We start from the raw sequence: 288,358 nt of genomic DNA, 5'->3' as shown, positions 1-288,358 counted from the left end.
GGGGGCCAGTTCCGCAGGGAACCTCGAGACTAAATTGCTGCCCCTAGTTAAGGGGGGGGGGTGGATGCCCACCTCACTGCCTTTGAGCAGGCTGGCGATTTGAACCAAGGGGACCCTGCGGAAAAGCCCCGGTGTCTAGCTCCCTTGCTGGGTCCCAAGGCCATAGACTCCATCAGCCAGATGGGTGGGGAGGTGGACAGGCTCCCACTCCTGACCCCAACCTATATGTCTGTGTGGAGTTTCCTGGGGCCAGGCCCCTCGGACCCCCAGTGGGAGCGGAAGGTGATGGTCAATGGGGAGACATTCCTGGGGTGGCAAGATCCTGGGACAGAGAGAACTGGTGTCAGACCCTGGGTGGTGCAGCCTCAGATGCTGAGGGGCTGTGTGAGCTGGGTGAGGGTCCCAGGGACGAAGCCCCTCGCCTTCCCTATGGCCCAGATCCCTGTGCAGACCCAGGAGGAGTGGGGCTGGCTGGTCGTTGGGGTGCCCCAGGACACCAGCTGCGAGACCCTGTTGTGGGGTGACTGTGTCTCTTTGGGACAGGATCCAGGCCCTGCTCCTGTAACTGCCAAGGGTTTGAATTTGAATCCAGGGAACCAATCGGCGGAGAGGGAATGGTCAGTGAAAATGCAGATGACCTGGCTGGCAGCAGGGAGGAGCCGCTAGGCTCAGGCTACCTGCCTGCCTGTAACCAGACCCCTGGGGCTGGGTGGGACAGAGAGATGCTCCCTGCCCCCTTGCACACAAGAGTGGGGACTCTTGCTGGCTCTGATGCATTGAGGAAAGCAGTGGCCTGCCCCCACTGGGACAGCAAGGGCAGTGCTGAGCACAGTGGGAGCTGAGACCCCAGCTGAGTGGGGGGAGACACAGGCAGGGCAGGGGATCTGTAGGGAGTGGCAAGGTGCTTGGTAAGGAAAGTTTGGATGAGCCTAGGCAGCCTTGTGATCTGATGGCTGTGTCCAGTCAGCAGTGTGGGGAGGCGAGGAGAGTGGAAGATGAGAGTCCCTGGACCTTACCTGTTAGCTGGGTGGAGAATTGGGACAGTGAAGGAAATGGGTCTCTGTCTGTCAGGGGTATTGACTTGCCTATGGAGGGAGCTACCCTGATCTCCAAGCAGTTGTCTGTGACCAGCCTTGTGTGCTGGGACAAAGGGAATGAGATCCCAACCTGTGTGTCTGGTAAAGGAGAAAGTGTGTCCGGCTCTTCTTGGTCTGTGGAGCAAACAGAACGGGCCTTTCAGCCTGTGATGGTTGAGGGTCGTGCAGTTGTCTCAGAGCTGGTTCTGGATTCAGCTAAAGCCCAGGAAGGGAAGGGTCCTAAGTTTCTGTCTGCTCGGGAGAATGGCCCTGTAACTAGGTCGCATCCAGTTAGGGTCTATGTAAAATCCCCGAGACCAGACAATTCTGGTGCTTGTATTTTGCCTGTTGCTAGTGTGTTGTTGGAAAGGGTGGAGCAACTCTGTCTAATCAGGGTGAGATCCTAGCCAGGGCACAAGGAGAGCATGAAGGTGTGTGATTGTGTTACCTACTGAGGGTGTGGAAACCTGTAGCAAGGAGGAAAAGATTCCTGAACTTGTGTGTGGCAAAGGGAAGGAGAATGCTTCTGACCTTTTATCTAGGAAGTCTGTAAGTTTGCCTGAAAGGGGATTGTGTAGGAATCCGCCTGATGGGCCAGAGGTGATTCTGGATGTAAGGGAGACCCAGAAAAGAGTCTGTTGTTGCTCAGGAAAGTGTTCCCCTAGAGCAAGCCCTAGGTAAAGAGGGTAAGAGCAGAATTTCTGTGAGGGGTGAATTGTTGCATAGAAAAGCCCTCGAGAAAGGAATCCTCATGGAGTCTTTGCAAGCAGTTTACTGCAACTGAAGGGTGTGAAAATGATTTAAATCAAGAAAGTTTCAGTTCCTAACAGCCAGAAATTTTCTGTTGCGAATGGATCCACTGACTTTCCTGTTGAAAGATCCAGTGTGGATAGCTTTGAGAAGGTCTCAGATGGAGTGAAAGCTGTTAAGAAAGGTATACCGTCCTATAACCAAGTGGCTGTGTTTGGCCAGCTTGTTGGGGAGACAAGGTTGTGGAGAAAGGGATGTCTCCATGCTAGTTCTGTAAGTGAACAGTATGTGGCCCAGGTCAAGATGGGGGCCCTTGACCAAGAGAGCCCGAATTGCAGCCCTCCAGACTGGAGCTCTGGGAGAAAACCCAATCCCAGTTTGACCCCCTGGGGTTTTGGGGTGGCCAAAGGGCATGGGCTGCAGAAACCTTCCCACATGCAGCCTGCTAGTGCTATCGACCACCCCCGACGTAAGGGAGGGCGTGAAACTGGAAGGGCCTGGTGTAACTCCTACCAAGGAATGGGAGAGATGCTGGGGCATCCATGGGAACATTGGTGGCTTCGAACTTCCCCAGGTCACCGGGTAAAGTGACCCCGCTCAGTTCGATCTCGAAGGGGGGAGAGATGTGACAAAGTGGGCCTGTTCTTAATGTTTCCTCCGAATATTGTGGGGGTGCCTCAGTTTCCCCTATGCAGTTCTTAAGTATGTAGGTGGTGGGGTAAGGGTGTATGATCATTGCAGAGCCCTAGAGGGCAGGTGTGTGCAGGGGTCTGGACACAGAGAATGGCCAACACCCTGTTTCCTGGCAACTGATGGCCTGGGCCCTTCCCCCCCTGCAAGGTGAAAGCTGAAGGGTTGGAGAACAAAGGAATCAGGTGCCCTCCTGGCCCGGGAAAGGAACAAAGCCCAGAGGAGGAGGGGCTGGAGGGAGTTTCAGTTTGGGGCTGGCTGGGACATGGAGTGAAGTGCAGACGTGGTTGTCTGGCTCACTGCCCCCAAAATGGACCCAGCTGAGGGGTCCCGTTCTCTGCACCTGCAAGCTCTGTTTTAGACCATGTTCCTGTCGTCTAATAAACCTTCTGTTTTACTGGCTGGCTGAGAGTCACGTCTGACTGCGAAGTTGGGGTGCCGGACCCTCTGGCTTCCCCAGGAGCCCCGCCTGAGCGGACTCGCTGGGGGAAGCGCACGGAGGGGCAGAGGATGCTGAATGCTCCGAGGTCAGACCCAGGAAGGTGGAAGCTGTGTGTCCTGAAGACAGGCTGCTCACAGAAAGGCGACTGCCCCAGAGTCCTGACTGGCTTCATGGGGAGCAGCTCCAGAGCATCGCCCAGGGACTCCGTGACACTTCGGGTGTAGATCGGATGCCCCCTCATTCATTCTACAATGGAGATGAAGAGTCTAGGGGAAGCCTGAAAGGGCCTAGTCCCATCAAGAAAGGCTAGCGCTCTTAACATACAGCGTATGGAGGCTTGCTTCTTCTCTCAAAGCAAGACTTGTGGGTAAAACACCAGTATATGAACTTTCTGATTAATGTGGAACTCACGGTATGTCTACACTACCCACCGCATTGGCAGGCAGCAATTGATCCAGCGGGGGTCGATTTATCGCATCTAGTTTAGATGCGATAAATTGACCCCCCAAGCGCTCTCTCGTCGACTCCTGTACTCCACCGCTGCGAGAGGCGCAGGCGGAGTCAATGGGGGAGTAGCAGCAGTTGACTCACTGCAGTGAAGACACCGCGGTGAGTAGGTCTAAGTACGTCGACTTCAGCTACGTTATTCACGTAGCTGAAGTTGCATAACTTAGATCGATCCCGTCCCCAGTGTAGACCAAGCCTCAGAAAAAACTTTAGAAAGGAAGCGAGGGTGTGTATTGCTTTAAGAATGTAGAACACCATGTACAATGGATCAGCCATCAAGACTCCAGGCTCTCGTACTCTTCTGGCTGAGGTACTGGCTATGAGGAATGAAGTCTTGAGGGACAAATGAAGAAAGGAACTCCCCCTTGGCTTAAATGAGGGTTTCCTTAGAGCACTGAGAACTAAGCTGAGGTCCCACTGTGGAGCTGGCTCTTTGACAGGACAGAAGTGGGGAGCAGACCTGCTCTATGACATAGACTCATCAAGTAGCTATGCCTTGGAGGTGAAGCGCCAAGAGACTGGGGTGGTGACTGATCCTGACTCCTGGGTAAGGAGAGCTGGCATCAGGGGAAGGCAGAGAGGAGAATGCAGAGACATGCAAACCAGCTCTGGGATCCACACATCTCAGCCAGGATGGCGCTACAAGGAGGAGTACTAGTTTCTCTTTTTTTCCTGTATGTTTTTGAACTCAAGCTGTAAAAGCATTGAGGGAAAAGCATATAGCAGGATGCGAGGCCAAGTCATTAGTAAGGTATTTCTCATTGAGTGGTAGCTGCACCCTCCCCTTGGGCAGAATCACCGGTGCTTCATATTGGATAGTGTCACAGAGATCCATCTCTGGATGACTCCTGGTAAGACATCTTCTGGGATACCTCATTGTTCAGCTCCCATTCATGGTCGATGCACAAATGTCTGCTAAGGGAATCTGTCACAGTGTTCTGTAGACTGGCAGACACAATTGCTGAAGTGTGTATGCGATGTAATAAGCACCTGTTCCATAGTTTTATAGATTTTGTGCATAAGGACAGTGATCTTGCTCCTCTTCGTCAACTGGTATAATACATTGCTGCCTTGTTGTCCAGCATTATCTGATTGGGTAGCCATTTTTGAAGGGTAGGAAGTACTGGCAAGTGTAAAAGTGCTCTGAGCGCCAGTATGTTGATATGGAGAATCACCTCCTGAGAAGTCAATTTGCCCTGAGCTGTGAGGCTCTGGGAATGTGCACTCCAACCTATCAGGGAGGTGTCTGTGGTGATAATTCTTGTAGGAGGCTACAGGAGTGGAACTTCCACATGCACATTTTGTGGGTTCTGCCACCAGTTTAGAAAATCAAGGACTTTCCAAGGTACGGACACCAGCTTGGATAGATTGTGTTTGTTTGGGATGTAGACAGCTCTCAACCAAGCCTGAAGACACCCAGAATCTAGTCTTGCTAATCTAGCATGGGCCATATGGCCCAGAAGTTGTAGGCAAGCCCTTGCTATGGTTTGTGGGCTCTGCTGAATTGTCAAAACAAGGTTGGATATTGTGGTGAATCTCTCTTGGGTAAGTATGCAGAAGAAGAGTCCAGGGCAGTGGAATGGGCAAAGTGCAAAATGTGATACTGGTAGTGGTTCCTGCATGCCACAAAATGTATGAATTATTTGTGCGAGGGATGAATGGCAATGTGAAAAAAAGCATCCTGAAAGTTGGGGGGGGGGGGAATCATGAATCTCCTGGATCCAGGCACGGAACTGTCATTGTTAGGGTCACCATTCTGAACGGTTGGGGACAGACAAATGTGTTTAAATTCTTGAGGTCCAAATTGTTCCCCATGCCCTATTTTTCTTTGGAATGAGGAAGAGGGACAGGAAGGGCAAGGAGCTGAACTGGATGGAACAGCCTACAGAAATCACCTTTAAGATCCATCTGTCTGAGGTGATGAACTTCCAGGAAGATTGGGGATTACCTCTCCCATTTCCTTAGAGGTGAGCGTGGAGGGTGAGGGAGAAGATAGGCATAATGTGGGATCTGGGATAGGTAGCTCATGACCCTTTACCAATGGGTCAAAACAGACATTTTGAAGGTGTCTCCAACTCAGAGGTTATTGTAGAAGAGGGCCCTTTCTTAGTAAATCTGAGCTTTATTCTGGAGGTGCGGGGGAGGGATGTCAACCTGTCTGGTGGGCTGACAGTAGACACGGCAAGACTGTTGAGTCATCTGGGAGTTACCGTATTTTCTTTTTGTCACAGGTGTATAGATGCCCAAAGATTATATTGTGTCACCCAGAAATCTTTGAGAAACTGATGAGACCCATCTGTGGCATCACAAACTTCGGCCCCTAAAAGGGAAGGTTCTTGACAGTATTTTGTACTTCTCAGGGAAGGCCAGGAGACTGCAGCCAGGAAGCTCAGTACATGACTACAGCAGTAGCCATGGAATGTGCAGCTGTGTTACTGGCATCAAGTGAGGCCTGGAGAGATGCCTTGGCAACTGTCTGGCCTTCTGTAGTGAGGGCCTAAAATTGTGTTACCACTCAAGAAAGAGATCTTGGAGTCATTATGGATAGTTCTCCGAAAACATCCAGTCAATGTGCAGCGGCAGTCAAAAAAGCAAACAGAATGTTGGGAATCATTAAAAAAGGGATAGATAATAAGACAGAAAATATCATATTGCTTCTATATAAATCCATGGTATGCCCACATCTTGAATACTGCGTGAAGATGTGGTCACCCCATCTCAAAAGAGATGCACTGGAATTGGAAAAGGTTCAGAAAAAGGCAACAAAAATGATTACGGGTGGTAAATGGCTGGCGTATGATAAGAGATTAGTAAGACTGGGACTTTTCATCTTGGAAAAAGAGATGACTGGGAGGGAATATGATAGGGGTTTATAAAGTCATGACTGGTGTGGAGAAAGTAAATAAGGAAGTGTTATTTACTCCTTCTCATAACACAAGAAGTAGGGGTCACTGAATAAAATTAATAGGCAACAGATTTAAAATAAACAAACGGAAGAATTCGCACAACACACAGTCAACCTGTTGAACTCCTTGCTAGAGGATGTTGTGAAGACCAAGACTATAACAGGGTTCCAAAAAGAACTAGATCAGTTCATGGAAGATAGGTCCAGTAATGGCTATTAACCAGGATGGGCAGTGATGGTGTCCCTAGCCTCTGTTTGCCAGAAGCTGGGAATAGGTGACAGGGGATGGATCACTTGATGGATTACCTGTTCTGTTCATTCCCTCTGGGGCACTTGGCACTAGCCACTGTTGGAAGATAGGATACTGGCCTAGATGGACCTTTGCTCTGACCCAGTATGGCTGTTCTTACGTTCTCTCTGATTCTGAGGCTTTCAACAGAAGATGAGAATTTTGAATCAACTTAAATCATTTTGCCATCAAGACTTGATAATTGACTACTCTGAACTGAAAGGAGGCCAAGAAATAGCTCTTATGCCCCAGAATGTCCACTCATTTTAGCTCCTTGTCAGTGATGTTGCCTGTTTTTTTCATTAACTGCCCTGAGTGAACGAGACCCCAGTGTAAATGTTTATTGGGTCTTTCCACCAATCCAAGGAGTGTTTGACTTAGACAAACTTCTCTTGATGTCTGCCAAACATGTCTGTTTGGTCTGTAAGCCATGCTGAAGTACGTCTGCAGACACCTTATGTGGAGTCTGGCATGAGGTACTACAAATAAACCAACCACCATGTGCCCCAGAAGTTGGAGGCAATGTCTGGCTGATGTTCGAGGGATGGCTTGAACTATCTCCCTACGTGTGCACAGGTTGTAAAATCTGTGCTGCGGAAGGAGTGTCCTTGCTTGCCGTGAGTGGACGTCAGCCCTTATAAATTCCAAAATGTTGTACTGAGTTAAGGTCAATTTTTGTACACTGATTTGCAGCCTCAGGTTCGTGCATATGTCTGGCCTGTAGGACTTCTTCGAAGGAGAGGGACTCGAGGAGACAGTCATCCAGGTATGGGTATCCATTGTAGGGAGAGTGGTCACTTTGGATGAGCTATTACCAGCAGGAGAGTGAGTTTGTGTGTGTATGGGAGTGGGGGGGTGAGAAAACCTGGATTTGTGCTGGAAATAGCCCAACTTGATGATCACTTTAGATAAGCTATTACCAGCAGGAGAGTGGGGTGGGAGGAGGTATTGTTTCATGGTCTCTGTGTATATAATGTCTTCTGCAGTTTCCACAGTATGCATCCGATGAAGTGAGCTGTAGCTCACGAAAGCTCATGCTCAAATAAATTGGTTAGTCTCTAAGGTGCCACAAGTACTCCTTTTCTTTTTGCGAATACAGACTAACACGGCTGTTACTCTGAATCCAGGTATGGGTAGATCATGATATCCCCCAGCATGTAAATGAGCTCCCACTACAGACTGGACCTGGGAGAATACCCTGAGAGCTGACAAAAGGCAGTACTCTGTACTGGTAATGGTCTTGACTCAGAGTAAACCTAAAGAATAGTCTGTGGGATGGTAGGATCGATACATGGAAATACGTGTCTTGGAGATTGGTTCTCGGCCCTCAATCTCTCTGTTCCAGAGATGGAATAATCATTGCTAATATGACCATCTTGAATTTTTGGGCCTTCACATATTTGTTCAGAGTCTTGAGGCTGAGTATGGGTCTCCAACCTTCCTTTTTCTTGGGGGATTAGGAAATATCAAGAGTAAAAACCTTTGCCACAGAGATGTAGAGGAATGAGTTCTATGGCTCCTAAGCAGAGAAGGTGATCTATCTCCTGTCACAACAGATTCTCATGAGAAGGGTCCCTGAAGAGGACAGGGGTGAAGTGGATCGAATACCCATTGGAGACAATTTCCAAGCCCCATCTGTTTGATGTTATATATTCACAGTTGTGGTGGAACAGGGCAAGGTGGCATCCAAAAGTATGCAAATGGTTGGGAAGTAGTAGCTGATATCGAAGGGGGTTGTCTCTCAGGGCCTTGACCGAGACATCAAATCTGATTATTTGAAGTGGCAGATTGCGATGCTGAAGACTGTGGCCCTGATGGTTTGCACCTCCGGAGTTTGGATTTCTTTCTCCGAGGATCATAGTAGCATTGTGGCAGGAACTGTGGTTTCATAGAATCATAGAATATCAGGGTTGGAAGGGACTTCAGGAGGTCATCTAGTCCAACCCCCTGCTCAAAGCAGGACCAATCCCCAACTAAATCATCCCAGCCAGGGCTTTGTCAAGCCTGACCTTAAAAACTTTTAAGGAAGGAGATTCCACCACCTCCCTAGGTAACGCATTCCAGTGTTTCACCACCCTCCTAGTGAAAAAGTTTTTCCTAATATCCAACCTAAACCTCCCCCACTGCAACTTGAGACCACTACTCCTTGTTCTGTCATCAGCTACCACTAAGAATAGTCTAGAACCATCCTCTTTGGAACCCCCTTTCAGCTAGTTGAAAGCAGCTATCAAATCCCCCCTTATTCTTCTCTTCCACAGACTAAACAATCTCAAGTTCCCTCAGCCTCTCCTCATAAGTCATGTGTTCCAATCCCCTAATCATTTTTGTTGCCCTCCGCTGGACTCTCTCCAATTTTTCCACATCCTTCTTGTAGTGTGGGGCCCAAAATTGGACTCAGTACTCCAGATGAGGCCTCACCAATGTCATATAGAGGGGAACGATCATGTCCCTCCATCTGCTGGCAATGCCCCTACATATACATCCCAAAATGCCATTGGCCTTCTTGGCAACAAGGGCACACTGTTGATTCATATCCAGCTTCTCGTCCACTGTAACCCCTAGGTCCTTTTCTGCAGAACTGCTGCCGAGCCATTCGGTCCCTAGTCTGTAGCGGTGCATGGGATTCTTCCGTCCTAAGAGAAGGACTCTGCACTTGTCCTTGTTGACCCTCATCAGATTTCTTTTGGCCCAATCCTCTAATTTGCCTAGTTCCCTCTGTATCCTATCCCTAACCCTCCAGCGTATCTACCTCTCCTCCCAGTTTAGTGTTATCTGCAAACTTGCTGAGGGTGCAATCCACACCATCCTCCAGATCATTAATGAAGATATTGAACAAAACCGGCCCCAGGACCGACCCTTGGGGCACTCCACTTGATACCGGCTGCCAACTAGACATGGAGCCATTGATCACTACCCGTTGAGCCCGACAATCTAGCTAACTTTCTGTCCACCTTATAGGTTTATGCGGTCTGTGAGAAGACCAAGGACTAAATTTTCTCTTTTATCCCCAGTGACCAAAAAGTGGCTTTGGAGTCTTTTAGTGTATGGAGTGATGCACTGGTCTTCTCAACAAACAACTTTGAGCCCTCGAAGAGAAGGTCCTCTACACAGTTGTTTGCACCTCCTTCAGGAAGCCCAAGAGATACAGCCAAAAAGCTCACCCCATCACAACCACTTTGAGATGGACTGGGCCACTACATCAGATGCATCAAGCGCTGTCTGGAGTGCTGTTTTGGCCACTAACTGCCCTTCATTGATAGTGGCTTGAAATTGCTCCCGTTGTGATTCTGGGAGATGGTCAATAAAAGTGTTAAATTTGGTATAGTTCATATTTTGCCGTCAGGGCCTGATAGTTTGCAATTCTGAACTGCAAAGTGGCAGATGAGTAGGCCTTCTGTCCAAATAGGTCAAGGCGCCTCCAATCCCTATCATAAGGGTTGGACTTGAAATGAGGTTGCCGGCCACAGGAATTCACTGCATCCACAACAATGGAATTGGGCAGAGGGTGGGAAAAAAGGAATTTCGTATCACTGGGAGGTACATAATATTTTTAATCGGCCATTCTGCATATCAGTGTGGCCAATGCTGCTGTTTGCCATACAAGTTTGATTGGATCCAAAAAACACCTCATTGGCGGGGGAGGGCTGTCCTGGAGGAGGAGGAGGATGTATGTAAAATGTCCAGAAGTTTATGGTGGGTGTCTTAGCTCCTCGAGAGGTATTTGCAAGGTATCTGCCACCACCTTTGTCAGATCTTAGAAGAGTTTGAAATTGCGTATCAGAGACAGTGGAAGTGGCATTATTGCCTTGTCTGGCGAACAGAAAGATATTAGTGTGTGGTGTAACCTTCTCTTCTAGTTGGCTCCTGCTCCTCCAGTATCTCCTCAGGAGGTTCTGAGGCTCTAGAGGCAATAGCTGAGGGGGAATGCCTCACAATCTCAGTGTGTAACACTAGATGCCCAGGAAGAACGGTGCTTATAGGCTGCCATAGATCCCAACATGGCCATTCAGATGGTGGAAGAGGCCTGTGTGGTTGAGCCCATGGTTGGTCATACCACAGAAGTTGAGGTCCATACCAAGGGTATGACTGTGGACATCCGGGTTAGTACTGGAGGAAACATAGTGAGAATAATGGGAGAAGACCTCCTCCTGGTCGCTGTCAGATTCTCCACTGGAAAACGGTGGAGCTGCATGACTCAGTGGCGATTCCTGGGCTTGACATGTGCCTGGTACTGGAGACCCAATACCAACTAAAGGAGACTCAGATACCATGAGGTCCTCAGATAATTTGAATTCCTGTGGTGCCATAGTAATCAGTACCATAAGGGGTTGTCTGTAATGAGTCAGAGGCACCGAGGGAGATGGTGACTTTGACTGCCCAAGCGGGCTGATGAGGGCTGCCTCACAGTTGTCAGTACCAAAGGGGTCCATACTAACGCTGTCTTCCAGGAGGCGGCGTGGTCTCCACTCCTGTCCCTGACTGGTGGTACCACTGCTTCGGTACCTGTGCCCATGGGATCCTTAGGCATACCAATAGTATCAACTGCACTGGATCCATGTGATCTGTGGATACCGTGCTTGGACACCTTCAATACCGAAGAGATAGAATGTGCTGGAATCATAGAATACCAGGGTTGGAAGGGACCTCAGGAGGTCATCTAGTCCAACCCCCTGCTCAAAAGCAGGACCAATCCCCAATTAAATCATCCCAGCCAGGGCTTTGTCAAGCCTGACCTTAACAACTTCTAAGGAAGGAGATTCTACCACCTCTCTAGGCAATGCATTCCAGTGTTTCACCACCCTCCTAGTGAAAAAGTTTTTCCTAATATCCAACCTAAACCTCCTCTGGCTGGTTTGAGGCTCACAGCTCTCTTTTTGGAAGTCTTACGTGGAAAGTCTGAGGATTTCTTCCTCTGCTCACTGGCCTTTGAGGTGAAAGGCTGTGGAGAAGACTCAATGCCTGGGAGACTCTGGGCACAAGTGAGACACAGGCCGAAGAGATCTCTCCATTAGGAGCAGCTTTAGTTTCAGTACCCTGTTTTTCCAGGATCTGGATTTCAGTTGCTGGCAGAAGTTACACCTCCCCAAGGCAACAGACACAGCGGGACTGCCTGTCTGTTACCAGAATGGACTCTTTGCAGAAATCCAGGTGAACGGGGCATGCTTCTTACTGGGGGCAATTCCCAGTATAGGTGAAAAAGGATAAAGGAAAAAACACCCTTTTTTATAATAAGGGAAGAGAAAAAACTAAAGGAAACTATAATACTAGGAGGAAAACCACTAACAACTAGTTAAGAACGAATTTCTAAAGTATCCGTGAACGGACTGTGAATCGCTCTGTCTCTAACCAGGGGAGGTTGAGAAGGAACTGAGGGTGGTTCACCTGTGCAGCTCTAATTAGCCTCAAGGCAGCCCATGGGGAGAGGAGAGCACATGTGCAAGCCAAATGGACATTGCTACCAAAGATCTCTGATCAGAAACGCAGGGACGCACTTACACTTGCAGTGGAAACCCTACGGTGGAACACCCATTAGGACACTACTCGAAGAAGTGACTTTACACACAGTCTAATTGCTCTCAGCTCTAATATATTGATATGTAGACTCTTTTCCCTTGGTGACCAATGAGCTCTGACTAACAAGTTATTGTTTAAATGAGCACCTCATCCAAGTGTCGATGCAGGGGAGGCAAGTATTACTGGTGTCAGAGGGAAATTAAAAAGCATACCCTTCTTTACATTGTGAGCATTTGTTCACGCATTAATAATGTTAACCCCTGCTGTGGGATTACTAATTTGTGATGCATGCTGTTTAAACCTGATTTGTAATTTATTGCTAACTAGTGTTGAAGATCCCTCATCTCCCACATCTGAAGACAAGCATATGGTGTCACTGCCATGGTAAATGTCAACAGACCCAGCCACCAAGGTTGGGGGGGAGGGGGGGAGAGAGAAATGGAGGTTTTACTTACTATAACTGGAAGTTTAGAGATACGTGGTCCCTATCTGAATTCCACACGTGGGGACACATGTGCCACGTACCCAAGTCCAGAAAGTCTAACAAGTAGCGTCCTCTGGCCCACACATATGCAGTAGGTCTCCTTGTGCGCCCAATCGAGGGTATAAGACAGTGTGGGCCAATGCCTCTCCAGTTCCTCCTCTTACCATGAATTCAACAGGATTCTGAAGCAGAAGGGATGGAGGGCAGGTATTTGAAAACAGATAGTTCTTTGAGGTGCGTGGTCCCTATCAGATACAGTAAGTAAGCTCCATTTCTTCTTTGAGTGCTGGTCCCGGTGTATATTCCACACATGGATGATTGGAGGGGTGGGGGTGAAAGGAAGCTGGTAACAAAGATGCTTGCACTACTGCAGATTCCACCACTGCATCTGTAGCAGAGACCTGAATTAACCTGTAGCGTGTAGCAAATGTGTGGATGGGGCTCCTGGTGGCTGCCCTGCAAAGGTGTTGTATTGGAACCTCCAGCAGGGACGATGTAGAGGTGGTCTGGGTACTCGTGGAGTGAGCTGTGACACCTCTGGCAGGGGGTGGGGGAGAGGAGGTGTGTGCTAATCTGTAGCACTCTGTGATGCATCCCAAAACCCACACAGAGATCCTTTGAGAGGAAATAGCTTGACCACGTGATAAAACTGTTACTAACCTTTCATAACTGTTGTTCTTCAAGATGGGTCATTCATGTCCATTCCATGTTAGGTGTGTGTGCTCACCACATCACTGGTGCCGAAGTTTTTCCTCAGTGGTATCCATAGGGGACCAGCTCTGGTACTCTCTGGAGTGGCAAGCATACACACCCGTATAAGGGGCGGTGCCGCCCCCCCGCCCTCAGTTCCTTCTTGCCGGAACTCCGACAGTGGGGAAAGAGGGTGGGTCATGGAATGGACATGAGCAACACATCTCAAAGAACAACAGTTACAAAAGGTAAGTAACCGTTTTTCCTTCTTTGAGTGATTGCTCATGCCCATTCCACGTTAGATGACTCCCAAACAGTACCATCGGAGGCGGGTAGGAGTTCATGGACATGTCGATTGCAACACAGCTCTGCCAAATCCAGCATCATAGAATATCAGGGTTGGAAGGGATCTCAGGAGGTCATCTAGTCCAACCCCCTGCTCAAAGCAGGACCAATCCCCAATTTTTGCCCCAGATCCCTAAATGGCCCCCTCAAGGATTCTCACAGAGCCTTCACTATCTGTGGAGGCTCCGCCCAAGCTAACTTGTAGCAGGTGGTGATCCAGGGTCCTCTCAAAAGGATTTCAAACTGGAAGGCCCTTCATTCTGTTGGCAGTCGCAATAGAGTTCAGTCAATATAAGGAAGGGCTTGGTGCGCTCCAAGTAGAAAGCTAGGGTGCACCTAACATCTAGAGTATGCAGAAGTCTCTACTCATTGGTCTTGTGAGGTTTCGGATAGAACATTGGAAGGAAGATATCCTGGTTGACATGGAAGTGTTACACCACCTTTGGCAGGAAGGCAGGATGGGGCCACAGCTGCTCCTTGTCCTTGTAAAACACCATATACGGGGGCTCCAAAAGTTAGGGCTCTAATCCCGGAGACTTGCCTTGCCGACGTAATGGCTAGAAGGAATATGACCTTGTATGACAGATGTGAGAAAGAGCACGAGGCCAGAGGCTCAAAAGAGGGACTCGTAAACCTGTGAAGGACCAGATTAAGGTCCCATTGGGGAACAGGATCCTGGACCGGGGAGCGAGGGAAATGGTGGGGGGACATCTTCTTGAGGCCCTTGAGGAACCTTATTTTATGGGAGAATACCAACCTTCCTTCAATGTGTGGGTGAAACGCAAAATGGCCGCCAAGTGCACCCTCATCAATGAGATAGCCACGCCCTGATGCTTTAGGTGCAGGAGGTAGTCCATAATGGCTTCTAAAGAAGCACCAATGGGGGAGATATTTCACTCCAAGGTCCAGTAAGAGAAGGGGGAAAGCATGCTGGTGGATAGCATGCTAGATGCAGAAGTCCCATAGGTGAAGGGCTTCCTGACACAGGGCCGACGACCGGGCTCCCCCTTGTCCTAAATTCCTTCTAAGCTGCGTGGCAGTGCAGCAGCCTATTAAGCACCTCAGGGCTGGAGCAGGAAGAGATGCCTCGCCCCCAGCCCCAGACCTGGCATAGCCAGGGGAGAGGCGCCCCTCCCATGGCCCCAACCCAGCCTCTCCCACCCAGGTGAGATGCTGCTACGGTGAGAGAGAGCAAGAGAGAGCTGGGGGAGTCCCCGCTAGTCCCAGCACAGCCTGCACCCCAAGCCCCTCATCCTCAGCCCCAGCCCAGACCCCTCACCCCCAGGTGAAACCCTCACCCCCACCCACCCCAACCCTGTGCCCCAGCCCTGCACCCACACCCTGAGCCCTCACCCCAACCCTGTGCCCCAGCCCTGAGCCCCCTCCCACACTCCAACCCCTCGGCCCCACCCCCACCATTTGAATTTTGTTATGTGCACCAATATGAAGGTTGCTCTGTCTCCAACCAGGGGAGGTTGAGAAGGAACTGAGGGTGGTTCACCTGTGCAGCTCTAATTAGCCTCAAGGCAGCCCGTGGGGAGAGGAGAGTGCATGTGCAAGCCAAATGGACATTGCTACCAAAGATCTCTGATCAGAAACGCAGGGTGCACATAACAAAATTCATTCCACACATGCGTGGGGAAAAAATTAGAGGGAACACTGTGAACTTGTCTGTTGACATAGAACATGGGGACCGTGTTGTCCGTCAGAACCTGCACCACCCTACCAGACAGATGGGGCAGGAACACCTTGCATACTAGGCAAATGGCCGTGAACTCTCTTACGTTTATGTGAAGACAGAGCTCCTCCTGTGACCATAGCCCTGGAGCCTTGAGGGTATCAAGGTGTACTCCCCAGCCGAGAGGAGCCAAGCTGTGGTGAGCGGGTATGCGGTGACCTGGGCAATCAGATCTCACACGGCCGTGAACTTGGTTTGATATAGGAATGCTCTGGCTCGAGTAGAGTCAAGGACTGCTCTGATTAACTCTATCCTCTGAATGAGGACCAATATTGATTTTTGTTCATTTATCAACAGGCCCAGGTCATGACAGGAGGCTTGCAGCACCTTGATATTGTGCCATACCTGCCTCTCAGAACCACCCTTGATTAGCCAGTCATCCAGGTAGGGATAGATCTGGACCCCTCGATGCCTGAGGTAGGCTGCAACCACCACCATGCACATTGTAAACATCTTCGGTGCTGTTGCCAGGTCAAACGGGAGCGCTGCAAATTGGTAATGCATTTTCCTGACCACAAACAGCAGAAATCTCTTATGTCCAGGGAATATTGATATGTGGAAGTACATGTCCTTTAAGTCGAGGGTGGCATGCCAGTCTCCAGGGAGGGGATAGTGGAGACCAGGGAGACCATGCGGAACTTCAACTTCTTGAAATATCTGTTGAGGTCTCGCAGGTCCAGGATGGGGCGTAGGCCCCCTTTGGCCCTTGGAATGAGAAAGTACCGGGAGTAAAAACCTTTCCCTCTTCACTTCACGGGAACTTCCTCCATGGCTCCCAGGCACAGAAGGGCTTGCACCTCCTGGGCAAGTAGTTGCTCACAAGACGGAACCCTCATGAGGGACGGGGAAGGGGGATGGGAAGGTGGGATAGAACAGAACGGGAGGGTATAACCCACTACCACCGTATTGGGGACCTAACGGTGGGTGGTTATGGTGGTCCAACAGTGGGAAAATAAGGGACAAGACATATCCTGGTCCTGATTGTAGACTGGGAGATTGCCCTCGAGCATCCCTTCAAAATAACTGCGTGTTTTTAGGAGGGGCACCAGTCGCGCCCAAATGTGCTCCTGCTGCTGCCATCTGACCTCAGTGGCGTCGATAGCCCTTGTGTCTCTTGGTTCTACTCTGGTCTGGCTCAGGAAGCGGCGGGCTGCAGGGACACACTGACCGCTGTTTCCCGCAGCTCCCATTGGCCAGGAATGTCAAACCGCGGCCACTGGGAGCTGTGGGGGGCCGTGCCTGCGGACAATCAACATCAGCAACATGTCTTGCGGCCCGCAATCAGCTTACCCTGATGGGCCACATGCAGTCTGCGAGCCGCAGATTGCCCACCACTGCTCTAGAGTCTTTCAGGACATGTAACTTGCTGTCCATCTGTTCAGCAAACAGGGCTAAGCCCTCAAAGATAGACTGCTGGACTTCCGCCAAGAAGCCAGATGATTGCAGCCATGATGCCCATATCATTGAGACCACCGACGTCATGACTCTGGCTGTTGAATCCACCGCCTCTGAGGCGGCCTGGAGGGAGGCCCTCACAATCGCTCTGCCCTCTCCAGCACTGTATTGAATTCCTGCTTCATGTCCTGCGGGAGCGAGTCAGCATATTTTGCTGTGTATTGCCACAAATTAAAATGGTATCTGCTGAGCAAGGCTTGGTGATTAGCTATCTGCAGCTGTAGACTTGCTGTGAAATAAACTTTCCCGACGTACAGATTGAGCCACTTGGCATCTTTATTCTTAGGGGTCGAGTTGAAGTGATCGTGTCTGTCGTGTTTGTTGGCAGCTGTGAACACTAGTGCCCCAGGAGAGGGGTGTGTATACAAGTACTTGAACCCCTTTGGAGGAAAGTAGTACTAACGCTCTGCCCTTTTGGACACAGGTGACAAGGATGACGGGGTCTGCCACAGGGCCTCTACAATTTTGACAATCCCATCGTGGACTGGCACAGCCACCTTTGCTGGTGGTGCTACGACCAGCACGTCAAATAGGGAGTCCGCTGGTTTGGACATCTCCTCTGCTTTTAGCCCCAGGTTTGCCACGACCCATGTAAGCAGCTCCTGGTGGGCTTTTACGTCATCCTGGGGCACCGTTTGCGATGGGTCTGCAACTGCCTCATCCTGAGGAGGAGGCCAGCCCCGAGGGAGGGACAGGCTGTGCGTCCTGTGTCTGAGGCATCACCTGCCCTGAAGGGTGTTGGTCCTGGGCCCCTTGACTCGACCTGATCTGCGAGCCTGGGGGGGAGCCACTATTGCTGGAGGTCCTTCCGATGCCCCCGAGACTGAGTGAAGAGTCTGAGGTCCTCCAGCTTGTGGACAAGGCCACGGATTATACCCTGCCAGGGCCCTGGCCATTGACCTTGTGGCCACACACCTGTAGGCTGGCCTGCTGGCTGCACCGGTGTTGGTAGGTCCATGCAACTTTTCACTCTCTGAGCTTGAGGAGGAATACTTTTCTTCTGATAATCATGTTGGCGCCACCATAGGGTAGGCCTCCCTCCTGTATCCAGTGGCCTCTCGCTTGCCATTTGGGGAGGGGTACCAGGAGCCCGCCGAACCATGCTGTGCTTCCGGCAATGGTTGGTGATATGTAGCGGCCCGGTAACAGTCTGAGGAGTGATGCCACCTGTGGCAGGCACGGTGCACAGTCTCTGGTGATTGGGAGAGCAGGGACCGTCCATAACACCACGGCAACTGGCATCAGGGCTTGTGAAAGCGCCGAGGGGCCTCTGGTGACTGTCTCCAGGGCTCTATGATACATACCTGCGGCCTGGTACCACAGGTTTGGCAACTGTGTGTTGTGACCCCGGCGATCGGTACCCGAAGTTTGGCGATCAATGCCCATAACTCGTCTGGTCTCGGATCTGTAGTCTGGGATGCAGTTCTGGAGATTGTTGGCACAGTCCCGGGGACCTTCAGGATGACTTGTGAAGGGGTGCCATTGATGGCTTTCCCCTTGAAGCGGGTGGGAGGGCAGGGTTCCTGGATCTCTCATCCCATGGAGTTGGCAGTACCACAAGAGAGAATCTCTCTTATTGCCTGCAAGGCTTCTGGGGTGGATGGCACTGTAAGGTACCACATGCCTGCAGCACCTTCAGGAATGGGGGCTAGCTCATGGAGCAGGTTGGGCCCTGTTGGCGAGGTTGCCACCTGGCTGGGCTCTTTGTCCTGTCCTTGATCTTACAGGTGCCTGGGGAGCTCCCCCTTTCCGCGTGCTTCCTATGTCTTTTGGCTGGTACCGGCGATGCAGAGCGATGCCAAGATGAACTCGGTGCTGGTGCTTCTTGCCAATGCCGACGTATTCAGTAACCGAGTCTGAATGTGCCAGCTCTGAGGCCAGTGCCAGCGCGGACTCCATGAGGAGCGCACAAGGTCTGAAGTCTCTCTCCCTCTTGGTCCAGGGCTTGAATCCTGTACAAATGTAGCACTTTTCGCGGATATGAGACTCACCCAGACACTTCAACAGCTTAGGTGCTTATTGGCATGGGCTTCTTACAGCAAACGCATGGATTAAAGCCCGGGGAACATGGCATGCCCCCTCCCTGGGCTAAGTCCCTCAGGGGACTATTTGCTAAGACCTATTAAGAACTGAAAACTTACTACTAACAACTATTTACACAAAAGTTCAAAGAAACACTGCAGAGCAACCAGAGCTGGCGGTAAGTAGTAACTGGGGTGGGGGGGGGGGGGCCAGCAGCACCCGTCAGGGTTCCTTCCCCACTCTCAATTCTAGGGTACAGATGTGGGGACCTGCATGCAAGACCCCCTAAGCTTATTCTTACCAGCTTAGGTTAAAAACTTCCCCAAGATACAAACTTTGCCTTGTCCTTGAACAGTATGCTGCCACCACCACCAAGCATTTTAAATAAAGAACAAGGAAAGAGACCACTTGGAGACGTCTTCCCCCAAAATATCCCCCCCCAGCCCTACACACACTCTTTCCTGGGGAGGCTTGAGAATAATATCCTAACCAATTGGTTCCAAAATCATCAAAGACCCAAACCCCTGGATCTTGGAACAATGGAAAAATCAGTCAGGTTCTTAAAAGAAGGATTTTGTTTAGAAAAAAAAAAAAAAGAAAGGTAAAAATCATCTCTGTAAAATCAGGATGGAAAATACTTTACAGGGTATTCAGATTCAAAACACAGAGGATCCCCCTCTGGGCAAAACCTTAAAGTTACAGAAAACAGGAATAAACCTCCCTCTTAACACAGGGGAAATTCACATAAAACAAAAGATAAACTAATCCGCCTTGCCTGGCTTACCTACACTAGTTGCAATATTGGAGACTTGGATTAGGATGGGTTGGAGAAGATGGATTTCTGTCTGGCCTCTCTCAGTCCCAAGAGAGAACAACCACGTAAACAAAGAGCACAAAACAAAAGCCTTCCCCTCCACCCCAAGATTTGAAAGTATCTTGTCCCCTTATTGGTCCTTTGGGTCAAGTGCCAGCCAGATTAGCTGAGCTTCTTAACCCTTTACAGGTAACAGAATGTTGCCTCTGGCCAGGAGGGATTTTATAGCACTGTATACAGAAAGGTGGGTACCCTTCCCTTTATATTTATGACAGCCCCTTATACCGGCACATATGCATGCCACTCTAGAGGACACCAGAGCCGGTCCCCTACAGATACCACTGAGGAAAAGCTTCCGGCACCGGTGCATGTGGCGACCATATACATCTAACATCGAATGGACATGAGCAATCACTCAAAGAACTTTCTGCTATGGCAATAAAAAGTCTTGATAACATCCTGATTGGTTTGGTAGTTTACAGGTCGAACACCAGGGCATGCTGGACATCAAAGGAGCTAAGTCTCTTATCTTTGGCAGAAGTGTGGAGTTTGGGGGGGGGGGGGGGGGGGGGGGCGGAAAAGACAGGTAAGTAGATACTTTGGTTGTGGAAGAGAGGATGCAGGATTCCCACTCAGGCCATGCAGTGGTAAGAAGGAACTGGAGAGGTATCAGCCCTCACTGTCTCTTATGCCCAGGAGTGAAAGTAAATTAGAGGATTTACCGGTACGCCCGAGTCCTGAGCAGGGGGCGTGGCCTCAACCAGAAGAGGCGTGGCCTTAAATCCCCAGGCCCTTTAAATCTTGATTTAAAGGGCCAGAGCTCCAGCTGCGGTAGTGGCGTCTGGGAGCCCAGGACCCTTTAAATCACCCCCGAGCTACCAGCTGCAGAGGCGGCTGGGAGCCCTGGGTCTCGGGGTTGATTTAAAGGGCCCAGGGCTCCAGCTGCTGCTACCACAGCGGAGCCCCGGGCCCTTTAAATCACTCAGGAGCCCTGGGGGCTCCTGGCTGCCACTGCTACCCCGGGGCTCTGACAGAGCTTTAAAGGGCCTGCAGCTCAGCTGTGGTAGCAGCTGCCAGAGCCCCAAGCCCTTTAAATCCCCACCTGAGCCCTGCTGCCCTAGCTCTGGGGTAGCGGTGGCCAGGCTCCATTGGGGATTTAAAGGGCCCCGGGGCTCCAGCAGCTGCTACCGCCCCGGCCCTTTAAATGCTCACCAGAGCCCCACTGCCGCTACCCCAAAGCTCGGGCAGTGGGGCTCAGGCAGGGATTTAAAGGGCCCCGGAGCGCCAGCTGCCGCTACTGCTCCGGGGCCCTTTAAATCCGCGCCAGAGCCCCGCCGCCGCTACCCCAGGGCTTCAGCAGTAGGGCTCAGGCCGGGATTTAAAGGGCCCCGGGCAGGGGTAGCAGCGGCTGGAGCTCCAGGGCCCTTTAAATCCCCGCCGCAGCCCCGCCACCGCTACCCCAGGGCTTTAAATTGCCCTCTCGGAAAGCCGATCCTGGTACGGCGCACCGGCTCTTACTGGTACGCCATACTGGGGCATATCGGCTTACTTTCACCTCTGCTTATGCCCTCAGTCGGAAGCACAAGAAAATCCATTGCACACGTGCAGGCCAACAAACGCTGTTAGCATTTCCAGACTTGGGTGCATGGCTCACATGTGTACCCACGTGTGGAATACACATAGGGACCAGCATTCAAAGAACTGGTTGTTATGGGAATTAGGGAAGGAGCTATATAGCCATTTTTACTTCTAAATCTCTCCTCTGTTTAAGAAAAAGAAATCTAACACATATATGACAGATACTATTGTATATCATCTTGAGGTGGTGGCAGCAAGTAAGCAGCATTCACAGAAAACATCAGTATTTCTTGACTGAAATTGTGGTTTGTCAGAATGGAAAGGATGATACCTCAGGCATTTGCTTGAATAATTATTATTGTACTGAGGAAGGAAGCTGCAGTAAGGACCCAGACCGCTGTCTACAGTTCACTCCAACAGGAGTAGGTCTTGAACGAGAGGGAAAGGCAGCCCATAAACTCCAATGTGGCGCAGAAAGAAGGCATGAAGATAAGGGTATAAGAGATGCTGAGACACATACCCAGCCCTCTGTGGAGATAGAGGTGGTTAGGGACTATTTAGAAAAGCTCGACGTGCACAAGTCCATGGGGCCGGACGAGTTGCATCCGAGAGTGCTGAAGGAATTGGCGGCTGTGATTGCAGAGCCATTGGCCATTATCTTTGAAAACTCGTGGCGAACCGGGGAAGTCCTGGATGACTGGAAAAAGGCAAATGTAGTGCCAATCTTTAAAAAAGGGAAGGAGGAGGATCCTGGGAACTACAGGCCAGTCAGCCTCACCTCAGTCCCTGGAAAAATCATGGAGCAGGTCCTCAAAGAATCAATCCTGAAGCACTTGCATGAGAGGAAAGTGATCAGGAACAGCCAGCATGGATTCACCAAGGGAAGGTCATGCCTGACTAATCTAATCGCCTTTTATGATGAGATTACTGGTTCTGTGGATGAAGGGAAAGCAGTGGATGTATTGTTTCTTGACTTTAGCAAAGCTTTTGACACAGTCTCCCACAGTATTCTTGTCAGCAAGTTAAGGAAGTATGGGCTGGATGAATGCACTATAAGGTGGGTAGAAAGCTGGCTAGATTGTCGGGCTCAACGGGTAGTGATCAATGGCTCCATGTCTAGTTGGCAGCCGGTATCAAGTGGAATGCCCCAAGGGTCGGTCCTGGGGCCGGTTTTGTTCAATATCTTCATAAATGATCTGGAGGATGGTGTGCATTGCACTCTCAGCAAATTTGCGGATGATACTAAACTGGGAGGAGTGGTAGATACGCTGGAGGGGAGGGATAGGATACAGAAGGACCTAGACAAATTGGAGGATTGGGCCAAAAGAAATCTGATAAGGTTCAATAAGGATAAGTGCAGGGTCCTGCACTTAGGACGGAAGAACCCAATGCACAGCTACAGACTAGGGACCGAATGGCTAGGCAGCAGTTCTGCGGAAAAGGACCTAGGGGTGACAGTGGACGAGAAGCTGGATATGAGTCAGCAGTGTGCCCTTGTTGCCAAGAAGGCCAATGGCATTTTGGGATGTATAAGTAGGGGCATAGCAAGCTGATCGAGGGACGTGATCGTTCCCCTCTATTCGACATTGGTGAGGCCTCATCTGGAGTACTGTGTCCAGTTTTGGGCCCCACACTACAAGAAGAATGTGGATAAATTGGAGAGAGTCCAGCGAAGGGCAACAAAAACGATTAGGGGTCTGGAACACATGACTTATGAGGAGAGGCTGAGGGAGCTGGGATTGTTTAGTCTGCAGAAGAGAAGAATGAGGGGGGATTTGATAGCTGCTTTCAACTACCTGAAAGGGGGTTCCAAAGAGGATGGCTCTAGACTGTTCTCAATGGTAGCAGATGACAGAACGAGGAGTAATGGTCTCAAGTTGCAGTGGGGGAGGTTTAGATTGGATATTAGGAAAAACTTTTTCACTAAGAGGGTGGTGAAACACTGGAATGCGTTACCTAGGGAGGTGGTAGAATCTCCTTCCTTAGAGGTTTTTAAGGTCAGGCTTGACAAAGCCCTGGCTGGGATGATTTAACTGGGAATTGGTCCTGCTTCGAGAGGGGGGTTGGACTAGATGACCTTCAGGGGTCCCTTCCAACCCTGATATTCTATGATTCTATACCCTGACCAGTGTTATTACAAACAAGTCCTTTCTCTTGGATACTTACAAGGCTGGGAAACAGCTGTGATGTACTGTGGTGAGAAGAGGAGGTATCGTCCAGGGGAGCAGAAGGAGGGGCTCAGAGCAGTTCGACACAACATTGTGAGATGTTTGGGAGGATCAAGGATATCTGCAAGTTAAGGAAAAAAGTCTCATCAATCTCAGTGAACTTGCCTCCCTATTCCCACTACTAAAGTACACACCAATCCTGCACACCAAGATACCCAGCAGTACACACCCTTCTCAAAATCCTCTGTGGCATTAGGCATGTACCAGACTTCACTTCCTCCAAGAGCACTCAATTGCCAGCTGCACTCACAGCAGGCCTTCTGTGGCACGCACAGACCACCATGCATCCTGCTACGCAAAATTTCACTCCATACATGTTTTGTGATCGTACCGGCATCTATAGTTATATTTAAAGCATTTATCTTGCCACATGTCTTGTAAAGGTGGCAAGATGCCTATCAGTGAGGAAGCAACAGCTGCCTAAATCTCAACAGAATGATATTACTCCAGACTTTCTTCTGTGCCCACCTCCTGCTGGACCACCGCACTGCCAGATGCAGAGCCCCAATATGCAGAGTTTAAACAGTGTGTGAGCCATGTGTCTTATATTTAAATTACATACACACAGATTGCAAAATCAAATACTCAAAAGTTAGGAAATGCCAGAACTAAGTTTGCTTGTGCAACCTTAATGCATACATACAGAGGGCTGAATTACGATATAGTTTTCACTTACATGATTACATGCTGTTTTTTCTCATGGGCCCCTATCTCGTTCAGTGGGCAGAACAGACTACGCTCACTTAATGACCAGCTCTTCAATAGTTTTCTCTTTGTTGTTCAGTGTGTGGTCATATGCCTTATTCACTGCACACTACTTGAACCCAAGACCGAATTATTAATTTCCTAATGGACTTTTCTGTAATGCTGATCATTATAGTATCTGAGTAGTTCACAAACACTCTGTGATGTGAAAGGGTATTATCCCCATTTTACAGGTGGGAAACGGACACACAAAACAATTAAAGGTCAAAAGAGTCCACTAATTTTGGATGCCCAATTTGAGATGCCTAGAACCTAATTTTTCCAGAGTACTTAGCATTATATGGCTCTTTATATGTTCAAATCGTAGCTTCCATCAACTTCAGTTACAGCTGTGAATGCTCAGCTCTTCTGTGGATCAGACCCCAGGAACTCAAGTCAGGCATCCAGAAAATGAGAATACAATTAGTGATCACTTGTGAAAAGTTTGGTTTAAGAGACTTCCCCACATCACACAGAAACTGTGGCAGAGGTGAAGCAGTATGGAAAGAAGGAGGGAGAATACAAATTCAAAAGGAACAGAGGAAGCCAAGAGCAGGGGGTAGGAGGAGGAAAGACATTTGAAGGGAAAAGAATAGTCAAAAGAACTTAAATCTATATCAAGGCAAACACAAGAGACTCAGGTATCTGGGCCAGGATCACAAAAAGTTCTGTCCATCAAAGATAAAAGCTCATCTGTGAAGGGGACAGATTTTTAGGGGCTAGTTGAAGGCTGCAGAATGGACATGATTTAAGAACCAACTCAAACCTCACCATTTTCCATACCAAGTGCAAAGCACATTTCTTCATCTTCCCTTCAGTAACAAATATGGTACAGCAAGCCAATTTTTTTTAAACTTCATTTATTTTTCCCCTTGAGGAGAAAGAGGAAGGAAGGAGAAAACATGTCACATATGCTAGATACGTTGCTTAATACACTTCTGGAAGACATTAATATTAAAGTTCATGAGGGTGATATAAGAACCTGCATAGACTAGATTAATTGGACTAGTAGCTACAAACTAAACTATAAAGAAATTTTCCACTAAATATTGGAAACCCCCATTTAAAAGAAGGCATGGTGGGGCAGGGGAGGGGGGGAGGAGAGAGGAGAGAAGTCACCCTTGTATTATTATTTTTCCAGATAGAATATGTTACCCAGTGTTGAGAGATCATATCTATCCATGGTTCTTTTATGGCCCACATCACCAGAGTATGTGAGCATCTCAATCTTTCAACACATTTATCCTCTCAATACCCCTAAGGTAGGGAAGTACTATTATCCCCCATTTTACAGATAGGAACAAAAGGACTAAAAGTGACTTCCCTAACATCACACATGGAGCCTGTGGTGGAACAAGGAAATGAACCCAGGTCTCCCAATTCCTAAGCTACCACCTTTACCACTAGACCATCTATACCACAGACAATGGGACAATGAAGCAGAGTCAGTGCTTCCCTGGGGATTTAACTTGGCTTTTCCTGAGGTATTGAGAGTCTTAACCTTACTGTTGCAGTCTTTTTTTGTATTTAGTTTCCTTACAGTTTAAGTTTAAAAAATAAAAACAAAAGCATTTAAATGCATATATTTTTTAAGGTTTCAGAGTAACAGCCGTGTTAGTCTGTATTCGCAAAAAGAAAAGGAGTACTTGTGGCACCTTAGAGACTAACCCATTTATTTGAGCATAAGCTTTCGTGAGCTACACGTTTCCACAGTATGCATCCGATGAAGTGAACTGTAGCTCACGAAAGCTTATGCTCAAATAAATGGGTTAGTCTCTAAGGTGCCACAAGTACTCCTTTATATTTTTTAAAAGCACTTGCATTTCTTTCAATGCTGAAACAGGACATTACACTAAAAGCCTCCCACCCACAAAATAATCCTTTCCTTAAGAGATTCTGTGCTAAGACAAAGATGAGAAAATTCAGCCCCAAAAACATAGTTGTATAAATACAGCTATGATTCACATCAAGTGGGGGCTCAGAATAAAGCATGGTCTTGACCACAGCTAGTGAATAAATTCACTCGGGCTTTATAATGGTTTACAAGGGCCAGATGTGAACAACATAGAATATAAAATGTATCCCAGGATGTCAGGAATCCATTCCAGCAAGAAGTTGGACCAGAGAAATCGGCATCCAAAGGCATCAGGGATCCCTATAAGAGGAACAAAAACCTACCTTTTCTTTCAGTAAGAGAATAAATATAGTACACACTTCTATAGTGCTTTTAATCCGAGTATCTCAAATATGAAATGCAATTCTTTTGCAAATGAAGTGACTTGCCCAGGTCACACAGCCAATCTGCAGCAGAGTTTGGAATAGACCCTCAGAGCCCTGCTCTAAACTATCCTGCAACCTGCATAGGACAGACTTTGTTGAAGGGGTAAACTATGTTATTGGCAGGCACAATGGCCACTCAAGCATAGACAGGAAGTTAGTCCAGCTAACTCAGCACAGACTACCAGATGCAATCTATCGCTCTGCACAAATCCTATCACCTGCAAGTGTCAGTCCATGTGCAGAGCGTTCAGAACGGTTAAGAGAATTCGTTTCTGTACCTTACACGTCCTGCTGTGATGTGAGAGAATTTCTGACAGAAGCAGCAGTGAAGCCAACAGCAGCTGCAATGAAGGCAGGAGACAGACTACATTTCTGCAGTCTCAACTGAAGACAGACACAGCTCATTTGCAGCAGCCAATCCCAGAGCTTCTGGCGGTACAAGCCACATCAGCTCCACCAGAGTGTACCAAGAGCTATCCCAGAAGCTGATGTAACCTCACTCTAAACTCTTCCCTCCCACCAGCATACACCTCTCCAACCCTGTCCCAGCAGCTGATGTAACTCTACTCCACGTTGCAGCACAAAATCCAGTTTTAAAACTGCAGTGTCAACAAGTGGTTTATGGGTGGCAAGCCCCAGCGTAGGCCAGACAGTGCTACTCCCACACTTAGTGTGCAGCATGCTAGCTTCCCATCCTGCACCCTCCTCTTCTTTCCAGGCCTACTAGTGTTCTGATAATGGTTGCAGACTGGCTGCAGATGCCCTCCTCCCTGCTTTCAGGGACAGACTGGCCCTCAATTCTACCTTTACTCCAATCTCCTCCTCCCATTTCCCATAACATCACAGATCCCTTCACCATGGGGGAGAGAGAGACAGTTTGCTCTTTACTGACTTCCTCTCCCCCATCAGTTCGCAGTCCAGTTGCTACGTTAAAGGGGAAGGCACTCTAGTTTTTTTGGTAATTAATAGTTTATACTTTCTATAGTTCCTTTCAACTTCACAGACTTTACAGAATGCAAGCTGACTTCTGTGCTTGATTCAGACACATGTTACGCAGCCTCAGGGCTGCACCCACTTTGACTCTAGTCCTATTTTGCTAGTGTAATTCCAAATTAATTCCAGTGTTGCAAACTATTAGGATTAGCATAGGTCTCACAATGTTTAGTGTTTTTATTAAAGCTTCAGCTACTGAGGTTGCATTACCCAAGAATTTTAACTTTCATATTCTTTTTTTTAAATGAAGTAAATTTCTAGCCCTCATGGCTGCAGTGAACAGCTTGAAAATTTGTGGACACTACAGACTCTGACACCAGAAAGCAAGCAGAGAGCAGAGAGCGTAGTAGGAAGAGGGCCTGAAACATAAGACCATGTATCAGAGGCCTCAGGCCCAGGTTAAAGTAGTCAAAACCTTGCTGATATAAAGCAAAGTTAAGTTGTGAGCAAGAGGCAGGCCCTGCTCACAGAATTTGGCAAGCATAGGGCTGATATTGCAAAAGCACATATTCCTAAGAAATGCAAGGCACAAAGCATTCACGCAAGCACATTCCAGAAAGGTGGTACCAGAACACCCTGATAAACACATTCCCCAAAGATAACAGGAATATGCTGAGCCATCTTAAAGGATAAGGTCCAAATGACAGCATGATGAATATAGATGTTTTGATTGAACCTACCAGCATAGAATCATAGAATATCACGGTTTGAAGGGACCTCAGGAGGTCATCTAGTCCAACCCCCTGCTCAAAAGCAGGACCCATACCCAATTAAATCATCCCAGCCAGGGCTTTGTCAAGCCTGACCTTAAAAACTTCTAAGGAAGAAGATTCTACCACCTCCCTAGGCAACGCATTCCAGTGTTTCACCACCCTCCTAGTGAAAAAGTTTTTCCTAATATCCAACCTAAATCTCCCCCACTGCAACTTGAGACCATTACTCCTTGTCCTGTCCTCTTCCACCACTGAGAATAGTCTAGAACCATCCTCTCTGGAACTACCTCTCAGGTAGTTGAAAGCAGCTATCAAATCCCCCCTCATTCTTCTCTTCTGCAGACTAAACAATCCCAGTTCCCTCAGCCTCTCCTCATAACTCATGTGTTCCAGACCCCTAATCATTTTTGTTGCCCTTCGCTGGACTCTCTCCAATTTATCCACATCCTTCTTGTAGTGTGGGGCCCAAAACTGGACACAGTACTCCAGATGAGGCCTCACCAATGTCGAATAGAGGGGGACGATCATGTCCCTCGATCTGCTGGCTATGCCCCTACTTATACATCCCAAAATGCCATTGGCCTTCTTGGCAACAAGGGCACACTGCTGGCTCATATCCAGCTTCTCGTCCACTGTCACCCCTAGGTCCTTTTCTGCAGAACTGCTGCCAAGCCATTCGGTCCCTAGTCTGTAGCTGTGCATTGGGTTCTTCCGTCCTGAGTGCAGGACCCTGCACTTATCCTTATTGAACCTCATCAGATTTCTTTTGGCCCAATCCTCCAATTTGTCTAGGAAAACATTAGAATCATAGAATATCAAGGTTGGAAGGGACCTCAGGAGGTCATCTAGTTCAACCCCCTGCTCAAAGCAGGGCCAATCCCCAATTTTTGCCCCAATCCCTAAATGGCCCCCTCAAGGATTGAACTCACAACCCTGGGTTTAGCAGGCCAGTGCTCAAACCACTGAGCTATCCCTCCCCCATCACCTTAGCCTTGCCTGCATCCAGCTTTAGCCAGAGCCTCTTCATCTAGGTGCTGATTTCACAGCCAGGCACTGAGACAGCTGCAAGAAGGTGATGTTATGTTAAACATAAAGGAGATGTAGAGCTGTGTGTTCCGATGATTATTCCAATTTCCTTGTGCTCAGAAATGGTGCCAAAGTCCCTTGGCATATTTCAATTCCTACCAACTCTCCTGTGATGAATCAGGGAATCTGTCTACATAAATTATAACTTCTGGTTGATATTATGACGTTATTATGAAATTGCTGTATCACTGAACGTTTCTATGTAAATATGGAATCCATGCTGGGCTGGCAGGGCCTGTAGAACACACCTGCTGAACTAGGCACAGTACGGAGTAGTTAGGATACCCACTATGATATTATGGTCATAGTACGGCCATTAAGGAGGTTGGCTGAAGCAAGAAGAACCCTCAACAAGGGTTTTATGGAAAATAGATCCTGTCAGACTAACGCAGAAAATAGATCCTGTCAGACTAACGCAATCTTTTTTTGAGGAGATTACAAGTTTGGTAGATAAAGGCAATAGTGTTGACGTAACATACTTAAACTTCTGTAAGGCATTTGTCTTGGTACCACACAACATTTTGATTAAACTACAATGATACAAAATTAACATTGCATTGACTGGAATAAATACTGGCTAACTGATTAGGTCCGAAAATATAACTGAACAGGTAATCAGTATTAAGTAGGGGTGTTTCCAGTGGGGTCCTGCTGGGGATCAGTTGTTGGCCCTATGCTATTTAACATCTTCATTAATTACCTGGAAGAAAACAAATCATAGATACAGGTTGCAGATGACACAAAAATTGGGGGAGTGGTAAATTAGGAAGAGGACAGGTCACTGACACTGAACAATCTGGATAGATTGATAAACTGGGTGCAAACATAAACTGAGTTTTAATATGGCTAAATCTAAAAGTATAAATCCAGGAACAGAGAATGAATGCCATAATTACATCTTGGGAGTCTCTGTCCTGGGAAGCAGTGACAGAAAAGATGTTGGGGTCATGATGGATAATAAGCTGAACATAGCTCCCAGTGTGACACTGTGACCAAAAAGGGTAATGTGATTCTAGGATACATAAACATAATCTTGAGTTGTAGAGAGGTTATTTTATTTCAGTATTTGACACTGGCACAACCACTGCTGGAATACTATGTCCAGTTTTGGTGTCCACAATTCAAAAAGGATGTTGATATATTGGAGAGGATTCAAAGAAGAATTACGAGAATGACTAAAGGATTAGAAAACATGCCTTTTTGTGATAAATAATTTGACCACCTTGAATCTATTTTAGCGAAGAGAAAGTTAAGGAGTGATTTAGTTACAGTTTATAAGGTACCTACATAGGGAAAAAATATTTGATAATGGGCTCTTCAATCAAACAAAAAGGTTAATATCATCCAGTGGCTGGAAGATGAAACTTGACAAATTAGCACTAGAAATAAGGTGTAATATTTTTTAACAGAGCAATTAACCACTGGAATAATTTACCAAGGGTTGTAGTGGATTCTCCATCACAGACAAGTTTTACATGACGATTGAACTTTTTTCTAAAAAAGATACACTCTAGGAATTATTTTGGAAGTTCTCTGGTCTGCGTTATACATAGAGCCCGACCAAATTCACGGCCATGAAAAACGCATCACAGACTGTGAAATCTGGTCTCCCCCCATGAAATCTGGTCTTTTGTGTGCTTTTACTCTATACTATACAGATTTCATGGGAGAGACCAGCATTTCTCAAATGGGTTTTCACCCAAAAGATAGTTGCAGGGGAGCTGCAAGGTTATTGTAGGGCGGTTGCGGTATTGCCACCTGTTTTCCCTGTAAGCTGTGCACTTGGGCGGCTATCAGGAGAGATTCAAGTGCTGCATAGTTGATTAGCAGAGCCACACACATCCAGCCAGCAGCGTGTGTTCAGGTGCCCATCCCCCACACTGCTTTGCAGCCACATCACTCCTGAAGCTGCTCCCAGGACCCTCCTGCTGGCTGTGCAGAGCAGGGAAGGGGGGGAGGGTGCTGTCAGGGTGTCCCCCTCCCCCAGCTCCTGTATCTTATTTCCAGAGAGCAGGGTAGAAGGGACTGGGCTCATCAGGATTCGCAGCAGCTCTGATATCTGAACAAGCCTTCCTGAGTGCCTTAAAGAGACAGTGCACGGTTTCTCAGACTTCCCCAGCAGCCAGCACACAATCTCTCTCTCTCTCTCTCACACACACACACACACAGTCTCTCCTCCTCCCCATGTATTCCACCTCCACAGAGCGAGGAGAGCTTTCAGTGAGTGCCTTAAAAAGACAGCAGACAGGTGTCTCTCAGAAACTTCCCCAACAGCCAGCACACGTGCGCACACACACACAGAGTCTGTGTGTCACACACTTTCCAACACTGTTATTGTTACTTCTTGGTACTTTCTGCAATTCAAATATATTCTCTGTAACAATTTTATTCTTTCAAAGTGTGTTATTTTAGTTTTTTGACTGGTCTATGCATTTCATAGTTTTTATTTCTCGCTTACACTTAAACTTAATTCTTTGAGTAATGAGATCTAAAATGCCTAACTTGTCCTGGCTAGAGTAATTATCTGTTAGTAACTTTTTAAAAATATATCTAGGTATTTTTTGTTTCTACTGGTGGCCCTAACAAAATTTATTCTGCACATGGGTGGAAAAAATTAGAGGGAACATTGATTGCCACCCTTACTTCTTCACTGCCTTCAGAGCTGGGTGGCCAGACAGCGGTGGCTGTTGAAGTTCTGAAGGCAGTGCTGCGCCAGCAAAACCATACCAGGCCATCCTTACTTCTGCGCTGCTGCTGGCGGCTCTGCCTTCAGAACTGGGTTCCCGGCCAGCAGCCACTGCTCTCTGGCCTCCCAGTTCTGAAGGCAGTGCCGCCATCAGCAGCAGCGCAGAAGTAAGGGCAGAAGTACTGCAACTCCCGCTACAATATCCTTGCAATCCCAGCCTCCCCCCATCCCCCACAGATCATTTTTGGGTCAGCCCCCCTACAATTACAATACCCTGAAATTTCAGATTTAAATATCTGAAATCATGAAATTTATGGTTTTTAAAATGCTATGATTGTGAACTTGACCAAAATGGACTGCGAATTTGGTAGGGTCCCAGTTATACAGGAGATCAGACATGATCACCATGGTCCCTTCTGGCCTCAGAATCTATGAATAAGGGGCTGGCATTTGGAAAGTGGAAAATTTCCAAACAGGACAAAGATGGAGGCGACAAATCAGTGATTTAAGGAAGACTCATGGTGAAGGCTTTGGAGGCAGATACAGGAAGTTTTAGGCAGGAGAGAGGAAGATATAGGCATACTTTTGTAGTGTGGGACTGTGACAGGGTGCTGGCTAAGGAAATCTCAGCCAGGCCTCTGTCAGGCCAGCTCCAATCAAGAAAGGGGAATTGGAGCTGGCTGAGTAAGCCCAGGCCTGATTGGCAAACGGGGAACAGCTGCTGGCCTCATTATCCAGGGGCTATATAAAGGCTGGCAAGAAAGAAGCCAAGGAAGAAGGAAAGGGAAGAGCCAGAGAAGTAGAGTAGGGGGTCTCAAACTGGGGGTCGGGACCCCCCCAGGGGGTCATGAGGTTATTACATGGGGGGTTGCGAGCTGTCAGCCTCCACCCCAAACCCCGCTTTGCCTCCAGCATTTATAATGGTGTTCATTAAAAAGTGTTTTTAATTTATAAGGGTGGGTTGCACTCAGAGGCTTGCTATGCGAAAGGGGTCACCAGGACTAAAGTTTGAGAACTACTGAATTAGAGTGAATGGGGGCTCTTTTTTGCTGGCTGCAGGAGCTAGCAGTCCCTGAGGCTGTAATACTGAAGCTGTTTGTAGCTAGAAGGTGGTGGGAAAGTATACTGTAAATAAAGAGCACAGATGATTTCACCAACGCAGAGATCTCTGGCTGGTTTGTGGGCACAGCAGGGGCAGAACCAAGGAGGGCCCAGTGCTGCCTTGTTACAGGGACCCAGTTTAGCTGATAGACTAAGGTTAAAGCAAGCTCATTTAGCTGGGAGAGGCTCCATTGTTCAGAAATCAAGCAACGAGGTGCAGCAGAAAGATCCTGGACACCCCCAGAGGACCCTGGTCCCCGCCCAAAGAATGTTATGAAGAGTGAGAAAACTGAGGGAGGGAACTGCGTAGTAGTGTTCATTATTTTTGTATAGATCTGTTTCTCATGCTATTAAGTAAAGAGCAATAACGTTTTAGAATCCTGGGCAAAGTCTGTGTGCATGTGCATCACATGCCCCTGGAGAGTTAGCCTGTGAACTCAAAGAGTTTCCACGTGACTCTTGAGTTCTGGGAGAGGGGATGTCTATGCTAAAGAGGAGTCAGCACTGGTCCCAGGGGATAGGCATCTGGACGACGAAGTCTCAGCTACCAGTAGGTTGGTGCCAGACAGAAGATGTGCGCCCCAACGGTGTACCTACAGACCCCAAGCCAAAGGCAGTGCCTGGACTCTGCTCAGACTCTGAAGGTTTAAAACACACAATATTCAGTATTTGGATATCCTCACAGCAGTCTGGTCAGTATCTGATAGGGGGAGCTCTGGATCATGGGACTGCAATGCCTGCAACAATGAAAAAGGGAATACAGGTCACCATGTGAACACGGGAAAGACAGAGACATTAAATGCTGCTGTCGATCACTTTTGCTATTTGTGACCTGTCGTGGTTCAATCATCATCAACCAGAATTTGTTTCTTTTATAAACAGAACCTACAATACAGCCCTTTGGAGCTACATTACATAGGTTTAACTCCATATCACATTGCCAAGATGATGATTTTTATAAGGAGAATTTCTGTGACTGACTTTTGAAATTTGTTTCAGTGCAGTTTTCCTTTAAGTCTGTATGTTAACTTTGAAGAGGGGGAGGAGGCTATCCCTGCAGTCTGGGAAAATAACTATAAAACAGCAAGTCATTGGTTGAATGAGTAAATAAAGACAGAAATAAAGTTCTTAGCAAACCTTGTTAACACATTATATACAGTTTGATTATCTAAAGCAAAATAAACACCTAGAGATGTGCTCATATTCTGTAGAGGAGGTAGCTGGAAAAGTACAAATGCTAGAGATGAAAGTTTTCTAAGAGGAAAACCTATCAAAAACTGGTTTCAGAGTAACAGCCGTGTTAGTCTGTATTCGCAAAAAGAAAAGGAGTACTTGTGGCACCTTAGAGACTAACCAATTTATTTGAGCATGAGCTTTCGTGAGCTACAGCTCACTGAGGTCCATACTCAAGTATCAAATTTGTTAGTATTCCAAGAGAAGGATCAAATGGCATGGGTTTTATAGCTAGGATCAGTGTCTTACTCTGGCCACCCTCAAACATGAGCACCAATAACTTGTCTTCCAATTATAGCAGGTCATTTTATCATCAGTAATGGGAGGTGACAATTAGTAAGGCGCTAACAAGATTTTACTGATTCAGTCCCTTTTGCACACCCTCTTCACAGGCAATCTCCAATTGAGAGTGTATTGTTATAACAACTCCAGTCCATCCTATGCCCATGCCTTCAGAGGAAGGCAAACTCTACCCCACAAACACCTAGACAGCTGTGCAAGCCTTGTCTACACTACATAGGTTGATGCAAGGCAGCTTACATTGACCTAGCCGTGTACATGTCTACAATCAAATTGGTCTCCCATTGCTGTAAGTGCCCTGTTATGCCGACATAGTAACACTAACTCCCCGTGTGGCATACAGCCATAGTCGATGTACTTAGGTTGATGCAGTGAGTGCAGACACTGCATTACTTATGTCGACCATATCTGTCCTGCAGCAGCTGTCCCTCAATGCCCCACACTGACTGCTCTGATCACCATTGTGAACTCCACTGCCAGGGGTCACAGAGACCAGAAGCCACGCCCTCCCCTTTAAAGCCCTTTGAATTTTTGAAATTCCTTTTCCTGATTGCCTGGCTTGGCAGCACACCTAGCAGCTCTCCATTGTTGAGTGCAACCACCCAGCTGACCATACTGGCTACATGCTCCTGCCTGGAGCAGACAGGAGATATAGGATCTCCTGGGCCTGCGAGGAGGAGAGGCTATGCAGGCACAGCTCCGAACCAGTTGTAAAAATGTAGATCTCTATGAGCAGATTGCTCAGGGATGCAGGACAAGGGTCGCGACAGGGACCAGCAGCAGTGCTGCGTGAAAGCCAGGGAGCTATGCCAGGCACACCAGATGGTCAGGAAAGCCAATGATCAATATGGTGCCGAGCTGCAGACCCGACACTGCTACAAGGCGCTGTATGCCATACTCAGCAGAGACACCCCCAGCTCCCCAACAGCATTGCGGATACCTCCGAGTCACAGGTCTCTGCTGTGAGCAGAGAGGAAGAGGTGGTGAATGAGAAAGCAAAGGAGTATGGGCAACAGGTGACTGGAGTATTCAGCTGCACTGTGAGCCTGGACCTGTTTTTGCCTCTACCACAGTCCAGCCAATCCCGCCACTCAAGCTCGATGTAGGAGAAGGAACCTCGGGTACATGTGTAGATAAATTTTCAATTACAGGGATAGCAACACCAAAGTAGCAGGATACATCTTTTGTCTTTTCATTAATTTACTTACCTCTTACTTTTCATTAATTTAATTACCTCTTCTAGCACAACCAACAAAGGTAGAATTGCTATCTGTTTTTCGCCCCTCTCTAGAGTTCCAAGAGGTGGAAAGCATGTGGAACAGTTTGTTTATGTACACAGGGATGTCCCTTAACCTCATGAGAGGTCTCAATGAAACTTTCACAGAGATACTCTGCAATCACCTGCCAAAGGTTTGTAGGGAAGGCTGCCTTATTTCTTCCTCTGCAGTAGGACACTTTCCCATGCCACCCAGTGGTAACTTCAGCAAGCACCACTGCAGTACACAGACTAATGGCCTATAGGCCCAGGCAGCTTTGGGACAGCACCAGCAGCTGTGCTCTCTCTGCCTCTGTTCCCCTCAGGAGCGAGACGTCAGCTAAAGTCACCACCGCCTGTGGAAAAAAGTGCCAGTGCTCAGTGCCATTGCGCTATGTTCTCTAGGGAGTTGTGCCCCCTTGATCATTTCCATATGCAACGTAACACAAATGTAGTTAACAATACACCAGCTGCTGTGATAATCCGCAGCAACACTGAAAGTCCTGACCACTGCAGTATGGTCCAACATCCAGCCCTGGTGAGTATGGCTGACTGGGGTTGGGGAAATGAAGAGGGAATTGCTTGGTTGTATGATTGTAGTAGCATAGCGCAATGGCACTGAGCACTGGCACTTTTTTCCACAGGCGGTGGTGACTTTAGCTGACGTCTCGCTCCTGAGGGGAACAGAGGCAGAGAGAGCACAGCTGCTGGTGCTGTCCCAAAGCTGCCTGGGCCTATAGGCCATTAGTCTGTGTACTGCAGTGGTGCTTGCTGAACTTGGAAGAAAACTATTTTGAATGTAATCAGCAACTTGCAAACAGGTAATGACATTTTGACAGAGTGCCACTCCCCGTCCCCTTTTGTCCACTCAATCCTTCCTAAATAGATTATAACCATTGATTTGTAACATTGAATGACTAAACGTGAAACAAGAAAAGGAGGACTTGTGGCACCTTAGAGACTAACAAATTTATTTGAGCATAAGCTTTCGTGAGCTACAGCTCACTTCATCGGATGCATGCTGTGGAAAATACAGTGGGGAGATTTATATACACAGAGAACATGAAACAATGGGTGTTACCATACACACACTGTAACAAGAGTGATCAGGAAAGGTGAGCTATAACCAGCAGGAGAGCGGGTGGGGGGGTACCGGGGGGGGGGGACCCCTTTTGTAGTGATAATCAAGCTGGGCCATTTCCAGCAGTTGACAAGAACAGTAGGGGGGGAAATAAACAAGAGGAAATAGTTTTACTTTGTTTAATGACACATCCACTCCCAGTACAGTATTTTCAACTGTATGCATCCAATGAAGTGAGCTGTAGCTCACAAAAGCTTATGCTCAAATAAACTTGTTAGTCTCTAAGGTGCCTCGAGTACTCCTTTTCTTTTTGCGGATACAGACTAACACGGCTGCTACTCTGAAACCTGAAACAGTAGCTCTGAGACATGTGAGCTACTCAATTCATCTCAGTGAGTGTGCCCACCCCCCCCCCAGCACATGAGAAACCTATGATGTCGTGAAAGTAGAATGAATTATATTGAAATTATAATTCATTAAAGAAATGCTACTTGAAGGGTTTATTGAAATATAGTTGTCAGGAAGAGAAACATTAAGGAGTGTGAGACAATGGGTCCTCAAACTAATTAACTTAGAACTCCTACTGAGCTAGGAGATTGGTAAACGTTAGTATGCAAATAAGATATGTATGTATATTTGTCAGTTTCTGCTTTCTTTTGTCTCTTATGTTAAATTGGCTTTGGCTTAGCTGTATAAATAAAAAGAAAAGGAGTACTTGTGGCACCTTAGAGACTAACCAATTTATTTGAGCATGAGCTTTCGTGAGCTACAGCTCACTTCAGATGAAGTGAGCTGTAGCTCACGAAAGCTCATGCTCAAATCAATTGGTTAGTCTCTAAGGTGCCACAAGTACTCCTTTTCTTTTTGCGAATACAGACTAACACGGCTGTTCCTCTGAAACCTGTATAAATAAGTTATCTTGAGCCTCAGAGAGGGGCTCACATCTGGGTGCATTAGCAAAGCGCTTTGCCAATAAACAGAGTGGTCTGACAAATTATGTGAGTCCTGAATCTGACTTTGACAATGTGCATCAAGTATACAGTGAGGAGTGGAGAACAGGCAGTCACAGCACTGTCTTCTTGGTGCATCTCCTAGCATGCCTGTTCTCACCTCCGCACCCAGAGGGTCAGGACTTTGCCAAATGCTGGCTCACCTGGGGTGCAGGGAGAGGGGGATCAGACCCCAGAAGGAAGAGCCCCCTCTCTCCCCCCAAGATTCAGGCTCACACTGGGGGCAAAGAGATGGGCTCAGACCCTCATCCCAAATCCCAGCACACACATGAAGTTAGGGTGAAGGGTTCAGTCCCTCCCCGCCCCCCTCCATCTTGACACATACACAAAGGAGGGAAGGATATTGGAATGAATTTGTGGTGCACCTGTCCCTTTTCTCCCCCAGTTCCCCTACAACTCACCCCCAAGTTCCCTGACCGAGTGCCCCCACCCTCTCCTCCACCAGACCCTCCCAAACCTTCTCCCATCCCCATTACCTCTCTCTCCTCACTCCAGTCCCCCTATTTCCTGCACTGCCACCTAATCCTCCTCCTCCAGCAGGTAAGTGAATGACTACTTTTTTTTCCCTTCAACAATACTTTGATTACATTCCCCATTCTCTCCCCCCCCCCCACAAAAAAAAAAAAACAAAAAAAACCCAAGAGAGATTGTAGCAACAAGTCTTCAGACCTTTTTCTGATTTCTGCACTAGGATCAGTTTATCTCCCCTGAACCACCCAGCTAGGGTCAAAGGTTACTTCTTAACCCCTTGAGCTATCCAGTTGCAGTGAAGCTCTCCTTGCTATAAACTCCCTGGGCTCCTTTGTCTGCACATGCTCAGTGTAATTTCTTATTTTAAGTATGTTCTAGAGCTAAAGAACTAAACTTTTTGGCAAATATTCTGATCTACCAAAGGGACCAATGGTTGTCAAACATTAGTTGAGCGTAATCCTTGAACAACTGAGACTCCTGTTGCCAGGGTTAGAGCTCTGGTTTGATCCCCATGTCTGGGCAAAAAATGTTGGTAGACTGTAAACCTTAGGAAAAGCAGTTTGAAAGGGCCTGTATCTTGGAAACCCCTTTGTCACAGGTCCCCAAATTTGGACTATCCACCACCCTCACAAGTTACACCAAATTTCAAAGTGAGCCAAGTAACTACACAGATTTTAGAGCACTGAAATATAAATACTGGTCTAAAGCTACAGCAGGTCTGGTGGTCCACTATAACAGCGTTTTCAATATTGCTTCCCCACAGGGGTAGTGGGTGTGATGGAACGCTAAATTGTATTCTATTGTTCAGCCACCAGTGGCGCTGTGTGCAACACCTTATCTAAGTTAACTTCAGCCCTACCTGGGAGAGTATTAAAGGATCTTACAGCGAACACATCTGGTGTCTCCCATGTTGAGAAGGAAGCTTTGTGGCCAGTCCATATCAGGTACAGAAGCCTGGCCTATTAGTAGAAGCCCTGCAACTTACTATGTACAAAGAATACATAACAGTGGGTCCCATGCACTAGCTGGGGTAAGACTTTAGTGACTGAGATCCTTTGTGGCCCCACCAGAACCATCAGTTGATACACTCCTCAATGTGTGTACAAAATATGAAGTTGTTAGAATCTGTCAATCTTAAAACAAGCTGCTTTTTCTTCCCAGAAGCTGTATCTCAGGAATCCCTTGGTCAAATAACTCCAAATTCGGATCACTAACTCTATTTTGCACCCTCATTAGTCACACCAAATTTCAAGCTAATCCAGATAAAGGACAACTCTTCTAAAATGGCATGGTTAAGGCTGGGAAGTCCTTTCTATTTAACTACAGAGGAGCTGGTGCTCACCTATAAAATAGTGGTCTTGGTCATCAAAAACACCATTGCTGGGTCTCTTTTAAACCTATTATAGTGCAGCAGGAAACAGAACAAACATAAAAATTCATTTTAATTTCAAAGAATAAGGTATGGAAACTACGTTGGTCTTTTTAAAAAAATATATGCAACAGAAGAGAGTTACATTACATACGAAGAGAGATAAAAATATTATTTAACTCAAAATATTTCTTTGCAGATCAGTGCAATCAAAATAAAACTAGAGAAAGGACAGAAGCTGGACTACAGTATTATAATTTATAGCCTGAGTTTTTCTGAGGGAAGGAGAGTTCAGGCTGGGACAAGTGTTTATGGCAACACATTTTAATCCTACATCGTAACCATTTCTTATCTAAAATAAGACTACACCCCTCATTTCATAACATATTTTTAAACTTGATCTCTTACTGGGATTTTCAAAAAAAATCTGTGATTCAAGTAATTTGTAAGTACATCCATTGGGTCATCTTTATTTACTATTACATTACTGCTTTCAAACAATGAGCAGGTTAGAGGCACACAATTTATTCTTGCAGAAGCTGTACTAATTTGAGCCTATTATTTCTTTTTGTGGAGATGGGTTATGCAACTGCAACAATCTTATCACTGAGCATTACACTAAAACCTTGGAACAACTGTTAAGTGTCACAGGAATGTCACCTGGTATAAATGCTTGAACAGTTTATCTCCTATTCAGAGGACTAAGCCCCATTGCCAGAAGCAAATACAAAACATTAATGGGACGCACCAATGAGGTTCAGGTGCATCACCTCAACTTTCAGGACGTGTACTGGAAAAATCTTTCAGGATGCTGCTTCTGGGCCTTGTTTTTTAATTATTTTAAAGTCAGCTTCAGCCTATTACGTATCATAAATTTGAAGTTCACCCCTCAAGCTGCTGGAAGAGAAAAGGGGCCCTCCTCTTCCACGCCCCGGGGTCCCACCCTCACAGCAGCAGGGGTTAGACTCACTAATGCTCTGCCCAAACTGACTGCTGAAAATGTAAGGATGGCTGTTATTTTACCCCAAAGCCCAGACTCCTTTTTTCACACCTTCCTCTACCAAGCATAACTCCAAAAAGTTTGCCTTTGCTACTCACAGCTTTCCAAAGCAACAGCAGAGTAAAACTGCTACTTGGCTGCTGCCCACAGGCTGAATAGGAACAAGGAAACAGACTAGTCATGTTAATGTCACTCTGCTAAAGATGCTTAAGAAAGTTCTGCTGAAGTCAACAGGTTAGCCACCCCTCTCCCCACTACAGGTATAGGAGCCTTCCCTAGTACAGGTCAGGGATCTGGAACAGTTTTCTCTATAAACCATTATCTTAGGATGACATACAACAGCCACAGGGCTGTGTACAAGAGTTGCCAACTGCTCTGCTTATGGGACCAGGCAGCACGTGGCAATTCAGTGTCCCTCAGCAGCCTTCACCATGGTAGTAAGAGAGTCCCTCCTCCTCTGTCTCTATTTCCCTCCTCCATCTGTCTGACAGAGGAGCACACCTCCTTGTCCCAAGAAAAACAACCCAGGAGCAGGTTCAGCTAACCAATCCCAATCCAGGGCAGGCTCCTCTTCCCTTCCCAGCACAGGAGTCTTGCTGTCCCTGCAGCAGTGCCGGCTTGTCCCAGCCCAACCAGGGAGTCCGGGAGCAGCCAGGATAGGGCAGTCAGCCTAGCCGGACTGGGAAGCGGCAAATGAGATTGTGAGATTCACCGCTGGAGGGGACCTGGGGCACGAAGTCACCCCAATACACCCCACAGCCAGCTGAGAGATCGTCTAGCACCCGCCACATCCCCATATCCACAGGTCCTGGCATTCTCCACACACACCCTGGATGCCCTCCAGCAGCCCCCACCCTCTAGTCATACCGCCCCCCCCGTCGCCCCCACCCTCTAGTCATAGTGCCCCCCGGTGCCCCCCCAGTCATACCGCCCCCCCGCCACCTCCACCCTCTAGTCATAACCCCCCGGTGCCCCCCGTCACCTCCAACCTCTAGTCATACTGCCCCCCCGGTGCCCCCCGCCACCTACACCCACTAGTCATACCGCCCCCCCCGGTGCCCCCCCCGCCGCCGCCTCCACCCTCTAGTCATACCGCCCCCCCGGTGCACCCCCCCGCCGCCGCCGCCTCCACCCTCTAGTCATACCGCCCCCCCGGTGCACCCCCCCGCCGCCGCCGCCTCCACCCTCTAGTCATACCGCCCCCCCCGGTGACCCCCCCCGCCGCCGCCACCACCTCCACCCTCTAGTCATACCGCCCCCCCGGTGCCCCCCGTCGCCTCCACCCTCTAGTCATACCTCCCCCCCGTCGCCCCCACCCTCTAGTCATACCGCCCCCCAGGTGCCCCCCGTCGCCTCCACCCTCTAGTCATACCGCCCCCCCCCGGTGCCCCCAGCTCCTGGCCAGCCTCCTCCACCAGCCCCGCTACACCCAGCTCCCGGTGCACCTCACCCCGCCCCCCAGCACCGGGCCTCCCTCCACTGGCCGCGCCCGCCGGACCGCGACAGTCCCCATTCGCAAAGCCACTTACGTACTTTCCGTTCGCCCGGAGGCCCGGCCGCTGCGCCGCGCCGCGCCGGTGGTAGGGAAGGCGGCGCAGCACGCCTGAGACGAGCGAACGAGCGAGGCAAGCTCCCCCTCTGGGAAGGGCAACTTCCGGTCCGCCCCGCCCCGCCCCGCCCCGCCCCTCTCACGCGCACAGGGCGCCGGAACCTCCGCCACCTCCCGCCTAGCCCCCCCCCCAGATCCCCGCCCCCTCCTGCCTGCCATCCCCTGACCGCCTCCCCCCCGGGCCCCTGCAGTCCCGGGCTGACTTGGTGGCACACGCCCGCCCTGGGGCTCGGGGCACCCCCGGGGCCTGTGGCTCCTCGGTGCGTGGCCTTGGGTCTGAGCCGCCATCTGGGTAACTGCAGGCCCAAAGTCCAGCCTCAGGCATGTGGGTGATGCCCAGGCAGATAACAGCTGCCCGTTTGCGTTGGGGGACCCCCACAGGCCCAGGAGGAGAGAAAGTTCCCGTTGTTGAAAGCTTTATTTCCTTGTCAAATACAAATTAGAAACAAAATGGTAAGGGACCAAGTTTACTCTGGAAACAGGTTGAGCCAGGAAACAGACAAGTTGCATATGCGATCCATGTGTGAACTGGCAACTTCCTGAGCTGTAAGGTTAATAAAGCTGTTACAGAGACAAGGGGGGGGTGAGGTAATAGCCGGACCCACTTCTGTTGGTGAGAGAGACAAACTTTTGAGCTTACACGGTGCTTTTTTTCAGATCAATATCCTGGGACCAATATGGCTACGATAGCACTGCATACCATAAAGTTTGTTATTGCACTTTCTCAGCGAGGTGAAACATGCCATGTCACTGAGACCCAGATAGGTGACACGTGCCATGCAATCAAATCCCAGACGGATAGCATGCACTCTACAACTGAGATCCAGAAGGATAGCACCCACCCTGTAACCGAGATTGGGGCATGTGCTGTGTGACTGAAAACCAGATGATTGCCATGCACCGTGTGACTAAGACCCAGACTGGCAGCCCATGCCAGTCAACCAAAACCCAGATTGGGAGGGCAATATAGGTGACGACAGTCTAGGGTACAGGGTGCGTGTGGTACTGGGAAGGAGATGGGGAGATGGAAGAACAAATGATTGGTAAATTATAGGATGGAATGGGTAGGAAGAAAGGAGGGTTGAACTCTTACAGGAGATCTTAAGATGGGGGGAAAGAGGTGTACTGGTTGGTGAGGGAAGGGAAGGGAGCAGCAACTACTGAGGCCATGTCTACACTACAAAATTACGTCCAATTTATAGAAGTTGGTTTTATAGAAAGCGTTTTTATGTAGTCGATTGTGTGTGTCCCCACACAAATACTCTAAGTGCATGTAGTCAGTGGAGTGTGTCCACAGTACCGAGGCAACCGTTGACTTTCGGAGTGTTGCACTGTGGGTAGCTATCCCACAGTTCCCGCAGTCTCCGCTGCCCATTGGAATTCTGGGTAGAAATCCCAATGTCTGATGGGGCAAAAACATTGTCGCAGGTGGTTCTGGGTACATATCGTCAGGCCCCCCCTTCCTTCCCTCCCTCCGTGAAAGCAATGGCAGACAATCGTTTCGCCCCTTTTTTCCTGGGTTGTCCATGCAGATCCCATATCACGGCAAGCATGGAGCCCATTCAGCTCACCGTCACCATATGTCTCCTGGGTGCTGGCAGACGTGGTACTGCATTGCTACACAGCAGCAGCTCATTGCCTTTTGGCAGCAGACAGTGCAGTATGAAGAAAGCCAAGGAAAGTGTGGGCCCCTTACTGAATGAGGGAGGCAACCTAGTGACAGAGGATGTGGAAAAAGCTAATGTACTCAATGCTTTTTTTGCCTCTGTTTTCACTAACAAGGTCAGCTCCCAGACTGCTGCGCTGGGCATCGCAAAATGGGGAAGAGATGGCCAGCCCTCTGTGGAGATAGAGATGGTTAGGGACTATTTAGAAAAGCTGGACGTGCACAAGTCCATGGGGCCGGACGAGTTGCATCCAAGAGTGCTGAAGGAATTGGCGGCTGTGATTGCAGAGCCATTGGCCATTATCTTTGAAAACTCGTGGCGAACGGGGGAAGTCCTGGATGACTGGAAAAAGGCTAATGTAGTCCCAATCTTTAAAAAAGGGAAGAAGGAGGATCCTGGGAACTACAGGCCAGTCAGCCTCACCTCAGTCCCTGGAAAAATCATGGAGCAGGTCCTCAAAGAATCAATCCTGAAGCACTTGCATGAGAGGAAAGTGATCAGGAACAGCCAGCATGGATTCACCAAGGGAAGGTCATGCCTGACTAATCTAATCGCCTTTTATGATGAGATTACTGGTTCTGTGGATGAAGGGAAAGCAGTGGATGTATTGTTTCTTGACTTTAGCAAAGCTTTTGACACGGTCTCCCACAGTATTCTTGTCAGCAAGTTAAGGAAGTATGGGCTGGAAGAATGCACTATAAGGTGGGTAGAAAGCTGGCTAGATTGTCAGGCTCAACGGGTAGTTATCAATGGCTCCATGTCTAGTTGGCAGCCGGTATCAAGTGGAGTGCCCCAAGGGTCGGTCCTGGGGCCGGTTTTGTTCAATATCTTCATAAATGATCTGGAGGATGGTGTGCATTGCACTCTCAGCAAATTTGCGGATGATACTAAACTGGGAGGAGTGGTAGATACGCTGGAGGGGAGGGATAGGATACAGAAGGACCTAGACAAATTGGAGGATTGGGCCAAAAGAAATCTGATGAGGTTCAATAAGGATAAGTGCAGGGTCCTGCACTTAGGACGGAAGAACCCAATGCACAGCTACAGACTAGGGACCGAATGGCTAGGCAGCAGTTCTGCGGAAAAGGACCTAGGGGTGACAGTGGACGAGAAGCTGGATATGAGTCAGCAGTGTGCCCTTGTTGCCAAGAAGGCCAATGGCATTTTGGGATGTATAAGTAGGGGCATAGCGAGCAGATCGAGAGACGTGATCGTTCCCCTCTATTCGACATTGGTGAGGCCTCATCTGGAGTACTGTGTCCAGTTTTGGGCCCCACACTTCAAGAAGGATGTGGATAAATTGGAGAGAGTCCAGCGAAGGGCAACAAAAATGATTAGGGGTCTGGAACACATGACTTATGAGGAGAGGCTGAGGGAGCTGGGATTGTTTAGCCTGCAGAAGAGAAGAATGAGGGGGGATTTGATAGCTGCTTTCAACTACCTGAAAGGGGGTTCCAAAGAGGATGGCTCTAGACTGTTCTCAATGGTAGCAGATGACAGAACGAGGAGTAATGGTCTCAAGTTGCAGTGGGGGAGGTTTAGATTGGATATTAGGAAAAACTTTTTCACTAGGAGGGTGGTGAAACACTGGAATGCGTTACCTAGGGAGGTGGTAGAATCTCCTTCCTTAGAGGTTTTTAAGGTCAGGCTTGACAAAGCCCTGGCTGGGATGATTTAACTGGGAATTGGTCCTGCTTCGAGCAGGGGGTTGGACTAGATGACCTTCTGGGGTCCCTTCCAACCCTTATATTCTATGATTCTATGACTGGTAGCCATCGTCGCCGTACTCCAGGGTGCTCTTTTAGCTGACCTCTCTGCTGGATACGTAGGCAGAGTAGGTGTCCAGTATGGTCCTGAAGCCTTTCCACCCACCACTGGCTCATCACTAGCTGTCAGGGGAGAGCTCATTCAGATTGCTTACAAATCATTACCTTGCTTACAAATCATATAATAATCTCTGTCTGTAGTGTTCAGCCACCAAACTTCCAACCCATCAGAAGTAGAGATGTTGGGTTTCACCTTAAGATTAAATGTTCTTGCTTGGAAAGGGCTGTGTGGTAACTTGCAACTGTTGGCAGTTACAACTGCTTAGAACTTCTCAGGGAAATGCAAAGCTCAGAAGCTGGCCTGGTTAGGCAGTCTGGCTTGCTGGAAATAACATGGTGTAGGCAGGAAACTGTAAAGCCTGTGTGACAGGGTTGGGCTGGATGGCTACAGGAGAGGAATAGAAGGCAGATATATTAGCCCCAGGTTAAGTAGGTCCCTTTTCCCTGGGTAAGGTAACAGGGAAGGTTCCAGAACAATCAAGAACCTTCTGTAGACAATTAAGACAGACAGGCTGATTAGAACACTTGCAGCCAATCAAGAAGCTGCTAGAATCAATTAAGGCAGGCTAATCAGGGCACCTGGGTTTAATAAGGAGCTCACTTCAGTTGTGGTGCGCATGTAAGGAGCTGGGAGCAAGAGGTGCTAGGAGTTGAGAGTGAGAACGCGGACTGTTGGAGGACAGAAGAGTACAAGCATTGTCAGACACCAGGAGGAAGGTCCTATGGTGAGGATAAAGAAGGTGTTGGGAGGAAGTAGGGGAAGTAGCCCAGGGAGATGTAACTGTCGCTCAGCTGTTCCAGGAGGCACTCTAGACAGCTGCATTCCACAGGGCCCTGGGCTGGAACCCGGAGTAGAGGGCAGGCCTGGGTTCCCCCCAAACCTCCCAACTCCTGGTCAGATACAGGAGGAGTTGACCTGGACTATGGGTTCACAAAAATGGCCAAACTGAGGGCTGCCGTGAAGCTCCAAGGCGAGCAAATCCACCAATAAGCGCAAGACCCACCAAGGTAGAGGAGGAACTTTGTCACAACTGGTGTTAGCAGTGGCATCTGGTGTCCACAGCACAGCGGAAGAAGGGGGGGGGGGAGAAGGGAGAGTGTTTATTTTTTTTCACCACAATGGAGGAGGTAGTGCGGGCACTGATACAAGCCATGGCTGCCCAGCAGGAGGCTACTCGTGTCCAGGCAGCCGCCCAACAGGAGGCAGTGCGGCTGTAGCAAGAGACTAATCGCCTGCTGATGGATCAGGCTGCTCAAGACCGGGCTATGTTGCGGGAACTGGTAAACCAGGTAAAGGCCCTTACAGAGCTGAACTGCGGCCATGATGGGACGCAGATAATATGGGCCAGCAATTGGCTGCAGAAAATGACGCGGGAGGATGATGTAGAGGCATACCTCCTGGCCTTTGAGAGGACAGCCCTGCGGGAGGCTTGGCCCCGAGAACAGTGGTCTGGCATCCTCGCTCCATTCCTGTGTGAGGAGGCCCAGAAGGCCTACTATGATTTGCCTGAAGAGGCTGTGGCAGACTACCCCCAGCTGAAAGCAGAGAGCCTGGCCAGATCTGGGGTAACAACCACAGTGCGAACCCAGTGATATCATGAGTGGAGGTACCAGGAAAACAAAACCCCGTGGTCCCAATTATATGACCTCATCCATCTCGTTCGAAAGTGGTTACAAACTGAGTCCCAGAGTCCGGAGGAGATATTAGAAGTTATCTAGACACTAAACTATTTAAACTACTACATGCCACAAGAGGCCACAGCAATGGTTCCCTTAACCCACCCAGCAATATTGTTAATCTATCCAACTATACTCTTAGCCAGCAGAAGAATCTGTCCTATCTCGGGGCCTCTCCTTCTGCCCCTCCACCCCCACAAACATGATACAGTTCTGTGGTGACCTAGAATCCTATTTTCGACGTCTCTGACTCAAGGAATATTTCCAACACACCTCTGAACAACATACTAATCCACAGAGACCTTCCTACCTACACTACAAAAAGAAGGATTCTAGGTGGACTCCTCTTGAAGGCTGAAACAACAGACTGGACTTCTACATAGGTTTCAGAATAACAGCCGTGTTAGTCTGTATTCGCAAAAAGAAAAGGAGTACTTGTGGCACCTTAGAGACTAAAATTGGTTAATCTCTAAGGTGCCACAAGTACTCCTTTTCTTTTGACTTCTACATAGAGTGCTTCTGCCAACGTGCACATGCTGAAATTGTGGAAAAGCAATATCACTTGCCCCATAACCTCAGCCGTGCAGAACACAATGCCATTCACAGCCTCAGAAACAACTCTGACATCATAATCAAAAAGGCTGACAAAGGAGGTGCTGTCGTCATCATGAATAGGTTGGAATATGAACAAGAGGCTGCTAGGCAGCTCTCCAACACCACTTTCTACAAGCCATTACCCTCTGATCCCACTGAGGGTTACCAAAAGAAACTACACCATTTGCTCAAGAAACTTCCTGAAAAAGCACAAGAACAAATCTGCACAGACACACCCCTGGAACACCGACCTGGGGTATTCTATCTGCTACCCAAGATCCATAAACCTGGAAATCCTGGATGCCCCATCATCTCAGGCATTGGCACCCTGACAGCAGGATTGTCTGGCTATGTAGACTCCCTCCTCAGGCCCTACGCTACTAGCACTCCCAGCTATCTTTGAGACACCACTGACTTCCTGAGGAAACTACAATCCATCGGTGATCTTCCTGAAAACACCATCCTAGCCACTATGGATGTAGAGGCCCTCTACACCAACATTCCACACAAAGATGGACTACAAGCCGTCAGGAACACTATCCCCGATAATGTCACGGCAAACCTGGTGGTTGAACTTTGTGACTTTGTCCTCACCCATAACTATTTCACATTTGGGGACAATGTATACCTTCAAATCAGCGGCACTGCTATGGGTACCCGCATGGCCCCACAGTATGCCAACATTTTTATGGCTGACTTAGAACAACGCTTCCTCAGCTCTCGTCCCCTAATGCCCCTACTCTATTTGCACTATACTGATGACATCTTCATCATCTGGACCCATGGAAAAGAAGCCCTTGAGGAATTCCATCATGATTTCAACAATTTCCATCCCACCATCAACCTCAGCCTGGACCAATCCACACAAGAGATCCACTTCCTGAACACTACGGTACTAATAAGCGATGGTCACATAAACACCACCCTATACCGGAAACCTACTGACTGTTATTCCTACCTACATGCCTCCAGCTTTCACCCAGACCACACCACACGATCCATCGTCTACAGCCAAGCTCTACGATACAACCACATTTGCTCCAACCCCTCAGACAGAGACAAACACCTACAAGATCTCTATCAAGCATTCTTACAACTACAATACCCACCTGCTGAAGTGAAGAAACAAATTGACAGAGCCAGAAGAGTACCCAGAAGTCACCTACTACTACAAGACAGGCCCAACAAAGAAAATAACAGAAATTCACTAGCCATCACCTTCAGCCCCCAACTAAAACCTCTCCAACGCATCATCAAGGACCTACAACCTATCCTGAAGGACGACCCATCACTCTCACAGATCTTGGGAGACAGGCCAGTCCTTGCCTAAAGACAGCCCCCAACCTGAAGCAAATACTCACCAGCAACCAGACACCACACAACAGAACCACTAACCCAGGAACCTAACCTTTGTTGTTATCCTTGCAACAAAGCCCATTGCTAACTGTGTCCACATATGTATTCAGGGGACACCATCATAGGGCCTAATCACATCAGCCACACTATCAGAGGCTCATTCACCTGCACATCTACCAATGTGTCATCATGTGCCAGCAATGCCCCTCTGCCATGTACATTGGTCAGACTGGACAGTCTCTACGTAAAAGAATAAATGGACACAAATCAGATGTCAAGAATTATAACATTCATAAACCAGTCGGAGAACACTTCGATCTCTCTGGTCACTCGATTACAGACCTAAAAGTCGCAATATTACAACAAAAAGACTTCAAAAACAGACTTCAACAAGAGACTGCTGAATTGGAATTAATTTGCAAACTGGATACAATTAACTTAGGCTCAAATAGAGACTGGGAGTGGATGGGTCATTACACAAAGTACACTATTTCCCCATGTTAACTCCCCTCCCCCCCGTTCCTCAGAAGTTCTTGTTAACTGCTGGAAATGGCCCACCTTGATTATTACTACAAAAGGTTTTCTTCTCCCCCGCCCCCGCTCTCCTGCTGGTAATAGCTCATCTTAAGTGATCACTCTCCTTACAGTGTGTATGATAACACCCATTTTTTCATTTTGTGTGTGTATATAAATCTCCTCACTGTATTTTCCACTGAATGCATCCGATGAAGTGAGCTGTAGCTCATGAAAGCTTATGCTCAAATAAATTGGTTAGTCTCTAAGGTGCCACAAGTACTCCTTTTATTTTTTAGAAGTTCTTGTCATCGACCGGTACATGAAAGGATTACCGCCAGACCTTCGCGCCCGGGTAAGCCAGAACGAACCCTCCACCTACGACGAGGTTGTCGCGCTGGTAGAAAGGCGAAGGACAGCAAGGGAGCTGACCCGACCAGTTAAGGAAGAAGCACCCCGGGTTAAACTAGCAGCACAAGCCCTAGAGCTCGGATGACAGGGCCACCAGGAGAGCCCAGGTGGAAAAAGAGAGGGGCTGAAGGCCACCAGAAGCCACAAAGAGTCGGAGCACGGAGGGGGAAGAGGATCGTGATGTTAGACTACCCAAACCAAGAGACCAGGGAATGCCTAGGGCTCCATACAGATGTTATGCCTGCAGGGAGTGGGGACACATAGCTGCACAGTGTCCCAATGCCAAGGAGCCTATGCAGTGTAACCTGGGGAACTGGGCAGACCCATGCTCCCTAATCCACCTTGTGGGGGTCTCACTAACCCCACATATGTACACCAGACCAATGAAGCTAAATGGGGTACAGACCACAGCACTGGTTGATTCGGGGAGTGCTATCATGCTTGTCTCGGGGAAGCTCGTGAAGCGTAGTCAGCTGCTGTGGGCTAAGCATACGGGGATAACATGCATCCATGGGACAGTTGGTTGTTACCCCACCATCCCAGTAAAAATCAAGATTCAGGGGAACACTACTGAGGTAGCAGCAGGTGTAGTCTCTAAACTCTCATACCCGGTGCTCATAGGGAGGGACTTCCCAGGGTTTGGAGACTTACTCCCGGTAGGGGAATTGGAGAAAGGCGGAAGCCCTGAAAGTAGTGAGGCATCCACAGTAGACTGTCAACCCTCAACCGTCTCTGAAATATCCCCAGATTTGTTCTCCACTCCCAGACAGCGTAGAAAGATGAAAAGGGAAAGAAGGGCAGTTAAGGGAACCTTTGGGAACCCGAATATTGGCCCAAAGACAGAGGGTTGCTCTCGTAGGTAGGCGGACCCGAGCAGCTGAAAAGGAGGATGGAGAAGCACCCGAATCTGACCCACACCCTAACGCGTCTGAACCAGTAGAGGCAACAGAGACTGGCCCCCTAGATCTCAGGCAGATTAGCCCCGGGAGAGGAAATTTTGGACGGGACCGGGCTGAAAACCCAAGGTACAACAACATTAGGAAGGAGGTGACCGAAATACATGGGGTCCCCGTGGAAGGGAAAACCCGGGGACCAGGACCCTACTTCATAATGAAGAAGAATCTCTTATACTTGGTTGCACCAGTACAGGGGCAGAAGGTACAGCAGATCCTAGTACCTCAAAAACACCAGAATGCTGTTAAGTCTGGCCCATAGTCATCTTTTTGGGGGGCATTTGGGGGTAGAGAAGACCCTGGCACGGGTCCTGCGACGATTCTTCTGGCCCAGAGTACATGAAGAAGCGCGGAGGTAGTGTGCATCCTGCCCGGAGTGTCAGCTGCACAGTCCCCATCCCCACTTGAGGACACCTTTAGTACCCCTTCCCATCATAGAGGTCCCCGTCGAGCGAATAGCCATGGACCTAGTGGGACGCCTGGAGAAGACAGCCCACGGCCACCAATATATACTTGTCGTTCTGGATTATGCTTCTCGCTATCCAGAAGCCGTCCCCCTGTGGAAGACGGCCTCTAAAATGATAGCTAAAGAGTTGGTGGGGATCTTTGCCCGAGTGGGGCAACCAAAGGAGATATTAACAGACCAAGGTACCCCATTTATGTCGAAGCTAATGAAGGACCTCTGTACGCTGCTCCATATACATACCCTGAGAACATCAGTCTATCATCCGCAGACCAATGGGCTGGTAGAAAGGTTTAACCGAACCCTCAAGGCAATGATAAGGAAAGTAGTAAGTCGGGACGGGAAGGATTGGGACACCCTACTACCCTACCTTATGTTTGCAATCCGGGAGGTACCTCAGGCCTCAACTGGGTTTTTCCCCTTTGAATTATTATACGGATGCCACCCCCGTGGCATACTAGATATTGCAAAAGAAATCTGGGAAGAGGAACCCAATGAGGGGAGAAATATAACTGACCATATGTTGCAGATGCGAGAACGGATAGCCCGGGTCACCCCTATTGTACGGGAACATTTGGAAAAGGCGCAGGAGGCCCAGCAAACCCATTACAATCGCCAGGCAAAAGTCCGACGGTTCCAACCAGGGGATCGGGTGATGGTGTTGGTACCCAAGGCAGAAAGCAAGCTTTTGGCCCAATGGCAGGGGCCCTATGAGGTCGTTGAACCCGTGGGGGAAGTAACCTACAAGGTGTGGCAGCCAGGACGCCGGAAACAAGAACAAATTTATCACATTAACCTCTTAAAGCCTTGGCACCAATGAGAGGCATGTGTAGTGGCCCAAGAGACCCCGATCCAGGGAAAAAACATGCAGGAGCAGATCAGGATATCCACTGATCTGACACCAAACCAGAAGAAGAAGGTAACTGAGATGATCAACAGGTACCAGGACGTGTTTTCAACCAAACCAGGTCAGACCACCGAAGCCTATCACCACATTATCACAAACCCTGGGGCTACTAGATCGCATGCCCTGATTCTCATGGGTGACTTTAATTTTCCTGATATCTGCTGGGAGAGCAATACAGCGGTGCATAGACAATCCAGGAAGTTTTTGGAAAGCGTAGGGGACAATTTCCTGGCGCAAGTGCTAGAGGAGCCAACTAGGGGGGGGCGCTTTTCTTGACCTGCTGCTCACAAACCGGGTAGAATTAGTGGGGGAAGCAAAAGTGGATGGGAATCTGGGAAGCAGTGACCATGAGTTGGTTGAGTTCAGGATCCTGACGCAGGGAAGAAAGGTAAGCAGCAGGATACGAACCCTGGACTTTAGGAAAGCAGACTTCGACTCCCTCAGGGAACGGATGGCCAGGATCCCCTGGGGGACTAACTTGAAGGGGAAAGGAGTCCAGGAGAGCTGGCTGTATTTCAAGGAATCCCTGTTGAGGTTACAGGGACAAACCATCCCGATGAGTCGAAAGAATAGTAAATATGGCAGGCGACCAGCTTGGCTTAATGGTGAAATCCTAGCGGATCTTAAACATAAAAAAGAGGCTTACAAGAAGTGGAAGATTGGACATATGACCAGGGAAGAGTATAAAAATATTGCTCGGGCATGTAGGAATGATATCAGGAGGGCCAAATCGCACCTGGAGCTGCAGCTAGCCAGAGATGTCAAGAGTAACAAGAAGGGTTTCTTCAGGTATGTTGGCAACAAGAAGAAAGCCAAGGAAAGTGTGGGCCCCTTACTGAATGAGGGAGGCAACCTAGTGACAGAGGATGTGGAAAAAGCTAATGTACTCAATGCTTTTTTTGCCTCTGTTTTCACTAACAAGGTCAGCTCCCAGACTGCTGCGCTGGGCATCGCAAAATGGGGAAGAGATGGCCAGCCCTCTGTGGAGATAGAGATGGTTAGGGACTATTTAGAAAAGCTGGACGTGCACAAGTCCATGGGGCCGGACGAGTTGCATCCGAGAGTGCTGAAGGAATTGGCGGCTGTGATTGCAGAGCCATTGGCCATTATCTTTGAAAACTCGTGGCGAATGGGGGAAGTCCCGGATGACTGGAAAAAGGCTAATGTAGTGCCAATCTTTAAAAAAAGGGAAGAAGGAGGATCCTGGGAACTACAGGCCAGTCAGCCTCACCTCAGTCCCTGGAAAAATCATGGAGCAGGTCCTCAAAGAATCAATCCTGAAGCACTTGCATGAGAGGAAAGTGATCAGAAACAGCCAGCATGGATTCACCAAGGGAAGGTCATGCCTGACTAATCTAATCGCCTTTTATGATGAGATTACTGGTTCTGTGGATGAAGGGAAAGCAGTGGATGTATTGTTTCTTGACTTTAGCAAAGCTTTTGACACGGTCTCCCACAGTATTCTTGTCAGCAAGTTAAGGAAGTATGGGCTGGAAGAATGCACTACAAGGTGGGTAGAAAGCTGGCTAGATTGTCGGGCTCAACGGGTAGTTATCAATGGTTCCATGTCTAGTTGGCAGCCGGTATCAAGTGGAGTGCCCCAAGGGTCGGTCCTGGGGCCGGTTTTGTTCAATATCTTCATAAATGATCTGGAGGATGGTGTGCATTGCACTCTCAGCAAATTTGCGGATGATACTAAACTGGGAGGAGTGGTAGATACGCTGGAGGGGAGGGATAGGATACAGAAGGACCTAGACAAATTGGAGGATTGGGCCAAAAGAAATCTGATGAGGTTCAATAAGGATAAGTGCAGGGTCCTGCACTTAGGACGGAAGAACCCAATGCACAGCTACAGACTAGGGACCGAATGGCTAGGCAGCAGTTCTGCGGAAAAGGACCTAGGGGTGACAGTGGACGAGAAGCTGGATATGAGTCAGCAGTGTGCCCTTGTTGCCAAGAAGGCCAATGGCATTTTGGGATGTATAAGTAGGAGCATAGAGAGCAGATCGAGGGACGTGATCGTTCCCCTCTATTCGACATTGGTGAGGCCTCATCTGGAGTACTGTGTCCAGTTTTGGGCCCCACACTTCAAGAAGGATGTGGATAAATTGGAGAGAGTCCAGCGAAGGGCAACAAAAATGATTAGGGGTCTGGAACACATGACTTATGAGGAGAGGCTGAGGGAGCTGGGATTGTTTAGTCTGCAGAAGAGAAGAATGAGGGGGGATTTGATAGCTGCTTTCAACTACCTGAAAGGGGGTTCCAAAGAGGATGGCTCTAGACTGTTCTCAATGGTAGCAGATGACAGAACGAGGAGTAATGGTCTCAAGTTGCAGTGGGGGAGGTTTAGATTGGATATTAGGAAAAACTTTTTCACTAAGAGGGTGGTGAAACACTGAAATGCATTACCTAGGGAGGTGGTAGAATCTCCTTCCTTAGAGGTTTTTAAGGTCAGGCTTGACAAAGCCCTGGCTGGGATGATTTAACTGGGATTTGGTCCTGCTTCGAGCAGGGGGTTGGACTAGATGACCTTCTGGGGTCCCTTCCAACCCTTATATTCTATGATTCTATGATTCTATGAAACGTAACTTTAAGGCCCTATCGGGTCCCAGCGGCAAAAAGGGAGGAGATCAAGGCAGAGGTAAAAAGGATGTTGGAGCTGGGAGTCATCAAAGAGTCCCACAGTCAGTGGTCAAGCCCAATTGTGTTGGTGCCCAAACCCAATGGCACCACTAGGTTTTGTAATGACTTTCGCCGGCTGAATGAGATATCCACATTTGATGCATACCCCATACCCTGTATCGATGAGTTAGTTGACCACGTGGGCAATGCCCGATTTTTGACCACCCTTGATTTAACGAAGTGATACTGGCAGATTCCCCTTGCCAAAGATGCGAAAGAAAAGACGGCATTCTCTACCCCAGAGGGTCTGTTTCAATATACTGTTCTTCCTTTCGGATTGCATGGGGCACCTGCCATCTTCCAGCGTCTTATGGACAAGTTCCTACGGCCCCATACCAGTTATGCAGCGGCATACCTGGATGATGTGATTATTCACACCCCTGACTGGGAAACCCACTTAGGAAAGGTGGAAGCGGTTCTAGACACGCTAAGATGGGCTGGCCTCACAGCCAATCCAGCCAAGTGTGCTATAGGGCTAGCCAAGGCTAAATACTTTGGCTACCTTGTAGAAAGGGGCATGGTCAAGCCCCAACTAAACAAACTAAAGGCTATCCAAAATTGGCCCCGGCCGAATCGGAAAAAGCAAGTCCGGGCATTCCTGTGTGTGGTGGGGTACTACCGACGATTTATTCCCCATTTTGCTACCAGAGCGAATCCCCTGACAGACATGATAAAAGCCCGGGGTCCAGACATGGTGAAGTGGACAGATGCCGCAGAGAAAGCATTCATGTATCTACGGACTGCCCTCTGCAGTAACTCCGTGCTTATAGCCCCAGACTTCAACAAAGAATTCATTTTTACAAACAGATGCATCTGAAGTAGGATTGGGAGCTGTCCTATTGCAGATGGTCGGAGATGAAGAACACCCAATCCTCTACCTCAGCAGGAAACTCCTCCCGAGAGAGCAGAAGTATGCCGTGGTTGAAAGAGAGTGCCTAGCTGTGAAATGGGCCATGGAAACACTACGTTATTACCTTCTGGGACGACGGTTTACCCTTGTGACTGACCATACATCCCTCCAGTGGATGCAGCGAAATAAAGAGAAGAATGTAAGGGTGACCAGATGGTTCCTGTCCCTACAACCTTTCCAATTCACCATACAACACTGGGCTGGAAGCCACCATGGCAATGCAGATGGCTTGTCACGAGTACACTGCCTAACGTCCCAAGTTGCTCAACCCCATAGTGTTGAGCAGAGGGGAGGGATATGTGACAGGGTCTAGCCGGATGGCTACAGGAGAGAAATAGAAGGCAGATATATAAGCCCCAGGTTAAGTAGGTCCCTTTTCCCTGGGTAAGGTAACAGGGAAGGTTCCAGAACAATCAGGAACCTTCTGGAGACAATTAAGACAGACAGGCTGATTAGAACACCTGCAGCCAATCAAGAAGCTGCTAGAATCAATTAAGACAGGCTAATCAGAGCACCTGGGTTTAAAAAGGAGCTTACTTCAGTTTGTGGTGTGTGTGTGTAAGGAGCTGGGAGCAAGAGGTGCTAGGAGCTGAGAGTGAGAACGCATACTGTTGGAGGACTGAGGAGTACAAGCATTATCAGACACCAGGAGGAAGGTCCTATGGTGAGGATAAAGAAGGTGTTGGGAGGAGGCCATGGGGAAGTAGTCCAGGGAGTTGTAGCTGTTGCACAGCTGTTCCAGGAGGCACTCTAGACAGCTGCATTCCACAGGGCCCTGGGCTGGAACGCGGAGTAGAGGGCAGGCCCGGGTTCCCCCCAAACCTCCCAACTCCTGGTCAGACACAGGAGGAGTTGACCTGGACTGTGGGTTCATGAAAACGGCGAAACTGTGGGCTGCCGTGAAGCTCCAAAGCGAGCAAATCTGCCAATAAGCACAAGACCCACCAAGGTAGAGGAGGAACTTTATCACAACTGGAAAAAACCCTGGTCAGGAAGGAGAGAAATGTGGGTCTCCACTCAAGAGAGGTGACAGCTGAGAAGCCAGGAGCCTAAATTGCGTGTGCTTGCTGGACCACAGAGAGGGAATACAGGTGCAGGAGCCCTGAACTGTGACAGGAGGCTTTTCCAGAACCTCACCCCTCTAATGGTTAGAAACCTTCCAATTTCCAGATTGAATTTGTTCATGGCCAGTTTTTATCCGTTTGTTCTTGTGACAACATTGTCCTTTAGCTTATATAGCTCCTCACCCTCCCAAGTATTTACCCCCTCACACACTATATTTATAGAAAGCAATCATATGCTCTCTTATCCTTCTTTTTGCTAGACTAAATAAGTCAAGCTCTTCCAGTTACTTCTCACAAGACAGGCCCTCTGTTCCCCTGATCATCCTAGTAGCTCTTCTCTCCACCTCTTCCAGTTTAAATTAATCTTTCTTGAATATGGGTGACCAGAATTGTACACAGTATTCCAAATGAGGTCTTACCAGTGCTCTATACAATGGCATAAGTACTTCTCTCTCTACTGGAAATGCCTTGCCTGATGCATCCTAGGATCACATTAGCTTTTTTCACAGCTGCATCACATTGGTGGTTCATAGTCGTCCTGTGATTAACCCAGACACCCATGTCCCTCCCTTCATTTCTCAAACTCTGCCCTTTTGAAATAAAAAATGGCTTTGATGATCCTTCCATTTAATTTAAACTGAATCAACTCATGATCACTCAATACGTTATTTCCTATGACCAGCTCTTCTATGACGTTCTCACTACTTACCAAAACCAAGTCTAAAAATGTGAATCATTTCTTCTTGGTTTGGTGACAATTTGATGAAGAAATTGGTGATGAATGCAGTATAGGAACCTAGCTACACTGAAGGAATCAGAGTTGTTGGCTTTTCCTTCCTATACAATCCTCCTATCAAGGAAGTACTACAATGATTGTCAGATTACCAAAATTTTGGCTAAAATATCACATGGGCCCAGAGCATCCTTCTTCCCCCAAGGTCAGACCCTGGCCCCCAGGGACCTCAGCAGTACATGTGAACCACCATTGAGATCAGGCATCAATCTTTCCCTTTGCATGGGCCCTTAGCAAAACCTTTCAGCATCTTCCTGCAGGGGAAGGGGAAGGGGATCCCAGCAAAACTTTTCAGCATCCTCCTGCATCAGTCAGAATCCCATTTTTCCTACCTGTGGTGAAGAGCCAAGCAAAAGAGTTTCAGCTGATGTTAAAAGGAACAGGCTACAGCAGGAATAGTGGATCAACTGGGTCTTGCTTCCCAAATTTGTTCCTTTTCCTAGACTGTAGTGGAGTTCTGACCCTGCAGTATCATGTGACATGGGGCAGAGCAGCCAGGCGCAGGACACTGTATTGTTCTGATCTGTTGACTGACTACTTTCATATCATATCACAAACAACTATAAAGCTATAAATCACTCCCACTCCCATTTGGACTTTGAGACTCATTTTCCTGGAGTTGTCATTATAGATTTGACTACATCAAAGTTCATTGCCTCTTCACCTTACCTACCCCAAGATTACAGGGAGGCAGGGCAATGAGGACTAGAGGGGAAACCTGAGATGAAAATAGTACAGTGGAAGATTAATCTGTGAGTGAGAGGTTTGCAATGAGAGATGGAGGGCATATGAGGGTTTGCCAAGGAAAATGTCTGTGCCTCTCGCAGAGTACACGGAGAGAGCAGCACACTGAAGGTAAGGGACCCCCTGAAGGCTGTGGAGCAGACTGTCAAACTCTGCCACCACATTCTTCTCCTTACCTCTTCTCCTAAGCACAGCACAGACCCACGCTCAAGCACAGTGCTACTGGAGTTCAATTTAACCTTGTATTTTTTAAGCATTTATGCAGTTATCCTCCAGTTCTTATTCATGATTCACGGGTGCACCACTATAGGCCACTGAAGGGCAGCTGATTGCATAGCAACTTCTGTGTACCACTGAAGGGCGACTGTCAAGCAAATTATACCAGAGTGTCAGCTCTGCTATAGCTAAGATTGAGAAGTACATTCTGTTTAAAATGACAACTCTTCTAAGTAAATCCAGACACTCAGATTGTTCTGAAATTTGCTCTGCCTCATGGGTATGGGCAACAGGTAGCAGAGGCATGGGAAGGCTGTGCCTCCCCAAACAGCCTGGCCTGGCCCCACCCACACTCTGCCCCTAAACCCCCTCCTGCCTGCCTGCTTCCATCCATTTCCCAATTCCTTCCCAGTGTGGCCAAGAGAGGAGGCAGGCTGGGGCTGGTACATACAAGGCCTGGGGAGGGGGGAGAGCTGGGTGTCTGGGTGCTGGAGATAGGTGACCTGCTGAGCAGTTTTTGTTAAAGTCTGAGCTTTGGGGGCATGGACCAGACCTGGATCTGTGTTGCAGCAGGCTAGTATGTCTGGCTCAACAATGCAGGGTTCTTGAGTGCCAAGCTGGCAGGGAAAATGGGCTCAGAGGTAATTCCAGCACATCAGGTGACAGTCCCAATGGAGTCTCTGTGACCGAACCCGTCAGACCAGGCTACAACTTTATTAGTCAAATTACATCCTAAGTTCCCATTAGGGACAGCCCACCATAGTCACTTGCACCCCATTGATACTTTGCCAATTCTTGGAGCTCCCACCACACGGGGAGCCAATCGTCACAAATGGAGGCTCTCTGGGCACCGAACCTTGCCTGCTAGCATCCCTCCCCCTTTCAGAGGATGAGGTGAAAAGGGACCTTGACCCCCAGTCAGCACTGCCATCAAGCACATTGGTGGGGCGGTCCCCCTGGCATAGTGCCCCAGCCCTGGTTCACATTTGTCCTGAGGGGGTTAGACCCTATGCTCCCATCTCATAAGGAGATGCCCTCGGGATGCCCCTTGTGATACTTTTTTGGATCTGGAGCCTAAATCAGCGAGTTCCTGCACTGACCACCTGCCAAAAGTTGCAACAACTAAAGGATTCTCATATCGGTCCAAACTGTGCCCTCTGGAAAGGGAAGAATTCCAACCCACTGATTTCCCAAAACCCAGTCCCTAGGTTTCACTGTAAGAAGGGTGAAAAAAACCTAACCAGCCTTTGCCAATCAGGTGGTGTAGGTAAAAAATCCTTCTCAGCCCCAAAATGGCAACTAGTATAACCCACAGCTACCTAGATAAGGGAGTAAGTGAGGGCTGACTGCTGGAAACCAGCAAATAGGAAGTCCTTAACAAATGGCTCTTATCATGGCTCCAAACGTCATGCCAAATCCCACAACACCTTAAGCCTACCCTGGAAGTCCTGTAAGGGCTGGAAATCTTGTGGGATCCAACCCAACCCACCCTATCCCTTTTGCTTTCTCCCATCATGGGAGCCACTAAAATACACCCCTCACTAGATTACACTGGCTTAACCAGGAGACCTTCAATGATCTGAAACTTTAAAAAAAGAGAGTCATACAAGGGGACACTAGGTTAAATTACAAAGGATGAATATAAAAAAACCCAACAAACACAAGCATGTAGGGACAAAATTAAAAAGGCCAATACATAAAATAAGATTAAACTAGTGGGAACTAAAAGGGTAACAAGAAAACATTTTACAAACACATTAGAAGCAAGAGGCTGATCAAGGACAGAGTAGGCCCATTACTCAATGAGGAGGGAAAGACCACAGCAGAAAATGCAACAATGGCCAAAGTATTAAATGCTTTTTTGTTTCAGTTTTCACCAAAAAAGGTTAGCAGAAATTGGCCAACTAACACAGTGAATGTCAGTGTCAATGGGGCAGGATCTGAGGCTAAAATAGGGAAAGAACAAGTTAAGAAATACTTAGACAAACAAGATGTCCTCAAGTCATCAGGGCTTGACAGAATACATCCTAGAATACTTAAGCAACTGGCTAAAAAGATCTCTGAGCCATTAGCAATTATCTTTGAGAACTCATGGAGTACAGGACAGATCCCAGAGGACTGGAAAAGGGGAAATATAGTACCTATCTATAAATGGGGGAATAAGGAGAACCCAGAAACTTATAGTCCAGTCTGCTTAACTTTGGTACCTGGAAAGATATGGAAACAAATTATTTAAAAATAAATTTGCAAGCACCTAAAAGATAATAGGGTTATCAGGAATCATCAATATGAATTTGTCAAGAACAGATCATGCCAAACCAACCTAATATCCTTATTTGACAGGGTAACAAGCCTTGTGGAGAGGGTGAAAGAAGTAGGTGTGATCTATCTAGACTTTAGTAAGGCTTTTGATACTTTCTCACATGACCTTCTCATAAGCAAACTAGGGAAATATAGCATAGACGAACCTACTATAAGGTGGATGCAGCACTGGTTGGAAAATCAGACACTAGCTATCAGTGGTTCACAATCAGTCTGGAAGGACATATTGAGTGGGGTTCTGCAGGGATCTGTCCTGGGTCTGGTTCTATTCAATATCTTCATAAATTATTTGGATAATAGCATAGAGAGTACACTTATACAGTCTGTGGACGATACCAAGCTGTGAGGGGCTGAAAGCGCTTTGGGGGACAGGATTAGAATTCAAAATGATCTTCACAAACTGGAAAAATGGCCTGAAATAAATAGGGTGAAATTCAATAAGGACAAATGCAAAGTACTGCACTTCAAAAGGAATAATAAATTTCACAAATACAAAATGGGAAATGACTGTCTATGAAGGCGTAGTGCAGGAAAGGATCTTGGGTTATAGTGGATCGCAAACTAAATACAAATCAACAATGTAATACTGTTGCAAAAAAAGCAAACGATATTCTGGGATGTTTTAGAAGGAGAGTTGAGAGCAAGACGTAAGAAGTAATTCTTCCACTCTACACAGCACCAATAAGGCCTCAACTGGAGTATGGTGTCCAGTTTTGGACACCACACTTTGGGAATGATGTGGACAAATTGGAAAAAGTCCAAAGAAGATCAATAAAAATGGTTAAAAATCTAGAAAACATGACCTATAAGGAACGATTGAAAAAATGGGTTTGTTTAGTCTGGAGAAGGGAAGCCTGAGGGGGGATATGATAACAGTCTTCATGTATGTAAAAGGTTGTTACAAAAACAAGGATGATAAATTGTTCTCTTTAACACTGAGACAGGACAAGAAGTAATGTAGCAAGGGAGATTTAAGTTAGACATATAGGAAAAACTTCCTAACTGTAAATGTAGTTAAGCACTGGAACAAATTACCTTAGGGAGGTTGTAGAATCTCCATCTTTGGCAGTTTTTAAGAATAGGTTAGACAAACACCTGTCATAGATGGGCTAGATCAGGGGTTCTCAAACTGGGGGTTGTGACCCCTCAGGGGGTCGCAAGGTTATTACAGGGGGGTCATGAGCTGTCAGCCTCCACCACCAAATGCCACTTTGCCTCCAGCATTTATAATAGTCTTCAATATAAAAAAATGTGTTTTTAATTTATAAGGGGGGGACGGTCACATTCAGAGGCTTGCTGTGTGAAAGGGGTCACCAGTGCAGAAGTTTGAGAACCACTGGGCTAGATAATACTGAGTCCTGCCTCAAGGCATGGGGATGGACTAGATAACCTCTTCAGGTCCCTTCCAGTCCTACATTTTTATGATTCTAAGGGGTTCTTGAGATACAGCCCCTGAAAAAAACCAGCATTTTACAAAATAAACAGGTTCTTATAACATTTTGTGCACACACCTGGGGCTCAAACTATGGCTCTGATCATTCCCCAACTGATCTCAGTCGCTTGACATTTATCTCAGCTAGTACATGGTACCCAGCGCTCCTTTGGGGAAGCAATGTTGAAAATGTTATTACAGGAAGAGTTTAGCTGTCTAGAACAATATCTGCCAAATACTCACATGCCAAAGAGACTGGATTTCACATATACAGCCAGGCTAGGTAAGAGGGTTTCTAGGCAGTCTATTATCACAGTAATTTGGTGGTTCAAAGGGACATGCTGTGGTCATTGAACCTGAGCGAAACCCAAGCACTGTAAATTCAATTAGAATGATCTCTAGACATGTTGCTACTAGCCACCTCTGTCAGTTTTTTGGGAAGGAGAGAGGGAGGAAATGTGCCATTCTAATTTAGAAGGGGACTATAACTATTTTCTGAAAGATAACAAATTACACATACTCTGCACAGATATGTGAGAATGCCTGCTGGGCATATTGCTACTTTTGCACCTGAGGGATTATTATAGCACAATGCCAGCACTGATTACATAAATTAGCATTGACTAACTATAGAGGGGATGAAAGATAGAATAATATAATCATGTTTCCTGAACAATGGACCTGAGTGTGTTTCAGGTCAAGGCATTCCTCATACACAGCCCACAGCAAGAGATACTAATAACTTTTAAAAATTCTTATAAGCTTTTTGGTGCAGATTAGGAATATGGGGGGCAGAGCAGTGAGGGGGAGTGCATGTGCGAGGGGGAGCAGTGCCGAGAGCTGAAAAAGTGCAGGGAGGGGAGGAGAGATTAGGAGGCAGAGGAGTGGTGGGGGGGTCAATGGGAGAGGAGTTTGGGGCTGGGGCAATGGGGATAAGTGGGGTTGGGTGGTAAGGAAAGGGAAGGGGGTGGGATACTGCAAGGCAGGGGGACATGTGAGTAGATGGCCAGGGGTGTACAGGGAGATTAGGGATGTGGAGCCTGTGAGCCCTACCGTCTACCCTCCTATATAGGCGCTGGAATCTGGTGGCCTTGCTCCTTTAGGGTGGTCAGAGCCCCGCTTCCTGTGCCCACAGCCCCATGTAAACTGGCTTCTGGGGAATCCTTACGCCTCTGGGTAGGAAACTGAGAACAAGTATGTTTAGCTATGCAGTGCTAAGACTGGGATGAGAAGTTGAAATTGGGTGTGCTTGGTGCATATTAGGCTCACAAGCACTGACACTGGGGAAAAAGGGGATGAAAACACCCACTGAGATGAATGGAGCAGTTCCCACCTGTCAGAGCTACTCTTTCCATCTGTATTTATTTCCAAGGAGTGTTCTCATTCAGCTGAGATCACCACGTTGAAATGAATGGGCCACTCCACACCCTTCTGAGTCTTCTATGTTGTAGCAGGATGTGTACAGTCTAGGCCCAGATCTGGGGTAAGGGCTTTGCATCTCCATTCCTCTGACCCCACCTACCACCAGCTAATACATATAGTCTCCACACCCAACCATCTTCTCATGGCTCCTCCAAGCTCAGGAGGAACATGGTGTGGCAAGGAGGAGGGGGCAGCCAGTGCAGGGGTGAGGGGCTCAAAGTAGCAGATGTGTGTGAGGGTGGATTGGAGCAATGGGCTTGGTTGAAGTAATGTTGGAGGAGTTGGAGCTGTGGTTGGTGATTCTGACCATTTGGGGGAAAGTGGGGCTCAGAGCAGGGAGCGGGAGGTGTTGGAACAGTGCAGTGAAGAGTCAGGTAGAAAGGAGGGAGTCAGAGCTTTGCAGTGGGGACTGTTGCGAGGGCTTCAGTTCTGTCCCCGCAGTATCTCAATAGATACTTACGTAGGCTTGGCCAGATTTGATTTATATCAATATTTGTTGGTAAACATTGGTTTCCGCGGACCTGCTGAAATTGTCAAAAAACCATATTGATTGGAAACAGTTGGTGGGAGAGCAGCCTTCCCCCTTGCACCTGCAAGGATCAGGAGTCACCAGCTCTGCTGCCATGGCCCTGCCCCCTCACTCCCATGACAGTGGAGCTACAAAGGGCTCCCTGAACTGCTACAGGACAGATGACATCTGTTCCCTGTAGGCACGAGGTGAGGGGAAGGATGCGGTCCTGGCAGGGGACAGAAGAGAACCCTGACCAGGGCCTTGAGGAGGATGGGCCTCTGGCCACAGCAGAGGCCACCCCACTGCTGTATGGCTCCTGCCTGGAACAGCGCCATTCAGCAGCAAGGTGGCCTGCCCCCTGGCCAGGGTCTGCTCCTCCTGCTCCTGGCCCGCCAGGGACACAGCTTCCCCCCACCTTGTGCCTGCAGGGATTGGGTGTCACCAGCCCTGCAACCATGCAGGGAGCCTTCTGCGGCCCCAGGGTCACAGCCCCATACTCTCACTCAGCAGCGAGGGGAGGTGGAGCTGACCCCAGGCAGGAACTGTTCATCCACACCACTCACCCTGCTCCTTGCACACCAGTGTCTTGGGCCCCTTGGCTGAGCCAGGAGCCCTCAGCAGCTCCCCTGTCAGCACTGCCCTAACCCTTCCTCCTTAATTTCCAGCAACCACAAAAATAAAAATAGAAAAAAAATTCTTAAAAATAAAAATTGATAGTAATCATCAAATTTAGGAAAAAATCCCAAAATTGAATTCTGCCAAGCCTACATGTGTGGCCCTATCCCCGCAGTCTCAGAGCGCCTCCCAATCTCCAATGTATCAATTCTCAGCGCCCCTGCGAGGCAGGGTAGGGCTAGTATTCCCATTTTTATGGACAGGAACTGAGACAAGAAGAGAAAAAGGTATTTAGGCCTGTCAAGGTTCCTTCCCCACTCTGAACTCTAGGGTACAGATGTGGGGACCTGCATGAAACACCCCCTAAGCTTATTCTTACCAGCTTAGGTTAAAAATGTACCCAAGGTACAAACTTTGCCTTGTCCTTGAACTGTATGCTGCCGCCACCAAGCATGTTAACAAAGAACAGGGAAAGAGCCCACTTGGAGATGTCTTCCCCCAAAATATACCCCCAATCCCTACACCCCCTTTCCTGGGGAAGGCATGATAAAAATCCTCACCAATTGGTACAGGTGAACACAGACCCAAACCCTTGGATCTTAAGAACAATGAAAAATCAATCAGGTTCTTAAAAGAAGAATTTTAATTAAAGAAAAGGTAAAAGAATCACCTCTGTAAAATCAGGATGGTACATACCTTACAGGGTAATCAGATTCAAAACATAGAGAATCCCTCTACGCAAAACCTTAAGTTACAAAAAGACACAGAAACAGGAATATCCATTCCATTCAGCACAGCTTATTTTACCAGCCATTAAACAAAAGGAAATCTAACACATTTCCAGCTAGATTACTTACTAACTAACAGAAGTTCTGAGACTGCCTTCCTGATCTGTTCCCTGAAAAAGCATCACCCAGACAGACAGACCCTTTGTTTCCCCCCCTCCAGCTTTGAAAGTATCTTGTCTCCTCATTGGTCATTTTGGTCAGGTGCTAGAGAGGTTACCTTAGCTTCTTAACCCTTTACAGGTGAAAGGGTTTTGCCTCTGGTCAGGAGGGATTTTATAGCACTGTATACAGAAAGGTGGTTACCCTTCCCTTTATTTTTATGACAAGGCCCCTAACTGGTGCCTTTGAGTTTCTGGGCCTGAAATGACATGCTCAAAGTCACACAGGAAGTCTGACAGAGAGAAGAAATTTGAGCCTAGGGGTCCCAGTTCCTAACCGCTGGCCCATCCTTCCTCTCATGCCCTCACTCCGTGTCTGCCCCTGCTTTCAAAAAGTGTCCATACTGACTCCATGCTGGTCCCTCCTCCCTCTCCCCTGTTCCTCAACCAAAAGGTCTCTTAGGCTGATGCTTGCCTCAATGTGAAGAGGACAGCTGGGGAGAGAGAACCAGGCTGTTCTGGCTAGGCAGAGGGATGTGGGATGAGGAGATGACGTAGAAGCAGTGAAAGAACTAACATGCAGCCAGTAATCACTGCCAATGAGCCAGAGCAGAGAGAACTGGGCTCTGGTAAATAGGGGTGCTGAGAATATTTTTTATGCAAGGAAATTAAATGTCCAAAAACTTTAACAGAGTTAAGGTTGCCCAGTGGTGCCTACTGACCTTCCAGAATGTGCAGAGTGGTTAAACTTAAACCTTTGAAAAATCAGGAAATACAAAGTTAAGGTACATGCCACCTCCACAGCACAAACTTAACTCTTCCCTCTTTGAGCACTGCCCCAGCACCCCAATAACACAAATACTAGCATTCTACCCACACAGATGCTGCAGAACACTTTGAGACCAGAGTGCATGAGCACTATAGGACAAAGTCTAACACCTGCTCTTTGCTAAGGCAAAGCCCAGGTTTAGGTCAGGCATAGCAAACAGGGGTTACCTATTCCTAGAATCATAGAACCACAGGGTTAGAAGGGATGGCAAGGATCATCTAGTCCAACCCCCTGCCAAGATGCCGGATTTATTGTGTTTAAACCACCCAAGACAGATGACTATTCAGCCTCTTTTTGAAAGCCTCCACTGTAGGAGATTATATGACCTCCGTAGGCAGTTTGTTCCATTTTCCCACTGTTCTTACAGTTAGGAAGTTTTTCCGGAGAGTTAATCTAAACCTGCTATGCTTTAGTTTGAACCCATTGCCTCTTGTCTTGATCTCTGTGGCAAGAGAGAGCAATTTTTCTCCATCTTTTTATGGCAGCCTTTCAAGTATTTGAAGACCGCAATCATATTCCCCCCTTAATCTCTTTTCCAAACTAAACATACCCAGTTCCTTCAGACTTTGCTCCTATGGCTTGCATTCCATCCCTTTGATCATCTTCGTTGCTCACTTCTGGATCATTTCCAGCTTCTCTACATCATTTCTACACAGCAGTGACTAAAAAATTGGACACAGTAATATAGCTGGTTTCAGAGTAACAGCCGTGTTAGTCTGTATTCGCAAAAAGAAAAGGAGTACTTGTGGCACCTTAGAGACTAACCAATTTATTTAAGCATGAGCTTTCGTGAGCTACAGCTCACTTCATCAGATGCATACCGTGGAAACTGCAGCAGACTTTATATATACACAGAGAATATGAGTAGAGCGGTACTATCACCTCTCATGATTTGCATACTATGCCTCTGTTAATACAACCTAAAATTTTATTTGCTTTCTTTGCAACAGCATTACATTGTTGACTCATGTTGAGGTTGTGATCCACCACAACTCCCAGATCCTTTCAAGCAGGGCTGCAGCCAAGCCAGTTATCTCCCATTGTGTATTTGTGCATTTAGTTTTTCCTTTCTTAAGTGTAGCACCTTACATTTGTCCTTGTTGAATTTCATTTTATTGTCTGTAGCCCACTTCTCCAATTTATCAAGAACCCTTTGAATTTGAGTGTTATCCTCTAAAGTGTTTGCAACCCCCTCCCCCAGCTTTTTGTCATCTAAAAACTTGATCAGTATGCTCTCTATTCCTAAATCCAGGTCATTAATAAAGATGTTAAATAACACTGGATCCCGAGCAAATCCCCATGGAACCCCAACTGGCACCCCCTTCCAATCTGACCATTCCATTAATAGTTACTCTTTGTTTGCAGTCATTTAACCAATTATGTATTCACTTAATGGCAGTTCTACAGAGCCCTCATTTCTCCAGCTTACTTATGAGAATGGCAGTGGGAAGCCTTAAGAGATAAAAATAGATAATACTTCGTCCTGCCTCAATGCAGGGGACTGGACTAGATGACCTTTCAAGGTCCCTTTCAGTCTTACATTTCTGTGATTCTGTGAGTGGGTCAAAAGCCTTTCTAAAGTCCAGGTATATTATATCCACTGCATTACCCCATCCACCACATCAGTTACCTTTTCAAAGGAATGCATCCGATGAAGTGAGCTGTAGCTCATGAAAGCTTATGCTCAAATAAATTTGTTAGTTTCTCAGGTGCCACAAGTTCTCCTTTTCTTTTGAAAGAAGGAAATCAAGCTGGTTTGAATCATAGAATCATAGAATATCAGGGTTGGAAGGGACCTCAGGCGGTCATCTAGTCCAACCCCCTGTTCAAAAGCAGGACCCATACCCAATCAAATCATCCCAGCCAGGGCTTTGTCAAGCCTGACCTTAAAAACTTCTAAGGAAGGAGATTCCTTAGAAGTTTGGCATGTTTTGTTCTTAGTAAATCCACCTTGGCTGCTGGTGATCAGCCGTTCATCCTCCAAGTATTTGCAAATTGAATGTTTTATACATTTTTCTAGTAGCTTCCCAGGAATCAAAGTCAGGCTGACTGGTCTATAGTTCCCCAGCTCCTCCTTTTTAAAGATGACCACTACATTAGCCCTTCTCCAGTCTTTCAGGACCTTTCCTGTCATCTATGAGTTTGGAACTATTATTGTTTTGAAATCTAGGCTTGGTTGCTGACTGTCTGGGCTAGGTTGCCCTGGAGTTAAGTGAGTTAGTACCTGCTATCTAGCAGAGCCTTTGAAGTGAGAGCAGTGCAGTTTTTGACTGGATAGGCCGGAGATCAGAAGCAGCTGAGTGAGAAGGGGTGAGTTACCCATTCCAGCTGAGTGTGGGGCCCAGGCTTTAAAAAACATACTGGCTCCCAGTGGCAAGTAAGACTCGTGGCTGGTGAGGCAAAGGCAGCAGGGAGACTAAGGGAATTAACCAGTTGAGTTCAACTTTAATTCTTCATTAATGAAGTTTTTTGCAGTGAATTTTCAGTGAGGGTATATACACATTAGCATAACTTACTAAGGTGCAGTGGCTGAGTGGTTAGGAGACTCAGCTACAATTCTGCAGGCCGTAGATTTGAATCTCGCTTGATCTCAAGCTAAAAGGCCACATTTAGTTCACTAAGCTGCAAAATGTGTACCTGATCATAGAATCATAGAATATCAGGGTTGGAAAGGACCTCAGGAGGTCATCTAGTCCAACCTCCTGCTCAAAGCAGGAGCAATCCCCAACTAAATCTTCCCAGCCAGGGCTTTGTCAAGCCTGATCTTAAAAACTTCAAAGGAAGGAGATTCCACCACCTCCTAGGTAACGCATTCCAGTGTTTCACGACCCTCCTAGTGAAAAAGTTTTTCCTAATATCCAACCTAAACCTCCCCCACTGCAACTTGAGACCATTACTCCTCGTTCTGTCATCTGCTACTACTGAGAACTGTCTAGATCCATCCTCTTTGGAACCCCCTTTCAGGTAGTTGAAAACAGCTATCAAATCCCCCTCATTCTTCTCTTCTGCAGACTAAATAATCCAAGTTCCCTCAGCCTCTCCTCATAAGTCATGTGTTCCAGTCCCCTAATCATTTTTGTTGCCCTCCGCTGGACGCTTTCCAATTTTTCCACATCCTTCTTGTAGTGTGTTAGGATAAAGATATTCAGGCCTGTCTGCAAAGGCCTGTACTTTAAGAATTTAAGTGTATTCTTATCACTTGGCTGGTTCTAGAGGTATAAAAGAAAGAATCAAAATCACTGTCTGCTGGTGTAAGGGCCTTCTCTTACTGTGGCAGTCTGAGACCCTGTTCTTAGGCTAAGGCCTTTGGCTAAGCAGCAGAGGCAGCCATAAGCTAGGAAGCGAACAGTCACATCCTCACATTCCAAACTAGTCACATTGAAATAAGGTGCTATTGGGCTGCTAGGCACTATCAGGACAGAATTGTATTCCTATCACCTCCAGAGAAAGGGAAGTGCCTAGAAAATGTAAAAGGAAACTTAGTTTGATAGCATCCTGTCTGGCAAGAACTCACTTATCAATAGCTGGGATTTGAAATCTTCACTTCTGTATTGTCTTGTCATTATAGTTCCCACTTTGCTATTGTTTGTCTGTATAATCTCTGTCTGGTTCTGTGATTGTTCCTGTCTGCTGTATAATTAATTTTGCTGGGTGTAAACTAATTAAGGCGGTGGGATATAATTGGTTACATAATCATGTTACAATATGTTAGGATTGGTTAGTTAAATTTCAGGAAAATGATTGGTTAAGGTATAGCTAAGCAGAACTCAAGTTTTACTAATCGCCTTCTATGATGAGATTACTGGTTCTGTGGATGAAGGGAAAGCAGTGGATGTATTGTATCTTGACTTTAGCAAAGCTTTTGACACGGTCTCCCACAGTATTCTTGTCAGCAAGTTAAGGAAGTATGGGCTGGATGAATGCACCATAAGGTGGGTAGAAAGTTGGCTAGATTGTCGGGCTCAACGGGTAGTGATCAATGGCTCCATGTCTAGTTGGCAGCCGGTGTCAAGTGGAGTGCCCCAGGGGTCGGTCCTGGGGCCGGTTTTGTTCAATATCTTCATAAATGATCTGGAGGATGGTGTGGATTGCACTCTCAGCAAATTTGCGGATGATACTAAACTGGGAGGAGTGGTAGATACACTGGAGGGCAGGGATAGGATACAGAGGGACCTAGACAAATTGGAGGATTGGGCCAAAAGAAATCTGATGAGGTTCAATAAGGATAAGTGCAGGGTCCTGCACTTAGGACGGAAGAACCCAATGCACAGCTACAGACTAGGGACCGAATGGCTAGGCAGCAGTTCTGTGGAAAAGGACCTAGGGGTGACAGTGGACGAGAAGCTGGATATGAGTCAGCAGTGTGCCCTTGTTGCCAAGAAGGCCAATAGCATTTTGGGATGTATAAGTAGGGGCATAGCAAGCAGATCAAGGGACGTGATCGTCCCCCTCTATTCGACATTGGTGAGGCCTCATCTGGAGTACTGTGTCCGGTTTTGGGCCCCACACTACAAGAAGGATGTGGATAAATTGGAGAGAGTCCAGCGAAGGGCATCAAAAATGATTAGGGGTCTGGAACACATAAGTTATGAGGAGAGGCTGAGGGAACTGGGATTGTTTAGTCTGCAGAAGAGAAGAATGAGGGGGGATTTGATAGCTGCTTTCAACTACCTGAGAGATAGTTCCAGAGAGGATGGTTCTAGACTATTCTCAGTGGTGGAAGAGGACAGGACAAGGAGTAATGGTCTCAAGTTGCAGTGGGGGAGGTTCAGGTTGGATATTAGGAAAAACTTTTTCACTAGGAGGGTGGTGAAACACTGGAATGCGTTGCCTAGGGAGGTGGTGGAATCTCCTTCCTTAGAAGTTTTTAAGGTCAGGCTTGACAAAGCCCTGGCTGGGATGATTTAATTGAGTATGGGTCCTGCTTTTGAGCAGGGGGTTGGACAAGATGACCTCCTGAGGTCCCTTCCAACCCTGATATTCTATGATTCTATGATACTATATAATCTGTAGTCAATGAGGAAGTGAGTGGGTGTGGGTGGGAGGGAGATGGGAACAGGGAATGGGGGTAAGAAAATTGGAATCATGTTTTGCTAAAGGGGGAAATGGGAAGAGGGAATGGGAGTAAGGAAGTTGGAATCATGTTTGGCTAAGGGTAGGAATAGGAACAGGGACACAGGTGTAAGGCTCTGTGGTGTCAGAGCTGGGAAGGAGGATACTAAGGAAGGAAACTGGAATCATGCTTGCTGGAAGTTCACCCCAATAAACATTGAATTGTTTGCACCTTTGGACTTCGGGTATTGTTGCTCTCTGTTCATGCGAGAAGGACCAGGGAAGTAAGTGGGTGAAGGAATAAGCCCCCTAACATAGTGTGGGGCCCAAAACTGGACATAGTACTCCATATGAGGCCTCACCAATGTCAAATAGAGGGGAACGATCACGTCCCTCGATCTGCTGGCAATGCCCCTACTTATACATCCCAAAATGCCATAGGTCTTCTTGGCAACAAGGGCACACTGGTGACTCATATCCAGCTTCTTGTCCACTGTAATCCCCAGGTCCTTTTCTGCAGAACTGCTGCCTAGCCATTCGGTCCCTAGTCTGTAGCAGTGCATTGGATTCTTCCGTCCTAAGTGCAAGACTCTGCACTTGTCCTTGTTGAACCTCATCAGATTTCTTTTGGCCCAATCCTCCAATTTGTCTAGGTCCCTCTGTATCCTATCCCTACCCTCCAGCATATCTACCTCTCCTCCCAGTTTAGTGTCACCTGCAAACTTGCTGAGGGTGCAGTCCACGCCATACTCCAGATCATTAATGAAGTTATTGAACAAAACCAGCCCCAGGACCGACCCTTGGGGCACTCCGCTTGATACCGGCTGCCAACTAGACATGGAGCCATTGTTCACTACCCTTTGAACCTGACAATCTAGCCAACTTTCTACCCACCTTATAGTGCATTCATCCAGCCCATACTTCTTTAACTTGCTGACAAGAATACTGTGGGAGACCGTGTCAAAAGCTTTGCTAAAGTCAAGTAATAACACGTCCACTGCTTTCCCTTCATCCACAGAACCAGTAATCTCATCATAGAAGGTGATTAGATTAGTCAGGCATGACCTTCCCTTGGTGAATCCATGCTGACTGTTCCTGATCACTTTCCTCTCATGTAAGTGCTTCAGGATTGATTCTTTGAGGATCTGCTCCATGATTTTTCCGGGGACTGAGGTGAGGCTGACTGGACGTAGTTCCCAGGATCCTCCTTCTTCCCTTTTTTAAAGATTGGCACTACATTAGCCTTTTTCCAATCATCTGGGACTTCCCCCGTTCGCCACGAGTTTTCAAAGATAACGGCCAATGGCTCTGCAATCACAGCCGCCAATTCCTTTAGCACTCTCAGATGCAACTCGTCCGGCCCCATGGACTTGTGCACGTCCAGCTTTTCTAAATAGTCCCTGACCACCTCTTTCTCCACAGAGGGCTGGCTATCTACTCCCCATGTTGTGATGCCCAGCGCAGCAGTCTGGGAGCTGACCTTGTTAGTGAAGACAGAGGCAAAAAAAGCATTGAGTACGTTAGCTTTTTCCCACATCCTCTGTCACTAGGTTGCCTCCCTCATTCAGTAAGGGGCCCACACTTTCCTTGGCTTTCTTCTTGTTGCCAACATACCTGAAGAAACCCTTCTTGTTACTCTTGACATCTCTGGCTAGCTGCAGCTCCAGGTGCGATTTGGCCCTCCTGATATCATTCCTACATGCCCGAGCAATATTTTTATACTCTTCCCTGGTCATATGTCCAACCTTCCACTTCTTGTAAGCTTCTTTTTTATGTTTAAGATCCGCTAGGATTTCACCGTTAAGCCAAGCTGGTCGCCTGCCATATTTACTATTCTTCCTCTGATAGTGTGGCTGATGTTATTAGGCCCTGTGAGGGTGTCCCCTGAATAGATATGTGGGCACAGTTGGCAACGGGCTTTGTTGCAAGGATAGGTTCCTGGGTTAGTGGTTCTGTTGTGTGGTATGTGGTTGCTGGTGAGTATTTGCATCAGGTGGGGGGGCTGTCTGTAGGCAAGGACTGGCCTGTCTCCCAAGATTTGTGAGAGTGTTGGGTCATCCTTCAGGATAGGTTGTAGATCCTTAATAATGCGTTGGAGGGGTTTTAGTTGGGGGCTGAAGGTGACAGCTAGTGGCGTTCTGTTATTTTCTTTGTTAGGCCTGTCCTGCAGTAGGTGACTTCTGGAACTCTTCTTTTTATTCGTAAAAGAATAAATGGACACAAATCAGATGTCAAGAATTATAACATTCATAAACCAGTCGGAGAACACTTCAATCTCTCTGGTCACGCAATTACAGACATGAAAGTTGCGATATTACAACAAAAAAATTTCAAATCCAGACTCCAGCAAGAGACTGTTGAATTGGAATTCATTTGAAAATTGGATACAATTAACTTAGGCCTGAATAGAGACTGGGAGTGGCTAAGTCATTATGCAAGGTAACCTATTTCCCCTTGTTTTTTCCTACCCCCCCGCCAGGCGTTCTTGTTAAACCCTGGATTTGTGCTGGAAATGGCCCACCTTGATTATCATACACATTGTAAGGAGAGTGGTCACTTTAGATAAGCTATTACCAACAGGTGAGTGGGTTTTTGTGTGTTGGGGGGGGGAAGAAAACCTGGATTTGTGCTGGAAATGGCCCAACTTGATTATCCTACACATTATAAGGAGAGTGATCACTTTAGATAAGCTATTACCAGCAGGAGAGTGGGGTCGGGGGAGGTATTTTTTCATGCTTTGTGTGTATAAAAAGATCTTCTACACTTTCCACAGTATGCATCCGATGAAGTGAGCTGTAGCTCACGAAAGCTTATGCTCAAATAAATTGGTTAGTCTCTAAGGTGCCATAAGTACTCCTTTTCTTTCAGGAAGGACAGGCAGGGCAGAAAAGGTGGGGGAGTATCACTGTATGTAAGGGAGCAGTATGACTGCTCAGAGCTCCGGTATGAAACTGCAGAAAAACCTGAGTGTCTCTGGATTAAGTTTAGAAGTGTGAGCAACAAGAGTGATGTCGTGGTGGGAGTCTGCTATAGACTACTGGACCAGCGGGGATGAGGTGGATGAGGCTTTCTTCTGGCAATTCGCAGAAGCTACTAGATCGCATGCCCTGGTTCTCATGGGCGACTTTAATCATCCTGATATCTGCTGGGAGAGCAATACAGCGATGAACAGACAATCCAGGAAGTTTTTGGAAAATATAGGGGACAATTTCCTGGTGCAAGTGCTGGAGGAGCCAACTAAGGGGAGAGCTTTCCTTGACCTGCTGCTCACAAACCGGGAAGAATTAGTAGGGGAAGCAAAAGTGGATGGGAATCTGGGAGGCAGTGACCATGAGTTGGTCCAGTTCAGGATCCTGACACAGGGAAGAAAGGTAAGCAGCAGAATACGGACCCTGGACTTCAGGAAAGCAGACTTCAACTCCCTCAGGGAACTGATGGGTAAGATCCCCTGGGGGAATAACATGAGGGAGAAAGGAGTCCAGGAGAGCTGGCTGTATTTCAAAGAATCCCTATTGAGGTTACAGGGACAAACCATCCCGATGTGTCGAAAGAATAGTAAATATGGCAGGCGACCAGCTTGGCTTAACAGTGAAATCCTTGCGGATCTTAAACATAAAAAAGAAGCTTACAAGAAGTGGAAGATTGGACAAATGACCAGAGAAGAGTATAAAAATGTTGCTCGGGCATGTAGGAACGAAATCAGGAGGGCCAAATCGCACCTGGAGCTGCAGCTAGCCAGAGATGTTAAGAGTAACAAGAAGGGTTTCTTCAGGTATGTTGGCAACAAGAAGAAAGCCAAGGAAAGTGTGGGCCCCTTACTGAATGAGGGAGGCAACCTAGTGACAGAGGATGTGGAAAAAGCTAATGTACTCCATGCTTTTTTTGCCTCTGTCTTCATGAACAAGGTCAGCTCCCAGACTGCTGCGCTGGGCAACACAGCATGGGGAGTAGGTGGCCAGCCCTCTGTGGAGAAAGAAGTGGTTAGGGACTATTTAGAAAAGCTGGACGTGCACAAGTCCATGGGGCCGGATGCGCTGCATCCGAGAGTGCTAAATGAGTTGGCGGCTGTGATTGCAGAGCCATTGGCCATTATCTTTGAAAACTCGTGGCGAACGGGGGAAGTCCCAGATGACTGGAAAAAGGCTCATGTAGTGCCAATCTTTAAAAAAGGGAAGAAGGAGGATCCTGGGAACTACAGGCCAGTCAGCCTCATCTCAGTCCCCAAAAAAATCATGGAGCAGGTCCTCAAAGACTCAATCCTGAAGCACTTACATGAGAGGAAAGTGATTAGGAACAGTCAGCATAGATTCACCAAGGGAAGGTCATGCCTGACTAATCTAATCGCCTTCTATGGGTATGTCTACACTACGGAATAAGGTCGAATTTATAGAAGTTGGTTTTTTAGAAATCGGTTTTATATATTCGAGTGTGTGTGTCCCCACAGAAAATGCTCTAAGTGCATTAAGTGCATTAACTCGGCGGAGTGCTTCCACAGTACCGAGGCTAGAGTCGACTTCTGGAGCGTTGCACTGTGGATAGCTATCCCACAGTTCCCGCAGTCTCCGCTGCCCATTTGAATTCTGGGTTGAGATCCCAATGCCTGATGGGGTTAAAACATTGTCGCGGGTGGTTCTGGGTACATATCGTCAGGCCCCCGTTCCCTCCCTCCCTCCCTCCGTGAAAGCAAGGGCAGACAATCGTTTCGCACCTTTTTTCCTGAGTTACCTGTGCAGACGCCATACCATGGCAAGCATGGAGCCCGCTCAGGTAACCGTCACCCTATGTCTCCTGGGTGCTGGCAGACGCGGTACGGCTTTGCTACACAGTAGCAGCAACCCATTGCCTTCTGGCAGCAGACGGTGCAGTATGACTGGTAGTCGTCCTCGTCGTGTCCGAGGTGCTCCTGGCCACGTCGGCTGGGAGCGCCTGGGCAGACATGGGCACAGGGACTAAATTTGGAGTGACTTGACCAGGTCATTCTCTTTAGTCCTGCAGTCAGTCCTATTGAACCGTCTTATGGTGAGCAGGCAGGCGATACGGATTGCTAGCAGTCGTACTGTACCATCTTCTGCCAGGCAGGCAAGAGATAAGGATTGCTAGCAGTCGTATTGTACCATCTTCTGCCAGGCAGGCAAGAGATAAGGATTGCTAGCAGTCGTACTGTACCATCTTCTGCCGAGCAGCCATGAGATGTGGATGGCCTGCAGTCCTTCTGCACCGTCTGCTGCCAGCCAAAGATGTAAAAGATAGATGGAGTGGATCAAAACAAGAAATAGATCAGATTTGTTTTGTACTCCCACAGTATTCTTGTCAGCAAGTTAAGGAAGTATGGGCTGGATGAATGCACTACAAGGTGGGTAGAAAGCTGGCTAGATTGTCGGGCTCAACGGGTAGTTATCAATGGCTCCATGTCTAGTTGGCAGCCGGTATCAAGTGGAGTGCCCCAAGGGTCGGTCCTGGGGCCGGTTTTGTTCAATATCTTCATAAATGATATGGAGGATGGTGTGGATTGCACTCTCAGCAAATTTGTGGATGATACTAAACTGGGAGGAGTGGTAGATACGCTGGAGGGGAGGGATAGGATACAGAAAGACCTAGACAAATTGGAGGATTGGGCCAAAAGAAATCTGATGAGGTTCAATAAGGATAAGTGCAGGGTCCTGCACTTAGGACGGAAGAACCCAATGCACAGCTACAGACTAGGGACCGAATGGCTAGGCAGCAGTTCTGCGGAAAAGGACCTAGGGGTGACAGTGGACGAGAAGCTGGATATGAGTCAGCAGTGTGCCCTTGTTGCCAAGAAGGCCAATGGCATTTTGGGATGTATAAGTAGGGGCATAGCGAGCAGATTGAGGGACGTGATCGTTCCCCTCTATTCGACATTGGTGAGGCCTCATCTGGAGTACTGTGTCCAGTTTTGGGCCCCACACTTCAAGAAGGATGTGGATAAATTGGAGAGAGTCCAGCGAAGGGCAACAAAAATGATTAGGGGTCTGGAACACATGAGTTATGAGGAGAGGCTGAGGGAGCTGGGATTGTTTAGTCTGCAGAAGAGAAGAATGAGGGGGGATTTGATAGCTGCTTTCAACTACCTGAAAGGGGGTTCCAAAGAGGATGGCTCTAGACTGTTCTCAATGGTATCAGATGACAGAACGAGGAGTAATGGTCTCAAGCTGCAGTGGGGGAGGTTTAGATTGGATATTAGGAAAAACTTTTTCACTAAGAGGGTGGTGAAACACTGGAATGCGTTACCTAGGGAGGTGGTAGAATCTCCTTCCTTAGAGGTTTTTAAGGTCAGGCTTGACAAAGCCCTGGCTGGGATGATTTAACTGGGAATTGGTCCTGCTTCGAGCAGGGGGTTGGACTAGATGACCTTCTGGGGTCCCTTCCAACCCTTATATTCTATGATTCTATGATTCATTTGCTTCCCCTGCTCCCCTGTCTAGGGGACTCATTCCTCTAGGTCACACTGCAGTCACTCATAGAGAAGGTGCAGCGAGGTAAATCTAGCCATGTATCAATCAGAGGCCAGGCTAACCTCCTTGTTCCAATAAGAACAATAACTTAGGTGCACCATTTCTTATTGGAACCCTCCGTGAAGTCCTGCCTGAAATACTCCTTGATGTAAAGACACCCCCTTTGTTGATTTTAGCTCCCTGAAGCCAACCCTGTAAGCCGTGTCATCAGTCGCCCCTCCCTCCGTCAGAGCAACGGCAGACAATCGTTCCGCACCTTTTTTCTGTGTGGACGCCATACCAAGGCAAGCATGGAGGCCGCTCAGCTCACTTTGGCAATTAGGAGCACATTAAACACCACACCCATTATCCAGCAGTATATGCAGCACCGGAACCTGGCAAAGCGATACCGGGCGAGGAGGCGACGTCAGTGCGGTCACGTGAGTGATCAGGACATGGACACAGATTTCTCTGAAAGCATGGGCCCTGACAATGCATGCATCATGGTGCTAATGGGGAAGGTTCATGCTGTGGAACGCCGATTCTGGGCTCGGGAAACAAGCACAGACTGGTGGGACCGCATAGTGTTGCAGGTCTGGGACGATTCCCAGTGGCTGCGAAACTTTCGCATGCGTAAAGGCACTTTCATGGAACTTTGTGACTTGCTTTCCCCTGCCCTGAGGCACATGAATACCAAGATGAGAGCAGCCCTCACAGTTGAGAAGTGAGTGGCGATAGCCCTGTGGAAGCTTGCAACGCCAGACAGCTACCGGTCAGTTGGGAATCAATTTGGAGTGGGCAAATCTACTGTGGGGGCTGCTGTGATGCAAGTAGCCCACGCAATCAAAGATCTGCTCATATCAAGGGTAGTGACCCTGGGAAATGTGCAGGTCATAGTGGATGGCTTTGCTGCAATGGGATTCCCTAACTGTGGTGGGGCCATAGACGGAACCCATATCCCTATCTTGGCACCGGAGCACCAAGCCGCCGAGTACATAAACCGCAAGGGGTACTTTTCGATAGTGCTGCAAGCTCTGGTGGATCACAAGGGACGTTTCACCAACATCAACGTGGGATGGCCGGGAAAGGTGCATGACGCTCGCATCTTCAGGAACTCTGGTCTGTTTCAAAAGCTGCAGGAAGGGACTTTATTCCCAGACCAGAAAATAACTGTTGGGGATGTTGAAATGCCCATATGTATCCTTGGGGACCCAGCCTACCCCTTAATGCCATGGCTCATGAAGCCGTACCCAGGCAGCCTGGACAGCTGTTCAACTACAGGCTGAGCAAGTGCAGAATGGTGGTAGAATGTGCATTTGGACGTTTAAAGGCGCGCTGGCGCAGTTTACTGACTCGCTTAGACCTCAGCGAAACCAATATTCCCACTGTTATTGCTGCTTGCTGTGTGCTCCACAATATCTGTGAGAGTAAGGGGGAGACGTTTATGGCGGGGTGGGAGGTTGAGGCAAATCGCCTAGCTGCTGATTACGCGCAGCCAGACACCAGGGCGGTTAGAAGAGCACAGGAGGGCGTGGTACGCATCAGAGAAGCTTTGAAAACCAGTTTCATGATTGGCCAGGCTACGGTGTGAAAGTTCTGTTTGTTTCTCCTTGATGAAACCCCCCGCCCCTTGGTTCACTCTACTTCCCTGTAAGCTAACCACCCGCCTCTCCTCCCTTCAATCACCGCTTGCAGAGGCAATGAAGTCATTGTTGCTTCACATTCATGCATTCTTTATTCATTCATCACACAAATAGGGGGATGACTACCAAGGTAGCCCAGGAGGGGTGGTGGAGGAGGGAAGGAAAATGCCACACAGCACTTTAAGCACAGCACTTTAAAAGTTTACAACTTTAAAATTTATTGAATGAATAAAGCCTTCTTTTTTTTGGGCAATCCTCTGTGGTGGAGTGGCTGGTTGGCCGGAGGCCCCCCCACCGCGTTCTTGGGCGTCTGGGTGTGGAGGCTATGGAACTTGGGGAGGAGGGTGGTTGGTTACAGAGGGGCTGCAGTGGCAGTCTGTGCTCCAGCTGCCTTTGCTGCAGCTCAACCATACACTGGAGCATACTGGTTTGGTCCTCCAGCAGCCTCAGCATTGAATCCTGCCTCCTCTCATCACGCTGCCACCACATTTGAGCTTCAGCCCTCTCTTCAGCCCGCCACTTACTCTCTTCAGCCCGCCACTTACTCTCTTCAGCCCGCCACCTCTCCTCCCAGTCATTTTGTGCTTTCCTGCACTCTGACATTATTTGCCTCCACGCATTCGTCTGTGCTCTGTCAGGGTGGGAGGACAGCATGAGCTTGGAGAACATTTCATCGCGAGTGCGTTTTTTTTTCTTTCTAAGCTTCACTAGCCTCTGGGAAGGAGAAGATCCTGTGATCATTGAAACACATGCAGCTGGTGGAGAAAAAAAAAGGGACAGCAGTATTTAAAAAGACACATTTTATAAAACAGTGGCTACACTCTTTCAGGGTAATCCTTGCTGTTAACATTACATACATAGCACATGTGCTTGCGTTACAAGGTTGTATTTTGCCTCCCCCCCACCGCGTGGCTACCCCCTCAACCTTCCCCCCTCCCTGTGGCTAACAGCGGGGAACATTTCTGTTTAGCCACAGGCAAACAGCCCAGCAGGAATGGGCTCCTCTGAGTGTCCCCTGAAGAAAAGCACTCTATTTCAACCAGGTGACCATAAATTATATCTCACTCTCCTGAGGATAACACAGAGAGATAAAGAACGGATGTTGTTTGAATGCCAGCAAACATACACTGCAATGCTTTGTTCTACAATGATTCCCGAGTACGTGTTACTGGCCTGGAGTGGTAAAGTGTCCTACCATGAAAGACACAATAAGGCTGCCCTCCCCAGAAACCTTTTGCAAAGGCTTTAGGAGTACATCTAGGAGAACTGCGAATGCCAGGGCAAAGTAATCCTTTCACATGCTTGCTTTTAAACCATGTATAGTATTTTAAAAGGTACACTCACCAGGACGTCCCTTCTCCGCCTGCTGGGTCCAGGAGGCAGCCTTGGGTGGGTTCGGGGGGTACTGGCTCCAGGTCCAGGGTGAGAAACAGTTTCTGGCTGTCGGGAAAACCGGTTTCTCCGCTTGCTTGCTGTGAGCTATCTACAACCTCATCATCATCATCATCATCTTCTTCGTCCCCAAAACCTGCTTCCGTGTTGCCTCCATCTCCATTGAAGGAGTCAAACAACACGGCTGGGGTAGTGGTGGCTGAACCCCCTAAAATGGCATGCAGCTCATCATAGAAGCGGCATGTTTGGGGCTCTGACCCGGAGCGGCCGTTCACCTCTCTGGTTTTCTGGTAGGCTTGCCTCAGCTCCTTCAGTTTCATGCGGCACTGCTTCGGGTCCCTGTTATGGCCTCTGTCCTTCATGCCCTGGGAGATTTTGACAAAGGTTTTGGCATTTCGAAAACTGGAACGGAGTTCTGATAGCACGGATTCCTCTCCCCAAACAGCGATCAGATCCCGTACCTCCCGTTCGGTCCATGCTGGAGCTCTTTTGCGATTCTGGGACTCCATCATGGTCACCTGTGCTGATGAGCTCTGCATGGTCACCTGCAGCTTGCCATGCTGGCCAAACAGGAAATGAGAATCAAAAGTTCGCGGTTCTTTTCCTGTCTACCTGGCCAGTGCATCTGAGTTGAGAGTGCTGTCCAGAGCGGTCATAATGGAGCACTCTGGGATAGCTCCCGGAGGCCAATACCATCGAATTGTGTCCACAGTACACCAAATTCGAGCCGGCAAGGTCGATTTAAGTGCTAATCCACTTGTCAGGGGTGGAGTACGGAAATCGATTTTAAGAGCCCTTTAAGTCGAAATAAAGGGCTTCATTGTGTGGACGGGTGCAGGTTTACATCGATTTAACGCTGCTAAATTCGACCTAATGTCCTAGTGTAGACCAGGGCTATGATGAGATTACTGGTTCTGTGGATGAAGGGAAAGCAGTGGATGTATTGTTTCTTGACTTTAGCAAAGCTTTTGACATGGTCTCCCACAGTATTCTTGTCAGCAAGTTAAAGAAGTATGGGCTGGATGAATGCACTATAAGGTGGGTAGAAAGTTGCCTAGATTATCGGGCTCAATGGGTAGTGAACAATGGCTTCATGTCTAGATGGCAGCCGGTATCAAGTGGAGTGCCTCAAGGGTCGGTCCTGGGGCTGGTTTTGTTCAATATCTTCATAAATGATCTGGAGGATGGTGTGGATTGCACTCTCAGCAAATTTGCGGATGATACTAAACTAGGAGGAGTGGTAGATACGGTGGCAGGTAGGGATAGGATACAGAGGGACCTAGACAAATTGGAGGATTGGGCCAAAAGAAATCTGATGAGGTTCAACAAGGATAAGTGCAGGGTCCTGCACTTAGGATGGAAGAATCCAATGCACCGCTACAGACTAGGGACTGAATGGCTAGGCAGCAGTTCTGTGGAAAAGGACCTAGGGGTGGCAGTGGACAAGAAGCTGGATATGAGTCAACAGTGTGCCCTTGTTGCCAAGAAGGCCAATGGCATTTTGGGATGTATAAGTAGGGGCATAGCGAGCAGATCGAGGGACGTGATCGTTCCCCTCTATTCGACATTGGTGAGGCCTCATTTGGAGTACTGTGTCCAGTTTTGGGCCCCACACTACAAGAAGGATGTGGAAAAATTGGAGAGAGTCCAGCGAAGGGCAACAAAAATGATTAGGGGTCTGGAACACATGACTTATGAGGAGAACTGAGGATTGTTTAGTCTGCAGAAGAGAAGAATGAGGGGGGATTTGATAGCTGCTTTCAACTACCTGAGAGGTGGTTCCAGAGAGGATGGTTCTTGACTATTCTCAGTGGTAGAAGATGACAGAATAAGGAGTAATGGTCTCAAGTTGCAGTGAGGGAGGTTTAGGTTGGATATTAGGAAAAACTTTTTCACTAGGAGGGCGGTGAAACACTGGAATGCGTTACCTAGGGAGGTGGTAGAATCTTCTTCCTTAGAAGTTTTTAAGGTCAGGCTTGACAAAGCCCTGGCTGGGGTGATTTAATTGGGGATTGGTCCTGCTTTGAGCAGGGGGTTGGACTAGATGACCTCCTGAGGTCCCTTCCAACCCTGATATTCTATGATTCTATGATTCCTCAGCCGCGAGGACCATGCAAAGAATTAATTTAGTTTCTCTGCAATGGCCTTATTGTCCTTGAGTGCTCCTTTAGCATCTTGATCATCCAGTGGCCCCTCTGGTTGTTCAGCAGGCTTCCTGCTTCTGATGTACTTGAAAACATTTTTTATTATTTTTGAGTCTTTGGCTAGCTATTCTTCAAATTCTTTTTTGGCCTTCCTAATTATATTTTTACACTTCATTTGCCAGAGTTTATGCTCCTTTCTATTTTCCTCACTCGAATTTAACTTCCACTTTTTAAGGGATGCCTTTTTGCCTCTCACTGCTTCTTTTACTTCGTTGTTTAGCCACAGTGGCACTTTTTTGGTTCTCTTATTATGTTTTTTAATTTGGGATATACATTTAAGTTGAGCCTCTATTATGGTGTCTTTACAAAGTTTCCATGCAGTTTGCCGGGATTTCACTTTTTGCGCTGTACCTTTTAATTTCTGTTTCACTAACTTCCTCATTTTTGTGTAGTCCTTTTTTCTGAAATTAAATGCTACAGTGTTGGGCTCCTGTGGTGTTTTCCCCACCAAAGGGATGTTGGTGGTCCAGCTATATTCACTTCTTGGACCAGATCCTGTGCTCTACTTAGGACTACATCAAGAATTGCCTCTCCTCTTGTGGGTTCCAGGACTAGCTGCTCCAAGAAGCAGTCATTTAAGGTGTCAATGCATCCCGGCCTGAGGTGACGACCCAGTCAATATGGGGATAGTTGAAATCTCCCATTATTGAGTTTTTTATATTAATAGCCTCTCTAATCTCCCGGAGCATTTCACGATTATAGATTCTGATTTATGCATCATCTTTAGAACCCTGTCCTCCTGGCATTCCAGTAGTTCCATTTTACAGTAAATATTTCTGTAACCACAGTTTTGGGAATTGGACAGCTATTGTTGATCACATCAGGGTTTACAAGAAAGGCAAAGCAGGATCTCAACTTCTGCAAGTCTTCAAACCTGGTCTGAAATTCATCAAGCAATCCTTGTAATTTACCTCTGTATTCCTCGAGTTTGTGATCTACTTCCATTTCAGGAATTGCGTTTACCCTACTTTTGAGATATGGAAACTTGTTGAAGTCTCTTAGCATTATGTCTCCTTTCAGAACTTGTTCTGGAAGCTGAAGACTGTGTGAATAAGGACAGAAATAACCTTCTCTTTCCCTTGGAGTGCCAAATTGAGAGTTTGCAGATGCTGCATAATATCAGTGAAAAATATCAGATCCTGCATCCATTGCTCATCTTCCAATTGTGGATAAGACATTTCCTTTTCTTCGAGGAAAGCATTGATAGGCTCCAACAGTTCCACAAACCTATTTAAGACACTGGTGGTTGATAACCACCTCACAATACATTAGAAAGAGATGTCATTAGGTTTGTCTTCAAGTTCCAGCTCTTCGATGAAATTTTTGAGTGTCACGGAGTCTTCCCATTTGAGCAGATGAAACTGACAATTTCTAGGACCACTTTTGTAGTTGAAGTATCTGCCTGTGAGATCCTCACCATGGATTATGCAATGAAGAGGGAGAAATTCCAGAAATTTGGGATCACTTTTCAAGAGTCTGATAAGGCCTACTTCCCCCCCACCACCACCATTGCAGGTGCTCCATCCATTGCAACACTGACAGGTTTATCCAGTGGAACATCAGCATTTGTCAGTGCTTTGTCCAGTGCATTCTTTACATCAACACTGTGGGTTGTTTCTTTTAGCACCACTAAGTCCATGTAGCGGGGCGGTCACCCTGCTCCGGCTCAGAAAGGGTTAAAAGCCAGCCCTTGGAGGGGGCTGGGGCTGAGAGCCAATCAGAGAAGCCTGGGAGACAGCCAATCAGAGCTGGCTAAGCCAGTATAAAAGGGAGAAGACCAGAAGGGATAGTCAGTCTCTCTCCAGTCTTGGAGAGAGATGGACCTGGCTGCTGGATAGAGAAAGGGGCAGGGGCAGGGGCAGGGGCAGGGGCAGGGGCAGGGGCAGGGGCAGGGGCAGGGGCAGGGGCAGGGGCAGGGGCAGGGGCAGGTATTAGGGCTGTGGGGAGGCAGCAGGTCCGACCCCCTGGCTGATGATCAGTGGCCATTTTGGACTGCAATTTGCCCCTGAGGGAAGGGCCTAGATGAAGACTGGCAGTGGGTCATTAAGGCAAGATGGGCTTAGAGGATTGGGGTTCCCTGGGGAGGGGAGGACCCTGAGTGTGAGGGTACTGCTGCGGGCAGTACCCAGGAGAAGGGGCACTGCAGGCCGGTGAGGGACATGTAGTCAGAAATACTATAAGTGGTGGAGATTGAGCAGGAAGCAGGTACCCGTAGGGAGACACCAGCCAGCAGGAGGTGCTCTGAGGCTGGGATGAGCTAATTCCCAGATGACCGGCAAGAGGTGCTGTGGCAATGAGTGCACGTTATGCTACAGTCCAACATTTCTTCTCTTGCAATTACATCAGTGAAAACATAGTGAACAAATATCACTAGTTGTGGTTTATCTTGTATATCTGTGGATTCATTGAGAATTCTTTAGATCATTTTGCATCTTGCTTGCAACATCATCACTGATCTGGGAGATCTGCCTCTCTGCACTATGGCACAAAATTAGAATTTGCTTTATTAGTCATTAAGTTTTGTGTTACTTGGATCTAAAATTGCAACCACTCCTGCAACATTCTTCTTAACAAATTCTCCATCACAATATGGACATTTAGCATGAGTGATATACCATGACTAATAAAACTAGCTTTGCTCATTGTCAGCTTCCTTATTGAACACCAAGTGTAGTCTGACTGTTTAGGCATGATTTTAATGCTTGTTTACCCTTAATTCTGATTCAGGAGGGTATTTAGATGAAAAATTGTGATTCATTTTGTAGTAACATTTCAAATTGCTCGCTTTGTAGTGAGTGAGCAATGCATTGCAGTTAAGGCACAGGGGTTTGCCACCTTTAACAGTGAATGCAAAATCTTCCTCCCATTCTGGCTTAAAACTTCAGTTTTCTTCTTCATGCTTGCATTTCTTACAATTTGAAGATATTGTTGGGAACACTGGGGCATGGCCACTAGGTAACTCGAGGGGATGGAAGACCACGAGTGTCGATGAAGCCCCCTCGCACTAGGCCCCGGTGTCCTTGGCCCCCCTCCTCCTGCCTGGAGGCACTCGCAGCAGCTCTGCGTGCTAGGCCCAAGTGTCCTTGGCCCCCCCGCCTGGAGGCACACACAGCAGTTATGCTGAGAATCTGCAACAGTATGTTGCAGAGTCAGACTGCCTGAAACTAAGCAAGGCCAAACAGGGGAGATATGGAAGAACAATGCTGAATAAAGCAGCTTTATGTATAGTTTAACAAATGATACAGAGAATCAGGGAACTAGCTGGGAACTGGATTGGCTGGCTATATGGATACTTGGAGCAGCTTGCTATTGGATAAGTATGCTGGGAAAAAAGGATGTATAAAAGCCTGTGTAACTTCCTGCTCTGTTGTGCAGGATTTGAGATTTTATTCTCCCTGTACCTTTTTGCAGCTGCAAATAAACTTTTCTGCTTCTCCACCCCGTTGTGATTATTGGGTGTAGCACACCGGGTAACGAACCAACTCAAGCTGTTGTTCAGCCTCTTGGCACTGGGTGCCGGCAACAATATCATTGTCATCCACAAAATTAACATAGAGTTAACACTTAAATCTAAAACTATTCAAATGAGATTTGTGAACAGTAAACACAGCCTGTATTCTGTGGAATGCAGGGAGATAGTGAGCACACGAGGTCAGCACAACATTCTGAAAACAGAATGATGCAATTTCCTGATATAATGCACATGTGAGAGCTTCTCTTTCTATTGGCCTCACTCTCACGGTAGCTCAGGGCTTAAAATCTTTTGAAGTATTTCCTGGAGGCCCCACACATACATTCTCTGCCTACCAGCTGTGTGTGTGTGTGGGGAGGGTCGGGGGGGGTGTCTTGGGATTTTAGTCAGGGCTCGGGGCTTCAGCTCGTGAGCTCCACTTTAACTGTAAAAGAGACACATACAGCTCACGAACTGTGGTTTGACCACACCTTGAATAGATCTGTCAAGGCTGATTCCCCACTCTGGAACTTTGAGTACAGAAGGTGGGGGCCCACAAGGATTCTAAAAAATTAATACTGGCCACTCCAGGCTAGTATTAAACTCCCAAGGTTACAGCTTTTCTCTGACCTTGGATGGGTAGATGCTGCCACCACCCAAGTGCAAAAAACCCCTTTTGAGAACCCAGGAAAAAGCACTTGGGAATTCCTTCCTGTTGGGTACCCTCAAGCCCTTTCACCCCCACTCTGGGGAAGAGCTGAGAAAGAAAACAAAGGAAATCAGCTGTTGCCACCAGCTAATTAAACAACATATGCACAAACCTCTTAGGACACAAAAAAGCCAATCCTGTTCTTTAAAAAGGTAAATTTTATTAAAAACAAAAAAATATATATATATATATATATATCTGCAATTTAGGCTATTGCTAGATTTAAAAAAAGCAAATATAATAATTAAGCATCAAGAATGGTTTCTTGATATCCAGCTTAAAGGTTACAAGCAAAATAAAAGCACCTGGGGTTAGCACAGAGGAGTCCACAAGCTGAGAAGAAATAACCCTAATTGCATCTTCCTAGACATTCCCTGATTTACTTACATATCTGGGGTTTCAGATAAGCAATTCCTAGGTATGATTTGATGGTTTTCCATACCTGGCTCAAACCTCTTATAGCACAGTCCCAGCTCTGTCTCTGCTCTGCCCTCTCTCTGGAGAACAACAGACAGACAAAGGGAAGTTTTTTCCCCAATTTTAAAAAGTTCTAGCCCTCCCATTGGCTCTTTTGGTCAGGTGCCCGCTCCCTTTTTTTTACCTATGGGCTTTTTAACCCTTTACAGGTAAAGCAAGTAGAGAACAGCTACCAAGAGTGATTTTATAGCTAACTGGCTGGCTGGGTGTCCATAAAAGGAAGCTACCACCCCCCCCCACCTGCCCCCTTCATTTATCCCAAGATAATAGAGGTCTTTTCCAGCCCTGAAATCTATGAAATGTCACTGAGACACAGGAGGCCAGGGTCAAACCCTAGGTGTTGCATGACACTGCAGCCTCATAATAAGTTGCAAACCTGTTCTAAAATAATTAACTTTGATCTCCAACTGCTCACAATGGCCCATCTCCTATACATCATCCAACATTCACGATGGCTGTCACTGCCAGTATAGCCTCTGCTTGGACCTGAAGCAGTAGTACTTCCCAGTTTTAGAGATTCCTAAACCACCACAGGTGGGGAGTGTGGCACTGAGCCCATACGCATGAGGGAAGAGCTGTAAGGGTGGAAAGGAGAGCTGTCAAGATACCTGGGCATAAAATTCCCAGGACAGTAATCCCAAAGGACGGAACCTCCATAATTCCTTGTGTCTTGCATATTCATCTTGCAAATAAAAACATTTTTATAAAGTAATGCATGTTCAATTGATAATTTTATTTGAAGAGATTAACACAAAAATAAGAGATAAAGATTGACACAGATGCACAAGGCCAGCTTATTTAAAATGGGCCAGAGGAGACTAGTAGATAGGTCATTATAGTACCACTCACTGAATAATAATTCAGATCCCCTAACAAAGGCATACATTCTAAAGACAGTCACAGAGGCACTGATAGTTTCTATTGAAACCATCACTGGATAAATTATATCAGATTTAAAATGTATTATTTACAATTCCACATGGAAAGATGAGGCCCTTCTGTAACAGGGAGCTGAACAAGTGAGCTCCAGACTCCCCACCAATAGGGAGGGAAACTAGAAATGAAAGCCACACTTTTCTCCATACTGCTCAGCTCAGAAGGGACTTTTCCTTCTTGTAGGGGACAGAATAAAGAGAGTTCCTTTTCATTCCCTCTCTCCTCTTTGTTCCACACAGAGACTGCTCCTTCTGCCCTCCCATCCCCCATGAGCAACGCTGGGTTGACCTTCACAAATCTGCATAAAGGGATTGCAGACATGGAAGAATCACAGGTGACAGATGTTAATCATGTCACAATGCACTACAGGAAGGAATAGGGATAGCATGATGATAGGCACAGGGTGAGAACCTGAACAGAATGGAAGAGTCTTTGGTCTGCATCATATTCTGACTGTACCATTACATTAACAGGATTCCCTGAAACACCTGCCTTTTCTAGCTGTCAGATAAACACTTTCTTTGCTGTTCACAAGAACAAAGAGGAATCATTTAGGTCACTGTATCTCTCGTATTGTCTCACCCAGGTGAGGAACTGGCACCAGATATGACACCAGGATACAGCAGGATGGAGTGAGCTCTCTGGTACTATCTGGGCATAAATGTTGCCATGAGGAGCTGAGCACCAGACTTCATTCTCTTCAGAAGCTGAGAATGCTGCAGAATGTGAGAGACATCAGGAAAGCACCAGCCAGGTCTCCTTGACAGCTTATCCCCCCATTCAGTGCAACCTTGAAGGGGAAAAAGAAGTCAAATGGGAGTTTCCAGTACGTGCTGGGCTGGCTACGTGGAGGCTCTGGCCATTCTGTCATGTCAGTGAAGGCAACGACGGTTGTCAAAGGCACCATGGTCATGCTGAGGGACTGCAGGAAAAGGAAAACACCAACAGCTTAGCATTCCCAGAGCCACAGATGCATCTTCCAACATAGGGCATGTTTCTGCAGAGGTAAAGGCTGCCCAAAATGACTGGTGAGGCTCCAAATAGCAAGCAGTCTCCACTAGCTATTACTACCATCCCCTGTAGATAGATCATATTTTCAAAGTGAAAAGAACTCTGACACTGTGGTCAGGCATACCACAGGGAAGTGTTTTGATGAGGTATAAGAGAAATGTAGTACTTTCATGTGTGGGTATACCCCTTTCCCTTTCCCCTTCAGAATGAAGAACTGGGACACTTTACAGAGCAGTGTAGAAGAAGAATAGTTACTTACCCTGCAGTAGCTGTGGTTCTCCTAGATGTTTTTGTCAGTGTGGTTCCCACTGTACGGTGTGCATGCACCTCATACATACAAAACCAGACTTTTTTTTTTATTGCTGTGTCCATTGGGGTCACACATGCACCCTGTACTACCTCATGCTCCCATGACAGGGCACAAAAGGCAGAGCAGCCATGACCTTCTCTCGGTTCCCTCACAATCTGAAGCTCCTAGTAACCAAGGACTCTGAGAGCAGGTCATGAGATCCACACTGACAACATCTAGAAGAATCACAGTTACTGTAGCAAAAAGAAAAGGAGTACTTGTGGCACCTTAGAGACTAACCAATTTGTTTGAGCATAAGCTTTCGTGAGCTACAGCTTATTTCATCGGATGCATGTAGCGTAAGTAACTATCCTTTCTTCCACTATGTATCAGTATGGAGCCCTACTTAGGTGATTGGCAAGCAATATCCCCTCAGGACAGAGGGAATGAGGAATTCTAGCTGCATCAGTCAAATAAGGATTGTAGTTCTTGTGACCCATTGTGATTGGGGCAGCCCTCACTAGAAATGCCAAGATCAGGGCAAGCTGCAAAAGGAAGAGCAGATACTCCCAAGACTGGTGGGTAATACTGAAGTTACACTCCCCAACCAGTCACAAACTGTGCTTCTGATCCCCCACACTGGTTATCAAGAAGCAAAAAAAAAGAAATCACAAAGCCCCCTTTATTGCATTCCAATTCTCTGGCTCCCAATCAGCACCTAGGCCCAATACAGTGAGAAGTTATTTAAAAAACTCTGCCCACATATACAAAATGTTCTTCTGACCCCAAAGGGTCAGCCATGTTACCAGATCAGTATAGGTTTGGATCTTACCCAAAATACCACACTGCCAGCCAATCCCTTAGTGTCTAAAACAAAAGGTTTATTATAAAGAAAAAAGAAAGAACAAGAGAGACGTTAAAGGGTAAAGCAGTCACATACATACAAAGACTTCAAAGTCCATATATCAGGTTCCTAGCAGTATTGGTGAGTTTGCTGACTTGAAAGTCCCTCTGGAATACATCCACAGCTTGGATGGATCATTCAGTCTTTATTCAGAGCTTCAGTTTGTAGCAAAGTTCCTCCAGAGGTAAGAAGCAGGATTGAAGACAAAATGGAGAAGATGCAGCTGTCTTTTATAGTATTTAGATCTAGACTGTTCTCAGTGGTAGCTGATGACAGAACAAGGAGTAATGGTCTCAAGTTGCAGTGGGGGAGGTTTAGGTTGGATATTAGGAAAAACTTTTTCACTCGGAGGGTGGTGAAGCACTGGAATGCATTACCTAGGGAGGTGGTGGAATCTCTTTCCTTACAAGTTTTTAAGGCCTGGCTTGACAAAGCCCTGGCTGGGATGATTTAGTTGGGGATTGGTCCTGCTTTGAGCAGGAGGTTGAACTAGATGACCTCCTGAGGTCCCTTCCAACCCTGATATTCTATGATTCTATTTTGCCATGCGCCCTGTGCTTCCTTTGTTTCCAACACAAGCTGCCCAGCACAAGGCTTGGAGGACCTTTTCTGTCCATAGGCATGCCCATGCATGCATGCATGCCCTTGCTGAGTCATAAGGTGTATTCTCTGCTGTCTCTCAATGGGTCAGTTGTATAGCTGATGGTCCTTAATGGGCCATCAAGCAGGCTAGGCAGTACTGATGCCAAACTGTCTGGGGGTGTCACCCAGAAGCACAGCACAAGTTTGAAATACAGACATACATATATATCTATAACTCATAATACAAAGGTGATACAAACACATAAATGAGATTATCATATCTGGCAAATTACAACATTTTTGCAGATACCTTACATGGCATATCTGGCACAACTCATTACAATTTTACAATATTGATATTCATAATATCCACAAGTATCTCCCAGATTCCATACAGCATCACAGTTCTACTCTCCTAAACTTGGCATCTGATCAGCTAAATCCAAGGCACAGTGCTTGACAAAGGTCAGTGGTTTACTCCACATTTCTGCCTTGCAGATGTCTGATAGTGGCACATGTCTGAAAAAGGTGGAAGAAATCACTTGAATGCTGGTGGAGTTAGCCTTGATATTTAGTGGGAGAGGTACACTAGCCAACTAATAACATGAGGATGCATCATGTGATCTGTTTCAATATTCTTTGAGATGAAAGAAGTTGACCTTTTGAATGCTCTGGTATAGGGAGAAAGAGACAGGATTGACAGGTGGAATGATTTTGTTCTGTCAATAGAGCAGAGACCTGGAAATGACAAGTGTGTGTAATTTCTATTCTCCCAGTGATAAATGTGCTTTTCGGAAGGAGACAGGCAAGTGGATGGATAGGCTCAGATGGAATTTTGAGACCACATTGGAGAGGAAGTTCTGATGAGATCTCAGCATCACCTTATTCCAATGGAACTGCATTTGGGTTCAGCCAGGAGCGCCTGAAGCTCACTTACTCTTCTGACTGAAGTGATAGCGACTAGGAAGACTGTTTTCAGAGTTTCAGAGTAGCAGCCATGTTAGTCTGTATTCGCAAAAACAAAAGGAGTTCTTGTGGCATCTTAGAGACTAACTCTAAGGTGCCACGAGTACTCCTTTTCTTTCTGTTTTCAGAGTGAGGTGGTCCCAGGAAGCATTCTGAGAGAAGCTCAACGAGAGGCTCCATCAGTCTCAAGAGGAGTACACTGAGGTCCCAGGCAGGAGTGGGTTCTCTGACCAGTGTTTGAGCATGTAGTAGCCCTTTAAGAAACTTTGATACCATGGGGTGAGAGAAGACCAAACATGACTGCACAGGCAGGTGATAAGTTGAAATCACTGTGAGGTGGACTTCAGTAGAACCGAATAAGAGACCTGTCTGCTTGAGCTACAGTAAGTCTTCAAGGATCTTTGGTACTGAGGCCTGGGCTGGGTCTAGGCCATTTTGGGCTATGCATAGTGAGAACCTATTTACCATGCAAGAATATGTCCTTCTGGTAGATGTTTTCCTGGACTTGTATGGAGCAGTTTCTCTGTGTGGTGGTCAGCCACCCACTAGCTATACCATCAGGTGCAGAGACTCTGGTCTGCATGATGTGTCTGGCCACAATGCTGCAAGATCAGATCCAGGCTGTCTGAGAGATGGATCAGAAGCTGAATGGACATCTGGAATAGGTCTGTGAGCCAGAACTGACTTGGCCCATATTTAAGGCACCAGAAAGATTGTAGCTTTGTCTCTTGATTTTGGAAATCACCCTGGGAATGAAGGGAATTGGTGTGAAGGCATACAAGCAAGCCCTTGTTACACTGTAGCAAGAAGGCATCTGTTAGCATCCTTGGACTCAGGACTCTTGTGGAGCAAAAGCTCTTGCATTTTGCATTGTCCTTAATGGCAAAAAAGTCTCTCATGGGAGTCCCCGCGGATGGAATATCAGTTCTGTGATGGATCTGTGTAATGACCATTCCTGGTTGGTCACTGACTGTCCTGCTTAGGAAGTCTTCTAAGTTGTTGCTGATTCCCGGGAGGTGAAGAGACATTGGTCTTACCACATTCTCATGGTACCAATTCCAAAAATCAGTGGCCTCTTGGCAGAGGAGCAAGGAGCAGGTGCCCTGTTGCTTGTTTATGTTGTTGCATAGCTGTCATATTGTCTGCAAAGACCTGAATTATCGAGTTTGAGGACAGGCAGGAATGCCAGACAAGCTAGTCTGATGGCTCAGAGATCTACAACATTCACATGAAGCCCCATGTCATTTGGAGATCAGATGTCTTTGATCTGCAAGTGGTCCAAGTGAGTTCCCCAACTTGTCACTGATGCATCCATGAGCAGGGTCTTTGTTTGGGAGGGGTGTCACAGAGTCCCTGGGCAATGCTCTGGAACTGCTCCCTACGAAGCCAGTCAGGACTCTGGGGAAGTCTCCTCTCTACGAGCAGATTGTCTTCAGGGCAAAAAGCTCACACAGCTTCCACTTTCCTGGGTCTGACCTTGGAGCATTCAGCATCCTCTGCCCCTCTGTGCATTTCCCACAGTGAGTCCACCCAGGCGGGGTCCTGGGGAAGCCAGATGGTCCTGCACCCCAACTTCTCAGTCATATGTGACTCTTAGCCAGCCAGTAAAACAGACATTTATTAGATGACAGGAACACAGTTTAAAACGGAGCTTGTAGGTACGGAGAACAGGACCCCTCAGCTGGGTCCATTTTGGGGGGCAGTGAGCCAGACAACCATGTCTGCACTTCACTCCTCATCCCCAGCCAGCTCCCAACTGACTCACCCTTCAGCCCCTCCTCCTCTGGGCTTTGTCCCTTTCCCGGGCCAGGAGGTCACCTGATTCCTTTGTTTTCCAACGCTTTAGCTATCACCTTGCAGGGGGGAAGGGCCCAGGCCATCAGTTGCCAGGAAACAGAGTGCTGGCCCTTTGCTCTGCAACAATTATACTCCCTTATCCCACCACCTAGAGACTTACGAAATGCATAGGGGAAACCGAGGCACCCCTACAGTATTCAGAGGAAACATTAAGAACAGTCCCACTTCGTCACAAGGGGATTGAAAAAGGGACCCCTTTCCATGTGATTGCAGGTTCAAGCCACAAAACCAGTTCTGCAATGACATGATGTAGTACTTTGACCTTCTTGGCTATTGGATGTTTCATCGACGAATAGAGAGCCTTGAGCCAGAACTGGAGGGTACACAAGCAAAGTCTGGCAAGTGGTGTCATATATATGCATACCAACATGTGGCCTAGCACTACGAGGCATATTTGTACTGTTGTGGTTAGTTGTGACATAAAATGAAGTAAGAGTCCTTGTAGCAACTGGAACCTGTCCTCAGGCAGTGCACTCTTTCTAACGTCAAGTCGATTAGCATTCATAGAGCTGCTATTATCTGCGACAGCATGAGTGACAACTTTTTGCAGTTCACTAGAAGTCTCACGCAATTGAATAGGGACAAAGCGCAGTCCCAGCTCGCTGAGGTCTCCCGTTGTGACCTGCCCCAGATCAGCCAGTTGTCCAAATAGGCATTGATATGAATACCTTGACTCCTCAGGTGAGCCATTACCCCCACAAGGTATTTTGTGAAGATCCTTGACGCCGTAAAGAGTCCAAATTGCCATACCTTGTACCAATACTGATTCAACTCTATCATAAATTTCAGGTACTTACTATAGGCCAGGTGGCTGGCAATGTGGAAGTAATCTTGCCAATCTATGTGGACAAATGGTAAGATCCCGTGAACTCCAACCCTTCAATACCAGAGCTATATGAAGGATCCCTCAGACTTCATGTAACCCATATCCCCCATGTTATGGCCTTTGGGGGTGGAGATGCATAATAATGGCACTATACCTTCAGAGACTGACACTGATACCAATAACGTGCTCCCAGCACTTGACTTTGTGGGTTGGACTGGAGGCCCACCTCAGCCCACAATACCTGGATCTTCAAGGACACAGGAACCATACAGCAGGAGGCACAATTCCCAGCCTGAGAAAAAAAAAGGGGGGATGTTTTCATAGATTTTAAGCCAAGAAAGGACCATTAAGATAATCTAGTCTGACCTCTTGCATAACAAAGGCCACAGAACCTCACCCACTAATTTTAGCATCAAGCACATAACTTCTGGTTGAGCTAGAACATATATTTTAGAAAGATATCTAGTCTTGATTAAAAATTTCAAGTAATGGAGAATCCACCATATTTCTAACTAAAGTTATTCTAATAGTTAATTACCCCCACCGTTAAAGATGTGCACCTTATTTCTAGTCTGAATTTGTTCATCTTCAGTTTCCAACCACTGGATCTTGTTTTGACCATTTCTGCTAGAATAGGGCCACCTACTATAAGAAATCTCTTCCCCATGTAGTTACCTGAAGACTATGATCCAGTCACCTCTTAATCTTAGGCTAGGTCTACACTAGAAATGCTACATTAGCACAGCTGCAGTGCTGCAGCTGCATTGCTGTGCATTACAGTGTAGACACAATAGCGACAGAAGGGGTTCTTCTGTCACTGTAGTAAATCCATCTCTCCAAGAGGCAGTAGCTAGGTTGACCTAGTGCTGTCCATATTAGGACTTAAGTCAGCTTAACTACGTCCCTAAAGGGTAGTGATGTTGCTAGATCGACCTAACTTTCTAGTGTAGATCAGCCCTGAGATAGACAAACACTGGATAAGGGTAAGTCTCAAAGGACAACAATTCAGCAGGATAACTCAGTGGTCAGACAGAGGCCAATATTAACACAAAGATTACAATACTAGCATTATAACAGCAACAAAGAAGTGGGTAGAGTGAGCTCTACTGCACAGTCTCAGAACTGGCCAGTAAAACGTTGGCTGCAGTATTAGACCTCTCCTACCCACTTATACATGGGTAATATGGGGCTACAAAAGTTAATCCTGCTCGTTCCCTGCTTGTCTAGTCAAAGAGGAGCCTCTAAACAGCATGAGTGTGGAACAACAACATCTATTTGTATGCATTAGGGCCCCTGAACCAGGTCAGTGGTCTGACACACAGAGTAATATGTACCCTGTTTGACTCCAGTAGCGAGCTACTAACAAAGAAGAAAGAGAAAACTCTGATTCTCTCCCACTCCCACGATCCCCAAAGCAATATAATCTTGCATGCCGAGCTCAGAAGAGAAGAACTTGGGTTCAGAGTTGGCCCTCCATTCTTATTACCTGCATGCTGCAGTTCCGGACAATGAGGCTGGTCCACTGATCTCTCTGGGTTGGCTCAGCACTGCCAATTATGGCCAGAGCCTGTGGGCTGCTCACCCCTTGGAGGGCCTGGTATAGCTTCTCCTGAAAGTAGCTACAGTTTCCATCCTCCATTGTTTGGGATATGCTGGAAATGAGACAGAACACATCTTTGGCAGTCTGAGTCCTTTGGAGCAGAGAAGCAGCCAGTTCTTAATACAGAGCATTTTTCTTCAGTAATGACCCCATTTCAAGGTGTCTACTACTTTGGTAATGACTGCATGGAGGAATTTTGGAAATGTTAGTGTTCAATTCTGTATGGATTCAGCCCATGTCCTCCATGAAAGTAAAAGGGAGAAGAAGAGTGCACAAAACACTGACAATGATTTGCTGCATGTTGAGGAGACTGATGGAGTGCCTCAGATATCCTGTCACCATGGGGTTTTTTTGTTTGTTGGGGGAGGAGGGTATCTCGAGGAAGAGAATGAACCAAATTATTGACCCTGTAAATCATGGAGTAGGAATATCACTTCATAGAGTACTTCATTATAATGAAGGCTTGGCAGAATTCATTTTTTACACACACACACACACACACACACACACACACACACAAAAAAGTACATCAGAAGCAGGAAGCCTGCCACTGGATGATCTAAGTGCTAAAGGAATACTCTAAACAGACAAGGCCATTCTTTGTATCAGTCCTCACTGCAGAAGATGCGAGGGAGATTCCCACATCTGAGCCATTCTTTTTAGGTGACAAATCTGAGGAACTGAGGAACCAGATTGAGGTATCAACAGAGGAGGTTTCAGAACAAACTAACAAGTTAAACAGTAATAAGTCACTAGCACCAGATTGTACTCACCCAAGAGTTCTGAAGGAATTCAAAGATGAAATTGCAGAACTACGAAGTGTAGTATGTAACCTATAATTTAAATCAACTGTTGTACCAGATAGCTAACATGACACCAATTTTTAAAAAAGGCTCCAGAGGTGGTCCTGGCAGTTACAGGCCAGTAAGCCAAAATTCAGTACCAGGTAAATTGATTGAAACTATAGTAAAGAACAGAGTGGAATCAGACACATAGATGAACAGGATTTGTTGGGAAAGAATCAACATAGCTTTTGTAAAGGGAAATCGTGCCTCACCAATCTATTAGAATTATCTGAGGGGGTCAACAAACATGTGGACAAGGAAAGGAGTACTTGTGGCACCTTAGAGACTAACCAATTTATTTGAGCATAAGCTTTCGTGAGCTACAGCTCACTTCATCGGATGCATACTGTGGAAACTGCAGAAGACATTATTTACACAGAGACCATGAAACAATACCTCCTCCCACCCCACTCTCCTGCTGGTAATAGCTTATCTAAAGTGATCACTCTCCTTACAATGTGTATGATAATCAAGTTGGGCCATTTCCAGCACAAATCCAGGTTTTCTCACCCTCCGCCCCCCCCCCCCCCCCAACTCACTCTCCTGCTGGTAATAGCCCATCCAAAGTGACCACTCTCTTTACAATGTGTATGATAATCAAGGTGGGCCATTTCCAGCACAAATCCAGGTTTTCTCACCCCCCCTCCCTTTTTTCCAAAAACCACACACACAAACTCACTCTCCTGCTGGTAATAGCTTATCCAAAGTGACCACTCTCCGTACAATGTGCATGATAATCAAGGTGGGCCATTTCCAGCACAAATCCAGGTTTTCTCACCCCCCCCACACACAAACTCACTCTCCTGCAAGTAATAGCTCATCCAAACTGACCACTCTCCTTACAATGTGTATGATAATCAAGGTGGGCCATTTCCAGCACAAATCCAGGGTTTAACAAGAACGTCTGGGGGAGGCGGGGGGTAGGAAAAAACAAGGGGAAATAGGCTACCTTGCATAATGACTTAGCCACTCACAGTCTCTATTTAAGCCTAAATTAATAGTATCCAATTTGCAAATGAATTCCAATTCAGCAGTTTCTCGCTGGAGTCTGGATTTGAAGTTTTTTTGTTTTAAGATAGCGACCTTCATGTCTGTAATTGCGTGACCAGAGAGACTGAAGTGTTCTCCGACTGGTTTATGAATGTTGTAATTCTTGACATCTGATTTGTGTCCATTTATTCTTTTACGTATGAGTCCAGTTTGACCAATATACATGGCAGAGGGGCATTGCTGGCACATGATGGCATATATCACATTGGTGGATGTGCAGGTGAACGAGCCTCTGATAGTGTGGCTGATGTTATTAGGCCCTGTGATGGTGTCCCCTGAGTAGATGTGTGGGCACAGTTGGCAACAGGCTTTGTTGCAAGGATAGGTTCCTGGGTTAGTGGTTCTGTTGTGTGGTATGTGGTTGTTGGTGAGTATTTGCTCCAGGTGGGGGGGCTGTCTGTAGACAAGGACTGGCCTGTCTCCCAAGATTTGTGAGAGTGTTGGGTCATCCTTCAGGATAGGTTGTAGATCCTTAATAATGCGTTGGCGGTTTTAGTTGGGGGCTGAAGGTGACAGCTAGTGACGTTCTGTTATTTTCTTTGTTAGAAAATCTATGTTAGAAAATCTATGTGGACAAGGGTGATCCAGTGGAAACAGTCTACTTAGACTTTCAGAAAGCCTTTGACAAGGTCCCTCAGCAAAGGCTCTTAAGCAAAGTAAGCCATCATGGGATAAGAAGGAAGGTACTCTCATGGATCAGTAACTGGTTAAAACACAGGAAACAAAGGGTCGGAATAAATGGTCAGTTTTCAGAATGGAAAGAGGTAAATAGTGATGTCCCCCAGGGATCTGTATGTGGACCAGTGCTGTTCAACGTATTCATAAATTATCTGGAAAAAGGCGTAAACAGTGAGGTGACAAGTTTGCCAATGATACAAAATTACTCAAGATAATGCGAAGAGTTACAAAGGGATCTCACAAAACTGGGTGACTGGGCAACAAAATGGTAGATGAAATTTAGTGTTGATAAATGCAAAGTAATGTACACTGGGAAACGTAATCCCAACTATACATACAAAATGGTGGGGTTTAAATTAGCTGTTACCACTCAAAAAAAAAAAAAAAAAGGAGTTCTTGGAGTCATCATGGATAGTTCTCTGAAAACATCTGCTTAGTGTGCAGCAGCACTCAAAAAAGCAAACAGGATGCTAGGAATCATTAGGAATGGGATAGACAATAAGAGAGAATATATCATACTGTCACTATATAAATCCATGGTAGCACCACACTTTGAATACTTGCAGTTCTGGTCACCCCAGCTCATAAAAAGATACATTAGAAATGAAAAAGGTACAGAGAAGGGCAACAAAAATGATAAGGGGTATGGAGCAGCTTCCACACAAGAACAGATTAAAAAGCTTGGAAAAGAGATGACTAAGGGGGAGATATGACAGAGCTCTATAAAATCATGAATGATGTGGAGAAAGTGAACAGGGAAGTGTGATTTACACCTTCACATAACACAAGAACTAGGGTCACTCAATGACATTAATAGGCAGCAGGTTTAAAACAAAACATAAGGAAGTACTTCTTCACACAATGCACAGTCAATCTGTGGAACATGTTGTCAGGTGATGTGCTAAAGGCCAGAAGTATAACTGAGTTCAAAAAAGAATTAAATAAGTTCATGGAGGATAGGTCCATCAATGGCTATTATCCAAGATTGGCAGGGATGCAACTCTATGCTCTGGGTGTCCCTAAACCTCTGACGGCCTGATGTTGGGATTGGAGACAGGACAGATCACTTGATGATTGCCTTGTTCTGTTCATTCCCTCTGAAGCATCTGGCATTGAGCACTGTCAGAAAACAGGATACTGTGGTATATGGACCATTGGTCTGACCATTCCTATGTTATTTTACATACACACACATACACACTTTACAGAAATCAATTTTTATTTTAAGCATTTTTCTCAATTTTCTCCATTTAAATTCGCACAGTTGTGGAAAATTATAGGGTTGTGGTCAGACAATGACAGCAGTGTGATGTTGCACTCCATATGTTTTATGGAAATATGCTTATGAGTGTGAATATGATGTAACTGGAATATACTTTATGCAAAAGGTCTCTTGTAAGGTATCATAACAAAGGTTATAACCTACTGAATATATTCCTCCTATTTGAATTCTTGTATCTGAAGCTAGAAATATGAAGTATAACTCTGAAGTCCTACTGTAGTTACGCAAAGCGAGGGCCATTAATAGTGGTTTAGAATCTTGATAGCTCCCATTGACTAGGACAATTGGTTGTAAATGGTTTATTTACCTGCAAACCTTCCTGTGTAGGTAGGCCACCCCAGGAAGAATGGAGACTAGGGGTCTTACAGTGACATGTGACCATGTCACATGATACTGGAATCTACCTTAATCCTAGTACTTTTCCATTGATGAGGCGGGGGTCGGGACAAGCACAGACAAAAGATTTTCGCCTTGTGCAAAAGCTTTAAAAGGGGGTGGAGCAGGACAAAGGAGGCTGCCAGTCATGAGAAAACTCCTGCTTACCACCTGAGATGTCTGCTGGATCCAACAAAGACTGTACCAGGGGAAAGGGACTGGGCCCAAACTAGGAAGGGCTCTAGTCTGTGAAAGAGGCTTATTGGAACATCTTTGAGGGTGAGATATTACCTATAATCAGTTTCTTAATGTATTAGGCTTAGACTTGCGAGTTTGTTTTATTTTGCTTTGGTGACTTACTTTGTTCTGACTGTTATTACTTGAAAACACTTAAATCCTACTTTTTATACTTAATAAAATCACTTTTGTTTATTAGTAAACCCAGAGTAAGTGATTAATACAAACAGCTGTGCATATCTCTCTATCAGTGTTATAGAGGGTGGACAATTTATGAATTTACCCTGTATAAGCTTTATACAGAGTAAAATGGACTAGTGTGTCTGGGTCAACAAGGTGGGGTTCTGGAGTCCCAAGCTGGCAGGGAAAATGGGCTCAGAGGTAATTTCAGCACATCAGGTGACAGACCCAAGGGGAGCTCTGTGACCAATCCTGTCACAAGCAGATCTTGAGATTCAAAAAGTTCAAGCTTTATAACCATTAAAACACACATTGTCAACATCACGTGTCAAAACATACAAAGTAAATAGCTTCAAATCAAACTCTTAAATAGCACTTTACTTTGCCTATCTGTAAATGTCCATTATTATCAATGGAAATATTTTTCATCAGCTTGTGTGTATATGGTGCAAAATGGATCTTTGCTGATATTGAATAATAAAAATCTAATCCTTTCAAGGATAATTATAACACTACTCCTAATTATAATACTATTATAATACTACTCCTTGAATCCAAGCCCTGCATTCCTGTATTGTGATGTGAAATACATGCCTAGAACTGGAGCCTCAGAACCTCCCCAACAGACCTCCACAATTAATAGTGTTCAAGCTGCTCTGGAGGGCTCTCTCTTGTAGAGGTTCCTTGTCTCCAGTGCTGCTCAAAGCCTTCAGGCATGTGAGGGAGAGATTATCCAAGCCGAATATGGGGACTTACAAAGAAGGTACTACATGAGCTCCACAGCACAACCTGAGCCCTGCAAACCCTGTGTGGCAATGACAGGAGAGGGTGCTACCCAAGCTACTTGCAAACTTGTCTGAGGATTGGGGAGGAAGGAATGGTGGAAATTGTTACCTGAGCTGGCAGCTTGTCCTCACATTCATTCCAAACTGTACCTTGTACCTGAGAGTCTGAGAGCATATTCCATCACCCTGGCTCTGTAAGATAGTCACCTGAGGGAAGGGGCTATGTGTCAAGAAGCCAAATAGAAGGGAAGTTAAACAGCATGGGTTACCCAACCAGTCCTCAACAAGATAATCCTTTAATTAGTAGAAACCTCCTACCAACAGTGCCAGTTATTGTAGCACATGTACCTAACCCCCCCTAACCAAGTTAGCCACTGTGACCAAAGAAATACCCACCCAAACATGCCAGCGACACCCTCAACCAGTTAGAGAATCCCTAAAATCCCTCTTAACTCTTATACATGATTCTAATCCAGTCATAGTCAAGACACCTTCAATATTATTATCAGTTATTTGCTTCCAGTAGTGCTTTCCAGTGCTTCCCAAACATGGTCCTTGCTATGAAGAAATATACAGAGAAATGGACACAGGGTACAGGAAAGCACCTGAAGTGGAACATGGCTACCTCTTGGCAGATACCCAAAAAACCAAACAAGCACTGTGTTAACTACATAGATATTCCTTAGTACTCACAATGTTGCTATAGTCAGCAGGTTAATTTCTTGTAGGAGTGATGGTAGAAGTGGGTGTTCAGGAGGGAGTTGAACAGGGAGAGGGTGATGACATAATGGATGAGCTTAGGGAGGGTGTTTCATGTGTATAGGAATGCCTAGAGACCCCCATTGAAGAACCTTTCCCACTATCCCCAAGAGAAAGGTTAGACAAAGGCTGCAATGTGACACTCACGTAACACCTCCCCAGTTAATCGAAAATCTAAAGGGTACAGCTACGCTAGAATGTGACGGTGACAGGTAAAACCTGTTATCAGAAAGGATACTTGCTGCCTGGCACCATTGTTTAGAGACAAGAGTGGTGCCCCAATGATATAACCAGGGTTTCCGCTTCTTGGCAAGGTATACGAAGGAGTCCTGCTCTGCTGAGAGGCAAGCAGAAGAGAAAAGCAGGAGAGAAGGAAAGAAAATGTTACAAAGTGAAGTGACACCATCAGCACCAGGTAGCTCAGACCTTCATTCAGCACAACTGATCAAATTCAGCCATGGGATAAACAGGAAAACTCTTTTTCGGACAAGGGAGTCAAACCTACTTATGGCAAGGCTGAGTGTGACTAAAGCTTTTTTTTTAATCACCCTATTAAAAGTCTCATTAAAAACAAAACCCCAACCTCGGTCTATCTCAGAATCCTCTTCCATACTTACCAGCACCTCTGCAACCCAGGAGCTGGCAAGCCAAACTGCAGCGTGCCCTGACATTTGGATACCCATGCCCCAGAGACAGTTCCTGAAGCATCAGACTCCCACTGCCTAAGATTTTTCTGCAACTAAGGGTACTAGAGCCTGAGGAATTCTATAATCACACTTATGATCCATGTTACACTGTCTCCATAGGGAGTTAGGTGGTTCTCCAGAAATGAACTTACTTACTTGTAACCCATTTTCTTTGAGATGGATGCTACATATTCAACTCATTGGAATGCTCCGAGTGGTGCGACCTAAACTGTAAAATTCTACTGCTGTAGCCATTGGAGCAGCCACATGCCTCCCTTGCCTCCCTCCCCCTCCCAAACTCTGGACATTCCAGGGCAAGGCTTAAAAAGGAGTGTGGCATTCCACTGCCTCAGTGCCTTCCCCCGTGACTCCAAGCCCTTTGGTAAGTAAGGCTCTGAAGCAATGGGGAAAGGGAGGCATGAGTAAGACTATGCAGAGTCCATCTCAAAGAACCTTGGTCATACATAAGTAACCGTCGTTTCTTCCTTTGAGTGTCTTCTGCATATTCCCACTCATGGGATATATTAATAAGCCGTACTTTGACCCGGGATGGTAGGACGCAGAGTTCTAGTTAAACAGGGAATGCAGGACTGCCCTACCAAACTTTGCCTCCAATCTAGATTCCAAGTCTAAAGAGTAATGTGTAGTAAAAATGTGGACAGTATCCCAAGTTGTTGCTCTACTTGTTTCTAAGAAAGGAATATGTCTAGGGAAAGCCATGCAAGTTGACTTTGATCTAGTTGAATGAGTTTTGATGCCTTGAGGAAAGGATAATCCCTTCAATTGCATGCTCTGGATGTCCCTATGCCTCTGATTGCCAAAAGCTGGGACTGGATGAGAGGCGATGGATCACTCAATAATTGCCCTATTCTGTTCATTCCCTCTGAAGCATCTGACATTAGCCACTGTCAGAAGACAGGATACTGGGCTTAGATTGACCATTCTGACCCAGTATGGACATCCTTATGTTCTTATTAATCTTATAAATTGAGGATAAGAACATAAATACCTAACCTAACCCACCTAGAATCTGTACAGAAATGGCTTTACCCTTGTTTTTTGGTCCCTAAGCTATAAACAGCCTTGAGCACTGTCTAAATTGTTTAGTCCTGTCCAACACCATGTCTACATTTACAAGCTTACAGGATCACAGCTGTATCGATACAGTTGTGCTGCTGTAAGAGCACTCGTGTAGCTGCATTATGCCGACAGGAGAGACCTCTCCCATTGACGTAATAAAACCAGTTCGATGAGCAGTGGTAGCTATGTCAGTGGGAGAGCATCTCCTGCCGACATAGAGCTGTGCGCATAAGCACTTTTGCTGGCAAAACGTATGTCGCTCAGGAGTGTGTTTTTTTTCAAATCTCTGAGCAACAAACGTTTTGCCAACATAAGTGCTAGTGTAGACATGGCCTAAGTAAAAAGATAATGCTCTCCTTATAAACTAATGTGTGTAATTTAACTTCCCCAACATGAGTATGGAGTTTGGGGGAAAAAATGGTAAAACTATACATTGTTCTATGTCAAAATCGGAGACTATTTTTGGTAAAAACTTTGAATGAGTGCGAAGAACCATTTTATCCTTATGAAACACACTGAACGGTGGATCAGCATTCATGCATGCAATTGACTTATGCTCCTGGCAGAAGGGATTGCTAAAACAGAGTTTTTACAGATAGGTTAAATAGAGACTAGCTCCCTAGAGCAGGGGAGGTGCCGCCTGGGGGGCCACATCTGGGTATAGAAATTGTATGGCAGGCCATGAATGCTCACAAAATTGGGGGGTTGGGGTGCGGGAGTCAGTGACAGCTCCGGCTGGGAGTGTGGGCTCTGGGGTGGGGCCAGAAATGAAAGTTCAAGGAGCGGGAGGGGGCTCCAAGAGGTAGCAGGGGTGCCGGGGGGGGGGGTGAGGGCTCCGGCTGGGGGGTAGAGTCTCTGGGGTGGGACTGGGGATGAGGGGATGGGGGTGAAGTAGGGTGCTCTGGGCTGGGACCAAGGGGTTTGGAGGGCAGAAGGGGGATCAGAGCGGGATCAGGGGTGCAGGCTCCACGCGGCACTTTCCTCAAGCAGCTCCTGGATGCAGCGGCATGTCCACCTTCTGGATCCTACACAGAGGCGCAGCCAGGCAGCTCGGTGTGCTGCCCCATCCACAGATGTCGCCCCTGCAGCTCCCATAGTTCCCAGCCAATGGGAGCTGCGGGCGCGGTGTTTGGGGCAGGGGCAGCGTCAGCATTCAGAGCCCCCTGGCTGCCCGTACGCATAGGAGCCAGAGGGGAGACATGCTGCTTCTGGGAGGCGCACGGAGCCACAGCATGTGCGGAGTGGGGCAAGCCCTGGATCCCACTCCCCAGCAGGAGGTTCAGGGCCGGATTTAAACGTCTGAAGGGCCGGATGCGGGCCCTGGCTGTAGTTTGCCCACCCCAACCTAGAGGTTCAAAGGGAGAATCATAGAATCATAGAATATCAGGGTTGGAAGGGACCTCAGAAGGTCATCTAGTCCAACCCCTCGCTCAAAGCAGGACCAATCCCCAATTAAATCATCCCAGCCAGGGCTTTGTCAAGCCTGACCTTAAAAACTTCTAAGGAAGGAGATTCTACCACCTCCCTAGGTAACGCATTCCAGTGTTTCACCACTCTCCTAGTGAAAAAGTTTTTCCTAATATCCAACCTAAACCTCCCCCACTGCAACTTGAGACCATTACTCCTTGTCCTGTCCTCTTCTACCACTGAGAATAGTCTAGAACCATCCTCTCTGGAACCACCTCTCAGGTAGTTGAAAGCAGCTATCAAATCCCCCCTCATTCTTCTCTTCTGCAAACTAAACAATCCCAGTTCCCTCAGCCTCTCCTCGTAAGTCATGGGTTCCAGACCCCTAATCATTTTTGTTGCCCTTCGCTGGACTCTCTCCAATTTATCCACATCCTTCTTGAAGTGTGGGGCCCAAAACTGGACACAGTACTCCAGATGAGGCCTCACCAGTGTCGAATAGAGGGGGACGATCACGTCCCTCGATCTGCTCGCTATGCCCCTACCTATACATCCCAAAATGCCCTTTTCTGAGAATTGTAACGAAGTGAAGGAGATGAAGGTGGCGTATTACCTTAGATACGTGTGTAATGGGAACTGAATGTGGCCTCTTCCCTGTATTAAAGAAACTTAAAGATCTAGCACAATGGTTCCCAAACTTGTTCTGCCACTTGTGCAGGGAAAGCCCCTGGCGGGCTGGGCCAGTTTGTTTACCTGCCGTGTCTGCAGGTTCAGCCGATCGCGGCTCCCAGTGGCCACGGTTCGCTGCTCCAGGCCAATGGGAGCTGCTGGAAGCAGCGGCCAGTACGTCCCTTGGTCTCATTATTTATGCTAGTAATACATTCAGATCCTAGAAGGGCACAGGAATTCTTATTGGAGGATACAAATTATTAAGGCCTTTCAAAAACCTCTACATTTCATCATTAGTAAAAACTGATTTTCCCTCTACAGATACATGATATGGCTGAGAGATTAACCTTAATTGAAGATAATGAAAGAGGTGTCTTCTTAAGATAATTATATATTAGCATTAATTGTAATTGGTGCCATATAAGGATCCAAATTATACATGGAAATCCACAATAGAAACCTATTCCATTTGAGACTGTAGCACATCCATGTGAATTCCTTTCTAGAAAAATAACAGTACATTGTGTACTTCTAATGAAAGGCTTTCTTCTAGCACCTCTGAAAGTCTATTCCTCATGCAGTCAAGAGAAGGGACTGAAAGTTCAGATGATAGACCTTCCCTGTTTATTGCATTAACAAGTCTAGTATCAGTGATAAAGATTCCACTAATCCTTGTGACAGATGTACCAAAGCCGGCTACCACTGCTGTCTGGGTCATGCTGGTGCTATTCAAATCACCCTGGTTTTGTCCTGTCTTCTCATTTATCACTCTCTGAATGAGGGGAAATGAGGAAAAAGCATTCCTTAGGCCTGACCCCCCTGTATTAGAAAAGCGTTCAATACTGATTCCTTGTTTCTGCCTGCCCTAGAACAATAGCTCTGATATTTCCTGTTGCTGCGGAATGCAAACAAGTCTATTATTGGGCTCCCCCCATAAACAGAAGGCGTGATTCACTACTTCTTCCTTCAAGAACCATTTGTGGATCTGACCTGATGATCTACTCAGATGATTTGCAAGAGTGTTCTGTTCTCCTGCCATGTGAATTGCTACTGGATTCATATCATGTTCTATAGAGTCCTTACAAATACTCTTGGCCTCCCTGCATAATTCCACAGAGTGAATCGCTTGTTTAGATAATATAACGCTGTCCTAGTGTAGGTTACTACCTCAACTGCTTTGTTTTTTATTTGAAGTAGAAAAGACCTGAGAGCTAATCTGATTGCTCTCAGTTCTAAAATATTCATTGTTCAGATGGGATCCCCATCCTGAGGTAGGTGCATCGGTGATCAGTGTAACTGATGTTATGGGGGACAGAAAAGTGTACACTTCACTGCATTTTGATTGTCTGTTCATCCCATTAATGACATTAGCACGTGTTGTGGAATTAATATTTTTCAATGCACATCATCTACACTGGTTCACAGTTCTTTGATAACCAGTGCTGAAGATCTCTCATCTGAAGATGAACATAAAGAGTCACTGCTGTGGTTAACGCCAATAGACCCAGCAACCGAAGGGTTGTCTTGGTAACTGGAAGAGGAGATATGTTTATTTTGATATATCTCACCTCTGGGAGAAAATCCCCCCCCCCCCCCCCCCAGATAAAAGCAAGATTGCTCCTATAAAGAGTCCTTTGAGTAGGGTTTCGACATGACTTTTCCCAATTTATCTGTAATCCCAGATTGACAAACAGTGAACATATCTGATATACATGTAGTAAGATCCCTTCCTTGGATGATACTTTTATTAACCAGTTGTCTAGGTATGGATATACATACATCCACTGCCTTCTTAAGTATGCTCCTACACTAGACAGGCATTTTGTAAACACCCGAAGTGCTGTGGACAACCTGGAAGGGAAGACCTTGTACTGAAAATGGTCCTCTTCAACAACAAACCACTGACATGGTCTTACAGAATGAAATGTGGAAGTATGCGTCTTTTAAATCCACAGCTGCAAACCAACCCTGGAGTGAAAGAGTATTACATAAATTAGAGGCAGCATGTAGAAACATAATTTCTTTATATAAGTGTTTAATCTACTTAAAACCAAAATAGGATGAAGGCCTTCCACCTTTTTTTGGGATTAGAAAATAACGTGAGTTAAACCCCTTCCCTCTATGATCTCATGGAATTACCTGTATTGTACTTAACTGGAGCAGAGACTGAACCTTCATTTTTGAACAAATTGAGATGACTTTGATCTCAGCCCAGATATGAAGCAGGTGGATTGTTATGAGAAAAGGTTTTGAATTGAATTATGCACATGCATGAAATAACTTCTAAAATCCATCTGTTTGATGTTATTAACTCCCATTGGTAATTAAAAATGGACTGCTGGACCCCAAACTATGGATAAACCATGTCCAGGTGGACTGTCTTGAAGCTCTGTGTCCTTATGTCAAATCTGATGTCTTAGATGAACTGCAGAGAACAAAGATGAAACATTCCCTTTGTTATTGTGAGGCTTAAATTTCTTTCTCTGTTGTAGTTGGTGATGTGGGGAATAATATTGAGGTTGGAAAGGATATGCCCTTTTCTGAGAATTGTAACCAAGTGAAGGAGATGAATGTGGCGTATTACCTTAGATACGTGTGTAATGGGAACTGAATGTGGCCTCTTCCCTGTATTAAAGAAACTTAAAGATCTAGCACAATGGTTCCCAAACTTGTTCTGCTGCTTGTGCAGGGAAAACCCCTGGCAGGCTGGGCCAGTTTGTTTACCTGCCGTGTCTGCAGGTTCAGCCGATCGCGGCTCCCAGTGGCCGCGGTTCGCTGCTCCAGGCCAATGGGAGCTGCTGGAAGCAGCGGCCAGTAGGTCCCTTGGCCGTGCTGCTTCCAGCAGCTCCCATTGGCCTGGAGCAGTGAACCGTGGCCACTGGGAGCCGCGATCGGCTGAACCTGCGGATGCGGCCAGTAAACAAACCGGCCCAGCCGGCCAGGGGCTTTCCCTGCACAAACGGCAGAACAAGTTTGGGAACCACTGATCTAGCAAAAAATCTTATATTTTTTATCTTCTCTAATACCTCATCAGTCTGAATAATAAACAGGCCTTCTCCTTCAAATGGATGGTCCTCAATCCTCATTTTTGTCTCATGAGGGAATCCCATTGGTCTTAATAGTGTGTGTCTCCTTAGTGAGACAGCCAAAGCTATTGACCTTGCTGAAGTATCTGAGGGGTCAAAAGCTGCTTTCAATTGTTGCTTGACAACACTCAGTTCTTCAGTCAAAACAGCATTTGACAATGCACTTCCAGAGGAACACAAACTTAAGAAAAGAGGACATTTTGCTCAAGAGATGGTATTGGCACCCAGCCACAACAGCTTCATAGCTGGACATGAGCATGTTTAATGCAGCGGAAGAATATATATTTTTCTTCCTAACATAGGCAGCCTCTTCCCTTCCTCATCTGGTGAAATAAAGTGAACTTGGGCACCTTTTGATCTGTGAAGTACCACTTCGGAGGCTGAATGGTCTGAATATTCCAGACGCCTTTGCTTGCTGAAGCAGCTATCCCTCTAACAAGAGAAGTGTGACTCATTGACTAGCCGCTGCCCCAAAGACACTGAAGATAGGATTCAATGATTCCACCACAAAAACAGAAAGAATATCTAACATCTTTGACATTCTCGATATTAACTCATAAAAGGCTACAGCATCTTCAGATGGTGATGATACTGAGATGTCCCCACATTTTCATCCAGAGAAGATACATCCCTTAATTCTGAATCAGACTCTCCCAGCTCCAGTTCCTCCTCACTGAATATTTCACCTATTTCCATAGGTGACTTGTTCTGAGTAAGCTGCACTGGTTGGTCCTATCCTTTGGATATAATAACTGAATGTCCTCCTGATACTGTCTTGCTGAAGGTCGGAACTCATCCCTTCCTAGTCCAACCCCCTGCTCAAAGCAGGACCAATCCGATGCCACTCGGGCCAAAACCTTACTGATGGATCTGGTTTGAAATCTCTCTGGGCCTGCAGATCCAGAAGGCCAGCACTGAACTGATTATAAGAAGTTTTCCCTTATTCTGATCTGTGATCCACCTCCTCTACTGGCCCCAATCCATTTGCAACTCAGATGGGACATAACAATCTGCTGGAAAAGGAGAGTGGAGAGAAGTTCTTCTCCATGAATGCCAAAAGGGCTTTGTAGGATGCAGCAGCCGAGAGCTCCTGACCCTTTCCAGTTCTTGGCTGACTCTCAGAGAAGCAGCCAGCCTGACTGGTTGTAGTAAAACACCTGATGTGTTCTGAGATACAGTAACTGGCTCAATTGTCAGTGTAGCCATAGACAGATCTGCCTGATGAAGTGAGCTGTAGCTCACAAAAGCTTATGCTCAAATAAATTTGTTAGTCTCTAAGGTGCCACAAGTACTCCTTTTCTTTTTGCTCTAACACTGTTGTATACAGGCTGTTGTAGCCATGTCAGTCCCAGGATATTAGAGAGACAATGTGAATGAAGCAATATACTTTATTGGACCAACTTCTCTTGGTGAGAGAGACACGCTTTTGAGCTACGCAGAGCTCTTCCTGAGGTCTGGGAAAGGCACTCAGAGTGGTCACAGCTAAATACAAGGTCAAACAGATAGAATCAGAGAATCATAGAATATTAGGGTTGGAAGGGACCTCAGGAGGTCATCTAGTCCAACCCCCTGCTCAAAGCAGGACCAATCCCCAATTAAATCATCCCAGCCAGGGCTTTGTCAAGCCTGACCTTAAAAACTTCTAAGGAAGGAGATTCCATCCCCTCCCTAGGTAACGCATTCCAGTGTTTCACCACCCTCCTAGTGAAAAAGTTTTTCCTAATATCCAACCTAAATCTCCCCCACTGCAACTTGAGACCATTACTCCTTGTTCTGTCATCTGCTACCACTGAGAACAGTCTAGAGCCATTCTCTTTGGAACCCCCTTTCAGCTAGTTGAAAGCAGCCATCAAATCCCCCCTCATTCTTCTCTTCCGTAGACTAAACATCCCCAGTTCCCTCAGCCTCTCCTCATAACTCATGTGTTCCAGTCCCCTAATCATTTTTGTTGCCCTCCGCTGGACTCTTTCCAATTTTTCCACATCCTTCTTGTAGTGTGGGGCCCAAAACTGGATGTAGTACTCCAGATGAGGCCTCACCAGTGTCGAATAGAGGGGAACAATCACGTCCCTTGATCTGCTGGCAATGCCCCTACATATACATCCCAAAATGCCATTGGCCTTCTTGGCAACAAGGGCACACTGTTGACTCATATCCAGCTTCTCGTCCACTATAACCCCTAGGTCCTTTTCCGCAGAACTGCGGCCTAGCCATTCGGTCCCTAGTCTGTAGCGGTGCATTAGATTCTTCCGTCCTAAGTGCAGGACTCTGCACTTGTCCTTGTTGAACCTCATCAGATTTCTTTTGGCCCAATCCTCCAATTTGTTTAGGTCCCTCTGTATCCTATCCCTACCCCCCAGTATATCTATCTCTCCTCCCAGTTTAGTGTCATCTGGAAACTTGCTGAGGGTGCAATCCACACCATCCTCCAGATCATTTATGAGGATATTGAACAAAACCGGCCCCAGGACCGACCCTTGGGGCACTCCACTTGATACCGGCTGCCAACTAGACATGGAGCCATTGATCACTACCCGTTGAGCCCGACAATCTAGCCAGCTTTCTATCCACCTTCTAGTCCATTCATCCAGGCCATACTTCTTTAACTTGCTGGCAAGAATACTGTGGGAGACAGTGTCAAAAGCTTTGCTAAAGTCAAGGAACAACACGTCCACTTCTTTCCCTTTATCCACAGAACCAGTTATCTCATCATAGAAGGCAATTAGACTAGCCAGGCATGAGTTGCCCTTGGTGAATCCATGCTGAAAGTTCCTGATCACTTTCTTCTCCTCCAATTGATTCCTTGAGGATCTGCTCCATGATTTTTCCGGGGACTGAGGTGAGGCTGACTGGACGTAGTTCCCAGGATCCTCCTTCTTCCCTTTTTTAAAGATGGGCACTACATGAGCCTTTTTCCAGTCGTCCGGGACTTCCCCCGATCGCCATGAGTTTTCAAAGATAACGGCCAATGGCTCTGCAATCACAACCCGCCAATTCCTTTAGCACTCTCAGATGCAACGCATCCGGCCCCATGGACTTGTGCTCGTCCAGCTTTTCTAAATAGTCCCGAACCACTTCTTTCTCCACGGAGGTCTGGTCACCTCCTCCCCATGCTGTGCTGCCCAGTGCAGTAGTTTGGGAGCTGACCTTGTTCGTGAAGACAGAGGCAAAAAAAGCATTGAGTACATTAGCTTTTTCCACATCCTCTGTCACTAGGTTGCCTCCCTCATTCAGTAAGGGGCCCACACTTTCCTTGACTTTCTTCTTGTTGCTAACATACCTGAAGAAACCCTTCTTGTTACTCTTAACATCTTTTGCTAGCTGCAACTCCAGGTGTGATTTGGCCTTCCTGATTTCACTCCTGCATGCCTGAGCAATATTTTTATACTCATCCCTGGTCATTTGTCCAATCTTCCACTTCTTGTAAGCTTCTTTTTTGTATTTAAGATCAGCAAGGATTTCACTGTTAAGCCAAGCTGGTCGCCTGCCATATTTACTATTCTTTCTACACATCGGGATGGTATGTCCCTGTAACCTCAATAAGGATTCTTTAAAATACAGCCAGCTCTCCTGGACTCCTTTCTCCCTCATGTTATTCTCCCAGGGGATCTTGCCCATCAGTTCCCTGAGGGAGTCAAAATCTGCTTTTCTGAAGTCCAGGGTCCATATTCTGCTGCTTTCCTTTCTTTCTTGTGTCAGGATCCTGAACTTGACCATCTCATGGTCACTGCCTCCCAGGTTCCCATCCACTTTTGCTTCCCCTACTAATTCTTCCCGGTTTGTGAGCAGCAGGTCAAGAAGAGCTCTGCCCCTCGTTGGTTCCTCCAGCACTTGCACCAGGAAATTGTCCCCTACATTTTCCAAAAACTTCCTGGATTGTCTGTTCATCGCTGTATTGCTCTCCCAGCAGATATCAGGATGACTGAAGTCTCCCATGAGAACCAGGGCGTGCGATCTAGTAACTTCTGCGAGTTGCCGGAAGAAAGCCTCATCCACCTCATTCCCCTGGTCCGCTGGTCTATAGTAGACTCCTACCACGACATCACCCTTGTTGCTCACACTTCTAAACTTAATCCAGAGACTCTCAGGTTTTTCTGCAGTTTCATACTTGAGCTCTGAGCAGTCATACTACTCTCTTACATACAATGCAACTTCCCCACCTTTTCTGCCCTTCCTGTCCTTCCTGAACACCTTATATCCATCCATGACAGTACTCCAGTCATGTGAGTTATCCCACCAAGTCTCTGTTATTCCAATCACATCATAATTCCTTGACTTTGCCAGGACTTCCAGTACTCCCTGCTTGTTTCCCAGGCTTTGTGCATTTGTGTATAGGCACTTGAGATAACCCGCTGACTGCCCCTCTTTCTCAGTATGAGGCAGAATCCCTCCCCTCTCACGTGCTCCTGCTCGTGCTTCCTCCTGGTATCCCACTTCCCCCCTTACCTTAGGGCTTTGGTCTCCTTCCCCCGGTGAACCTAGTTTAAAGCCCTCCTCACTAGGTTAGCCAGCCTGCTTGCGAAGATGCTCTTCTCTCTCTTCGTTAGGTGGAGCCCGTCTCTGCCTAGCACTCCTCCTTCTTGGAACACCATCCCATGGTCAAAGAATCCAAAGCCTTCTCTCCGACACCACCTGCGTAGCCATTCGTTGACTTCCACGATTCGACGGTCTCTACCCAGGCCTTTTCCTTCCATGGGGAGGATGGACGAGAACACCACTTGCGCCTCAAACTTCTTTATCCATCTTCCCAGAGCCACGTAGTCTGCAGTGATCCGCTCAAGGTCATTCATAGTTTAACATAAGTAGTTAGCACATATTCTATGGGACCATTCAAGGTGAAGTGACTAAATAACATCCCTGTTGTCACATGACTACAAGAGGGGTTGTTTGTAATTAGTCATAAATCCAGTGTCTGTATTTAAGATCATGACTTTTAGTGTCTAGCAAAGTTATGAATTTAAGCTCCCAGGCTTGTCTTTTGAAAGTGTTGTGCAGGTTTTCTGTGAGGATCAAGACTGATAGGTCAGATATAGAGTGATCACTTTGTTGAATGTGTTCAGCCATAGGTGATGTGGTATCGTTGTCTATTATTTTCCTGTGTGAGTTCATTCAAGAGCGTAGTGATTGTCTGCTTTCACCCACATAGTTACTGGGTCATTTAGTGCACTGGATGAGGTACCCCCCAAGTTGTGATAGGCATGTGTAAGACCCACAGATCTTGAAAGCTGTGTTGTGGGGGGTGTTGATCATTGTAGCAATGGAGCTATGTCAGAAGGTTTTGCATCTGTTGTTCTGGCAGCGTCTGGTGCTGCTTTGAGTTAATGTGTCCTGATCTGTGGGGAGCTTGCTTCTGTTGAGCTAGGAGAGGTTGTGGGGAGGTTGTCTGTAGGCCAGAAAAGGGGGTTCCAGAAAGATTTCTTTCAGGGTGGAGTCCCCATCGAGTATGGCTTTTAGTTTGATGATAGTTCATATGGGATCCAGTGTGAGGTGATAGGTGACAACGAGGGTGTGTGGTCAGAGCGGGTTTTATTTCTGTATTTAAAAAGGTTCTCTTGGGGTATTTGGGTGGCCCATTCTATGATGCGATCTACTTCTCTGGGAGTGTCCTTGTTTGGTGAAGGCAGTTTTGAGTGTTTTAAGGTGTATATCTTGGACTTGTTCCTCAGACAATATTATATGGTATCTGAGTGGCTGGCTGTAGATAACAGATTTCTTGGTGTGTTGGTTGGTTACTGGATCTATGAAGATAGGTGTGGTGATCTGTGGGTTCCTTGTATATAGTGATCTGTAGGGTGAAGCTGATTATGGTGTAAAGGAAGTTGATGCTAGTGTGGGAATGTTCCAGAGAGAGTTTGATGGATGGGTGGTGGTGGTTGAAGTTGTGGTGGAAATCTATGAGGGAGTTTAAGCCATCTGTTCAGAGGATAAAAATATCATTGATGTATCTCAGGTATAGCATTGGTTCTGTGATGCATTTGTCCAGTGGTGCAGTCCTAGGACTACAAGGGTGAAAACGGGCCACTTCACCTTTAATGGTCCCTTAGAAAATGGGCTAACTACTTATGTTAAACTATCTGTTTGACCTTGTATTTAGCTGTGACACTCTGAGTACCTTTCCTAGACCTCAAGAAGAGCTCTGTGTAGCTCAAAAGCTTGTCTCTCTCACCAACAGAAGTTGGTCCAGAAAAAAAGATATTACTTCGTACTGCTTGTGTCTTTACTGCTTAACGGTAATACTATGCAGAGCAGTGCTAGTTAACAAATCCTCCTCAGTTCTCTGAATTGGCTCCATAGATCTCACCCTTCTGACAGGCTCCTCTGGATCCAATCTTGTTGGATCCATAGAGGAATGGCTCCTAGCTCTACACTGAAAGCTTAAATCAGAGCCTGGCTCCATAATGAGATTCTGTCCTGGTATGTCCTCCTCTCTCAGATTGGCAATTTGTAATAAAGCCGACACTGAGGAGGGCTGCAAATTTTTCCTCAGTACTGCAGCTGAGTCTCTCTGAAATGGGACAGCTCTGGAAACAGTTTGTCACTGATCCAGACCTTTTTTCAGATCCTGATGGCTCTCTTGGATATCGTGCCTGACATAGAAGCTGAATCTCACTTCTTCCCTGCAGAGCTGGCTGGAGGCAGAGGTGGGGCTGAAGCCGGTCTCTGAAAACAAGCTGCCACTGTCAGTGCTTCCTGCAATAAAATTGCCTGGAGCAGGTTTTGTCTCTCTTTGCCCTTGTGATAAATGATGAGAAGTTTGGACATTTAGAGGGAGAATGCCCTTCCCCCAAACATGCCAAACATCTGGGATATGTGCCCAATGCTAGGAATATACCTGGGCAGCACCAGATGCATCTTTTGAATCCAGGCTTTCTTAGCCTTCTGATCTGTCATGTTATCCTTTATGTAACCCTGTGAACGTATATACCAACTAACCTATACAAACTGCCTATTCACTTATAGGATCTGAAAGGATCCTATAGCAACAATGTAACCATCCAGCTGGCCACAGCTGAAGGCAATGAGGCAACAGAGCACCATGCTCCTTTTAAACCCTTGCCCTAGAACGTTTGGAATTCGTGGGGGAGGGAAAGAAGGGGAACGAGCAAGGGAGGCGCATGGATGCTCCAATGGCTACTTCTAGTAGAAGTTTACCGTTCAGGCTACTCTGGTCAGAGCATTCCCATGAGTGGGAATATGCAGAGGATACTCAAAGGAAGAACTCACCCTTGCCCTTCCACAGCCCTGAAGTTTTGGGTCACTGATATTCTCCCCCTCAAAACACACACTTATTACATTGTCCTTACTGGAGAGGGGTTTTGGGGATTACCTCAACAAGCTTCTGTTGTTCTGAGTCAACCAAACAACCTCACCACACCTCCCACGTTACACTATAGCCACTTGGTGTGAGAGTGGGCCTCTCCAGCACTAACTCACAGACAGATTTAATATTTCCTAGCTTTGTCCTCCAGCCTTAGAACCTAAGGAGTTGGAAAAGGTCACTGACCCTTCAGGGCAATTCCCATCCCCAACTGCCAGGGCACAGGTCAAGTAGCACCTGGAAAGGACATCAGCAGCTTTGCTCAGAACAAGTGAAATACAGCACTGCCTCCTATCCTCTCTTTACATAACATGCATGGGACAAAAATATTGACCCTGATCTCTTCCCTCCCCTCCCCCAGAGACCATGCAAGAGCAGGACACCAACACCCTCCAACCTTGCACAAGACCAGGGTACCTCTCCCTACCTTGAGGACCTACCCGAGACCAAACCATGGACCCCAATACTCCACAGGACCCATATAAGACTGGGACATTGACCCCTGATCCCTCAGGATCCACGTGCTCTCATGGTACTAACCAGATCTCCTCACCCAAGGACTCAAATGAAGTCAGGGCACTAACCCCAGCCTTTGCAAGAATCCATGTGAGACTAGGGCACTGACCCAGAACTGCAGTGTGAACCGCTGCTGCAGAGAGTTTCCAGAGACACTGGTCACTTTCAGCTGGACAGAGACATTCTGGATTCCATGGGTCCCATTGAACTCTATTTCATAGATCACCTGCAAGTCCAACACAGAGGACAGTCAGAGAAAGGACGAGGACCTGGGGTCTTAACTCCAGCCCTGCACTGCATCAATGATGGTGGAAGGGTGGTTCAGGTACCTCAGAAACAACATTGTGACAGGTGTTGCCATCCATCTGGGGAGCTCCAGGCTGTGTGACAGGAGTGATTCTCACCTGGAGGCAGCAAAAATAAAAAATCAGTTAATCCAGTAAAGAGTGGAGTGTGCCCATCCATCCCTGATGTGGAGGTTACTTACCGTAACTGGAGGTTCTTCGAGATATGTGGTCCCTATCTGTATTACCATGGGCCAGAGTCCGGAAATTCTTCAAAAGGAGTATTCATTAACATGCGCAGTAGCTCCCCTTTTACTCCTGACTGAGGGTATAAGAGTCAATGCAAGTCAACACTTCTCCAGTTCCGCTTCTTATTGCAAATCCAACAGGATCTGAAGCAGATGGGGAGGGAGGGCAAGTAGTGAAATACGGCTAGGGCCCGCACATCTCAGAGAACCTCCAGTAACAGTAAGTAACCTCCACTTCTTTTTCAAGTGATGGTACCGATGTGTATTCCATACCTGGGTGATTGGCAAGCAGTGTTCAGGCTGCAGGAGAGTGCGAGGAAGCTGGCAGCAAAGATATTTGCAATACTGCCATTCCTACCACTGCATCCACAGCTGATGCCTGACCTCGAGCGTAGTATGTTGCAAACATGTGGACAGAACTCCAAGTTGCTGCTCTGTTCTGCAGTGGGACATCAGATAGGGATGCTATACAGGCAGGAATTCTTGCTATTTTGTAGCACTCTAAAGATTCATCCCAAAACCCACTTAGAAATTCTCTGGGAGCATACGGCTTGCCTACACAAACTTTCTGCTATGGCAGTAAAAAATCTCTGAGATTTTTAATGGATTTGCTTCCTTGAAGATAGAACACCAGGGTGCACTGGCTGTCAAGGGAATGAATCTCTTCTCTTCGGAGGAAGCATGGGGTTTTGGGAAAAATACAAGTAAGTGTATTGCTTGACTGATGTGAAACTCAGAATCAATCTTGGGGAGAAATCTGGAGCGTACCAAAGGGAAAATTTCTCTTGTGAAACACTGTACAGGGAGGGTCTGCAATGATGGCTCCTAGCTCACTGACCCTCCTGGCTGAAGTGATGGTCACGAAGAACGCCACCTTCATGGACAGGTGGGTCATGGCACATGTTGCCACAGATTTGAAGGGTGGTCCTGTGAGTGTCGATAGGACAAGGTTAAGGTCCCATTGAGGCATAGGTTTAAGGATTGGTGGGAAGGTCCTCATCAAGACCTTCATAAATCGTAACATCCTTTCACTGGTGCTAGGTGTACCTGCAGCAAACTAAGAGCTAGGCCTGAATTCTTCAAGAACAGGAGAGAGTCCAGGACAGCCACAATGCCCATAGTATCTAGCGAATGTTGGTGGAGTCATGCCCATGCCAAAAAGTGCCTCCATTTGGGTTAGGTAGCAGGTTCTAGCAGAATCCTTTCTACTTTGGTTAAGGATTTTCTGAATGGGGGCAGAGCATAAGCATTCTATTTCCGAAGCCCATCCAAACACCAGGCCGTGAAGTGGAATGAGCCCAGGTTGGGGTGGTTGATTTTCCCCCTATGCTGGATTAGGAGATCCAGAAATGGATGGTCCTGATAAATGGGTGGGTGAACATGGTTAGAAGTTCCATGAACCATGAGAATGATACTCATGTACTATGAGAAATGCAGTGACAAAGTCAATATCAATTTTCTCTGTAACTTGTGGGAGTGGGGGGTGGATAGGAGGACCTGAGGCCACCCATCCAAGACAGCAGGGGAGCAGCACTCTGGGAGTTGCAACTTATGGCTCCCCTAAAACAACATAGGGGAGGCTTTCTGTTCATCTATGATGCAAAGAGGTCCCATAGTGAGCACCTCATTGTGTAAATATTATGGTTAGGACGGAGTTATGAATCTTCCATTCACGATCTGCAGAGAATCTTCTGCTTAGCTTGTCTGCAAGGGCATTGTGAATACCCAGAAGGTATACAGCCTGCATTGTGATGTGGTGCCTAACACACCAATTCCAAAATCTGACAGCTTCCGGACAGAGGGGACGAGATCTTGCTCCTCCCTGTTTATTTATATAAACTACCGCAGTGATATTGTCCAGCATGAGGGGAAGGAAGGCCTTGCACACAAGGCAGACCACCCTCAGTTCCAGTAAGTTTATATGTAGCCTGGCCTCTTGTGGGGTCCAGGTACCCTGAGCAGTGTAGATGTCCAGATGAGTGGCCCTCATCCCAGAAGGGAGCCATCTGTAACAAGGGTGGTCCTAGGCGCAGGAAGGCTGAAAGAAGTCCCCACTGTGACCTTTTCCAGATTCGACCACGAAACAAGAGAGGAGATAACTCTGGTGGGAACAGTAACCTGGAGTCGATGTGGTCCCTGCTCAGTTGGTAAATCAAGCGGAGCCAAGTTTGCAGACACCATAAGTGGAGCCTGGCAAATGGCACCATGTAGATGCAAGCTACCATGTGGCCTAACACAGAGAGACCTGTGCACCATCATTTCCAACTACTCATAACAAGGTTTTATCAATAAGTTAAAGAGGTAATAGGTGAGAAAATTATTCTTGTATATAAAAGAAGAAAATGGGCAAATGCCTTTTGTAAATTAAAAAATTGATTAAAAAAATGTGTAGTACAGATAAGACTTTGTACTTGTGATTGTTGTTTGTAGTCATTATTCTTGGACTTCATGTGTTCCTAGAGCCTCCAAATCTGAGAAAAGCTCCAAAGGTGATTTCACTCTCTTGATCTAGAAACTGTAGCATAAGAACGGCCACACTGGTCAGACCAAAGGTCCATCTAGCCCAGTATCCTGTCTTCCAACAGTGGCCACTGCCAGGTGCCCCAGAGGGAATGAACAGAACAGGTAATCAAGTGATCCATCCCCTGTCACCCATTCCCAGCTTCTGGCAAACAGACGCTAGGGACACCATCCCTGCCCATCTCGTTTAATAGCCATTGATGGCCCTATCCTCCATTAATTTAGTAGTTCTTTTTTGAACCCTGTTTTAGTCTTGGCCCTTTTCCACTTTCCACACACCAGAAAGAGAGTCAAGCAACTTCTGAATTAGAAACACACAGGGATTGAAAATATTACTAGAGATTAGCTGAAGTTGAGAGAACAAGTTTTCCCCAACTCCTCAATATGGGGCTGATGTCTGGAGTTCAGATAATATTCAAATGCAGAACAAAGACCCCAAGGTATTGATGCTAGCCTTTGGGGAAAAAACAAACAAACAAACACTGGGTGGGTTTTCATAGATTCCAAGATTAGAAGGGACCAACCTCTGTGACCATCTAGTATGATCTCTGTTATAACACAGGCCCCAGAATTTACCTGAAATAATTCCTGTTTATACTAGAGAATCTTTTAGAAAAAGGTCCAATCTTGATTTTAAAAATGACCAGAGATGGAGAATACAGCACAATCTTTGGTAAGTTGCTCCTACTGTTGATTACTTTTACTTAAAATTTAGGGCTGTCAAGCGATTAAAAATGTAATCATGATTAATCGCACGATTAATCGCGTTGTTAAACAATAATAAAATACCATTTGTTTAAATATTTGTGGATGTTTTCTACATTTTCAAATATATTGATTTCAATTACAACACAGAATACAAAGTGTACACTGCTCACTTTATATATATATATATATTTATTACAAATATTTGCACTGTAAAAACAAAATAGTATTTTTCAATTTACCTAATACAAATACTGTAGTGCAATCTCTTCATCATGAAAGTTGAACTTACAAGCGTAGAATTATGTACAAAAACTGCATTCAAAAATAAAAGAATGTAAAACTTTCGAGCCTACAAGTTCACTCAGTCCTACTTCTTGTTCAGCCAATTGCTCAGACAAACAAGTTTGGTTACAATTTGCAGGAGATAATGCTGCCCGCTTCTTGTTTACAGTGTCACCTGAAAGTGAGAACAGGAGTTTGCATGGTACTTTTGTAGCCGATGTTGCAAGGTATTTGCGTGCCAGATATGCTCAACGTTCATATGCCCCTTCATGCTTCGGCCACCATTCCAGAGAACGTTTCCATGCTGATGATGGATTCTGCTTGATAACAATCCAAAGCAGAGCGGACCGATGCATGTTCATTTTCATCAGTTGAGTCAGATGCCACCAGCAGAAGGTTGATTTTCTTTTTTGGTGGTTCAGGTTCTGTAGTTTCCGCATCGGAGTGTTCCTCTTTTAAGACTTCTGAAAGTATGCTCCACACCTTGTCCCTCTCAGATTTTGGATGGCACTTCAGATTCTTTAACCTTGGGTTGAGTGCTGTAGCTATTTTTAGAAATCTCACATTGGTATTTCTTTGCATTTTGTCACATCTGCTGTGAAAACATTCTTAAAATGAACATGTGCTCGGTCATCATCCGAGACTGCTATCACATGAAAATATATGGCAGAATGCGGGTAAAACAGAACAGGAGACAAACAATTCTCCCACAAGGAGTTCAGTCACAAATTTAATTAATGCATTATTTTTTTAACGAGCATCATCAGCATGGAAGCATGTCCTCTGGAATGGTGGCCGAAGCATGAAGGGGCATATGAACGTTTTGCATATCTGGCAGGCAAATACCTTGTAACGCTGGCTACAAAAGTGCCATGCGAACACTTGTTCTCCCTTTCAGGTGACATTATAAATAAGAAGCAGGCAGCAGTATCTCCCATAAATGTAAACACACTTGTTTGTCTGAGCAACTAAATGAACAAGAAGTAGAACTGAGAGGATTTGTAGGCTCTAAAGTTTTACATTATTTTGTTTTTGAGTGCCGTTATGTAACAAAAAACCAAAAAATCTACATTTGCAAGTTACACTGTCATGATAAAGAGATTGCACTACAGTACTTGTATTAGGTGAACTGAAAAATACTATTACTTTTGTTTATCATTTCTATAGTGCAAATATTTGTAATAAAAAATAATAATATAAAGTGAGCACTGTACACTTTGTATTGCGTTCCAACAGAAATCAATATATTTGAAAATGTAGAAAAACATCCAAAATATTTTATTAAATTTCAATTGGTATTCTATTGTTTAACAGTGTGATTAATCACGATTAATTTTTTGAGTTAATCACATGAGTTAACTGCGATTAATCAACAGCCCTATTAATTTTGTATGCCTATTTCCAGTTTGAATTTCTCAAGCTTCAACTTGTATACCTTTGTCTGCTAGATTGGAGAGCTCATTATTAAATATCTGTCCCCTCCTACGTATTTACAGACTGATCAAGTCACCCCTTTAACCTTCTCTTTGTTAATCTAAATAGACTGAGCTCCTTGAGTTTCACTATAGAAACCAGTGACGAACCCATGGTGATGTCATACATTTCACTTTAAATAAATAAAAGGCTACAGGAAGTTTATCTCTGAAGTCTGTGAGCCTGGAGTAGTTATTAAAGTCATATTTCACTAACAAAGGTTGGTAGTTAAATGACATAAAATTGCAGACCTGTGGAGGAGAAGACCTTCCTTACCAGGAGGTCTAGTCTCTTAGAGCCCTTATCTGCCAGGGTGAATTTCAGATAGTGCAACCAAACTCTGTCTGCAGTCACCTGTGTCACCACCAAATTGAATATACCCTCCAGTGTTACATAAGTAACAGCCTAGGGTCCAAGGAGTTCCAGCAGTTACACCTGAAGGACTCAGCTCATCTGTTGCAGTTGAATGGTCTTTAAATGAACAAGGCAGTGCCGACAATTGGTGAGGACCAGGACTCATAGAACCAGTAAGCATTTGTGCTTTATGCTTCGGTACCACCTTCAGAACCGGCAGATCTCTCTTTTTGCCCACATTGCCTTCCAGCTTGGGGGTCTTTGGCAGAGCTGGTTCCATTGGTTCTGAATGAGACATGACATCTCCCCCAACCTGGACCGTCTCAGGGAGGAAACATGTTTCTTATTGACTGTCCTCTGCATGGTTCTGTCCTTGTGCACATCAGAGTGCTCTCTACTTTCACGGGGAGCCCTGGAGGAAGAGCCCTTGGGCTTCAGTGTTAGAGGCTCTGCTTCAAGGCACATGCTCGGAGGGCACTGCTGGTTGCTTGAGGCCAACATACAGGGGTTTTTCCTGGGCCTGGATCAGAGCGGGGCCTCATAGCCTCCTCCATCAGGTACTTTCTTAGGCAAAGCCCCCGTGCCTCTCAAGTTCTGAGTGGTAGGATCGACAGATACTGAACTTTGCAGAGATACGTGCTGCACTCAGACAGGAGTATCGCAAAATGGGGAAGAGATGGCCAGCCCTCTGTGGAGATAGAGGTGGTTAGGGACTATTTAGAAAAGCTGGACGTGCACAAGTCCATGGGGCCGGACGAGTTGCATCCGAGAGTGCTGAAGGAATTGGTGGCTGTGATTGCAGAGCCATTGGCCATTATCTTTGAAAACTCGTGGCGAACGGGGGAAGTCCCGGATGACTGGAAAAAGGCTAATGTAGTCCCAATCTTTAAAAAAGGGAAGAAGGAGGATCCAGGGAACTACAGGCCAGTCAGCCTCACCTCAGTCCCTGGAAAAATCATGGAGCAGGTCCTCAAAGAATCAATCCTGAAGCACTTGCATGAGAGGAAAGTGATCAGGAACAGCCAGCATGGATTCACCAAGGGAAGGTCATGCCTGACTAATCTAATCGCCTTCTATGATGAGATTACTGGTTCTGTGGATGAAGGGAAAGCAGTGGATGTATTGTTTCTTGACTTTAGCAAAGCTTTTGACACGGTCTCCCACAGTATTCTTGTCAGCAAGTTAAGGAAGTATGGGCTGGAAGAATGCACTATAAGGTGGGTAGAAAGCTGGCTAGATTGTCGGGCTCAACGGGTAGTTATCAATGGCTCCATGTCTAGTTGGCAGCCGGTATCAAGTGGAGTGCCCTAAGGGTCGGTCCTGGGGCCGGTTTTGTTCAATATCTTCATAAATGATCTGGAGGATGGTGTGGATTGCACTCTCAGCAAATTTGCGGATGATACTAAACTGGGAGGAGTGGTAGATACGCTGGAGGGGAGGGATAGGATACAGAAGGACCTAGACAAATTGGAGGATTGGGCCAAAAGAAATCTGATGAGGTTCAATAAGGATAAGTGCAGGGTCCTGCACTTAGGACGGAAGAACCCAATGCACAGCTACAGACTAGGGACCGAATGGCTAGGCAGCAGTTCTGCGGAAAAGGACCTAGGGGTGACAGTGGACGAGAAGCTGGATATGAGTCAGCAGTGTGCCCTTGTTGCCAAGAAGGCCAATGGCATTTTGGGATGTATAAGTAGGGGCATAGCGAGCAGATCGAGGGACGTGATCGTTCCCCTCTATTCGACATTGGTGAGGCCTCATCTGGAGTACTGTGTCCAGTTTTGGGCCCCACACTTCAAGAAGGATGTGGATAAATTGGAGAGAGTCCAGCGAAGGGCAACAAAAATGATTAGGGGTCTGGAACACATGACTTATGAGGAGAGGCTGAGGGAGCTGGGATTGTTTAGCCTGCAGAAGAGAAGAATGAGGGGGGATTTGATAGCTGCTTTCAACTACCTGAAAGGGGGTTCCAAAGAGGATGGCTCTAGACTGTTCTCAATGGTAGCAGATGACAGAACGAGGAGTAATGGTCTCAAGTTGCAGTGGGGGAGGTTTAGATTGGATATTAGGAAAAACTTTTTCACTAAGAGGGTGGTGAAACACTGGAATGCGTTACCTAGGGAGGTGGTAGAATCTCCTTCCTTAGAGGTTTTTAAGGTCAGGCTTGACAAAGCCCTGGCTGGGATGATTTAACTGGGATTTGGTCCTGCTTCGAGCAGGGGGTTGGACTAGATGACCTTCTGGGGTCCCTTCCAACCCTTATATTCTATGATTCTATGATTCTAGGACAAGCACTGTTGATGTTCATCATTGATGGAGAGGAAGCAAGGACAGGAGACGCAGTTCTTGAATCCCGGGACTCTGGGCATAGTCCCGGAACCAGGGATGGTTTCCCTCAACTGGGGAGATCAAAACTGGGGAGGAAAAAACTACTCTAAATTTATTAGAAAATTAAACTACTTAGCTATGATATAAACTACTTAAAAATATTTTCTACTTTACAGGTTTTAGTGAAGGAGGACATGACTCCAACTCAGGCTATGCAGAGGTAAGAAGGAACTGGAGAGGCATCGACCCACCCTGCCTCAGATATCCTTGGTTGGGAGCACAAGGGGAGCTACTGCACGTGCAGATCAACGGACACTGCTTTTGAAGAATTTCCAGACTCAGACACGCTTGTGTATCCATGTGTGAAAAACACATAGGGATCATCACTTGAAGAAGAACTGGGGCCTTCCCCTGCCTCCTCTTTCCAAACCACTTCCAAGTCTAAGTCCCTTCCCTTCTCAACTACATCTCTGTCTGTGACCTGCCCCTCCACTCCCAATCTATCCCAGAACCAGGGCCTGCTCTCTACTCCTTCTCTGCCCATCCCAGGCCAAAGATCTTCTACTCACTCACACATGCACACCACCTTAGAGTATACCCCATCTCATATCTGAAACCTTCCCCATATTCCTTTTCCAGAGACAGTGTGGCTTTCTCCTCCAAAACCTTGTCTCAGACGCAGAACTCTTCCATTCCCCCAAAGTGCTTGACTCAAGCAGCTCACTCTGTATGCCTCAGACTCAGGATTCCCTTAATCTCAGATGCAGGAATTATTTTCACTGGCAGAGTCTCACCTGCATGAGCTGGACAACGGTCATATTAACTGGGACCTGGAAAAGAAAAATCAACAGGTGTGTTTTGACTGTAGGTGCCCGGAGTCACAAGGAAATCACACACCAGTTTCTAGATACTGTGGTGATAAGCAGAGCCCTGCCTATTCCAAGGCTGTAGAACTTGCCACCAACTTTGTGTTCTAGAATCTAGAAGTATGGTCTAGTGGATACAGCACTGGTCTGAGACCTATGTTGTTTTCCTGGTTCTGCTAGTGACCTGCTGTGTGCAAAGCCAAATTAAGGTACTACAGGCCTGTGCCCAGGGCTCCTGTGACTGGCGTCAGATGATTACAGAAGAACCTCAGCTTTCATTTACGAAAATGTAATTTTCTAGGTCCCATGGTTGTGAAGTTGTGAGGTTGTGAAGTAAACCTTGAAAATACAAACCAGGTGTAACTGATGCAGTGACAACTGTTCTACTCTGCAGACATCCTGAAAAAATAATTCAGAGAGGAGCAAACTGTCCCATCCATTTCAATAGCATATTAATATTTACACCAATATTAATTTTTAATAAATCTTGGAATACCAGGGAAATTCCCAAAGACTAGAACAGCAATAATGGTGTGCCAATATTCAGAAAGGGAAAACAGGGGGATCCTAGTAAAATAGGCCAGCTAGCCCATCATCAACCTCAAGAAAAATAATTGAAAAGCTGATATGAGAGTCAAATCAATAAAATGCTGGGAATATAATTAATGCAGTCAACATGGTTTTATAGAAAACAGCTCTTGACAAACAAACCTGATTTAATTATTTGATGAAATTGCAAGTTTGGTTGATAAAGGTAACTGCACAGATGTAATAGATTTAGACTTTTGTAAAGCACTTGACTGGATATCACACAACATTCTGATTAAAAAATTAGCACTATACAATATCAGTACAGCACATATTAAATGGATTAAGAGCTGGCTAGCTGACAGATGTCAAAGCAGTTATCAATAGGAGATGTGTTTCTAGTAGGGTTCTTCAGAATCGGTTGAAACCTGATGCTATTCAATCTTTTCATCAATGACCCAGAAGTAAATATAAAATCACTGCTAATAAAATTTGTAGCTGACACAAAGATTGGTGGAGTGGTAATAATGAGTTGGACAGGGCTGTCATACACAGCGATCTGGATCACTTGGTAAACTGGGCCCTGTCAAACAAAATGTGTTTTAATACAGCTACTTGCAAGGTCATACATCTTGCAAGTATGTAGGTCACTGTTACAGGGTGAGCTGACCTTTTTTGTGGGTTAGACCTCAGCTGCACCTGTGCCATGCTTAGCTTGCCTCCCTCGATGAAGGGAGAGAGTGCTGAAGTCATGTTACAAAGCTGATGAGACTAAACTGGGCCTTCATGGAAGCTAGTGACATGTGATCAGAGCAAGATCAGATCAGAGAGACTCCAGAGAGAGTGGCACTGGGAATGGATGCTTCAGCAGCAGTGGGTGGGAGGACTCCAGAAAAAAACAGACCTGGGAGTCAGTGCTCTATAAGAAGAAGCAGGACAGGCTGGGAGAACACAGGAGGAAGACAGGGAAGTTTGGGATGACTGGGCAGACAGCCTGGTTGTGCAGGTTACCCAAGGCTGGGAACCCATAACTGATGATTGATGTGAGTTACCCCTATGCAGCCACCCTGTGAGTTTCCCCTTAATCTCCCCTAATATTAAGGAGAGGATGGACAGACTGTTCATACTGCCATCAAGCAAGGTAATGCAGTGACTCCTCTGAACAAGGGGAGGATGAAGGAACTAAGAGCTCAGGAGGGCCAGAGCTGAGTCCAAGAGAAGTGCAGTGTTGAAAGAGTGTGGTGCAGAAAAGAAAACAGACCCTAGGGGAGAAAGGGCTGTGCCTCATGAGACTTTGATGGAAGGTGTGTGTTTGTTTGGTTTGATTTAAAGGGATGATCTTTTTGTGACTTGGCCAGAGAGTTATGTCACCTGCTGAAGACGAAAAACCCATGGGAGATTAAGGGAAAATGAGGTACCAGAGCAAAATTGGGTAGATCCCTGTTACAATCACACTTCTACAATAGCAGACGATACTTTGGAAAACTGTGACACAGAAAAGGACTTTGGGAGATGAGGTATAGCTTGACTTTAGTAAGGCTTTTGATACTGTCTCGTATGATCTTCTCATAAACAAACTAGGGAAATACAACCTAGATGGAGCCACCAAGTGGGGGGGAGCGGTCTGTGCTAACGAGGCCAATTAAATTAAGGTGAAAGTGGCCTATTCTCTTGTCAACTGTTCAGAATAGGCCACTTCCATCTTAAGTGAATTGGCCTCATTAGCACTGACCCGCCACTTGGTAAGGGAACTCCCATCTTTTCATGTGCTGTATATATATACTGCTTACTGTATTTTTCACTTTCAAGTGGGTTTTAGCCCACGAAAGCTTACAGATTCATAGATATTAAGGTCAGAAGGGACAATTATGATCATCTAGTCTGACCTCCTGCATAATGCAGGCCACCGAATCTCACCCACCCACTCCTGCAATAAACCTCTCTCCTATGTCTGAGCTATTGAAGTCCTCAAATCATGGTTTAAAGCCTTCAAGGTGCAGAGAATCCTCCAGCAAGTGACCCGTGCCCCATGCTGCAGAGGAAGGCAAAAAAACCCCAGGGCCTCTTCCAATCTGCCTGGAGGAAAATTTCTTCCCAACCCCAAATATGGCTATCAGCTGAACCCTGAACATGTGGGCAAGATTCACCAGCCAGATACCCAGGAAAGAATTCTCTGTAGTAACTCAGATCCCACCCAATCTAACACCCCATCACAGGCCATTGGGCCTATTTACCATGAATAGTTAAAGATCAATTAATTGCCAAAATTATGTTATCCCAAATAAATTTGTTACTCGCTAAGGTGCCACAAGGACTCCTCATTGTTTTTGCTGATACAGACTAACACGGCTACCACTCTAAATCTAGGTGTTTTGTTTTTTAAAACAATTTTAGTTAAAAACAGTGCAATTATTTGTATGTAGACAAGGCCTAAAAAAATAACAATGGGTGACTTCTACAATTTGCATATAAACTGGTCAAGTATTGCAATAGGACAAGGTTTAGAGAAACAGTCTCGACACCTTAAATGACTGCTTTCTAGAGCACCAGGAGAGGCTATGTTTGATCTGGGACTAACAATCACACAAGTAGTCCAAGGACTAATGTTGAGCCATTAAGTAACACTGGTTTCAATGTAATTAAGCTCAACATTCCAGGAATGGGGGGAGAGGGAAATCACAAGTGCTGTCACTGGATACTATACTTTAGATAATTTTTGTTGTTTTTGACTAGCTTCCTCATTTTAAATTAAGTCAAAAGAAATTAAAATAGTCAGAGTTGGCATGGAGTCTACTTGAGCAAGTCATAATAATAATCTCAAAAACGGCATGCATTCCCCTAAACAAAACAAAACACAAAAGGCAAGGAAAAAACCCTGTATAGTTAATGATAAAATACAAGAGGTTATTTGAGTCAAAGAGATATCCTTCAGAAAATGGAAACCCAAACCTAGGGAAGTCAAAATAAAGGAGCAAATGCTGTGGCAGATAAAGCGTCAGATGGAAATTAGGAGGGCGAAAGGAGCAATTTTTGAAGTGCAAATAGTCAAAAACAGAACAGAAACAGATAGCCAAAGACTCAAAAAGTAACAGAAATTTTTTTTTTTAAAGTACATCAGAAGCAAGAAGCCTGCTAAACAACCAGTGGGGCCACTGAACGATCCAGGTGCTAAAGGAGCACTCAAGGACGATAACGCCATTGTGGAGAAACTAAATTAATTCTTTGCATCTGTCTTCACGGCTGATGATGTGAGGGAGATTCCCAAACCTGAGCCATTCTTTTTAGGTGACAAATCTGAGGAATTGTCCCAGATTGAGATATCATTAGAGGAGGTTTTGGAACAAATTGATAAATTAAACAGTAATAAGTCACCAGGACCAGCTGATATTCACCCAGGAGTTCTCAAGGAACTCATATGTGAAATTGCAGAACTATTAACTGTAGTCTGTAACCTATCATTTAAATCCGCTTCTGTACCAGATGACAGGAGGATAGTTAATGTGACGCCAATTTTTTGAGAAAGGCTCCAGAGGTGATCCCGGCATTTACAGGCCTGTAAGCCTGACTTCAGTACCGCGCAAACTGGTTGAAACTATAATAAAGAACAATATTGTCATAAATATAGATGAACATAATTTGTTGAGGAAGAGTCAAATGGTTTTAGTAAAGGGAAATCATGCCTCACCAATCAACTAGAATTCGTTGAGGGGGTCAACAAGCATGTGGCCCAATGGGATCCAGTGGATACAGTGTACTTAGATTTTCAGAAAGCCTTTTACAAGGTCCCTCACCAAAAGCTTTTACACAAAGTAAGCTGCTACGGGATAAGAGGGAAGGTGCTCTCATGGACTGGTAACTGGTTAAAAGATAGGAAAAAAAGGGTAGGTATAAATGGTCAGTTTTCAGAATGTAGAGAGGTAAATTGTGGTATTCCCCAGGGGTCTGTTCTGGGACCAGTCCTATTCAACCAATTCATAAATGATCTGGGAAAAGGGACAAACAGTGAGGTGGCAAAATTTGCGGATGACACAAAATTACTCAAGATAGTTAAGACCCAGGCAGAGCTACAAAAGGATCTCTCAAAACTGGGTGACTGAGCAACAAAATGGCAGATGAAATTTAATGTTTATAAATGCAAAGTAATGCACATCGGATTATGCTTTCCAAAGTATACATATAAAATGATGGGGTCTAAATTAGCTGTTACCACTCAAGAAAGAGATCTTGGAGTCATTGTGGATAGTTCTCTGAAAACATCCACTCAATGTACAGCGGCAGGCAAAAAGCGAACAGAATGCTGGGAATAATTAAGAGAGGGATAAGATAATAGGACAGAAAATATCATGTTGCCTCTATATAAATCCATGGTATGCCCACAGCTTGAATACTGTGTGCAGATGTGGTCACCCCACCACAAAAAAGATATATTGGAATTGGAAAAGGTTCAGAAAAGGGCAACAAAAATGATTAGGGGTATGGAATGGCTTCCGTATGAGGAGAGATTAATTAGACTGTGACTTTTCAGCTTGGAAAAAAGACGGCTAAGGAGAGATATGATTGAGGTCTATAAAATCATGACTGGTGTAGAGAAAGCAGATAAGGACGTGTTATTTACTCCTTCTCATAACACAAAAACAAGGGATCACCAAATGAAATTAATTGGCAGCAGGTTTATAACAAACAAAAGGAAGTATTTCTTCACACAATGCACAGTCAACCTGTGAAACTCCTTGCCAGAGGATGTTGTGAAGGCCAAGACCTTAACAGGGTTCAAAAAAGAACTAGATAAATTCATGGAGGATAGGTCCATTAATGACTATTAGCCAGGATTAGCAGGAATGGTGTCTCTAGCCTTTGTTTGCCAGAAGCTGGGAATGAGCGACAGGAGATAGATCACTTGATGATTACCTGTTCTGTTCATTCTCTCTGGGGCACCTGGCACAGGCCACTGTCGGAAGACAGGATACTGGCCTAGATGGACTTTTGGTGTGACCCAGTAAGGCTATTCTTATGTTACGTTAAACCACAAGAAATTCTTTAAATATCATTTGTTTCTTCAACACAAAAGATGTGAAAAGATATCTCATTTACCTGAAGAGAGCAGGTGTAAAGAGATGGTGAAGAAACAAATGATTTATTAAATAGCAGCAAGTCACGAAGACAGGATGCTCTTGATTCAAGAGTTCTGTAGGAACGTAGAATGGAATGGATGGACTGCTCACAGTAAAGAACAATCTTTCATTAAAATCAGCTTCTGTACTGAAAGGGAGGCCAAAGTGATTGGGAGACCCTGGGAATTGCACACAAGTGAGCTCTACTTTAGTAATAGCTAAATTAGCTGAAGAGGCAGTGGCAAAATAGTGCAGGAGAACAGGATGTCAAGTCACAGTACAGGAAGCTGCTGAGGGTGGGGAAAACGATATACACCTTTAGTATAGTGAAGTCACGGTAATATGAGGCTGCGTCCAGGGCAGGATCAGTGGTGCAGCTGCTGCTCAGGTTGGTGAAGGTCCGAGTACAGCTTGTGCTTTTACTCTCCAGAAAACCTGAAAAAAGGGAACAAGAGACACAAAAAATATCAGTAGGAAATGTCATCCTCAATAAAGCTGGAACTGCTACCACCACCGCACTCACCAGCATGATTCCCATCAATACAAAGTCCATTGGCACCCATTCCCACTGGCTGTCTTAGTGTGCTCAGTACAGACGATGCAGCAAAATAGGTCTGGATTGGATCACCAGCCTGAAAAGGAAATGTGGAGAATTTACAAAGTGTTCATGGAACACCAGTATCAAGTGCAAGGGTCTGAATACCATCAATGCAGAAAGGAATTATAGCAAACCATCAGGTCTGCTAGAGTTAAGGTTTAAACCAGCTTCTGTTTAAAGCTTGACTCTTTGAAGTGCTCTAAAACCTGCATGGCTACTTGGATTGCCCTGAAATTTGGTGTGCCTCATTTTGGGGGTACAGGGGTAGAGTTAGTGACTCAAACTAATTGATGATCATTTAACCAAGGGGTTCCCAGAATACCCAGCCCAGCCTCACAGGAACAAAGGACACTGGCCTAGGCAGCAACAAAGGATCTGTTGGACTCTCAAGTAAGTCACCTCCCTTCCCTTGGTCAGTCAGGGACTATGATGAGGTAATGATCACCTGACCCTGAAGGGGGGTGGCAAAGCCAAGAGGGAAAAAAGAACATAATAAAAGGGAGAGACGTTTGCCATGCTCTTCCTCTCTCTTCCACCTCCATCTACAGACATCACCACCAAGAGACTGAAACGCTGATCAAAGGGGAGAGCTTGGCTGAAGGGCAACCAGCCAGCCTGTGGTGAGAAGCATCTAAGTTTGTAAGAAGAAAAGGAGTACTTGTGGCACCTTAGAGACTAACAAATTTATTTGAGCATAAACTTTTCTGAGCTACAGCTCACTTCATCGGATGCATCTGATGAAGTGAGCTATAGCTCACGAAAGCTTATGCTCAAATAAATTTGTTAGTCTCTAAAGTACCACAAGTACTCCTTTTCTTTTTGCGAATACAGACTAACATCGCTGCTACTCTGAAACCTAAGTTTGTAAGGGCATTGAAACTGTTAAGATCAGCTTAGAATGTGTTTTGCTTTTATTTCGTTTGACCAAATCTGACTTGTTGTGCTTTGACTTATAATCACTTAAAATCTACCTTTTGTCGTGAATAAATTTGTTTGTTTATTCTACCTGAAGCAGTGCATTTGGTTTGAAGCATGTCAGAGACTTGGGATAACAAGCCTGGAACATATCAATTTCTTTGTTAAATTGATGAACTCATATAAGCTTGCAGCATCCAGTGAGCCATAACTGGACACTGCAAGACGGAGGTTCCTAGGGCTGTGTCTGGGACCGGAGATATTGGCTAGTGTCACTCTATTGCACAATCCAAGCTGGCCAAAAGTGCCCACTCATATAGCTGGGAGCAGTTTACATGCCAGAGGCTGTGTGTGAATATCCCAGGAGTGGGGGTTCTCACAGCAAAGCAAGGCAAGGCTGGCTCCCAGAGTCGAGTATTGGAGTGGCCTAGCAGATCACCAGTCCAGATAACACCAGGGGAACGCCACAAGGAGAAAGAAAAAGACAGAAAGCATGAACTGGCCTTAATGGAATGGAGGAAACAGAACCCCACACTGTGGGGCTCCACTTCTCCAAAAATCCACAAGTGGGAGCAGTTGTGTCCTGCATACAGCAAGTCTGGGGACATTATTGAATATTTCATCACCTTTGAGAGGCTGGGTGTGCTCCATGAGATTCCTGAGGATCAGCAGATGACCACTTTGGTTGCAAAGTTCTCTGTGAGAGCTCTGGATATATTTAATAAAATGTCAACTGATGATTCTTCAAATTATGGTAAATTTAAGGAATTGGTTTTAAAACAGTTTCAGATTACACCTGAAATTTATAGAGTGAAATTTAGAAGCCTTAAGAGAGGGGCTGGATTGAGTAATGTGGCATATGTAAACTAAATGAAAGATTTACTGGATAAGTGGGTAAGGGGAAAAGGTATTCCAACCTTTAAAGAAAAGTCTGATTTGGTGGCTCAGGAACAGTTCCTGAATATGTCTAATGATGATGTAAAACAGTGTTTATGGGATAAAAAGGTAAAAACGGTCGAAGAACTTGCAACTTTTGCTGATGAATTTGAACAATCCCAAGCATCTATTAGGTATAGATCACAGGCAGAGGGGTTTAAGTTTGGTGGGAAGCACACTTCCCGTTTTACCACTGGGAAGGAGGAGGGTGGATGGGAGGCTGGACGCTATAAAATCATGAATGGTGTGGAGAAAGTGAATAGGGAAGTGTTATTTACCCCTTCACATAGCACAAGAACCAGGGGTCATCCAATGAAATTAATAGGCAGCAAGTTTAAAACAAACACAAGGAAGTATTTCCTTAACACACACTCAACCTGTGGAACTTGTTGCTATCAGAAGTTGAGAAGGCCAAAAGTATAACTGTATTGAAAAAGGATTACCTAAATTCATGAAGGCTAGGTCCATCAATGGCTATTAGCCAAATGGTCAGGGACGCAACCCCATACTCTGAGTGTCCCTAAACCTCTGACTGCCAGAAGCTGGGACTGGACAACAAAGAATGGATCACTCCAAATTGCTCAGTTCTGTTCATCTGGCACCAGCCACTGTAGTGGGTTAGAGGGAGCAGTGATCTAACTCTGTATCACATTCTTATATCTTCCTTGCTGCCACCAAGAACCCCAGAGAAAAACAATTAGATTTTTGTGAGTGCTCTTCCAACTCACCCGGTAAAAGGCAGAGGAAGATGGCTGGTCTTGTGATGGTGGAATGAATGATGGTCCGCCATACTGTGCCAAGTACACAGAGAAATCTGATTTTTTAACTTTCTGCGGCTGCTGGAAATAGTTCAACTTTGCTAAAGATGGGGAGGGAAAAAACAAACAAATCCTCCATCAAATCACTAGACAATGATTGTGGAAAGAAAGAGATCCACTTCCTGGACACTACAGTGCTAATAAACAATGGTCACATAAACACCACCCTATACCGGAAACCTACTGACCGCTATTCCTACCTGCATGCCTCCAGCTTTCACCCTGACCACACCACACGATCCATCGTCTACAGCCAAGCTCTGCGATACAACCGCATTTGCTCCAACCCCTCAGACAGAGACAAACACCTACAAGATCTCTGTCAAGCTTTCTTACAACTACAATACCCACCTGCAGAAGTAAAGAAACAGATTGATAGAGCCAGAAGAGTTCCCAGAAGTTACCTACTACAGGACAGGCCTAACAAAGAAAATAACAGAACGCCACTAGCCGTCACCTTCAGCCCCCAACTAAAACCCCTCCAACGCATTATTAAGGATCTACAACCTATCCTAAAGGATGACCCAACACTCTCACAAATCTTGGGAGACAGGCCAGTCCTTGCCTACAGACAGCCCCGCAACCTGAAGCAAATACTCACCAACAACCACATACCACACAACAGAACCACTAACCCAGGAACTTATCCTTGCAACAAAGCCCGTTGCCAATTGTGCCCACATATCTATTCAGAGGACACCCTCACAGGGCCTAATAACATCAGCCACACTATCAGAGGCTCGTTCACCTGCACATCCACCAATGTGATATATGCCATCATGTGCCAGCAATGCCCCTCTGCCATGTACATTGGTCAAACTGGACAGTCTCTACGTAAAAGAATAAATGGACACAAATCAGATGTCAAGAATTATAACATTCATAAACCAGTCGGAGAACACTTCAATCTCTCTGGTCACGCAATCACAGACATGAAGGTCGCTATCTTAAAACAAAAAAACTTCAAATCCAGACTCCAGCGAGAAACTGCTGAATTGGAATTCATTTGCAAATTGGATACTATTAATTTAGGCTTAAATAGAGACTGGGAGTGGCTAAGTCATTATGCAAGGTAGCCTATTTCCTTTTGTTTTTTCCTACCCCCCCCAGATGTTCTGGTTTAACTTGGATTTAAACTTGGAGAGTGGTCAGTTTGGATGAGCTATTACCAGCAGGAGAGTGAGTTTGTGTGTGTATGGGGGTGGGGGGGATGTGAGAAAACCTGGATTTGTGCAGGAAATAGCCCAACTTGATTATCATGCACATTGTGTAAAGAGTTGTCACTTTGGATGGGCTATCACCAGCAGGAGAGTGAATTTGTGTGGGGGGGTGGAGGGTGAGAAAACCTGGATTTGTGCTGGAAATGGCCCAACCTGATGATCACTTTAGATAAGCTATTACCAGCAGGACAGTGGGGTGGGAGGAGGTATTGTTTCATATTCTCTGTGTATATATAAAGTCTGCTGCAGTTTCCACGGTATGCATCCGATGAAGTGAGCTGTAGCTCACGAAAGCTCATGCTCAAATAAATTGGTTAGTCTCTAAGGTGCCACAAGTACTCCTTTTCTTTTTACTGTTATACAAGGCACTGGTGAGACCTCATCTAGAATATTGTGTGCAGTTCTGGCCTCCCTTGTTTAAAAAGGGTGAATTCAAACTGGAACAGGTACAGAGAAGGGCTACTAGGATGATCCGAGGAATGGAAAACTTGTCTTATGAAAGGAGACTCAGAGAGCTTGGCTTGCTTAGTCTAACAAAAAGAAGGCTGAGAGGAGATATGATTGCTCTCTATAAATATATCAGAGGGATAAATACCATGGAGGGAGAGGAATTATTTAAGCTCAGTACCAATGTGGACACAAGAACAAATGGAAATAAACTGGCCATCAGGAAGTTTAGATTTGAAATTAGATGAAGGTTTCTAACCATCAGAGGAGTGAAGTTCTGGAACAGCCTTCCGAGGGGAGCAGTGGGGGCAAAAGACATATCTGGCTTCAAGACTAAGCTTGATAAGTTTATGGAGGGGATGGTATGATGGGATAGCTTCATTTTGGCAATTAATTGATCTTTGACTATTAGCAGTAAATATGCCCATTGGCCTGTGATGGCATGTTATATGGTGTGGGATCTGAGTTACTACAGAGAATTCTTTCCTGGGTGTCTGGCTGGTGAGCTTTGCCCACATTCTCAGGGTTTAGCGGATAGCCATATTTGGGGTTGGGAAGGAATTTTCCTCCAGGTCAGATTGGCAGAGGCCCAGGGGTTTTTTTGCCTTCCTCTGCAGCGTGGGGCATGGGTCACTTGCTGGAGGATTCTCTGCACCTTGAAGTCTTTAAACCATGATTTGAGGACTTCGGTAGCTCAGACATAGGTTAGGGATTTGTTACAGGAGTGAGTGGGTGAGATTCTGTGGCCTGCATTGTGCAGGAAGTCAGACTAGACGATCATAATGGTACTTTCTGACCTTAAAGTCTATGATTCTATGATTCGTAAACAAACTGTCTTGTGGCCCGCCAGCGGATTACCCTGATGGGCCGCGTGTGACCCAGTATGGTCGTTCTTATGTTCTTATCCAAGAGAAGGTTAAGAAGCAGTTTTATCACGGCTTACCAGTACCTACATTGGGAGAGATTTCTGAGAGACGACTCTTTAATCTAGCAGAATACATAACAAGATCCAATGGCTCGAAGCTGAAACTATACAAATTCAGACCAGAAATAAGGTGCAAATTTTAAACTGTGAGTTATTAGCCATTGGAATAATTTAATGAGGGATGTGGTGGAATCTACATCACTTTAAGGTTTTGTGTCTTTAAATCAAGACTGATTGTCTTTCTAAAAATATAGGCTGTACCCCAACAGAAATTAGGGGCTTGATGCAGGAATTACTGGGTAAAGTTCTCTAGCCTGTTATGCCAGAGGTCAAATTACAAGATTATACTTCTGGCCTTAAAATCTATGAATATTTGAGGGGTTTTTTAAATCACTGGATTCCCTTCTAAAAGCAGGATCTTTTCAGAAAGGACTGTACTGTACAGGTGTCAGGACAGAACATATGAGTTCTAGGTCAAAATTTCCAAAAGTGGCCAGTACCAGATGCTTCAAAGGCAGGGGAAAGAAACATCAAAGTGAACAATTACACAGGGCATTGGAGCGGAGCCCAGAGCTGGAGCGCGGAGCAGCTCCGGAGCAGTGGAGCTGCAGGTTTTTGCCTGGAGCTGGAGCAGAGCACAGCTCCAAAGCCCTGCAATTACAGAGTAACATACCCCAAGGGTAACCTACCCCCCCTCGGCCTTAGCAATTGTCTTTTGCACTGAAAAGAGGAGGGTTTATATCCCTTACATTTTTTCTTATATGATACAATTCTGGATATTCTCCGCTATGTAAACATCTAATACTTTTTTAAATCCTTCTAGGCCCTTGGGCTCAGCAATATCTTGTAGGAGTGAATGAATGAACCCCGAAGCAAGGGAGGCAACTCAAACCCAGGCTCCCTTGAAAGTGTTGTCTGCCTGCCCTACAGCAAAGTGGGGAGTAGAAGATGTGGAGCGGTATCACTCAACTTTACCAATTCTTGTTTCTTTGTCTCTTTTCAATTCACCAACTTTGTCCAAGTGGGCTGAAAGCATGACTGTTTCTTACACATCTGTTTGACCTTTCAAAAATACAGCCCTCTCCCATCCCCAAAATATAAATAAAAACAGTAGTGATAAAATCTTGGAAAATGATCCGGGGTCAAGAAGAGTGAGGTTGGTGTATGTTATGCTAGAGATCAGACTAGATGATCACAGTGATCCTTTCTGGCCTTAGAATTTGAAAGGAGAGGCTCTAAGATTAGAGCAGAAAGAAGTCTTTAGAGAGGACAATGGTGGTATCTGTACTCCTGGGGGAATACTGCACAAACTGTAGCCAATGATTTTAGTTATTATTCATTTATTGTGTAATGTTAAGATGAATCAATATGTTATACATATTCACTGTATGTTGACTAGAATGAATTTGTAGGATTATAAAAGTGTAAGATTGATCGGTATTTAGAGGAACCAAATATTAGATATGAGTAAGAAAAGTTGAAACGCAAGAACCTGTAGGCTGAGGCTTGCAAGAATTTAGCTTAGCTATTTTAGGCCTTGGAGACAAGAAATGATGACATAAGTGACCGGAAAATAACCCGATGCCCTAAAATTATGGGAAAAGTGGTACCAAGTGGTAATATTGCACAAAATTACCCAGAAGATTAATATTAGATCATAAAAATATTGTAAAGGCGCAACTGTCTGACATGTATCTTAACCACAGGATACATGTTGTGCATCAGTGCTAATGAGAATAAAGGGAACGTACATAGCCTATAGAAAATTGGGGTCTCTTAAGTTTCCAGGGGACACAGACCAATAAGAGAAAAGAGGACATGCGCAGAATGGACATGCGCAGAATGTAGGTATAGACAGAATCACATCATAAAAAGGGGATGCCCAGAATGGGAAAATTGAGCTTCCTATGGGAGATTCCAGCAGGAACCATCCCTCTACTGATGATCAAGCCATTAGCGACCCATCAGACCCTAACATTATTGTTAAGGATGGGAGTATAACTATATTTGTAACTTGTGCATAGGTCTGTATAGAATTTCTATACGTTTGGGTAATCATAACTTTAATTGTAACTTAATAAAACTTGTAAAACAGACTAGACCTTGTACTTGTGAATGTATGTGTGATCACTACCCGTGGTCTTTATGTGTTCCCAGGGACTCTAAATCTGAAGCAAGTAGCAGAGCTGACATTCACTCTGTTAAGCTTGAAACTGTAGCCATCAGAGCCAAACCTATGGTGGTGGAATACCAGATTACAAAATTCACTTAAAATAAAATAAAAGGCTACAAAATGCAGAATTTATGTCCCCCGCAGATTCCCCCTCCCACCCACAAAATAATTGATTCAGATGGGGAGACAAAGTGAAGCTGCGAAAGGGGTCATGCTGCAGTTACATGTTTCATTCACCAAGAGCTGATTTGGCACCAGAAGAGAGGGCAGCTCGCTCACTGGCCAGAGAAGCCAGCTGTGGAGAGAGAGGGGGCAGAGGCTGCCTTCCTCACAACGCCCTGCCTGCTTGCACAGCCAGGTGAGAAGGCACAGGATATGGGCAGGCTGGATGGAGCGGGGCACACGGTGCTGCTGGGGGTCACACAGACTGGGGTTCAGAAGAGCTAGTGGGGGGGACAGACTGAGGTGGGGGAACAGAAGCTAGTGGTGTGACAACATTCAGACAGGCTGAATGGGAGTGCAGGGACACAAGAGGACAGAGGCAGCGATGCCTAGCTGAATGGGGAGTGGGGATGCAGGGACACACTGGGCCAGGGGAAGCCATACCTGGCTGGGTGAGGATGCAGAACACAGGGGAACAGGGGGAAATGAGGGTGCAGGGCCACATGGGGACAGGGGAAAATGTGCCTGACTGAACAGGAGAGGCTCGGGGTCTGGCAGGGTTTGCATGGGGGAGGCTCCCCAAGTCCCTAACAATTCCTCCCACCACAAAAAAAACTGTTCCACAATTCTCCCACCCACACCCCTCCAGGTTCACTCCCAGGTTCCTTCCCAGCAATTACTTCCCTTTCCCTTAGCTCCTCCATTACCTCTGACTCCCCTGAGCCTTTGCACTGCTTCTGAGGGGTGCGGGAAATATGCTCCTGTATTGTAGTTTAAATGAATTATTATTCAAAGTTCTCTATTAATGTGCCTAGTAAGAAATTTATTTGTCAAAAAACATTTCCTGAATCTTTTTTGTTGTCTGTATTGTTACAGACATACTTGCTGACAGGTATTTTGAAATAAATCACCAAAATAACTGAAACTAGTGTGATTATATTGCGTTATTTTGAAAAAATATGCAGAATTTTAAAATACTGTGCACACAATTTTTAATTTTTTGGCACAGAATTTCCCCAGGAGTATATCTGAGACACTAACCATTATGTGCTATTCTATGTATAGTGAAATAACTGAGGTATCTCAAATATGATTGGTAAACACTTATTTTTGGCCAAGCAAAGCAAGGTCCAATGCTCAACCCAATGGCATTCTCTCTGTGGGTCATTGCACCCTTGCTTGGTGGAACTATTCCTGTTTCAGCCATCATCACTGCAGCCCAGGTTCAGCAACAGGCTGTATGACATGCAAGGATTTCGGAAATCTGTTTCCTTTTGATGATAAAAAGCCACAAAACACCATTTTCTCAAGAAGGAGAAGTAGAGACTATTCCAAGGGGAAGGAAGATGGTCTTCAAGTTAAGGCACAAAACAGAGAATAAGGAAATCTGAGCTCTGTTCTTTGCCTCTGCCACAGACTTTGTCTGATCTTGAGCAAGTGCCTCCGGACAAAATTTTCCAAATCACTCTGATCATGGGTACCCCTGTTTCTCAGTACCCAACTTAAGACCTCGATGGTCTGGTTTTAAGAAGTGCTGAGTACCTACACCTCCATTAAATTGGAGATGCATATTTTGTTTTGTTTTTTTAAATCAGGCCCCATGCATCATAAGATCATAGAATCATAGAAGATTGGGGTTGGAAGAGACCTCAGGAGGTATCTAGTCCAACCCCCTGCTCAAAGCAGGACCAACCCCAACTAAATCATCCCAGCCAGGGCTTTGTCAAGCCAGGCCTTAAAAACCTCTAAGGAAGGAGATTCCACCACCTCCGTCGGTACCCATTCCAGTGCTTCACCACCCTCCTAGTGAAATAATGTTTCTTAATATCCAACCTAGACCTCCCCAACTCCAACTTGGGACCATTGCTTCTTGTTCTATCATCTGCCACCACTGAGAACAGCCTAGCTCCATCCTCTTTGAAACCCCTGTTCAGGTAGTTGAAGCTGCTATCAAATCCCCCCCCTCACTCTTCTCTTCTGCAGACTAAACAAGCCCCTTTCCCTCAGCCTCTCCTCATAAGTCAAGTACCCCAGCCCCCTGATAATTTTTGTTGCCCTCCGCTGGACTCTCTCCAATTTGTTCACATCCTTTCTGTAGTGGGGGGCCCAAAACTGGACACAATACTCCAGATGTGGCCTCACCCGTGCTGAATAGAGGGGCATAATCACTTCCCTCGATCTGCTGACAATGCTCCTACCAATACAGCCCAATATGCCATTAGCCTTCTTGGCAACAAGGGCACACTGTTGACTCATATCCAGCTTCTCGTCCACTGTAATCCCCAGGTCCTTTTCTGCAGAACTGCTGCTTAGCCAGTCAGCCCCCAGCCTGTAGCGGTGCATGGGATCCTTCCGTCCTAAATGCAGGACTGTGCACTTGTCCTTGTTGAACTTCATCAGATTTCTTTTGGTCCAATCCTCCAATTTCTCTCGGTCACTCTGGACCCTATCCCTACCCTCCAGTGAATCTACCTCTCCCCACATCTTAGTGTCATCCACGAACTTGCTGAGGGTGCAATCCATCCCATCATCCAGATCATTAATTAAGATGTTGAAAAAAATCGGCCCCAGGACTGACCCCTGGGGCACTCCGCTTGATACCGGCTGCCAACTAGACATCGAGCCGTTGATCGCTACCTGTTGAGCCCAACAATCTAACCAACTTTCTATCTACCTTATTGTCCATTCAGTCAATCCATATTTTTTTAGCTTGCTGGCAAGAATACTGTGGGAAACCGTAACAAAAGTTTTGCTAAAGTCAAGATATATCACGTCCACTGCTTTCCCCATATCCACAGAGCCAGTTATCCCATCACAAGATGGGCACCTAAATATTAAGGCGCACAATATTAAAAGACACCCTTGAAAATTTTGGCCTTAACTTTTGGTGAGCTGAAATATGAATTGAAGAAGCAGGGGGCTGCTTTAGCTAGTATATCACCTAGTACGCCAAGTCCTCGCTCCCTGCCCCTCCCTTCCAGAGCCTCCTGAATGCCCCCAAACAGATGATTGCTGCAGGCGGGAGGTGCAGGGAGGGAGGGGGAAGTTGTTGATCCATGGGGCTGCTGATGGGCGGGAGGGGCTGGGGGGTGGAGGAGAGCTGATATGGGGGCTGCCGGCCCAACCTTGTTCCAAGCCCCCAGGGCCAAACAACGTTATAAGCAAACATTGCGCAAATTTAAATAAGTATGTTCTCTAATAGATCAGCGATGTAACAATGAAACAATGTTAACTGGGACAACTTTAAGCGAGGAGTTACTTTACAGGAGAAGCATGTTTTAGAATCCATGAGGTGGAAAAAAAAAAAAACTAGACCTGTAGATGGGTTTATTCCCTGTTTTATATAAATTTTTAATATCATCACCATGATCCAGAAAAAGAAATACCACATGGCTGATAAACCTCCGCAGGCTCTTTGAAAGAGAAATTGTTACATTGGTATATATATTATATAATGTGATATACTGACTTCAAAGCACTTTGGCTCAGGCCCATAGCAAGTAAGTAAAATATCTGTGTTTTCCTAGCCAGCTGAGTGTAGGCCATATGAATCTGCATATTTGAACAGATCCTGGAAAGAGCAAGAGGTGAATGAAAAACATATTATACAATAAGGAAATGTGAACTTAAAAATACAAACTAGTAGGGAGACTCAGGGGTAGGCACAGTAACATCGTACAGAAATTGTCAGATTAGATCAGACTATTGGCTCATCTAGTCCGGTCTCCAGTCTCTGACAATGGTCACTGCCAAATGCTTCAGAGGAAGACGCAAGAAAACACAAAACAGCCCATTATGGAGTAACATGCCCCTGGGGCAGCTGCTTTCTAACTCAAGATTCATGCCATGAAGCCAGAGGGTTTATACCCCTTATAGCATTCTCATCTTCTTTACTATCCTTGTGAATGTTATAATTATTCTCATAAATGTCTTAACTTTTAAAATTTCATTGAGCTCTTGGCCTCAATAATACCTTGTCGCAATCTTGTAGATTTCTTGGCCAACTTCAGCTCAAAGGTAACTCCTCCTCCCACCCTGGGCCTGTAGTGATGCTGGCAAGTGCTGTGGAACAGCTGACTGTTCACCCCTCATATTCACAAGATGTTACAGATCAGATTCCCTGATCAGGGAGAACTTGGGAATTCAGTGTGCCGAGGGTAAGACTACTTACAATCACTCAGCTGCACACAGAACAGAGACTCATATCCGCTGGGGTCAGTGACGATTTCAGTGTGATAAGGGGTGTTATTTCTGAAAATAAGAGACTTCTCCACGCACACTTGGTTCACAATTCTGCACAAAAAACAGAAGAGAGAGAGAGCTAACGCTAAGGATACACTTACATTCCATGTCCCTCCGCCCCCCAACCAACTGGATACCGAATTCTTCTTAATTTCCTAACACAAACTGTATTGCATTATTAAACATTAAAAATAATGTTTTGCATTATTAAACAATTAGACAGTTAGTGTCTCACCCTAGAAGGAGCTGTGGGTGAGAAGTGAACTGTGTATTTGCGAGGCACTTTAGGATTCTTTACAATGCAATATAATCGCAGGAGTACGAGCCTTCTACCACATCTCCCCCTTTCTAGAACAGCCCAGCCCATCCCAACCTCCTCCCCCTTCTCTCCAATCTGTCTCCCTATCCCCTGCCTCTCAGTTGCCATCCCTAATAATTTCATTATAAAGTCATCATGTCCAACCTTGCAAAACTGTCATGACAATGTATGAGCCCTGCCCAAACATCTCCAGTTCCTCCCTCAGAATCATTTAACTGACCTCAGGCATTTGAACATGATCACACAAACACCAAGTGATATTAAAATAACTGTGTCTGGATTTTAGTTTCTGTTGGGAGTGTTCAGACAGTGAGAAAGCAAAGAAAAAGCTGGACATGCACAAGTCCATGGGGCCAGATGCAATGCATCCGAGGGTGCTGAGGGAGATGGCTGATGTGAGCCATTGGCCATTATCTTTGAAAACTTGTGGCGATTGGGAGAGGTCCCAGACGACTGGAAAAGGGAAAATATAGTGCCCATCTTTAAAAAAGGAAGAAGGAGAATCCGGGGAACTACAGACTGGTCAGCCTCACCTCAGTCCCCAGAAAAATCATGGAGCAGGTCCTCAAGGAATCCATTTTGAAGCATTTGGAGAAGAGGAAGGTGATCAGGAACAGTCAACATGGATTCACCAAGGGCGAGTCATGCCTGACCAACCTGATTGCTTTCTATGATGAGATAACTGAGTTTGTGGATATGGGGAAAGCGGTGGACGTGATATACCTTGACTTTAGCAAAGCTTTTGATATGGTCTCCCACAGTATTCTTGCCAGCAAGCTAAAAAAATATGGATTGGATGAATGGACTATAAGGTGGATAGAAAGCTGGCTAGATTGTTGGGCTCAACGGGTAGTGATCAACGGCTCAATGTTTAGTTGGCAGCCGGTATCAAGCGGAGTGCCCCAGGGGTCAGTTCTGGGGCCGATTTTTTTCAACATCTTAATTAATGATCTGGATGATGGGATGAATTGCACCCTCAGCAAGTTTGTGGATGACACTAAGATGGGGGGAGTGGTAGATACACAGGAGGGTAGGGATACGGTCTAGAGTGACCGAGAAAAATTGGAGGATTGGGCCAAAAGAAATCTGATGAGGTTCAACAAGGACAAGTGCACAGTCCTGCATTTAGAACGGAAGAATCCCATGCACTGCTACAGGCTGGGGACTGACTGGCTAAGTGGCAGTACTGCAGAAAAGGACATGGGGATTACAGTGGACGAGAAGCTGGATATGAGTCAGCAGTGTGCCCTTGTTGCCAAGAAGGCTAACGGCATATTGGGCTACATTAGTAGAAGCACTGCCAGCAGATCGAGGGAAGTGATTATTCTCCTCTATTCGGCACTGGTGAGGCCACATTTTGAGTACTGCGACCAGTTTTGGGCCCCCCACTACAGAAAAGATGTGAATAAATTGGAGAGAGTCCACCAAGGACAATGAAAATGATTAGGAGGCTGGGGCACATGACTTATGAGGAGAGGCTGAGGGAACTGGTCTTATTTAGTCTGCAAAAGAGAAGAGTGAGGGGGGGATTTGACAGCAGACTTCAACTACCTGAAGGGGGGTTCCAAAGAGGATGGAGCTAGGCTGTTCTCAGTGGTGGCAGATGATAGAACAAGAAGCAGTGGTCTCAAGTTGGAGTGGGGGAGGTCTAGGTTGGATATTAGGAAACACTATTTCACTAGGAGGGTGGTGAAGCACTGGAATGGGTTACCGAGAAAGGTGGTGAAATCTCCATCCTTAGAGGTTTTTAAGGCCTGGCTTGACAAAGCCCTGGCTGGGATGATTTAGTTGGGGTTGGTCCTGCTTTGAGCAGGGGGTTGGACCAGATGACCTTCTGAGGTCTCTTCCAACCCTAATCGTCTATGATTCGATGACTCAAAGTGTGACCCCAATCTCCTTGCACATGTGTATGTTAGTTACTTCAATCAGGCAACAGCATTATCATGGTCCCTTAGCCATTGCTTAGCCAAGATGTCTGCATGCCAGTCCCTCACAACTCAACTACTGCTGCCTGGGAGATAGAAAGAGAAGGGTTGTTATGAGCAGAGTTAAAAAACCCCATTGAGATTGGTAGGTGTGAACTCACCCTTCAATTAACCTAACTATAAGCATAAGCCCCACCCAAGACAAAAGATGTATGTGAACCTACCCAAGAGCTTTTGGCTGAGTATTGTTTTGGGTAGGGGTGTATGTATGGGAAGAGAGACCACGTAGAAACTGAGACCAGACTTGACTGAGGCTATGTCTACACTACTGACCTTACAGTAGCACAGCTGTACCACTGCAGTTGAGCCACTGTAAGGTCGTCTGTGTAGCTGCTCTATGCCGGTGGGAGAGAGCTCTTCCACCAGCGTAACTAAACCACCCCACAACGAGCGCTGGTAGTTATGTAAGCAGAAGATGCTCTCCCACTGACATAGTGCTGTCAATACCAGCACTTTTGTCAATGAAACTTATATTGGTCAGGGGTGTGGTTTTTTCACACCCCTGACCAACAAAAGTTTTGCCGACAAAAGTGCTAGTGTAAACAAAGCCTGAGACAGACACACAGCCTCAAGAAGCAGTTGAAAGCATGGTGGCTGACCCAGTAGGAAACCTAGACGAGAATGCTCTTAGTGCTGTAGGGAAAAAAAGCCATTTCCTACTCTTTGATTCCCTCTGCATTCAGAGACACAGAACTTTGTACTTTCTTTTTGTAACACCGACAGACCCCGGTCTTCAGCGGTGGGATCGAACCTGGGAGCTAAATGCATGAGCCTCTACTGCAGGGGTGGCCAACCTGTGGCTCCGGAGCCACATGCGGCTCTTCAGAAGTTAATATGCAGCTGTGACAGTTCCCCCCATAAGGCTTTATGGAAATATACTTATGAATATATATGACATAACTGGAATATGTTCTATGCTAAATATGCCATGTAACATATCTATGTAAAGTTTAGGATCTACTGAATCTATTAATCCTATTTGTATGCATGTATCATTTTTGTATTCGAAGTTATGAATATTGGCTGTGTACTGGCTTGATTTCTAAATTACCTTAGTAGAGGATTTGGTCAGTTCCTGGAGAAAGGAATTTGCAAAGTTAAATGCCCAATCAAGAAGCACTTAAGGAACAATTCATCTTGGAATGCTCCAATCCACATAAGAAGTCTTCCTAGAGACATTCAAGATACCATGTGGGCAATGGCTTCTGCCTGCAAAAACTGTGAGTCATGCATGGACATAAAAAGAAAAGGAGTACTTGTGGCACCTTAGAGACTAACCAATTTATTTGAGCATAAGCTTTCGTGAGCTTCATCGGATGCATACCGTGGAAAATACTGTGTCCAGTTTATATTACCAGGGAAAGACCAGAAGAGTCACTTAACAGGCAGCCACCCCATTCCCCCTCCTACAGATTTCAGAGTAACAGCCGTGTTAGTCTGTATTCGCAAAAAGAAAAGGAGTACTTGTGGCACTGCTGCAGTTTCCACGGTATGCATCCGATGAAGTGAGCTGTAGCTCAAGAAAGCTCATGCTCAAATAAATTGGTTAGTCTCTAAGGTGCCACAAGTACTCCTTTTCTTTTTATTAATACTTGAGGGGGCAAACAGCTGTGCATATCTCTCTGTCAGTGTTATAGAGGGCGAACAATTTATGAGTTTACCCTGTATAAGCTTTATACAGGGTAAAAAGAAAAGGAGTACTTGTGGCACCTTAGAGACTAACCAATTTATTTGAGCATAAGCTTTCGTGAGCTACAGCTTACTTCATCGGATGCATAAAGTGGAAAATGCAGTGAGGATTTTTTATACACACAGACCATGAAAAAATGGGTGTTTATCACTTCAAAAGGTTTTCTCTCCCCGCACCCTACTCTCCTGCTGGTAATAGCTTATCTAAAGTGATCACTCTCCTGACAATGTGTATGATAATCAAGGTGGGCCATTTCCAGCACAAATCCAGGGTTTAACAAGAACGTCTGAGGAACAGTGGGGAGGGGAAGGAGAAAACAAGGGGAAATAGGTTTCCCAGTCTCTATTCAAGCTCTATTCAAGTCATTATGCAAGATAACCTATTTCCCCTTGTTTTTTTCCTACCCCCCCCCAGGTATTCCTCAGACATTCTTGTTAAACCCTGGATTTGTGCTGGAAATAGCCCACCTTGATTATCATATACATTGTAAGGAGAGTGATCACTTTAGATAAGATATTACCAGCAGGAGAGTGGCGGGGGGGTGGGGGAGAGAACCTTTCGAAGTGATAAACACCCATTTTTTCATGGTCTGTGTGTATAAAAAATCCTCACTGCATTTTCCACTTTATGCATCCGATGAAGTGAGCTGTAGCTCACGAAAGCTTATGCTCAAATAAATTGGTTAGTCTCTAAGGTGCCACAAGTATACCTTTTTCTTTTTGCGAATACAGACTAACGCAGCTGCTATTCTGAAACAGGGTAAAACAGATTTATTTAGGGTTTGGACCCCAATGGGAGTTGGGCATTGAGTGTTAAAGACAGGAACGCTTCTGTAAGCTGCTTTCAGTTAACGCTACAGCTTTGGGGCACGTGGTTCAGACCTGGGTCTGGGGTTTGCAGCAGGCTAGCGGGTCTGGCTCAAACCAGGCAGGGCACTGAAGTCCTAAGTTGACTAGGCACATCAGGTGGCAACTCCCAGGGGGTTTCTGTGATCCAACCCATCACAGCAGCTTCTTGTATAGGCACCGTCTCCAGGGCTGGAGCTACAGGTGCCAACTTCCCAGTGGGTCAGGGGGTGCTCACTGCTCAACCCCTGGCTCTGACACAGGCCATCCCACCCCTTCCCCAGAGCCTGCCATAGCTTTGTTCCTCCCCCTTTCCCCCCAGAGCTTCCTGCATGCCACTAAACAGCTGATCGGGAGGTGTGGGGAGGGATGGGGAAGGCACTGATCAGCAGGGCTGCCAGGGGGCAGAAGGTGCTGGAAGCGGGGACGGAGTTGATTGGGGGGCTGCTGACGTGCATCAAGGCTCGTTGAGGCATGTTACTGTGGCTCTTTGGCAATGTACATTGGTACATTCTGGCTTCTTCTCAGGTTGGCCACCCCTCCTCTACTGCATGAGCTAAAAGCCCCATGGCCCTTGGCTAAGGCTGTAGATCAGACTCATTAATCTCTCTCTAAGTGGTCTCAGTGCCACCAGATAGGACAGAACACCTCACCCAGGAGGTGTGTGGATTACATTTGTAATAAACAAAACTGCATCAAAAGTATACCTGCCTCTCACCAATTTCTACTCCCAGGCCCCAGACTTTGACTAGCCACTTGGGTTGAAAAGGGGGAAAAAATACATTACAACAGTCAGGCATCAGCACTGCCCATGGCCTTTCACCATTGCTTTGCAATGGTATCTGTATGCAGCACTGAGGAGCATCAGGAAGCCGGTCCCTCACACCTTACCTGGTACTGCCTGGAAGACAGAAGGAGAAGGTAGCCCTTGAGTCCCCCAGATCACAGCCAAGGTAACAGTCAGTATCACAGCAGCAGTTTATGTCACAGGATCCAGAATGCAGGTTGCAGATACAGGTGGGCAAACAAGCTAAGAAGAGAGAAAGAGACACCAGATCAGGGGGAGAGGGGATCCCAGACTCCGTCCTCTAGGTGATATGGGGAGAAAGCTGGTTCAGGGGGAGAGGGGACCTTGGGGTAGGTGAGGGAGACCAGCCAGAGGGAAATTCAGGAAAGACAGGCTGATATGGGAAAGGACCCTGGGTATTGTCCTGAAGGGGATGAGGAGGAGTGACAAGCCAGGTCAGATGGAGAGGGGAACCCAAGCAGTAGGGTGCAGGGAATGGGGCAAGGGGAGGCTGGGTCAGCAGAAAGGCAACCCCAGGCACTGTACTGCAGGGGACTAGTCAGGAGACAGCCCAGGTCAGGGTGAGAGGGGACCCCGAGCACTGTACTGCTGGGAATGGGTGGAGAGACAGGCTGGGTCCAGATCAGGGACAGGGGACCCTGGGCATTTCCTTGCAGGGCATGGGGCAGGGAGGAAACAGGCTGGGCCGGAGGAGAGCGCACCCTGGGCCTGGGCAACGTCCTGCTGGGGATGAGCGAGAAGGGACTGTGGGCCCCTCCTCACCTTCGGGAGCGGATGGGTCTCCCTGGACTCCCGGAGTCGCGCTGGGCTCCGGCTCCGCGGAGCTGCCTCCCTCTGGGCTGGGGGGTCCGGGGCCTGAACTTCCCCCCGGAGTCATGCCACCAGGTTCGGTGGCCGGGCCGGGGCCGTCCCCCGCGGTCGGGCTGGCGGGGCCGGAGCCGGGACCGATCCCCGCGGTCTGGCTGGCGGAGCCGGGGCCGTCCCCCGCGGTCGGGCTGGCGGAGCCGGGGCCGTCCCCCGCGGTCGGGCTGGCGGGGCCGGAGCCGGGGCCGATCCCCGCGGTCGGGCTGGCGGGGCCGGAGCCGGGGCCGATCCCCGCGGTCGGGCTGGCGGGGCCGGAGCCGGGGCCGATCCCCGCGGTCGGGCTGGCGGGGCCGGAGCCGGGGCCGATCCCCGCGGTCGGGCTGGCGGGGCCGGAGCCGGGGCCGATCCCCGCGGTCGGGCTGGCGGGGCCGGAGCCGGGGCCGATCCCCGCGGTCGGGCTGGCGGGGCCGGAGCCGGGGCCGATCCCCGCGGTCGGGCTGGCGGGGCCGGAGCCGGGGCCGATCCCCGCGGTCGGGCTGGCGGGGCTGGCGCCGGGGCCGATCCCCGCGGTCGGGCTAGGGGTCCCAGCCCCCCACCGCGGCTGCAGCAATAGCAGGAGCTGGAGCAACAGCCGCTTCGGGCCCATAACATCAACTTGTTGCCAGGGAACCGATACACTAACGTCTGACGTCATGTCGTAAGCGATCTGGTCTCGCGATAAACCTTAGCGCAGGCGCGTGTCGAAGGCCCCCCCACCCAATGCGCAAGCGTACATCAATCTCCTCCTCGGCCCGCCCCTGGGTGGCAGGCAGACGCCTCGTCGGGGCTGGGCCTGAGCGCGAGCGTGGGGATGGAGGCGGCCCCTGGGCGGTAGGGGGGTTAGCCCCGCCCCCACAGAGCCCGCCCCTCGTGGGCTGGCCTGGCCCGGCCCGGCCCGGCCCGGCCCGGGGTGTGCGCAGAGGGGGGAGCCGGCTGGGCCGTCTCCGTGCGGCTTCGCTCCCAGTAGAGCTGGTCCGGTCTCCGCAGGGCCTCGCCTGCCGCCGCCGCGGTGGCGCGGTCTCCCGCTCCGGGAAGCGGGTGCCTGTCGGGACGATCCCGGTGGGGCGATGCCCCAGCGCCCAGGTCACAGGGCAGTCCTCGAGTGAGCTCCAGTCCCCACGTCTGGCAGTGAGGGGCTTGGCGACTGCGGGAGCGTGGCGCTGTGTCCCTGCCCGCTGATGCCCGCTCTCTGTCGTCCATGAGCGTCTCTCCCTCTTTTCATTAATCCAGTTATAGGGTCAGCCTGCACAGCATCCCCTGGCCACGAGATCCCCAGGTTGGTTGACTCTCTTGTGTGAAGAAGAACTTCCTTGTGCTTGTGCTAAGCTTGTTGGCTATTCATTGTATTGGGTGATGCTCGTTTGTGTGTGAGGTGAAGGGGTAAATAACACTTCCTTATTTATTTTCTCTGCACCAGTCCTGATTTTGTAGACCTCAGTCATAAGAGCGGCCATATTAAGTCATACCAAAGGTCCATCTAGCCTAGTATCCTGTCTTCCAACCGTGGCCAATGGTAGGTGCTCGAGAGGGAATGAACAGAACAGGTACTCATCAAGCTGGCTGTATTTTAAAGAATCCTTATTGAGGTTACAGGGACAAACCATCCTGATGTGTAGAAAGAATAGTAAATATAGTAGGCGACCAGCTTGGCTTAACAGTGGAATCCTTGCTGATCTTAAATACAAAAAAGAAGCTTACAAGAAGTGGAAGATTGGACAAATGACCAGGGATGAGTATATAAATATTGCTGGGGCATGTAGGAATGGAATCAGGAAGGCTAAATCACACCTGGAGTTGCAGCTAGCGAGGGATGTTAAGAGTAACAAGAAGGGTTTCTTCAGGTATGTTGGCAATAAGAAGAAAGCCAAGGAAAGTGTGGGCCCCTTACTAAATGAGGGAGGCAACCTAGTGACAGAGGATGTGGAAAAAGCTAACGTACTCAATGCTTTTTTTGCCTCTGTCTTCACGAACAAGGTCAGCTCCAAGACTACTGCACTGGGCAGCATAGCATGGGGAGGAGGTGGCCAGCCCTCTGTGAAGGAAGAAGTGGTTTGGGACTATTTAGAAAAACTGGACGTGCACAAGTCCATGGGGCCAGATGCGTTGCATCTGAGAGTGCTAAAGGAATTGGCGGATGTGATTGCAGAGCCATTGGCCATTATCTTTGAAAACTCATGGCGATTGGGGGATGTCCCGGAAGATTGGAAAAAGGCTAATGTAGTGCCCATCTTTAAAAAACGGAAGAAGGAGGATCCTGGGAACTACAGGCCGGTCAGCCTCACCTCAGTTCCCCGAAAAATCATGGAGCATGTCCTCAAGGAATCAATTCTGAAGCACTTAGACGAGAGGAAAGTGATCAGGAACAGTCAGCATGGATTCACCAAGGGAAAGTCATGTCTGACTAACCTAATTGCCTCTATGATGAGATAACTGGTTCCGTGGATGAAGGGAAAGCAGTGGACGTGTTATTCCTTGACTTTAGCAAAGCTTTTGACACAGTCTCCCACAGTATTCTTGTCAGCAAGTTAAAGAAGTATGGGATGGATGGATGCACTACAAGGTGGGTAGAAAGTTGGCTAGATTGTCAGGCTCAACGGGTAGTGATCAATGGCTCCATGTCTAGTTGGCAGTCGGTATCAAGTGGAGTGCCCCAAGGGTCGGTCCTGGGGCCGGTTTTGTTCAATATCTTCATTAATGATCTGGAGGATGGTGTGGATTGCACCCTCAGCAAGTTTGCGGATGACACTAAACTGGGAGGAGTGGTAGATACGCTGGGGGGTAGGGAGAGGATACAGAGGGACCTAGACAAATTGGAGGATTGGGCCAAAAGAAATCTGATGAGGTTCAACAAGGACAAGTGCAGAGTCTTGCACTTAGGACAGAAGAATCCAATGCACTGCCACGGACTAGGGAGCGAATGGCTAGGCAGCAGTTCTGCAGAGAAGGACCTAGGGGAGACAGTGGACGGGAAGCTGGATATGAGTCAACAGTGTGCCCTTGTTGCCAAGAAGGCCAATAGCATTTTGGGGTGTATAAGTAGGGGCATTGCCAGCAGATCGAGGGACGTGATCGTTCCCCTCTATTCGACATTGGTGAGGCCTCATCTGGAGTACTGTGTCCAGTTTTGGGCCCCACGCTACAAGAAGGATGTGGAGAAATTGGAGAGAGTCCAGCGGAGGGCAACAAAAATGATTAGGGGTCTGGAACACATGAGTTATGAGGAGAGGCTGAGGGAACTGGGATTGTTTAGTCTACAGAAGAGAAGAATGAGGGGAGATTTGATGGCTGCTTTCAACTAGCTGAAAGGGGGTTCCAAAGAGGATGGCTCTAGACTGTTTTCAGTGGTAGCAGATGACAGAACAAGAAGTAATGGTCTCAAGTTGTAGTGGGGGAGATTTAGGTTGGATATTAGGAAAAACTTTTTCACTAGGAGGTGAAACACTGGAATGCGTTACCTAGGGAGGTGGTGGAATCTCCTTCCTTAGATGTTTTTAAGGTCAGGCTTGACAAAGCCCTGGCTGGGATGATTTAGTTGGGGATTGGTCCTGCTTTGAGCAGGAGATTGGACTGGATGACTTCCTGAGGTCCCTTCCAACCCTGATATTCTATGATTCTGTGAATGACTCCAAGATCTCTTTCTTGAGTGGTAACAGCTAATTTAGACCCCATCCTTTTATATGTATAGTTGGGATTATGTTTTCCAATGTGCATTACTTTGCAGTTGTCAACATTGAATTTCATATGCCATTTTGTTGCTCAGTCACCCAGTTGTGAGAGATCCTGTTGTAGCTCTTCGCAGTCTGCCTGGGACTTAACTGTCTTGAGTAGTTTTGTATCATCTGTATCATCATTTGTATCATCCCCCTTAGTCATTGCTTTTCTAAAGTGAGCAGTCCCAATCTTTTTAATCTCTCACATGGAAATTGTTCTATACCCCTAATCAATTGTGTTGCCTATCTTTGTACTTTTTCCAATTCTAAGATAGCTTTTTTGCAGGAAACCAGAAAAGCATGTAGTATTCAAGGTGTGGGCATACCATGCATGTACATAGTGGCATTATAATAGTTTCTGTCTTATCATCAAAAAGAAAAGTAGTACTTGTGGCACCTTAGAGACTAACCAATTTATTTGAGCATAAGCTTTCGTGAGCTACAGCTCACTTCATCGGATGCATACCTTGAAAACTGCAGAAGATATTATATACACAGAGACCATGAAACAATACCTCCTCCCACCCCACTCTCCTGCTGGTAATAGCTTATCTAAAGTGATCACTCTCCTTACAACGTGTATGATAATCACGTTGGGCCATTTCCAGCACAAATCCAGGTTCTCTCACCCTCCGCCCCCGCACACACAAACTCACTCTCCTGCTGGTAATAGCTTATCCAAAGTGACCACTCTCCCTACAATGTGCATGATAATTAAGGTGGGCCATTTCCAGCATAAATTCAAGTTTAACCAGAATGTCTGGGGGGGGGGGGGGTAGGAAAAAATAAAGAAAAATAAAAGGAAAGAATAAATGGACACAAATCAGATGTCAAGAATTATAACATTTATAAACCAGTCGGAGAACACTTCAGTCTCTCTGGTCACGCGGTTACAGACATGAAGGTCGCTATCTTAAAACAAAAAAACTTCAAATCCAGACTCCAGCAAGAAACTGCTGAATTGGAATTCATTTGCAAATTGGATACTATTAATTTAGGCTTAAATAGAGACTGGGAGTGGCTAAGTCATTATGCAAGGTAGCCTATTTCCCCTATTTTTTCCTACCCCCCCCCCCCGACATTCTGGTTAAACTTGGATTTATGCTGGAAATGGCCCACCTTGATTATCATGCACATTGTAGGGAGAGTGGTCACTTTGGATGAACTATTACCAGCAGGAGAGTGAGTTTGTGTGTGTATGGGGGTGGGGGGTGAGAAAACCTGGATTTGTGCTGGAAATGGCCCACCTTGATTATCATACACATTGTAAGGAGAGTGATCACTTTAGATAAGCTATTACCAGCAGGAGAGTGGGGTGGGAGAAGGTATTGTTTCATGGTCTCTGTGTATATAATGTCTTCTGCAGTTTCCACAGTATGCATCCGATGAAGTGAGCTGTAGCTCACGAAAGCTTATGCTCAAATAAATTGGTTAGTCTCTAAGGTGCCACAAGTACTCCTTTTTCTTTTTGCGAAGACAGACTAACACGGCTGTTACTCTAAAACCTGTCTTATCATCAATTCCTTTCCTAATGGTTCCTAACATTGTTAACTTTTGACTGCTGTTGCACACTGAGCGGATATTCTCAGAGAACTATTCTCAGTGACTCCAAGATCTGTTTCTTGAGTGGTAACAGCTAATTTAGATCCCATCTTTTTGTATGTAAACTTTGGATTATGTTTTCCAGTGTGCATTACTTTGCACTTGTCAACACTGAATTTCATCAACTTTTCGGTGCACAGTCATCCAGTTTTGTGAGATCCTTTTGTAACTCTTCATAGTCAGCTTTAGACTCAACTATCTTGAGTAATTTTGTATCATCTGCAAATTTTGCCACCTCTCTGTTTACCTCTTTTTTCCATATCATTTATGTATATGTTGAACAGCACTGGTCCCAGTATAGATCCTTGGGGGATGCCACTATTTACCTCTTTCTATTGTGAAAACTGACCATTCATTCCTAACCTTTGTTTTCTGTCTTTTAACCACTTACTGATCTATGAGAGGACCTTCCCCCCTCAATCTATGACTGCATAATTTGCTTTAAGAGCCTTTGGTGAGGGACCAGTCAAAGGCTTTCTGAAAGTCCAAGTACGTCCACTAGATCACCCACCTTATTGTCCTTGATTCTGCTGATCATAGGTTCCTCCTTGTGTGCCATAGCTTCCCTTATCAGTTTTCTACAATTCCTATCAGCTATATATATAAAAAAATAAATAGCTACCTTCACTTTCCCTACATCACAGCATTTTTTTTTAACTAGTACAGCTTTCTTCTTCACTTGTGGCTTTTGGGGCACCTCGTATGGTGTTCTTAAATGATTCCCAATTATCATTCACTTTTTTCTGATTAAGTTCTTCCTCCCGGTATATGATTTGTCTTTTATAATGGTTTTCAGTTTTGTGAACTAGGCCCTGGTAAAGCACCAAGTGTATATATATATTACCGGTCTAGATTTTATTCTGCTTGCGCATTATAAATGTGATCAAGTCATTATCACTTGTACCTAAGCTACCATTAATGTTTAGGTCCGTGATTGAATCCTCTTTATCTGTTAAGACAAGATCTAATAAATAATTATCTCATGTTGGCTGCAACATTTCTTGAGTTAGTAAATTGTCATTTATAATGTTTAGAAATTCCAAGGATATTTTAGTACTGATAACATGATTGTTGTTAGTACTCAAATTGAAGTCCCCTATCATCACAGTTTTTTTTCCTCCTACACATTATAGATAGGGATGTAAGGAGGCATAGTACAAGATAGTATGCAGTTTCCTAGTGTAGTGTTGATAAATTTTCACCACCAGTTAGTAGAATTAGTAGAATTTCAACAACTTCCACCCAGTCAGCTCCTTATAGATCTGGGCCATGATGGTTTGATATACTTGAAGTGCTAAGGAAATCCCAAACTGAAATCACTTAGGCACAGTGTGCCTATGTCAAAATTGGAGTTAAAGGTGCAGAGTTATGACCTTTCTCTAGTTAGACAGACCTGCCAAAACTCTTGGTTTGCAACCAAAACTGAAAATACTCTTGAATTTTGAAATCTAGGTCATGACCTACTCAATTGTTCTCATGGGAGAACATTTAAGAACATAAGAATGGCCACACTGGGTCAGACCAAAGATCCATCTAGCCCGGTATCCTGTCTTCCAACAGCGACCAATGTCAGGTGCCCCAGAGGGAATGAACAGAACAGGTAATCATCAGTGATCCGCTCATTCCCAGCTTCTGGCAAACAGAGGCTAGTGACACTTGCATTTGATAAGTTGCAACAGACTGTCACTCAGACACGATGATGATGGGTGCATTAGAAATACCCATTTAAGCAGAATGCATGAAGGTCATTCACTCATCCTGAATCATCAGCAGTGTTGGGGACGTGACCAGGGGAAGGCCACACATTTCTGCCCTAGATGTTTTGGTAGAGTGGTGCGTTATTTTCATCTAGCTAATAGGGCCAGACTCCCTTTTTCCTAAAATTAAACAAAGTTATTCTCCTACATGTTGTTTCATCACTTCCCCTGCAAAGTCAGGCAAACATTTAAATATTAATACAACACACTGTGATTGACTTATGTACTAATTGCATTCACAAGCTGACATATGTAACTACACAAAGCTCCTTCTTGGAAGGATGTATTTGCCAGGTAAGGAGTCAGTATGTATATTAAAAACCAAATATAAAGTGTCATGATATTATTCATCTACAGATTCAATTGTTATTAAAACAGTTGAGTGGAGTGAGGCACTACCTGCAATGAGGCTGCCATGTGCTCAGGACAGAATAGAAAATTTGAACACACAGTGGAATATCCTATGATGAATGAAGACGACTTCAGCTTTTTTTATCATCACTAATGGCTCAACCAGATCTTTGTGCTATGTTTCCTGGGATAAAAGAAATAGGAATTCATCTCTTTCTAGTCCCAGTTACAATAGCTACAGTTGAGCATTCTTTTTCATCCTTGAATACAATTTTATGTTCTGAAAGAAGTTGCCTTCTGCCTGATCACGTGAATGAACTAATGAGCATATCTGTTGAAGGAATGGAAGTACCGGACACATGAGAAGCCACTGAAGATGAACGCACTGCATTCAAGAAGTTCATTAACATAGTTGTGCAAATTTATAACAAGAAACCAGAAAGGATGAGATATAGGGCTTCATAGAAAGCTAACTTTAATATGTGTGACTTTTAAAACATGAGTTAAATCTAATAAAATGGTCATGAAATACTTTTTTTTCAGTTTTTACTATGGTGCCATAGAGCCCATCTTCACCCTCAGTGTCTCACCCCTCATTGGCCTTGACCCCCCCACCCTGTAAATTTGAACACCTCTCCCCGCAATTTCAATTCCTGGGGAAAACACTATCTGTATCTTGGTTCTCAATGTTAGTTTTGTTATGCCAAACACATTTGGTCAGTTGGCAAAATGTGGTAGCTGTCTTTCTGATATGAGAATTAAACTTCTCATCTAGAAAGAGATTGATACAGATGATCCTAGACAGCAGAACTTGTGCACAACTTCTACCAGGATGTTAGCTATTGAAGCTTCTGGTGCAGTCAACACACCTTGTGCCATAAGCATTTTATATACACTGATGTTTAGTCCAAATTGGCACGGCTTTGCCTTAGCAGCTTGATGAAAGTTGCTGGAGCTCCTCTTTACTGTGTGCAATGAGCACTGCATCATCTGCAGACAGAAGTTCTGTTATCAACAGGCATTTAACTTTGCCTCTTTTTTGCTCTTAGATGTGCAATGTTGAAGAATTTCCCATCTGATCTTGTATGCAGACGTATACCTTCAGTACTAGATGAGAGAGCATGACAAAGTAGCAGAGAGAAGAATATATCAGAGTGCTAGTGCCAAAATGCATCCCTGTTTGAAACCACTGTGGCTGTCAGATTGATCACCCTCAGATTTGACTGTAGTTTTATGCCATCATAGAAGGCTCAGATAAGACTGGGGGGACAACCAATTCCCTCCAATACTAGGAAAAGGCCCTTTGTGCTGAGCAGGTCAAAAGCCTTTGTGAACTTCTACCATAATAAACGTGTATTAATAGAATAAGCCAGGAGGGAAGTTTGTTACCCATTGTCAGAGGGAGGAAGATGAACAAAAAGGCAAAGCATGAGCAGATAACATGTCCTCTTTCTAGAGACAACTGTGTTGTAGACTGGATGGTCAATAACCATGTGAAGGTGTAGATGCTCAGTACCACCACATGAGATCTTGGAGAGGAAGGTTCACTCTGCTGTGAAAATATGTCCATTGGGAATTGGTGCATTTGGTAAGAATAGCCACTAGGTGCCACCAAATTTGTATGTGTGTACATACACGTTTGTGTGTGTGGTTGCTGTTACTGGGCTATGGCTGTGCCAACAGTGTTTACTTCTTCAGGGGCCCCTGAATTTTTCCAAAGATTTGAGGGGTAACTATGATCTTATTCATGGACTGAGAGTGAGCTTTGAATGCAGCAAAAAAATAAAAATAAAGATAAAGCATGAGAAATTTCAGCCCAATGAGAGTTTTTTTTGTTTGTGGGGTTTTTTTTTTTTTTTTTTGAGACAGTCACAATGGAGTGAAAATAGGGTTTAGAGCCTTAACTGCTGTGATAATAATCTCAAATTTGACACCACTTCAGGGGATGCTCCTCCCAGATAACCTGACACTGAATATCAAGAAAGGAGAAAATTATGGAGTTATTTAGAAACAGCCTGAAGGGAGAAATTAAGGAATTTAAAATCTATAGGATCACTGTGGAGTCTGTTAAAATCTAGGTTTCAGAGTAACAGCCGTGTTAGTCTGTATTCGCAAAAAGAAAAGGAGTACTTGTGGCACCTTAGAGACTAACCAATTTATTTGAGCATGAGCTTTCGTGAGCTACAGCTCACTTCATCGGATGCATACCGTGGAAACTGCAGCAGACTTTATATACACACAGAGAATATGAAACAATACCTCCTCCCACCCCACTGTCCTGCTGGTAATAGCTTATCTAAAGTGATCATCAGGTTGGGCCATTTCCAGCACAAATCCAGGTTTTCTCACCCTCCACCCCCCCACACAAATTCACTCTCCTGCTGGTGATAGCCCATCCAAAGTGACAACTCTTTACACAATGTGTGTAGACAATGGACCATGTGGTGTAGTCTGGGTGAAAGCTGGAGGCATGTAGGTAGGAATAGCTGTCAGTAGGTTTCCGGTATAGGGTGGTGTTTATGTGACCATCGCTTATTAGCACCGTAGTGTCCAGGAAGTGGATCTCTTGTGTGGACTGGTCCAGGCTGAGGTTGACGGTGGGATGGAAACTGTTGAAATCATGGTGGAATTCCTCAAGGGCTTCTTTTCCATGGGTCCAGATGATGAAGATGTCATCAGTATAGTGCAAGTAGAGTAGGGGCATTAGGGGATGAGAGCTGAGGAAGCGTTGTTCTAAGTCAGCCATAAAAATGTTGGCATACTGTGGGGCCATGCGGGTACCCATAGCAGTGCCGCTGATTTGAAGGTATACATTGTCCCAAATGTGAAATAGTTATGGGTGAGGACAAAGTCACAAAATTCAGCCACCAGGTTTGCTGTGACATTATCGGGGATACTGTTCCTGACAGCTTGTAGTCCATCTTTGTGTGGAATGTTGGTGTAGAGGGCTTCTACATCCGTAGTGGCCAAGATGGTATTTTCAGGAAGATCATCGATGGATTGTAGTTTCCTTAGGAAGTCAGTGGTGTCTCGAAGATAGCTGGGAGTGCTGGTAGCGTAGGGCCTGAGGCAGGAGTCTACATAGCCAGACAATCCTGCTGTCAGGGTGCCAATGCCTGAGATGATGGGGCGCCCAGGATTTCCAGGTTTATGGATCTTGGGTAGTAGATAGAATATCCCAGGTCGCGGTTCCAGGGGTGTGTCTGTGCGGATTTGATCTTGTGCTTTTTCAGGGAGTTTCTTGAGCAAATGGTGTAGTTTCTTTTGGTAACCCTCAGTGGGATCAGACGGTAATGGCTTGTAGAAAGTGGTGTTGGAGAGCTGCCAAGCAGCCTCTTGTTCATATTCCAACCTATTCGTGATGACAACAGCACCTCCTTTGTCAAATCAGCAGCACTGCTATGGGTACCCGTGTGGCCCCACAGCATGGCAACATGTTTTATGGCTGACTTAGATTCCTCAGCTCTTGTCCCCTAATGCCCCTACTCTACTTGCACTATACTGATGACATCTTCATCATCTAGACCCATGGAAAAGAAGCCCTTGAGGAATTCCACCATGATTTCAACAATTTCCATCCCACTGTCAACCTCAGCCTGGACCAGTCCACACAAGAGATCCACTTCCTGGACACTATGGTGCTAATAAGCAATGGTCACATAAACACCACCCTATACCGGAAACCAACTGACTGTTATTCCTACCTACATGCCTCCAGCTTTCAACCACACCACACGGTCCATTGTCTACAGCCAAACTCTACAATACAACCGCATTTGCTCCAACCCCTCAGACAAACACCTACAAGATCTCTATCAAGCATTCTTAGAAGTACAATACCTACCTGCTGAAGTGAAGAAACAGATTGACAGAGCCAGAAGGGTACCCAGAAGTCACCTACTACACGACAGGCCTAACAAAGAAAATAGCAGAACGCCACTAGCCGTCACCTTCAGCCCCCAACTAAAACCTCTCCAACGCATTATCAAGGATCTATAACCTATTCTGAAGGACGATCCATCACTCTCACAGATCTTGGGAGACAGGCCAGTCCTTGCCTACAGACAGCCCCGCAACCTGAAGCAAATACTCACCAGCAACTACATACCACACAACAGAACCACTAACCCAGGAACCTATCCTTGCAACAAAGCCCATTGCCAACTGTGCCCACATATCTATTCAGGGGACACCATCACAGGGCCTAATAACATCAGCCACACTATCAGAGGCTCATTCACCTGCACATCTGCCAACGTGATAGATGCCATCATGTGCCAGCAATGCCCCTCTGCCATGTACATTGATCAAACTGGACAGTCTTTACGTAAAAGAATAAATGGACACAAATCAGATGTCAAGAATTATAACATTCATAAACCAGTCAGAGAACACTTCAGTTTCTCTGGTCACGCGATTACAGACATGGAAGTTGCGCTATTACAACAGAAAAACTTCAAAACCAGACTCCAGCGAGAGACTGCTGAATTGGAATTCATTTGCAAAATGGATAGAATTAACTTAAGCTTGAATAGAGACTGGGAGTGGCTAAATCATTATGCAAGGTAACCTATTTCCCCTTGTTTTCTCCTACCCCCCCCTCCCCATTGTTCCTCAGACGTTCTTGTTAAACCCTGGATTTGTGCTGGAAATAGCCCACCTTGATTATCATACACATTGTAAGGAGAGTGATCACTTTAGATAAGCTATTACCAGCAGGAGAGTGGGGTGGGGGGAGAGAAAACCTTTTGAAGTGATAAACACCCATTTTTTTCATAGTCTGTGTGTATAAAAAATCCTCACTGCATTTTCCACTTTATGCATCCGATGAAGTAAGCTGTAGCTCACGAAAGCTTATGCTCAAATAAATTGGTTAGTCTCTAAGGTTCCACAAGTACTCCTTTTCTTTTTGTGAATACAGACTAACACAGCTGCTACTCTGAAACTTGTTGTATTAGGTGTCTTAAAGATCGCCCTGAATATAAAACCAGTCTATAGAAGCTCCATAATTAAGGTTGCAAGCAGGGTTCCATTATGAGCCCTATATTCACTCCCTTCTTCCTGTCTCAGAAAATTATCAGCAGTTAACATGCTAAACTTATTTTCATTCTACTGTAGTTTGAAGGCAAATCGTCAAACCAACTTTGAATTAGTGATCCTTAAATCTGAGACTTTTTTTTAGCATTCTGCTCCCCAGAATTCATTATCCTTCACTTACACTAGGTTCAGTCATGATCACCTCTGCTGAGGGCAGTTGAGTGACACTGGGGTAACACTTGAGAGAAGAATGAGGCCTAAAGTATTTAATTTGTTTGGGTTCCTTATGCTAGAAAACATTTGATCATAAAAATTACACATTAAAAACAGATGAAAACCATTTAGTCTATGATCTAGAGCAGACATTTCAAACTCTGGGGCCTGGCCCCATCTGAGGGAAAGGAGCTGAATTAGGACTCGCTTCTGTTTACAGTCCTAAAATTAAGAATATGCCAGTGGCTGGGAACCTCCCTGTTAAAGTCCTTTCTGCACCAGCTGGGTTGCAGGAACTCAGTGTAGATTCTCCTGCACTGACTCCTCCAGCCCCCATGGAATCTGCTGTTGAGTTGACATTTAGTGCAGGCAGAGGTGCTGCCTCCTCTACTCAATGCTTCCCCTGCTGGTGCACAGGCAGATGGAAAAGACAGAGTTAAGCGGAGGAAGGAGTTTGTCATCTCAGGGCCTTGCTGGCAAGGTGTGGCCTGGGCTTTTCAGATCGTAACAGGAAGTAGGGCCACAATGGGTGAGTCTGCACTGGGATTCCCTCAAAAATTCTTCATTGCCCCCAATAATTCCTTTCCAAGCTGCCAGACTCTCCTGTCACCACCCATGTTTCCCTGACTCCCTTCAAAGCTTTTGATACGGTCTCCCACAGTATACTTGCCAGCAAGTTAAAGAAGTATAGATCGTTGGGCTCAACAGGTAGTAATCAATGGCTCGATGTCTAATTGGCAGCCGGTATCAAGTGGAGTGCCCCAGGGGTCGGTCCTGAGGCCAGTTTTATTCAACATCTTCATTAATATTCTGGATGATGGAATGGATTGCACCTCAGCAAGTTTGCGGATGACACTAAGATGGGGGGAGAGGTAGATACCTTGGAGGGTAGGATACCTCAGAGTGACCTAGACAAATTGGAGGATTGGGCAAAAAGAAATCTGAGGTTTATCAAGGACAAGTACAGAGTCCTGGACTTAGGAAGGAAGAATCCCATGCCCTGCTACAGGCTGGGGACTGACTGGCTAAGCAGCAGTTCTGCAGAAAAGGACATGGGGATTACAGTGGATGAGAAGCTGGATATGATTCAGCAGTGTGCCCGTGTTGCTAAGAAGGCATATTGGGCTTTATTATTAGAAGCATTGCCAGCAGATTGAGGGAAGTGACTATTCCCCTATATTCAGGACTGGTGAGGCCACAGCTGGAGTATTGTGTCCAGTTTGGGCCCCCCTCCCCACCAACTACAGAAAGGATGTGGACAAATTGGAGAGAGTCCAGCGGAGGGCAACGAAAATGATTCGAGGGCTGTGGCACATAACTTATGAGGAGAGGCTGAGGGATCTGGGGTTTAGTCTGCAGAAGAGAACAGTGAGGGGGGGATTCGATAGCAGCCTTCAACTACTTGAAGGGGGATTCCAAAGAGGATGGAGCTCGGCTGTTCTCAGTGGTGGCAGAAGACAGAACAAGGAACAATGGTCTCAGGTTGCAGTGGGGGAGATCTAAGTTGGATATTAGGAAACACTGTTTCCCTAGGAGGGTGGTGGAATCTCCATCCTTAGAGGTTTTTAAGATCCAGCTTGATAAAGCCCTGGCTGGGATGATTTAATTGGGGTTGGTCCTGCTTTGAGCAGGGGGTTGGACTAGATGACCTCCTGAGGTCTCTTCCAACCCTTATCTTCTAGGATTTTATGAATATCCTGCTCCCCACTAGCTTCCCTAGGTACACTTTCAGCTCCTGACAGATTAAATGTGGCAATGACCACATGAACATACAGCAGTGAACTGAAAAGGACCACAGGTCTGGATTGTCAGATTATTGTGGAAAAGAGATTTTTAAAGTTGTTTAGAAGTATTTTTAAAAAAGTAAAAATGCTGCTCCCTAAATACATTCCTGCAGTTCCTAAAATAATACAATTAATTCTGCCCTGGATATGTTAATACTACTCCTAAGATTAGCACTATATAGTATAAAAAAGGACATGCTAAATGCATTGATGATGGGCGATCATTCATTACCGAGTATGATCATCTTCCATGGGAGTTATAGGTCCTCAGGTGGCTAATAAGGCTAATCCTTGACCCACAAGTTCTATTACAATGAGGGCAGATGTTTTCAGGCTCAGGAGGAAGCTCTTGACCATGACTGGAGATCAGTCTCTCCTTCCTCCTGCGCCTCTGTCCTCTTCAGCTTGTCAGCGAGCAAGTTCAAAATGCAGGGGACCATCACGTAGGACTTCACTCTATTTTAAAAAGAAAAGGAGTACTTGTGGCACCTTAGAGACTAACCAATTTATTTGAGCATAAGCTTATGCTCAAATAAATTGGTTAGTCTCTAAGGTGCCACAAGTACTCCTTTTCTTTTTGCGAATACAGACTAACACGGCTGTTCCTCTGAACTCTATTTTAAGTGATCCTGGGCAAGTGTCTCCCAAGTATCGATGTCAATATTTTTTTTTTTTTTAAGGTTGTCCTTCAGCAAGTCCTTATAATGCTTCTGTTGTCCACCCACATTATGGTACCATTCTTTCAGCTGAGAGAGCAGGACCTGTTTTGGGAGGCGATGGTCTGGCATCCGGACAACGTGACCAGTCCAGTGGACTTGCTGACGGATGATCATTGCCTTGATCTTGCTCTTTGCCTCTTCCAGAACACTGATATTGGTGCGCCTGTCTTCCACTTTGATCTTCAGAATCTTACGAAGGCAACGTTACAGCTGGCATTGAAATCACTTACAGAATGGATGGAAAGCTTTTCAGGCTTAGCAGGCTGAAAGCCAAGACTAAGATTTTTCCCAACATCTATTGTGGATCTTCAGTATGCTGATGACAACGCAACCTTTGCCCACTTTGAGAAAGATCTTCAAACTATCTTGAATGTGTTTGCCAATGCTTACGCATGTCTTAGAGCACTTTAGTCTTCTTGATATTAAGACTGACACTATCAGCCCTCTCCAAATGAGGTATTACATGCCCCATCTATCAAAATCAATGGAGTGGCACTGGAGAAAGTCGATCACTTCTTCTACCTTGGAAGTCCTCTTTCATCCAAGGCAGATGTTGATGCAGAAATTCAACACTGTCTGAGCTGTGCCAGTGTAGCTTTTTCTCGTTTACAGCACAGGGTCTTTGAAGATCACGACATTCGAACAGATACCAAGCTTCTTGTTTATCAAGGCATTATCCTTCCAACACTGTTTGTTTGGGTCCAAAACTTGGACAACCTATAGACACCACTTGAAAGTCCTTGAGAGGCTAAATGCATTAAAAATTAGCTAACTGACGGATCTCAAAAAGTAGTTGTCGTTGAGAAATCATCACTGAACAGATGTTTCTAATTTTTTTGGACTCAACACTATTCATTATTTTTAATCAATGATCTGGAAGGTAATATAAAATTGACAAATGATTTTGTAGAATGACAAATGATGAGGACAGGGTGATCATACAGAGCAATCTGGATCACTTCGTAAACTGCTGGACACATTAAATATGCATTTTTAATATAGCCAAATGCAAAGTGGATATATAAACAGGAGTAGTACTAGTGATTGTAGTAGGGAGGTGATTTTTACCTCTGCAAATGGCATTGGTGCACATATTTTCAAAAGGATATTGAAAATTGGAGAAGGCACAGAGGAGAGCCATAAATTATTAAAGGGCTGGAAAAAATGTCTTTAACTCTCTGTGTAAGAGCTCAATCTGTTTAGTTTTTCAGGCAGAAGATTGAGAGGTGACTTGATCAGAGTCTAAGCCTAGATCTCAAAGATATGTAGGCTGCTGATTTCCACTGAAATAGGTTGAAGTTATGAGCCTTCACAGGCAAACAGTTGCGGGTACTAAAGAGCTGTTTAATTTGGAGAAAGATGTAAGAAGAACCACTGGCTGGAATTTAAAGCTGGACAAATTAAAATTAGAAGTAAGGCACAAGTGTTTAGCAGTGAGGGGGATTAATCATTGGAACAAACTACTAAGGGAAGTGGTGGATTTATCTCTGGGCTGTGGCAGGAGGGTATGGGCTCTGGGCTGGGGAGTGCGGGTTCCAGGAGGGGGCCAGAAATGAGGGGTTCAGGACATGGGAGGAGGCTCTGGGCTGGGGTGAGGGGTTGCAGTGTGGGGGGTGAGGGCTCCAGCTGGGGCTCTGGTATGGGGCTGGAGATGAGGGATTTGGAGTGCAGGAGGGGGTTTCGGACTAGGGCTGAGGGGTTTGGAGGGCGGGAGAGGGCTCTGAGCAGGGGATTGAGGTGCGGTGGGGGAGTGTATGAATGCTGGGCGTGCAGACTCTAGGATGAGGTGGGGATGAGGGGTTTGGGGTGTAGGTGGCTGCACCAGCCTGGGACCAAGGGGTTGGGAGGGGGATCAGGACTGGGGAAGGGGGTTGGGGTGCAGGAGTAGGTCAGGGGTGCAGGTTCTGGGCGGTGTTTACCTCAAGCAGCTCCTGGAAGCAGCAGCATGTCCCCACCCCGGTTCCTACATGAAGGCGTGGCCAGGCGACTCTGCATGCTGCCCTATCTGCAGGTGCAGCTCCCATTGGCCGTGGTTCCTGGCCAATGGGAGTTGCAGAACCGACACTTGGGGCGGGGACAGCATGTGGAGCCCCCGGACTTCCCCTACACATAGGAGCTGCAGTGGGGACATACCACTGCTTCAGAGAGCCGCGCGGAGCCACGGCAGGCAGGGATCCTTCCCTAGCCCCCCTGTGCTGCCAACCGGACTTTTAACGGCCTGGTCAGCGGTGCTGACTGGAGCCACAAGGGTCCTTTTCAACTGGGTGTTCCAGTCAAAAACTGGACACCTGGCAATCCTACACAGAACAGGGTATGCGGGGTGATGGGAGCCCTGAAGTTTGAAAACCTACAGACTAGGTAATCAAATAGTCCCTTCAGGCCTTAAAATTTATGAAAGCAATAATTAATTCTCCCCCAGTACACTAGTGCTTCCTGTAGCAGGGTCAGCCACCTCCAAATATCCCCTTGTGGCCTCAAATGGGATTGCAGCACCCTCCTTAGTTTCCCCTTCTGTTCAGGTTCCCAGAAATAATTATAAAGGGTTTCTGTCCAATAACATCCCTTCTCAAGGCCCAGGTTTATTAACAAGTAATTTAAATATCAGATTTCAGAATAGCAGCCGTGTTAGTCTGTATTCGCAAAAAGAAAAGGAGTACTCGTGGCACCTTAGAGACTAACCAATTTATTTGAGCATAAGCTTTCATGAGCTGTAGCTTATGCTCAAATAAATTTGTTAGTCTCTAAGGTGCCACAAGTACTCCTTTAAATATCAGAGGGGTAGCCATGTTGGTCTGTATCCACAAAAACAACGAGGAGTCCAGTGGCACCTTAAAGACGAACAGATTTATTTGGGCATAAGCTTTTGTGGATAAAAAACCCACTTCTTCAGATGCATGGAGTGAAAATTACAGATCAGGCATAAATATATTGGCACGTGAAGAGAAGGGAGCTACCTCACAAGTGGAGAACCAGTGCTGACAAGGCCAATTCAGTCAGGGTGGATGTGATCAACACTGGTTCTCCACTTGTAAGGTAATTCCCTTCTCTTCATGTGCCAATGTATTTATGCCTGTATCTGTAATTTTCACTCCATGCATCTGAAGAAGTGGGTTTTTTACCCACAAAAGCTTATGCCCAAATAAATCTTAGTCTTTAAGGTCCCACCGGACGCCTCGTTGTTTAAGTAATTCAAAATTATCTTCAAAATAAAGGGCCAAAATAAGCAACTCCCAGCCCTTTCTATCTGGAGTTCTTTCACAGGCCTCTGCCAGCTTGGTCAAATCTCAGGCTCTAAGAGGTCAGCAGACCAACCTCTTCCACTGCTCTTCCCAGCACCCCCTTGGATCCGCAGGGTCTCTGCAGTCTTCTGTCCCCCCCTGCCACTCCTACCCCTTTCTAACTGGAGTGTTTTGTCAGGCGCAAAGCTCTAAGCACAAGTCTCAGACAGGAGCCTCCTGCTTATTACAGCTCTCACCTACGTGTGCTTTTTCCTACCAGCTATAGTTCCCCAGGCTCTCCTGGCTGGCACCCTTTTAGCTGGAGTGTTATCTCCCCCAGGTCTGGCCTGAGTTAATCACATGACCTTCTTTCATCACTAGACACCTTGGGAAGTGAGCTGATATCCTCACAGGTGAGGCTGAGGCCCCAGTTCCCCTTAAAGGGGCAAGCAACCACATGACACTTCCCCAAAAATAATACAATGAATGCCGTTTCTTCCTGTTTTCCTCTCCCCTTTTCCACTTAGGATGGACACATTTGCTGCTGTTGCTCCCATGGCTCTCTTTGCACTTGAAAGATATGCAGCCTCCCAGTTGCTCCTCTTCCTCTCTTCATCTTTCTCCTTCTTCCCTTGCCTTGAAGGAGTGGAGAGGCTCCTCTAAGAGAAGGAGCTGAGCAGCCCCAGTGAGACTAGTTGTTCCAGAGGAGGGAGTGGAGCCACTGCATTTTTTTTCCAAAGGAAGGAAGGAGGGAGCAGAGTGATTCCTGATCCTCTCCTCCTGCTCAGTCTGTTAGAAGAGCATTGGTGCTCGGCCTTGTCTGCTTCCTGCTCTTTCATCCTGTCCTGTGAAACATGGAGCTTCTCCAGTAATTGTTTCCTCTTCAAAACCAGCAGGTGGCTTCTGGGCTGCTTAGCTACTTCCCTGGAGGTCTCTGTTCCTTCAAGGGGAAGAGAGGAAAGCGGAGCAGATGGCCTAATACAAAGTGTTAATACATCTCAGACCCAGGATGATGGAGCAGCTGAAACAATGGACCAGGAACCCTAAACGTGTTCTGTCCCCCGGCTTGCTAGCTTATGTCCTATGAGTTGCTATTGACTATTGCTTCATGTGTCTTTACAGAAATGAATATTCTGTGCACACAAAACAAGTTCATCCGTCTCACTGAAGCTTGCCTCAGTACTGGTAAGACTGTTTTATATATCTCAGTGATAATTGTTTAATATTCACTTGATGAATATTGCATCTAGCACATATGAAGATGGGCTTTTGCTAAGTAACATCCTGTAAAAGCAAATGTCGTCCTAGGTTAATTATACACAACACAAAGAGATTTTCTTTATTCATTACAAATTTCTTGCTTTTTAATTTCATTGAGCGCTCCCTTGTTTTTATGTTATAGGCTTGGGGAACATGATTTCTAACAAACTTTCCTAGGCCATGCATTATTCTGTATCCTATCATGTTTCCTCTTGGTCTTCTCCTTCCCAAAAGTAAATTAGTCCTAGTCTCTTTAATCTCCCCTTGTACGGAAGTCTCCTCCTCCCAGCCTCTAAGCATGTTCTTTGTCTTTCTCAGAATTTACCATTTCTAATCTCTGTTTTTAGTGATACCATTGTGACGGGCTGGATCACAGAAACCCTTTTGGGACTGCCACCTGATGTGCTGGGACTACCTTTGAGCCTGTTTTCCCTGCCAGGCTGGGACTTCAGTAACTTGCCTTGTTTGAGCCAGACACGCTTGCCTGCTGCAAACACAGATCCAAGTCTGAACCACATCCCCCACAAGCTGCAGGCTTACCTGAAAACAGCTTAAGAAGTGCTCCTGTCTCCAGCACTCAGATACCCAGCTCCAATGGGATCCAAACCTCAAATAAATCCGTTTTACCCTGTATAAAGCTTATACAGGGTAAACTCATAAATTGTTCACCCTCTATAACACTGATAGAGATATCCACAGCTGTTTGCCCTCCCCTCCCCCAGGTATTAATACATATTCTGGGTTAATTAATATGTAAAAAGTGATTTTATTAAATACAAAAAGTAGGATTTAAGTGGTTCCAAGTAATAACAGACAGAACAAAGTGAATTACCAAGCAAAATAAAATAAAACACCGCAAGTCTAAGTCTAATACAGTAGAAAATTAAATGCGGGCAAATCTCACCCTCGGAGATGTTCCAATAAGCTTCTTTGACAGACTAGCCTCCTTCTAGTCTGGGCCAAATCCTTTCCCCTGGTACAATCCTTGTTCCAGCTCAGGTAGCAGCTAGGGGATTTCTCATGACTGCAGCCCCCTTTGTTCGGTTCCACCCCCTTATATATCTTTTGCACAAGGAGGGAATCCTTTGTCCCTCTCTGGGTTCCCACCCCTCCTTCTAAATGGAAAAGCACCAGGTTTAAGATGGATTCCAGTACCAAGTGACATTCTTCCCAGCCTAACTCACAGGAAGGCTTGCAAGTAAACAGAGCCATCCATAGTCAATTGTCCTAGTTGATGGGAGCCATCAAGATTCCAAACCACCATTAATGACCTGCACTTTGCATAATTACAATAGGGCCTCAGAGTTGTATTTCATATTTCTAGTTTCAGATACAAAAGTGATTCCTTTATACAAATAGGATGACCACACTCAGATTATAAATTTTGTAATGATACCTCACAAGTGACCTTTTGCATGAAGCATATTCCAGTTACATTGTATTCACACTTATTAGCATATTTTCATAAAATCGTATGGAGTGCAACGTCACAACCATATGAGAATGTGTCCCTGTTGCCCTTCTTCCTGGGGTGGTTCTGACTGCTGATCTTTGGTGGTGAAACAAGGAAGCGGTTCTTGACTTTACATGCAGGAATGTGTGAAGTGTTCCTCTGTCAAGGCCAGCGTTGACCTGTAGACAGATTCTTGAATCTGCCACCTGGCTTTGCTTCTGAAATATGTAGAAAGTGCTTACCACAGCTGCATGCATAACTTCCCTCTTCCCCTCCTTCTCTGCAACCTGCTGCAAGCAAAGACAATGTGGATCTATTTAATATTGCATTAGGGACTGGAAAAGGCACCTTCTGTTCTCTACTTCATGATTAATTGTTTCAGAAACCTTCATACCCATTTAATCGCCAGAGATCATCTCACTGGGTTTTAATTCCTGCAGATTTGTTCCAAGCTCCCATCCACCACACTTTTCTGTGGCTGTTTCCTTCCCTGCTCTCCTTCGGGAAGGATTCTCTCTGGCTTCCAGTGTAACCTTCTCCATTCCTCCCTCCTCTCCTGTTCCCTGGACATCAAGCTAGCATGTCCTAAATTCCGGTCTGTGCTTGGATTTTAAGGCAGCATGTCCTATCTCCTGGCAAATTTTAAACTAAAAAAAATTGTTTATATGTCATATAATTAATCTGAGGAATCTACTGGAGCAGGATATTGAGGCAAATAGCTTAGTAAGGCTAGAAAGAAGGGACTGGACACTTGTGTGAATAAATAGTTCATCTGCAATTATGCTAATTGTGATAAAATAATAAAGGCTTGTGATAAACAGACTTCAGCATTTAAGGTGATCACCAGCTGGGTGTAGGAAAAATTTCTCCTGCTATTTCAGATGCAGTCAACTCTGGTTTTCAGCACCCCCAGTAGTAGGAGATTGGCAGCCATTTGTCAGCTTTGTTCTGATTTCCGGCTGAATTCTCCCTCCAGACCCTGAGCTGTGTGGAAATTACATCTGGTTTCCTCTTTTTTTTATTTTTGTATTTTAAAACTTCCTCCCCAGATTGTCGGGAACCTGATCAGAGTACAAATGCTTTTCTGCCTTTGGGAGTTTGTTTTCTTTATAGAAACCTCAGTAACATAGGAGCTACGGTTGCCTTTCCATAGTTTGTAACAAACACTTAAAATTCTATCCATAAACAGAGGAAGAAAACAAGTCAAATAGCAAAAGCTGGATCCCGCTTCCCCTTCCAGACTGAGTCTAAATTAGCACGTTATGTGAGGCTACAGAGTCTGCCCTCCCCCTCTCTGGGCCATGGGGAAGTTCCATAGACCCCCCGTTTCTCAAATGCAGCCACCAGGAGGGGTTCCCTGTGGCCATGGCAGTTTACTGGGGAGGGGGAGCATCAGCCCCTCCCCTTCCTCACTGTCGCTCCTGCATGCGCGGCCTCTCTAGAGACACAGGTGGGACACACAGGTGAGGAGGCGAGGTGAGCAGCGGGCAGGGCGGTGAGGAGGTGAGCGGCAAGGCAAGTGGTGGTGGGGGGCCTGGCAGGGGACTAAGGAGGCAAGCAGCGAGACAGCAGCAGGGTGAGGAGGCAGGAGGTGAGCCACAAGTGAGCGGGGGTTCTCATGGCTGGCAGGGGAGAGTCTGTGGCAGGGGAGTCAGGAGGCGAGCGGCAGGTGGGGGACTGAGGAGGGATGCAGGAGGCAAGCGGCGGGTGGGTGGGTAAGAGGAGGCGAGCAGCAGGTAGGGGACTGAGGAGGGAGGTGAGTGGCAGGTGGAGAGGTGAGGATGCAAGTGGTGGGTACATGGGCAGTGGATGGAGCCCCCCTTTGTGCACAATAACCCCCTCTGTACAGGAACCCTCCAGTGCCTGTACTGATGGATGTTAATTATGTAAGTATTCCAAAGAGAGAGAACTAGGAGCAATAGGATATAATTAAGACAAGGATAATGTAGGAGGAACCTCCAGAAACATTTCTGGACAACAAGATATTTCATACTGTGGAATAGTCTCCCAGAGGAAGTAGTGGAAGCCTCAGTGCTTAGAATGTTTAACCCCAGACTGAACAAAGCAATCATGGATATACTGAAGCTTTGCACTGGCCCTGGGGTGAATGGACTAGATGCTCTCTATGGTATGTTTGTTAGTGACAGAATGGATTCTGAGTATGGATTACTGCCCAGTTACCAACATTGGTGGTGGTATAGCCCACCTATTTAATGTGTGGTTTCTTTCTGAAAAGTGTCTAAAAATTACCCCTTCTTCCTGGACTGATCTGCTACCTCTCTTTATTCAGGGATGTATGTGCAGACTTTACTGACAACAGTTAATATAATGAGGTTGCACAGGTATAAAGGGCAGAATGTGGCCTGCAGAATCTTTGTTACTGCTCCTGGGATTACAAAGAGATGATAAACAGGCTGCAAAGTATTTTTATAGTCATTTTTCAGGGTTTAACCATTCTTTGAAGCAGGGTGAATGTGTCACAAGCCAAATAGTAAACCAACCCTTCCTCTCTGCAGGAGCTCTAAGTGTGTGAAGGTGAGGGGCCAGGGCACAGAAGATGAGTGTCTGTGGGATGAGGAGCCCAGATTTGTACGGTTGTGATTGGAATTGGTGGATGCAGCAAAGTTTGCAAAAATTAATTATAAATCAACCTTCCCCCCCCCCCCCCCCTTCCCAGCTGTACTTTCCATTTTTCTTGTGTGTTTGGATCTAGGTGGTGAAATGTAGCAGATGGAAGTGAGGAAGGGCAAAGTTATCTCCTTTTAAGAGTAGCTCTTCCTCTCATATACAGTCTGGCCAGAGCGGAGGGAGTCTGCGTGTTAGATGACTTCAAAGACTGATGAATAATTGCTTTCTGTTTATGTCCAGGACGCTATTTTTCTTTGAAAAGTGCCAGCACAGCCAGAGATATATCTGCCTCTACTTCCGTCCCAAAAGGGGAAGGAACAAGGTATTCTCTTTGGCAGCTTTTGCATACTATTACCAAACATTTTGTGGCACTCTTAGTGGAAGCCTGGGGCTGAAGCAGGTTGCATTCATGAGTTAATTTCTGCCTTAGAAGCAGGTCACCCTGTGGTTTTTCATTAAGTTCCTTCTGAGTCATGCAGAGTTAAACTAACCCCTCCCACAGCCATGGACCGTTAAATAGCTCTGTTTCATGTGCACCTCTCACTAAGCAGCTCAGAGCCCGCAGAGGCTGAGAAAGGAGGGGAGAGAACACTGGCACTGATGGACGAGCCAAAGGGTAAGAACAAAAATGAGTTGCTCTGAACTTAGAAAGCAAAATCCGCCTCTAGGAAGGAGGTGGGGGAGAGGAACTTTGGGGAGCTGTTCAAATGGCTCTGATGTCAGGCTCACCACAAACAAAAGTTTGACAAGTTAATGAATATTCATAAGATGTTTATACTCATTAAGATTTGTCATTCTGGAGTGAACTAATTTTGAGACCCTCCTGCAGCCAGATGCATCTCAGAGCAGCACAGACTACACAGTCACATTCATTTCTCATTACAGAACTCGATGCATATGTTCTGAGACGATAAATTCATTGTCAAATAGATTTATTTTGGTCTCTGCTGCATGCAGTTGTCTACGTTCCTTTCCTATTGTGAAATTAGCACACAATTTTCATCTTGGAGTTCAGTTTCTCAGACAGTGTAGAGGGGCACTGACAAGTGATCCTGAGCCACTCTGTGTGTGTGTGTGTGTGTGTGTGTGTGTGTGTGTGTGTGTGTGTGTATGTATGTGTATGTGTGTGTGTGTTGATGGGGGAGGGGAAGAACGACTTGCTGTGTCTGTAAAGAAAAGAGAGGAGGCAAGATGTTTATGACCTTTGGCCCTGAGGCTGTGTTATGTGAATGTCAGCCCAGAGGGTTCCCAGTTGTTGTTTCACTGCAGTTTGAAGAAAGCAGGTATGTGTGAAATTAGCCCCCGGGGGATCATGTCACCCTCAAGGTTCTTCTCATTTTTCAAAAAGAAAAGGAGTACTTGTGGCATTTTTCAGTGACACGGAGGTGTTTCTTGCAGAGGGTGCTTCTGGTGGTAGAAGTCTTGCCATGAGACCTCTCAACACAGGGCAGGGAATGGGCAAAAAAGGGCAAGTGTGTGGAGGGGCATAAAGGTGTGAGGGTGCCCTGCTGGGGGGTAAGGACATGAGGGGATATGAAGGTGCTGCTGCAGCAGGACACAAGGAGTTCTCAAAGCCTGGGGACTCTTGGTACACAGCTGGGAGGAACCTCACAGCAATAAGTCTAGAGCAGAGAGTCTCTTATGGGGGCACGTGAGGAGAGACTGATTCTTAGCCCATGTTTGGTGGTGGCGTGGTTGTTTGACAGCAGGGTGGTTCCTGCTAGAGCTAACAGTTGCTCTCCATTCTGGTGCTGGCACCTCTGATTTATCATCCTGGTGACCTGAGTAGATACCAGGTGACACCTGTAGCACATTGGCATGAGGTTTCACATCATCAGTGTACACACCCTGGAGCTGAGCTTCAGCCAAACATTGACATCAGCATGGCAACCTTTTTCACAGAGCAGCCTGCAGCAAAATTTAAGTCTTCACCTTTTCTCAGGTTTCAGAGTAACAGCCGTGTTAGTCTGTATTCGCAAAAAGAAAAGGAGTACTTGTGGCACCTTAGAGACTAACCAATTTATCTGAGCATAAGCTTTCGTGAGCTACAGCTCATATCCGATGAAGTGAGCTGTAGCTCACGAAAGCTTATGCTCAAATAAATTGGTTAGTCTCTAAGGTGCCACAAGTACTCCTTTTCTTTTCACCTTTTCTCAATACATGATGAGGCTTCTAGATGGCATTGTCGTGTAGCCTTCCTTTTATAATCAGCTGGAATATTACACATAGCAGAAAACATATCTATCATCTGTTATGTTCAACATCTGGCAGAAACATTTCCTACTTTAGAATCTGCTTTTTCTGTCTGGCCATTTTACACTCTGTACCATAACTTGTACTTTACATTCTGTTGTGATCTATAATTTAGGCTGATGTGAGGATATGTAGCAAGAATCCAGGCAAGTAGGAGTCTGGGCAAAGTTCTAGGCAGAAACTTTGCAGTGAAACGGAGAGAAACTTTAGGGATAATATTGTTTCTTCTTCTATTAAAGTTCTTTGTTCAGTGTTAGAAGAAAGTGACTCTTTCTGTAATTCTTTATCATTGTCACAATGACAGGGTGTCAGCAGGTGATTCATTTTGAACCAGAATAAATAAAATGCCAAATTTCAGCTCTCCTCAAGATTTTTGAGGAGCCCACTGGATGGTCGAAGTGAAAGAGTTAGGTTTATTAAGAACAAAAATTATAGCAGTGGTACAGGCTTGTTACTAGATGGAGATAGTAAAATTGTTGGCAATTATGCAGCAACGTTTAATATTTCTGTTTTGTCTTTTGAAAGAAGGAAGATGATTTAGTCATATCAGATGAGGCGGCTGAACCATTTTCCAGTCCATTAGTAACAAAGGATGCTAAACAACATTTACCAGGTATAGGCATTTTTAAATGCACAAGCCCAAATAACTTGCACTCAAGAATCCTAAAAGAGGTGGCTGAGGAGATCTCTGGCTGATATTCATTTTTTAGTAAATCTTGGAATACTGGGGAAATTCCAGAAGACTGGAAGAGATCTAATGTGGTGGTGTTCAAAAAGACCAAGTGGAACAATCTGGGTAATGATAGCCTGACATCAGTCCCAGGTAAAAAGATACAAAAACTAACACGGGATTTCATTAATAACTAGTTAAAAGACAGGAATATAATTAATGCCAATCAACGTAGTTTTATAGAAAATAGTCTTGACAGACAAACTTGATTCAACTTTTATGAGATTAGAAGTTTGATAGACAAAGGTAATCGCATAGACTTTTGGAAGGTGTTTGACTTAGTACTTCACAGCACTTTCCAATATCAATAACCAGGATGCTATTTTTTAATGTACATGCAAAAAGAAAAGGAGTACTTGTGGCACCTTAGAGACTAACCAATTTATTTGAGCATAATCAAGAACTAGCTAATTGGCAGATCTCAATAAGTCATTCACAATTATTACTGAATGGAGGTGTTTCTAGTGGTGGATTGGACATTACCATTTTGAGTTGTATTCATTTGTATTTGAGTTGTATTTGACTTTAGCAAAGCTTTTGACACGGTCTCCCACAGTATTCTTGTCAGCAAGTTAAAGAAGTATGGGCTGGATGAATGCACTATAACGTGGGTAGAAAGTTGGCTAGATTGTCGGGCTCAACAGGTAGTGGTCAATGGCTCCGTTTCTAGTTGGCAGCCGGTGTCAAGTGGAGTGCCCCAGGGGTCGGTCCTGGGGCCGGTTTTGTTCATTATCTTCATAAATGATCTGGAGGATGGTGTGGATTGCACTCTCAGCAAATTTGCGGATGATACTAAACTGGGAGGAGTGGTAGATACGCTGGAGGGCAGGGATAGGATACAGAGGGACCTAGACAAATTGGAGGATTGGGCCAAAAGAAATCTGATGAGGTTCAATAAGGATAAGTGCAGGGTCCTGCACTTAGGACGGAAGAACCCAATGCACAGCTACAGACTAGGGACCGAATGGCTAGACAGCAGTTCTGCAGAAAAGGACCTAGGGGTGACAGTGGACGAGAAGCTGGGTATGAGTCAGCAGTGTGCCCATGTTGCCAAGAAGGCCAATGGCATTTTGGGATGTATAAGTAGGGGCATAGCGAGCAGATCGAGGGACGTGATCGTCCCCCTCTATTCGACATTGGTGAGGCCTCATCTGGAGTACTGTGTCCAGTTTTGGGCCCCACACTACAAAAAGGATGTGGATAAATTGGAGAGAGTCCAGCGAAGGGCAACAAAAATGATTAGGGGACTGGAACACATGAGTTATGAGGAGAGGCTGAGGGAACTGGGATTGTTTAGTCTGTAGAAGAGAAGAATGAGGGGGGATTTGATAGCTGCTTTCAACTACCTGAGAGGTGGTTCCAGAGAGGATGGTTCTAGACTATTCTCAGTGGTAGAAGAGGACAGGACAAGGAGTAATGGTCTCAAGTTGCAGTGGGGGAGGTTTAGGTTGGATATTAGGAAAATCTTTTTCACTAAGAGGGTGGTGAAACACTGGAATGCGTTACCTAGGGAGGTGGTAGAATCTCCTTCCTTAGAGGTTTTTAAGGTCAGGCTTTACAAAGCCCTGGCTGGGATGATTTAACTGGGAATTGGTCCTGCTTCGAGCAGGGGGTTGGACTAGATGACCTCCTGAGGTCCCTTCCAACCCTGATATTCTATGATTCTATGATTCATAAGAGCATCGCATGGTACAAAAAGGGGATAGTCCTCTGTACAGCTCAGCTGTGACCATTGCAACCTGTGTTTAGTTCTGGGCATGTAACTACCTGAAAGATATAGAAAAACTGATAGTAGCTTAGAGAAGAGCAAGAAATATATTCAAGAAGCTTGAGTGACTGGCAGAGAAAAAGATTACAAGAACTACATAGGTAATAGCCCCTGAGGGCTCCCCTAACTTGCATCGCTGCTTCTAAGGCCCCTGCATAGCTTTGTAGGGGTGCAGAATCACTGGTGCAAAGGTCTACTCATAGAATCATAGAATCATAGAATATCAGGGTTGGAAGGGACCCCAGAAGGTTATCTAGTCCAACCCCCTGCTCGAAGCAGGACCAATTCCCAGTTAAATCATCCCAGCCAGGGCTTTGTCAAGCCTGACCTTAAAAACCTCTAAGGAAGGAGATTCTACCACCTCCCTAGGTAACGCATTCCAGTGTTTCACCACCCTCTTAGTGAAAAAGTTTTTCCTAATATTCAATCTAAACCTCCCCCACTGCAACTTGAGACCATTACTCCTCGTTCTGTCATCTGCTACCATTGAGAACAGTCTAGAGCCATCCTCTTTGGAACCCCCTTTCAGGTAGTTGAAAGCAGCTATCAAATCCCCCCTCATTCTTCTCTTCTGCAGACTAAACAATCCCAGTTCCCTCAGCCTCTCCTCATAAGTCATGTGTTCTAGACCCCTAATCATTTTTGTTGCCCTTCGCTGGACTCTCTCCAATTTATCCACATCCTTCTTGTAGTGTGGGGCCCAAAACTGGACACAGTACTCCAGATGAGGCCTCACCAATGTTGAATAGAGGGGAACGATCACGTCCCTCGATCTGCTCGCTATACCCCTACTTATACATCCCAAAATGCCATTGGCCTTCTTGGCAACAAGGGCACACTGCTGACTCATATCCAGCTTCTCGTCCACTGTCACCCCTAGGTCCTTTTCCACAGAACTGCTGCCTAGCCATTCGGTCCCTAGTCTGTAGTGGTGCATTGGATTCTTCCGTCCTAAGTGCAGGACCCTGCACTTATCCTTATTGAACCTCATCAGATTTCTTTTGACCCAAATCTCCAATTTGTCTAGGTCCTTCTGTATCCTATCCCTGCCCTCCAGCGTATCTACCACTCCTCCCAGTTTAGTATCATCCGCAAATTTGCTGAGAGTGCAATCCACACCATCCTCCAGATCATTTATGAAGATATTGAACAAAACCGGCCCCAGGACCGACCCTTGGGGCACTCCACTTGATACCGGCTGCCAACTAGACATGGAGCCATTGATCACTACCCGTTGAGCCCGACAATCTAGCCAACTTTCTACCCACCTTATAGTGCATTCATCCAGCCCATACTTCCTTAACTTGCTGACAAGAATACTGTGGGAGACCGTGTCAAAAGCTTTGCTAAAGTCAAGAAACAATACATCCACTGCTTTCCCTTCATCACAGAACCAGTAATCTCATCATAAAAGGCGATTAGATTAGTCAGGCATGACCTTCTCTTGGTGAATCCATGCTGGCTGTTCCTGATCACTTTCCTCTCATGCAAGTGCTTCAGGATTGATTCTTTGAGGACCTGCTCCATGATTTTTCCAGGGACTGAGGTGAGGCTGACTGGCCTGTAGTTCCCAGGATCCTCCTTCTTCCCTTTTTTAAAGATTGGCACTACATTAGCCTTTTTCCAGTCATCCGGGACTTCCCTGGTTCGCCACGAGTTTTCAAAGATAATGGCCAATGGCTCTGCAATCACAGCCGCCAATTCCTTCAGCACTCTTGGATGCAACTCGTCCGGCCCCATGGACTTGTGCACGTCCAGCTTTTCTAAATAGTCCCTAACCACCTCTATCTCCACCGAGGGCTGGCCATCTCTTCCCCATTTTGTGATGCCCAGCGCAGCAGTCTGGGAGCTGACCTTGTTAGTGAAGACAGAGGCAAAAAAAGCAAGGAGTACTTATGGCACCTTAGAGACTAACCAATTTATTTGAGCATAAGCTTTCGTGAACTACAGCTCACTTCATCGGATGCATACTTCGAGACACCACTGCCTTCCTGAGGAAACTACAATCCATCGGTGATCTTAGTGGCCAGGATGGTGTTATCAGGAAGATCACTGATGGATTGTAGTTTCCTCAGGAAGTCAGTGGTGTCTCGAAGTATGCATCCGATGAAGTGAGCTGTAGTTCACGAAAGCTTATGCTCAAATAAATTGGTTAGTCTCTAAGGTGCCACAAGTACTCCTTTTCTTTTTGCGAATACAGACTAACACGGCTGTTACTCTGATTTCTAAGATAAAGGCTCTCTTATCCATCTGTACTGCTGCTTTCATCATTTTTTCTCAGCCTAGTCTATCCCACCTATCAGCTCTTGTTCATTAGCAAAAATGTGAACTCTTGCCACCATTCCTCACTTGTTACATTTTCAAACAAGCACCTTTGTGCATTCTCCCATGCTGCCCCTCACACTTGGAAAGAGCTTCCTAAAAACATGCACAAAGCTACTTCCATTGTCCTCCTTCAAAACCCTCTACAATCTTTGCTGTGATGCCTCCAAAATCTTGACAATGGTCAGGCTACTGGCATTCTGAAACCACTACCTGTCCTAGAGTGCTGACCAATGTTTTCTCATTGTCTTCTTATATCCCCACATCTGTTTGTCTGTATCCAGCTGTTGTCTCTTGTCTCAGATTGTGAGCTCTTTGGGACTGGGACCATCTTTTTGTTCTGTGTTCGTGCAGAGCCTAGCACAGTGAGGTCCTGGTCCTTGATTGGTCCCTAGGCCAGCGCTATGGTAATACAAATAATAATAAGAGAGATGAATGTTCCCAGCTGTGTTTATTCTCAGCAGCTGTGAGACTGGTCCTGTTTCTGATTATACACAAGTCCTATTTTCCTAACCAGGGGTGAATACACTTACATAAGGTAGTTCTGATTTGGACAAAGGCATTTTAATTTAATTGAGGTGCAAATTAAGTTAAAGGATCTTTGTTTAGAATTTGTATTTCATCCCATGTTTTTGCTGCTCTTGAGAATGTTTGGTCTGAGTATTTCGGGTCAGCAGTAGGTCCTTCCTAAGGAATAGAGTTGAGAATAAAAAATTACCCAACTTTCACCCTAGAATGAGACATAATATTTTTTGTTTTTTGTGTGTAGACTTCCTATCTTCTCGATCAAAGCTCAGGCCGTTAGCTGGCCTTTGAGCTTTGCATGGGGCCAGGAAAATGTGAATCACCAACCCCAGATGGGGACTTCTGTACTGTCCTCTAACAATGGTCTATCATTTCATTCTTCCCACGGGCCTCTGAAGAAAGCAAAGCTGTGGTAACTTTGCCGTTGCTGCTGCTGTGGTTTCTGAGGGCTTGTCTACACATACAGTGCTGCAGCAGAATCGCGGCACTGATGCAGCTGTGTCGCTGTAGCATGTCTGGTGAAGTTCTGGAACAGCCTTCCAAGGGAAGCAGTGGGGGCAAAAGACCTATCTGGCTTTAAGATTAAACTCGATAAGTTTATGGAGGAGATGGTATGATGGGATAACATGATTTTGGTAATTAATTGATCTTTAACTATTCATGGTAAATAGGCCCAATGGCCTGTGATGGGGTGTTAGATGAGGTGGGATCTGAGTTACTACAGAGAATTCTTTCCTGGGTATCTGGCTGGTGAATCTTGCCCATATGTTCAGGGTTCAGCTGATGGCCATATTTGGGGTTGGGAAGAAATTTTCCTCCAGGGCAGATTGGCAGAGGCTCTGGGGGTTTTTCGCCTTCCTCTGCAGCATGGGGCATGGGTCACTTGCTGGAGGATTCTCTGCTCCTTGAAGTCTTTAAGCCACGATTTGTGGACTTCAGTAGCTCAGACATAGGTGAAAGGTTTTTCGCAGGAGTGGGTGGGTGAGATTCTGCGGCCTGCATTGTGCAGGAGGTCAGACTAGATGATCATAATGGTCCCTTCTGACCTTAGTGTCTATGAATCTCTGCCAACCAGAGAGTGCTCTGTGGTCAGCATAATAAAGCCACCTCTGCAAGAGGTGGTAGCTATGTGACCAGGAGACGCTCTCCCATTGATACCGTGCCGTCTACATGGGAAGGTAGGTCAGTATAACTACATCGCTCGGGGGTGTGGATTTTTCACAGCCCTGAGAGATTTAGTTCTATGGATTATAGGTCTGTAATGTAGATCAGATATAAGAGTGACGTTGTGGAAAGGAGTGCAGTGTAAACTCCCCTCTGAGAGCTTCAGCAACAGCTCAGTCACACACCAATAAAGGGGGTGGGGTGGGGAGGACAAGGTGAGGAGGAGCAGGATGAGAATTCAGAGCCTCTGTAGACAGATGATGAAAAGGAAGCATCCTAGGATATCCGGGAAGGCTGCAGGGAGCAGACACAAGAAGGGAGGAAAGTCTGAGGAGGCTGCTTGGACGAGGCTGGAAATGACAGCACAGCCACTGCAACCCAAGATTTTATATTTGGGGAAAGCAGAGCTTGTCGTTGGGCTTGACATTCCACATGGAAGGAATGGGGAAGGAGCACTAGCTGTGTCAGAGTTCCTGGCTACTCTAGTGCCAGCCTGTCCCAGCTTGGGCTCTGTAGGGAACAGGGCAGGAGTACTGGCTGTGAGAAACTCAGGGAGGCAGTGTGCTGTGATGGATAGTGCACTGGACTGGGAGTCAGGAGACCTGGGGTTCTATTCCTCACTATGATGCTGGTTTGCTGGGTGACCTTAAGCAAGGTTCTTCACCTCTTTGGGCCTCCGGTTCCATAAGTGTACAATGGAGATAATGATACTGACCTTTGTAAAGGGCTTTGATCTATGGATGAAAAGTGCTCTACAGGAGCTCGGTATTATTCCTGGAGAAAGACTAAGGTTTAGTAGCTGCAACAGGGCTCTGAACACTAGGTGTAATGACCAGTTCCAGCATTACCTGCCCGTTAGCCACTGCCCTGCTTTTCGGGGAAATTTTGGTTCTGGAGAGTGGTGGTGTCAAATTTACAAGCCAGATGACAGGAGAGGGCACTCTGGGAATATCAGGGGATTGTGGGAGGGGTGACAGAGACCCTCCCCTGGGCCACATGTGGTCAGGAGAAGGCTCATAAGGCTGCCTATGGGAATGAGAAGATTCTGGAAGGGGATGTGATTAGCTGAGGGCAGCAAGAGACAAGCCTACAAGTGTGGCATTGAGATGCAGAGAGGCTGAGTAGGAAAGAGAAAAACATGGGGCCCCAGCACTCCTGGCTCTGGCAGATCTTTCCTGGAACTCATGAGGTGTACAATGGGGAGAAAGGCCCTCACCACTCCTGGCCGCAGCACCCAGCAGCTCCCATTGTTCTGAACGATGGGGTGGGAGAGTCTCCATCGTCCAACGGGAATGGCAGGGTGCTGAACACTTGTAATTCTGACCCCAACAGAGCATGACTGGGGTAGAGCTGCTGCCCTTGCACGGGTCTCCCTAAGTTCAGGCTCTTGCCCCAGGCACTGACTTTGGATAGGTTATCTGGAAACTAATGTAAGAGGAAAGCTGTTAGGAACAGGACAAGAGCGTGAGTGTCAGAACAAGGCAGGGATTACAATGGGGTGGGTGAGAAGCCCTATGAGGCTGGTCAGTGCAGGTGAGGTGCCAGTGGGTCAGAGCATGGCTGTCTGGCTGACAGAGAGAGAGGTGAGCTAGGTAGGGCAGGGAGCTGGGGGAAGGAGAATGCATTGTGGGGTGAGGAACATGGCTGGGAGTGTGGGGCAAGGCACCTGATGGGATGGATACTTGGTGGAATTGGCAGAGCCAGGCGCTGCTTGGGGCAGGGTGTCTGGGCTGGGGAGAAATTGCTGCAATGTAAAGTAAGGGGAGCCTCCTGCCTGCCACCCCAGGCCACAGTTCTGGGTCACTACAGGCAAAGCAGCAGCCAGCTCTGCATGGGGGCAGTTCATGTTCGTCCCATTGTCACTACTGGACAATTCTTAATGTACTGAATTGACACTGGTCGCCATCTGGATTTGGAAAAAGAAAAGCAGGACTTGTGGCACCTTAAGAGACTAAAATTTATTTGAGGATAAGCTTTCGTGAGCTACAGCTCACTTCATTGGATGCATGCCACAAGTACTCCTTTTCTTTTTGTGGATACAGACTAACACGGCTGGGGGAGAAGAGAGACAAGCTGATGCAGGGCTAGTGGCAGCAGGAAGACTGGCTTCTCCAGGGTGAGAGGCTGCTCTCCTCCCTCCAGGGGGAAACCCCCAAAGCGGAGTGCCCATTTAGGGGAAGGACTGACACCCCAGGGCTGACAGCAGGGCAGCAGCACCCCAGCAAAGGGGGTGGGGAAAGGTATCCCCTTTTGTAAGTTGGTTTATTTTTTTGTTTGCTGGAGGAAACCTCCTTGGGCCTGCCCTGAGGCCTACTTGAAAGCACTGATAAGAGTATACTCTCTAAAGTGGGACTGTTTTAACTAGGCCCCTGCCATTGCCAGAGGGGGAAGTGCAAAGTCCCAGGAGACAGAGGAGGCGCCTTGTCACAGGAGGCATAGAATGGAATGGGGAGGGATAGCCACCAGAAGCCTGAGGAAAAGGAGAGGTGAGAGGGAAAAGAAGCCCTGTGAGCTAGAGAGGGTTTCAGGCACAAGCCCTAGATTGTGAATTTCTTGTCACAGGGATCTTGCCATATTAGAAAAAATAACGTAGTAAATGAGGAGACAGCAGACTTCACAGTCTGCTGTTTCATGACTTGTCAGGACAGACACACTCTTGCTGGTATCAGGATAAATGTTTGGACAGTAAACTGTTCTAATCACTTATCCTGAACCAAACTAGTGATTTTAATGAGACACCAACCCCCATGCGTCCTGCTGCCTGCTCAGTCAGCTAGGCACACAGGACTCAAACCTGCAAGGAACTCGGCATCCTTGTGAGAAGCTGAGCAATCTCAACTTGTGGTGATATCAGTAGGAGCTGAGGGCATTCAGCACGTTGCAGGATTGAGCTCTTGGTCATTGGGGAAGCCTGGGACAAAGAGATGCTCCATGCAGCTTTTTCTTAATTTGGTCAGGTTCATGCTTAATTGGTTCATACCCTTCCATTCCCCCACCTACAGCACCCTCAGGCTTCACCCTGGAGGTGCCTCTGTCTAGTATTCCAGATGCACACAGGTGGTCACAGTGCCCCAAGTGTCCACCCACTTGCTTTCCCCAGCCAAGAGGTGCATGGCCACAACCTGTGGCTCCCCCGCAGTCTGGGCAGCCGCACCAACCAATAATCACCCGTTTAATTTAGTCCCTGTATTTCTAAAGTACCTTTTCACTGTGTTGTTTGGGCTCTTCCCCGCTCTGGCTTGCAGATTATCCATTGATACAAATGGTGCCAGGAAACTAGCCTAACCAGGATCTCGTGAAGCTTCGTTGTCTTCTGTATGTCTGTAACGCCAGTCACTGTAGCAGCTATGGGCTGACAACACTCTGAGGGACTTGGATTAAAAAGTGCTATAGACAGGCTAAGTAATATTACTGCTTCAGTCCTAGCTGCTCCCTTTGTCTCCAGCTACAGTGCAGGAATTCTGGAGTGTGATGGGTTGGACCCCCTCCCACTGTCTGGGATGCCACCTGATGTGCTGGGGTCCCATTCATCCCTCTGGCCCTGCCAGCCTGGGTTTCCCTTGCACTGGGTTGGTGTGCCAGGCTCTCAAGCCCCTTTCCAGCACACACCCAGGCAAGACTACACCCAGCTGCAGACACAGACTGCAGTCAGATCTGTGTGAGATAATTCAGCCAGCACTTGTGTGCACACCCACTGTGGAGAGGTAAACCCCAGATAATATTGTCTTGTGCTGTATAGAAAGATCTGCACGGCACAAGCTCATAAAAATTTGCCTTCTCCCTCAATGTGAAGAGAGAGATGCACAACTTCTTGCCCCCCCAGTTAGAAATTGCACAACCTGGGTTTAATAATAAACACAACAAATTTATTAACTATAAAAGGCAGATTTGAAGTGATTATAAGGGATAGCAAATACAATAAAGCAGATTACTGAGCAAATAAAACAAAATAGCGCTTACAAAGCTTAAGATCTTAAAGAGACTGGTTTCAAGAAGTAATTTCTCACCCTAAACATTATTTTAGGCAAGTTGCAGAGTTTCTGTAACTTAGAGTTCCAGTGATTTCTTCTTACAGACTAGATCCCTGTCTCAATGTGGACTCACCCCTACCTTTTCCCTCAGGTTCATTCCCTTGTCCCCCCAAATACTTTCAGCAGTCTTTCTTGGGTAGGCAATGGAGGAGAGTCCTGTTTGCCTTACTCCCCAGCCTTAAATACGATTAACATAAGGCGGGAATCTTTTGTTTCTCAGTCTTGACTTCCCCCTCCTTTTAGTGGAAAATTACTAGAAGTCCAAGATAGTTTTTAGTACGGAGGTGACAGGACCACCTGACCTAGTAGTGTCACAGCTCCATTCCAGGACACCTCTCAGGAAGCAGAGAGATTAGTATCTTTAAAGTCTTATTGTTTCTTCCTAGGTTTAAGAGTAACAGCCGTGTTAGTCTGTATTCGCAAAAAGAAAAGGAGTACTTGTGGCACCTTAGAGACTAACCAATTTATTTGAGCATGAGCTTTCGTGAGCTACAGCTCACTTCATCGGATGCAAGTACTTGTGGCACCTTAGAGACTAACCAATTTATTTGAACATGAGCTTTCGTGAGCTACAGCTCACTTCATCGGATGCATAGCGTGTATGCATCCGATGAAGTGAGCTGTAGCTCACGAAAGCTCATGCTCAAATAAATTGGTTAGTCTCTAAGGTGCCACAAGTACTCCTTTTCTTTTTGTTTCTTCCTAGTGGCCCATCAAAGCTGATGGCCTGTTATCTGGTGGGTGTCTCCCAAATACACACACAGTTGTAATTGTTACATAGTCAATATTGCTAACTTTAGATACAGAAATGATATATGCATATAAATTGGATAATCACATTCAGTAAATCATAACTTTTCCAATGATACCTTACAAGACCCATCTTGCATTAAATATATCTTAGGCCATACTCCTATCATAACCATATTTCTATGAATAGTATAGGGTATAACATCTTAGATTGCTCCTGGACATCCGAGTCCCAAACCCTGTTAGCAGGACTGGCGGTGAAGGGTGCTTATGGTGGGACGCTCACAGATGCTCCAGCCTCAGTAAAAGTTTGTGTGGAAAATATTGTTGCCATGTACTGGCTTTGCTGTGAGGATGGCTGCAGGAACAGCCCTAGATTCCAAGGCCAGAAAGGACCATTGTGATCATCCACTCTGACCTCCTGTAGAGCGCAGGCCAGAGAATGGCCCCAGAATAGTTCCTATAGTTTAGAAAAGCATCCAATTTTAATTTAAAAATTATTAGTGATTGAGAAACCATCACAGCCCCTGGAAAATTGTTCCAACGGTTATTACTCACTCACCATTAAAAATTTACTCCTTATTTCCAATCCTAACTTGTCTAGCTTTAACTTCCAGCCATTGGGTCATGTTAGATCTTTCTCTACTTGATTAAAGAGCCCTTTATTAAATATTTGTTCCCCGTTAGGTACGGATAGATTGTAATCAAGTAACCCCTTAGTCTTCTCTTTGTTAAGCTTAATAGATTGAGCTCTTTGAGTCTGTCTCTGTAAGACATGTTTTCAAAACTGGTAATCATTCCTGTTGCTCTGGAACAGGTCTGGATTGCTTTTTAGTGGCTCTGGTCTCTCGCTACCATCCCAGGGATCTGCTCACCATGTGACAGACTGGCAGCAGCTCCGGATTTCGTATTGTTAATCTGAGATCATGGGGAGAAGTTGTTTCACATCCCTGGTTTGGAGGCTGGTAGTAACACCCCAGGACAGGCTGCATTGTTCTCTTGTCAGATTTCATTATCGTCTCCGCCTGGACCAGAGAAATCAATGGTGGTGTTGTTTGAGGAGGAACTAGTTAATCCAGAGTCTCACTCTGATGCGGTGTCTGTCCATGTTCTGCCATGGAACAAGTCCTGACCGTGTCCTGGCAGGAGGGCATTTTCTAGATCAGAACCCACAACCATTGCTCTAAAGCCTGACTTCCATTTTGGACTGAGCACACACACACTGGACACTTCTGTTGTAGTTTGTGGTGGGTGCACCCTCCCTCTGGTGTCAAGGTGTGGTGCTGCCACTTTCTTCAGCTCCCAGTGCCCACTGCAGGCTCTCAGCCTACCTCTGAAGGTCGTCCACAGCTCAGCCCTCCGGCCAGGGCACACAGTTCAAACCCCTCCTGGGATACAGAAAACCAGAAGATGTTCCTTGCCCTTCGGGGCCAATTTTAAATAAAATGGTTTCTTATCCTTCTGCGGTTTAACTTCCTCTATGGAGTTAAATCAGCAGGTTCCTCCTGAACTCCTGCCACTGACTCTGGCCAGCAATAAGTCCTGTCCCAACCTGTTTCCTTTGGCTGTGGCATAGGGAGCATCTCTCCTCACTCCTTGGGCCCCAGCCAAGAACAGCCTTGCTAGCAGCAGGTAGCTCCAATTATTTCAGCCTGCTGGGCCTTGATTGGCTGTTGCTGATCCCCTGCCCTTCTAGTTGGTGGAAGACCAGCTCTCAATGGTTCCCAAAATGGCTGCTCCCCAGGAGGCTTCTCTAGGCAAGCCCAGAGGTCTAATACACACTGCTCCATTCCTTTCAGAAAGCTACAAGAAAAGGAGTACTTGTGGAACCTTAGAGACTAACAAATTTATTAGAGCATAAGCTTTCGTGAGCTACAGCTCACTTCATGCATCTGATGAAGTGAGCTGTAGCTCATGAAAGCTTATGCTCAAATAAATTGATTTGTGTCTAAGGTGCTCCATGTACTCCTTTTCTTTTTGCAAAACAGACTAACACAGCTGCTGCTCTGAAACCTCTCAGAAAGCTGTTTCCTGGGCAGGTGTAGCAGAGCAGCTGGGCCTCCAGCTGGGGGCCGCGCAGGCCTGGTACACCCTGTCATGTACCTCCCTCTGCAGGGAGGAATTGGGGTGTGGTCTTGTCAGAGAGTAATGTCCCCTCCTAGTTGAGGAAGGAAAGTCTGTGTTCCCCTGTTGGGATCCCGAATGGTGTCATTGTAAAAGCATAGGGCTGTAATGCCAGCTACCACTATGTAATGCAGGGTTGGTATCTTTTTCCTTGTCCACATCCTTTTTAAGATGTGGTCTTTGACTAGCTTGAACGAAACTCCTAGATGGTAATATCACAGAGCCACTACCGCCCATTATATGGCCAAGCATTCGCTCTATGGTAGAGAACTTGGTTTCCTGTTGCTGGAGTTTCCTGCTTACATAAAGAACTGAATGTTCTACTTCTTGGAAATTTGCAGACTTATGACTCCTAAGCCCACTTCAGATTGTCCAAGTGCAAGATAAATGGTAATGAAAAGTCTGGACATCAAAGTACAGTTCGTTGCCCCAAGATTTCCTTTATTCTTTTAAAAGGTTTTTGACACTCCTGAATCCCCTGGACTGTTTTCATCATTTGTGTCTTTGTAACGTCTGTTAACGGAGCTGCCAACATTGTGAAATGAGGTATAAAGTGACAGTAGTAACCCACTAGGCCTAGAAAAGCCCAAACTTGCTTTTTGCTCTTTGGAACTAGCAGAATGTTAGGAATCACTAGGAAAAGGTTAAATATTAAGACAGAAAATATCAGAGTGTCACTATACAAATCCATGGTACACCCTCACCTTGAATACAGCGTTCAGTTCTAGTCCTCTCATCTCGGGTTCGGTCACAGAATCCCCCTTGCGACTGTCACCTGATGTGCTGAGACGACCTCTAAGCCTGATTTCTCTGCCAGTTTGGGCCTCCAGGACCCTGCTTTGTCAAGCCAGACACACCAGTCTGCTTCAACACACACCCAGGGTCTGAACCACGCACCCCAAAACTGCAGACTTAACTGAAAATGGCTTAGCAGGTGCTCCTACCTCTAGCAGCCAGACACCCAACTCCCAATGGGATCCAAACCCCAAATAAATCTGTTTTTTTCTTTATAAAGTTTATACAGGGTAAACTCATAAATTGTCTGCCCTTTATAGAATCATAGAATCATAGAATATAAGGGTTGGAAGGGACCCCAGAAGGTCATCTAGTCCAACCCCCTGCTCGAAGCAGGACCAATTCCCAGTTAAATCATCCCAGCCAGGGCTTTGTCAAGCCTGACCTTAAAAACCTCTAAGGAAGGAGATTCTACCACCTCCCTAGGTAACGCATTCCAGTGTTTCACCACCCTCTTAGTGAAAAAGTTTTTCCTAATGTCCAATCTAAACCTCCCCCACTGCAGCTTGAGACCATTACTCCTCGTTCTGTCATCTGCTACCATTGAGAACAGTCTAGAGCCATCCTCTTTGGAACCCCCTTTCAGGTAGTTGAAAGCAGCTATCAAATCCCCCCTCATTCTTCTCTTCTGCAGGCTAAACAATCCCAGCTCCCTCAGCCTCTCCTCATAAGTCGTGTGTTCCAGACCCCTAATCATTTTTGTTGCCCTTCGCTGGACTCTCTCCAATTTATCCACATCCTTCTTGTAGTGTGGGGCCCAAAACTGGACACAGTACTCCAGATGAGGCCTCACCAATGTCGAATAGAGGGGAACGATCACGTCCCTCGATCTGCTCGCTATGCCCCTACTTATACATCCCAAAATGCCATTGGCCTTCTTGGCAACAAGGGCACACTGCTGACTCATATCCAGCTTCTCGTCCACTGTCACCCCTAGGTCCTTTTCCGCAGAACTGCTGCCTAGCCATTCGGTCCCTAGTCTGTAGCTGTGCATTGGGTTCTTCCGTCCTAAGTGCAGGACCCTGCACTTATCCTTACTGAACCTCATCAGATTTCTTTTGGCCCAATCCTCCAATTTGTCTAGGTCCTTCTGTATCCTATCCCTCTCCTCCAGCGTATCTACCACTCCTCCCAGTTTAGTATCATCCACAAATTTGCTGAGAGTGCAATCCACACCATCCTCCAGATCATTTATGAAGATATTGAACAAAACCGGCCCCAGGACCGACCCTTGGGGCACTCCACTTGATACCGGCTGCCAACTAGACATGGAGCCATTGATCACTACCCATTGAGCCCGACAATCTAGCCAGCTTTCTACCCACCTTATAGTGCATTATTCCAGCCCATACTTCCTTAACTTGCTGACAAGAATACTGTGGGAGACCGTGTCAAAAGCTTTGCTAAAGTCAAGAAACAATACATCCACTGCTTTCCCTTCATCCACAGAACCAGTAATCTCATCATAAAAGGCGATTAGATTAGTCAGGCATGACCTTCCCTTGGTGAATCCATGCTGGCTGTTCCTGATCACTTTCCTCTCATGCAAGTGCTTCAGGATTGATTCTTTGAGGACCTGCTCCATGATTTTTCCAGGGACTGAGGTGAGGCTGACTGGCCTGTATAACATCAATAGAGAGAGATGCACAGCTGTTTGCTCCCCCAGGTATTAATTACTTACTCTGGGTTAATTAATAAGCAAAAAGTGATTTTATTAAGCATAAAAAGTAGGATTTAAGTGGTTCCAAGTAATAACAGACAAAACAAAGTAAGTTACCACACAAAATAAAACAAAACATGCAAATCTAAGCCTAATACATTAAAAAACTGATTACAGATGAACTCTCACCCACAGAGATGTTCCAATAAGCTTCTTTCACAGACTGGACTCCTTCCTCGTTTGGGTCCAGCAATCACTCACACCCCCAGCTGAAGACAAAATGGAGAGGCTTCCAGGGCCTTTTATATTCTCTCTTGTGGGCGAAAACCCCTTTGTTCTTCTGTGCAAAGTCACAGCAACAAGATGGAGTTTGTAGCCACCTGGGCAAGTCACATGTCCACAAATGATTTAGCTTTTTGCAGGCCGACGCCATTGTTTACATATTAATTTGAACATTCCCAGGAAAGCTCAGATGTAGATTGGCATCTCCCAAAGTCCACTGTCAGTTAAGTGTTTCCTGATTGTGCACTTACTGAGAATAGTCCTTTCTCAAGAAGCTGACCAAATGCATCACTGAGGCTACTTAGAATCAAACACAGAGATACGAGTACATAGCCAATATTCATAACTTCAAATACAAAAATGATACATACATACAGACAGCTTAATCATAACCAGCAAACTACCACCTTTCCATAGACGCCCCACTTGCCCTCCTCTGTACAAGACCTGGTGCAACCATAGGACCCTGGTTGCAACAATGATCTATTTGGTCACAGTTCATGTCAATGACGTCAAGCAGAGTGCCCTCTGCGAACCCTCAACAAGTTTGCAGATGACATTAAGCTGGGGGGGGAGAGGTAGATGCGCTGGAGGGTAGGGATAAGGTCCAGAGTGATCTAGACAAATTGGATGATTGGGCCAAAAGAAATCTGATGAGAGTCAACAAGGACAAGTGCAGAGTCCTTCACTTAGGACAGAAGAATCCCATGCACCGCTACAGGCTGGGGACTGACTGGCTAAGCAGCAGTGCTGCAGAAAAAGACCTGGGGATTACAGTGGACGAGAAGCTGGATATGAGTAAGCAGTTTCCAAGAAGGCTAATGGCATATTGGGCTGCATTAGTAGGAGCATTGCCAGCAGATTGAGGGAAGTGATTATTCCCCTTTATTTGGCACTGGTGAGGTCACACCTAGAGTACTGCATCCATTTTTGGGGCCCCCACTACAGAAATGATGTGGACAAATTAGAATCCAGCAGAACACAACAAAAATGATCAGGGGGCTGGGCCACATGATTTTTGAGGAGAGGCTGAGGGAACTGGGCTTGTTTAGTCTGCAGAAGAGAAGAGTGAGGGGGGATTTGATAGCAGCCTTCAACTACCCGAAGAGGGGTTCCAAAGAGGATGGAGCTGGGCTGTTCTCAGTGGTGGCAGATGACAGAACAAGGAGCAGTGGTCTCAAGTTGCAGTGGAGGAGGTCTAGGTTGGATATTAGGAAACGCTATTTCACAAGGAGGGAAGTGAAGCACTGGAATGGGTTGCCTAGGAGGGTGGTGGAATCTCCATCCTTAGAGGTTTTAAGGCCCGGCTTGACAAAGCCCTGGCTGGGATGATTTAGTTGGTGTTGGTCCTGCTTTGAGCAGGGGGTTGGACTAGATGACCTCCTGAGGTCTCTTCTAACCCTAATCTTCTATGATTCTATATTTTCCGGGTTCCACAGCCCTACAATGGGCTTTTGTCCCTGGCTCTTCCCACTGGTTCTTATTAAAAATAGCAGAACATAACTTGTTTCCTGTTGTTTGTAGTGGAAACGGAACCAGCACAAGGAACAGAGCATGGTATTCATGCTGAGTGCTGTGAGCTGAACTCTTTTTCACAATTCTAGGCACTCCTGACTGTGAAGCTGAGCTCTGAGAGGTCAGATTTAGGCTTTAAAGAGTAGTGAACACAGATGCAACCCTCAGAGGGAGGCAGAAGGCAGCTATATTCTGTGATAGGGAAGTAAAATCATAGAACCATAAAGTTAGAAGGGACTTCAAGGGTCATCTGGTTTAACCCCCTTGCCATGATGCAGGATTTGTTGTGTCTAAACCAGTGGTGGCTCTTCAAGTGCTTGCTCATGTTGATTCCATTATCGGTGTGTGTGCACCCACGTGCACAGTTGTCAGAGATTTTTGCCTTCGCGGTATCCGTAGAGTCGGCTGTGGCACCCTCTGAAGTGCCACACTCGTGTTGGGTATATCCGGTGCTGCTGGCCCTGTGCCCTCTCAGTTCCTTCTTACCACCCATGGTGGTTGGTCCGAGTGCCTCTCTCCCTTGCCTAGCAAGTGGTCAGCGGTTTCCTTTTTCACTTCATGTATTAGAGCTGTAAATAGTTTTGTTTACAGTAGTTAGCTAGTGAAGTAGTAGTTAAGCACCGTAGTTAGTAAGTTAGGGACAGGAACTTTGCCCCAGGTGGGGCATGCCCCAGTTTCTGGGTTTTAAGCCCTGGGCTGACTGTAACTGACCCCCATGGCAGCTGTCTGAAGTGCTTGGGGGAATCTCATGTAAAAGAGACGTATCACATCTGTAAGAACTTTCGTCCCAAGTGACAAAAAGAACGCAACATCCATTTGAGGGTGCTCCTCAGGGAGGCTGCTCTCCACCGGGCCTTGGAGTAGTCCCAGCTGGACTCGACTTCTAGTACTTTGGCCTCGGTGCGTAGTGCACCCCCGGCACTGGGCTGTATCCAGCACCAATCGCCTTCGCTGGTGCCCAAGAAGAAGTCGAAAAAGCGTGATGTGGCACCAAGCAAGAAGGGCCAAGGGGCATCGGGTAAAGGACCCTGTTCGGGCTGCCCGCCCACCCTGGAGCAAAATAGGGACACATCCCCCTAGGAGACCTCCTACCCCTGCCCCCAACTCCTCCCCAGGGATCCACCACTGATTTCAGGGAGCGGTAAGGGACCCAGACTCATGGTGGAGCCAACGCCTTCCCAGCCCCTCCCGGTGCCCAGAAAGCAAAGGACTCTCCCAGTGCAACCTGCACCACGTGCTGTGATGAACCCAGCATAGGCTCCCTATGAGGGCAAGCCAGCTGTGAAAGCCTCCCGGAAGGCGAGTGAACACTGCCAGTCTCCAGAGCTGAGGCAGAGCTCTTTGTCGCCCCGCCCCAGGTCTCCGCATTAACCCAGGTCACCAGTTCGCTACTTTAGCTGTCCGCCCTCTTGACAAGACTCGCCCAGAGGGAGGTGCTGGTCACTGTATGGTTGGCACTGGTCACCTCCTGCTGACCCTCTCCATGATGTTGATCGCCGTCGCCTAGACGACAGAAATGTTCCCCAGCACCGTGCCGCTCCCCCTACTCCCGGGACCAACAATCTGCCTATTCAAGGCACCGTTCACCCACAGCGTTGGTTAGCCACCAGACTCAGGCATTGATGGCCCTGCTGTGGTCACCGGAGGAGGATTCCTCTGGCACGGAGAAGGAGTTTAGCCCCTCGCCGAGACAGTACTGTTGCGACTGGGCTCCTGAGGCTGCATCTGCCTCCACAATGCCATCCTGGTAGCAGGGCCAGTGGTCAGCACAATGGCCCTATTGGAGTGCTTGGGGCATGCTCGTTATGCCAATGCCCCCTTCACACCAATCGTTGGTCGCCACTTCAGACAAGCATCAGATGGCACCGGCGGCAGCACCGGTCTCAGCATACAAAGTGCAGTCAGACACTGGGGTGGAAAAGCAGGTACCCACCCCGAGTCCCCTTTGCCCCATGGGGGATGATGCCCCTGGCCCTCCCCCAGTGGTCCAGTCCTCATCCTCTCCAGATGAGGCTGTGGTGGGTCTTCTCGCACTAGCCCACCAACGATTTTAAGGAGCACCAAGCCCTGCTCTGAGAGGTGACCACGAACTTAGGCCTAGAGGTGGAGGAGATGGTGGAGCAATCGGACACCTTGTTTAAAGTGCTCTCTGCATCAACCCCTGCATGTGTCACGCTTCCGGTGCACGAAGGGGTCCTAAATATTGCCAAAGCCCTCTGACAAACCCCGTCCTCAATCCTGCCCACCTCCAAGAGGGCAAAAAAGAAGTATTTCATCCCTGCGAAGGGGTTCAAATACTTGTACACCCATCTGCCCCCAGGGTCGTTGGTCATTTCTGTGGCCAATGAGAAAGACAGACAAGGGCAATCCAGTTCCACCCCCAAAAATAAGGAGGCCAAGAGACCAGACCTTTTTGGAAGGAAAATTTATTCTATGGCCAGTCTTCAGTTCAGGGTCATGAACCACCAGGCTCTTTTGGGGGGATAAAACTTCAGTTTATGGGACTCCCTCCGTAAGTTTAAGGATTCCATGCCCCAGGACATGGCCCAAGAATTTGGGGCCCTTGTTGAGAAGGGTACTACAACAGCTCAGTGTTCCGTCCAAATGGCGTGGGATGCAGCCTATTTGGTGGCCAGGGTGGTCACCTCAGCGATGGTCATGAGGTGCAGTTCCTGGCTTCAGACTGCAGGTCTGTCCCAGGAGATGCAGTGCTCAATCCAGGATCTCCCATTTGATAGGGTTGTACTCTTTGCAGAGCAGACTGATGCGAGGCTGAATGGACTAAAGGACCCTCAGGCCACCCTCCACTCACTGGGGTTGCATACACCTCAGGTGGCGAGGAAGCAGTTCCAGTCGCACCCGCTGCCAAGGCCTGGGCAGCCTCAACAGGGATCTGCAAGGAGAAGGGATAGGGACATCAGTTTTAGTCATTGCTGCCCTTCCTCCTCCCATTCACCCACACAACCCGGCCCAGCATAACATCATGGGGGCCAGAAGCGGTTTTTTTGAGGGTGAGGTCAAGAGTGATCCCCCAGTCAACTCCCCGGATCCACCTTATCCTTTCCTCAACCGTCTTCGTCCCTACCGTTCAGCCTGGTCGCAGGTCACCTCAGACCAGTGGGTGCTAGAAATTGTATCTCTGGGCTACATCCTGCAATTCTCTCCCCCCACCCCCTTTCCCCATCCCTCTTCAGGGACCCTTCTCAAGAGCAACGCCTCGTTCAGGAGGTCGACAACCTCCTGCAGCTGGAGGCAGTGGAGAAGATCCCTTGGGAAATGAGGGGGAAAGGATTCTATCCCTCTATTTCCTAATCCCAAAGGCAAAGGGGGCCTAAAACCCATTCTGGACCTGTGGTGACTCAACAAATATCTCAAGAGTTGAAGTTCCTCACGGTTTCTCTGGCATCCATCATCCCCTCACTGGATCCGGAAGACTGGTACACTGTTCTCGACTGGAAAGACTCCATGTGGGCCAGAGCTTTCCTTCGGGAGGCTCGTTTCTGAGCCATGTCGGATGTGATCTCCCATGTAAGGGGCAACCCACTCACCACCGCCCGCACTTGTCTGAGATTGTCAGGCCACATGGCAGGCTGTACTTATGTGGTCCGTAATGCCCAGCTCTATCTCTGGCCACTGTAGGTGTGGCTGGCATTGGTCTTCATCCCCAACAGGCACAACCTAGACCTGGTAGTCAAGGTGCTGGACCACATCCGGTCATCACTGGCATGATGGTTGAACCCCAGATCGGTGTTGGAGGGAGTTCCCTTCGCAGCCCCATCCCCATCGCTACCCCTGGTTTCTGACACCTCAGACCTAGGCTGGGGAGCCCACCTGGGTGAGTTCAGCACACAAGACTGCTGGTGATGGGTCGACCACTCCCTTCACATAAATGTCAGGGAGCTCAGAGTGGTACGCTTGACCTGTCAGGCTTTTCGGTCCCACTTGAAAGGCAAGGTGATTCAAGTCCTGATGGACAATACCGCCACGGTGTTTTATATCAACAAGCAGGGTGGAGCCAGGTCATCAGAACATTTGCCAGGAAGCTCTCCAGCTCTGGGACTTTGTGTGTACAGCATGCTATTCATCTCGTGGCTGTGCACCTCCTGGAGACCCCGAGGTGGTCAGCGTGGTCTTCTGAAAGTGGGGATCTCCCCAAGTGGACTTGTTCGCGACTCGCCAGAACAGGAAATGCCACATGTTCTGCTCAGTTTGGGGGATTGACAGGACCTCCTTGGCAGACGCCTTCTTACTCCCGTGGTCAGGAGCTCTGATGTACGCTTTCCTGCTGGTGCCATTGATCCACAGAGTCCTCATGAAGAACAGGACAGAGGCAAAGTGATCCTATAGCTCCAGCTTGGCCTCACCAACATTGGTTCGGCATGCTGCTGGCCCCTGCTGCAGCTGCTTTTCTGGCCGGATATCCTATCCCAGAACCACGTCAGGCTCCTGCACCCAAACCTGGCAGCGCTGCATCTGACAGCTTGGTTGTTGCATGGTTGTATGCCAAAGAGTAGGAGTGCTCGGCCGACTCTGTGGGTGCTCTGGGGCTGGAGCACCCACAGGGAAAAATTAGTGGGTGCTCTGCACCCACCAGCAGGCAAGCTCCCCTCCCCTCCCCGTCCCTCCACCCCACCTCACCTCCATCTCCTCTCCTGAGCGCACTGTGTCCCCACTTCGCCGCCTTCTCCCAGCACTTGCCACCGCAAAACAGCTGTTTCACAGTGTACAAGCTCCAGGAGGGAAGGGGGAGGAGCAGGAACATGGTGCGCTCAGGGGAGGAGGTGGGGAAAAAGCGGTGCCGGGGCGGGGATTTGGGGAAGGGGTTAGAATAGGGGCAGGGACTTTGGGGAAGGAATTGGAATGGGGGTTGGGCAGGGGCGGAAGGGGGCAGGGCAGGGGTGGAGTCGGGGCAGCGGCAGAGGGGGGTCGAGCACCCACCGGCGCCAGCAGAAGTCGGCGCCTATGATGCTTGGCCTGTATCCAGCAGGTCCTATTGGGGAGTAGAAAGCCCTCCACCAGAGCTACCTACCTGGCCAAATAGAAACTGTTCACGTGCTGGGCCTCGAACCAAGGTAGGCCTGAGCAGGCCTCGCTGTAGTCGATCTTTGACTACCTTCTGCATCTCAAGCTCCAGGGAATGTCCCTTTCATCAATTAAGGTCCACTTGTCCACTGTATCAGTCTTTCACCCCCCATTCCAGGGCAGGTCGGTCTTTGCCCATATGGAAATGAGGTTGAAAGGTCTGGAGCAACTCTCTATCCCCATGTCCGAGACCCCGTCCCTCAGTGGAACCTGAATCTAGTGCTGACGCAGCTCATGAGAGCTCCCTTTGAGCCCTTGGCTTCCTGTTCCCTTCTTCTGCTCTCCAGAAGGTGTCATTCCTGGTGGTGATAACTTCTGCCTGAAGGGTCTCTGAGATTAGGGCACTTATTCGGAGCAGCCCTATAGGGTGTTTTTCAAGGACAAGGTCCAGCACCCTCCAGCAGTTTGAAAAGTCGGTGCCTGTGTTCCGTTGTCCTACTGTTCTTACAGTTAGGAAGATTTTTTCTGATAATAGATCCATCAGTGGCTATTAGCCAGGATGGGCAGGGATGGTGTCCCTAGCCTCTGTTTGCCAGAAGCTGGGAATGGGTGACGGGGGATGGATCACTTGATGATTACCTGTTCTGTTCGTTCCCTCTGGGGCACCTGGCATTGGCCACTGTCAGAAGACAGGATACTGGGCTAGATGGACTTTTGGTCTGACCCAGTATGGCCCTTCTTATGTTTCTGAGATTTAATCTAAATCTGCTTTGCTGTAGTTTGAACCTATTGCCTCTAGACCTGCTCTCTTCTATGGAAGCCTTTCTTGCCACAAAGATGGAGAAAATTTGTTCTCTCAAGTATTTGAAGACCGCAATCATGTCCCCCCTCTTAATCTACTCTTTCTGCAAACTAAACATACCCAGTTTCTTCAGCCTTTGCTCATATCTCTTGCAGTCCATCCCTTTGATCGTCTTTGTCGCTCACCTCCAGATCCTTGATTCCTTTCCAGTTTCTCTACATCCTTTCTATACATTGGTGACCAAAATTGGACACAGGGCTCCAGCTGAGGCCTAACCCACGCCAAGCAGAGCAATACTGTCACCTCCTGTGACTTGCATGCTATGCCTCTGTTAATGTAACCCAAAATTGCTCCCTCTGCTCCTTCTTTTACATCCTTAACTTTTTGTCCCGGAACATACAGAAATGGAGACCATAGGGAAACGAGGTTCCTATTCTATACCAACTACAAGTGGCTATTTGCTTTATTTGCTAGAATTAGTGGCAGCTCAGATGTTTCTAGAGTTTTCTCCAAAATGAGTCCCTGCCATCCATGTTGAGGGAGAGCAACTCACATGGCTTTCTGAGGGCCTGACACGCAAACCATGAAAACAAAGAAAAGCAGAAATGTAACTGGAAATCACAGGCATAGGAAGTGCTTTATGATGCCTTCCCCCTGCACAGATTAACCCAATGGCTGTGCCCAGGGTATGTATCCTCCTCTTCACATGCACAGAGTCAGAGATAGTTATGCCCAGAGAATATGCGTCCGTTCCTGTCCTCTCCCCCCACACACACAAACACACGCTCTGGGCAGAACAGAAAGTGACTTTGTCCATAGGACATGCTCTCCCCAGACTGGGCCAGCCTCCCATCTGTTCGTAGTTTTGCAGCCAGTTTGCTACAGTTTCCTGTTCTGATGGGAAGTGAAACTTAAGAGAGGAAAACTGTGCACGAAGAAATCTCTCTAGGGCTCTCCTCATGCAACTCCTTCTCTGTGCTCGTGGGCACAGGCTTCTGCTCTTTGTATTTTGTTGCCTGAGGCATTTTGGGTCGCTGAGAATTTCTTAATAAGCAAAGACTCATGGGAAGAGGGAGAGTGGGGAGCCCCATTATTATTTAGTACGTTTGCATGGCACGTACTGGGATGCCTGGCCCTTATGAGAGTCTGCATTGCTGAGGTTTGGCAGGTGGCTCGTGGCACCAGGATCTTTTTAAGGCAGGAGAGGATGTTTCATGGTGGGATGGTTGGTGAAGGAAGTGGGGTGTCTAATCACCACACAGCGGTTGCATATTGCCAGGGCCAGGGAACGCTGCAGTTGGATGCGTTGCTGGGATTGGAGTAGTGTTTGGATTGCGCTGGTCTGTGGCAGTTCCTTGTGCCAGCGCTTCCTGATGGGACCATCATCTTCGGTAGTGTCTAAGATTTAATTAAAAAATGAAATGTCTGGCCTTTTTGGCTGGGAATAAGATTTTGGGTCAGCCCAAAGGTCCATCTAACCCAGTATCCTGTCTTCCGACAGTGGCCAATGCCAGATGCCCCAGAGGAAGTTAACAGAACAGGTAATCATCAAGTGATCCATCCCCTGTCACCCATTCCCAGCTTCTGGCAAACAGAGGTTAGGGACACCATCCCTGCCCATCCTGGCTACTCGCCATTGATGGACCTATCCTCCAGGAACTTATAGTCTTGGCCTTCACAACATCCTCTGGCAAGGAGTTTCACAGGTTGACTGTGCATTGTGTGAAGAAATACTTCCTTTTGTTTGTTTTAAAATTGCTGCCTATTAATTTAATTTGGTGATCCCTAGTTCTTCTGTTATGAGGAGGAGTAAATAACACTTCCTTATTTACTTTCTCCACACCAATCATGATTTTATAGACCTCTATCATATCCCCTCTTAGTTATCTCTTTTCCAAGCTGAAAAGTCCCAGTCTTATTAATCTCTCCCATATGGAAGCTGTTTCATACCCCTAATCATTTTTGTTGCCCTTTTATGAACCTTTTCCAATTCCAATATATCTTTTTTGAGATGGGGGTGACCACATCTGCACACAGTATTCAAGATGTACGTGTACCATGGATTTATATAGAGACAATATGATATTCTCTGCCTTATCTATCCCTTTCCTAATGATTCCCAACATTCTGTTAACCTTTTTGACTGCCATTGCACATTGAGTGGATGTTTTCAGAGAACTATACACAATGACTCTAAGATCTCTCTCTTGAGTGGTAACAGCTAATTTAAACCCCATCATTTTATATGCATAGTTGGGGTTATGTTTTCCAATGTGCATTACTTTGCATTTATCAACATTGGGCAACAAAATGGCAGATGAAATTCAGGTTTCAGCATAGCAGCTGTTTTAGTCTGTATCCGCAAAAAGAAAAGGAGGACTTGTGGCACCTTAGAGACTAAATAAATAAATTTGTTAGCCTTTAAGGTGCCACAAGTCCTCCTTTTCCTTTTTTAGATGAAATTCAGTCACCCAGTTTTGTGAGATCCCTTTATAACTCTTCGCAGTCTGCTTTGGAATATCTCGTGATCCAATGTGAACGGGTGGAGGTTGAGTCAGAATGAAACAGCTGCTTTAAGGGCAAATGCTCCCCTCCTTCCTCAGGTGTGGTAGCTCTAACCAGCAGGATCATTTTGCTTTCTCTGTAGGGCAGGGGTCATGGAGGGGAGGCCACACAGGGGAACTCCACAAAGGAAAATTTAGTGACTGGTGAGGGGGTGCAGAGCACTGGCCAGAGCCACAGCCCTTAACTCTCCATGTAGAATGACACTGGAAAGGAAGATGGTCTCTAAGGTGCTGCAAGTACTCCTTTTCTCCATGTAGGTGATGCGAAAGGGCTTCATGGCCTGTAGTAGCAGAACAGGTGTGCAGCTGCTCAGCACTGAATGGTGGAGATAGTTCCTTTTCCCTTGGCACCTCTCAGATTTCTTGTGCAAAGTCCAATTACTCATGCTTTGCATGGGGCTGGGAAGAAGGTCAGTGTATCTGAGGTCCCCTTCACTCCATGTAAACAAGCTGGGAAGTGCAGCTGGGGCTGCTATCTAATGGTCTGAGCTGTCTGTGCTGCTGGAGCGGAGACTGATTTAGTGGGAATGTCTCCAGATGGAAGGAATGTGCTTGGTGCTAATGCAGTGAATGGGGAGATTGTCAGAATGTCCTGGCTGGGTCACAGGGAAGTCCTGTCTGTAACCCCCATGACATCACTTCATTGGAAACAAACTGTCTCCTCGCTGCCAGCACACACACAAAACCTGGAATTTTACGCTGAGCACAAAGCCCCACTATGCCCACTTCCAGGCTGTGCAATCCGCTACAGGAGTGGGGGAGGGAGAGGGATAGCCTGATTGTTCCTTCATGTCAGGGACTAGCTTTTGCAGTTACAAGCATCCTTGGGCTTGCAGGATCACCACAGGCTCTCTGCCCAGGATCTCCGATGATGTGCACAGATACCATGGCCTTACACCCGAATATCCACAGTAGTTAATAACAATCAGAGAGCCAGCATCTGGCTAGGCAAGCAGCAGGAGCTCACTGTTCATGGAGGATCAGACAGTGCTGTTAATTCTGCCTTGGGACATGTGGGATCCTGCCGCACTTAAAAAGAGAGAAGAGAAAAAAGCAGCCTAAAATAAATCTTTCTCCATCCCAGGCCCAGGCCCCACTCACAGCTCTGAATGTAACAGAAGGGTCCATGGAACAGTGGCCGCTCTGGTGTCCAACGCAGTGCTGTGTGTGTGTGCTCAGTAAAGTGGCTGCACCAGTCGCAGGACAGCAAGAGCAGAGGTATGGAACCCTGAATGAACGTGAGCATATGGTGAATTGCTGCACCCCATCTGCCTGACTTAGAGCCATTGTGGGTCTGCAGCCTCCTGAGCCACAAGTGTCACGCTGTCAGGGTCTCACTGAGAAACAGGCTTGTTTCTTGCTGATGATGGATTAAAATAAACTGTTTAAAAAAATCTAATCTCATTTTAAAGACTCCAAGTGATGGTGAATCCTCACCTCCCCGGTGAGCTGTTCCAACGTGTACTCACTCTGACTGCTAGGAAATTGCATCTTATTTCAAGGCTGAATTAGCCTAACTTCAACTTCTGGCAATTGGATCTTGTTATGCCTTTGACAGCAAGGTTGAAAAACCCCTTGCTATCAGATCTCTCTTCCATGTGGAAGTATTGTGATACTGTGGTCAAGTCACCTTTCAACCATCTCTTCAATAAACTTAGTAAGTTTAGTTCTTTTAGCTTCCCATTGTGAGGCTTATTTTTCAGCTCCTGGATCACTTTTGTGGGCCTCCTTTAAACTTTCTCTAGTATTTCCACATTCTTCCTGAAGTGCAGATCCCAGAACTGGACACGGTATTTTCATGGTGGTCTTACAAATGCTGTGTACAGAGGTAAGATCACTTCCTACTTCTACTTGATAGTCACCTTTTTATAGATCTAAGAATAACTTTAGCTTTCTGCCACTGCACTGCAATGAGAGCTCGTGTGGAGGTGATTGTCTGCGGTGGCCTTCTCCACGGCCGGCTCTACAGTTTTTGCCGCCCCAAGCTATGAAAAAACTGCCGCTGCGGATGGCAAAAAGGAACAAGCTACCGCCGATTTGCCGCCGCCACGGGCGGATACAGAGAAGCTGCCGCCGCCGAATTGCCACCGCAGCCCCACGGACTGCCGCCCCAAGCGCCTGCTTGGAAGGCTGGGGCCTGGAGCCGGTTCTGGCCTTCTCTGAGTCACTGCTTTCCAAGACACAAGCTCCCATCCTGTAGGACAATGATTCTCAAACTTTTTTCTGTGTGGACCCCTTGAAAATTGCTGAGGGTCTCAGCGGACCACTTAATGATCTTTCCAAATGTTGTTTGTACCGTTCGCTAACTGTTGTAAAGCGCTTTAGATAAATAATAATTAACGTTTTTTTGTTCTACAAATAAAAGTACACAACTCATATTTTAATATCTGTAGTCTTACCTTTCTAATGCGGTGGATGTGCCCTCTCTCCCCCACCATGGCAGCCCCCGAGCTGGGACTGGGAAGGAGGGCCATCTCTCCCCAGCAGCTGCAGCCCTGGAGCTGGGGAAAGTCACCTCTTTCTCTGGCCGCCACAGCCCCCCAAATGCCTCCCACCCCTGCTTCTCACCCCAGTGCCCCTCCCACCTACCCCCTATTCCCCCCAAGGCCACCACCTCACCTTACATGTGCATCTTCTCCATGGTCCAGGCACCTAATTAGCAGAGCCATACCTGCGCAGCTCCACTAATTAGGTGGGTGGCCCTTCATTCTCTTGTGTGCAGCTGCCCAGGCGTGCACCTCCAGAGGAAACTATCCGCGGACTACCTGAATGGAGCTTGCAGACCACTGGTGGTCCACGGACTACAGTTTGAGAACCTCCGCTGTAGGAATAACCTGCACTCTTAGTTCCTAGATGTACTGTATTTGGCTGTGTTAAAACACATTTGAGACACATTTACAAGCACAGTCCCTGCTCCAGTGAGATTAAATCTAAGGACAGATCCCCATGTGTACTGTTCTGTTTCACAGCCATAAAACCTGTTGCAGAATCATGCTCCAGAATTTGAACTTACAAAATATTTTTAAATGAATAGATGTGAATAAAATCTCCCAAACATTGTAAGAAAGCTTGAGTATAAAGCAATCTTAGTTAAGCTACTGCTTAGCTGATTACCTGTTCCATGTTTCTTAGGGTTTGTTGGATTAATAATATTTGAAATTATTAATATTGATATGAGAAATTACCAAACATCAATGTAACCAGAAATTCCTTTATTAAATCAAAAAGGCCAAATGGTATTCATACAATTGCTCTAAACATGCCTAAAAAGCCTAACTAATAAGCAATATATAACCTCCAAACAGTAAGAAAACATTTATAAGCATTTGATCTAAGATACTTACAAACAGGCTAAACCCAGGGGTACTTAGACCATCCTGGTCGGTTCCAGTGTGGGCAGGCGGGTGTTAACAATGGACCCTTTAAGAGTTTACTTTTTATTCCCTTTAACAAACAGGTGATGTCATGGCCGAGTACTGACTTCAGCTGAAAACCAGTTGGAGACAGTTCAAACTTATTTCCAGTCTTAATCCAGATAACATTTACAACCACTTTTCTCCCCAAGGCCTTTCCTCCCTCCTTGCTGCCCCACAGATTCTCTGGGCTCACACAGGCTTTAACACTAATGTGTGGGGTTGGGAAGGGTGTTGCTGGATCCTTTTAAGAAAGATTATTTTTCTCTTATATAAAATAATCTACAGTCACCCCCATCAGTCAGAAGCTGCTTTTTAGAAACTTCCCCTTATCTCATTAGTTATTCTTGGAACAAGACGTCCTCCCTACTTCATTCCTTCTGGCCTGGTGGTAACTCATTATTTTCAAGGCCTTCCTTCTACTTGCTACTCAGCGCCTTTCTTCATAACACAGATCTATTTCCATAACCAAATTTAAGATCACTTTAATTTTATAAAAAGAAAAGGAGTACTTGTGGCACCTTAGAGACTAACAAATTTATTTGAGCATAAGCTTTCGGGAGCTACAGCTCACTTCATCGGATCCTGTAGCTCACGAAAGCTTATGCTCAAATAAATTTGTTAGTCTCTAAGGTGCCACAAGTACTCCTTTTCTTTTTGCGAATACAGACTAACACGGCTGCTACTCTGAAACCTTTAATTTTATACTTATCCTAGAGGGTTCTTTTAATTTTGATTGCTTAATTAAAGAAAAAGACTTGAGAGCTGAATTTAGTTGCATTAAGTTTTATTGATTATCCTTAACCACAGTAACTAATAGTATAGAAGAAAATAAGATAAAAATGGTAATGGACTATGATTTGGTGCAAACAGACTAGAAAGTTGGTCGATTTATAATAATTCAAGTTTTTTCAGAATGAAATCACACAATCACAATAGAAAATAACATTTATACTCAATTACTAGCTTGGGAAGGTGACTTTGTTTAGATTTTTGACTAGAATAGGGCCTCACTTGTGCCAATTTATTATTAATTCCAGCTGAGGAAAAACAATCCAAAACTAGATTACAAGACAATTTGGTCAGTTACTTACATGCCAATTCACCAAGGTCTCCTTCTCTTATCTGTAATAGTCAGTCCTTTTTAACGTATTTCTCACAGAATGATATTAGCCCAATGTCTGACTAACACTCCTAACTACCTAAAATAAACTCCTACATTTCTTACAGACTCTCTAGACTGAGTGTTGGTGAAGCCATATTGGCCCCATGATATTAGAGAGATCAGGAGGGTGAGGTAATATCTTTGATTGGACCAACGTCTGTTGATGAGAGATTTCAGAGGAACAGCCGTGTTAGTCTGTATTCGCAAAAAGAAAAGGAGTACTTGTGGCACCTTAGAGACTAACCAATTTATTTGAGCATGAGCTTTCGTGAGCTACAGCTCACTTCATCAGATGCATACCGTGGAAACTGCAGCAGACTTTATATATACACAGAGAATATGAAACAATACCTCCTCCCACCCCACTGTCCTGCTGGTAATAGCTTATCTAAAGTGATCAACAGGTGGGCCATTTCCAGCACAAATCCAGGTTTTCTCACCCTCCACCCCCCCACACAAATTCACTCTCCTGCTGGTGCTAGCCCATCCAAAGTGACAACTCTTTACATAATCAAGTCGGGCTATTTCCTGCATAAATCCAGGTTTTCTCACATCCCCCACACCCCCATACACACACAAACTCACTCTCCTGCTGGTAATAGCTCATCTAAACTGACCACTCTCCAAGTTTAAATCCAAGTTAAACCAGAACATCGGGGGGGGGGGGGGATAGGAAAAAACAAGAGGAAACAGGCTACCTTGCATAATGACTTAGCCACTCCCAGTCTCTATTTAAGCCTAAATTAATAGTATCCAATTTGCAAATGAATTCCAATTCAGCAGTTTCTCACTGGAGTCTGGATTTGAAGTTTTTTTGTTTTAAGATAGCGACCTTCATGTCTGTGATTGCGTGACCAGAGAGATTGAAGTGTTCTCCGACTGGTTTATGAATGTTATAATTCTTGACATCTGATTTGTGTCCATTTATTCTTTTACGTAGAGACTGTCCAGTTTGACCAATGTACATGGCAGAGGGGCATTGCTGGCACATGATGGCATATATCACATTGGTGGATGTGCAGGTGAACGAGCCTCTGATAGTGTGGCTGATGTTATTAGGCCCTGTGATGGTGTCCCCTGAATAGATATGTGGGCACAATTGGCAACGGGCTTTGTTGCAAGGATAAGTTCCTGGGTTAGTGGTTCTGTTGTGTGGTATGTGGTTGTTGGTGAGTATTTGCTTCAGGTTGCGGGGCTGTCTGTAGGCAAGGACTGGCCTGTCTCCCAAGACTTGTGAGAGTGTTGGGTCATCCTTTAGGATAGGTTGTAGATCCTTAATAATGCGTTGGAGGGGTTTTAGTTGGGGGCTGAAGGTGACCGCTAGTGGCGTTCTGTTATTTTCTTTGTTAGGCCTGTCCTGTAGTAGGTAACTTCTGGGAACTCTTCTGGCTCTATCAATCTGTTTCTTTACTTCTGCAGGTGGGTATTGTAGTTGTAAGAAAGCTTGACAGAGATCTTGTAGGTGTTTGTCTCTGTCTGAGGGGTTGGAGCAAATGCGGTTGTATCGCAGAGCTTGGCTGTAGACGATGGATCGTGTGGTGTGGTCAGGGTGAAAGCTGGAGGCATGCAGGTAGGAATAGCGGTCAGTAGGTTTCCGGTATAGGGTGGTGTTTATGTGGCCATTGTTTATTAGCACTGTAGTGTCCAGGAAGTGGATCTCTTGTGTGGACTGGACCAGGCTGAGGTTGGTGGTGGGATGGAAATTGTTGAAATCATGGTGGAATTCCTCAAGGGCTTCTTTTCCATGGGTCCAGATGATGAAGATGTCATCAATATAGCGCAAGTAGAGTAGGGGCTTTAGGGGACGAGAGCTGAGGAAGCGTTGTTCTAAATCAGCCATAAAAATGTTGGCATACTGTTGATCACTTTAGATAAGCTATTACCAGCAGGACAGTGGGGTGGGAGGAGGTATTGTTTCATATTCTCTGTGTGTATATAAAGTCTGCTGCAGTTTCCACGGTAAACATCTGATGAAGTGAGCTGTAGCTCACGAAAGCTCATGCTCAAATAAATTGGTTAGTCTCTAAGGTGCCACAAGTACTCCTTTTCTTTTTGTTGATGAGAGAGACAAGCTTTCGAGCTTGCACAGAGCTCTTGTCTCTCTCACCAACAGAAGTTGGTCCAGTCAGATAGTACCTCACCCACCTTGTCTTGGTATAGACAGGATCCAGTACAAAACGCTTGCACACTCTGTCTCATTTTATGTCAAATACACTGAGAACTTAAAGACAGTATGAAACCATTAACTATAGTAGACAGTCTATAGTGTAGTGTTTATAATCCTAGTTAGCAACAGGAACTTGTTAAGTTTTAAAGCTACTTTACAACAGTCTTGATAAGGTTGCCAACTTTCTAGTCGCACAAAACCGAACACCCTAGCCCTGCCCCTTCCCTGAGGTCCTGCTCACTACATTCGCCCTCCCTTGGTGGCTCACTCTCCCCCACCCTCACTCACTTTCCCTTGGCTGGGGCAGGGGGTTGGGGTGCAGGAGGGGGTGAGGGCTCTAACTGGGGGTGCAGGCTCTGGGATGGGGCTGGGGATGAGGGGTTTGGGATGCAGAAAGGGGCTCCAGCCTGGGGGTGGGGCCAAGCGATTCAGAGTGTGGGAGACGGTTGAGGGTTGAGGCATGGGGTTGGGGTATGGGAGGGAGTGAGAGTTCTGGGCTGGGCATGCTGGCTTTGGGTTGGGGCCGGGGATGAGGGGTTTGGGGTACAGGAGGGGACTTCAAGCTGGGGAGATGGGTCTGAGGGATGTGGAATGCAGGAGTGGGCTGTGGGTTGAGGCAGGGTGTTGGGGTGCAGGAGGAGGTGAGGGATCTGGGGTGGGGCTGAGGATGAGGGGTTCAGGGTGTGGGAGGGGGCACTGGGCTGGGGCAGGAGATTGGGGGGCAGGGGTGGTGAGAGCTCTGGGCTGGGGGTGCAGACTCTGTGGTGGGGCCGGAGATGAGGGGTTTGGGGTGCAGGAATCATAGAATAGAATATCAGGGTTGGAAGGGACCCCAGAAGGTCATCTAGTCCAACCCCCTGCTCAAAGCAGGACCAATTCCCAGTTAAATCATCCCAGCCAGGGCTTTGTCAAGCCTGACCTTAAAAACCTCTAAGGAAGGAGATTCTACCACCTCCCTAGGTAACGCATTCCAGTGTTTCACCACCCTCCTAGTGAAAAAGTTTTTCCTAATATCCAATCTAAACCTCCCCCACTGCAACTTGAGACCATTACTCCTCGTTCTGTCATCTGCTACCATTGAGAACAGTCTAGAGCCATCCTCTTTGGAACCCCCTTTCAGGTAGTTGAAAGCAGCTATCAAATCCCCCCTCATTCTTCTCTTCTGCAGGCTAAACAATCCCAGCTCCCTCAGCCTCTCCTCATAAGTCATGTGTTCCAGTCCCCTAATCATTTTTGTTGCCCTTCGCTGGACTCTCTCCAATTTATCCACATCCTTCTTGAAGTGTGGGGCCCAAAACTGGACACAGTACTCCAGATGAGGCCTCACCAATGTCGAATAGAGGGGAACGATCACGTCCCTCGATCTGCTCGCTATGCCCCTACTTATACATCCCAAAATGCCATTGGCCTTCTTGGCAACAAGGGCACACTGCTGACTCATATCCAGCTTCTCGTCCACTGTCACCCCTAGGTCCTTTTCCGCAGAACTGCTGCCTAGCCATTCGGTCCCTAGTCTGTAGCTGTGCATTGGGTTCTTCCGTCCTAAGTGCAGGACCCTGCACTTATCCTTATTGAACCTCATCAGATTTCTTTTGGCCCAATCCTCCAATTTGTCTAGGTCCCTCTGTATCCTAGCCCTGCCCTCCAGCGTATCTACCACTCCTCCCAGTTTAGTATCATCCGCAAATTTGCTGAGAGTGCAATCCACACCATCCTCCAGATCATTTATGAAGATATTGAACAAAACCGGCCCCAGGACTGACCCCTGGGGCACTCCACTTGATACCGGCTGCCAACTAGACATGGAGCCATTGATCAGGAGGGTGCTCCGGGTTTGGGGGGGGCTCACGGCTAGGGCAGGGGGTTGGGGCTTGGGCTTATCTCGGGCAGCTCTCAGTCAGCAGCTCCTGGGGGCTAAGGCAGGCTGCCTGCCTGTCCTGGCTGGCGCTGCGCACCCCCCGGAAGCAACCAGCAGGTCCAGGTTCTAGGCGGGGGGCCAGGAGGCTCCATGCACCGCTCTCACCAGCAGGCACTGCCCTTCCATCTCCAGCTCCCATTGGCCGGTTACCCTGGCCAATGGGAGTGCAGAACCAGTGCTCGGGGCGGGGGCAGGGCGTGGAGCCCCGTGGACCTGCCCCCCTGCCTAGGAGCCGGACCTACTGGCCACTTCCGGGGCACAGCAGAGTGCCAGCCAGGACAGGTAGGGACTAGCCTGTCTTACCACCGCAGTACCACTAACCGGATTTTTAATGGCCCGGTCAGCGGTGCTGACTGGAGCTGCCAGGGTACCTTTTTGACCTGGTGTCCCGGTCGAAAACCGGACACCTAGTCACCCTAAGACTTGACTGGAGCCTGTCACAAAACAAGGATGCACACTGTAACTCTGTGGCAATCTCTAAAAAACATACCAAAGCATGTACACTTCCTCACTAATTTGGCACTCTGTTTCAGGAAGTGGTCAGCTGACTGATTTAGGCCAAGAGACAGTCTGTGTGTTACTTAGCACCAGCTCTTTGCTCAGCAGTCAGCTTTCATCTCAGTTATTGTTCACAGCAGAAGTTGACACTTCAAACACGGGGGAACAAAGGAATGACAAAGACATGACTATAGTCTTTTGCCAGCGAGCTGATGGACAACCTGAACTGCTGGAAAATAGAAAGAGATCAGTTTACAGGTGCCTATCTGAGATTGGTACTTGATGTCACCAGGAGGACTCCCAGGTAGCCAGCTCAGAACCTCAGTCTACTCTCTTCCAGGTTTTTTGAGCTTTCAGAAAGTGATGTGCTGAAGGAGACAGGCTATTTTATCCTATATCTGCTGGGTGGTCCAAGTTGGTTCCTTTTCTTGGAGGTGCTGGCATGGACCAATCAGATGGTGACCCATACTTCTTCCAAAGATTCCAAATGTCCAACCAGAAGGAGAGTAGTCCTCTCATCATCCAATCAGGGAAGAGACTTCAGCTTTTGAATTCTTGCAACTGGGACCAGAAATTTCCAGTCTCTTTTGTGCAACACACCTTGTCACACAAGCTTGTATAAGAAAAGTTAGGCCATAGCTGTTTGTAGAACCATCTCGGGAATACCTTGGGCTGGCTTGCCCCAGACACCAATTTATCGGTGCAAGTTGCTTTCCATGAGCTCCTTGGTGGTGCATCCCTTGGCCAATTTTGCAGTTATGCTTGCTCAAGTTGCAGTTTCTCCATCAACATTCTGCAAGCTGCTGAAATGTCCAGTTTAAAGTTCCTCATTCTACTACTGTATCTGGCACATATAACATTGATGTTTGATATTAAATGAATAGGATTTAATTCTTTCATTCACAGACAGGGAAAAGGGGAAAGTCAAGTTTCTTTAGCTTCACTGTCTTGCGAAAGGCTGTAGCAACACTGAATTTCTTGTTTCAGAGTAACAGCCGTGTTAGTCTGTATTCGCAAAAAGAACAGGAGTACTTGTGGCACCTTAGAGACTAGCCAATTTATTTGAGCATAAGCTTTCGTGAGCTACAGCTCACTTCATCGGATGCATACTGTGGAAAGTACAGAAGACGTTTTTATACACACAGACCATGAAAAAATGGGTGATTATCACTACGAAAGGTTTTCTCTCCCCCCACCCCACCCTCCTGCTGGTAATAGCTTATCCACAGCGACCACTCTCCTTACAGTGTAAAACCTAGCTACCACCTCTCATGGAGGTGGATTAACTACACCAATGGGAGAAGCTCTCCCGTCAGTGTAGCGGTATCTTCACTGAAGCGCTATGTTGCTGTAGTGTTTAAACGTAGACCTGCCCCTAGTTACACCTGCTCTTCACCCTCCAGGGTTTCCCGCACACTAGAGACTCGTCATTTGACTGGTTACACCAGTTTTACAGACACTTTTCATCACCACAGCAGCACACGGGGCCCATAGCATGAGCCACTATCTGGCCGCTTGTGCCTTGGCTACTGGTGTTCAGGTCTAAGAGCAAAAATCAGCTCCTAAATGTGGACTCATGAAGGAAAGCATTACATGTTAATCAGAGTTTTGTGTTTGTTGTATTCTGCACAAAGGGCCTGTAATTCATGGTGAATGGAGAGAGGTTCGTGCTATACCACCCCCCAGTTCCCTATCGGGTTATTGGGTGGTTGAGCTGAATTGCAGAAGCAGAGGTTGATTCCAGGTACCTGCCACCCACTCAGGTGAAGTCTCTTTCAGTACTGGCAGTGCTCCTCTTCTAAATAGTAGCTGAGTTTGGGACTTAGAACAGCCTCTCGGGTCATCGTCTGGGAAATGCTGGCAGCTGTAACAGCGAAGTTCCTCCTCCCTCTGCACCTTTGTGTTAGCCCAAAGCCTGAGACTGCTCTTAAATGCAAGTCCTGGTGCAGACTAAGCCCGGTTAGCCCATTGCAGGACATTTCTTTCCAGGGGTGTAGTCCTGACTTTTTGAAGTTCAAGTACTCAGCTCCCACTGGCGTGATCTCATCCTGAGAGCGATACACACCCCCGCAGCGCATTTCTGTATAAAATGCTCTGTATGCATGCTCTGTGCGACATGACCTTGCATGTACAGCACCTGTGAGGACAATATTCAGAGTGGTAGCCGTGTTAGTCTGTATCAGCAAAAACAGCAAGGAGTCCTTGTGGCACCTTAGAGACTAACACATTTATCTGGGCATAAGCTTTTGTGGGATATAACCCACTTCATCAGATGTATGGAGTGGAAAATACAGTGAGCAGGTATAAATATACAGCACATGAAAAGATGGGAGTTGCCTTACCAAGGGGGGGGGGAGGCTGTCGGTGCTGATGAGGCCAATTCAATTAGGGTGGATGTGGCCTATTCCCAACAGTTGACAAGAAGGGGTGAATATCAACAGAGGGAAAATTATTTTTTGTAGTGACCCATCCACTCCCAGTCTTTATTCAGGCCTAATTTGATGGTGTCCAGTTTGCAAATTAATTCCAGTTCTGCAGTTTCTCGTTGAAGTGTGTTTTTGAAGTTTTTTTGTTGAAGAATTGCCACTTTTAACCTATAGGTGTTTGTGTTTATACCTTCAAGTCAGCGACACTGCTATGGATACCCGCATGGCCCCACAGTATGCCAACATTTTTATGGCTGACTTAGAACAACGCTTCCTCAGCTCTCGTCCCCTAACGCCCCTACTCTACTTGCGCTATATTGATGACATCTTCATCATCTGGACCCATGGAAAAGAAGCTCTTGAGGAATTCCACCATGATTTCAACAATTTCCATCCCACCATCAACCTCAGCCTGGTCCAGTCCACACAAGAGATCCACTTCCTGGACACTACAGTGCTAATAAACAATGGTCACATAAACACCACCCTATACTGGAAACCTACTGACCGCTATTCCTACCTACATGCCTCCAGCTTTCATCCAGATCACACCACACAATCGATTGTCTACAGCCAAGCTCTAAGATACAACCGCATTTGCTCCAATCGCTCAGACAGAGTCAAACACCTACAGGATGTCTATCAAGTGTTCTTAAAACTACAATACCCACCTGGTGAAGTGAAGAAACAGATTGGCAGAGCCAGAAGGGTACCCAGAAGTCACCTACTACAAGACAGGCCCAACAAAGAAAATAACAGAATGCCACTAGCCATCACCTACAGCCCCCAACTAAAATCTCTCCAGTACATCATTAAGGATCTACAACCTATCCTGAAGGACAATCCCTCGCTCTCACAGACCTTGGGAGACAGGCCAGTCCTCACTTACAGACAGCCCCCCAACCTGAAGGAAATACTCTCCAGCAACTACACACCACGCAACAAAAACACTAACCCAGGAACCAATCCCTGCAACAAACCCCATTGCCAACTCTGTCTGCATATCTATTCAAGGGACACCATCATAGGACCTAACCACATCAGCCACACCATCAGGGGCTCGTTCAGCTGCACATCTACCAATGTGATATATGCCATTATGTGCCAGCAATGCCCCTCTGCCATGTACATTGGCCAAACCGGACAGTCTCTACGCAAAAGAATAAATGGACACAAATCAGACATCAGGAATTGTAACATTCAAAAACCAGTAAGAGCACTTCAGTCTCCCCGGACACTCAATAACAGACTTAAAAGGGACAATTCTTCAACAAAAAAACTTCAAAAACAGACTTCAACGAGAAACTGCAGAAATGGAATTAATTTGCAAACTGGACACCATCGAATTAGGCCTGAATAAAGACTGGGAGTGGATGAATCACTACAAAAAGTAATTTTCCCTCTCTTGATATTCACTCCTTCTTGTCAACTGTTGGAAATGGGCGACGTCCACCTTGCATTGGCCTCATTAGCACTGACCCTCTACTTGGTAAAGCAACTCCCATCTTTTCATGTTCTATGATGTATATACTGCTTACTGTATTTTTCACTCCATGCATCTGATGAAGTGGGTTTTTGCCCATGAAAGCTTATGCCCAAATAAATTGGTTAGTCTCTAAGCCACAAGGACTCCTCGTTTTTGTGAGGACAATAGCGCTCGAAAGTGCGGGAACGCTGTTCCCGAGCCACTAGCATACTGTTTCTGTATCACATGCAAGATGCCTTTGTTCACAGCTGGTTTTCTGGTTTGCTTCAAACATGACCTGTTTGTCTTTCCATCAGTATTTAATGGGAAACCAGCTGTGAGTGCTCTCCTGATTTCCCTGACCAGTTCCCGTGTCAGTGACATCTCTGCCCTGGCTCATTTCTCTGAGTGCAGGGAGGTCCTTGTGGAGAATCACTCATCAGCCTTGTCAGCTTCATTCTCGCGGATAACTAACTTGGAACCAGAAAAGCCATTTTATCTTGTTTTGTTCTGGAACCTGACCCAACGGCTGAACGGGGCCAGCAGGAGCCACTGCAAAAACAGAGACCAAAATTAGAAGCAAAGGCACGGATGCCTGCAAAGCTTTTGACACGGTCTCCCACAGTATTCTTGTCAGCAAGTTAAAGAAATATGGTCTGGATGAATGGACTATAAGGGGGATAGAAAGCTGGCTAGATAGTCGGGCTCAACGGGTAGTGATCAATGGCTCCATGTCTAGTTGGCAGCTGGTGTCAAGTGGAGTGCCCCAAGGGTCGGTCCTGGGGCCAGTTTTGTTCAATATTTTCATTAATGATCTGGAGGATGGCGTGGATTGCACCCTCAGCAAGTTTGCAGATGACACTAAACTAGGAGGAGAGGTAGATACGCTGGAGGGTAGGGATAGGATACAGAGGGACCTAGACAAATTAGAGGATTGGGCCAAAACAAATCTGATGAGGTTCAACAAGAACAAGTGCAGAGTCCTGCACTTAGGACGGAAGAATCCCATGCACACCTACAGACTTGGGTTCGAATGGCTCGGCAGCAGTTCTGCAGAAAAGGACCTAGGGGTTACAGTGGACGAGAAGCTGGATATGAGTCAACAGTGTGCCGTTGTTGCCAAGAAGGCCAATGGCATTTTGGGATGCATAAGTAGGGGCATTGCCTGCAGATCGAGGGATGTGATCATTCCCCTCTATTAGACATTGGTGAGGTTTATCTGGAGTACTGTGTCCAGTTTTGGGCCCCACACTACAAAAAGGATGCGAAAAAATTGGAAAACGTCCAGCAGAGGGCAACAAAAATGATTAGGGGACTGGAACACATGAGTTATGAGGAGAGGCTGAGGGAACTGGGATTGTTTAGTCTGCAGAAGAGAAGAATGAGAGGGGATTTGATAGCTGCTTTCAACTACCTGAAAGGGGGTTCCAAAGAGGATGGATCTAGACTGTTCTCAGTGGTAGCTGGTGACAGAACAAGGAGTAGTGGTCTCAAGTTGCAGTGGGGGAGGTTTAGGTTGGATATTAGGAAAAACTTTTTCACTAGAAGGGTGGTGAAACACTGGAATGCGTTACCTAGGGAGGTGGTGGAATCTCCTTCCTTAGAAGTTTTTAAGGTCAGGCCTGACATAGCCCTAGCTGGGATGATTTAGTTGGGGATTGGTCCTTCTTTGAGCAGGGGGCTGGACTAGATGACCTCCTGAGGTCCCTTCCAACCCAGATATTCTAAGATTCTATGATTCACATCTGGGCTTGGCTCCAATCTCTGGGGTGGAGTGCTTGATGCCTGCCCAGATGGGGTGGATTCCAACGTTGGGTCGGAGAGGGAGCAATGATGTACAGGCTGTGACCAAGTATGACGAAGTTTCACTTACGCTGGCAGTGCAGGGTGAAAGAGCAGATCTCCGGTAGTGTGGGGTTGCTGAGTGGACATGGGTCATGAGTTTACACCGACCTGTATCCTTAGGGTTCCCAAATCTGCTGTATGCTCTGGGGAAAGCCCCAGTGCCCCAGTTACGTGGGCAGCAGTGGGTGCAGCACTGCCCCATACCACTACAGGACTGAGTGGTGTTTGCAGGGCGCCACACGGTATTCAAGAATTTAAGTGAATAGGGTGCCCCAGGGCAGCTCAGACTGGGTCAGCAGAGCACTTGCTGCTCACATGAGCATCCTGGCTTCTCCTGTGCAGCTGTTCCTAGCTGTGGCAGTGAGGTGTTTCCCTACAATGGAGAAGCAGCTACTGAGGGGAAGCCCAGCAGCCTCTACCTCCACAGGGGCTGCTGCACCCAAAAGAGGAGGGCTGCTCGGAACCTATAGCTGCGTCTGGGAGAGCGTCACAAGCCACCAGCAGGACCAACTCGACTGGGGTCTGGTGGCAGAGCCAGGATGCTTCTCAGTGAGGTACTCCAAGGGGGAGAAAGGGCTGGGAGAGGAGAAAGGGCTGGTGGGGGCAGGAAGAGACAGGGCCAGGTGAAGCTGCAGAAAGGAGCTCACTTTGATTTAGTATTGTTTAATGTCCGCCTACAAAGGAGACAAGGTGGGATGGAATGGGATATGGAAAGATGACTGGATACAGCCATGGGAATGGGATGGAGGGAAGGGGAGGGGAGGAAGATGACTGGAAGCAGGATGGAGTTGGGGAAGGGAATGACTGGATCCAGCCTGGGGGAGGGGGATGGTGACTGGAGATGGGATGGGGTGGATGGGAGAGTGACTGAAGCCAGGAGGGTGGGAGGGAAGGTGATGATGGAAGGTGACTGGAGCTTGGATGAGGTGAGGGGGGAAGGTGACAATGGGGGATTGGAGCTGGGATGGGGGGGCCGGAAGGTGACTGGATCTGGGATGGGGGGTGGAGCAGGGGGAAGGTGATGATGGGGGGACGGTGAGTGGAGCTGGGATGGGTGGGGGAAAGGTGATGATGGGGGGGAAGGTGAGTTGAGCCGGGATGGGGGGTGGGGAAGGGGGAAGGTGATGATGGGGGATGGCGCAGGGGGAAGGTGAGTGGAGCTGGGATGGGGGATGGCGCAGGGGGAAGGTGAGTGGAGCCGGGATGGGGGATGGAGCAGGAGTAAGGTGAGTTGAGCTGGGATGGGGCGGGGGGGCAGGTGACTGGAGCCGGGGTGGGGCGGGGATGGGGGGAAGGTGATGATGGGGGCGGGAAGTGACTGGAGCTGGCATGGGTTGGGGTGAGGGGTAATGTGACAGGGGTAATGTGCCAGTCACCTTCCCTCCCTCGCACCATCCCAGTTCTAGTCACCTTCCTCCACAAATGATTTCATCCTTCAGAAGAGGCTGCACTGGGGGGTAGGGGGGTGTTGAGACCCTCACTCTGTACAGTGACAGGAAGGCTGCATATACAGCTCACAGTGAGCCCAAGTAGTGGTTGCCATGCGAACCACAACTTTCTGTATTGCCCATCTTGGTGCATAGTGTTACATTAACACAAACGTGCACGTAATTTATGTTGTGAAGAACAGGTTTGAAGGTGCTGCCCCTGCATTTTGTTATAATCCACTTTTGGGTGATGTGGCCTTGCAGTCACATTCTCGACTGTACACGCTAGACCCTGCCATGGCCTCTCCCTGGGCAGGCCAGTCAGACATCTTGTGCTGTGGCCGTGAGAAGGAACAGTGCTGACTGTCCCATCACCTGCAATAGCTGCGGCTGCTGCTCTGAGTGCTTGGCATGGTTCCTAATATCCGCTCTTCTTTGCCAGTCACAGGTACCAAACCGAGGACATCCTGGCCTAGAAAGGCCCTGCTCATCCTGGGGTTCCTCTTTGCTTTGGCTGTGATTGCCTTAGTCGCGATGGCAGTGAGTCAGAACAAGCCACTCCCAAAGAATATTAAGGTATTATGAAGAGAAACAGTATAACTGGGTGGGGCAAGGGTAGCTCCGAGACACCCCTGAATTTTCATGTGTTTCACCCACCACATCTTTTGGGTCTTGCTAATTCCCTTTGTCCTCTCCCTGAACCTCAAGCTTTTTCTCTTCCCAATTTCCCTGTAAAAATAAGCCCATTTCTGGTGGTCTTCATAGGTGAATCTGTACTAACCCACCGGTCAGTTCCATTTGTGGCACAGTAGCTTCCAAGTTCATACTCCCTTTCACAGGTTCTGGCTTCTTCCGGGCCCCCAGGGTGCTCAACCTCCCGTCCCACCTCTTCCCACCCAGTTCTGCCCCCTCCCCCCAGCACCTCCTGCACGCAGCGGAACAGCCGATCGGAGGAGGCAGGAGGCGCTGGGAGGAGTTGATTGGTGGGGCCGCAGGTGGACGGGAGGCTCCGGTTGGGAGTTGGCTGCTAATTTTTTTCCATGGGTGCTCCAGCCTTGGAGCACCCCTGGAGTCGGCACCTATGCTCCCTTTGGTGGAAACTTTACAGGCCAGGACTTCCAGGAAGGCCAGTGATCTGCCCTGATCCTGGGGACACCCAATACCAGCAGTGTCTCTACGGATGCTCTGGGCATGCAGCTCAGAGCTGGCTGTCATAGAAAAGGCCTAGGGCAAGATCTGAGTCCTGAACCAGAGGCTGTGAACCAAAGCCAGGCCATGGATTAAAGCAGATGCTCACAAGTTCACTGCCCAGTACACGCCCTTGGCAAAGTTGTCGCTAGTGTACAAGGCACTAGATAGTTACATAAATCTAGAGCCAGCCCCATCTAGTACAAGATAAGATGATTTGACAGAATAATGAGTAGGGAGGTTTTGTCCAAGATATCAGGAACAAGCGGAGGTAACAAACAAATGTAATGAAACACATATAAGGTGGTATATTCTTGTTTGTCATAGCCTATAAGTGTTGGGGTACTTTGCCTTCATTCTTTGTTTGGCCAAGGGGACAGCAGAAATTCTTGTTGCTGACTGAACTGTTCCTTCCATAGGGCACTCATGTTAGTGTACTGGTAACCACCGAGACAGGGCGCTACAACTGTCTTTGCAATAAACCTGGCCAAGTGCCTGTGTCACTGAACCGTGCCTGTGGTCTTTCTTTATGAGTAACATGAAAGTCTGCTGAATGAGTGGGCTGTACTCGAGGTCTGCTAACCAGCTGTCTGTGCGGAGCTGGACAGCACGCTGAAAAAGCACACACGCAAGCTGACTGACAACCCTGCTGCTAAGCATAAGCAGACAAAGCAATTGCTTAGGGCTCTGAGCAGTTCAAGGGAGGGTCCCCTGTTCACTTTTTATTATAAGAACTTGCCTGTTTTAGTATGAGGGGTGGGGAATATTCCTGCTTAGGGCCCCCAATAGGCTAGCACCGCCTCTGCTGTAGCTACACTTACTAGTGGTCCCAGTAAGTGAAAAGTGCTCTTGTCCCACTGTCTGGCCCCACTGACTACTATTCACAGTGTCCCGTGCATTGATCCAGAGATAACTGCTTTGTTTTATCCACAGTATGGGATTGTGCTGGATGCTGGTTCGTCTCACACTAATTTGTATGTGTATGCGTGGCCAGCGGAGAAGGAGAATGACACTGGGGTGGTGCACCAGGTGGAAGTGTGTAAAGTAGAAGGTAAGCCACCAGGGAGGAGGAAGGGGGGAACAGGAGGGGCAATGGGGTGATGAACAGATAGTCCAGGAGGAGGAGGGGATGGTGAAAATAATGTAATGCTCAACTGGTACAGCTTCCAACCTGCCCTAAATCACTTCTCACCTATGTAGAGGCCAACCTGCCTCTCCTGTTTGGTTTTGTTAATACAGAAATCAACAGTAAAATAACACAAAGCTAAGCTCTTACCATCTCCTTAGTGTGGGCTGCTCCTAGATTCTGCCCTCAGGACTGCTCCATCCCCACTCTAGATCCTGTCTACCAGAGATCCATTTCCATTTCCCTCATAGCCTGGTGGGGTAAAATGCCATCAGCTGCAGTGAGTGAGCAGAATTCAACTAACTTTTGCAGCAGAGTCAGCACCTGCTAACGGGGAGGTGCAAACACCACCATCCTGTTAGACACCTACTTGCCAGAGCTTTCTATGACCTTGCAAGACAGATAAAATATCCTTAATCGAATCGCAATGCCATAGAAAAAAATCTCTGCTGCAGAAGTGACCTCTGGGGATTCCACAAGAAATCCCAGCAGGCTGCTGAGAAGTCACCCAGTTTTACTAACCAGAACTACTGTGTCAAGTACATCCAGGACTGATCAATACACAGTGCATCTCTGATCACATCTACCCTATTCCCCATATAGTTGAAGAGTCTGATATGCTCTGTAAGAGAAGTACCACATTATTTGCATATAAACATAACTCCTGTTCATCAGGGCAGCTGGTGTATCTGTAGTCTGTATTCCTGGATTAGTTCTTAAACATAAGAATGGCCAAATGAGCTATTAAATAACCACATAGACCCAGGCACCCAAATCATATTCAGGTTGGCAATACTTTCTTAAAATCATCATGTAAATGGGTCTTTGTGTGATCCAGGAAGCTCTTGGCAGGGCTGGCCCTAGACCAAATGCACTCCAGGCGAGGAGTGTCTTCTCCCCCCTCTGCACCCCCACATTTGTTAAACTTTTGAATACCTTATTTTTTACAGTTAACAATAAAACAAGGTTCACAGTGTCACTGCTGGGTTCTCACTTCACTTCAGTTCGTTCTTATATCTCTCTGACTGGCGATGCCCCACCCCTTAGATATCCACAAGGGCATGGCTGACAACATTCTAGGAGGTTCGAAGAAAATGTAGTTCTCAGAAAGTCTGGAATGTCCATGAGTTTCTACAAAGGTCCAGAATATTCTAGGAGGTTAGTGAAAAATGTATCCACGTATAGAATACCTGAAACATTTTACTTCAAACATTCTATTTTCCCTTTTGTCGCTAACAACAAAAACAGCCCCCCAAGTCTGGCGTCCCTCACGCCTGACATCCCAGGCGCTCTCCTGGGTCACCTGCCCCTAAATCCAGCCCTTGTTCTTGGTGCCAGCTGGCATAAGGCACAGGTGGTGCATAGGGTTTTACAGGAATCCCCTGGGCAGATGCATATTAAGGTCACAAAAGGGTGGCATGTAAGGTCTCTGTCAAGAACCAGAACCCCTGGTTGTCATAATCTCTTTGAAATGCATATGCAGATAATAATTAATGAGTTATGTATCTATACTGGAAATTATGTTCTCGTACCCTTGGAGTTAAGACAGGTAACCATGAGATGACAGGCCTTAAACAGATTCCTTTGAAGCAGGAGATAGCAGACATTTACCTCCTGTCTGGTCATTGTGTCTCACAACATACGCATATGGAGCCAGATGCTGATTAGAAGATTGCAAAGTCGACAAGAAAGGGCAGTCACAGGAAAAACAATCAGCAGAGGGTGACCTATTTATGAAAAAGAACAAAGGATGGTTCTGATTTAAGTAAAGGTAGCAAGAGACACCCTGCATCCTTCTCCTAGGCAATAAGCTGACAGGTGACTTATCTCATAAAAAGGGATCAGAGCCTGCCTGGCTGGAAAACACTGGTGAGCAATACTTCATTAGACATGAGAGTACCAGTAGTAGGTGAGATCAGTTGAAGCAGCCAAGCTAGAAGTGCATTCAAGAGCAGGTATCAGGGTATGTGGAATGGTGGGCCCTTTATTCTTGAATATTCTTTTCTGACAGTGCAAGGAACCTGAGCTTGCACAGGGCAAGTCCAGGCATTTCCCTGATGGGAGCAGAGGATGTTACATCTGCTAGAATCTAGGATGCAGTGTTTTTTGTTGGGTTTTTTAAATTGCTATTTCAAATTTATTGGTTTTAAGAAATTGTAAATGTCATTAATGGGGTGTATAAATACCAACGTGGCAGCTGGTGAAAGATAGTGTCTGTGCTGGATCAGACAAGAGGTGAGGTGTTGGTATTTTACTGTGACTAGTTATGCCAGAGGAGCCTACAGGCTGTTATAAGGTGTGTCAGGTGTTCTTGGACCTGCCTGTACAAGGGGAGGGGAGCATTTGTGGTCACTCCTGGGAATATAGTGTTACCCTTTTGACCTGAGCAGTTAGCCAATATTGAGGGTCTTGCAGGCTGTTTCCACTAAGAGATTTAATTAATGTCATCAGTTTCAGATGTACGTAAAGATCTGTCCTTCTTCGAGTGATTGCTCGATTCCAACCAGGTGTGCACACACCGCAAGCACGGTCGTTGGAAAGTTTTCCCTTAGCAGCTCCCGTTGGGTTGGCTGTGGAGCCCCCTGGAGTGGCGCCTTCATGGCGCTCAGTATATGACCCTGCTGACCCGACTCCCCTTCAGTTCCTTCTTACTGTCCGTGACGGCCATTGGAACTGCATTCGCTTGCCTTGCAAGTGCTTCCCTTAGTTTTCTTCTTTAGCCTATAGTTTCTAGTCTAGATTTCAGTTAATAGTTAGTTTAGTTTAGTGTATATAGTAGTTTGGGTTAGGGTGCGGAGGCAACCCCTATCCCTTACCTCCACTCGGTTCCAGGGCATGCCTCGGGGCCAAGGGTTTAAACCTTGCGGGTCCTACGGTAAGCCCATGCCAACGGGTGACCCCCCCCGCCCCCCAACAATGCGTGCCTGAAGTGTCTGGGGGAAGAGCACCAAACAGACAGGTGCAAAATCTGCAAGTCTTTCTGCCCTTGAATGAAGAAAGAGAGGGATTTCCATCTGAAACAACTTCTGATGGAATCCGCTCTCCGTCCACAGCCTGCCACAGAGTGCTGGGATCCGGCCCCAAGGACATCAGTGTGGAGTGCCCCGGCCTCAGTGTGCGACACGGTACCGAGGAAAGACTCTGATTCAAGAGACCCGCAGCACCTGCTCCCTGGCACCGCAAGCGGCACACTCACCGGTGCCGCACAAGCATCACAAGAAGACGGACAGGGGTTGTTCCCCGGTGCCAGAGGCCGTGCCAGGCGCAACAGCAGTGCATCCCACAAAGGAGCACTCAGCACCCAAGGACCAGGAGTTGGCGCCGTAGACTCCACGGACAGAGAGTGCCAGGTGGAGGAGTTGCAGTCCCCCTCCATCCCAGACACTTTCGAAGCCACCAGGGACCTGATAGAAATGACGGCCCCTCAACCTCTGGTTATCAGGGACAAAGCCCCTGGTATTGCCGTGCCTGGCACCATCTAGGAGCAAGCCGGCATGATGCGGCGATCACCTTCCTCGGCTCTGCACTGTTCACCCCGGCACCGTTCGGGTTCACCATTCCCGAGGTACCGTTCCCCAGCTTGGGACCCCGTGCATGGTTTCCAAGCTCGGTCCCTATCAGCGGCCTCTCAGCACCAGTCCCCATCAGTGGACTCTCGGCACCAGCGGAGCAGCATTGGTCCCCGTCAGCAGCCTCTCAGCACCAATCCCTGGCACAGGAACATCGGCACCAGTCCCCAACTCAATACCACTTGGGGCCACCATGGTCACCACAATCTGGATCAGTGTCATCTGACTTGTGCAGGGACTCATTTTATTCACGCTGCAGCAGGCACAGGTCGCATTGGTGCAGAAGTGAGGCAGCAGCGGCATGGCCTCCACATTGGCAGCTACAGCCTCAGTGGCCTCTTCGGAATCCCTGGGCTTATCCCTAGGCCCAGGGCTCATTTTCCAGGGGCACTCAGTCAGTAGCCTCCGAGGCCCAAGCACCTCAGTATAAAGATTGGAATTGACACCAGCACAGGGCCTGCAGCCTGTCCAGGACACCGTCGACGCAACCACAACTACAGCCCTGATAGCCGGCCAGACTACCATTGCCGCGACAACAGTCAGTGCAGAACCCACAGGCACTGACGAGGAGGACGCTAGAGAGCTGGATGGTCAGGAGCACCCGGTACCGCCTCTAGCTTCCTCATCCTCGTCCCCAGACAAGGCGGTTGCAGGGACTTCGACCTCATAACCTCCCCCGATAGACCACCATGCGCACCAGGACCTCTTGCGCAGAATCACCCGCAACATGGGATTGCAGGTGGAGGAGGTTATCGAACTAGAGGACCCCATGGTCGATATCCTGACGCCGGAGGGTACCTCATAATTAAAACTATACAGAACAATACAAAATGCTGTGGCAGACCCTGGCATCGATTTCCAGCCCCTCCACTTACGGCACACTCCACGAGAGCGCAGGCGTCATCTGCAGAATTCCTGGCACAGGTCCCTATCCAGGACATATGCAAGGCAGCAACATGGTCTTCCATCCACACCTTCATGTCACACTACTCAAGAGGCAAGGAACAATGCAGCCTTTGGCAGGCAATCCTGCCTTCAGCAACTAGATGAACTCTGACCCCTCCCGCAAGGAAACTGCTTGGAAGTCACCTATTGGAATGCACATGAGCAATCACTCAAAGAAGAAAAAATCGTTACCTACCTCTCGTAACTGTTGTTCTTCGAGATGTGTCGCTCATGTCCATTCAAAATCCCACCCGCCTCCCCCCTGTCGAAGTATGCCGGCAAGAAGGAACTGAGCAGGCGGCGGGTCGGCAGGGGACTATATACACCTCCATAAAGGCGCCACGCCAGGGGTCTCCAGAGCTGACCTGACAGGTACCGCTAGGGGAAAAACCTTCCAGCAATCGTGCATGCGGCACACGCACACACCTATTGGAATGCACATGAGCAACACATCTCGAAAAACAACAGTTACGAGAGGTAAGTAACCATTTTTTCTCGGAGCGGACGGACTCCAAGCTGCACAGCCTGGAGGACTCCCGGGCGACCATGAAGTTGCTGGGTATGCACGTCCCTGCTACCCAGCATAAACACTTCAAACCACAGCTTCAACAGCAATGCTCCTACCCTCCTCGACCCAGACAAGACTTCTATAGATGGAGGGGTAGGAATGGTAGGTGCAGACTGTCACACCCCACATCGGGTCAGGGCCAGGGCCTGACCAAACCTTCCTCGGGCTCTAAGCAGGCCTCTTGAAGGGACGCCCAAGGACGCCACACCTGCTCTTGTTTTATGAATCATCTATCCCATTTCTACCGTGCTTGGTCCCAAATAACATCGGACCGCTGGGTCCTTCGCACAGTAGAGATGAGATATTCTCTCCAATTCTGCTCCTCCCCTCCCTGCCACCCACCTTCCCCATCCCTCTTCAGGGACCCCTCTCACAAGCAACTCCTTATCCAGGAGGTACAATTGGGGCAGTGGAGGAGGTTCCTCGGGAGCTAAGGGGGAGGGGATTCTACTTCTGTTATTTCGTAATCCCCAAGGCAAAGGGCGGTCTCAGACCTATTTTAGACCTTCAAGGACTCAACCAGTGCATGGTGAAGTTAAAGTTCTGCATGGTCTCCCTGAGCACGATCATCCTGTCCCTGGATCCGAGAGACTGGTATGCTACCCTTGACATGAAAGACGCGTACTTTCATATAGCTATTCGGCCTGTGCCCAGATGGTGCCTATGGTTTGTGGTCAACCACAAACATTATCAGTTCATGGTCCTCCCATTCGGTCTATCAACGGCTCCCCGAGTGTTCACCAAGTGTATGTCAGTCTTAGCAACCTTCCTCCTCAGGAGGCAGGTGCAGGTATATCCCTACCTCGATGACTGGTTAATACGGGGCACTCCAGGGAGCAGGTAGAGCCTCAAGTCCGATTAGTCAGATTCACTTTCAAGAGACTGGGACTCCTCCCTAACGTGAGCAAGTCGAGCTTATCACCGACCCAAAGAATAGAATTCGTTGGGGCCATGCTGGACTCGGTACAGGCAAGGGCCCTGCTGCCAGAGACCCGGATCCAAGCCATAACAGACATTATTCAGAACCTCAGGCAGTACCAGACTACTACAGCAAGGGGATGCCTGAGTCTCCTCGGCCACTTGGCAGCCTGCACTTACGTGGTGCGACATGCCAGACTGAGGCTCAGACCCCTACAAGCCTGGCTCGCATTCGTCTACCACCCAGGGCACAAGAGCCTGGATTCAGCGGTCACCGTGCCAGTGCAAACACTTGAGTCCCTCCAGTGGTGGCTCGACCCTCGGTCAGCATGCGAGGGAGTCCGCACGTGCTACGAGCTGGCTAAAGTCCCAGCCCCAGCTGTTACGGCACACTCCACAAGGGCACAAGCCTCGTCAGCGACTTTCCTGGCCCAGAGCCCCATTCAGAAGATCTGCAGAGCGGCAACCTGGTCATCAGTGCATACTTTTACCACTCACCAGCATTCCAGAGATGATGTGGCATTCGGCAGAGCGGTGCTCCCGTCAGCAATTCCTGAACTCCGACCCCACCTCCGGCGGAGAGCTTGGGAGTCACCTGATCGGAATGGACATGAACAAGCACTCGAAGAATTAAAAATGGTTACTCACCTTCTCGGAACTGTTGTTCTTTGAGATGTGTTGATCACGTCCATTCCAATACTCACCCTTCTTCCGGAGTAGCTGGCAAGAAGGAACTGAAGGGGGGTCGGGTTGGCAGGGTCATATATTGAGCTCCCTGAAGGTGCCACTCCCGGGGGCTCCACAGCCGACCCAATGGGAGCTGCTAAGGGAAAACTTTCCTACGACCGTGTACACGGCGCGTGCACACCTGACCAGAATGGACGTGAACAACACGTCTCGAAGGACAACAGTTACGAGAAGGTGAGTAACTGTTTTTTTCCATGTGCCCAGGAAGAATCCAACAACAGAAAATTGGTTTGTTGCTCATAGTTCCCAGCTTCTTTCCAACCAACACTCTACCCAAAAGTGCGCGCTCCTGCTATCTCTCACTCAGCTTTTTCTCAGGGTCACACTATAAGTGCTTCTTTGGCTGTCTCTGGGACTTCCTTGGGGCCTAGTCTGTGGTGTTTCTCCTGCCTCTCTCTCTCACCCCCCACCCTCCCTCCAACAGTACCCAGCCCTCTGTGTTTGCATTCAGTCCCCAGTCAAACCCCTCAGCCCATATAGCTCAGATTCCTAACCAGCCTTTGCAAACAGCCTGTGTTTTGGGTGTTGGCTCCTGCTGTTTCAGATGTGTCTATTCCATAAAGGAGTTTAGGTGCTTTTTACATTTGTTCTGAGTGACAGGCAGCTGCTTCAACCACCAGCTTCCATGAAGTTTCACCCACCCCCAGCATAAGGATGTGAAACACTTGATAGAGGAGAAATTCTTTTAGCAGTCTATTAGACAAGCTTTAAGGCTGGGTTTAATAAGAGGGTTGCTATTGATGTCTCTGCAGTAGAGGTTAGGAGTAATATGCAGGGTTCGCTATGGGCTGTAGGGCTCAGTTAAGAGAGCATGAAATGGAATGTCTTATTCTTCCCCTTCTCCCCAGGTCTGGGGATCTCGGGTTACTCCCAGGACACAGAGAAAGCTGGCCTCTCCCTCCAGCAATGCATGAAAAGAGCTCAGGAAGTGGTTCCAGAACAGCAGCACGGAGAGACCCCTGTCTACCTTGGGGCTACAGCTGGAATGCGACTGCTCAGGTACTGCAGACATGTAACCTTCACCTTCTCTCAGGCCTGGTCTACACTACACAGCTAGATGTAATGTCAGTGTGTACACACTACAGCCTTGCTCCTGCCAATGATAGTGCCCTACTACACCAACATAATGACTCCACCTCCATGAGAGGCATATGGCTTACCTCCGTGTAGTTAGGGTGACATAGTGTCTGTGTAAACACTCTGACTGTTGGCTGTCTTGTCAATTTCACAGCAGGTACCCTCAGGGACAGGAAATACCAAGGGCTGATTTCATAACTGGTGCCCCTCAATAGACTGGCATGGGACCGCGCTCGCCACACACTACACAGCTTGTGTCCTGTTCAGTCCCTCTTCTTCCCATCCACGGCAATGGCTCAGCCACATGTGAGCCCATCCTGCGTGTAGAACATTCTGACCAGGGGACCATTGGGAATGAGTGTTCCTGTGTCTGAGTCACCAAGGGATATCCAGGATTCCTCAATCAGCCCTTGCTATCTCTGCCTCACACAATGTGCCTCTCTCTTCTCCTCACCTCTGATTCCCCCTGCTCTCCCCACCCAGGCTTCTCCCTCTATTTAGCTCTCTTCCGGCTTCCTCCCTTCACCACTCTGCTCTGACCCCTTTCCCTGCCCTGACTTTCTTTCCCCATACAGTGCCCATGCACTGTACTGGCCCCATTACAGGGATGCTCAGACGGTGGTAGTATCATCCCAAACTGGCCCATATGAGTGGATGTCTGGACATCTCTTGTATCCTAGTGAAACAGAGGCATATCCCCATCCCTACTTCCAGCTCCTTGGCTGGTCAGGTTACTCCCAGATGAGTATTGCCTACAGAGACTCCATGAAGATGGACTGTGGCATGCTGTTTCTTTTCTAGCAGCGATACAAGGGCTTATGAGGGGAATCCCGGGGTGTGATATCTAAGACTGCGATTCTTTCATGGAGGTTGTGGAAGTCACGGATTCCGTGACTTTCCGCGACCTCTGTGACTTCCACAGCGGCTGATGTGGCTGACTCCAGGGCCTCATTGGCCTCTGCTGGAGCAACCCGGGGCCAGCTGCTCCGGCAGTACCTGGGGCCAGCCGCACCAGACACTGCTCGGGAGGCCCCGGGCAGCTGGTTCGGGTACCATGCAAACAGTAGCTGGTCCCGGGGGCTGTACTGGGGCCAGCCACACTGCACACTGCTCAGGAGGCCCCGGGCAGCTGGCTCGGATACCGCGCAAACAGTAGCTGGTCCCGGGGGCTGCACTGGGGCCAGCCGCACCGCACACTGCTCGGGAGGCCCCGGGCAGCTGGCTCGGGAACCGCGCAAGCAGCAGCTGGTACCGGGGGCTGCAGTGGGGCCAGCCGCACCGCACACTGCTCGGGAGGCCCCGGGCAGCTGGCTCGGGTACCGCGCAAGCAGCAGCTGGTCCTGGGGGCTGCAGTGGGGCCAGCCGCACCGCACACTGCTCGGGAGGCCCCGGGCAGCTGGCTCGGGTACCGCGCAAGCAGCAGCTGGTCCTGGGGACCGCCCAAGCAGCGCTCCCACGGACTGCACCAGGGCCAGCCGCACCGGACACTGCTCAGGAGGCTCCGAGTAGCTGGCTCTGAGGACTGCCGGAACAGCAGCTGATGTGGCTGGCTCTGGGGACTGTCCAAGCAGCGGTCCTGGGGGTACCCTGGGGACCACCCAAATAGCAGTGGTCCCAGATCAGCTGGAGCAGTGGCTTGGGGTGCCTGGAATCTGCCCAGAGAGCAGTGCCCGGGAGCAGCCACTGGGGAGCAGTCAACCCCCAGCACTGGAGCAGCCTCCCCACCCCCCAGCAGGGGCCCCCAAGAGCAGTGGGGCCCAGAAGTAGAAATTTAGTCACGGGTATTTTTGGTAAAAGTCATGGGCAGGTCACAGGCTGTGAATTTTTATTTATTGCCCATGACCTGTCCAGAAATACCCGTGACTAAAATACATGTGCCTAAACGTTAGCCTTAGCGATGTCCTCTAATGGGTGTGCTCAGTGGTGCGTGCCTGTGGGGATTCCTGCTCTGCTTCAGGAAGTGACTGCTGTTGTCGGTGGCAACTGAGAGAGCATCAGAAACAGCGGTGGACAAGCTGGGATGGTGAGACAGTAAGGAATGATGTCACTGAGAACATCTAGTGTGTTAGATCCAGATTGCACTCCTGTCTTACCAAAAGTATCACAAGTGTGTCTTGGGGGGTACAGTAAAACCAACAGGCTGCTGAGAACTTCTAGACCGGAGTCACTCAGTCCTTTCCTCTATACATCCAGCTTGCAGAACAGAAGTATAGCTGACAGAGTCCTCTCTGCAGTGGAGAAGACGCTGCACTCATCCCCCTTCAACTTCCAGGGTGCCAGAGTCATCAGTGGTCAGGAAGAAGGAGCCTATGGCTGGATCACCATTAATTACCTGTTGGGCAACTTCAGGCAGGTAACGTGTCCAATAGCTGGGGCAGGTGTAGTAGTCCAGAAATGTGGGGGGTGGGACGTTGTAAACCATACTTGGCAAGAGGGCTTCCACCAGCACTGGCTTCTTTTACAACCCCTTTTACCAGGGGTCAGAAAGTGACCACACACAGTTCTTCAGCAATCCAGCTTCCAAGGGCTTGTTAGGAAACTAAATGCATCAGCTCTCACATGTGAGGTGGTGTCATGATGTGCTCCACACCATTGGTACAAGCACAATTTGTCAGTGCATTGGAACAGAAAGCTTCTAGAATTCCTCCTGCAGTTTCAGCTAGACAAGGTATCCTCCTTAATTTCCCGTCCTAAATCACTGCTGTGTTCTTTTAAACAGTTACTGTGTTCCACCCCAGAGTGGGAGCATTTCAGTGGCTGGCAGAATGATTCCTCTGTATTGTTGGTAAAGTGTTTGGGGTTCCGTGGCATACACGGCACTAGAGAGAGGTGTCATTTTTTTTTACTATCTCTCATAGGGATCGTTCAGTTGCAGATTGTGTGTTCTAACCCTCCCATGGACACTTGCTGTACATCATCTCCTCTCTCTGTTGACCCCTCATTTTGCCCCTCTACCCTGTTCTCCACACACCCTGTGCCCTGCTCCACGTCCCCATGCCTCCCTTCTGCCTTGTGCTACCTCCTCTCTCTCTCTCTCCTCCCAACCTTTCCCCTTTTCCTGTTTCCCTCACCCCCAGGCCAGGAGCCTTGTCTCATTGTCCCTGTTTTCTTTTAAGCCTGGCTGGCTGAACTTTCTGCCTCACCTGAGATCCAGCAGGGGGACATCAGGGGCCCTGGACCTTGGCGGAGCCTCCACCCAGATCACCTTTGTACCAGACCAAGAGCCAATTGAATCTCAAGAGAACTCACTGCACTTTCGTCTCTATGGCAAGAACTACAACGTGTATACACACAGCTTCCTGTGCTATGGGAAGGACCAGGCTCTGCGCCTGAAGCTGGCCAGTGACCTACAGGCAAGTGTGAGAGCTCCAGGGCCAGTTCCTGTGGGGCTGAGAGTTTCTGGACCCTTCTCACCTTTGGCATGTTGCTTTTTGCACACACCACTGTGGTTCAGCCTGGTGTGGCTGGAATCTGAGCCTCACAACAGTGGATTTCAGTGGGGAAGTCTCATTATTCCTGACTTACAGCCAGGAACAAAGGCCAGAGGTTTCAAACGTGGCCACCAATTTGGGGTGCCTCAGTTCTTGGGTACCCAGCTTGGAGATATCAGGGGTCTGGTTTTGGGGGTGCTGAGCACCCACAGCTCTGACTGAAGGCAGCAGGAGCTGTGGGTGCTCAGCACCTCTGGAAATCAGGCCCAAAGCATCTCAAATTCCCACTCATTTTGAGTGCCTGACTTTGGAAATATGGCTGCAAATGACTTGCCTGCAGCCACACAGGAGGCCTGTGATGGAGCACGACACAGAAAGCAGGACTCCTGAGCACAGAAGATGAGTTTGTGGTTGGCATGAGAATCCTGGCATGTTATATCTGTCCCCAGTCCCAGGGAAGCTTTCTTAGGTCAGTACATCCTGTTGCTGTTTTCATGGTCCTGTTCTCTGGAACTGAGTGCCAATGGCCTGGTTTTTTTACCTGCAGAGCACGCGGAATGGCAGCCTCCTGGATCCCTGCTTTCACCCAGGATATTTGAGGATTATGAATATAAGTGACCTCTACACGAACCCCTGTATAGCTAATGGTGAGCAGCAGCTTCCATTCACACAGCTTCACCTTCAGGGGAATGGGGATTACCAAAGGTGCCGAATGACCATCCAGAAGATCTTCAACACTAGCCATTGCCCTTACTCCAGCTGCTCCTTCAATGGGATTTTTCTGCCTCCATTACAAGGGGAGTTTGGGGTGAGTCTGGACGCCCAGCGGCGTGCTCTAACCCAGAGCAGACATGAAGAGACTGCTTAGGGTATGTTTCTGGGGGGCTGGAGGGAAGACTGTGAGGCACTTTGGGGGCGGCGGCGGCGGCAGTGCGGGCTCTTTATAGTGTGGACTGAGCCTGTAAATGCCACCAGAGAACTCATCCGACCTAGTTATAACAAATTTGGTTTGAGTTGTGTCCACACAGCAGACTTTTGTACATCACAGCCATATGTCCAAAAGTTTGTGTCCCCCGACCTCCCACACGGCCTGTGTTTGTGTCCGTGCATTCTGGAGAGAGAAAGTGCCCGGAGGTCAGATACCCAGAGTGGCACTGGTAGCTTGCGGGGCAGTGAACTCTGAGATGATCTACACAGCAAAATAACGCCACAAGACCTGGTGACAGGAGGCCAGCCTGGACCTCTGCCAGGGCCAATGCACTCTTAGCTGCCATGATCACTAACCAGTCTGAGCTGTGTTGTGCGTGGGACATAGACCCCTTCTGCCATGTCCCTTCTAACCTGACTCAGTTCTCTCTCTCTCCCACCCCCAGCTCTTCATCCCATTCCCATTCTCCTTAACTACTCAGTCCAGTCTCCACTTCTCAGATGTCTCATCCCCATCCCACTCTTCTTGCCCTCCAGAGTCCCAGTCTCCCCCCTCCACCATCAGTCCCTGTCTCTTTGCCCAGCCAATCCCAGTCCCCACGCCCCAGCTTCTTGTCCGATCTGTCTTTCCCACCACCCCACACAGTCTCCCAGTCTCAGTTGTCTTGCCCAACAATCCCGGCCTCCACACCCTCCCAGACAGTTCTCACTACCAGTTTCCTTGCCCAGGCAGTCGCATTCTCCACTCCCCTGCTCTCTACTAGTCTCCCTCCCTCTCCTGGTTCCCAGTCCTGGTCTCTCCCCAGCTCCCATTCCCAGTTTCTCTCTCTTTCCCCTCTCCAGTCCCAGTTCCCCAGGCTCCCTGTCACAATCTATGCCTTTCCCCTCCCACAAGTCTGGCTCTTGTCTTCTCTGCTTTTAAATCGTGGTTTCCTCCTCCATGCTGCCTGGGCACCATTAGGAGAGTAATTGAGAGCAGAGAAGAGACAGGCTTCTTGCTCTCAGTGCCCACCTTGGGCTGGCCCACAGCAGCCAGGAGCTGTAATTGCAGGAAAAGTCTGGCTTCACCCCTGTAGCCCTGATTTGAACATACTCTGTTGTTCTGTGGGGATGGTGCATGCACAGTCTGACACATGGAGGAACTGTGAGGGGAGGAAACATGCTCAGTGTGCACAGAATCTTTGGAAATTTTAGCTGCTAATTGCTATTGCTTCTCAAGGAAACAGTTACCAGAGTTTTTTAACATCAGAAAACACTCTATTTTTCCCGAAATTAATTCTTAGAAACAGCTGAAACATTTTGCCTGAAACTTCAAAAAACAAAACAAACACCCTCCCCTGCAACACAATAGCTTGAGGTAGAAACTCAGTGTGGGAACTCTCAAGTTTGACAAAGTTATAAGCAACTGAAAAGAGGCTCTTATAATGGGAAATGTCATGCAAACATAACAATAGGCAGTGCTACCAACCTCACCTATAATAGGAGGCAGTGATCGAGTCGCTATCCTTTGCTCCACCCCCATGAGAGTGTGAATACTTGGCACCTATAATCCTGACCCAGCCAGCTGCAAAACCCTCTCCCCAGACACCCAGATGTGCAGCCCATGGGCATGTTCATGGAGCCCTATGCAAGCTGGAATGCGCCCGTGTGCTGGGATTTCTGTTTACACAAACACTTTGGATTCAAAGAGGGAGCCCCATGCTCTGGAGTTTCATTGCTTGGATTTGGTCTCTGCTTTCCATACTAAGGCTAAGCAGTTTTAAATTTTTCTCCCCTTCCAGGCATTTTCTGCTTTCTACTTTGTGATGAACTTTTTAAACCTGACGACAGAGAAGAACCCAGTCCCCCTGGACAAAGTGACAAGCACCGTGGAAAGATTCTGCTCCAGACCTTGGCATGAGGTAAGAGAGTGACCGGCTGCAGCAGCATGAGGCTCTTGCTCTGCGATAGCACCCAGGAGTCAGGGATGAGCCCTGGTGGTGATGGCTGTGTGTGGCAGCCAGGCAGCAGGTGTACTTCCCCCTCACAAACCGTTTCTAGGGAACGTCTAGACTTGCCATTGTGCGGAATCCTCCCTCTGCCAATTTACAGCACACGTACCTTCTCCTGCACTCTGGCGCTGCTTGCTGTGGTGTCTGGAGGAGTCCTTTCCTGCTCCGCTTTTGGCTAAGTGACATCTCTACTGGTGAGAAGCTGTTAGGAGAGGCCCACACATACATAAATACTTCCCACCAATCCATCCAGTGCTAGGGGAGAACTTCTGAAACATCTGGCGCTGCTAGAATCTAGATTAATGCTATCAATGGAGTGGGCAGATGCTACCAGCACCTGGAGAGAGGTCTGTGGTGCGAGCCAGGCCTGTGGTAACCATGTGGAGCAGTAAGCAAGTGACGTCTTTGTCTTGCTCCAGGTAAAGGCAGAATTTCCCAAGATAAAAGAGAAGTACCTGAGTGAATATTGTTTCTCTGGGACCTACATCCTCTCCCTCCTGGAGAATGGCTATGGATTCACTACAGAGAAATGGCAAAGCATCCAGTTCCTTGGAAAGGTAACTTCACATGTGCGGAGAGTTTCTAGATAGGGAGGGCTATGCATGTGACACCCACACCCTATATACCACCCCCTCTCTGTTGGGCTACAACACTTGTGACACCACCTCCACCCTGCCCCCTCCCACACACATAGACACCTTGCCCCATACCACCGCCCCTAGAAGAGACCTGACCCTCTGAGTCTCTCTTGTCCATACCAACCCACTCCCTGTACATTCCTTAGTCCTGATAGGTAATTCAGGTCTTGTCCTCTTTTCCAGATTGGCAGCAGTGACGCAGGCTGGACTCTGGGCTACATGCTGAACCTGACAAACATGATCCCTGCAGAGAAGCCCCCGACACGCCCTCTCTCCCATGCCAGTTATGTGGGGCTCATGGTGTTCTGCTCTCTCGTGTTGGTGGCTGTGCTCCTGCTTGGCTGGCTTACCTTCCACAAACCGAAGTGCCTGCAGAAGGGACTCATTTAGGGAGGGGCAAATCCCGCAGTGGAGGCTGTAATGGGCCTCTGCCACACCAGCTGTCATACAGAGTTCTGAGGTCACCTGCAGAGCCAGCCTTATCCAGCAGAGTCCCTCCTGCCTTTCACTGAAGCTACTGCCTGTACAAGGACATTCAATCTTCTCCTCTGGCTCACACCTGCACTGATGGATGCTGGGATACCACAGGCTCCTCTTCTCTGTGGAGGTATATCTTGCTGGAGTCCCTTCTTGAATGGATCACATGAAGCCGCAGCTTTTCGGCTCCCTTTGCTGCTTGTTCTTTTTGGTCTTGCTTAGACAGAGACAGCAGTAATCCCTGAGGGAACTGCTGTGACTTGGAAGCACCAAGCTGGCTGTGGGGCTAATCTCAGGGTTACGCAGGAAGCTATTGCACTGTGCAGAGATCTATTTCCTTTCCTTGGGAGACGGTCCCCACAGCTGCTCAGAGCCTGTCTGAGCAGGGCATCTGCACCAGCACAAACCAAGCTTGCTGCCCTTGGCCGCCTTCAGCTCCTCAGGAGCATGCTGTGTCCTAGCTCTGCCTATCATGCAAAACCTTCTGGATCCCAGCTGCCCACTGCTTAGCTGGCCACACAGCTGGACACCAATATGGGACAAGCAGATGTGAGGGAGAAGGAACAGAAGATGTTGTGTCTGGAGGAGGCCAGCAGCCTTGGCTGAGCCCTGGCAACAGACCTGAAATACTAGGAGGCAAAATGTTCCTTCCACAGAAGATTGCTGTATATATGAAAGGAAACCTCTTCTCTCACCACCTTCCAGAACTTATCACTGGCCCATAGCAGGCCCCTGTCCAGATTGAGTCTGATGTAAGGGACCTGTCTATCTGGCCACACACATTCTTAGCCAGACACCACTGATCTCTCCAGGAATAACTCACATTGGGCAAGGATCATTTGCAAACAGCTGAGATTTATATTGTACCTGCAGGCAGGGTTCCCTGGACACTGGACCCTACAGCACACCTACAAGATTCCAGCGGGACCATCTCTCTGGCAATGCTAATCACACAGAAATCTAGGCCTCAGGGAAGGGTGTTTAGTAGATCATGTTCCTTTAAAAGACACATGGCAGCAGTGTAAACTGAAACATGCAAATACTGATTAATTGATTCATGCTTTGTGTTTGCGACGTGCATGAAAATTAGTCACAATCTGAAAATTCTTTCCTTTCCCCCTGCTTAGACTTACCATCTCAACCTCAAGCCCCCACACCTTCCAGCCCCTCCCAAATGTACACACCAGCCCATTTTCTAGCCTTTAGTATGGGATAGCAACTGATCAGATTTCAGCCTCCTGTGAGGTCATTCTTCCCACTTTTTGCTAAAGAACTGGAGTGGAAGCTGGGACTCAACTTCTATAACAAGCAGAAAACACTGTGAGGCGTCTTCATACATCAAAAGGAGCCAGTTGCAAATCTCCTCCCATGATAGTGATCCCACAGCTTTGCAGGCAAAAAGAAAAGGAGATTCCCCAAAGCCAGTGCTGTGGGGTAAAGGGTTGGCTAATAAAGGTCTCTACTTAGTCCCCAAGCAGAGCTGTGGAGGGGAATCAGATGGAGGGAGCTTTATCCTGATTGGCACAACCTCCTTTCAGCAGACAGAGATGTATAGAGTTTAAGGCCGGAATGGTCCACTCAGATCATCTAGTCTGGCCTCCTGCATAACACAGACCTGAGAATCTCACCCAGTAATTTCAGCATCAAACCCATATCTTCTGTTTGAGCTAGAGCATATTTTTTTAGAAAGGTATCCAGTCTTGCATCAACATTAAGTGATGGAGAACCCACCACAACCATAGGTACATTGTACTAATGGTCAGTTACTCTCACTGTGCAAAATCTGCACCTTATTTCTAGTCTGAATTTGTCTAGCTTCAGCTTCCATCCACTGATCTCATTATGCCTCATTTACTGTCAGAAATCTCTTCCCCCTTGTAGGTACTTGTAGACCATCATAAAGTCACCTCTGAACCTTCTCTTGGATAAACTAAATAGAGCTACTCTAGACTTACTCTAAGGCAGCTTTTCTAGACCTCAAGGCGTTTTTGTCGCTCTTTATTGAATACTTTCCAATATCTGAACATCCTTTTTTTGAAGCATTGACATGCTGTATACAGAGGTAAGACCTCACCCCTACTCCTGCTTGATATTACCCTCTTTATAAATCCAAGGATTACATTCACCCTCTTAGCTACAGCATCATGTTGGGTGCCCACATTCGGTTTATCTACCATGACCACTAAGGGTGTGTTTACACAGCAAAAAAAACCCTCTGTGACAGTGAGTCTCAGAGCCCAGGTCAACTGACTTGGGCTCGTGGGCCTTGTGCTGTGGCGCTAAAAATAGCCATGTAGCCACTCTGACTCAGGCTGGAGACCAGGTTCTGCAACCTTCTCCCCTTGCCCTTTACATCCAGATATAACCTTGCATCTGGCCGTATCAAAAGGCCCAGCTTACCAGCCGATCCAGTTGGTCTGTATAACTGGCATGGCACCTTCATTATTTACCACACTACGTATTTTTCTGTCATCTACAAATACACTGAGACCCTGGAATGGTCCCAGGGCCAGAGTCTTCATTCTGAACTCAGCGCTGGAATGGGAGAATACAATGGAAAGTTTGCCCTGTAAATGAAGTACATGATCAGGGCTGCTCCAGCTGAGAATAGTGACTCTGACACATCCCATTTCCTTCCACCAACTCTGCATTGTCTAGGGAACCTCCTTCTGCACGGAGCCATTTCCACTGGGCTAACAGCCCCTTCTTGCTGTCAGAATGGGATGGAGAGTCTGCCCCAGCCTGCAGTCTAGTCCTCTCCCTCTTCTCAGGTCAGCAGTAACACTTCACCTCTGAGTGGGCAGCCCTCAGTTCTGGTAAGTGACGGCTGTGAGTTTTGCCCGATGGCTAGGGAGTTGGAATTGCCAAATGTCAGGAAATTCTGAGTTGATGAGCTAGATTAATTGAAGCTGGTGTGGGGAGAGGGGTAATTGAATGCCCCATTCAAGACTGGCCCCTTCTGTCCTAGTAGGGAATCATGCCAAGGGAGATCAGACAGATGTCTTGGGGTCTCTGTTGGAGAACCAGTGTTGCCAGTTCTCATGATTTAATTGCGAGTCTCTCTTTTTTAAAACCCAGCTCTTGGAATTGTGATTAGGTGAGAAGCTCAGATTTCTTTTCTTTTCTTTCCTTTCAAAAAAGCAAGTTTCTAGCCCTGATGGTTGTGGAGAAACGTTGCCTGAATGAACCCTAAAGGCTCAGAAGGCAAAGAAAAAGAACCCTAAATGTGTGGGGTTTTTTTTTTTTTATTTTATTATTTGTTAAGCTCATCTCATGATTCCTGGGAGCCAGATCTAGGATATTTGAGGACTTGAGATGGTCACTACTGAGAGAGGCAATTTTCATCTGGCATCCCCATAGGAGCCAAGGCTGTATAGAGAATGCACTGAATCTGTATATTTCCCACCAGCCTACTTCTTTCCAGGCCATCACTTTCTATGCCGTGGGCTGGAGGTGGCCTGCAGTGCTCTCTGTACTGGCCATTTCCCCCTGCTCTGACCTTCAAGGACTTTCTACTTAGGGAAATCTGCCCCAAACCACAGAGTCATAGGCTTTCAGGCCAAACTTCCTATATAGCACAGGTCAAAGAGGTTCACTAGTTAGCCCTGCATCCAGCTCAGGAACTGGAGCCTGATTAAAGTGTATCTTACAGAAAGGCCTCCGGTCTGGATCTGAAGACTCCAAGAGATGAAGAACCCACCCCTTCCTGTATAGTTTGTTCCAATGGTTAATCACCCTTTTAAAAACTGGTGCCTCATTTCTAACTGACGGGCTTCAGCATCCAGTTGTTAGTTCTTATTCTGCCTCTCTCCTTGAGGTGAAAGAGCTTGTTAGTCCCCAGTATTTTCTCCTTGTGAATTTACTTCTACACTGTAATCGTGTCACCTCTTGGCTCTTGCTCTTCTTTTGGGAAAATGAAACAGACTGAGCTCCTCAAGTCTCTCCCTGTAGGGTGTTTCCCCAGCTCTTGCGTGGGAGTCAGCAGAGAACCTGGGCTGAATTTAGCCCAGTGTATGCAAGGCCTCCCTAGTTTTGTGACTCCTGGCTCCAATTCTGAGCAACCTCTTTCCAGGCAGGCTTCCTGAGTTGGACTTTATAACTTTCCAGGCTGCAGCAGGGACCTGCAACACAATCAGACTCTGCTGCCTTCAGGCCGGATAAATTCCACCAGCTGATCACCTTCTACCCTTCACACAAAGGTCAGGCTTGAAACTTCACAGCAGTAGAAACTTCACCGCTGTAGAAGAGAATGAGACTCATGCAGGGCTAAAGGCTGGGTAGGTGCCCAGCCTTCCAGCACCATCCTGTCCCCTAGCTACTGACTTAAAACAACCCCACTTACTCCCCACTCCCAAGTCCAACAACCTCCCAATGCAGCCACTGGCTGCAAATGCTTCCCTTGGCCTATCGTTAAAACCTAGTAGAACAGGCTGAGTTACTGGAGTCTCTTGTCTGGGGCAGATGACATGGCAGTGGGAACAGTACAGGATGGCAGATTCTGCCTGCTTGGGCCTTCACTCCCATTCTGAAAACACTGATTTGTAATGCTGACACTACCCAGTGTTTCTTATGCCTTGCTCTCTGCACTGAGCACCAGATCGCACCCCAGACCCAGAATTCTGCTGGGGCAGCTGGCATGTGCGAGTGCTGCGGGGCAGGTGCCGGAGCCTTGAGGGGCTGCTGGGTGTGTGCCCCACAGGGCTTTGGGGCATGTACTGAGGCCAGAAGGTCTGCGCCCTCCTCACGGGGGTCACACACTTTCCTTGACACCAGTCTGAATCCCTAGCTTTCCTGCCCAGCCCTGCTGCACCAGATTTTTCATTTTACACACATATAAATTTTAGTATCCTTCTTAAAATCAAGACTTGTTGATCGACACCCGTGGAGTTTCCTCACTCTTTTCCAGAGGGTGGGAAAATGGCCATAAGGAGGAAGAGGGGAGTCATTTTATTTTTGGAATGAGATGGAAAAGTGCCAGGAAGGATTTTTCTGCATTGCATGTTTTCTAGGGTCTTTCCTAGTCCAGTTTTAAACATCCCAGTGGTGGGGTTCCCACCGCATCTCCTGGCAGACAGTTCTCCAGCTGGATCCATCTGCCTCCCAGTGAGTGGTGGGGCTCCTGTCCCATCCCCTCAACAACCCAGCTTGAGGTGTCTCACCATCAGGAAGATTCTCCTGAGCTTCAAATTAAATTTTCTGTTGTTCAGTTTGATCCAATTCTTCATAATCATGTCCCCTTCGATTGTATCCTAAATCAGCCCTCTCCACCTGTAATGTTTATGCATGGCCACTATTTGTAGATATGTCAGCGTCCCCCTGCCCCACCACCTCAAAAAATTGTCACTTAGCCAAGTCAAATATATTTAGCTCTTTTAATCTTTCTCTACTGAATCTTTCCCTCCAGCCCCAGCTCATTTTTGTGGTTCTTCCCTGAAAATTCCTCCAGTTTTGCCAATATCTGTCTGGTAACAAGATGCTCAGAATTGCAAATAATCTTCCAGCTGGAGTCTTCCAGGCTGTGTATAGAGAGACCATCCTCTTCCTGTCCTGTGACCTGAGGCCTTTGCTTGTGAAACCTGGATCATGTTGGCTTTTTTGTTTCTCTTGCTGCACTCTCATATTGCAGATTCCTACCCTCACTCGTCACTATCATTGCCTCCCAGTTTTTCCCTCTCTGAATTTCTAGGGTTTGGATAAATGTTGCCAGCTATAGTAGCTGCTTTGTTTCCAAAGTAAGTCTCATTTTCTTTCCTGTCCCTGTTTCTAACACCTAGAGCTCTTTGTGTTGTTTCACTGTCCTCACTGGTGTTTGCAACTCATTTGGTATCTGCTGTAAACTTAATTAACTTGTTTGCCCTATTTGCAGGTGTTAACAAAGACCAGTACCACCTGCTACTCACCTTCCCCCAATTTACTGCTTCTGGTTCATTTCCCCTGTAAACTTACTGTGAGTTCTTTCTGTGTCCCATTATTTCCTTAGGGCCAGAAGGGAGATTTACCAAACCACCAGTGCCCAGAGCAATCTTGGCATGTTTTCCACCATTAGGGCCCCAGGCTCCTTCCTGTTACAGCATCAGTCACAGGCCACCTGTGAATAGCAGAGCTGTGAGGGTATGGTGGAGGGAGGGGCTCGTGCCCAGGTGTTACAGTATCTCATTAAGCCCACGATACAGTGCTCCAATGGCTGAGTAACACCATCCTACACAAGAAATCTGCCACCCCCTCTGAGTGCACCTTCCCTGCCAAAAGCCAGTGCAGCCCACTAGTGCTCAGAGGTTACACCAGTTTCCTCCTTTCACTCTCTTCAGCCCTGGGGCACCTACTATCTGTACCTACAGAATTCCTCAAAGCCCTTTCCAAGTGTTATGCCTTTTGCTTTTTTCCTGCAAGCATTAACAGAGGCTGGTGCCTGCTGCACCATTTCTTATCTGATGTATTTAGCACCTGTACAAAACACAACTGGAGAAAGTTCCTGCTCCTGAGAGTGTATCACCTCCAGAGACAGAAGATGAGACTCGGGGGCAAGGAGTTAAATTGGGGGTGGAAGAAGGGGGTTAATATATTGTTAAATGTATATTTATTCCTTTTCCTTGTATATCTGTGCCTCCCCAAAATGAGTCATTGTGAGTTTTAAGGATTTGCTCTTTCCATAGAATGGGGCCTTAAATGAGGTGTGGGGTGGGGGCCTGGTGCCTTGGACTGGGAACCTGGGGGTGGGGGCTGGCATGGGAGAAAGCACCAAGACAGGGGCAGACAAAGGATACACTGGCCTGGTGCAGTGAAGTGGGTGAGGGTAGGGTGTGATGTGGAACAAGATCTAGAGGCTGGTGCAGAACAGTGCTCAGCAGGGTCAGGAAGTTTATTTTGAGTGGAGGGATTCAGTGAGCAGGGGATGTGGCAGGACTGACCCAGCCAAACGAATTTCTAATGGCAGCTGTGGGTAGGAGGATACTCGCCTCTCGATGCTACAGGCTGCGCATAGACCTGTCTGTCCCTGATTTGCCTATTAGCCTCCAATACTTGCTTTAGTAGTAATAAACAGCCTTTCCTCAGAATCGTGCTGCCCTTACCTGGAAAATCCTTGCAGAATGATGGAGGAAATGGAGCCCAGAAGGGTGCCGCATGGACCCCCTTCTCCAGGGTGTGGGGAATGGGTGCTGTGCAGCACCCATTCCCCAAGGGGTGGGGGGACAGGTGGTTTATGGAGTGGAGGGGCGTGGGGAATAGGTTACGTGAGGGATCCTTTCTTAAGGAGTGCCCCGATGGTGCTCAAGTTTCCTTGTGTTGTCTGCTCCTGACCAATACAGGCATTTTGCTCTGGGACATGGGGAGCAGGGAGGGTCAGCAGCTCCTCAGGGGCAGAAGTTATAAACCTGGGACTGAAACAGCGCTTAGCTCTGAACTGCCCCACTCTGCACCGTGAGCAGGGGCTGGGGGAGCAGGCGTCTCCACTGGGAGTGATGGGCACAGCATCTCACGTCACGATGGGGAGGGCGGGGCATGGAGCCCCGCTCCTGGCTGGCAGATTCTTCTTGGCCTCCAATACTCTGGCTTTGGTGGGTTGGTTTGTCTGAGCCAGTGTTTTGGCTGCTCTGGTTACTAAGGAGGTGGCACAGGCGGTGGCTGGAGTTTGGGGAATGCTGGCTCTGGGCTCAGCTCTAGCCCCCATTTGCTGGCCGGTGTTTCCTCCCCATGAAATAGGGTACAGTGATGCCAACCTGTCCTTGGTAAAGTGCGTTGGGACCCAGAGCTGAGAAGAGCTGGGTATCCTTGCTGGCAAGTGCTGTGAAGGCCAAGTCGCTGCTCCCCCCCGATGTCCTGTTCCTCTGGTTTCTGAAGGGCTCCTCTTGCATTTGGTGTCCCTCTTCTGTTCTCTTTCTTGCTTTGCAAGCCAACAGATATGGCAGCTGTGGAGCCTCTGTGGCTCCCGAACCCCACAGCAGCCAGCTGTCCAGCCCTGCGCTTCTCCTGCGGTGACAGTCCGTGGCTTCAGGGCCCTGTTTACCATCCAGTTAATAAATGAACAGGAATCAGTGAAACTTTCCAAACACAGAGCTGGCTCTGTAGTGATTCTGGGGCGGGTGGGAGCCCTGATGCTAAAGCTCAGAGCTGGAAAGCATTCCAAGCTGTGCGGGGGCATTCGCAGCCCAGTTCCAGAGACTCTTTCCCCAACTCCAGCCCCCACCACCCTGCAGGTGCAGTGGGCTGGCACTTGGCTGTGAAACTGGAGAGAGCTGGTTTGAGTTTGCACTTTAGTTCCTGTCAGGAAGGGAGCTCTGAGATCTGAGTTAATCCCAGCGCTAAGGATGTCTCAGTTGCTCTGGCCTTTTGTGAGATTCCTGCTTCTGATTGAAGTGGCAGCCTCCGTGAACTTTTTCCACCACCGCTATGAGCAGTTGGTGGAGGCCCTGTTCAATGTGCACAACGAGTGTCCCGATATCACCAGGATTTACACTATTGGCCGCAGTGTCCAGGGGAGACATCTCTACGTCGTGGAATTCAGTGACAACCCTGGAATCCATGAACCCTGTAAGTACTGAATGAGAGGAGGTTCCTGGGGGGGCCCTGTACCTGTACAGGCTGCAGTCTGTGCCATGCCAAACCACATCCCACAAATCGTCCTACATGGTACAGGTTATGGGGCCAGACTGCTTTCTCCAGGGAAGTCACTGTCAGACGGGGATCTGAAGCTTTCCTGACGGCCCTAGACTGTGCTATGCTCAGTAGCCTCCATGTTCAGTGGTCAAGATGGCCCATACCGTAATTGTAGGCACACAATGCCCACTTCAGCAAGTGAGTGAGTAGGCCCCATAACCAGGGAGACAGGGTGCAGCAGCCATGGGGGTTGACAGGGACCCAAAACCCTATGGCCACGGATAAAGCTAGAGGTTACCTCTGCACATGGTCCAGTGCACATGGGCAGGAGCCTTAGCCCAGTCAGGCACATTAAATGGGACTCTGAGTTTTAAATCCAAGTAAATTTAATGATGAAGGCACCAGCTAGAATTCCCATCGGGCCCCTCCATTTCACTGCCCCAGTTAGTAATTGGCAGTTTTTCACACCACCCTGACCCACCCAGGGCTCTGTGCTAGGCAGAGGTGATCTGTGATGGGAGGGAGGAAAGACAAGGTCGCCCCCCACCACCATGCTGGCTGGCAGAGTCTGTGATGGGATGGACTGGCCGAGCCCCTCCACAGGGCACTGGGCTAGGCTTGCGTTGCCTATGATGGGAGGGCGGGGACAGGCCATGGTGAGGGGCTGAAGTCCTGCACTGAGTCTGATCAGCCTTGACATACAGAGGGCTGTGAATTGGTGCAGAGCTCTCTCCCATCTCCTTCACTGTGGCCCACCGGTGCTGAGCAGAGGGACTGTTGTGGGGAGAAGCCAGGGAAGCCAAACCAGCTACAACATTTCATGCTCAGGTCCTTATAACATCACAGCACTGAGATATATGTATAGTGAAAACAATCATCAGATTACCACCAAAAAGTTAAGAAATGGTGAGTAAGGCTAACAAGAAGAATAGGTTACATAAAAAACAACAAGTATTACCTGCTTCTTAGAGTTTAAACTTGACTTTAAAATCTTTGTCTAAAGCAGTTTCTCACCTAAAGCAATCTCCCGCCATTACTAACCAACATGGCTAGGGTTCAACTTTTGTGAATGCAGAAGCATTGTCCTTTTTTGCTTTCTCAGTGAAGGATGAAAAATATGTCTCTTTGCCTTTCTCTTCTATCCCAAAGTCCACTGTTTTTGTCCCCTGAGTCAGGATGACCCCCAATAACTCTTTCCTGGGCTGCTGATTCCAAGTTGTCTTTGTGTTCTCCTGTTGACTTATATGCAAAAATGGGCTTCCATTGTATTGGCTTACAATGCTTAATTTACATAGCTGACCGTGAGACAGGTGAATCAGCTTCCTTTGCCTCAAAACCTGTTTGTCATCCCTGCGTTGATTTGGAGTTTAAAACGTGTGTTTAGTAAATATACCGAACTTCTTAAATAGCATCCATCTGCACATCCTGGCATGGTTCTGAGGATCAGCATGACATAAGCTTTTATTAGATACCTCACACGACCCGTTTTGGATCAATACTGTGAAAGCAGCGTGTCGGGTGTAATATCTTTGTCAGGCTTGATAGGAATTGCTGTTACAGAACAGTGAGCCCTTTGCCACTGTTTGGCACTGAGGCGTTATTAGGGTCACAGGTGCTTTCTCTGCTTTGCAGACAAAACCCGTCCAATTTAGATTGGATTGGCTGCCCCAAGTGAGCAGAACCTGCTGGAGTGGGGGGAAGGCAACCTCTCCTCTGGGTGAGAGGCTGTCCGTCTTCTGACTCAAGGAAGTCCAAGGTGTCGGGGAGAGGGCAATCACAGCCTGTGCTTCATGCCTACTTCTTCGCAGCTGGTGAAATCAAGCAGGGGATGCTGCATCCACCCTCAGGAGCCCAGCAGCACCTCCTCTGGGGCGTGGGCAGTGACGGTGAGGTACTCGCACTCTCAAGCAAACAACAGCTTGGCCCTTACCAGGAACCAGTCTTCTAACACTGATGGCCTCATAACTACTTACTGCCCTGCTCTAACCTTTCAGACTGCTAGGGGTGAACTCTGCATATGCCCTAGTGCACATGCAGGGGAACCAGGCCTAAGCCTGAATGTCTACACCACAGTTAAACAGCCCCTTAGCCTGAGCCCTACAAGCCTGAGTCAGCTGGCACAGGCCAGCTGTGGGTTTTTAACTGAAGTGCAGAGATACCCGGGGGAGGGTGGGGGAACTATTGAGAAGTTTATGGTGACTCAGCTCTGCAATCACTAGAGCTCCGATTGCCCTGACAATCCAGCCTCAGCCTGGGAGTGGCAGGGAGATGGCCCTGGTCCTGAGAGTCAGTGAATTAAGCCTCCATGTCCACAGTGAGTCTTGTATTTCTAATGGCTGCACATTGGAAGACAGGATTAGAATTCAAAATGACTTTGACAAATTAGAGAATTGGTCTGAAATCAGCAGGCTGAAATTCAGTCAAGACAAGTGCAAAGTACTTCACTTAGGAAGGAAAAATCAAATGCACAACTACAAAATGTGGAATAATTGGCTGGGTGGCAGTGCTGGTGACAAGGATCTGGGGTCACAGTGGATCACAAATTGAATATGAGCCAACAATGTGAAGAAGTTATGAAAACGGCTAATAGGAGTGTCATATACAACACATGGGAGGTAATTGTCCCTCTCTACTTGGCACTGGTGAGGCTTCAGCTGGAGTTCTATGGCCAGTACTGGGCAGCACACTTCAGGAAAGATGTGGACAAACTGGTGAGAGTCCAGAGGGGAGCAACAAAAATTATCAGAGGTTTAGAAAACCTGATCTAGGGGGAAAGGTTAAAAAACCTGGACATGTTGAGTCTTGCAAAAAGCAGACTGAGGGGGACATGAGAACATCCTTCATGTATGTCAGGGGCTGTAATAAAGGAGACGGGGATTGAGTGTTCTTCAGGCCCACTGAAGGTAGGACAAGGAGTAATGGATTTAATCTGCAGCCAGGGAGATTTAGGTTAGACACACTAGAACCTCAGAGTTATGAACACCAGTTACGAACTGACCAGTCAACCTCTCGCTGCATTTGGAACCAGAAGCACCCAATCAGACAGCAGCAAAGACATGCCCTCCCCCCACACTCCCCCCAAAAACCATATACGGTACAGTACTATGTTAAAGGTAAACTACTAAAAAAATAAAGGGAAAGTTTAAAAAAAAGATTTGACAAGGAAAGAAACTGTTTCTGTGCTTGTTTCATTTAAATTAAGATGGTTAAAAGCGGTATTTTTCTTCTGCACAGTAAAGTTTCAAAGCTTTATTAAGTCAATGTTCAGTTGTAAACTTTTAAAAGAACAACCAGTACATTTTGTTCAGAGCTATGAATGTTTCAGAGTTACGAACAACCTCCATTCCCGAGGCATTTGTAACACTGAGGTTCTACTGTATTAGGAATATCCTTATAAGGCTTCCCTGTCGCTGGACGTTTTTAAGAACAGGTTGGACTAACACCTCTCTGGGATGGTCCAGCTATACTTGGTCCTTCCTTAGTGCAGGGGGCTGGGCTTGTGCTCCCAAGGTCCTGTCCAGCCCTACATTTCTATGCACAGGCACCGGCTTTCAGGTTTCCCTGGGGTACTCAACCCCCGCTCAGCTCCAGGCCCTGCCCTCACTCCACCCCTTCCCCCAAATCCCCACCCCGCCCAGCCTCTTCCTGCCCCCACTATGCCCCTACCCTGTCTCTTCTCACCCAGTTCTGCCCCCTCCCCCAAACACACCCTATCCCTCGCTCCTCTCCCTCCCTCCCTCCTTCCCAGCGCCTCCTGCAAGCCAGAACAGCTGATCCACAGAGGGTGGAAGGTGCTGAGAAGGAGGGGGAGGAGTTGATTGGCAGGGCGCCAGTGGGTGGGAAGTGATGAGTGGGGGGAGAGCTGGCTGCCAGTGGGTACTAAGCACCCTCTAACTTGTTTCTGTGGGTCCTCCAGCCCTGGAGCACCCACAGAGTCAGGGCCTGTGTTTCTATGATCATAGAATCATAGAATATTAGGGTTGGAAGGGACCTCAGGAGGTCATCTAGTCCAACCCCCTGCTCAAAGCAGGACCAATCCCCAACTAAATCATCCCAGCCAGGGCTTTGTCAAGCCTGACCTTAAAAACTTCTAAGGAAAGAGATTCCACCACCTCCCTAGGTAACGCATTCCAGTGTTTCACCACCCTCCTAGTGAAAAAGTTTTTCCTAATATCCAACCTAAACCTCCCCCACTGCAACTTGAGACCATTACTCCTTGTTCTGTCATCTGCCACCACTGAGAACAGTCTAGATCCATCCTCTTTGGAACCCCCTTTCAGGTAGTTGAAAGCAGCTATCAAATCCCCCCTCATTCTTCTCTTCCGCAGACTAAACACTCCCGGTTCCCTCAGCCTCTCCTCATAAGTCATGTGTTCCAGTCCCCTAATCATTTTTGTTGCCCTCCTTCTTGTAGTGTGGGGCCCAAAACTGGACACAGTACTCCAGATGAGGCCTCACTAGTGTCAAATAGAGGGGAACAATCACGTCCCTCGATCTGCTGGCAGTGCCCCTACATATACATCCCAAAATGCCATTGGCCTTCTTGGCAACAACGGCACACTGTTGACTCATATCCAGCTTCTCGTCCACTGTAACCCCTAGGTCCTTTTCTGCAGAACTGCTGCCGAGCCATTCGGTCCCTAGTCTGTAGCGGTGCATTGGATTCTTCCGTCCTAAGTGCAGGACTCTGCACTTGTCCTTGTTGAACCTCATCAGATTTCTTTTGGCCCAATGCTCTAATTTGTCTAGGGCCCTCTGTATCCTATCCCTACCCTCCAGCGTATCTACCTCTCCTCCCAGTTTAATGTCATCTGCAAACTTGCTGAGGGTGCAATCCATGCCATCCTCCAGATCATTTATGAAGATATTGAACAAAACTGGCCCCAGGGCTGACCCTTGGGGCACTCCACTTGATACCGGCTGCCAACTAGACATGGAACCATTGATCACTGCCCATTGAGCCTGACAATCTAGCCAACCCTCTATCCACCTTATATGATATATTTAGCCATTAGATCCTAGGGCGTGGCTGCAGAGCCAGGCACAACTTGCTAGCGATTTGCTTGACCGCCGATGGAGAAGGGCTCGAGGTGGGTGCAGGGCACTTTGCTCTCTGGTGAGGGATGCTGCCCTGCCCCCTCCCCCCTACGCTGTGTTCTCTGCCTCTGGAGGAGATGAAGAAGGGGCTCGGGCCTAGACTCTTGGCCTGGTTCTCATCAGACCCTTTGCCTTCCCTGTCTGGCTGAGTTTAGGGTCTGGGTGGGAGCTGGCCCTGATGACTACTAGGAAATTCCAAAGAGTGTAGAGTTCAGTGTCCCATTTACTCATGTGGATGTATGGCACCGGTGCTCTGGTATCTCTCCAGCTATCTGGTGCAATTCAGGCCCTGTCCTTGGCTAATAAATCCACGTTCCCCCATGTGCTGTTCCCTCCCCCCACCCCCACCCCCCCGGTGGAGCTCAGCTCCGACACTGTGTCACTCCCTAGAGCTGGACACTGGAGAGCTGAGGGCAGGCTGCTCTCAACAGGGGACTCATGCAATAAGCTTAAGAACGGCCTGTGGAGAGCTCCAGGGATGGAGTCCCACCTTCCTCAGGCCCACACCAGCCTGCCAGAGGGAGCTTAGAAGGTTTAACAGGGCAGCTCTTGCTTTCAATGCGTCTTTATAGGAAAGAATCTGGGGGTAGGCCAAGGCTGAGAGAGTGAGTTTATCCTGCAGTTTAATTTAAAGCATCTTGAGGCTTGTGAAGTCAGGAATGTGACATGCCAGCAAGCAGCACTGAGAACAAACAGTGAAGGGGAGTTCTGGGCCAAGGGAGAGACCAGTGCAAATAGCTTGCCCTTCACGGAGTTTGAGCCAGTGACTCCCCTTCCCCCGCTGTAACAAAGTCGTGATGCCCCTGCACCCCCTCCAGCTTCAGAGCACCCCATGGTTGTGCCCCCCAGTTCTGGAGCCGTAACTCTCCTGCACCTGCCCTCCCCACCCCGGTGTCTGAACAGTGACAACCCCACCCACCTCCCCTCCTGTACTAGAGCAGTGACCCTCTGTTCAATGTGTTATGCTGCATTTCTTGTCCTAGTCTGATGCTGAGCAGCTGTTAAACAACCACTGTGTTCTACTGTGGCAGTGGCCGTGTCTCGGTGGTGGGCCACGCTTTCGGGTAGGTCCTAGGGAGGCCACTTCTGCTGCGCTTTGGCAGTGGAGGGGTTGGGCAGTGTAAGAATGCAGATACTATTCTGAAACCTGTTGTTATTGATTAGTGAGTTTACTTATTAAATGAGAGAGAACATTATTACTTATCTGAGTGCCTAGGAGCCCCCGTCCTGGCCCAGGACCCCATTTGCTAGATGTGGTACAAACACAAATCATTTGGGTCATTCATTGGTTCTGCTCAGAGGTGTCACTGGGTTGCTCCACTGAATGTTGGCTCCCTGTTCATGGGGAATATCTGGCTCCGACCATATCTCAGCCCCCACCCTCCCTGTTTTGGTGTCACTGGGTCTCTTGTTTTTCCCAGTGGAGCCAGAGTTCAAGTATGTTGGGAACATGCATGGGAACGAGGTTCTGGGCAGGGAGCTGCTGCTCCAGCTCTCTGAGTTCCTGTGTGAGGAGTATCGCCGGCGGAACGAACGGATCACACGGCTCATCTGGGACACACGCATCCACATCCTGCCCTCCATGAACCCAGACGGATATGAAGTGGCTGCCAACCAGGTACCAGGCAAGCATTCTCCTCATCTTACCTGGCAGGGGCATGACATGCCCTTGTGCTGTAGGACCCCAGTGCCTCTTCCACCAGTAATTGCTAAGGATGAATAGAAAAGAATAGCACAGGCATGAAGGGACAAAATCAGAAAGGTACAACATGAGTTACACCTAGCAAGGGACACAAAAGACAATAAGAAGAGGTTTTGTAAATCCATTCAGAGCAAGAGAAAGATTAAAGAACATGTAGATCCACTACTTAGTGGGTTGGAGAGCTAACAACAGACATCAAAAAGGCGGAGCTGTTTAATGCCTATTTTGCTTCCATCTTCACCAAGCTGGAGGGGTTGCAAGCACTTTGGAGGAAAGGATTAGAACTCAAAATGACCTTGACAATTAGGAGAATTGGTCTGAATTCAGCAAGCTGAAATTCAATAAAGAGAAGTGCAAAGTACTTCATTTAGGAGGGAAAAATCAAATGCACAGCTACAAAATGGGGAATAACTAGCTAGGCCAGGGGAGGGCAAACTTTTTGGCCTGAGGGCCACATCAGGTTTCCAAAATTGTATGGAGGGCCAGTTAGGGGAGGCTGTGTCTCCCCAAACGGCCAGGTGTGGCCTGGCCCCTGACCCCTATCTGACCCCCCTGCTTCTTGCCCCCTGACGGCCCTCCCAGGACTTCTATCACATCCAACCCCCCCTGTTCCCATCCCCTGATGGCCCGCCCGTGACTCCTGCCCCATCCACCACCCCCTGTCCCCTGACCACCCCCAGACTCCCCGCCCTTGACTGCCCCTCACCGTCCCATTCAACCCCTCCTGTCATTCCTGATGGTCCTTATGATGAGATTACTGGTTCTGTGGATGAAGGGAAAGCAGTGGATGTATTGTTTCTTGACTTTAGCAAAGCTTTTGACACGGTCTCCCACAGTATTCTTGTCAGCAAGTTAAAGAAGTATGGGCTGGATGAATGCACTATAAGGTGGGTAGAAAGTTGGCTAGATTGTCGGGCTCAACGGGTAGTGATCAATGGCTCCATGTCTAGTTGGCAACCGGTGTCAAGTGGAGTGCCCCAGGGGTCGGTCCTGGGGCCGGTTTTGTTCAATATCTTCATAAATGATCTGGAGGATGGTGTGCATTGCACTCTCAGCAAATTTGTGGATGATACTAAACTGGGAGGAGTGGTAGATACGCTGGAGGGCAGGGATAGGATACAGAGGGATCTAGACAAATTGGAGGATTGGGCCAAAAGAAATCTGATGAGGTTCAATAATGATAAGTGCAGGGTCCTGCACTTAGGACAGAAGAACCCAATGCACAGCTACAGACTAGGGACCGAATGGCTAGGCAGCAGTTCTGCGGAAAAGGACCTAGGGGTGACAGTGGACGAGAAGCTGGATATGAGTCAGCAGTGTGCCCTTGTTGCCAAGAAGGCCAATGGCATTTTGGGATGTATAAGTAGGGGCTTAGCGAGCAGATCGAGGGACGTGATCGTTCCCCTCTATTCGACATTGGTGAGGCCTCATCTGGAGTACTGTGTCCAGTTTTGGGCCCCACACTACAAGAAGGATGTGGATAAATTGGAGAGAGTCCAGCGAAGGGCAACAAAAATTATTAGGGGTCTGGAACACATGACTTATGAGGAGAGGTTGAGGGAACTGGGATTGTTTAGTCTGCAGAAGAGTAGAATGAGGGGGGATTTGATAGCTGCTTTCAACTACCTGAGAGGTGGTTCCAGAGAGGATGGTTCTAGACTATTCTCAGTGGTGGAAGAGGACAGGACAAGGAGTAATGGTCTCAAGTTGCAGTGGGGGAGGTTTAGGTTGGATATTAGGAAAAACTTTTTCACTAGGAGGGTGGTGAAACACTGGAATGCGTTACCTAGGGAGGTGGTAGAATCTCCTTCCTTAGAAGTTTTTAAGGTCAGGCTTGACAAAGCCCTGGCTGGGATGATTTAATTGAGGATTGGTCCTGCTTTGAGCAGGGGGTTGGACTAGATGACCTCCTGAGGTCCCTTCCAACCCTGATATTCTATGATTCTATGATTCCTCCCGGGACCCCTGCCCCATCCAATCACCGCTTCTCTCTGTCCCCTGACTGCCCCCAGAACCCTTGCCCCTGACTGCCCTCAGCCGCCCCATCCAACCTCCCTCTCTTCCTGACTGCCCCCCGGAACCCCTGCCCCCATTCATCCCCCCTGTTCCCCATCCTCTGACCGCCCTGACCCCTGTCCACACCCCCGCCCCCTGAGCACTCTCTTGAACTCTCCTGTCCTCTATCCAACCCCCGCTGCCCCATTTCCGTGCTGCCTGGAGCACCGGTGGCTGGCCAGGCTACAGCCACGCCGTTGTGCAGCACAGAGCACCGGGTCAGGTCGGGCTCTGCAGGCCCCCCTCGTCCAGAGCGTTGTGCTGGCAGCGCAGTGAGCTGAGGCTGCAGGGGAAGGGGAACAGCGGGGGAGGGGCTGGGGGCTAGCCTCACAGGCCAGGAGCTCAGGGGCCGGGCAGGAGGGTCCCACGGGCTGTAGTTTGCCCACCTCTGAGCTAGGCGGTAGCATTGCTGAAAAGGATTTGGGGGGGTACAATAGGTCACAAATTGAATGAGTCAACAATGTGATGCAGTTGCAAAAAAGGCTAATATTTTCAGCAGTATAGTAACAGGAAGATTGTATGTAAGATATGAGAGGTAGTTGTCCCACTATACTCAGCACTGGAGAGGCCTCAGCTGGAGTTCTGTGTCCAATTCTAGGCCCCACACTTTAGGAAAGATGTGGACAAATTTGGAGAGAGTCCAGAGGAAAGCAACAAAAATGATAAAAAATTTAGAAAACCTGACCTATGAGGAAGGATTTTTTAAAAAGTGAATCTTTAGTCTTGAGAAAAGCAGACTGAGGGAAGAGGATTCAAAATTGTTACAGGCTGTTATAAAGAGGACTGTGATCAATTGTTCTCCATGTCCATTGAAGGTAGGACAAGAAGTAAGGGGCTTAATCCACAGTAGGGGAGATTCAAGTTAGATAACAAGAAAATCTTTATAATGCTCAGGGGAGTTAAGCTCTGGAACAGGCTTCCAATGGAAGTTGTGGAATCCCTGTCATTGGAAATTTTTAAGAACAGCCTGGACAAACACCGTTGTGCTCGGGCAGAACAAAGTAAACCTGGATCATCCCCAAGAGACTGAACTAGATGACCCTTCCTGCTCTACGTGTCTATGATTGTGCGGAGAAACCGTCATTCTGCTGTCTCTTCCACCTCCACCCTCCAAATCCCTGATCTCTCAGCTTGTGTTTCATCCCATCCCCCTGCCCTTGCTCCCTCAATGTGTGTTTCACCCAACTTGGACCCCATCCTGGGAACATGGGTCCTTCAACACATCTCACCCCAGCCTGGACCTCCAAAACGCCCAGGTCCTCAGCCTGTGATTTAGCTCACTTGGGCCCCTCACCATTGTCTCTGTGGCTCTGTTGGTTTCATTATTGCTACAGATTGTGGACTTTACAAGTCCTCAGGGAGCTGACTCTGTTTTGTTTGTATTTCAGTCTCCCAGAGTTCAGCTAGCTCTGACCTGCATCTGCCCTCTCTGAGTGACAGTCTGGGAGCTGACCAGCAAACCTGCTGTCCTCCTTTATTCTTGCTCTGCATTGACTGGGGTGGGGGTCAGATAGTAAAGATGCCAAGAGCCATGGCACTGTCAATGGACTGTAGAGAATGGACTGTATCTGGACATCTGACTCTAACCCTGCAGAAGTTACAGGCACTGGGCCGATCTGCCCTTGCTAAATCCCACAGCAGTTGCAGGGTGGGAGGATAGAACATGGCCCCCAGGCTAAGTTGGTAAGTAATTCATTTAAGGGGACACCTCTCTGCTGCCCAAGAAGGCAAGTTGCTGAATCTGCACAGTGCTGGGGACATGTTCCCTACACAGCAGGAAAAACAGGCAGCTGAGAAATGTTGCTAAGAGCAGGATTGGAGGAAGACTGGTCCTGTGACTAAGGAGGCCTGTGGCCACCAGATTCTCTGGTCCAGCCAAGCAGTGCTCAGTGCTGAATCAAGAGTGTTGTGTGCGAGGGTAAAGTAGCTTTCCACCACCTTATGGGCCCCCCAGTGAAGCTGGTTCAGCCACCAACATGAATTGGAGTAGTCCTAATCTGATGGAAAATGGAATGCCGAGGAACATAGGAATTGCCAGACCGGATCATTGGCAAGGTCCATTGTCGCAGGGTCATGGGTCCCTTGAAGGCAGGATGGGACCAGCCCCTCGTGAAGTAGCTGCTTCCCGCCCTGAGGGAGGTGGGGCAAAGGGGTCAGCCGATACGTTATTGGTCACCTGGTCCTTATAAAAGGGCTCCACGCGCGCAGTCTGGGAGCGGCACCACAGGGGCTGGTGGCCGGCGGGCGGGCGGGCGGGCGGGCTCTTGTGGAAGGTCCTGAGCCAGCGTCTGTAGGAGGCTGAGGACTCCAGCCAGGACCGGATTTACCATGGCGCCAACGCCTCCATCGTGCCGGGCCCAAGCTCAGGTGGGGGGGTCCATGACACTCGCTTCCTCCCCCTCGCAGCGCTCACGAGCGGAGGCTCTGAGAGCGAGCAGCGGGCATCCAGCCCTCCGAGAACCCACGGGGCCCTGGGAGCCGTGGTTCCTTGGCCAGCTCCCTGCCTAGAGAGCCGGCCCTGGAGCAGGGAAGGAACTACATTTCCCAGCATTCCCTTGGCCACTCTCCACGGGAAAGGGAGGGGGAAGGAGTGGGGAAGCTGAGACCCCATGCGCTGCAGCTTGCTGTGAATGGGGAGCTGGCTGCTTGGGGGTGGGGCGCTGTGAATGGGGAACAAGTCTGCCCAAGGAGTAGAAGGCTTTGGCCCAGCTATCACCCTCAAAGACTTCCCCAGCTGGATGAGGGATGCTGGTGTGACCTCGCCTGGCAGCCCCCAAAGAAGGAACTGGGTGGACTGAACGGACAGTGCCCCTCTCTGTCTGAAGCCTAGCAACGGAGGTCTGTGGACCCCACCAGGAGAAGTTAAAATGAAAAGTAAGGGAGGGGAGGCTCTACTAGAGGACCTGGGCAGCTTTAGGTACAGTAACAGGCACGTAGGAGGATTTCCACGGCCAAGCCATAGAAACAGAAATTGGCTTTTCTTTTCCAGATTTATCTAATATTCAGAAAGGGAATCTAGCACCTGCTTTCCAGATTTGAACACCCTCAAAATTCAGGGGTGCTCAAGCTCAATTTAGGCTGCTATTTACTTCATTTTACTTTACTTCATTTCTCCCAAATCAAATATGCTGATCCACTGTAACTTGCTGTAGAAAAAGTAGGATAAAATTGAGCAACAAACGCTGGGGTCTTCCCAGTGCTAATTCGGACTGGAATTGCTATTTTCAACAGCCATGACCCTTTTTTTTTTTAGTTTTTGTTTAAAAGGAAGACAGTAATATTGCACTTGGAAATTCCCCACAGAAACAAAGAGTGGAAAAACGAATAACAAAGGCACCTCAACTTTTCCTCATTTATGTGGGACAGTCTTATCATATGGATCCAGATATCCTCCAATCACACAAGCTGAAAATTGTTCCACTTTACTGCAGTTCTGTAACTGTGCAGGGACCAGTCCTTTCTGTGTTCTGTGCACATCCAAAATTCCTCCTGAATTCAGAAGGGCCTTGCTTTTGTGACCACACTACCAGATATTTTCAGCCCTGGTAAGCGAAGCAGGTTTACAGTTCGTAAGTGGGCAGGAGGCCTCTCAGAAAAAGTTAGGTGCTGTGGGAAGTGTTGCTTATTCACTAGGTAACGTGAGACCTTCCTGTTACCATAGTAAACCAGTGCAGCACAGAATGCGCTTTGCTCCCAGAGTCGAGAATGGGGTTTTTTGCTTCTGTACGCAGCCCTTTAAAGACGATGAAAAGACTCCCACTCACTTCAACAGGCTTTGGACAGAACTGTTTATACACAGGATAACTCCACTGTCTTCACAGGGTCCTGGTCCCACAGCGGCGGGGGGCCAGGTGAGCTTGTTGCAGAGCTGCTGCTCAGGGATGGGAACCTCCTGCACCCCAGCCTCCAAAATCATTCAGGCTGCACTTTCTGCATGACTACGTGCTAGCTGAGGGGTGTATGGGAATTAGTGCCCCTGCTGCAGGTGATGGGCATCTCAGGTACTTAAAGCCATGGCTTAGAGGAGGGAAGTGCATAACTGCAGAGTCTGCAGCTGCCTAGGGCCAGTGCTGAGGATTTAGAGTCCCTAGTGCTGCTGTTGCAAGGTTCAAGCATGCTCAGCCTTGGAATTGCCACCCCTCCCTTGCTAGCAGCTGCAGCTATCTCAGGCTGGCCTCTGACAATTGGCCCCATGGCTGTAGCCAGAGAAGCTGCAGGTGGCTCTGTGACTACTGGGGGCCATTAAGCTAGAGCAGATAAAGAAACTGGAATTAACCTCAAGGAACAGAGGTCACCAGTAGGAAAGGAACGTCAAGGGGAGCCGGGAAAGAGGAAGCAGGTCAGGTTTGCATGGGGAGAATAGCCCCAGCTGGTTGGGGAGCACATCCAAAGTAGAAAGGAAATTGGTCCTGCTTCGAGCAGGGGGTTGGACTAGATGACCTTCTGGGGTCCCTTCCAACCCTTATATTCTATGATTCTATGATTCTATGAAACAAGCATGGGGAGAGGTGGTGGTGATCAGGTAGTAGACTAGCCTGTAGATGGGAGCAGAGGGAGAAAGGCTGGTGTCTTCAAATTCCCAAGGGCTAAGTCTCACTTTGGGGAAATGGTGTGTGCAAGGGGCTTGCTCAAATGGCAGGATGGGTGCTGAGGAAGGGATTTGTCAGAATTGATCAGGTATCTGCGGGCTGTGGAACTTTATTGAGCTGAGACCAGAACCACACACACTGACTGGTGACATGGGGTGGCACTGGAGATGTGGCTATAGAAGGTCTGAATGAGGAAGGAGATAAATCTGTGGGGAGCTTCCCTGATCACTTGTGAAAGTTCTGCTCACTGTGGACACTGGTAAACCCACATGGGTGTACAGCTCAATGAGAAGAACTGGGGGCTGAGGGAGCTGCGTATGGCAATGCAGCTAGTCATGTAGAGGTGTGGGATCAAAATGAAAAATGTCTCTGAGATTCAGGACCGGGGACACTAGGGCACCAATGGCCCTCCCACACCAGGCCCATGCTCAGAGCCCACAATGACGACATAGGGGCCCACAAATGTGTTTGGTGCCAGTTCCCACAAAAGGTTAATCCGGCCCTGACTCCAAGGGACTGAGCCTGGGGGGTTAGTGCTCTGTATTGGAGCAGGGAAAGACTCAAAGGTAGCCCAGAAAAGGGTGTAAACAGGGCCCAAAGGGTGGAAAGCCCAATGCAATATTACTGTATTATTGCATTGGCAAAGGGTTGGCTGACGAGAAGCCCACAAAAGCCAGAAGAACTTGGTGTTGCTTGGGACTTTTTTTTTTGCCCTCCTGGAAGCCTGGAAGGGGTTCAGTTTGTGGCTTGGCTGGAGGGCCAAGTCACAGCTCCAGCCCTGACCCATGTGCATGGAGTTTATTAAATGAGCCCTGAGGAAGAGGGAAACCTGAGGTAGCATGCTGCAGTGCCATCCCAGGCCATGGCGGGGGAGGCGGATGTGCTGTTAGCATCCAGCTAGTCGAGTCTCTGTCTGACACTGGCAGCACCACATCCACCAGAAGGGGGACAAACTGCCCTGCAGTTGGCAGACATGGGATATGCTGGGCCCTGGAAGGGCTCATCTGGATCAGGCGGATTTGATCTCTGGGCCATGATTTTCATTGGCAGTAACCACACTAATGCTGGATGCAGAATGCAAACAATGATCCCATAAAATAAATGTAAATAGCGTTAGTGAAGGTGCAATGCCCAGTACTCAGGTGCATGCCTGGGTCTGTGTATGATTTCCCTGTTCCTACTAGAATTCATCCCACTCTCCTGGTGCTGTTAAACATGGTCCATGGGCATGGAAATCAGGCTGATCTAGTCATGGCTCTGTGACTGACTGCTGCGTGACCTTGGACAAGTTGCTTACTCAGGCTGTGCCTCAGTTTCTCCTTCTGGGAAATGGAGATAATGATACCGACCCTCCACTGTACCATGCTCAGAGAGTGCTGTTTCTTCCTCTGGCCTGCAGTGACTCATATCTGGTGGTCTCAGACACTACCGAAGCCCAGTTACCTTTTGTAGCTTTTGGGACGTATCCAGGCTCTTCCCACATGGTGTTTGGATTGAGCCTGTGCTCTCCCTGCTCTTACAGGAGTTATGTGCCTTCTCCCTCCAGGACCCGGATGCCATTGGGTACCTGACGGGCAGGAACAATGCCAACGGAGTTGACTTAAACCGTAACTTCCCCGATCTCAACACTTTCATGTACTACAATGAAAAAAATGGTGGCCCCAATCACCACATCCCTCTTCCAGCCAACTGGAAAAGCCAGGTATGGACCAGGAATTTCCAGCAGTATTACAGGATTGCACCAGCACTGCCCGCATGGAGAAACATCTACCCCTGCTCTGTACTTCCCAGCCCCCCTTTTCAAAGAAACAGCATCTCCTCTATGGGCCCCAGGTACAGAAGTGAAAGTAAGCCGGCCCAGTCCGGTCTGGCGTACCAGCAAGAGCCAGTATGCCATGCCAGACCGGACCGGCTTCCCTAGTCTGGCACTTTAAAGGATTAGGGTTAGGGCCCGGCCACGCCTCTTCCGGTCAAGGCCACGCCCCCCTGCTCAGGACTCCCGGAGTACCAGTAAGTCCTTTAAGTTACTTTCACCCCTGCCCAGGTATTGGTTTTTGTCTGAAGAAATGACACAATTTGCGTCACAGGGCTTTCAAGAGGAGCCTGACCCAGCAGTTGCCCATTTTAGTGCACACCCGGAGTTCCATCCCGTATAAGTCTGCACTGGAAAAGTGTTTTTGTCTGAAAAATCCTATGAATACTTTTACTTTGGGGGGGATTTGAAAGCAATAGTCAAATGGGGTGTCTAAAATGAGATTTACCAAAAATCTCGACTTTCTAATAGTTTGATAGTCTAATAGTTCTAATAGTTTCTAATAGCTCTGCCTAAAAACACTGTGTGTAGCGTTTACAACCAGCCTAAGTATGTCAGGTACTTCAAACATATGAAAATGACTTCTTACCGCTCCCCAAACTCCATTAACTCTGGAGGCACGTCTGGCATAACAGCCCCAGCTTTAGAAATGTCTGAAATCTTTGAGCACAAGTGAAAATGTGACACCCCGCCCCGCTACACCATGCTCTCCTCAGTGGCGAGTAAGGTACTAGTCTGGCTTGGTGAGTGATTGCTGCCCTCTGGGTAGCGATGGATGCATGGATTCTGTAGACGACATGGCAGAAGTGAATTTTAACAAGAAGATTTGAATGAAGAGGGAAATGAGGCACATGGGCCAGGCACACAGGGCAGCATGGAAGGATGCCCAAAAAGGGGAGGCACAGAAGGAAATTAACAGGTTGTCAAAGTTGTTGTAGTTTGCCTAGTGGAAGGTTTCTGGGAATATGGTAGGTAATAAGGTCAGACATGCAGGTGGGAGTGGGCTAGGGAGGGCCTTGAGTCTGAGTTATGCAGAGCAATGGGGAGGCATCATGGCCTTCGGCGAGGGGCCAGGAAAGCAATTCTGGCAGTAGTGTTTGGACAGTCTGTAGGGGCAAGGCAGGTACCTTGGCAGCTGTGGAGGAGGCGGGTGCCATGGTCAGGGCAGCAAATGTTCAGGCCTGCATGAGCAATTCAGCCATCTGAAGAGAAGTGGAAGGCTTCCAGATGTGCGCTGGAAGAAGAGAGAGCAGGATGGAGTCACATCAGGATGTGAGAGGCTGGGAGAGAGGGGCTGGTAACGGCAGGTAGTGGAGGACAGCAGAGAAGGGAAGGGGAGGCATACGGAGCGCAGGCTAGGAGGTAGCACCCTATCATCCTCCTCGACCCCCCAGAGCACTGTCCACAAGCCAGGCTGTGCTGAGACTCCTCCCTGAGCTCAGTGCTGCAATGGTTCTGCTGCCTCCCATGCTGGCGTCTCCTTTGCTTGCAGGTGGAGCCAGAAACACTGGCTGTGATTCACTGGATGAGCCGCTACAACTTTGTCCTCTCAGCCAATCTCCATGGTGGAGCTCTCGTGGCGAATTACCCCTACGACAAAGCCCAGGAGCAGCGGAGCCGGGGCTATCAGCGGAAAAGCAACACCCCATCCCCCACGCCTGATGATAAGCTGTTCCGGAAGGTGCACAGGGGGCATCATGAGAGCTCCTAATGGGGCTTGGGCCCCACATGTCAGAGATCTCACAAGATCAGCTCTTCTTCATTCAGTATCTGAACCAGACTGTAGGGGTCAAGGGTTTGGGTCTGGGATTTGAATCCAGACTACCTCCCCTTGATCGCCCAGCCCCCAAACAAACGTGATGGGGTTTGGATCGGAAGTTCCAGTTTTAGCCCAGGCTTTGTTTTTAATCATCTGCAACAATCTCTTTGAAACTGGCAATAATGGGATGTTGGTCTAAATACGTCTCTGGTATAAACACCACTGATGTCCAGGGTGTTTGCACCAGGAATGAATCTGGCCCATTTCCCATGCACAGGGAAGTCTAGGCACAAGCCCCTCCTTATCAGTGCAGCCATCCTTTCTATAGGTCTGAGAGCCGCCAGAGCTGGCCTGAGCGCCCTCAATTCCCAGGGGCTTCAATAGGAGCAGGATTGGGCCCTATGTGACACTAACAAGCTCCCAACTAATTAGTTTTACTCTTCCTCCTCTTTGCCCAACCCACCGCTCTGGAGAGGGTCTAACAGGCCTGCACTGTGGTAACCTGCAGTTTGGTGTGTGCTCTGAAGTCATGTCTGACTTTCCACCGTGTTTCCCAAGTCAGCCTGTGCAGATGGAGGGTTAGTTTTACTGCTGGGCAGTGATTGCTGAGCTGAGAGAATCCAGGCTTGACAGCTGGGATAAAAACGTATCCGGACGATAAATCTGCTGCTTCTGGGGTCAGATCCAACCTCTGCCTCCTGTGGCCTTGGAAGAAGCTGCCCGAGGGGCTGGCTATTCCATAACTGTCCATTATGGGCTTTCTTGCACCTTCCTCCGGGTCTGTCTGTTGGCAGAGGCAGGAGACTAGGCTCCGAGCTAGCCTGTTCCTCTCTGCTCCTATGGGCTCTTGTGTCTGGGTAGGGAGCAGCAGGGACTGTAAGGGGTAAACGGAGAGCTCGGGCTGACCTGCCTCATTCAAAAAGACCTGCATGACCTCGGCCTCCAAGGGTTACTTTCTGAAGAGGCGGGATCTTGTTGCTATGGCAATGAAAGCCAAAGCCAGGGCTCCAATCAGAAAGCGCCGTGGGCAGGTTTTATCCTGGATTTCCCATTACAAATTGGACTGAATTTATATTGCAACAGAGCCCTTCCCCCCACCCCTCCTATCAGGGCTCCCACTGGGCAGCAAACCCCAGGAGGGGGACAGGCGACCCCACCCGACTGTGCAATGGCATCCCCCAACTCGAATTCTCTGTGGGCTTTGTGGGAAGGTTCCTGAGCCCATGGGGTCAGAGCTGGGGTCAGGTTCCCTTGCTGGGGGTGTGGCAGGGGGCAGGTTCCCCTGTGCGGGAGGGGCTGGGGGGGGCAGGTTCCTGAACTCAAGAGGGCAGGGCAGGGGCAGGTTCCCACACTCATGTGAGCAGGGCTGGGGTATGGGTTCCTATGATGGCGGGCTGGGGGAGTATCTGTGTGAAGAACAGTGGTGGGGCTGTGCTGGGCCTGCTCTCTCTCACTTGGGTTTAGCTCTTAGTGTCCATGGGAGCAGACTCAGGCTGAGAGACATGGGCCGGAGGGGCAAAGCCAGTGCTGTGACCAGCCTCATGCTCTCTCTGCAGCTGGCCAAAGCCTATTCCTACGCCCATCACTCGATGCACCAGAGCCCAACCTGCGGAGACCAGTTTGCAGACGGCATCACCAATGGGGCCTCCTGGTATTCTCTCAGCAAGGGTAAGGGCTGGGGGAGGGGGTACCGGGAGCTGGAGAACAGTCCAGAGGGAACAGGAGAGGTGAGGATACGGGAGATCTGGGCTGCAGAGGGGGTAGTGTGACAGATAAGGGCTGAGGAAGGGATGAGCAGGGTCGGGGGGGGAATGCGGAGGTGTAATGGCTATGGGGAGGGTACAGGGTTAAGGGCTGGTGAGACAGTATGTGGAGATAATGGCTAAGGAAGGGGTACTGGGATATGGGGGTGCACCCTCGGTGAGTGATGAGTACCCAGATTCTGGGGGATTGGTCAGGAGTACTCATTTCTGTCAAACCTTGAGTATGAAGCTGGGAGGGTCCACAATGTGGAAGTGACAAGACATAAAAGCAGCAATAAAATTTAAAAAATAATAATGGAAAAAGTTTATATCACTGGCTGTACACTGCCAGTCATGAGTGCTGACAACTGATAAGGGAGGTTAGATTTTCCACAGATATCTTTATGTCCAGTAGGGTTAAAGACATCAAGAAAGATTTAAAAAGACTATATTAGGAGCAGGAGAAATCCTAGCAATGGTATAGGTCCATTACTAACTAGGGATGATAAAATTTCTATTCTGTGTTTGGGAAGAAGCTGGATGGCACAGTCACAGCTTGCGCTGATAATGAAAGAGTTTATTCTGACAGTAACGTGGGAGGATGTTAAACAGCAACCACTAAAATTAAACATTTTCTGATTGTAGAATACAAAAACTTGCGCTAAAGAATTGTCCGAGAATCTCTCTAAGCAAGTGGTGTTGATATTTAACAATCTGGGAACACTGGGAAAGACCCAGAGAACTAGAAAAAAGCTAATGTGCCAGTATTTAAAAAGGGTGAACAGGATGACCTGGGTAACTACTGTAAGCCAGTTTGCTTGACATTGATCCCAGGCAGAATCCTGGAAAGGCTGATACGGGGTGCAGTCAGTGACGAATTAAGGATGGCAGCATAATTAATGCTAATTTGTGTGGTTTTATGGAAAATAGATATTGTCAGACAAACCTGATACCACTATTTGATCAGATTACCGGTTGAGTTGGCAAAGCTAACTGCGCTGGTACAATATATATTTGTAGGGCATTTGGCTTAGTACTGCCTGACATGCTGATAAAAAATGGCACTACACAAAAATCAATCCCGTTTATATTAAATGGATTAAAACTGACTAAATGATTAATCTCAAAAATTAATTGTAAATGGTAAGTTGTCATGCTATGCAGTGTTTATTTCAGCAGATTTTTCAGGGATCTCTTCTTGGCTCAATGCCATTTAATATCTTTATCAACAATTTGGAAGAATATATAAAATCATGGCTGGTAAAGTTTGCAGATGACACCAAAATTAGTGCAGTGTTAAATAATGATAAGGAAAGGCTACTGATACAGTGTGATCTAGGTCACTTGGCAGTCTGAGCTCACTTGAATCACATGTTTTAATACAACTAAATGCAAGGTCATACATATATTAACTGAGACTACAGGTCACACTCACAGGATAGGGACTGTGTTTTAGAAAGCGGTGAATCATAAAAGGACTTTGGGGTCATGGTAGATGCAAACTGAACTCCCAGTGCAATGTGGTGACTAAGAGAGCAAATGCAATTTTTGAATGTCTATATAGGCCAGAGGTGGGCAAACTATGGCCTGCGGGCCACATCCGACCCACGGGACCATCCTGCCTGGCCCCTGAGCTCCTGGCCTGGGAGGCTAGCCCCTGGCCCCTCCCACACTGTCCCCTCTCCCCCACAGCCACACCGCTGCATGGGCAGCACATCAGCGTGTCTGGCTCCAGCCTGGCAGCACTGCGGCCAGACATGCCGCTCTGAGCGGCATGGTAAGAGGGCCGGGGCCGGGGGCTTGGATAAGGGGCAGGGGATCCCAGGGGGCAGTCAGGTAACAGGAAGCAGGGGGCGGTTGGATGGGGCAGAGGTTCTAGGGGGATTGCAGTCAGGGGATGGGGAGCGGCGGGGGCTAGATAGGGCGTGGATTCCCAGGGGGCGGTTGGGATGGGGATCCCAGGAGGGGGTGATCAGGGGACAAGAAGCGGGGGGATTGATGGGGGGATTCTGAGGGGGACAGTTGTCGGGGGGGCAGGCTGTTTTGGGCAGGCAGCCTTCCCGGCCCTCCATGCAGTTTCTCACCCCGATGTGGCCCCCAGGCCAAAAAGTTTGGCCACACCTGAAATAGGCAGTACAATGCTGAGCAAAAGCAGGCAGGTAGTGTTACCACAGTACATGGCATTAGTGAGACCATGGCAGGGTCCTATATCCAAGTCTAGTGTCCGCAATTCAAAGGGTCTGTGGAAAATTGGAAAGGGTTCAGTAAAGGGCTCCATTGATGCTCTGAGGTTTGGCAAACCTGCCTTACATTGCGTGTATCTAATCTCTCACTACATTTAGTTTATTAAAGAGACGGTTCAGAGGTTATTTGATCATGGTCTACAAGTCCCTCCATGGGGAAGAGATTTCTAACAGTAGACAGCTCTTTAATCTAGCAGAAAAAGCCTGAACAAGGTCCACTGGTTGGACGCTGAAGCGAGACAAATTCAGGCTAGACATAAGGTGCCAATGCTGTACAGTGAGAGTAATTATCCATTGGAACAACTTACTGAGGGACACAGTGGCTTCTCCATCTCCTGTAGACTTTAAATCCGGGCTGAATGTCTTGCTAAAAGACAAGCTCTAGCTCAGCCAGCAGTTATGGGCTTGAGGCAGGAACCATTTGGTGTAATTCTCTGGTCTGTGCCCTGCAGGAGGTCAGATGAGACAATCATAATGTCTCCGTCTGGTCTGTGACTCCTGCACTTGGAGAGGCACATGCAGCTTCTAAGCACAGAGCTCTGGAGAGCCGCACCTGGCAGGTGTTGTGGGAGAGGAGGGGACAATTGGGTTGCAAAGAGGATAGAGAGAGGCAGCACTGAGAGGGGCTGTGAGAAAGATTTGGGGTGAATGCTGGAGATATGAGGGGGTGTTTGGGGGACCGGATATGGGAAGGGCTGCTGGGGAGGACTGGAGAGGTGGGCCGTACATTTGGAGGGAAGACAGGGAGTGTCTTTGGGAAGGAGGCAGAGGGGAGCGCCATACTGGAGGAGGGGGCATGGTGTGTCTCTGGGCCTGGCCACAACCTCTCCTTGTCTCCTCTCAGGCATGCAGGACTTTAATTATCTTTACACCAACTGCTTTGAGATCACTCTGGAGCTGAGCTGCGATAAATTTCCACCTCAAAAGGACCTGGAGAAGGAGTGGCTGGCCAATCGTGAGGCGCTCATCACCTACTTAGAGGAGGTAAAGGGGCCACACGTAGACCCTGATACCAACCTCATGTAGGGGTGAGATCCCTGTCCCCCCCCCCCGCTTTGCATTGCAGGGGGAAGAGATGCAATGGAGGGGGGCACCAGCAGAGGCTGGGAACATGGAGGGAGGCCCTGGGGCTCCCTCGTTTGGTGCTTTGGAGACAGCACTGAGAAACTTTGCATCGCAGGGGGAAGAGATGCAATGGGGGGGCACCAGCAGAGGCTGGGGACACGGAGGGAGGCCCTGGGGCTCCCTCGCTTGGTGCTTTGGAGACAGCACTGAGAAGCTCCAGCAAAGGTGATGCCTCCCGCCCTGGCTCGGCCAGAGAAAGGCCAGCCCAGCTATGGGTCTTTGGCGGGGGAGAGAATGGAGTATCACCAGGGCTCTGTTCTCCTGCTCCAGTAGGGTCTGGCAGGACCTTGACATGGAGAGAGACTCCAGCCCTCAGGAGTGAGTGACTCTGTCTGTCTATCTGCAGGTTCATCAGGGTATCAAAGGACTGGTGTCCGATGAGAACAACAATGGGATTGCAGGTGCTGTGATTTCTGTCCATGGGATCGGCCACTATGTCACTTCTGGTGGGTTGCCCATCCCTCAGCTTGCTGACCCTTTTGGTAACAGCCCGATTAGCCTGATTTGGGAGGAACACGGTGTGATAGGCCCCCCCAGGGTGCAACCTGGAACTGGGGTACCACTGAGCCCTCTGTCTCACCAGCCTGGGCTCCCTCTCACACTGTGCTGCGGTGACAAGTTGCAGACTGCTCTCAGTCCTGCACTCGCACAAACCTTTACACAGGCAGAGACACACTCAGCTGTAGTTACATGAAGGCTTCTCCCCAGCACGACAGCCTAGGACCCCAGAGCTGTACCATCTTGTCCTGGTCAAAAGCCTGCCCAGTATAAATTTACTACTCAGTCTGTACCTCCCTCAATGTGGAGAGGACATGTGCCAGCTCCTGTTCCCAAGCAGATTCCCCAAGCACTTCTGGCAAAACGCACTGTTTCAGGTTAAAAAAAAAAAAAAAAAGGACAACAATTGTATTAACTACAGAAGGATAGATTTTAAGTGATTCTAAGTAGTGAGTGTACAGATCATAGAATCATAGAATATCAGGGTTGGAAGGGACCTCAGGAGGTCATCTAGTCCAACCCCCTGCTCAGAAGCAGGACCCATCCCCAATTAAATCATCCCAGCCAGGGCTTTGTCAAGCCTGACCTTAAAAACTTCTAAGGAAGGAGATTCCACCACCTCCCTAGGCAACGCATTCCAGCGTTTCACCACCCTCCTAGTGAAAAAGATTTCCTAATATCCAACCTAAACCTCCCCCACTGCAACTTGAGACCATTACTCCTTGTCCTGTCCTCTTCCACCACTGAGAATAGTCTAGAACCATCCTCTCTGGAACCCCCTTTCAGGTAGTTGAAAGCAGCTATCAAATCCCCCCTCATTCTTCTCTTCCGCAGACTAAACAATCCCAGTTCCCTCAGCCTCTCCTCATAACTCATGTGTTCCAGACCCCTAATCATTTTTGTTGCCCTTCGCTGGACTCTCTCCAATTTATCCACATCCTTCTTGTAGTGTGGGGCCCAAAACTGGACACAGTACTCCAGATGAGGCCTCACCAATGTCAAATAGAGGGGGACGATCATGTCCCTCGATCTGCTCGCTACGCCCCTACTTATACATCCCAAAATGCCATTGGCCTTCTTGGCAACAAGGGCACACTGCTGACTCATATCCAGCTTCTCGTCCACTGTCACCCCTAGGTCCTTTTCCGCAGAACTGCTGCCTAGCCATTCGGTCCCTAGTCTGTAGCGGTGCATTGGGTTCTTCCGTCCTAAGTGCAGGACCCTGCACTTATCCTTATTGAACCTCATCAGATTTCTTTTGGCCCAATCCTCCAATTTGTCTAGGTCCCTCTGTATCCTATCCCTGCCCTCCAGCGTATCTACCACTCCTCCCAGTTTAGTATCATCCACAAATTTGCTGAGAGTGCAATCCACACCATCCTCCAGATCATTTATGAAGATATTGAACAAAACCGGCCCCAGGACCGACCCCTGGGGCACTCCACTTGACACCGGCTGCCAACTAGACATGGAGCCATTGATCACTACCCGTTGAGCCCGACAATCTAGCCAACTTTCTACCCACCTTATAGTGCATTCATCCAGCCCATACTTCTTTAACTTGCTGACAAGAATACTGTGGGAGACCGTGTCAAAAGCTTTGCTAAAGTCAAGATACAATACATCCACTGCTTTCCCTTCATCCACAGAACCAGTAATCTCATCATAGAAGGCGATTAGATTAGTCAGGCATGACCTTCCCTTGGTGAATCCATGCTGACTGTTCCTGATCACTTTCCTCTCATGTAAGTGCTTCAGGATTGATTCTTTGAGGACCTGCTCCATGATTTTTCCGGGAACTGAAGTGAGGCTGACTGGCCTGTAGTTCCCAGTATCCTCCTCCTTCCCTTTTTTAAAGATGGGCACTACATTAGCCTTTTTCCAGTCATCCGGGACTTCTCCCGTTCGCCACGAATTTTCAAAGATAATGGCCAATGGCTCTGCAATCACAGCCGCCAGTTCCTTTAGCACTCTCGGATGCAACTCGTCCAGCCCCATGGACTTGTGCACGTCCAGCTTTTCTAAATAGTCCCTAACCACCTCTTTCTCTACAGAGGGCTGGCCATCTATTCCCCATGTTGTGATGCCCAGCGCAGCAGTCTGGGAGCTGACCTTGTTCGTGAAGACAGAGGCAAAAAAAGCATTGAGTACATTAGCTTTTTCCACATCCTCTGTCACTAGGTTGCCTCCCTCATTCATTAAGGGGCCCACACTTTCCTTGGCTTTCTTCTTGTTGCCAACAAAGCTGAAGAAACCCTTCTTGTTACTCTTAACATCTCTCGCTAGCTGCAGCTCCAGGTGCGATTTGGCCCTCCTAATTTCATTCCTACATGCCCGAGCAATATTTTTATACTCTTCCCTGGTCATATGTCCAACCTTCCACTTCTTGTAAGCTTCTTTTTTATGCTTAAGATCCGCTAGGATTTCACAGTTAAGCCAAGCTGGTCGCCTGCCATATTTACTATTCTTTCGACACATCGGGATGGTTTGTCCCTGTAACCTCAACAGAGATTCCTTGAAATACAGCCAGCTCTCCTGGACTCCTTTCCCCTTCATGTTAGTCCCCCAGGGGATCCTACCCATCAGTTCCCTGAGGGAGTCGAAGTCTGCTTTCCTGAAGTCCAGGGTCCGTATCCTGCTGCTTACCTTTCTTCCCTGTGTCAGGATCCTGAACTCAACCAACTCATGGTCACTGCCTCCCAGATTCCCATCCACTTTTGCTTCCCCTACTAATTCTTCCCGGTTTGTGAGCAGCAGGTCAAGAAAAGCTCCCCCCCAGTTGGCTCCTCTAGCACTTGCACCAGGAAATTGTCCCCTACGCTTTCCAAAAACTTCCTGGATTGTCTGTGCACCGCTGTATTGCTCTCCCAGCAGATATCAGGAAAATTAAAGATCAAAGCAGATTACCTAGGAAATAAACAAAAATGCAATCTAAATCTTGTACACTAGGCCAGATTTGAATCAAGCAGTGTCTCATCCTGTAGATAGTACAAATAGTTAACCAAGCTTCCATTCACAGGCAGGCTTCCTTCTTTCCCCACCTGGGACCTCCTTCTCCAGTTCAGTCTTTGTTCCTTAGATGTTTTCAGGTGCTGTGTTGTAGAGGAAGTAAGGCCGCTTGGTGATGCCACTTCCTCCTTTTATAGCTTCTTCCATCTTGCTGGAAAGATATTTCGCTGTGACCTGAGTTAAACAGTCCCTATTGTGTAGTGTTATCTCTGAGAGATTTCTATTGTACCCAGTTCCTGGGGTAATCCTTGTGAGTATGTGTATTTTCCTCAATGGGCCATTAACGCTGTTTGGCCTTTACATTGTTGTACCTGAACGGCTGGTTAGGGGTGTTTTTAACTTCACAACATACTTCAGTAACAGACACGTGGCAAAACTTCATAACTCTAGATACAAAGATAGCACATACAATTTAACAGGATATTAATACTCAGCAGATTAAGACTTTTAAACTGATACCTCACAAGGCATACTTTGTGAAAAACACATCATAATCCTGTCACCATGGTAAATACGGGGTGCAGAGCGTCACACATGGTGAGCCAGGCAACGATGTATGTTGCCTGTCTCCTGCAAGCACTGCCCGCTATGGGAAATTAGCGACCCTCACAGTGGTGGAAGGTGAGAACCCTTTGGCAGGAAGGGCAAAACAAGCAAACCCCTCCAGCCACTCCTCCCCGTCTGACACACAGCAACCTCGAGCGCCGCAGATTATTAAAATGCTCCTTATGTGTATGTGTGTTGGATTGAATGGGTGGACACAGGTTAACTGGTGTAATGAGTGAAATGGCATGTGGGCTCTGTGGATGCAGCTTCACATTTGGGATGGATCAAAAAGTGAAATGGATTTGTTGGTTCTGATTCTTCTCTGGAGAATTTTTGTTCAAATCACAAACAGACCTTCCAAACCTCATGTGTTGCATGACTTAGGGTCACAGTGGATAATCAGCTAATCGTGAGCTCCCAGTGGGATACTGTAGCTAAGAGGATGAACACCGTCCTTGGATGTATAAGCAGGAGAGTATCAAGTAGGAGTAGGTAGGTGGCATTCCCTCTGTATATAGCATTTGTGAGAACATTGCTGGATCCCGTGTCCTGTTCTGGTGTCCAAAATATGATCTGAAGGCTGGAAACAGGCCATATAGGAAAAGACTTACGAAGATCAGTCTATTTAGTTTACGCAAGAGAAGGTTAAGAGGTTTCTTGACTCTGGTCTACAAGCACCTACATGGGAAACAGATTTATATGTTATTTCATATTTTTATCAGTAACGTGGAAGAAACCATAAAATCATCACTGGTAAAATTTGCAGAGAGTGGGGGAGTGATAAATAACGCAGAGGACAGGTCACTAATACACAGAGATCTGGATTGGTTGGTAAGCTGGGCACAAGCAAACAATGTCTGTTTCAATACAGCTAAATGTAAGGTCATACCCTGAAGAACAAAGGCTGCCAGCCATATTTACAGGCTGGGGGGCTCTTTCCTGGGAAGCAGTGACTCTGACAAAGACTTGGGGGTCATGATGGATATTATTAGCTGCGATGCTGTGGCCAAAAGGGCTAATGCAGTAGTTCTCAACCAAGGGTCTGGGGCTCCCTAGAGGGCCTCGAGCAGGTTTCAAGGGGGCCTTCCAGCAGGGCCAGCCTTAGACTTGCTGGGGCCCAGGGCTGAAAGCCGAAGCCCCACCACATGGGGCTGAAGCCCAGGTCCTTGTGCCCCGCAACCTGGGGCTGAAGCTGAAGCCTGAGCAATGTAGTTCGTGGGGGCCCCTGTGGCATGGGGCCCCAAGCAATTGCCCTGCTTGCTACCCCCTAATGCCAGCCCTGGCTTTTATATGCAGAAACCCAGTTGTTGTGGCACAGGGGGGCCATGGAGTTTTTATAGCATGTTGTTGAGGGGGCCTCAGAAAGAAAATGGTTGAGAACCCCTGGCCTAGTGCAATTTGTGGCTCTATAAACAGAGGAATAGCCAGCAGATATAGGTGTGCGGAGGGTCTATTACCCCTCCATTTGGAACTGGTGTGGCTGCCACTGTAATGTTGTGTCCAGCTCTGGTCTCCACACTTAAGGACAGATGGTGAGAAACTGGTGAGGGTTCAGAAAAGAGCCACAAGATGACTAAAGGGTTGGAAAACCTGCTAACAGTGAGGCACAAGGAGCTCAGTCTATTTACCTTACCAAAGAAAAGGCTAAGGGATGACTGGATCCCAGGCGATAGCTACCTACAGTGGGAACAGAAAGTTGTTAATAGAGGCTCTGCGATCTAGCAGGCAAAGGTATGACTAGATCCAGTAGTGGGAAGCTGAAGCTAGATAAATTCAGCCTTGAAATAAGGCGCAACTTTTTAACAGTGAGGGTTATTAACCATTGGAACAACTGACTTAGGGCTGGGGTGGATTCTCCATCACCAGAAACTTTTTAAAATCGAGATGGTCTTCTAAACTATCTGTTCTGGTTCATCCAGGCTCGTAGACCTGAAACAGGAATTAATTCAGGGACATCCCATGTCCTGTGTTGTACAGGAGGTCAGACTACATGGCCACAGTAGTCCCTTCCGGCAGAGGCACCATAGTGATGAGTCGCACCCCATCTCACATGGTGGAGAGTGTAGGCACAGGGTCACCCCGATATAAGGGGAGGATAGAGGACTGTGGGAATGATTGCCTGTCTCAGAGATTTGAGAGAGTGAGGGACACAGAAGGTGGAGAAAATGAAACCAGGGTATGCAGAGGCCTTGTTTGCAGAGGGTTCTTGTGCCTTCCAGGACTGGACTCCAGAGTCAGTGCCCCTGCAGAAAGGGGCTGACCAGCAGCATGGGTGGCTTCAGGCCCTGCTGTTAAAGGTACTTGAAACCCAAGAGAGTGGGAGGCACAAGGGTACCAGAGGGACTGTATGACCCGGGTAGCAGAGCAGCCGTTGTGCCTGTTCAAGTCGCTGGGGGAGGGGGGTAGTCCACAGAAACCACAGAGAGCAAGAGGGGAAGCAAGGCATTAGGACCAGGAGGATGTTACACCTGTGGGCGACAAGAACACTGGAAGGCAGTGTCCCTACTGGGATGGGTGACAGAAACCTCACCCAGAGAAGGGGAAGATAAGAGAGCCCCACCTGTGAGGAGAACAGGGAGGGGATGGGTGTACTGGGCCTGTGGGCAACAGGGGCACCTGCAGAAGGAGTGCCTGGACCTGAGTGGTGGGGTTGAGACTGGCCCTGGGGAAGGGGCTAAGCAAGCGAAGGATCATGGAAGGCCCTTAGCCAAAGGGAGGCAAAGAGTTGGCTGTCAGTGCCATGAGGAGGGCCATATAAGAAGGTACTACCCCCCTGGGAGAAGGCAGGGTAGCAAAGGGGTGCCCGGGAATGAGGCTAGGTCAGAGACTGTCAAGAGGGATGTGGCAGTGATGACTGAGGACCTGGCAGAGAGCCATCTCCCACATCCAGCAGGGGGAGGTAGGGAGGTGATGGATAAGATGACTGGGATGGAGAGGACCCAGATGGACAAGGGAACTCACACTGGAGCAGGACAGGCTGTTGTAGGGACCCAGACCCTGGAGGAGGAAGGCAGATTACTCCTCCTGGTAGAGAACCTGAGGCAGGAGAGGGATGTCCTGTTGGCACAGCTGCGTGGGAAGCAGGGGTGGTTATACACCCCCTGGGGCAGTCAGTCTTAAGGGAGAGGGTGTGTGATGGGGCATCTGCCCCACACTGGCCCATAGGGGGTTAAAAGCTGCCCAGGGGAGGTTGCACTGGAGGCAGCCAATTAGAAAGGGGCTGAGAGGAGCAGCCAATCATGGTGGCAGGCTCATATAAGAAGGGCTTCAGGGAAGAGCAGAGTTCAGTAGCTGACTGGAGCTTGAGGGGAGAAAACCAGGCTCCTAGCAGAAGGAAGGCACACCAGCTCCTGGGACAAAGCAGAGCTGCAAGCAGGGACCAGGGGAGCTAGAGAGAGCTCCTGGCTGGCTGTTAGGGCCTGCAGGCTGAGGCCCTGAGGTAAGGGCAGAAGAGGGTGCTGGAGCTGCATGGTGTAACGATGCTGCCCGTGGGAGCCAGCTGAGGTCACTCAATCAGGGTGAACTGCAAACAAACGGGGCAGACAAACCCCACACGCTGGTGGATATTAGATTTAGCCAGTGGTGGACTTAGATTTACCCAGCCAGCCCAAAACAGCTTCTATAGCCCCTCCCTGGGTACTTAGACGTCCAAATAATGCAGTTCCCTTAAAGTGCCAGCCTCAGGCCTCTGTCCAGACACACATGTCAGATATGATGATGGTTACTGAAAATCTTATCATATAACAGAAAGGTTCTTCCAACCCCAAAGGATCAGCCACATGCCCAGGTCCAATTATAATTTAGATCTTGCCCAAAATACACGCTATAGTCAGTTCTTGTTAACTAAACTAAAATTTATTAAAAAAAGAAAAGAGAGAGCGTGCTGGTTAAAAGATCAATATACAAACAGACTTGAGTTCAATTCTTGAGGTTCAGATACACAGCAGAGATGAGCTTGTTGTTGCCAAAAGTCCTTTTAGAAATAATCCATAGGTTATAGTCCAATGTCCGTATTCAGGGTGACTCCAGTCAGTGACTGGGGATCTCAATCCTTATGGCTTAAGGTTTCCCCCTCTTGAAACCCAAAGCAGATCTGAGATGAGGAAGGATCGTGCCCCAGGGTTTTTATACATTTCCTGCAGCCTTTTGGCCTGAGAAAACAATAGGCTTAACTTTCCTTCTCCCAGACACCGTGGCAATTAGCACAGGGTAATTTATCCATTAAACCAGTCAGATACAGGTTACTACAACCTTCAAAGAGACATATAGACAGCAGTACGATTTCACTCAAGTGTCGTCCTAAATGTTAATATTCCTCTTTTGATCTTTGAATCAAAGTTACAGCCATAGACAAGACTTCTTTGCTGACATCACAAGACCTGAACAAACATCTACCTTTCTATCTCTAATAATGCAGGCTTGCATTTCAAAGCTCTATTCATTTACATCTCTTCCTAACCAGTCTTTAAAGTTCGGCCATGGGTCAGGTCAGTCTGTGAGTTAATTAACTCTGGCCTTGTCACCTTTCAATGAGATAGTATATTACACTCTTAACGTCACACATGGGAAGCAGCCCTGGGACAATAGACTGCAGTTGCCACTGAGGGAAGTGACTGGACAGAGATTGCAGGTCCCCCAGAAGGGGGGAACGCAGAGTGTGGCAGAGCTGGAGGGCAGTGTCACTGAAGAGGACCCCGCGGTCCTGGGAGTGGCACAAGTCTTGGAATGAAAGTGATGGTGCTGAGGCACCACCAGAGAAGGGTGCAATGGCGAAGAGAGCTAATGCCCAATGGCGAAGAGAGCTAATGCCCAAGGAGGTGCTACAGTGGTGAGTGAACCCTATCACAATGAGGTTTTCTAAACTTTTTATCATTTTTGTCACTCTCCTCTGGACTCTCTTCAATTTGACCAAAAGTGTGGTGCCCAGAATTGGATACAGTACTTCAACTGAGGCCTCACCAGTGCCAATTAGAGTGGGACAGTTACCTCCCATGACACTCCTGTTAATACACCCCAGAATGGTATTAGCTTTTTGTTTTCCAGCTGCATTACATTGTTGGCTCATATTCAATCTGTGATCCATTATAACCCCCAGATCCTTGTCAACAGTATTGCCACCTAGCTAGTTATTTCCCATTTTTGTTGTTGTACATTTGATGTTTCCTTCCTAGGTGAAGTACTTTGCACTTGTCTTTATTGAATTTCAGCCTGCTGAATTCAGACCAATTCTTCAACTTGTCAAGATCATTTTGAATTTTAATCCTGTCCTCCAAAGTGCTTGCAACCCCTTCCAGCTTGATGTCATCTGAAAATTTTAAAAGTATACTCTCAAGTCATTAATTAAAATATTGAATAGTACCAGACCCAGGACTGACCCCTGCTGGTCCCCACTAGATACATCCTCCCAGCATGACTGTGAGCGATTGATAACTACTCCTTGAGTATGGTCTTTAAATCAGTTGTACACCCACTTTACAGTAATTTAATCTAGATCACATTTCCTTAGTTTTCTTGTCAGAATGTCATGTGGGACTGTGCCAAGAGCCTGACTAAAATCAGATCTATCACGTCTACTGCTTCCCTCCTATCCACTAGCTCAGTAACCCTGCCAAAGAAGGATATTAGATTGCTGTGGCATGATTTGTTCTTGACAAAGCCATGCTGATTATTCCTTACAACTCTCATATCCTCCAGGTGCTTACATATTGATTATTTAATAATTTGTTCCAGTATCTTTCCATCGAAGTTAGGCTGACTGGTCAATAATATCCTGGGTCCTCTTTGTACCCCTTTTTAAAGATAGGTACTATGTTTGCCCTTCTCCAGTCTTCTGGGACCTCACCGATCCTCCAGGAATTCCCAAAGATAATTGCTAATGGTTCCAAGATTTCATCTGCTAGTTCCTTAAGTACCTTAGGATGAATTTCATCAAGATCTGCTGACTTGAAGATGTCTAAATTATCTAAATATTCTTTAACCTGATCATTCCTCACTTTGGCTTGCTTTCCTTTCCCCTTTTTGTTAATATTAGTTGTGTTGAATATCTGGTCACCATTAACCTTTTTAGTGAAGACTGAAGCAAAATAAGCATTAAACACCTCAGCTTCCTTGATGACATCAGTTATTAGCTCTCCTTCCCCGTTAAACAGCGGACCTACACTTTCCTTGATCTTTCTCTTGCTCCTAATATATTTAAGGAACATCGTCATATTGCCTTTTACGTCCCTTAGGTGTATCTCATTGTGTGCCTTAGCCTTTCTGATTTTGTTCCTACATGCTTGTGCAGTTCTTTTCTATTCGTCCTTAGTAATTTGTCTATGTTTCCACTTTTTGTAGGATTCCTTTTCAATTTTCAGGTCTTTAAAGAGCTCCTGATGGAGCCATATTGGCCTCTTACTATTCTTCCTCTCTTTCGCCTTCCTCTGTAGCATGGGGCACGGGTCACTTGCTGGAGGATTCTCTGCTCCTTGAGGTCTTCAAACTACAATTTGAGGACTTCAATAGCACAGATATAGATGTGAGGTCTTTTTTAGGAGTGGTGGGTGAAATTCTGTGGCCTGCATTGTGCAGGAGGTCAGACTAGATGATCATAATGGTCCCTTCTGGCCTAAATATCTATGAATCTATGAATTGTCTCCTTGAGAAACCACCAGCTCTCCTGAACTCCTTTTTCCCATTAGATTTTCTTCCCATGAAACCTTAGCTACCAGTTCTCTGAGTTTGTTAAAGGCTGCTTTTTTGAAGTCCAGTGTCCTAATTCTGCTGCTCTCATTCCTTCCTTTCTTTAGAATAATAAAATCTGTCATTTCATGATCACTTTCACCCAAATTTTTTTCTACCTTCAGATTTGCTACCAATTCCTCTGGGTTGGCCTGAGTCAGGTCTAAAATAGGTGTCCCCCGGGTTATGTCCTTCACTTTGCTGGGGACAACATTTTGTTCCAGATAGGTGCCAACTCCGTGGATGCTCCAGCCCTGAAGCACCCATGGAAAAAAATTATAGGGTGCTCAGCACCCACCGACAGCCAGCTCTCCCCTTCCCCCCGCGCTTCCCGTCCGCTGGTGGCCATGACGATCAATTCCTCCCCTTCCCTCCCAGAGCCTCCCGCCCACCGCAGATCAGTTGTTCTGTGGCATGCAGGCTGGGGGAGGGCAAGGAGTGGCAACAGGGCACTGTCAGGGGAGAGGGCAGAACTGGTGGGAAGGGGCAGGGGTGGGAGTGGGGTGTGGGATGGAGCGAAGGCAGGAAGAGGCGGGGTGGACTCGGGGCTTGGGGAAAGGGGTTTAGTGGGGCCTGGGGCAGAGCTGGGGGTTGAGCACCCCTGGGGCTTGGAGGAAACCGGCGCCTGTGGTCTCCAGTATGTTCCAAGAACTTACTGGAAATTTTGTGTTGCACCATATTACTCTTCCAACATGCAAAATGCTGTGCTGCATGTATCCCCTGCCTTAACCACAAGACCACTCTTTTCTCACAGTCAGAACGCAACCCAAGCATCCTGATACCCTGTGTCTGGGAAATAGCTGTATAAAGCCAGTGGTAAAGCATGTGTCCTGTCCCCTCTAGGGACTGTCATGTTTGATTTTTCAGCTTGGGGGCCAGATGTATTATTTCAAACAGAACAAGGGGCCACAGTCAATACTTAGGGATGGAGTCTCTGCCTGGTCCACTCCCTTGGTGCTGGCCAGCTGCAGCAAAGGGAGTAGAAACCACCCATAAGTGCCCAACTAGGGAGTCTCCAGTGAACACAGAGCCAGCATAGCTGGCCTTACATCAAATTCCCTGCAACCCCTGGTGCGGAAGGTGTAGAAGGGGAATGGCTGGAATGTGCTGTGACCATTGCCAGCTGGTGCACGTTAGAGTTGTTTAAGTCTGTGCCAGGCCCGGCCCCAGGTTGTTCAGATCTGTGCCAGGTCTGGAGCAGAGAATCAGAGCCATAACAGGGTGTCTCTTCTCAGCATCTCCCCTTTCCTCCTCTGCTGGGCTGCCCTGGTGCCTATGCGTAGGGCTAGGAGCTCGCTGAGATTCAGGCAGAGCCAGTAAAGCGCCTACCCTGTTCTTCCTGCGGTTCCCACAGGCCACCAGGCCATGGAGCAGCTAGAGCCTACTCCCTGCCATATACTCTGATAGCTCCGGTGGAAGAGGTCAGTGCCGAAGGTCCTGGGTTTGTTTAACCAGAACAATTTGGCAACTTCAACATAAATTTCTGAAATGTTTTGGTGAACCTGAATTGGTATTTTTGTCGAACAAAAGTTCATCCAAAAATTGTACCCAGCCCTAATCAGGACTGAGCAGCACCAGCAGAGGGGTTTGTGTGGGCTGTGGAGGGGAAAGGGAGTGAGTCTTTCTCAAACCATGCCCATATTGTGCAGCTCTTACAAATGTAAACCAAAGCCCCCTATATTCGGGCTAGGTGAGTGCACTTACCCCCAGCGCTTTTTTCAAATCCACTCTCACTGGAAAGTCCCTGCACACTGTGGGGTCGTTCTGGGGTGATGGGAAGTCTGTCTGGATGCACGGGAGCAGAGTGCGGGGAAGGGGTGGGAGTGCTGTCATGTGACACATTTTAAACTGGCCAGGACAGAGCTCTAGGTGAGATATAACAGGGGCAAGTCTGGTGAGTGAGATTGGCCCAAATGGAACCTCTGTGCCTCTGACTCAGAGCACTCTGGCTGCTGCTCTTTCTCATTCCAGGTGATCAGGGGGATTATTTCCGGTTGCTGCTGCCTGGCACTTACACCATCACTGCCTCAGCGGATGGGTATCGACCACAAACGGTGACCATAACAGTTGGCCCAGCCGGGCCTTCGCTGGTGAGTTGTGCTGAATAATCAGCAAGGGCTGTGTCAGGACATCTCAGAGTGAGTGAGAGATGTGCCCCTGATGGGGCAGTGGGCGAATGACACACTCTGCTGGTTCGGGTCACGTGGTGCAGTGATGGGCAGAGGTGGGAGAGAGATGTGTGGTGCAGATAGTGTCTCTGGCCATCCGGCCTCGGCTGTGGTTCCCTGCTGCCAGCAGATGGAAACAGGGAGCAAAGAAACCACACGTGACCAAAGGTGCTGAGTGGGGCTGTTCTACTCACGTGTATTTTTCTGGCTCTCGGCAGTGGAGAGAACTGGCTGGGCGAGACTCCTGCCAGGTGCCTTTCCCCACAGCCTTCCCCTTCTTGTCAGGGTGAATTAAGTTTAGAAGGGGAGGGTGTGCTCCCTGGTGCATGACCAGAGCCTTGGCTTGGGACAGACAGAGGCAGTCCTGCCCCACGGGGCAGGCGAGACCCATGGTTTCACTGGCCTGGCATAGCTCATTTCCTGCTTTGTGACCAAAGATATTTTCAGCCCCACAGCAGGGCCCTCAGTCCTCTCTGAGACAAACTCTGTCAGGGTGAGGCAGGGACATGTGCTCACAGCCACTTGCCACACTGCTCTGGGCAGTGGTGTAACCAGGGAGTGTGAGATCTGCTGCTGGAATAGTGCACCCACAATTCAGGCTGGATGTTTATAAATTGGAGAGGGTTCAGAGAAGAACCATGAGAATGATTAAAGGATAGATAACCTGCCTTACAGTGATAGACTCAAAGAGCTCAATCTGTTTAGCTTCACAAAGAGAAGGCTAAAGGGTGACCTGATTAAAGTGTGTGTGTGTGTGTATATATATACACACACACACACACACATACACCCCTAGGGAGGTGGTGGACTTTCCTTCCTTAGAGGATTTTAAGGTCAGGCTTGAGAAAGCCCTGGCTGGGATGATTTAGTTGGGGATTGGTCCTGCTTTGAGCAGGGGGCTGGACTAGATGACCTCCTGAGGTTCTTTCCAACCCTGATACTCTATGATTCTATGATAACATATATACTTACATGAGGAGCAAGAGAAAAGTATAACATGATCCAGTCGCTGGAAGTTGAAGCTAGACAAAGTTAGATAGGAAATAAGGCATACATTTTGTGAATAAATTAGCCATTGGAGCAGTTTACCAAGAGTCATGGTGGATTCTCCATCACTGATAATTTTGAAATCAAGATTGAATTTTTTTACAAAGCTCTGCTCTAGGTATTATTCAGAGGCCATTCTCTGGCCTGTGCTGCACAGGAGGTCAGGCTGGACGATCACCATGGTCCCTTCTGGCCTAGGAACCTGTGACTATAAAAGCAGAAATGCTTTGAAATCACCGGTGGCTTTGGGGATAGGTGATTTTTGTGGAATTTCCACAGTCTCAGCAGGTGTTTTGTCTCCTGGTGTCATAGGAGCTGTCATGGGGCTGTTCTGCTGCACCACAGGTTATAAGTGTTAGTCCCCACAGCACTCAGTGAAATCACCACTTTTCCCCCACTGTTAATACTGTTCACTGTTATATATTCTTCCTATCTCTCTGTCAACCGGCCAGCACCCTGCTCAGCTCGTCCGCCTCCTGGGGGAAGGAATTATAGCTACTGTTTTTCTAAAAATTGGGCTTGTGCCTTTTTTGTGCCTTTGTTATGAAGAAGCCTGGAAATTATTAAAAAATCCTGCTTATTTTGTGTGCTAGGAATAGCAGGTCTGGTCACATCTAGTTTCCCTGGAAGAGTTCTTGGGGTCTCATCAATGTGTATTTCAAAATCTCTTTCACCTGGACTGAAGGGGGGATGTACTGAGTCTTTAACAAAGGTTTCCTTGCTCCAAAATCTTCATTACTCTTGGAAGTTAAATGTGTGTTTAAACTCTGCGCACGTGCACACACACACACACACACACACACACACAGAATTTTAAAGAGCTCAGCTGAAATCCTGTCCTCTCTCAGCTGTTCACATTTTACTTTCTCAACTCTAGTAGAGTCCTTATTTCACTAGGTCACCTGTTACCATAGAGTCTACTAGACTAGAGGAGGCCTAAACTTCTAATGTGAAAAACAAGCTGGGGGGGCTTTAAAATATATCTGTCTGGCCTTGTGTGTCCATCACAGAGAGGCAGAAAAAGGCACACATGAGTCGTTTCCCCTTTGCAGGTCTCCTTTCAAAAAAGCATGGGCCTTTGGTGCCCTGGGAGCATTCTACATTCGCAATGTAGGTGTTTGACAGCATAGGTGTGTCAATGGAAAATCAGGTTCTAGCTGGTTTGACCACTTTTGTTCCTGTCATGTCACAACATGCCCCTTATCAGCTTTGCTTGTCTCAGCCTTGAAAGCTAGAACTCTGTCCTGGCAACCAGGACTGACCTCTCTCCAGGCCTGAGCTTGCAAGGGATGAGCAGAAAGAGACATGCTTTTCTTCCTTTTCATGCCAGGTCCATTTCCAGCTCAAACAAGACACACTAAAAGGGCCCACGGAGAAAAAGGCCCCAGCCACCAGCCTGAGCAGCAAAGCCCTTCAGAAGAAGGTAGTGCCGAGAGCAGCCCATAAGAAGACACAGAGATGAAGATGGCCCAATCAGCCAAGAACTGGAGGAGTCCTATGAAGTAGCTGAGATCAAGAACTCCAACAAGTGAATGTCCTAACATGCAGCATAACAAGCCCAAATTGCCTAGTTTATTAAATGCAGAAATATTTAACTCCTGAGCAAATAGTGAACTCATTCAGAAAGAACTGCAGCAGTCTGAGTCTGAGAGCCCTTGGGCCAGTCAGGTTTCAGAGTAACAGCCGTGTTAGTCTGTATTGGCAAAAAGAAAAGGAGTACTTGTGGCACCTTAGAGACTAACCAATTTATTTGAGCATGAGCTTTCGTGAGCTACAGCTCGCTTCATCGGATGCATGCCGTGGAAACTGCAGAAGACTTTATATACACACAGAGACCATGAAACAATACCCCCTCCCACCCCACTGTCCTGCTGGTAATAGCTTATCTAAAGTGATCATCAAGTTGGGCCATTTCCAGCACAAATCCAGGTTTTCTCACCCTCCGCCCTCCCCCCCCCCAACTCACTCTCCTGCTGGTAATAGCCCATCCAAAGTGACCACTCTCTTCACAATGTGTATGATAATCAAGGTGGGCCATTTCCTGCACAAATCCAGGTTCTCTCACTCCCTCACCCCCCTCCAAAAACCACACACACAAACTCACTCTCCTGCTGGTAATAGCTTATCCAAAGTGACCACTCTCCCTACAATGTGCATGATAATCAAGGTGGGCCATTTCCAGCACAAATCCAGGTTTTCTCACCCCCCCACTCCCATACACACACAAACTCACTCTCCAGCTGGTAATAGCTTATCTAAAGTGATCATCAAGTTGGGCCAGTCAGTCTCTCTGTCTCCTACATCTCTAGGTCTGTGTGTTGTCCGGGCACGTACCTGGGCCCTTTACCATTGGACTGGCCTCAACAGGCCATACTAGAGGTTCAAACAGTAATGATTAGATCCGATTCTGTTCGGAAGCAGGGGTGCTGAAACCATGTATTTGGGTTGTTATTACTACTTCCAGCCAGGAGGTGCAGCAGCGCCCCAGCACTCCTCGTTTTAGCACCTAGGTTCAGATGCTGGGTTTGTGACACTTGTGGATGAACACTATTGCATTTGCAGGCTGTGGGAATGAATCCTGGCTCTAGTGCTGTGGGTGTGACTATTAGTCTGCGCCCCAAGGAGGCGGGTGTGAAGTGTGGACCCTGAAGCTGAGGGAAGGTCAGGCTGGTGGCGCCGTGTGAAAGCAGTCAGTGATATGGCCAATGCTGAACATGGTTTGTGCCCATGAACAGTCTGGCTAACGCTGGTTAGTGACTCCAACAGCTAAGAGTTCATTGCCCCTGTAGCCAGATCTCATGTCATTGTTCTTTTGTTGTATGGATGGGACACTCTGTGTACCTGGCTTGGCTGGTTCCCTCCTTCCCAGCTCTCTACGTAGTAGGACATCCCAGAGTGCACTACCCCATGAGGATTACTGAGCCACCAATGGGATGTAGCCATCAAAAAGGCTAGTATGATCCTAGGATGTATCAGGCGAGGTGTTTCCAGTAGAAATAGGGAAGTATTCATGTCATTGTACAAAGCAGTGGGGAGATCTCATCTGGAATATTGGGCAATTCTGGTCACTCTTGTTAAGAGAGAGTAATTCAGACCGGAACAGGTGCAGAGAAGGACTGCTAGGATGACCCAGGGAATGGAGAGTGTATCTTGTGAGAGGAGATTAAAAGAGCTGGGCCCGTTTAATCTAGTTACGTAAAATGAAGGCTGAGAGGGGAAAGGATAGCTTTCGATAAATACAGCAAGGGGGCAAACACCAGGTAGGGTGAGGAACTGTTTCAGCTAAAGGACGACGTTGGCACAAGAACCAAGGGCCATGAGTAAATTTATTCTGGAATATAAAAGAAGTTTATTAACTAATAGATGAGTGAGGTTCAAGGAACAGCCTTCCAATAGGAGGCGTGGTGGCAAACAACTTAATGAGTTTTAGGGCAGAGCTTGGTCTAGCTATGAATAGCATTATATAATGGGGTTGTCCGTGATAGCAGGGCCTGGACTCGATGCCCCAGGATGCCCCTTCCAATCTGATGTTCCATGAGCTGCTGATGCCACCCTGAGACTCAGTGTTGCAGGTTTATTGTTCTTTTGGTTTTTGCAGTGTAGATGTACCCTCAGACGCTATGGACAGGCAGCCTGGGAGGCTTGGATTTACAATGTGCTCAACACATAGCTGTGGTGTGAAAAATAATGTTTGTCGTAACTGGGTCCAATAAGTCATGGCCCAGTCACAAAAACATGGTACTATTTGGTACTGCAGGCAGAGTTGTTACACCCTAGGGAATTGAGACACTGCTCCAGAATCCAAGGGGGTTCAGTTGGGATGCAAAAGCAGCAAAGACAAGACTTGATGTTTCTAGAGTAAAACACAAACAGGTAAAACATTTTTGGCATTCTTTAAATTAGGAAAAAAGGCACATACACAGCTTTCTCTTCCTTTTGTAGCTCAGTTTTATGGTCCTACTACAGGAGATCATACCTAAATCCGGTTCTGGTGTCCCCTCGGAACTTGCCTTCTGTAGCATGCTGCGGAGCTGTGAGCCACTGTGTTACCTCTCTGCTTCAGCAACAGTGTTTTGCTGACGATTAGACTGTCAGCTCCCCGTCACATCAGCCTGTCTTCCCCACCAGCAAACTCCTCAAGGCTCTCCCGCCCCAGACCTCACCCAGCAAGTAACAGTCAGTGCGCTCCAGCCCTCAAGCTCCTCAGATGTTTCCCTGCAATGCACAGCCCCTACCATGGTACATTCATAGAAGATACTAAGTTCACTGCTCTGTTGGCGTCTCTACATCACAGCTTATTAATTTAACTGGGTAAATACCCTTGAAACCCAGCACTGAATTGGGATATAGGAAAATTAGAGAGTTTATTAATAAAAGAGCATGGCTTAAGTGATACAGTTAAAGAGATAAACGTAGAGATGGTTACAAGAAAATAAAGTGAAAAAACACATTTAAAACTTAATCTAGCAAGATACAGTCTGTTCAAGACGGCTTCTCTCAGCACAGTCTCCTTTTCCAGCTTATTGCTGGCCAGCCTGGCCAGGACTCATCACAGAGATCATAGAATCATAGAATATAAGGGTTGGAAGGGACCCCAGAAGGTCATCTAGTCCAACCCCCTGCTCGAAGCAGGACCAATTCCCAGTTAAATCATCCCAGCCAGGGCTTTGTCAAGCCTGACCTTAAAAACCTCTAAGGAAGGAGATTCTACCACCTCCCTAGGTAACGCATTCCAGTGTTTCACCACCCTCTTAGTGAAAAAGTTTTTCCTAATATCCAATCTAAACCTCCCCCACTGCAACTTGAGACCATTACTCCTCGTTCTGTCATCTGCTACCATTGAGAACAGTCTAGAGCCATCCTCTTTGGAACCCCCTTTCAGGTAGTTGAAAGCAGCTATCAAATTCCCCCTCATTCTTCTCTTCTGCAGGCTAAACAATCCCAGCTCCCTCAGCCTCTCCTCATAAGTCATGTGTTCCAGACCCCTAATCATTTTTGTTGCCCTTCGCTGGACTCTCTCCAATTTATCCACATCCTTCTTGAAGTGTGGGGCCCAAAACTGGACACAGTACTCCAGATGAGGCCTCACCAATGTCGAATAGAGGGGAACGATCACGTCCCTCGATCTGCTCGCTATGCCCCTACTTATACATCCCAAAATGCCGTTGGCCTTCTTGGCAACAAGGGCACACTGCTGACTCATATCCAGCTTCTCGTCCACTGTCACCCCTAGGTCCTTTTCCGCAGAACTGCTGCCTAGCCATTCGGTCCCTAGTCTGTAGCTGTGCATTGGGTTCTTCCGTCCTAAGTGCAGGACCCTGCACTTATCCTTATTGAACCTCATCAGATTTCTTTTGGCCCAATCCTCCAATTTGTCTAGGTCTTTCTGTATCCTATCCCTCCCCTCCAGCGTATCTACCACTCCTCCCAGTTTAGTATCATCCGCAAATTTGCTGAGAGTGCAATCCACACCATCCTCCAGATCATTTATGAAGATAT

The 288,358-nt window shown here is 47.5% G+C and overlaps 4 protein-coding genes across 27 annotated transcripts in view; 2 read left to right on the top strand and 2 right to left on the bottom strand.

The window, feature by feature from the left end:
• ALDH18A1 (aldehyde dehydrogenase 18 family member A1) overlaps window positions 1-42,507 on the bottom strand; it is a 131,638-nt gene extending 89,131 nt beyond the window's left edge. For 2 of the 14 annotated variants that reach the window (XM_048858650.2, XM_048858651.2), the window contains exons 1-2: window positions 25,043-25,065; window positions 23,466-23,588 (exon numbers count right to left, since the gene is read on the bottom strand). In XM_048858650.2, coding sequence (XP_048714607.1) covers window positions 23,466-23,588; window positions 25,043-25,052 — 133 coding nt within the window. In that variant the 5' untranslated portion in view covers window positions 25,053-25,065. Of the gene's footprint in view, window positions 1-13,317; window positions 13,447-23,465; window positions 23,589-25,042; window positions 25,066-26,829; window positions 26,992-33,813; window positions 33,868-35,871; window positions 36,042-36,064; window positions 36,275-39,822; window positions 39,878-42,378 lie in introns of those variants that run through there. The other 12 variants (XM_048858657.2, XM_048858652.2, XM_048858655.2 and 9 more) reach the window with 12 other exon arrangements.
• Window positions 42,508-89,346: 46,839 nt separating this feature from the next.
• Window positions 89,347-152,856, bottom strand: TCTN3 (tectonic family member 3). 5 transcript variants are annotated; one of them, XM_048858665.2, is made up of 15 exons: window positions 152,106-152,856; window positions 151,427-151,565; window positions 145,626-145,747; window positions 136,438-136,568; window positions 133,784-133,892; window positions 133,577-133,695; window positions 127,550-127,585; window positions 118,888-118,962; window positions 118,668-118,784; window positions 104,035-104,133; window positions 103,147-103,244; window positions 98,379-98,438; window positions 97,492-97,657; window positions 96,160-96,297; window positions 89,347-90,492 (listed from the first exon to the last, which is right to left on the bottom strand). In XM_048858665.2, exons 1-15 carry the CDS (start codon window positions 152,839-152,841, stop codon window positions 90,271-90,273), a joined length of 2,367 nt encoding a protein of 788 aa, XP_048714622.2. In that variant the 5' UTR covers window positions 152,842-152,856; the 3' UTR covers window positions 89,347-90,270. The 5 variants fall into 5 exon arrangements, with proteins under 5 accessions (XP_048714622.2, XP_048714623.2, XP_048714625.2 ...); XM_048858666.2 differs by having other exon boundaries at window positions 104,035-104,130; XM_048858668.2 differs by lacking the exon at window positions 98,379-98,438.
• Window positions 152,857-152,941: 85 nt separating this feature from the next.
• Window positions 152,942-245,206, top strand: ENTPD1 (ectonucleoside triphosphate diphosphohydrolase 1). 6 transcript variants are annotated; one of them, XM_048858670.2, is made up of 12 exons: window positions 152,942-153,462; window positions 154,161-154,746; window positions 171,700-171,762; window positions 220,992-221,125; window positions 222,671-222,788; window positions 230,459-230,609; window positions 232,881-233,040; window positions 233,804-234,034; window positions 234,660-234,926; window positions 236,827-236,946; window positions 237,456-237,593; window positions 237,858-245,206. In XM_048858670.2, exons 2-12 carry the CDS (start codon window positions 154,722-154,724, stop codon window positions 238,062-238,064), a joined length of 1,614 nt encoding a protein of 537 aa, XP_048714627.2. In that variant the 5' UTR covers window positions 152,942-153,462; window positions 154,161-154,721; the 3' UTR covers window positions 238,065-245,206. The 6 variants fall into 6 exon arrangements, with proteins under 6 accessions (XP_048714627.2, XP_048714628.2, XP_048714630.2 ...); XM_048858671.2 differs by lacking the exon at window positions 154,161-154,746; XM_075131149.1 differs by lacking the exons at window positions 152,942-153,462; window positions 154,161-154,746; window positions 171,700-171,762 and adding exons at window positions 176,208-176,534; window positions 205,310-205,443.
• A 1,040-nt stretch (window positions 245,207-246,246) lies between these two features.
• Window positions 246,247-284,454, top strand: CPN1 (carboxypeptidase N subunit 1). Of its 2 annotated transcripts, XM_048858676.2 has the most exons (9): window positions 246,272-246,680; window positions 253,265-253,461; window positions 261,736-261,891; window positions 263,495-263,683; window positions 265,318-265,429; window positions 268,591-268,730; window positions 269,218-269,317; window positions 281,616-281,734; window positions 284,190-284,454. In XM_048858676.2, exons 1-9 carry the CDS (start codon window positions 246,458-246,460, stop codon window positions 284,319-284,321), a joined length of 1,368 nt encoding a protein of 455 aa, XP_048714633.1. In that variant the 5' UTR covers window positions 246,272-246,457; the 3' UTR covers window positions 284,322-284,454. The 2 variants fall into 2 exon arrangements, with proteins under 2 accessions (XP_048714634.1, XP_048714633.1); XM_048858677.2 differs by lacking the exon at window positions 261,736-261,891 and having other exon boundaries at window positions 246,247-246,680.
• Window positions 284,455-288,358: the final 3,904 nt, after the last annotated feature.

The sequence above is a fragment of the Caretta caretta genome, chromosome 7, assembly GCF_965140235.1.
Source record: "Caretta caretta isolate rCarCar2 chromosome 7, rCarCar1.hap1, whole genome shotgun sequence".
Classification (NCBI taxonomy): Eukaryota; Metazoa; Chordata; order Testudines; family Cheloniidae; genus Caretta; species Caretta caretta.
Note: the sequence above shows the minus strand (reverse complement) of the source record. Positions and strands in the feature narration are given on the sequence as shown.

What these genes read in the sequence shown, in the direction of transcription:
- TCTN3 (XM_048858665.2), bottom strand. Translation starts at nt 152,841, where the DNA reads ATGACGTCAGACGTTAGTGTATCGGTTCCCTGGCAACAAGTTGATGTT. An exon ending in AGACCCATCCGCTCCCGAAG is followed by an intron (nt 151,566 to 152,105) that starts GTGAGGAGGGGC and finishes CTCTCTTCTTAG; the next exon opens with CTTGTTTGCCCACCTGTATC. An exon ending in GTGACTTCACTATACTAAAG is followed by an intron (nt 127,586 to 133,576) that starts GTGTATATCGTT and finishes TTTCTTTTCCAG; the next exon opens with GTCCCAGTTAATATGACCGT.
- ENTPD1 (XM_048858670.2), top strand. Translation starts at nt 154,722, where the DNA reads ATGGGATGGATGGATGCACTACAAG. An exon ending in CATTACAAGGGGAGTTTGGG is followed by an intron (nt 234,927 to 236,826) that starts GTGAGTCTGGAC and finishes CTCCCCTTCCAG; the next exon opens with GCATTTTCTGCTTTCTACTT. An exon ending in GCATCCAGTTCCTTGGAAAG is followed by an intron (nt 237,594 to 237,857) that starts GTAACTTCACAT and finishes CCTCTTTTCCAG; the next exon opens with ATTGGCAGCAGTGACGCAGG.
- CPN1 (XM_048858676.2), top strand. Translation starts at nt 246,458, where the DNA reads ATGTCTCAGTTGCTCTGGCCTTTTGTGAGATTCCTGCTTCTGATTGAA. An exon ending in TCATCACCTACTTAGAGGAG is followed by an intron (nt 268,731 to 269,217) that starts GTAAAGGGGCCA and finishes GTCTATCTGCAG; the next exon opens with GTTCATCAGGGTATCAAAGG. An exon ending in CGGCCACTATGTCACTTCTG is followed by an intron (nt 269,318 to 281,615) that starts GTGGGTTGCCCA and finishes TTCTCATTCCAG; the next exon opens with GTGATCAGGGGGATTATTTC.